The sequence below is a fragment of the Hyla sarda genome, chromosome 1 (genome assembly GCF_029499605.1).
Source record: "Hyla sarda isolate aHylSar1 chromosome 1, aHylSar1.hap1, whole genome shotgun sequence".
NCBI classification, from domain to species: domain Eukaryota; kingdom Metazoa; phylum Chordata; class Amphibia; order Anura; family Hylidae; genus Hyla; species Hyla sarda.
The window spans coordinates 419,165,086-419,412,909 of record NC_079189.1 but is presented as its reverse complement, the minus strand read 5'-3'; the positions used below and the strand labels follow the sequence as shown (position 1 = coordinate 419,412,909).

The following is a 247,824-nucleotide window of genomic DNA, read 5'->3' as shown; positions in this document are numbered from 1 at the left end:
ATGCCCCCTCACATGGTCCCCATACATAATAATGCCCCCTCACATGGCCCCCATACATAATAATGCCCCCTCACATGGCCCCCATATATAATAATGCCCCCTCACATGGCCCCCATATATATATATATATATATATATATATATATATATATATATAGTAATGCCCCCTCATTATTTATATGGGGGCATTACTATATATGGGGGCCATGTGAGGGGGCATTATTATCTGTGGAGGCAAAGTGAGGGGGGCATTACTTATATGGGGTCAAAGGTGAGGGGGGCATTACTTATAATGGGGCCCGCAGGTGAAGGGCCTGGTTATGCACATACAGGGACCCTGTCAGCACCGGTCCCAGCATGTTGCAGCCCTAGGGCCCTGGGCCCCCTTGGTGCCCGGGCCCCTGACTGAGGTACTGGCTGTACCCCCGTGATGGTGGCCCTGCCTGTTTGCGATACTGCATGGCAGTAGCAGAAGAATTTCCTGTCAGTCACCCTGGTAAGAGCAGAGGGAGCGGGTCCCCAGAGGGGAAAGTGGTGAGGATGCCCACTGTGAATGCTAGCTGGGCTTTGGGGTTCAGCTTGAGGAGCCAGGTGTACTTCCACAGGGAGCAGCTGTTGGCATGTGAAGGCAGCTGAGCAGAGACCCTGAGCGCCATGTCTGGGCCACGTATGGTGGTATTGATCACTGTGAGCATCAGTTGGCTGCAGCATTGCCCTGTGCCACTCCAGGAGCCAAGACCCGAGGATGAATAAGCCTCAGCATGGGAGCAGAGGGGGTTGAGGGATTCCCTACCTACCTACTGGTGGGGATTCCTTACCTGTGTACATACCTAGTGGGGGATTCCCTACTGTGTACCTACCTACTGGGGGGGGGGGGGGGATTTCCTACCAGTCTACCTATCTACTGTGGGGGTCTCTACCTAATGGAGGGGAACTACCTACCCACCGCCACCCAATCCTTTCCCCAACACACTTACATACAAGTTTTGCCTAGGGCCTCAGAGTCACTTTGTGACTTAGAATTCTGAAACTTTCAGATTACAGTAATAGCCCTACTCTAATAAAGCCACAGCTCCAGGCCGGTCTCTCCTAGGTTGCCCTCGGCTCCCGGCAGTTCGCATTGCAGGATGCACCTGCATGCGAACTCTGGACTGCCGCTCCCCTTCTACTTGTCCTCTTTCTCTGGTGCTCCTGTTCCTAGCATTGTGGGGCACGCTTGCTTGTGAGCCCCGCTCTGTCCTCCTCCCGCCCATCTCTGCTGGCGCGCACGTCCTCGGCTACTAGGGTGCGCGCGCAGGTTCTTCTAAATTTAAAGGGCCAGTGCACCAATAATTCATGCTTGTCAAAACCAATCCTATTTTGTTCCGGTACTACCCACTGTTCCCTGCTGGATCTTTGTGCCTTGTGGAAGTGTTCCTCTATGTTTTGCCTATTAGTGTTCCAGACCTCCAGCTAGTGACCTAACCTCGCACCTTTGCCGCCTGCCTCCTGACCTCGTGCCTGTGACCTGACTACGCTTATTTGCTGCCTGCCCTAGACCTTCTGCTACGATTGACTAATCTTGTGTACTCCAGCGCCAAGTATCACCTAGGCAGCCTGAGTGGATGAATCGTGTCAGGGGTAGCGACCTGGGTGCTGCCTGCCGCAGCAAGACCATCCAGCTTTGTGGCTTGCTCTGGTGAAAACCAGCGGCACCTTAGACTCTGCTCCCTGATACGGTTCAGTCATTGTCCACACAGGTCCAATGGATCCACTTTCTTCAGCCTCCTACATCCCGCCAAGGCTCCTCTGCACAGTGTCTCCGATCTCTCAGCTATTGTCACACAGTAGCAAGCACAGCAGTTGTCTCAGCTTACCGCACTGATACAACAGTTTCTTACTGCTCAACAGCCACAACCGGCTTCAAAAGCTGAATATCCTTGTCAGTATGTGTGGATTTGCATACACCTGCAAAAATAAATGAAATTATTGGAGGCTGTTAATCCTGTGTAAACTATCATCAAGCCAGTAAAAACCTACAATAGTAAAATAATTTCCCCATACGTCGTGTTTCAAGGAAAGAATGGCTTAATTTTCAAAAACAGACAAATTCCTGTATGGGTTATCTGGTTTATAAAAAGAATACACTGCTTTTGAACTATCCACTATAGTATACAGTGGGGCAAAAAAGTATTTAGTCAGCTACCAATTGTGCAAGTTCTCCCACTTAAAAAGATGAACGAGGCCTGTAATTTTCATCATAGGAGGTATACCTATGATGAAAATTACAATGAGAGACATAATGAGAAAAAAAAATCCATAAAATCACATTGTCTGATTTTTAAAGAAATTAAGTATTTGGTCTATGACACAAGTTCACCTCAATACTTTGTCATTGCCAACAAAGGGTATATAACAGAGGTCAAACGTTTTGTGTAAGTCTTCAAAAGGTTTTCACACACGGTTGCTGGTATTTTGGCCCATTCCTCCAGATCTCCTCTAGAGCAGTGATGTTTTGGGGCTGTCGCTGGGCAACATGGACTTTCAACTCCCTTCAGAGGTTTTCTATAGGGTTGAGATCTTCGTTGCCTGGGCGGTGTGTTTGGGATCATTGTCATTCTGAAAGACCCAGCCATATTTCATCTTCAATGCTCTTGCTGATGGAAGGAGGTTTTCATTCAAAATCTCACAACATATGGCCCTATTCATTCTTTCCTTTACACGGATCAGTCGTGCTAGTCCCTTTGCTGAAAAACAGCCCCAAAGCATGATGTTTCAACCCCATGCTTCACAGTAGGTATGGTGTTCTTTGGATGCAACTCAGCATTCTTTCTTCTCCAAACATGACAAGTAGAGTTTTTACCAAAAAGTTCTACTTTGGCTTCATCTGACCATATGACATTCTCCCAATACTCTTCTGGATCAACCAAATGCTCTCTGGCAAACTTCAGACAGGCCCAGACATGTACTGGCTTAAGCAGGGTGGCACGTCTGGCACTGCATGATTTGAATCCCTGGTGGCGTAGTCTGTTACTGATGGTAGCCTTTGCTACTTTAGCCCCAGCTCTCTGTAGGTCATTCACTAGGTTCCCCCCATGTGGTTCTGGGATTTTTGCTCACTGTTCTAGTGATCATTTTGACACCGCGGGGTGAGATCTTGCATGGAGCCCCAGATCGAGGGAGATTATCATTGGTCTTTTATGTCATCCATTTTCGAATAATTGCTCCCACAGTTGATTTCTTCACTCCAAGCTGCTTGCCTATTGCAGATTCAGTCTTCCCAGCCTGGTGCAGGTCTACAATTTGGCTTCTGGTGTCCTTCGACGGCTCTTTGGTCTTGGCCATAGTGTAGTTTGGTGTGTGATTATTTGAGGTTGTGGACAGGTGTCTTTTATACTGATAAGTTCAAACAGGTGCCATTAATACAGGTAACGAGTGGAGGACAGAGGAGACTCTTGAAGAATTAGTTACAGGTCTGTGAGAGCCAGAAATCTTGCTTCTATGTAGGTGGTCAAATACTTTACCAATTAATTCATTAGAAATCCTACAATGTTATTTTCTGTATTCTTTCCCTCCATTCTGTCTCTCATAGTTGAAGTATACATATGGTGAAAATTACATGCCTCTCTCATCTTTTTAAGTGGGAGAACTTGCACAATTGGTGGCTGACTAAATCCTTTTTTGTCCCACTGTACTAAATGTGTTATACACATACAAATTTTTTAGTGCCTGTCATTTTGGTGTAAATCAGCATTTTCTGCGTCCACTCCATCTCCTGAGTGCGCTCTCCCTCCACCAGGGATGGAGACTACATGATCTCGGGCACTGGCTGGGGGTCTGACTTTCTGCTTTATCTCCATGCCGAGCCAGGCCACTCAGCTACATTATGCTATACACGCCCCCTTCTGTGACCATCTTCAGCCAGTCACCTGATTTCAGCAGGCTTATAGTATAAGTCTGACAGTCAGAACACAGCTGCACTGACTACCACAAATTGTAGTTTTCTGCAGGCACATGCACCAAAGCGGGGCGCATACAAATAAACGAGTAGATCTGAGGAATGGGCACATAGGCGGCGGAAGGTATTCTGGAGGCAGCAGTTTTTTTTTTTTTGTAAGCAGTATAATTGGATAACTTCTTTAAATTAACCAAACTGCTGTAAATATGTTTTAAATTTAATACAAAAATTTCTACAAAGAGAACATTTTCAATGTAAGATTAAAAATTAGTTTGAAAAAATGGTGCTGACCATTTTATAGCATGTATTTTCACATGCTAATTTACATTCTCACAAAGCCTGCAAGGCCACGTTAACACAGCAGAAAAAAATAAAATAAAATGATATTATATAATATTTCTTTTTTCTTTTCTTCTTAACACCGTGATTTTCATCCATAGTGAGCAAAAAAAAATGCCATGTCAAATAAAATACGTTGCCTATTTTTTGCACTATAAATCCATCCTGAATGTGGTAAAATATTAAATAAACTACTGTATTCTCAAATGTAATATTTTCTTCGTAAACAGTCCTCATAATCGAGTCATCAGTAGCATCATCCAAATCCTCTTCTTTCAGGATGGTGTCACTTTATGCTCCCCACTACATCATAACGCCACTGCATCTGTCACTGCTGGTATTAGGAAAGAACCATGCCAATCGGAGCAGCCTCAGCCATTCTATAAACAGTGATATGAGATAGCCATATTTCCAGCTGTATGATCAGGTGACCTTGCCAATTGATATCTTGGAGATAATGATTAATGCCAAGCTTGACTGCATACAGGCCACTGGAGAACCCAGAACAAGGATCCCATTCAACAGTCATACAGCGGGTAAAATATGTTTTGAACACTTCACCATGTTTTTTACTAATATATTTCCTAAGGTGCTATTGACATGACATTTTTACCAGAATTTGGTACCAACCAAAGTATTCCATACATACAAAGAAACCAAAACAAGTAAGCTCAGAAATTAAGTTATGTGTAATAATGTGAAATGACACAAGGAAAAAGTATTAAACACATGAAGAAAGGGAGATGCAAAAGGCATGAAACAATAAAGCAATCCAGCCCCTTGTCAGTGCAAATTGATATCGGGCAGTTCAGTCCCAAACTGATGGCCTACAAAAAGGTCTCATTGTCAAGGTGTCACTTAAGACATTCACAATCTAATTGTTGCAAAACATAACATGGCTTTGGTTACAGGTGCATTTCTAAGCTTCTTAAAGGGGTAATCCACTGCCCCAGCGTCTGGAACGTTTAGCTCAGAATGCTGGTGACGTCACACCCCTCAATGCAAGTCTTTGGGAGGGGGCGTGGTGTGACGTCACGACCCCCGCAGCCCGTACCCAGCATTCGGAACTAAATGTTCCGGTGTTCTGAAGTACCCCTTTAATGTTCCAGTGAGCACTGTCAGGGCCATAATACAGAAGGGGAAGGACAATCATTTCACCATTAATTTGCCTTGACAAGGTGCTCCTCGCAAGATTTCTCACAGGGTAGTGAAAAGAATAATCAGAAGAGCCAAGGGCCACTTTTGAAGAACTTCATAAAGACCTGGAATTAGCAGGTACTGTTGTCTCAAAGAAAAGAGTAAGTTATGCACACCGCCGTTGTGTCCTTTATGCACCCTAACCATGCAAGACTCCATTGCTGACTAAATAGCATTGAAAGCTTGCAGTTAAATACTGGGAGAATACAGTGTGGTCAGATTAGAGAAAAAATTTACTATTTATATGCCATAATACACACTATGTAGGACAAATGACATTGCACATCACCTTGAAAACACCATACTTACAAAATTTGGAGATGATAACATCATGGTGTGGGGCTGTTTTTCAGCAAATGATACTGGAAAACTTTATATAATTGAAGGAAGGATGAATGGGGATATTTACTGAGACACTCTTAACAAAAATCTTTGGCCAGGATGATGCAGATGAAACGAGGGTAGGCAACTCAGCAAAACAATGGGAGTCATTTACTAATGTGATACCGACTGTTTTTTCTCTCTGGTTTTGTGTTGCACACTTTGGTCGCCAGAATTTGCGACCAAAAAACCTGACCAACTCTCCATTTTACTCAGAAAACCCCAAACAGGTTCGAAAAATTCTGACATATTTACTAATGTTCCTAAATAAAATGTGATGGATTTGAGCTCTGGAAAACCCAACAGCTCAGAGCAGTTATAAAATAAATAAATAAAATAAATGTAGGGAAAAGCAAAACGTTCATAAATAAAACTACACTCCATCTTTAGTAAACCAGGGCCTTTGTTTCCAAACACACAGCCAAGGAAACTCTCAAATGGTTTCAAAGAAAGAATATGAAGCTGCTTGAATGTCCCAGCCAATCACCTGACAAATCCTATTGAAATTTTTTTGGGAAAGAACTAAAGATCATGATTCATAGAAGAACCTTCTAGATTTGAAGACCGTTTGTCTAGAAGAATCTGCCAAAATCTATGGGAGGGGGCGTAACGCCCGCAACGCCCCCTCCCATAGACATGAATGAAGGGGGGGCGTGGTGTGACGTCCCCGTCTCGGAAGCCCGGCGGTTTCCGGAACTTCAGACGCAGCTACGCATAGAATGCGGGCTGCTGCAGGGAGACCCCGCGATCAGACATCTTATCCCCCTATCCTTTCGATAGGGGATAAGATGTTTTGCCCAGAATACCCCTTTAATGCCATACACTAAATCTACATGACCCCATTTTATTATAAAAAGGGATTATAGAAATATTACAAGGCGTGTGAAACAATTTTGTATCCATACATATTTCAATCGTATAAAAATCTACACCATATGGAGTTTTCGGGTACCATATTATAGCTGTACCATTTGGAGACCAAGCCTTAAAGCATACCCGTCAGATCCAACAAAAAAGTATTTTTTTTTAAATATATCACTCAGTACCTAATCCTGACCATGTACATCTAATTTTTATGTGTCTAGCACCTTTCTTTATTTTTTTTATTACATTTTTAATTTAGCTCACTAGTCTGAATTCCTCTCAAAGGGAGGGGGTGTGGCCTCACTGAGCAGGTCTCCGCCCCCTCCCTCAGTATGCTGTCTGCTCACATCTCCCCTAGCATTAGCAAAACTACAGCTCCCAGCTTGTCCTCACTGACAGTAGCGGGACACAAGCTGACAGCTGTCAATCAAGGAAGTGTGTCCATGACATAAGTGATGGACGCATGGACACAGCAGGACTAGTATGTGTCCAAGCAGGCATGGGGGCAGTTGTTTGACTAGCTTTTTCAGTATGAAATACTGAAAATTTTCTAATGAAAGCAATTGCAAAACCTATGCAACATATGAAAAGTTTTTTTTTTATCTCACAGTGCCCATTTAATATGGCCATTTACTATAAATGTGTCCTAAGGCTTCATCCACATGGCTATACCTGCAGTCTGTGTGATAGCCATACACTCTAAGGCAAACACAGAACCGGATGTCATCAGAGGAAATCAGGGAATCTCAGACAGAACATCGATATGGCGGTTAATAAACCTTTATACATCCCTTGGAAGTTGTGTAGCGCCTGATTAACCCCACTACCACCAGGTGGATCAAATCTTGGAGTGAGAACACAGATATGAGTGAATGATGCCTTACAACACCAATACTTTAACTACTAAATCACAGAAGAAACACTCATTACTCCTTCGCCAGAAATAAAGAAACAGACACTTTGTTTTTAAATATATATTCTGTGTATTCAAAACCAGTTTTATTGCAATACCATTTTTGTATAGTGTGTGTGTATATGTATATATAAACATACTTATACTGTGAAGCCTATCCAAAAGACCACCTATTTGAGAAGACCAGGCCAGATTTTGTGTGATAGATTTCCAGTCCACATGCATACAAGTATGCACAGTAGCCAAGAGGTTTCACTGTATAGGTTTATGCATCCATATATACACTCTTATAATGGAATTGAATTCTTTATTGGATCAACAAACAATACAATCTGCTGAAGGTCACTGAGATGCAAGGAACATGTAAAGGCCTCTTCACAAGCATCTCCTCCTGATACAGTAGTGCGACAGTAAGTGCAAAGGATTCTGGGAATATATACAAGTAAGTTTCTGTGCAAGAAGTTTTACAGTGGGAGTGCTACGGAGGACTCACATATACATAAAATCTTTATTCCTCTTAATTCATTCATTACCAGTTATGTTTCTCCAACATTTAAATGCTGCTCCACTGGAGGATAACATCAAATCATCTGCTTTGGAAAGCCACTCTTGTCAGTAGTGTCACTCTGGTGTACATAATATAAAAAGGTACTTATGGCAATGCATTTCATTTATGTTAAAATAAAAAAAAGAGATATACCCTTGTACAATCTATACCAGGATAAAAAAAAAATTCCCTTTGCCAAAGTTATAATTAAGATTCTTCAATACATTTGTCTTTTTCAGAGAATAAGTTAAAGCAGAAAAGTAAAGGTAATAGAGTACAACAGCATCAAAAAGGATAATGTACAGATTTTATTAGCAACTAAATAGACACAAATGCAACATTTCAATCCTTATGGTTTTTATCATGTGTAAGGACCAAAACTATGCATTTCTGTTTATTTGGATGGCAATAAAAATCTGAACACTTGCCCTTTGGATGCTGTTGTACTCTTTGTTTTTGGATGAATACTGGTGACCAATTTTAGGATTACTGGCCAACTGACATTTCCTTTCCACTCTGAGTGATCTCTCACACTGATGCAGTTACACACATCTTTATATTGTATCATCGGGCTGTGTCTGTCACTGAACAGTACAAAACACAGCCCATCATCTAGTAAAAAAAAAAAAAAAAATATATGTTTTTCTTTGATGGTGCTAAGGCAGGGGGTAAACAAAAAAAAAACATGTACTTACCCTTCTTGCCAACGTGCCGTTCTAACTAAGCCCCAGTAATGTAACATGGCACGTTAGGGTTGGCACATAAAATTGCCTGCACAGTAACCATAGTAGTGTCCTACCTAAGCCACTGATTGCATTAGCAGTCAATTCCACACATTGACCCTTGACCCCAAAAGTACTGCGCTTTGTAAGAACAGAGGTATAGCAAGGATGGTATGTACAGAATTTTTTTTTTCTTTTTACCATCTGCCTAAGCACTATTATAAAAAAAAAGTACTTCAAAGAATACAATTTTTATATGCTGAACTGTATAGACCCCATTAGGGAACACCAACACACAGAAATGACTCTTCGGCAACTTTACCAACCACATCCAGATTTAACTATCAGCCAGCTGGAAAGTAAAGGCAAATCCTTTATAATACTAAGAAAAATCAAAACTTCAGTTTTTTCCTTACTAGAAAAAGTGACTATTTCCAAAGGATCGTTTTGGCAAATAAACATGTTCTGCACAATGCAGATATATTTAGGCAAACCAAAAAAGAAACAGAGCGGTTGCATGAAAAAGAATATAATTAAATGTGCTGCTTACTCGCTTAGGGAACATTCTGGAGAAAACTAAGTTACTGCATTATCCCCAATGCAAGGCTAGAGGGGTGAAGCATGACACAAGGATTCTCTATTTGGTGTTCATAGAATCCCTGAATTACATAATACCTCTTAATCCTCACACACAGAAAATACACACAGGCCCTCATTTACTATTCTAAACCCTCTTTTGTCGGGTTTTTTTGTCGCATCTTTGTCTGCGCCATGTCGCAGACATCCTGCGCCAGTCTGCAACACGATGCAACATTTTTTCCCGACGGACCCGATGTGGATTCTCCCAAACCCGAAAAAGGGGCGTAACCCGACATTTCTGAGCTTTCCCACGTATTTATTAAGGTTTCCAACCCGAATTTGTTGTATTGTTGTGGATTTTTTCCCGACAGCTCAGAGGAGTTGGAAACCAAAACCAACAAAACCCACGTGCGACAAACAGGATGCGACATAATAATAAATACCAGGGGAAAAAAGCAGTCGGGTAAGAAAGCAAGATAGACTTACAACCCGATTTTCTTAGTAAATGAGGGCCAAAGTGTTATCTTTTGCCTAAAGTCTTCCTTTAAAGAAGTTGTCTAATTTAGAAAACCCACATTATTATACCCTGTTATGGTAATATGAGTAAATTAAGGGGGGTTCTCTATTCATGATCCTCTTCTCTTGGCCATTATAGCAAACCTTTCCTGTCCTGCATTACAGAGACAGCCCATTGGGTTGAATGTCCGCTGTGCTTCGCATAATTTCCCCTGTGGGGAGAACCTAGGACAAGCAACGATTGTACAAAGCAGAGAACTCCTTTCAGGTGTGTAATGGTCGATACAATAGCAAAAAAAAATCATGAAAAATGTCTAGCAGAAAAACTGTTGCCCATGGCAACTAATCACACGGCAGCTTTCATCTTTCAAAAGCAGTGCTGTGATTTGTTGCCTATAGATAAACAAAACATACTATCCATGTTCACTCATTTTTAGATTTAACCCAAGAAACACTATGTACTTTTAATTCATCAGCATATCATGCATTCTATCATGCGCTGACAAAGGAAGTTTGTACATATTAGTTTGGAAGTCATTTTTCCCTGACAATCTGATTTGAAAATGCATTCTTCCACTTCTCCCTTTCAATACCAAACATACAGATTTAACTCTGTAACTCAGTTTGACCGTAGCATTTTTACATGATACTGATAACATGTCAATATTCATCCACATAATGGAAAAGCCAGCAACACAAGACACAGTCTCAATTGTCCCTAAATCAAGCAGACAGTGCAAGCATGTGTACCGCTCACTATCTCTTCAAATCACCTGTGCAGAGATGTGCCGGTCCCAACCTCGGCTTGATAAACGTAAAGAAAGGAATTCGTCCAGCACCAGAGGCTTGCAGGTAAAATCAAGCTTGCTTTTTTGAAATCTTCAGACAGAAGTCACATATAGAGAGAATATCTGATGCGTTTCACACTGAGGTGCTTAATCGTAGAGTCTACGATTAAGCACCTTGGTGCGAAACGCGTCAGGCATTCTCTCTGTATGTGACTTCTGTCTGAAGATTTCTATTAAGCAAGCTTGATTTTACCTGCAAGCCTCTGGTGCTGGACGAATTCCTTTCTAAATGAAGCAGACATTCAAAGGAAATGTTATGGGAAATTGACATGGATTCTGACGAGGTTACAATTATTGCCGCTTCAGCTTTTCCATCCTGTGGAATCTAGTTTCTGAAGCATGAATTGCTATAAGGCAACAATATGAAGTTTTATTTAGCAGTATTAAACTGTGTGAGTTGTAGAGAGCCGTATAGGAAGAGTAAATGGTTTTGCAGGGAAGGGCAGGGCCGGTTCTACACAGCTAAAGATAACTTTTGGACATCCACTAAAAAGCTACCCAATATTCTGTTTAATCATTGTGCTTCTACCCTACAATATCTAATCATCATCTTTATCGTACTGTGGAAAAGCAAATTAATAAAATGGTCAGGGAGAAAAGCTGTCCCTAACAAAAACTGCCCTTCTGGGTTTTATGATAAATCCGGCCCTATCTGAAATGCAAAAATAGGCACAAGAATAAAATATGACACAGAAACATAAAAAAAAAAGACGTTATACAGAAAATGTGTATTACAAGTTTTCAATGGGAAGCAGATATGCACGGAAGACGGATAATGTTGAAGACATGCCCAAATCTACTGGCTCCTGCAAAACAGAACATGGAGCAGAGGGATATGGAAAATAACATGCCTATATTATGTGATTCATTTTCGTGTGTGTCATGGAAGAAAAAAAAAGACCAGTGATCACATGATGAGAGAATGGTTTGCAGCCACTAATAATGGTGGAACTACAAAGTGAAATATCTGTGTCATTACAAAAATCCAGGAGAGAAAAAAAATTTTTTACGCTAAAACAGTATTTTGCAGAGGCCATAATAAAAGCAATGAAAACATAAAATACAATGTGTTCTGACATTCTCTTTCCTATTAACAATTTTTAAAAATTACTTTACAAAAGTAGTCAAGCATTTTTTGTTGTTATTGGCAGTAAACATTTTGTTCTTTTCTATATATATATATTTATATACTCTGGGACAAATAAATCATCTGGATAGTGAATTACAATATTTTAAGCGACATAAAAGATAAATTCCTTTGTGAAACTGATTTTTTTCTTCATAAACAAATACAAAAGTCAATCTACCCCCCCTCCCCCCACTCATTCTACATTGAGTCTTCCGCATACAGAACAAGGTTTGCACATTCACTCCACTGACAGGTGCAAGCGGCCACTGTCCTGACTCCCTCCATATCAACAGGTCATCAGGAAGCATGACCTTTGGCTTTAGTACAGCTCTGTTTCAAGTAGGTATCCTTTTCAGTTTTAAAGTGACTTATCTCTTCTACAATAAAATACATTTTTGTTTGTATCTGTGTAAGTACTAAGCAGCTTTTTTTTCCGCAAAAATGGGAAGGCACGGAACACGTTGCAGTTGAGATGAAGCAAGACAGCAGAAAGGTGTGTATCTGTTGGGCTGGGTGGATTAAGGCTTATGTTAAACTGCTGTGTCCTCTTCTGGTTGAGTGTTGGTTCTAGAAAAGAAACACACAAAATTTACAAACTTAACCTACACAACATAACTACAAATGAACTTAAAAACTTGCAAGGCCTTGAGTTTGCGTGCAAGAGCTAAGCTACAAAAAACCTGTTGAGAAGCCTTTGTGGCTATGACAAATATCTAAGATAGAAATACCCCTTTAACATAAAATATATAAACTGTGATTCCTCCAAACCTAACTGGGTTAGGGCCCTTTTACACAGGCTGACTGGAGGCAGGGAAGGAGTGCCAATCTTGCTGATCAGCACTCGTTTGGGAGGTCTTCACAAGGCGCACTCATTCAATCGAGTGTTTACACAGGATGCTGTGTGATGGTTAGCAATAATTTATATAGCTACACAAAAGATGCAATTAGTCCGTAAAAAAAAAACTTGCTTGTTCTTTGACTGATCACTGGGCCGCTTACATGGGCTAATTATCAGAAATAAGCTTTCTATAGGCACACTCATTCACATAAAAAATCTACTTGTGTAAAAGGACGTTCAGATGAACATAAACCTCAGTCATCAAAGTAGTTTGTGGTCTGCTTAGAACTTTTAACCTATAACTGCTTTATGGTATTTTAAAAAATACCTTCAGTGGCATGCTTACAAATACCTTCAAAACCATCTTTTAAGGAAAACTTACTTCTGTAGACAATTTGGTTGGGGGGGGGGGGGGGGGTAATTTATCATTGGTTTTACCCTTTTATTTGTGTTAATTTTTCCCAATTGCTGTTTCAATACTTTTGATTGCAACTCTTGATTTGGATGCTTTTTCTAACATTGTGTAGCTATATTATAGTCTGAACATTTGTAGTGGTCATGAATGTATTCATGGCTGTGGGGACCCCTTTATTATTTATTTTATTTATTTATATAGCGCCTACAGATTCCACAGCGCTTAGACCCCTTGATAAAGTTTGTGGTAATGAAAAGTCCAGGATTCAGGTCACATAAGATGGGTGAGCTACAACCATAGTGGGGGAAGTGCAATAGTTTGCGTGGCGGTCACTGGGGTCTGTGTACCATCTGACACCAGTAGTGAAACAGTGCATTTTAGGCTACTATCCAGTGTGATATACTATATCGCTGATCCCATCTTTCCAAGTGCAATATTGTGATTTATACTGGTTGATACCTTCACCCTGCTTTCATAAGTGGTCTGTCTTGCAACATCTCTGTTTTAACAATTTTAATGTTGGATTTAAATAAAAGTAATGTTTTTTTGCAATGGTAATGCTTAGTCACTTTTTTGTGGAAAATGGTTATATATGAGCTACATTGCACTTAGTGCAAATTAGACCCCAACCCCATAGAATATGAAGTGGTATAATAGAGGATTATACTGGCTGGGTATTACTGGATGTTTGCTGCTACCGTAATTTGTAAAAATATGCACATCTTGGCACATTGAGTTAAAAAGTTGCAGGAAGAGTCACAGAGGAGGAACCATACTACAAATGGTGTACTGAAACGTAATTTCAACATAATGTGTTCTAGCACCATATTTATTACATGCCATGCAATCATTTACTAAATTCAGCACATGTACACATAACCACCACACAAATGAAAGATGTAGAAATATTGTTCTTCCTACACCACCCTTGATAAATGCCCCCCAATGCCTATAAAGCATTACAATAATGCCTGTCTCCTGCAATGGGATCAATTAGTGAGCAGAGGAGTGAAGAACACAGCTGTGCGCTTCTCCTGACTATATCTAGTGATCTATTGGATCTCTGCAGTAAGACTCCAACTTCTGACATGTCAAAACTGACAGTACAGCTTTAATTTTGTTTTTTCTTCTGCAGCTTGTGCAGACAGCAATGCAACGCACATATTATATATATATATATATAACATTATATATATTTTAGGGTTATTGTGGCTTTTAAATTTGACAGTCTATTCTCAGGATAGGCCATCAATTTTAAAAGTCTAAAAATCACCTTTAAAAAATAAGGAGAGAATACAAGCATACCTGTTAACTCTGGTTCTCATATTGGCTCTGTCGCTTCTTTGATTTCAGCTCTTTTAACCACTGTGGGGATGCACTTGCTCCTCTGAAAATAATTTAAAAAATAAGCACGTTGCTCAATTAAGAGCCATTGTATGGCCTGTCAAAGGTGTTATTCGTACAGTTATACATCATAAGGCTTGCGAATCATGAGGCATATTCTCCAACATTAATTAACCCCTTAAGGACTCAGCCCATTTTCACCTTAAGGACGCTGCAAATTTTCGTTTTTGCATATTATTTTTAGAAAAGAAGAAGGTAAAAACGAATAACGCTTTAAATTTTGCACCTACAGACCCATATAATGTTTTTGTGTCACCAATTGTACTTTGTAATGACATCACTTATTTTATAATATAATCGAAACTAAAAAAAAAATGTTTTGTGAGGTGAAATAAATAAAAAATGCCATTTTATAATTTTGGGGGCTCCTGTTTCTATACAGTGAACTTTTCGGTAAAAATGACACACTATCTTTATTCTGTAGGTCCATACGGTTACAAGGATACCCAATTTATATGTGTTTTATTTTATTTTACTTAAAAAAATTATAAACTACATGTACCAAAATTAGTATGTTTAAAATTGGCATCTTCTGACCACTTTAACTTTTTTATTTTTCTGTATATGGTGCTATATGAGGGCTCATTTTTTGTGCCCTCGTCTCTAGTTTTTATCGGTACCGTTTTTGTTTTGATGGGACTTTTTGATAGCTTTTTATTAATATTTTTATGGTATGTGAAGTGATCAAAAATACACAATTTTGTATTTGGTATTTTTTTTTTTTTACGTGTACGCTATCGACTGTGCAATTTAGCTAACCTTATATTTAATAGTTCAAACATTAACGCATGCAGTGAAACCACATGTGATTTTTTTTTCTTTATTACATTATTTTATTTTAAAAAATGCTAAAAGGGGAGATTTAAAAACTTAATAGCGAAAGGGTTAATGAACATTCATTAACTTTTTTTTTTTAAAGCCCTGAGCTGCGACAGATTTAGTTTAGTTTTAGACGCCGTGATCAAATTTGATCGTGGCATCTAAGGGGATAATGCCTGGTATCTGGCTGATCGGAGGTGCTGGCATTAGCCGCGGGTCCTGGCTACCGCTGGAGAGAACGGTTTAAACCCAGTTAATGGGATCAGGGCGTACAGTTACGCCCTGCGTCCTTAAGGACTTGGGATTTGGGGCGTACCTGTATGCCCTGCGTCCTTAACAGGTTAAGCGTATGTTCACACAAGGCTGGTACGCTGCAGATTTGTTTGTGGAAAATCCGAAGTGTATCACAGTAGCAGCAATGTGGGGGGGGATTAGTAGTCCCATCTTTGTGTCATGTAAAAACAATCTGCAGATTAGTTGGGTTGTGCTGATAAAATATCTGCAGTATGCCATTTTTTTCTGCAGATTTATTGCAAATTCCCCCCCTTTGACTTCAATTGAGGAAGTCATAATATGCAATAAATCTGCAGGTGTTGAAGATTTCAAAAACATGGATTAAGCTACCTGATCTGCTGAAGCTGGCCACAGGCATGATATGTTAATTATTGGTATCTGCAAACACATGCCAGCAGAGGAAAAAACTTGACTTAATGCAAAATTAAAAGTAGCCACAGACGTCTGGCAGTTGCTTATCCCTTCCTTACCTTGAAAAAACATGCCTGTCCAACAGACCAATTAATTATGGGAAAGGGAAATGAGGAGGGTGAGGGAAGATAGAGCAGACTCAACTGACCTGTCTTGTATGTCCGCAGAGGTTGGCAAGAGTTTGACACCCAGTGTCCCTTGTGGTAGAGGGGATTTTGGCGACCTTGAGGGTTGAGCAGATGCCTGAGGTGAAGAAGGTTGAGTTGAAGATTCACTACCACTTTCTGCCTCTTGCCTCTTCCGGAGTTGAGCCTATTAACATGTTACAAGTATAAAATATGACAATGAAATATGACTACTGAAGATAATGCAGACAGCAGATTGGTTGCTTTAACATTTTTTTTTTAAATCAACTGGTGCCAGAAAGTTGAACAGATTTGTAAATGACTTCTATTAAAAAATCTTAACCCTTCTAGTACTTATTAGCTGCTGAATAATACAGTGAAAAATATTTTCTTTTTGGAAAACAGTGCTCTCTGCTGACATCTCTGTCCATATTAAGAACTGTCCAGAGTAGAAGAAAATCCCCATAGCAAACATATGCTGCCGGGGACAGTTCCTAAAATGGACAGAGATGTCAGCAGAGAGATCTGTGTTCCAAAAAGAAAAGCATTTCCTCTGTAGTATTCGGCAGCTAATAAGTACTAGAAGGATTAAGATTTTTTAATAGAAGTAATTTACAAATCTGTTTCACTTTCTGGCACCAGTTGATTTAAAAAAAAGTTTTCCACCGGAGTACCCCTTTAAGTTAACCCATTTACTTTACTTTGTCCCAGTTTTATAAAATGCCCTAACAATTATTGTCACAGCAAAAAATTTGAATATTTATAAGAAAAAAAATCTATAATTTTAGGTTCAAATATTAGAGAAAAAAAAAACTGTGGTAATCATATAATTTCACAATACATCTACAAAAGATCTTTATCGTTTTTACATCAGAAATGTGAAAACTTTGTTCAAATCATTTATATCAATATCTTAATCAGAACTGGATTCTATAATTAAAACTGTAAGTGTATATAAGTGAACATTGACATAGCTGATGAGTTGCTCTATAGTGCAGCGTCAACCTTTGTCATGTTACTCAGAGATATTTTGTATTGAATATCTATTGAAACATATATACTGTATATATAAGTGGAAATGTCCAAATAGGACCCAATTAGCCATTTTCCCTTCCTGGTGTCATGTGACTCATTAGTGTTAAAAAGGTCTCCGATGTGAATGAGGAGTAGGTGTCTTAAAATTGGTGTTATCACTCTCACACTCTCTAATATTTGTCACTGGAAGTTTTAAATGGCACTTAAGTGAAAAACTGTGAATCAGTAACCCCTACACCCTCGACATGCCATCTATAGTAGTGTACAGTGTAAATTCTAAGCGGAGTAGTGACAGCCTGTTTAGTACACTTTTTTTATGGCAATATAAAAGAAGAGTAGGTCCTGTGCTGTGATTGGACAGGCAAATAATTGATGAAGAAGTGTGTACTACTGGTAAACAGTCAAACTAAGGTCCCGCCTTCAAAAAGAGAGAGAGAATGGGAAATAACCATGCACTATGGAGGGGACTTTCAGGAACTGCAGGAAGTGCACTAAACTCACCACTCTGAAGGGTTATTGCAACCAAAACAGGCAGTTTTTAAAATTCTTTAAAAAAATATATTTTCATAGGTAATCCTCCAGTTACCTTAATTTTTGTCATTCAGCCTTGCATACGCTCCCTAAGCTATGACATTTTATAGCATTTTCCAAGCTATTTAAAGCGCATATATATGGCAATACCAAGTAAACTTGTCATGGTTAATTATTTTACCATTAGAGTGGAGTGGTCCATTCCAGGAAACATTGGCATCCTCTGGGACTGAAGTGAAGATCTTTGAGGCTTTTCTTCTTCCTCTTCAACCTCATCCTTTTTCTCAGGTTCAGGTTCTACAATACCAGACAAAAAATAAATAAATAAATAACTGATACACTGTATAGAAGGTCCACCACCCACCAGTGCTGCATTGGCACATTGAAATGTACCTTTAGGGTAGGGTCAAATGCGCCGTATACTGCAGTTGATTTTGCTACGCATTGATTTCAATGGGTAGGAAGATACACAACAGTGAAATACGTCACATGTGACCCTATAAAGGTATGACCAACCAGTTTACAGCATGTGAAAAAAAAATTATATATATAATATATATGTATGTATAACAGATACATTTTTTTAAAAAGCCTCTGAAAGATAAAAGAAACAAAGAATCAATAGGACCTGGTCAACTATTCCTCTGACAGGTTTTGATAAACCTCCTATATAAAAATAAATAGACTATTGGGGAAGCAGGACAAAGGGAACTGGAGGAGGACAGTGCAGAAGTGGCAGTAGAAGAAACAGTGTGTGACAGCATTATTATTATTATGGGCACAGTGTGCGGCAGGGTTATATTCGGAGGGTACAGCATGTGGCCGGGTTATTTTCAGGGGGTAAAGCATAAGGTAGTGTTATTCAAGGGCACAGTGTTTGGCAGTATTATATTCAGGAGGTACAGCATGTGGCAATATTTTCAGGAGGCACATTATTCAGGAGCATTATTATTATTATGGGCACAGTGTGCGGCAGGGTTATATTCAGGGGGTACAGCAGGTGGCAGTATTGTATTAAAGGGGTACAGTGGGTGGCATTATTATATTTAGGGAGTACAGTGGGTGGAAGCATTAATTTCAGGGGTACAGTGTGTGGCCGTATTATATTCAGGGGGTACAGTGTGTGGCATTATTCTATTCAGGGGTCAAGGTTTCTGGCAGGGTTATATTTAGGGGGCACAGTGTATGGCAGGAATTTATTCTGGGGGCACAGTGTATGGTGGTATTATATTCTGGGGTACAGTGTACGTCAGGGTTATATTCAGGTGGAACAGTGTATGGCAGGATTATAATGATTATTGTCTTCATACAGAGGATGAGGATCTGCTGATAAATTAAAGGAACAATTGATGTCTGGGTGTCTGACTCTACAGAGAAAGATGTAGCTGGAAGAAGACCTGGCATTTGGACCGGACGAAGAAGAAAAGGAAAGATAAAAAAATAATTGTATCATTGTATAGTTTGACTGATTGTACCATCACTGCTGTAGTCACTTGTAAGTTCTGCAGGGATGATGGGTGAAACTGTACCTCAATGTACCTACAACTTCCATCATGCCTGAGGCTCTCCAGGCATGATGGGAGTTGTAGCTTTGCAACAGCTAGAAAGCCACTTGAACAGAGTTGGTGGGTGTCCCAGCAGTCAGACGCCCACCAAAAAATGGGCTGCTTGTTCTAAAATGCCCAGGTCTATTTTTGGTCCCAGTCCGGCCCTGCCTGTTAGTCATTTATATCATTGTGTATTATCCTGGCTGTGTCCCATCAGTGCTGTAGTAACTGGCTGATGCCAGGGAAGGGGGTCGTTCAGGATTGGGGAAGTGAGTGTTCAGGGGGCCTAGGGCAATTTTTCTCACAGGAACCCTGTGGTTTTCAAATATGCTGCTGTATGTACTGCTATAGCTGTCTAAATTACAGAGCATGACTGAGGAAAAATGAAGTTCAAAGCATCACCCACCACACACATCATTTGAAAAGGAGATCTAAATCTAATAAAATATTAAGTTTGCTGTGGAAACGGAATAATGGTAAAATTCCTGTAACGCTCAAGTTGCTTCTGAGGGATCATGGGGGAGATTTTTTTTAAAACCTGTGTAGAGGAAGAGTGGCACAGCTGCCCACAGTAACCAATTAGATTGCTTCTTTCATTTTTAGAGGCATCTTTAAAAATCAAAGAAGCAATGAGATTAGTTGCTATAGGCAACTGCACCACTTCTCCCCCTAGTCTTTGAAGACTGGGAAATTACCCAGTTTCCCAGCTTTTAAACAAGCCCCTTAATAGATCACAATTAGTGAGTAATTACCTGTGGAATCAGTGAACATCCAAGGACTGTCTGTATCCTCTATCACTTCTAGTTGACTACTTGTCACCAAAAGTCTACTTCTGCGTTGCAATTGACTAGGTGCACGACGCTGACTCTTCCGACTTAGCTGAACCCTGTTCTTGAGTGCTGTGGAGTCTAAGACTGATGTCTGCTGTGAATGAAATGAGAAGTTCAAATGAGATTGTTCAGCTGTAAAAATAACTACTACAACCAAGACATAGTAGAAATAAAGCCTAAATGAAGTTTCAGTGAATACAGTACTGCAGGACATGCTATCTGAATACTTCTACCATTCCAAATAAGAATTCATCTTGTACAACTGAAATTGTAGTTGTTGTTTTTACTATAAAAGGTTGTTAAAAACACACACACACTTAGGGAAGGGATATTTGGTATTGATAGCGCCAGTAAAGATCACTCAAGCCCAAGCTATGTAAGCTTAACCAACATTAGTCTCATCAGATTTGTCAGAATGTTTCAAATAGGAGAGAAAAACTAGAAATAAATGGTTGCCTGAATACGGAAGTGTGACTGACATTTTCATACTGTCAGCATACCCTGAGTTATAAGTAATACTACTGTCAAACAACAACTGCATATTAAAATAATGATCTACTTGTGACTGATGTTCACTGTTTCTGTGAATATCAGGTACCTGTAATGACTATTAGGTAAGGGTTTAACCCCTTAAGGACCCAGCCAATTTTCACTTTAGGACCCGGCCATTTTTTGCACATCTGACCACTGTCACTTTAAGCATTAATAACTCTGGAATGCTTTTACCTTTCATTCTGATTCTGACATTGTTTTTTCGTGACATATTCTACTTTATGTTAGTGGTAAAATTTTGTCGATACTTGCATCTTTTTTTGGTGAAAAATTCCAAAATATGATGAAAAAAATTGGAAATTTTGCATTTTTATTTTTTAACTTTGAATCTCTCTGCTTATAAGGAAAATGAATATTCCAAATAAATTATATATTGATTCACATACACAATTATGGACATTTATCAACGGGTTTAGTCAGGTTTTCTTAACTATAATTGTCGCAAAATTGTCGCAACTGCGACTACACGATTTTTCATGCGACATTTTGACTGGAAAGCGAGAAAAGCAAGTTTTCCTAAAATTGACTATGTAGTAATAATTTTAAAATGGACTACGGGTAGTCAGGTATTTATTAACTGCGACAGTCGCAACTGCGCATAAAAAAGTCGCAACAGCGTTAAAAATTTACTAAATTTACTCCAGCTCAAACATGGAGCAGAGAAAGCTACTACTAAAGTAAAAAAGGAAAAATTGCTTACGTGAAAGAAAATTATCAACAGGCTGAAACCAGTTGATAAATAAGTCACACATAAGCAAAAAAAAAGTAAGGAAAAAATTACTAAAAAAAAAGAATACATAAGCGAACATTGATAAATGTCCCTCAATATGTCTACTTTATGTTTGCATCATAAAATTGACATGTTTTAACTTTTGGAAGACATCAGAGGGCTTCAAAGTATAGCAGCAATTTTCCACAAAATTTTCAAAATTAAATTTTTCAGGGACCAGTTCAGTTTTGAAGTGGATTTAAAGGGCCTTATTAGAAATACCCCATAAATGACCCCATTATAAAAACTGCACCCCTCAAAGTATCCAAAATGACATTCAACAGGTTTGTTAACCCTTTAGGTGTTTCACAGAAATAGCAGCAAATTGAAAGTGAAAATTCAAAATCTAAATTTTTTACACTGGCATGTTCTTGTAGATCCAGTTTTTGAATTGGGAAGGGAAGGAGCGGCAGTGGGATTTTGGAGAGTGAGTTTTTATGAAAAAGTTTTTGGGGGGCATGTCACGTTTAAGAAGCCCATATGGTGCCAGAACAGCAAAAAAAAAAACAAAAAAAAAAAAACAAACACATGGCATACTATTTTGGAAACTACACACCCCTCAAGGAACGTAACAAGGGGTACAGTGAGCCTTAACACCCCACAGGTGCTTGACGACTTTTCGTTAAAGTTGGATGTGTAAATGATTTTTTTTTCACTAAAATGATAGTTTTTCCCCAAATTTTAAATTTTTACAAGGGGTAATAGGAGAAAATGCCCCCCAAAATGTGTAACCCCATCTCTTCTGAGTATGGAAATCCCCCATGTGTGGACATCAAGTGCTCTGCGGGCACACTACAATGCTCAGAAGAGAAGGAATCACATTTGGCTTTTGGAAAGCAAATTCATGTCATTCATGTAGTACTTAGGAAGCCCCTATAGTGCCAGAACAGCAAAAATAAAAGCCTAGATGGCATACTATTTTGGAAACTACACCCCTCAAGGAACGTAACAAGGGGTACAGTGAGCCTTAACACCCCACAGGTGTTTCACGACTTTTTGTTAAAGTTAGATGTGTAAATGAAAAAAAAAATTTCACTAAAATGCTGTTTTTTCCACAAATTTTAAATTTTTACAAGGGGTAATAGGAGAAAATGCCCCCCAAAATTGGTAACCCCATCTCTTCTGAGTATGGAAATACCCCATGTGTGGACGTCAAGTGCACTGCTGGCGCACTACAATGCTCAGAAGAGGAGGAGCGCCATTGTGCTTTTGGAGAGTGAATTTGTTTGGAATTTAAGTCAGGGGCCATGTGCGTTTACAAAGCCCCCTCTCGGTGCCAGAACAGTGGACCCCCCCCCCCCCCCCACATGTGACCCCATTTTGGAAACTACACCCCTCACAGAATTTAATACGGGGTGCAGTGAGTATTTACACCCCCCACTGGCATTTGACAGATCTTTGGAACAATGGGCTGTGCAAATGAAAAATTACATTTTTCATTTTCACAGGCCACTGTTCCAAAAATCTGTCAGACACCAGTGATTCCCAAACAGGGTGCCTCCAGCTGTTGCTAAACTCCCAGCATGCCTGGACAGTCAGTGGCTGTCCAGAAATGCTGGGAGTTGTTGTTTTGCAACAGCTGGAGGCTCCATTTTGGAAACACTGCCGTACAATATGTTTTTCATTTTTATTTGGGGGGGGGGGGGGGGGGGGGGACAGTGTAAGGGGGTGTATATGTTGTGTTTTACCCTTTATTATGTGTTAGTGTTGTGTGGTGTAGTGTAGTGTAGGGTTTTTAGGGTACATTCGCACTGGCGGAGGTTATCAGTGAGTTTTCCGCTAGGAGTTTGCGCTGCGGCGAAAAATTTGCCGCAGCTCAAACTTCGAGCAAGGAACTTACTGTTAACCCACCAGTGTGAATGCACCCTGTACATTCACATGAGGGGCAAACCTCCAGCTGTTTCAAAACTACAACTCCCAGCATGTACTGACAGACTACAATGCTGGGAGTTGTACTTTTGCAACAGCTGGAGGCACTCTGGTTGGAAAACCTTCAGTTAGGTTCTGTTACCTAACTCAGTATTTTCCAACCAGTATGCCTCCAGCTGTTGCAAAACTACAACTCCCAGCATGTACTGATCGCCGAAGTGCATGCTGGGAAACGTAGTTATGCAACAGCTGGAGATACGCAACAACAACTCCCAGCATGCCGAGACAGCTGCTTGAGCATGCTGGGATTTGCAGTTTTGCAACATCTGGAGGGCTACAGTTTAGAGACTACTGCACAGTGATCTCAAAACTGTAGCCCTACAGCTGTTGCAAAACTGCAAAACCCAGCATGCCCACACAGCAAATAGCTGTCTGGGCATGCTGTGAGTTGTAGTTTTTCAACATCTGGAGGGCTAAAGTTTAGAGACTACTGCACAGTGATCTCAAAACTGTAGCCCTACAGCTGTTGCAAAACTGCAAATCCCAGCATGCCCACACAGCAAATAGCTGTCTGGGCATGCTGTGAGTTGTAGTTTTTCAACATCTGGAGGGCTACAGTTTAGAGACCACTGTATAGTGGTCTCAAACTGTAGCCCTCCAGATGTTGCTAGACAACTCACCGGCTTCCGTAGGATCCAGGGAGCCAGCCGCATGACATCGCCACCCGCCGATCCCCGTCGCCCACTGCCGTCGGATGGGTAAGTGGATCTTTGGTGCCGGTCCTCTGTCGGTTTCCCCATTCTGCCCCGCCTATTGTGGGTGGACAGAACTGGGAAACCGAAAGTTAACCCCCCCCCCGCCCCCGATCTGCTATTGGTCGTCACTTCATGGCACCCCTGCCACCTCGCTCCTATTCCTTGGGGGGTCGTGGGTGTCTTGGACAACCCCGATCCCCCTTATTTTCCGGGACCCCCTGGGCATTTGCATGGGATGCCTGCTGAATGATTTCAGCAGGCATCCCCGGTCCGATCCCCGCGTACGTCATGGGTTCTTAAGGGGTACTCCCCTGGAAAACATTATTAAAGGAATACTGTCAGCTTGCTCCCCCCGCACTAACCAGTAGTACTGGCTGATGCGGGGGACGCTGATCAGTTTGATGCTTACTGTGCCCGGATGTGCCCTGCCGTTCTACCGATATCTTTGTTTTTCCCTATATGCTAATGAAGTGCTAACTGGCACAGGGGGGGTAACTGGCACTGACGTCACCGCCATCTGCCGTAGCGTCGCCCATCTCATCAATATTCCTCCCCTCCCTCAGCCTCTCCCTCTTCATTACAGAGCGGGGAGAAGAGGGAGAGGCGGAGGGAGGGGAGGAATATTGATGAGCATTAGCATATAGGGAAAAACTAAGATATCGGCAGAACGGCGTGGCGGATCCGGGGGCACAGTAAGCATCAAACTGATCAGCTTCCCCCGCACAATCAGCCAGTACCGCTGGGGGGAGCAAGCTGACAGTTTTCCTTTAAATTAACTGGTGGCAGAAAGTTAAACAGATTTGATCAGACAGAAAGGAAATTCAAAAAGAAAAAAAACTTCCTGTGGAGCATACAGCAGGTACAGTACTGGAAGGGTTAAGATTTTTAAATAGAAGTAATTTACAAACCTGTTAAAATTTCTGGCACCAGTTGATTAAAAAAAATAATAATAAAGTTTTCCAGTGGAGTACCCCTTTAACATGAAAATACCCGTACATCAAATTATTTTTGCACATTTTCACATAAGGTAAGTGAGAAATAGCATGAAACCCCATAGATGTGGCCTATAAAATTGTCTGATGATCAGCACCCCAAATAGATATGAGTGAGAACTTACTGTACACGCTTATTGAAAGGTTAGTGCTGACCACTTGTACATGGCCAGCATGACTGACACACAAAAAAAAAAAGAAAAATAGTTTTTTTTGGAACATCATACAACTTTTCAATAGACTTCCCTAACAAACATTTTTAACAGTAGTGTGTGTGTGTAATGGCATCTCAGGATCAGATTGGGCAGTCACAGTACCAAACCATCAGCATGGCACGTCTCTATTAAGGGGAGGAACAGACTGCACCATGTTGTCCCACATAAGTCACAGTTAGCACGCCAAAAACTGAAATGGAAGAGAAGAAGGCTGGTTTCATATACATTTTAAAGGGCTGTTGCTTTCAGATCAGTCTAATATTAACAGGAATTATAACTGTTTCTTACATCCATGAATGAGAAATCAACTGCTTTGGCTTCATGAAAAGATGGTGTGCTTGCTGTGCCATCGGTGGAGTCAAGGTCCATGCTTGATCTATCCAGACTTCCATCACGGGCTTCGGCAAAAGAATCATGCTGGTCAGTCTCAGTGTGGGACAGTGAGGACAAACGACTGTGCGACTGCCGTTTACGGCTGTTGATATCATACGATTCTTGTGCAAAGCTGCAAAAGAGGAGTTAAATATTTTTAGTAGATTCAGAAGAATATGGCAGAATTGGTTGTAATTGTTATATTGGTTAGTTGCTCTTGAACAATTACTTATGGCAGAGTAACGCGATTTTGTGACATCACAGTTAATGCAAAATAATTACACGTAGTAAACAGAAGAGGGCAGTGAAGTCCAACAAATATAGTGAATAGTTTACCTACTAGGCAAGATGAACCAGCATAAATGCAGGAAGCTGCAACACTTAAGATAACCATTTTCTTTATTTTTCCTCATTGATCAAAGGATAAACACGTGACATAGTGAGTAAGCTTAGGTATATGTCAAACATCCATAGTCCCCTAGTCAACCAACATTTTAGAAGACTGGTCAACTACAATGGGTGGCATAGATACAACTAATGATCCTATATGTAAGCTCAGTAAGCAATTTGAAGCATACATTTTCACTTTTTCCCCCCCCCCTCTCCAAAAAAATATTCTAAACTAACAGAATCACGCGGGTGCTTAAAGGGGTACTCCTGTGAAAAACATATATATATTTTTTTTTTATCAACTGTTGCCAGAAAGTTGTACAAACATATTTGTAAATTACTACTGTTAAAATATCTTAATCCTTCCAGTACTTATAAGCTGCTGTATGCTCTAGAGGAAGCTCCTTTCTTTTTGAATTTCTTTTCTGTCTGACCACAGTGCTCTCTGCTGACACCTCCGACCATGTCAGGAACTGTCCAGAGCAGGAGCAAATCCCCATAGCAAACCTCTCCTGCTCTGGACAGTTCCTGACATGGACAGAGGTGTCAGCAGAGAGCACTGTGGTCAGACAGAAAAGAACAATTAAACTTCCTGTGGATCAAACAGCCGCTGATAAGTACTGGAAGGATTAAGATTTTTTAATAGGAAGTCATTTACAAATCTGTTTAACTTTCTGACACCAGTTGATTTAAAAAAAAAAAAAAAATATATATATATATATATATATATATATATATATATATATATAAATTCCCAACGGAGTACCCTCAGTTAATAGCTTCACTGACTAAGAGTCACCATCTTCCAAAACACATTTTTTCCACTATATTGCTAACATTCTGACATTCACTTCTGACACAACAGCTGATGCCTTTGTGTCCAAGATTCTGCTGTCTTCAGCTGTCATGCATTAGAGCAGCTTCACACCTGCACTGCTTTACCCCTCTTCAGCCTAATACGGATCTCCCTTTTTCTCCTTAGTGTTGATGGGCGCTGATGCTGAGTACTCTGTGACTTCTCCCTCTTTACCCCTGCAGAGCCTAACAGGGTACGGTCACACGGACGCAGATTTGATGCACAGGATTTTCTGCTGCAGATTTCAATGTAAACTAAATGACTGAGCACAACTTCTAATCTGCAGTTACAAATCCTGCACATCAAATCTGCACAGGATCCTGTATGTGTGAACGTACCAAAACTAATGATCAAACTTAAGGGTACGTTCACACGCGCTGATTTTTTAGCGGGTTTTCCGCTGCGTATTTGAAAGTGGGCAGGCTCTTCTCAGCTGTCCGCAGCAGATTTTCCGCGGCGGAATGTACACTGTGGAAAATCCACCGCAAACCCCATTGAAGTCAGTAGGGACTGTGGCGGATTTTCCTCAGCATAAATTCCGCCACGGAAAATCGGCTGCGGACAGCTGAGAGGAGCCCGCCCACTTTCAAATACGCAGCGGAAAACCCGCTAAAAAATCAGTGTGTGTGAACGTACCCTAGGGGTACGTTCAGACGAGCGGATCCACAGCGTATTTTACGCTGCAGATCTGCCGCTGAAGGACCCCTACAGGGTGCCTTTAGATGTGCCTGCTCGGAGAGGTAATACGCCACTATGAGCAAACACACTGCTGTGATGTGCGAGTTGCCGCGCATGCGTTGCGTACTCGCACACATCGCACACGGCCGCTTCCCCTTCTCCTTGAGCTAGGCCGAGAGCAGCTGCGATGGGCGAGTATACTGCGCATGCGTGCGGCGACTCCCACATCACAGTGTGCCTGCTCGTAGCAGCGGATTGCCGCTCTGAGCAGACACCTGTAAAGGCACCATACAGCGGTCCTTCAGCGGCGGATCCGCAGCGTAATACGCACTGGGGATTCGCTCGTGTGAACGTACCCTAAAAGGAATCTGTCATCAATGTCACCCTCACTAACATGTTGGTACAGTCGTGTAGTGCAGTTGACATGGATTAAAATTATAATTACCACAGGCCCATCCATGGCCTCATTAGTCTGCTATCCTCCTCATTCGGTTAATGATAATCAGCAGGCTTTGTGCATGGGCGGCGCTGCAGGAGCATGCTGACATCATGGCTGTTGCTTTCTCACTCGCCGGGCTGCGAGCAAGCTTGAGTATTTAGCAGCCGTGACATCAGTGTGGTCCTGGAGCGCCACCCATGTACCATGCCTGCTGATTATCTTCAAAGAATTTGGAGGATAACTGGCAAATGGGGGCACAGATTGACCCATAGTAAGTATCATTTTCATCAGTGTCACCCACACCACACGCCTGTACCAACAGGTTATTTCAGGTGACACTGAAGAAAGATTCCCTTTAACTACATTCTGATTTAGTACATCCTGTATAATCAGCTCTACAAGTCGACAAAGATGAATTCCTCCTTCTCCTCACATGTCCATGGCTGGGGTTGCGTAAAAACAATACACAAGCTATACTCCCCTATCTCAAGCGCCTACAACTGCTGTGCCAATGTTTCTGGTCCTCCACTAGTCACTGCTTCTTTCTAGCTTTAAAGAAATAAAAGTTAATGCTATATTCTTAAATGTATCTATCTATCGATCATTACTTAAATATTTTCTTCTGATTAGAGCCAGAAGAAAACAAGAAAACATGTTTTTTTTCTAATCTGTTTCTATTTCCCGTTTGTAATTTTTTTTTAATACATTTTTGTGAATCATTATGGGGGGTGCCATCTTGCCTGAGTTATGTTTACAGCATTTAATGATATGCTTTATCGCAGGACCCATGGTCAGGACTTGTCCCATTCACATGAATTGCTGATGGTACTGAGCATTTTCATGGTTTTGCATTCTACAGGAAAGGGGAGGCTGTTCTCTGAGCAACAGCTATTGTGTTTACGTCTCTACTGGTGTCAACTTTTACTGTACTCTTATCTGTGTTAAAAAAAAAAAAAAGGCATTACAGGGAAAAGACCTGTACAGAACACAAAATTTTTGGTTAGTTTTAAGCCTAGTGGCGAGAATGAAAACTGCAAGATTTCAGGATTATTATGAAATATAAAAAAAATAACATGACGTAAAAACCTGATTTAAACAAATAGGTAATTTTCTGATGACAAATTCCCTTTAAAAGTGCAGTCACCAGAATCCATGGATCCACTGCAGAGTTATGAGCAAAAGTTAAAATATTTTAATTTAGCAAAACTTACTTTTTTAGTGACAACCTTCATTATTATTCACTATTTCGTCTGAAGATGTCACTTCCCACAGCTAATAAAGCAGCAGGAATGATGACACATCTCCCTGCTCGGCTTCGGGAAGTGATGTCACCAAAAGGAGTGAATAGTAATGATGGGAAGGTGGGACAGGCAGGAGATAGCAGCGTGATTGTCACTAAAAGACCAATGGGAACACAGTTATATTAAATGAACAAATTTTTGCTTTTGTTCATAACTCTGTAACACGTCCACGGATTCTGGTGAGTGATACTTCATTTGAAAGAGGTTCATCCACACTATAAGTATTCATAATGTATTCAGCTTACTGTGGGTGACTTTCTTGTACATTTCCCTTTAAAATCAGTCCATCCGAAGAAGAATCTATATGCATGGCACTCATTGACTCAATAGTTTGTAAATGTATTATTTATTTCTACGGGATACCAAGTGGGACACAGGCATGAGAGAATGGCCTACAGCTATTTTGTGTCCTACACTTTTTCAAGGTACCTGAGGACTTGAAAAAGCCACGGGCCATTTTATTGTGTCTGTCTACTGCTTGTTAATCAGTATAAATATTTGCAGATTCTACAGGCAGTGAATGCCTACCTCATTCCGTAGACTGTCAGCCACAGTAAACATTGTGCATTTGCAGCTTTATACCGGTTGCAGGCTGTGACTGCTGCTTTTCTAGGAGGTGGATGATCCCTTTTAGCATAAATGTGGTGCAATAGTAGAGCAAAAATTCTCCTCAGTGTGTTAGTTTAGTAGCATGAAAAAAAAAATGTTACACTCTGAAAACACACAAGGCAGGCATATACATTATACTAAAACTAGGATTGTCATATTACTGCTGGAAATAACACTAAATCTTTGCAGTGTTAGAGGCCCCTGGCTACAAGGATTATAAAGGTTTAACAAGAATAGACCAGATTAGACATTACAAATGAAGGTGCTATGAAGAATACAATCTCATTTATACGCTGAATACAGTCATCAAACGTCTTGGCTGAATGTGTCTCCTCCTCTCCATCCTTCTGTGTGACACAGTCCACTCCACACAATACACGATTTGCAGGCACTAAGCACAAGTGTTATTTCCAGCCTGGAGTGTCTGACAGGAATTCTGCCATGACTGATCCTATAAACAAGGATGATGAGATAAGCTGCTCTCTTTCAGGACTGACTCCTTCCTCTTTATCGCTGTCCTACTAGGGAAGTAGATATGTGAGGCAGTTCTCCATTGCCTGTAAATATTTGGATGTAGCAATGAGTAAAGTGCATGGAGGTGCACGTCACGCACCGCTTATTCCCTGCTGTATGGGTGTCACGGGTCTATTTATAGGCATGCAGTCACTCTAGCTGAACAATAACAATGTCATTATCCTATGCAGGCAGACTAAACAAGCTTCAATGTGCTGTGCAGTAAGTAACACACCAACCTCAACCAACCTGGAGTGTCTCTTTATTACTAATTTAATAAGGACTACCTAAATAAAACACTGCAATGAGGGTTCCCCGAAGATCCATGGTGAAATGTACCTTCTGGCATAGTGAGGCTTACGTGTACTTTGATTAGAGCTGAGCCCATGGCAACACCTGAAGCTGGACAATTCTAGGCTATAGCAGAATGCTTATGTGCGAACCTGCATAGCTACTACTACAACACAGAATGTTTCTAGCCTGGGCAACTTTGCAGCCAGATTAATGAACATTTGTTTTTAGCAACTTGTCACTGCACGTTCTCTTTTTTTATCTGGTCGTATACAACAAAATCAGTAAAACTCCTAACAACACATGTACTGTTGCTCCCTCCCATATTAACATAGGATACTGCTACCGCTATAAGGGGGGGAGGGGACGGCACCAGTCTAACTAGGTCCTTGTAGTCTTAACTTAAAAGGACAAATGTGGGGGTGATTTATCAGAGCAGCACTATCAAGGTCAGATGTGAAATTGTTGCAACAGCCCTTATTCGTTATCAGAACAGAATATACCCTATATTTCTTACCGAAAAAATGTGCAATAATGTAAAATAAGCCTAAAATAAATTAGCTTTGGAACACATTTTTGTTTTCTATTTAACATTTCATTACCTGCTACATAGTTTAGGTACCTATAAACAAACATCACACTTAACACTGTGCATGGATTTATACCACAGGGGATATGTTTAACAATGGAAAATGTTACCATGAAGAGGAAGGATGGGGGTGGGAAGACAAGAAGTCATTACGGAAAGCAGACAGAGCATTGACAGACACCAGATGAGTGCAACCATTAAGACACTTTTCCTTTAAAGTACATTACCTCCCAGAACTTTCATTGGGGTGGTTTTATTTATCACTTCATTCCATGTATTCCCCGTTCTTACCAGAATCCTACTATTTTGACATTCAAATTTCAGGTATGATTTGGAGAGTATTCTTATACAAAGAATAGGGCTAACAGTATGTCTGCTTTGCCAATAGGAACCAATCACAGCTAAGATTTCATATTTTCAGAGCTCCATAAGATATTACAGCTGACCTGAAACTGGCGAGTTTAAGGAGATACATTGCTTTGACCACAAAAAGCATCTCTCAAGCTCACTAAGAAAGCTAAGAAAGGAGAGAACTGGAATAAAAAGCTGAATGGAGAGTGTGGGTAGTAGAGCACATGTATGGACTGCATATCTACATATAACTTAGATGCAAATCATAAAATGTTGCAGTATCTTGTAATACCTTTTTTATTGGACTAACAGCATTTTGTAGAGACAAGCTTTCGGGATTCCTCCCTTTATCAAGTCCAAATCTAAGCTCACAAGTAGAACCTGTGTCTTAATAAAGGGAGGAATCCCGAAAGCTTGTCTACAAAATGCTGTTAGTCCAATAAAAAAGGTATTACAAGATACTGCAACATTTTATGATTTGCATCTGCATCATTGGACTAATACGGCTACTCAAATTTACTACATATAACTTATAAAGAAGTAGATTTGCCCTTGTTTCCATTATTATCTGCTCAAGAATAGTTGTGTGGAAGAATATTATTTCATTATTAAATTTTATTCTATTGTATAAGAAAGCAAGACAGAGTAAGACATTATTAATGAAGAGGATGTGGATGGCAGGGAAGAGATGGGAAATGTACATGATGCATATAGGAAAAGGAAGCTTAAAGGGAGAGTATGAGGGGGGTGGAATAGGAGGGAGGCGGGGAAGGAAGGGAGAGAGAAGGAGAGAGGGGGAGGGAGAAGAGAGAAACAAGAGAAAATGGAAAAGAGAAGGGAGGGAGTGATAAATATAACCTATGCCTCAGGCAAAATACCTATTTAATCACTTGACAACAAGTAACCTATACAAGGACATCTAAGCACCCTTTAAGGTATCCTGCACTTGCACTTCATTCATCATAAAGACATAACTGGTGTAACCTTTCTGATATACAGCTCAAAACCTGTAATATTACTGCATTTTACTTACAAACACTTAACATTTTACCAACAATGTCATGTAAATCTATAGTGTAAGATAAAATATGGTATTCATAATACAATGCTATTGTTATTACCACTAGGTTTTATAACTTCCATGCTCTGATTAATTTAATGTCAAGGAATATTAAAATATTTACATGGTCTTTTTTTTTTCAATAGATATGTTCTGTCAAGGATTAAATGGTTATCCAGCATAAGGTGATTTTAGTATGTACCTGGCAGGCAGTAATGGACATGCTTAGGAAGGATCTGCGCTTGTCTTGGGGCTAAATGGCTATGTTGTGAGATTACCATAACACTGTGGCTAGCTTTTTGTGAACTTGTATTTCCTGTTTGACTTATGTTTTTTTTTACTACAAATCCCACAATGCCATTTTCCTCCATCTCACACATCAACCACCCCACTCATTGAAACAAAAGACCTGTGGTTTTCTATCAGGGTGCCTCCAGCTGTTGCATTAGTTGCAGATTGATCCATCCACCCATTGAAGCAGACAGGCTCCCTGTCATCAGCTGACTAGTGAGTCAGGTCTCGGCTGCATTGCTAGCTGGGAAAAATCTGAGACAACAGTTATTTTGTATGCTAGTAAAAATAAATAGTGGGGTGAAAATAACATAAGAATTGTGAGAAAACCGTCACACACAGGTACAGACACTATATTATGAACTACACTAACTTCACAGCCCCTGTAGAATAGTCAAATAAAAAAAATTCCTGGAATACCCCTTTAATGTTCTTATAAAAACACTTTCATGGAAACCTATCATTTAAAGCAATCTACCAGCAGCATACTATAGAGCTGAATAAAGATTATTAGGTATAATTTTTACTTTATTGATTAAAGTTCCTGCTCCTGCTATGCTTAGGAGTCCAGTAGGAGATCCAAATCAGTGATAGAAAGTCAGGTTTGTATGTAAACTCATACAGGAAAGGCTACCAATCGTTAAGCGAGACCGCGCACTGGACTCCTAAGCACAGACAGTGTGGGAATGTATATCAAAAAATTTAAAGTTACATAGAATGTTTTTCTATAAAAAATTTAAGATCAATCTGCTAAACTTCTCCTGTAGGATGAGAGGATAGATTCAAAGGCATCTTTATTGTAGCAAATTTCCTATAAACAAGCTTGTATTTTTTTTTTTTTTTTAAAGAAGGATAGTTGCCATTAGCATGTCTCTAATCTATTTGTTAGGCTTAGAAAACTATAATAAGGGCTATCCTCTAAAACCAAATTTTAAGAAAAACTGATGTGTATTAAAGGGGTACTCCGGTGGAACACTTTTTTTTTTAAATCAACTGGTGCTAGAAAGTTAAACAATTTTGTAAATTACTTCTATAATTTATTAGCAGCTGTATACTAGAGAATAAGTTCTTTTCTTTTTGAATTTCCTTTCTGTCTGACCACAGTGCTCTCTGTTGACACCTCTGTCCATGTCAGGAACTGTCCAGAGTAGGAGAAAATCCCCATAGCAAATTTCTCCTGCTCTGGACAGTTCCTGACATGGACAGAGGTGTCAGCAGAGAGCACTGTGGTCAGATAGAAAATAAATTTGTGTTCTGTAATATACAGCAGCTGATAAGTACTGGAAGAATTACAGATTTTTTTTTTTTTATAAAAGTAATTTACAAATTTGTTTAACTTTCTGGCACCAGTTGATTTAAAAAAATAATTGTTTTCCACTGGAGTACCCCTTGAAGCATATGAATCTCCAGGTAGCCTAATATTAAGTATCATTCTAAGCAAATCCTCTCAGTACTGGGCTGAAGACCTCACAGTCTCTGGTTGAGTGTGAGTTATAATATGCAGGATCAAGACAGCTGCCTCTCTCTCTTTTCCTGTAGTAGGCAGATCACACAGACTCATGTTTATGGGAACTGCATGTATGATCATATTGCATTCCCTCAGATGAACTGCACCAAATTAGGATTATCTCACCCCCTCCATAGACAGCCGGGGAGCAAGGGTGTCATCCAAGTTCTTCTGTCTATGGTCAATATTAGATGACTTAAGTCCACAAAATAGTTTTTGTTGAATTTTATCTCAGTGGCACATATTTTCATATTCAAAGACACACCCTTTTAACAATTATTAACATTTAATAACAAATATGCTTTTTAATCAGATTTCTGAAGAGAACAAGGTATATCTTATTCCTGCCATGCACAGTGAATGGTCATTTTTAAGACAGGACACCATGTAGCATATACCTGATACTAGAAAAAAGGTAATACATAGGGCACCATCACTTATATTCCCAGATTCAATAACACTGTCATATTTCTGATATAGAACAAATATCCATAACAATGGAAAGTATAGCTAAAATTTGTCCATCCAATATTAATAGATAAGGGCTCTTTTACATAGGCCGATTACTTGACACATAAGCATCCTTAGGAACATCTAAAAGGGTAAGTAATCAACAAACAAACAGGGCAACAGTAGTTCGTCGCTGTTTAGATTAATTTAAATGGCCGCACAAATGATCGTTCATGTGGCCCGGGCACACAATTGACTTATGGAAGGTTTTGCAAACGAATGCAATTTAGCAAGATCATAACAAATTGTCTGCCTTCCATTGGCCCATGTAAAAGGGTCCTAAAGTTTGCCAAATACATTAGATAAGTGACCGGCCATCTAATGTATATGTTGCCCTTCTGGCTCTTTCCCAATGGCAGATGTTTAGGGAGAAAAGGAACGGGTACTTTGGATTTCAACTGCTGGTCATTTTGTTCCAGGAGATATAAGGTGAGTTGCATGTGAATGGGTGGATTGGCAGAGAAAGCCTCTGGCCAAATGAGCATTCTGCCAATAACTATCTTGTGTGTGTGGCCAGCTTAAGTGCTATAAAAAAAATTCCCTTCTCAAAAGTCTCTCCTGTCTATCTCTCTAGCATGCAGCAGCCAAGCTTATCTTTCCATCCAACCGAAACATTGATGCCTCCACCCTGTGCCAGTCACTGCACTGGTTTCACATCAACCATAGAACACAATTTAACTTAACCATTTTCATGCACAAAGCTCTCCATAGTGCTGCAACTCTCCACATCTTCCCTTATCTTTGCCTGTCACCTTCCCCAACTATCTTTTACAAATGATCTGGAATTAACTTTTTCCTGTCCAGTTCCCTTCTCAAAACTTTTCCTTTGCTGCACTGATTCTCTGACTGACCACCCGTGACAACCAGGATAATTCTGAACATCCACAGCTTTAAGTGTGCTAGATTTCTTACGGCAGGACTCTCCCATTTTTTAAGGCTGGGTTCACATATATCAGATGAACCGCAACTGATGCCACAACTAATGACAAAAGTGCATCAGTTGACATCAGTTGTTAAGCATCCAGCTGTCATTTTTGTGCAGGCGAGGCATGGGGAAGCAGCAAAACAAAGAATTAATCAGTCTCCCTTCCTTTTACCACCTACCTCCTTCATTCAGTATTCCTTCCTTTCACCCCAGACTCCATGTACACATAAGCACTTAATATGTGCACATATGCTGGCTGGATGACTGGTTCATCATCTTAAAGGAGATCTGTAGTGCTCTGAAGTTTTAGATCGTGGCAGCCGGCACGCCCCTCCATGTATCTTTATGGGATTCATGGAGGGGCGTACCGGCTGCCGTGTCATGCGGGGATGGAATGCCCCCTTTCCTGTACATTGCCACGGCCCCGCACAGGAGATTGCGGGGGGCCCCAGCGCTTGGATCCCCCGCGATCTAAAAATGATCCCCTATCTTTCGGATAGGGGATGAAGTTCAGAGCACTACAGATCTCCTTTAACATTTGTATTAAAAGCAGAAGAAGGCACAAAACAGACTAGTATATCAGCAAAACTGATTTAAAGAAGCACTCTGGGTAGTGGTTGTTTTTTGTCCATATCATGGACATCAATGTTCATAAAGAGTCTTTTGTTTTATTACAGTGCAGCTGCATCCATGCATTTTATAACTATCTTTGTCATGTGATCATTAGTTTGATCTACAAAAAATAATAGAGCTTAAAATGGGTACTCCGCTCCTAGACAAGAGGCGTGTTGGCTGTGGTCGCTTATCACAACCCCTCCGATAGACATGAATGGAAGAGGCGTGGCATTTTGCCACAACCACGGCCAACCCGAACACGGCATTCTGAACATAAAATGTTCAAAATGCCAGGGTGCCGGCCCGGAGATCGCAAGGTGTCTAGGATAAGATGTCTAGGGGCGAATTCAAACGGAAATAAAGTTCTGGTTTAGCTGACTTCCTGTGAACTACAGGATGACATCACCTAACAGATCCCCTGCTAGCAGCTCACAGACTCCCTCACCTCTCCACCAATATCTGTATACTCTGCTGCTATCTGTATGGGATCTGGATATATATCAGTTATTTATCTCTCCTGAGGATGTGCTCACCCATTTCAAATCAAGATTTGTAATAATATTCAGCCTTAGTGGTGTCTGCCCCTCGGATAGGTGACTTCGCAGTACTTGTGGAATTACAATATGTCATCTGTATATCTTCAAATGAATCCTTCCCCCAGCTCTCACTCAGCGAGTCCTACCTCAGTCAGGTTTATTTGCACAGGCAATAACAAAGGGAGGGTTTACAAAGCCCCTCCCATGGATACAGTTATAAGCCACTCCCATGTATACAGAAATAAGCCACTCCCATAGTACTGTGGACATAAGTTACAATATGATGATTCAAGCTACAGAGATATAGAACATGGCTATGCGTTACTGACCACCACAATTCCATATCTGCAGCTATGACAACAGCCAGCAGCGCACAGGCTGTGCCATATTGCACAATATGGATGCGCACCACAAAAGCGATGTGACAAACCATTATTATCACCACAACAAAAAGGGTCTGTTCTCATTTTGGCCTATATTTAGAAAATGCATCAGGAACACTACCCCACTGATACAGTATATGCTTTAAAAGGGGTACTCCACCCCTAGACTCCTTATCCCCTATCCAAAGAATTGGGGATAAGATGTCTGATCTCCGGCACAGCACTCCAGTCATCTGGCGCAAGTGGTGAACTCCGCTCCGTGCCGAATGACGGGCGACCACAGCTGTCACACACCCTGCAATAGACATGAATGGAGGGGGCGTGACGGCTGTGGAGGGGGCGTCACAAACACAGAAGTCCCCAAGCCTGCGTTCTGAACATAAACGTTTAGAATGCCGGGGTGCCAGTACGGAGATCACAGGGGGTCCCATCGGCCAGACCCTGTACTCTGGATAGGGGATAAGAGTACCCCTTTAAGCCTAAAGAATGTTCTTTGGGCATATGCCAGGCCAGTATATGTAGGTGCACCTTTTTCTGGTGGAATGGAATAACATAGTAAACTATACCTAATGTGTAAGTTTCACAAAAATGCATACCCATTCTAATAGCGTCAACATCGCAAATTTCATCTTGCTTTTCTTACAATTCACCTATTTAAAATTATTTGAAAACTTGCACAGTTTGGTGCATGATTTAGCATGTTCTTCAGGCCTAGGATTCATGTCTAAATAGCTGCTAAAATCTAATTTCTGATAATATAAGTCACCAGATATACTGTAATAATAAAGCTACATTGAGCCAGTACATAGCATTTTGTAAATTATTATTTAAACAGTGGTTACCCTATTGGTATGAAAGCTATTATTTGTAGACAAAGTAGTGTGCTGACCTGAAACTGGAGTCAACAGCATTAAACAATAGAGTACTTGTAATACAGGTTTTAAAGCAAGCACATAAAGTTACCACTATGTACATTTGTAGTGCTACCTGCAGGACACTACCACTAAAAAAGTAAATTACTGATGGTCATGAACACCACATAATTAAAAACAAATAATCTTCAATATGGCTTTCAATGAGCATGACTATTATTATTTATAACCAGTAGCCAAATGTGTAACCAGATTGCTGTGGCAGTTTGCAGGGTCACCAGTATATTTCCTGCATATGCAGCCTGCAGATTAAACATGGTAAAAAAAGCAGCAACCACCAAAAACTAGGCACACATTAAAGGTGCTATCCAGGAATAGAAAAGCACAGCTAATTTCTTTCAAAAAAACTGATTCATGTCTGTCTCCGGTTTGGGTGTGGTTTTACATCTTGGCTCCATTTACTTCAATGGAACTGAGCTACAGAACCACATCCAACCTGGAGACAGACGGGGAGTGGTTTTCTATTCCTGGATAACCCCTTTAAAGTCACTCACAGCAAAAAAAAAAAAAAAAAGGCCAAATGGGTAAACAGAAAAGTGGTGGTATAACATTTGTTTCTGTATTCCTATGCCATTGATAGAGGAAGATTTTCTACAGGATCCAATCATAAACAGGAAAAAGAAAGAATCATAGTGCTGCTCATTTATGGGTAAACAGAGTGAAAAGGATTTGACCGTAGTGCAAATGTTCAATCATACTTTGACATTCTTGTTGCCACTACAGCATAACATTATTTATACAGTGCATTCGGAAAGTTTTCACAAGGTTTCACATTTTGTATTGTTGCGGTCGCATAAGAAAAATTAAGTTTCACCATCATCTTGCATCCAGTTCCCCATAATGACAATGTGAAAACAGAATTTTACAAATCTTTGTGAATTTATTGCAAAGGAAAAACTAAAATATTGCAGTATTCAGACCCTTTACTGAATACATAGTTGAAGCCCCTTTGGCAGGGATTTCAGCCTCCAGTATACTTGTGTAAAATGTTGCAAGGTTTTCACATCTGATATTGGGTATTTCTTGCCATTCTTCTATGCAGATCCTCTCCAGCTCCATCGGTTTGACCATCTAGACCACCATTTACAGGTCTTTCCAAAGTTTAATTAAGTTTACAGGGGTTATCCACCATAAGGTGATTTTAGTACTTACTTGCCAGACAGTAATGGACATGCTTAGGAAGGATCCGTGCTTGTCTTGGGGCTATATAGCTATGTTGTAAGATAACCATAACACTAAGGCTATCTTTTTGTGAACTGGCTATTTCCTGTTGGAGTAAATTCCCTTAAACTACAAGTCCAATGATTCCTTGTTTGAAAGTGCGAGGTCCCTTTTCTCCCTCCCACACATCAGCCACTCCACCCAATGAAATACACCTATGATCCCTTCCATGCAATAGACCAGTGTTTTGTGACCAGGGTGCCTCCAGCTGTTGCAAAACTACAATTCTTGCAGAATGATATCCCTCCCACCCAGCAGTCGCTCCACCCATTGGAGCAAAGACAGGTTCCCTCTTATCACCATAATAGTGATGTAATGTCTCGGGTCACACTGCAACCTGGGAAAACCTGGGGCAAATATCACAGAAGAATTGTGAGACCACAGTGAAACACAGGTAAAGACACTATATTATGAACTACACTGACTTTAAAGCCCCTGTAGCGCAGTCAAAAAAAATCCCATAATACACCTTTAATTTATCACGCTGGCTGGGCCACTCAAGAGCATTTAAACAGTTGTCCCTAGGCCACCCGTGTTGTCTCGGCTGTGTGCTTAGGATCATTCTCTTGTTGAAGATGAACCTTCAGCACAGAGCACTCTGGATTGGGTTTCATTAAGAAAATCTTTGTACTTTGCTCCAATCAGCTTTCCCTCAACCTTGACAAGGGGTGTGTATTCTTAAATCATGCCCAATCAACTGGATTTCCCACAGGTTGACTCTGATGAAGATGTAGAAACATCTTAAAAGACGATCAAGAGCAATGGGGGGTCCGCAGAGCAAAATTTCAAGTGCTATAGCAAAGAATCTGAATATGAGATTTAAGTTTTACATTTTTAATACATTTACAACATTTTTAAAAATTCTATTTTCACATTTTCATTATGAGGTACTGAGTGCAGAATGATTGGGAAAATAGATTTTCTTTATTTTAGAATAAGTTGTACCATACCAAAATGTAAAAAAAAAAAAAAGTGTAAAGGTGTGGAAATTTTCCGAACACATTGCCCCTGATTTACTATTGTAAACCTGATCTGCTTCACAAATTGTGTCTGGGTTAGACTTTTTGCCAAAGAATTTAAAAACCCGACCAACTCTCCAATTTACTCAGAAAACCCCAAAAAGAAGCGTGGTCATCTGGAAAAAGGGGGCATGTCCCTGACATTTTCCCAAAAATCCCAACATATTTACTAAAGTTTTCACAGAAAATGTGGTAGATTTGAGCTCTGGGAAACCCCACACCTCAAATCAGGTGTTAAAAAAAACAAAAAAAATAAAAATGTAGGAAAAAGTGTAAAACTTTGGAAAACCTTAGTAAATACCATGGAAAAATACTTGTAGGGAATTAAAACCCACAAAGAAAGCTACACTCCTCTCTTAGTAAATCAGGGCCATTGTTGCTACCTCCAGCAATTTAGCCACAGAGACACAAGTGCAGCCCTGTTAGGCCCTGTATTGTCCTTATGTTTGGCATGTTCATTAGAAAAACGTTGAGAAGCTCCAATTATCTCACGGTCCACTTCGAGACACTTTCGCTGGAGTAGAAATACAGGGTCCTCCATCCTCTCCTCCTAAGCTATCTCTAAAGTGGTAGTACAGCAGACAGCCACCTTCAACAACTTTTTGCATTAAAACAGTATGTTGGGTGGTGGTCAGCACTTCCACTGATCTGGAGGGAGCTCAGGGCCAGGGCAGAAAGACTGATTGGCTTCTTTGGGGAAATTCTGATGATGTTACTGCCCAAATATGGACAGGAACCTTATATAGACAGCCTATATATGAAATGTACATCATGAAATCTTCACCAAGACTTCCTTCAGGAGGCGACCAACATATTCCTCTGTATGCTTTTACAGTGGAATATATCACAGGTTACTGTCAAAGGTATACATTGGGAGTCCTCCAAATGAATATCTAAGACAGAAGGCCAATGGGTTATGTAAACAAGGCTTTACCAGGCATATATAAGCCTGTTTAGGATTGAGCTTCTTAACAAGACATCTACCCAATCATTAATGAACTGTATAATTAATTATATATATCCAAAGAAAGGTTTGCAGCACACAGCAGTGAGCCAAACTCAAGTGACGTTTATTCCACCCTCAGCACAATAAATAAAAGGTGCAACGTTTCAATGCTCTCACAGAGTCATAGCATGAGAAAGACGATGTGAGATTGTTAAAACGTTGCATTTTGTATTTATTGTGCTGAGGATTGAATAAACTTCACTCGAGTTTGCCTGACTACTGTGAGCTGTGATCCTTTCTTTGGATATTGAAGCTATGGACTTTTCACCGGGGTCCATATGATGGGGAGCACCTACTGACTGACTGCCTTGAAGTTGGATGTACTGCTTTTTTCTATAGAAATATATATGCGCAAAGTTCCTCATCACACCACCATATAAGGTAGCGTGCCCTCTGATCAGCTCTGGCAGAAAACCCGCGGAGTGCTAATGACCTTTCTGAATCTCAAAAAAAAAAGTTCTACACCGGAAGCGGTGCCTCTCCCTGAGGAAAATACTCGTCCCTTTTAGATATATATATTATAATCTTAGGTTTGCTTCTAAAGGCTTTTTGTTCAAGTCGTATATTTCCTTTTATTTTCCTGATATCATATTAACAAGCTTATACTTTCGGTAACTAATTCAATGAACAGTAATCATTTATTCCTGTAAGCAACATTAGTAATCATGACGATAATAGAACATTTATTTTATGTTCATGCCACCATAGCCAAAAAGCAATCTACTGATGAAAAGCAGGAATATAAATGTGGGTATATTGTATTGGCATTAGGGATTGACCGATATCATTGTTTTAGGGCCGATACCGATAATCGGTGGAGGTTAGGGCCGATAGCCGATAACTTATACCGATATTCCGGTATAAGTTATCGGCTATTTATCCCCCCACGACTCCGCTGCAGATCATTGATTTAAAGCGGGCGCTTTAAATCAATGCACTGCAGTGGCTTTTGCGGTGCCATAGGCCGCCGCCGCCACCCGCTTCTCTCCCCCTGCCTGTCCGGGGGTCCTGAGACCTATCACCGCCACCGCTACCCCCGCCACACCGCACCGGCGACCGCCCCCCCGAACCGCATCGGCCCCATTGCCTCCCCCATCCCCGGTTTTATAATTACCTGTTCCCGGGGTCCACTCCACATCTGGCTCCGGTGGCGTCCTCCTGAACTGTCACTGTGCGCACGCCACTCATCATTGCGCAGTGCAACGCAGGACGCAGCAGGAGCAAGAAGTAGCGTGGGCTCCGGGAACAGGTAATTATAAAACCGGGGATGGGGGAGGCAATGGGGCCGGGGCGGTGGGGTAGTGCTGGGCGATATGACCAAAAATGAGTATCACGGTATTTTTCTAAGGTATCACGGCATCACGGGATTTATTTATTTTTACATTGAGACTTGCACTGAGGTGGCGTAGCGGAACTAAACGGGCTTTTGGAACTAAATGATCTGAACACTGGGGCAGTGGAGTACCCTTTTAAATAGATGTAACAAACAACCCTACAGCCTCCAGCTGTTGCAAAACTACAACTCTCAGCATGTTGGACTATATAGTAGTGTATAGTATAGGTCAGTGTTTCCCAACTAGGGGTGCCTCCAGGGGTGGCTGGAGGGCCTCAACAGCTGGAGGGCCTACTGTACGTATAGTATATTATACAGCCCCCTGTCCATCCCAGAACCCTGACTCACCTTCCCAGTTGCTGCAGGGACCATCCAGGGAGGGTGGTCCGGGCCATCCATCCTTCCTGTAGTGTTCAGTGGCATTCCGGGTGGAGGGTGAACCGGTCCGGGCTGTCCTTCTTCTCCACTCCGGACCGGCTCCGGCCTAGTAACGCTGCATAGACGCCACTGCGCAGCGACGCACCTGACGTCACGGCGTAGCGGAGTCTATGCAGCGTACTAGGCCGGAGCCTGCCCGGAGTGGAGAAGAGGACCCCCGGAGAAGAAGGATAGCCCGGACCGGTTCACCCTTCACCCAGAATGCCGCCGGACACTACAGGAAGGATGGATGGCCCGGACCACCCCCATTACGGGTAAGTAAAATTTTTTTTATTGACTCGGTGGGTGGGGGAGGGGCCCGACCGGTATAGTGGTATGGGCAAAAATCCATACCGTGGGAGAAAAAAAAAACGGTATCCGGTTCATACCGGTATAACGCCCAGCACTACGGTGGGGGGTGCGACGCGGTGCGGTGGGCCGGGGGGGCGGTCGCGGTGCGGCGGGTCGGTCGCGGTGCAGCGGGGCATTATCGGCAAGGTAATTGCCGATACCGATAATGCCCAAAATCGTGATTATCGGCCGATAATATCGGCCATACCGATCCCTAATTGGCCTGTAACTTATTCTGACTGAATCACCATGACGGGTAAACTCAGACAAACCTCACACAAAACATTTGCTCTTTTATAACTGTTTTCAACAATTAGTAGAACAATGTTACAACCAGAGTTATTTCATATATAAAAATGTCACAAAGGAGACCAGAAACCATCTCACCTTTCCCCAGGCTGTTGCTTATCTTGACTCCATGTGCCATATTGTCTGTCAGTTTCTTGCACAAGAGAATCTGTGTCCTTATTGGATGTAGAGGATCTGGAGAAACACTGCTTCACATGGTCCTGAAAATACAACAAAATATATTATATTATCCAGTAAATAAGAGGGAGCAGTTTAATGTTTCATTGTGTATTGGAGTCACATGACTATTTACTTCCAATAAACTTACAGAAAAGGCTGTAAGGACGCAACAAAACTGCAAAATAACCAAAATGGCATTGGACATATTTGTCATAATACCTATGCAATATATGGGAAGTGAATAAAAGTAAGTGCTGGAATTTGCCGGCTCATAGCCAGAAAAGCATATCATATGTTGTAACAATTAATCAAACCGGTAAAGACTAAAACTTATAACATTGACTTGAATTACAAGGTTTAAAGGGGTTCTCCGGAGCTTAAACATCTGATCCCCTATCCAAAGGATAGGGCATAAGATGTCTGATCGCGGGAGTCCCGCCGCTGGGGACCCTCGTGATCTTGCACGCGGCACCCCGTTTGTAATCAGTCCCCGGAGCGTGTTCGCTCCAGGACTGATTACCGGTGACTACAGGGCGGGCGGCGTGTGACGTCACGCCTGCGCCGACGTGTGACGTTATGCTCCGCCCCAGGCGTGACGTCACACGCCGCCCGCCCTGTAGTTGCCCGTAATCAGACCCGGAGCGAACACGCTCCGGGGACTGATTACAAACGGGGTGCCGCGTGCAAGATCACGAGGGTCCCCAGCAGCGGGACTCCCACGATCAGGCATCTTATCCCCTATCCTTTGGATAGGGGATAAGATGTTTAAGCACCGGAGAACCCCTTTAAACCCATTTATGTGAAGATTATACATGTTCACATGTCTATATAATGTTTATAGGCTTCTCAACTGACCTCGATTCTAGAGCTATTACTAACTTCATATTTTCATACTGCAAGATTTATTTATCTAGGGTTTTCATTGTTTTTTTTTTTTTTTTTAAGTACATCAAGATAGCAACACTTAACAGTAGACATCTACATATAATAGAAATAAAATTTTAAATATTGTTTTTACTTATTTATTAATCATCTAATCAATGCAGTGACAATCTTGAGCATACTGGCCCTGCCTACTAAGATATAGCACCCTGCATGACACAGGGAGTGACACAGTTTTTTTTTATTTATTTATTTTTTAGTATAACTGCTTTAAATGGTGCCAGAAAGTTAAACAGATTTGTAAATTACTTCTTTATAAAAATATTAAGCTTTCCAGTACTTATCAGCTGCTCTTTGCTCCAGAGGAAGTTGTATAGTTATTTTCTGTTTGACCACAGTGCTCTCTGCTGACACCTCTTTCCATGTCAGGAACTGTCCAGAGTAGGAGAAAATCCCCATAGCCGACCTCTCCTGCTTTGGACAGTACCTGACATGGACAGAGGTGTCAGCAGAGAGCACTGTGGTCAAACAGAAAATAACTATCCAACTTCCTCTGAAGGGTACAGCAGCTGATAAGTACTGGATGGATTAAGATTTTTAAATAGAAGTAATTTACAAATATGTTTCACTTTTTGACACCTGTTGATTACAATTTTTTTTCCCACTAGAGTACCCCTTTAAAAGTCATTTAAAGCTATGAAACTGGTATTCCCATCTCCAATAGTTATCCCTTGGAGGAAACCCTTACAAACACAGGGAAAACAAAAACTTAGGTCTCCAATGCTTCAAAGCAAAATTGATAACCACTGAGCTACTTCTATCAGAGTAGGTTTGAACTAATAAAACCTATCGGCACATGTAACAATGTTTATTACAGCTTATCTATATATATATATAAAACTCAATGTGTGGGTGTGTATGTATGTATGTATGTATGTATGTGTGTGTGTGTGTGTGTGTGTGTGTGTGTATGTATGTGTGTGTGTGTGTGTGTGTGTGTGTATGTATGTGTGTGTGTGTGTGTATGTATGTGTGTGTGTGTGTGTGTATGTATGTGTGTGTGTGTGTGTGTGTGTGTGTGTGTGTGTGTATGTATGTATGTATGTATGTATGTATGTATGTGTGTGTATGTATGTGTGTGTGTATGTTCCAGCATCACGTCCAAACGGCTAAAGATATTAACATGAAACTTGGCACACATGTTACTTATATGTCATCAACAAATATAGGCTAGGTAATTTAACCCTTACTCACCCCCATTTGCCAGGGGCGGGGTTTATGTTTAAAGTCCCATACAATTCAATGGGAAATATATGTTACTGCATAACTTCCAAACGGCTGGAGATATTCCGATAATACTTGGTCACATGTTACTTATATGTCCACTTAAAATATAGGATAATTTAACCCTTAACTACCCCCATTTGTGAGGGTCAGGGTTTTTGTTTAAAGTCCCATGCAAATCAATGGGAAATGTATGTTCCCACATAACTTCCGTACAGCTGGAGATATTTCAATACCTGGTACTAGAGATGAGTGAACTTACAGTAAATTTGATTCGTCACGAACTTCTCGGCTCGGCAGTTGATGACTTTACTCTGCATAAATTAGTTCAGCTTTCAGGTGCTCCGGTGGGCTGGAAAAGATGAACACAGTCCTAGGAGACTCTTTCCTAGGACTGTATCCACCGTTTCCAGCCCACCGGAGCACCTGAAAGCTGAACTAATTTATGCAGGATAAGTCAGCAACTGCCGAGCCGAGAAGTTTGTGACGAATCGAATTTACTGTAAGTTCGCTCATCTCTACCTGGTACACATATAAAAGGTCGGGATAAAAGGTCGGGATAGGAGGACGAGATAGGAGGACAAGATAGGAGGCCGAGATAGGAGGCCGAGATAGGAGGCCGAGATAGGAGGCCGAGATAGGAGGCCGGGATAGGAGAACGGGATAGGAGAACGGGATAGGAAGTCGAGATATGAGGACGAGATATGAGGACGGGATAGGAGGTCGGGTTAGGAGGTCGGGTTAGGAGGTCGAGATAGGAGGTCGGGATAGATGGACTGGATAGGACGACGGGATAGGAGGTCCAGATAGGAGGACGGGATAGGAGGACGGGATATGAGGTCGAGATAGGACATCGGGATAGGAGGTCTGGATAGGAGCTCGGTAGAGATGAGCGAACTTACAGTAAATTCGATTCATCACAAACTTCTCGGCTTGGCAGTTGATGGCTTTTCCTGCATAAATTAGTTCAGCTTTCAGGTGCTCCGATGGGCTGGAAAAGGTGGATACAGTCCTAGGAGACTCTTTCCTAGGAATGTATCCACCTTTTCCAGCCCACCGGAGCACCTGAAGGCTAAACTAATTTACGCAGGATAAGTCATCAACTGCCGAGCCGAGAAGTTCGTGACGAATCGAATTTACTGTAAGTTCGCTCATCTCTAGAGCTCGGGATAGGAGGTCAGGATAGATGGACGGGATAGGAGGTCAGGATAGATGGACGGGATAGGAGGACGGGATAGGAGGACGGGATAGGAGGACGGGATAGGAGGACGGGATAGGAGGTCGGGATAGGAGGTCGGGATAGGAGGTCGGGATAGATGGATGGGATAGGAGGTCGGGATAGATGGACGGGATAGGAGGACGGGATAGGAGGTCGGGATAGGAGGTCGGGATAGGAGGTCGGGATAGGAGGTCGGGATAGGAGGTCGGGATAGGAGGTCGGGATAGGAGGTCGGGATAGGAGGTCGGGATAGGAGGTCGGGATAGGAGGTCGGGATAGGAGGTCGGGATAGGAGGTCGGGATAGGAGGTCGGGATAGGAGGTCGGGATAGGAGGTCGGGATAGGAGGTCGGGATAGGAGGACGGGATAGGAGGACGGGATAGGAGGACGGGATAGGAGGACGGGATAGGAGGACGGGCTAGGAGGACGGGCTAGGAGGACGGGCTAGGAGGACGGGCTAGGAGGACGGGCTAGGAGGACGGGCTAGGAGGACGGGCTAGGAGGATGGGATAAGAGGTCAGGATATGAGGACAAGATGTGAGGATGGCATATGAGGTCGAGATAGGATGACAGGATAGGAGGTTGGGATATGACAACAATATGAAGGACGGGATGTGAAGTCAAAAGCTTCCTCCTTTGTTTATTTTCCTCCCCAACAGGGATTAGGAAGGAAAAACCGGGTAACGCCGGGTACTCAGCTAGTAGTGAATAAACCAGACAGCTGAGTGACAGAATATGAATATTTGTGCCAGCTGGAAGAGGACTACAGATATGGGAAAACATACGATCAGTCCCAGCTGAATCATTACAAACATATGTTATTCATAGTTGATTCATACCACTGATATGTACACCCAATGATATTTAGCTGCTGCCTAACAGAGAAACATCCAACAGCTTCTATTTAAAAAAAAAAAAAAAAAAAAAACTCAGACATCACAACCTGTTCCTCAGCAACAACAGAGTACAAACAGCCCTGGGGGTACTCTGTTCTGTCCTCAGGTATTTCACTTGTGCTTACTTCAGCTATGTTCCAACATGTAGTTCTTATGCATCAAGTTAAATAAGGCTTCTGAAGAGAGCATTTTTATCACTTGCAAAAGTAATGTAAGAAAAAAAAAAAAAAAAAAAAAAAAGGAAGCTGACATTTACTATATTACCAATTCATTATTTAACACATTGAGCTGAGAACGGTTATTTTCAAGCCAAAAAAGGATAATGTAGTCATTTCCATTGAGCTGAAAATAAAGATTTAAAATTCTTTACTTCCAGACTGTCTTATCTACTTAATAAAGCCAAGGCCACATTACTTCAAATAGTATAGTTGCTTGAGAACCTTATAAAGTATCCACTTCCAGGAGGAAAAATGGAAATGGGTTCATCATGAAGCATTAAAGGGTAAATGGGATACTATGTCTGATCGCAGATGTCCTGCCGCGGGACCCCTGCAATCAGACGTCTAAGGCCAGAATACCCCTTAGACGCCCCCTCCCATAGACATGAATGGAGGGGGCGTGGTGTGACATCACATCCCCAGTCCCGGAAACCCGGAGGTTTCTGAAACTGGAGACGCAGCTCCCGCATAGAATACGGGTGCTGCAGGGAGATCGCGGGGGGTCCCAGCGGCGGGCCCCCCGCGATCAGACATCTTATCCCCTATCCTTTGGATAGGAATAAAATGTTTTTGCCCGGAATACCCCTTTAAGGGCTGTTCTAGGCCTCTATTTAGAATATGCACCACGATGTATGGGTTTAACAGAGGTAATGACAGATGGCAGACAAAGGCACCTGTGTACCAATGTAAGAAAATAAATAAAAATAAATTAATTAAAAAAACATTTCTACGATAAGTGTTTGTTTCCTGTCCGGTAAAAGAGGTTGAGAAAGCCGTTAACGGGATACTGGTAACCTAGAATCCACAGATGGATTAAACAATCAGCTCTCTTTTATTCACCCAACATGGCATATAACTAACATATATTTGTTTTTTTAACTAGACTCAGCAAAATGGAATAGTATGCTCTACTGTGCTATTCTATTAGTCTTTTTTGTTGTGTGTTAACAAGCAAAACAAAAACAAAAAGGAAAGACTTTTGAACTTCACTGGACTTTCAATTGTATAGACCTGTTTAGAACTGATGAGATGAACTCTTACATGAAATTTCCTGCAATTGCATTCCCACGCCATAAACCGTAAAATCATTTTATATATACAAATAAATGGTACCGAACAAAAGAGAACAAGTGCCAAAGGTGTAATTTCAATATCTGGAGTAAAAGTCAATATAAGAAACTCATAAAATATGATTAAACAGTAAAAATGTTTATTGTGTGACTAGATGGTAAACTACAGAACAGTTCAGGTGGCAGATACAGGCTACCTTGAGGTTAATTCTCAAGGTAAGTGGTAGGCTGGAGGCAGTTGTGTCACTGTGGCTTCATACCAGCAGCTGTATGGACTCCGCACCAATGAATGGGGCTCCATAAGGTGCCATATAATAGGATCTAGAACCCCAGAGAATAACTTCATAATACATTATCCGAGGGATAATGTTCAGCCCTTGGTTGGTGTGGGAAAAGTAAACATTTTATTTACAGCAAGTTGCTAAAAGAAAGAATTCTTATTTTAACCATTAAGTGTACATTAATGTATTGAGGACATTTTTTTATAACCAAAAAGGATATGTAAATAAACAAATAGAAATATATACTAAATTGCATTGCCCTTTAAGAGACTATTTAATTGCTCAAATAGGAATCATTTTTTAGTAAGTATACTGTTCAGAAACGTTAAATTACTTTTGTCACTGTTATGCTTTTAGTTTGGTAAATATAATGTGGACTAAAAAAAAAAGGTTAACAGAGTAATTATGTCACTTCTATATTTTGCCTGCTCAGTAGCTTACAGAGATTTTAAAAGAAACTCTGTATGAGTATGAGTCACAGCTAACAAATAAATTGTTCTGAGCAGTACATAGGGACTGACGTGGGCTACACAATTCCAGGACCCTGCTGTGTCACAGCCAGAAAGGTGCATTTAAATGAGAGAAGATTTCTTTCCTAGGAGGGTGTGTAGCTAATTTAATTTTTATTATGGACCCTTTCTGCCATGTTTAGTATTCAGTATTGGAAAAGTCAAAGATATTGTAGCCCAAAAAGATGTATTTCAGCTATTTTTTTCTGTAATTCAGTCTGTCTGTTTAGAGTCCCTTTTTTTTTTTCAATTTTCCCTTTAGGGATTTTTTTTTAGCATTTTTTGTTTCACTTTTTTCCTACAGCAAATGCTTTTGTGCAAATTGAAAGCCAGCTGTTTCTGGGATCCAAATGGCCCAAATGACTGTGATCGCTCATCACGCCTATCCTATAGATATGAAGGAAGGGGGAGTGGCATGATGTCACGACCACCCAAATCCAATATTTGGTGATTTTCCATTTAACTATTTATATTTCAAAATAATCATGAAATCTTGCAGTCTCCATTCTGGCCACTAGGCTAAAAACTAAGCTGATATTTCCTGTTATGTACAGATCATTTCCCAGTAATGCCTTTATGCTCATCCGAGTGAAGCAGAGTGAAAGGTGACAACATGATACAGATAACACTGGATCCACCACCACCACTCAGTACAGAGCTTAGCATTCCCCTTCCTATAAAATGACCTCTACAAAAGGTCAAAGAGAATGTTCAGCAGTTCCAATATATGAAAGGGACATCCTGTCCACTGTAAATGCAGCTCAGGCAAAACTGAAGCCCCCATAATAATGTACAAAAAAAAAATATATATATATATATATTAAAATACGAAAATAGAAACAGATTAGAAAAAAAAAAACATTTCAGGATCCGGCTCTAATCAGTAAACGTAATTATCTAGGTGACATTCCCGTTAAAGGGGTACTCCGCTGCCCTGCTTCCGGAAGCCCGCACACAGGGAACAATAAACTTCCGGACGCTGGGGAGCAGAGCTCCGGAAGCAGGGCAGCGGAGTACCCCTTTAAAGGGGTTATCCATCATAAGATGATTTTAGTACATACCTGCCAGACCGTAATGGACAGGCTTAGGAAGGATTTGTGCTTGTCTTGGGGCTAAATGGCTATGTTGTGAGATTACCATAAAGCTGAGGATATCTTTTTGTAAAATGGGTATTTCCTGTTGGATTTTATTTTGTAAACTACACAGCCCATAGTTCCATAGTTTGTAAGGGTGAAGTCACTTTCCTCCCTACCACATATCAGCCACCCCACCCATTGAAACACAAATGAGTTGTATTCCATGCAAAAGACCAGTGTTTTCTAACCAGGGTGCCTACAGCTGTTGCAAAATATCTCTCCCATCAAGTGGTTGCTCCATTCATTGAAGCAGGACAGGCTCCCTTTGCACATCTGACTAGTGATGTCATGTCTCGACGTACTGCAACCTGGGAAAACCTGAGACCCGAGTAATTTTATTTGCTACTAAAAATAAATAATGGGGAGAAAATCACAGAAGAATTGCAAGACCACCGTCACAAACAGGTACAGACACTATATTATGAACTTCCCAGCCTCTGTAGCATAGTCAAATAAAATAAAATGTAAAATTTTACTAAACGTGAATTAGCGCAGATTTTCCATTAAAATGGGTATTCCAGTGTTAAAAAAAAAATAAAAAAATAAAAACATATGCTGCTGGGGCAGTGAAAAATTGAAAAATAAGCTATATATCTAATATTGGTCTTCCACTGCTCTCTTTTGGCTCCTTTTAGCCCCCAATCTCATGTCTTCTTCCAACTTCTGATACGAGAGCTTGGTACAAGCCACCAATGCAATCACTGGCAGAAATGGGCAGCACTGTGACCAGGTCCTGCACCAAGAAAGTCAGTTGGCCAGAAGGAGCAGGGAGTAGGCTGATTTTTCAATCCTATTTTTTTAATTGCTCCAGCAACATATTTTTTTCTAAGAATACTCCTTTAAATTCAATCATTTTGCAGCCCAAATGTGCTTTGCATTTACAGTACCATATACCAATCTGCCAACCTGCTCAAGAAAACCATTTTAGTGCAATTTTGGGCGACTGTCTTAAAAGAGGTTTCACTGTATTTGAGATTATGGACAGCATAACAAAATAACCAAAAACATACGTAAAAAGTACATCTAAAGTTTTCCTGATTCTGTGTCTATGTTGATTACGTTTAATTCTCCATATGGCATAAATTGACTATTGCTTACAGGAGTTCTACCAAATACATGTGTTTAAAATTGAAATCATTCTTACATGACCATATTTACACTTCTGGTAGCTTGGGGTAAATTATTTTTGGACATGGCCATCTCTTAGCAAAGATGAGGTGCAGTTTATACAATGGATAAAAAAAAAGTCTACACACCCTTTTAAAATGCCAGGTCCTTGTAATGTTAAAGAATGACACAAAGATAAATCATGTATGAACTTTTTCAAGATAATATGGCACAACAGAGACATTACCAAGAACTGGACATCCCTCCAAAATTGATGAAAAAAGAAAACTGGTCAGGGAGGCCTAATGCAACATTAAAGGAACTGCAGACATTTTTGGCAAGTACTGGTTGTGTGCTACATGTGACAATCTCCCATATTCTTTATATGAATGGGCTATGCGGTAGTGAGGCAAGGTGGAAGCCTTTTCTTACAAAGAAAAATATTCCAGCCTGGCTGAAGTTTGCAAAAACAAACATCAAGTCCCCCAAAAGCATGTTTGATGGTCTAAAATATGTTTTGGTCTTATGAAACCAAGGCTTAACTTTTTGGTCATTATTTAAAAATGTATGTATGTTTGGCACAAAAAAAAAAAAAAAAAATACACGGCAAATCATCCAAAAAACAATACCTACAGTGAAGCATAGTAGTGGCAGCATCATGCTCTGGGGCTGTTCTTTGGCTGAAACCGGGGCTCAGGGTGTAGGGAATTATGAACAGTTACATATACCAGGCAATTTTGGCACAAAACCTTCAGGTATCTGTTAGAAAGCTGAAGATAAAGTTCACCTTTCAGCACGACAATGACCCTAAGCACACATCCAAATCCACAAAAGCATGGCTTCACCAGAAGAAGATTAATATTTTGGAATGGCCCAGCCAGAGCTCAGACCTTAATTGAACTGAACATCTGTGGTGTGATCTTAAGTGGGTGGTGTACAGGAGATGACCTTGCTATCTGACAGATTTGGAGCACTTTTGCAAAGAAGCGTGTGCAAATATTGCCATGTCAAGATGTGCCACGTTAATAGGCTCCTACCCTAAAAGAATGATCGATGTAATCAAATGAAAAGATGCTTCAACCAAGTATTATTTTATGGGTGAGCAAATTTATGCAACCAAGTTATATTGTGTTATTTTTTTTCCCCTTCAAAACACCTCAAAGAAATCAGTTTGTTTTGCAATTGAATTGTACACATTATAGGTCACATTACAAAGGTGGAAAAAGTTCTGACACAATTTACCTTAGTGTCTCATTCTTTAATATCCCAAAAACCTGGCATTTTTAAAGGGTGTGTAGACTTTTTATATCCACTGTAAAAATATCAATCTGCTTCAATGGCTTAATTTAACAATTTGTACTTGCTTCTCTGCAATACATACTGCTTGAGATGTTTTGCCATGAAATGTCCATGTAGATTTCCACTGTAGTAGCAACCATTAAGCATATTATGATAGATTATGTTTAATATACCAGAAATTATCACAGTTGCTGGGCAACCAAAGAACAAGATATAAACAAAGCAATATCATTTTGCTACTACATAAGGGCATGTTGAAAGAAAAAAAAATTGTTATTTATGATGCTTTGTGCAGAACAAAACACCATACTAGTCACCACTGACTAGTACAGAACTTCAGGGATCATCAGAGAGAAAAACCCTGTCATGCATAGCCTCGGCAGACCATGACGGATTAAATCTGGGCGGCGTCTTTTTCGTTCTTACAGAAAGGGTTTGTTCATCTAATATAGTGATGGTATATTACTGTGACGTTAGGGACCCCAATCTGATCCTAAGAAAGAAAAGGATTGGTCTGGGGTCCAAAAGGTCAGACCTAGTAATCTGCCATCACATTATATGATGGAAAAAATACTTTTTTGTAAAAACAAGACACAGCACAGCTATACTGCAGCATCCGCTTCCAAATCTTCAATGCATAGCGGAACTCCTGGAACTGCAGCTATCTCCAGTTACTTGAATGCAATGGTAAAAAGGTGAAGGCAACTCACCCCTTAAAGTTTCAGTCCAGTGATACATGTCCCACGATATCTCCTCAGTTTAGCGTGGAGACATGCAGCTCACCCTACACCACCCAGCGACTTTGGCGCAAGAGTCCTATTAACTTATCATAGAGTTCGTGCACTGAACTCACTGAGTGTAGTACTGTTGCCATGACAATCTGATCAAACAGGGTGAACCGTGTCTTTCCACACTGAACTTTAGAGAACACGACAAATGTGCATCTCTGGACTGACACTTTAAAGTCACCTGCTTTGCGCCCATAGAACCCCCAAAAGCAAAATGTAAAAACAGAAAAAAGCAAGCTTCTTCATTGCAGCCGAACAGTCGGACAGGTTTTGCCAAAGCTTGAAAAGCCATAGGCTGTCTATACTTCTCTATCCGTTCCCGCTCTGTCCCATGTTGACTGACAGTTAGGGCTCATTGCTGGAAGACTGGTGGCAGAGGTAGAGAGAAGAGGCGTGCCAACCTGCGGCTTTTCATTAGTTTGCACTGCCCATCCAATTGTTCGACCACAAAGTATAAACTTGCTTTTTGCCATTTCCACAGCAGGGACAGGCATAACAAATGTACACTCATTATTGGTGCCCTTAATCCACTCTTACATTGTACAGGGTTTACTATGGTCAAAGTAGGTGACAGTTGCACTTTTAATTCTCACAATTGGCAAGAGTGAGAGGTTGGACCCATGCTAATCACAAAGTTACGATACATCCTAGCGTTATGCCATCATTTTATAAAATAGGAAAAAGTCCCAAATCTTCAAGTTTTTTTGTGATGTACTTGCCACAGTTCTGAAAGATCCCAAAATGAAGCTAGAAGAATTTGGAAAGTAGATTAAATTTACTGGCACCTTATAAATGAGCAGGATCCTATAATTTAATGCAGATTTCTGTGCCTCCTTTTACTGAAATAACCATTTAACTGCTTGTCTAAAGGACCTTTTACATGGGCCAATTATATATTTGTTTCCAATATTTAACCCAAATACAAGGACCAGTGATCAGCCAACAAACAAGAAAAAGGTTTGTTAATCAGCTGATTATTATTAGGTGGACACACATCCCTAGCGATCGCTTGTGTGGTCCTGTCTATACATTGACTGCGGACTTTATTTTATAAACAAGCTTGTAAACAGCAATAGGCAACTTTCTTTTATATGAAGCATCACATAACCACTGCCATGGTAAGCAAATTTATTCCACAATATAAAAAAATCCCAATGTTTCTTGAGTAGATTGGCCTAAAGAGTAATAAATAATAGATTACAGGAAAATTCCAGCTCTGAGATTAATAAACTATCATATGACATGATATATGAGCGTGCACACCATACATATTCAAATTTTGTTCCTTTAATTCACTGCAGTTTTGCCATTAGATAGGACTTTGAAAACACCAAAGATTTATTATTCTACCCGTAGGGAACTATTTTTTTACAGTTGGGTATCCGCAAGGTGTTGACAGCTGAGGAAATCTCTTTGTATTCTAATGTACATTGAGCACAGTCTGGAAGGGTTCTTTTTCAAGTAATGCAGAATACTATAAAAAGTACTCTAAATACAGGTCCCTAGGGGACAGCTTTTACTGAGCTTTAAAAATTAAAAATCATTTTCTAAAAAGAAAAAAAAAAAAAGAAAAAAAAAAAAACAAACTAAACAGTATTCATGTCATTCAGCTCTCTAAGAAAGCTGGATCGCAACCAATGGGGCCAACATTACAGCTATTAAATAGATTATTGTTATTGATAACTGAAAAGATATCACTACATGGTTATGCAGATTTGCAGATCATAAGTCTACAGAGTTGGCTGACAACATCTATAGGTATTTTAGTACTCAAACTCTAAATCTGTCAACATTTCAGAGATTTAGATTTTAGCAGTAGTCTTCTATGTCTCAGATACGCCAGACTAGACAATAATCCCGGAGCAGAAAGTGATTGGCTGTGGCCACAGCAATATGTTCCCACAATGTGGGATAGGATAACAGACAATAATAACGCTTCATTTAAATGTTAGACCCAAACCGAGTAGTGACTCACGATTACGATGTTCGTTTCTTGCATTCTCATTTTCATTTTATTGTAGAAACTTCATAACAAATCTTCAAACAAAGTGGAGCTTGATAGCAAAAACAGACGGATCTGAGCACAGAGGTCCTTCTTGCTCAACACCTTGGGTCTAATATTTAAATGGAGCATTATTAGTGTTATCCTATCCCACATTGTGGGAATATATTGAAGTCTGAACAGGTAGAACTCCCTAGTGGGAACACAAATTCACATTGTGAACTTTAGCAGAAGTATAGAATCCTTGTGTGTATAACAGTGGTGACAGCAAACATCCACAGCCTGTGGTGCATAACAGGCCTGTGGTGTCTATTATATTGTGATAAACATTAAAGAGCACCATTATATATATACTATACGTGATATGTATTGGGGATCATTACATCATTATATACATTGGTCATGTTATGACACTGGGGTGTATTATTGATCCTCACAGTAAGTAATACAACAGGCCTATACAGGATACCTCTACTGTAGTGCATTTAAAGCACCCTTGATTTTTGGGTGACCTTGAAATATGTTGCTATATTATTTACTATTGCTGATTGGTGTATTTATCCAACATATCAGTAATTCTGAATAGATCATAATGTCTGGATTGCCCTTTTTGCACCCTTGATAAGTTATCGAGTGACTCTGAATAGGTTGCTGTACATACATGTTTACCCGTTCGTGTATTTAACCAACGATGCCTATGATTACTAAATATAAGCATCGGAAATATATTATGTGTGAACATGGCATCATGAAAAGGTAAAAACAAAGGAGACCAAAAAAGACTGTGGTTTTAATCATTATTTTTACTCACTCAATATTAGAATAAAAGCTTGTTGTTTTAATATGGTCCTATGGCAAAGAAGGATTTTTGAACTATATTGGGTATTTTGTTGTATTGCCTAGGTGTTGGGCACAATCAACCCATTATTCGTTCAAATAAGAAACACACTGCCACTTCTGCCTAAATTCATTCACTGCCTAGTATGCCCAGCACTGTGCACACTGGTCAAAACAAAAATCACATAATTCAGCTGCCATGTTTTTGGGAATATGCTGGCCGCACAATATGCCTAATGCTCTCTACTCAATGTGCATACTCTCCCACATTCCGAAGTGTGTGTCCACACCAAAACCTAAGAACCCAAGTTCTTCCCCATATATGCTGTGACGAACAGCAGTGCTGAAAGCATTGAGTACAAACTACAGATGTCTGCAGTGTGTGGCGACTGGAGGACAGACAGCAGAACACGAGGGGGAACAGTGCATGCGGACTGGGCACATCTTAATTAGTGGGAACAGGTGGAGAGGCATGAGGCTTGGTCAGTCAATCCATGCTGAGCAGGCCCACGCTTTATTCATATATATATATATATATATATATATATATATTTATTTATTTATAGTGTAGGATAGGCTGCCTTCAGCCAGGGGAGGATTGGAAGCCTCCTGATGTGCCTTGCCCTCATTCCATGTTGGGTCCGAAATGGTCGCCACAACAAGAGTGCTGGGATTCATCAGAAAATGATAAATGCTATGGACTACAAACATTTCCAGGGGGCACCTCACAAATGAAAATCCCTAATAATTGTTTGCAACAGACTACCCCTTTGAGAGGGCGACATTACAGTATCAGTTGCCAGGTTGACAAAAGTGGGAAATGCAAAAACTGATTTCAACTGCTCTTCCAATTTTATTCTTATTTTGATATGCGGCTTACAAAACAGAAATCCCAAGCAGATGTATTTTGAGAAGCCACCTGAACCTACTCATTTTAGTAAATAAATTGGCAATTTACTTAAAATTCTATTTAACATTTTTTATACTGCAAATAAACCAATACTACTTAGATTTCTGCCTTTACAAGAGGTATAGCTGGCCAGATTTCAAACGGCCCCTCTCTGAACAACTTGTTCATGCTTGGTTTGTAAAGATGGTTTTTCTGGATGATAAAGTCAAATGGCAAAACACTGATCTCTTCCTTGATCTGTCACTGAAGACTAAGCCTCTCAGTGGCCCAAGTCTAAAATTTATAATTTTTGTCCCATTACTGTTTGTGCAAGACCATGCAAAATTATCATGTCGACACTAAGCTTACTGTGTTGGCTCTTTCTGGTCAATTCTAGTCCCTTATCCTGCCTAAAACACTGTAATACTCCCATGTGTTTTACTTGGAGAGTGGCAACTCTCCAGTTTATCCTAAACTTCTGTAGCCAATCCTTAAATGTTACTCACCCCTGTAAGTCTCACGAGTGGCTAGCTGTGATAATGACTCCAAATTAATGACAAAGCTTTGTCCAAGCCTGTTTTCCCTACTTTTAGTTTCATTATTGTCTAGATACCCTTCTGTCATCTAGTCATTCATACACACCCTCTGTTTTTAGTACTTAAAGTGTAACTGTCATTAACAAAAACTTTTGCTATAATGTAGACAATAACCATACTGAAGATCTCTGGTAATCTTCAAGACATCAAGCTCCTAAAGTAATACTTTTTGATGGTCGTGTTGTTTTACTTGTGTGTTGTTGTAAAATGCATCAAATGTATTTTTTTCTTACAATGTAAAATGCCAAAGACAACAGCATTCTATAAATCAATAATAACTTCTCTGCAACACATCTATTTCTACAATCGCGCCAATAATGATCCATATATATCTACTTACAATAAACTTGATGTACATCATCATAACCCAAAGTCCATTTGCAAGCATAATTTCTCTACCTCAGAAGATGTGGTTTCTGTTTTTCCTTAATGTGTACAGTATAACGATGACTCTAAATTTAGAGCATACAGGGCATTGTTTAGTGAGAAATGTGCCTATTAAGGTGAATGCTCAAATGTGTGTCTGAAAACAGAACAGATAAATGTTCATTTACTGAAAGAGGAAAACAGAACTACATGAATCATGTTCATTAAAATCCTCCCATGCCAAGAAATCCAAGCACAAAGCTTTGTAGTATTCTGCTGGCAAGTAATTTCTCTGTGTTTTTAAATATTTTATGACTTTGCTATGCCTAATAGATACAAAGCATTCCAGCAGGTCAATGTCCATCCCTTCAGCTGCAAGTACTATGAAAAGGTCATGTGTAACTCTGATCTGCTAATACATCTTATTAAGGAATTTACTGTTGACATGCCTGCCATATTTCTAAAATCTACTTTATTAACACAGGTCACTACACAAAAACACAGAAACAGAGCTCTAAATCACAGTGACAGCTGTCCCTAACAAACTTGTTTTCACTGACAATATAAACACATATAGACAGAAAAGTGGTTCTCTACACAGTAGCTCAAATTTATCAATCTAAGACAAAAACTGTCTGGTTTTGCCTATAACAACCAATCATATGTGACAGCCACACTAAGGGAAGGCTTGGGCACCCATTCTCAATCTTTTACTCGTTCAAAAGATTAAGGGGGTCCCATCAGTCACACACCCCCTGATTAGATAGTTATTCCCTATAACTCCTTTAAATAGGGAATTCCAGCTATAACACTGAACTAGGTCGAAATAATGCAAAGTACTGTACATTGCTTTAGTTTAAAGTTCTATATATCCAGAATCTGTCCGCCATGTTTGCAGTTGATATGTCAATTTGAGTCCACTAGTTGTGGTTTATCACTGTTAATTTCTAGTATTCATTTCCTGCTTTTATCATTGGGAGTGTGTGATTGTTGATGGGAGAATGGTCACTTAGTATAAAGAACCTTTATAGTTGGCTTTGGGTATGTGCTTAACAATGATAGCCCCGACCAAATGACTTAGTCTCCCCATATGTCCCAGAACAAAGAGTGTGTAAAGTGTGTGTTTCTCTTGTAATGTCTATGTGTAAGCAATTGTTATTTAAAAAAAAAAAAAAAAACGACCTCTCTAAATTGAAGCTCTCCACATTACCTCAATGAGCCTGAAGTGTGAATATAGATGCAGAGAGACTACTTTAGTAAAACTCTTTTCACATTATATTGGTGCTAGAATAGAAACCTTTACAGGGATTTAATACAGTGGATTTTACAAAGCATATACTTTAACAATTGTATTCTAGTCCTGACTAAATGTAAAAGAATTCCTGCATCCACATCCCTGCATTCATAAACAGAATGTCTGTATACACAAACAGCAATATTATATTTAAAGGCCATTTTTAGACAGGATTTGAGTGATCTCTAAAATATAGTAAAATTTCTATACTCCCACAACAGTTACACTCAAGGACCTCTATGCTTTGTTACAACAATGTGTGCGACATTATACTCTCTTATAAAAAGTGCTATTCACATTCTTTCATAACTCATTAAAAACAACATTGCAGTGTTTTTTGGAATCTGTTCCGTAAAGATTTGGAAGGCTGAATAATTGATAAAGGAAAACCTTCAAAATTGCTTTCACGCTTTAAAAGCATCACATTATTTTGCAGTCTAAGCTTGTTCAATATCAACGGCACAATAACATGTTACAGCAATTTTTCACCAATTTTTTTTGATAAGTATATATGAATGTTGTAGAAGTTACATTAGATTGAATAGGGACTATGACAGATACTATGTTAAAGGGAAAAAAAGACTATGTTAAAAAGAGTCTTGTGGTTAGGTAGTTGAAGTTGGTAATTAGGTATGTTCCCCTCTAGTAGTCCCATTTTATCAGCCGGAAATGCCCCTAAAGCTTTTGATAAGATATGAATGCTGTTGCATCTCTTGTAAGTATTAGGGTGCGTTCACACTGAGCAATGCATGCTGAATCTCTGCTAACGGAATTCACCGAGCGGAGATTCAGCCTGGCAGGCGGTGGCAGTAGGACCGCACGGCCCTGCATCGTCACCATTGACGGCTGAGCCGAGCTTGCATAATTCCGCTCAAATAATGAACATGTTCTTTCTTTGAGTGGAACAATTTCAGCAGCAGAATCGTCCCCCGCTGAAATGGCTCAGTGTGAACGGGTCTCGTGGAAGACTCATTCACACTGATGTTAAAGTTCACCACGCGTAATTCCAAACGCGGAATTCCGTAGTGTGAACGTACCCTTAGTTAGGGATATGTACAGGCCTGCTTCAAGTAGCTAACATGGCTAAATTTTGGTTAAGGGGAGGAGAGAGGGTGCTGGCTTGGATATGTGTGTGTGTGTGTATGTAAGTGTATCTGGTCTTCTTGTAATGCACGGGTGTTGACCTTATAACCTTTATGTTTGGTTGTTCTGACTGTTCTACAACTCTACCAATCTATGGTGTTCTGGATTTGTCCTATTGCTTAAAAGGGTATTCCGGCCATAGAGCTCTTATCCCCTATCAAAAGGATAGGAGATAAGATGTCTGATCGCGTGGGCCCACCGCTGGGACCCCCGTGATCTCTGTGCGGCACCTGCATTCTATGGCATACAATGTGGGTGTGGGTGCTGTCCGGAGATCATGGGGGGTCCCAGCAGCGCACCCCCTCACAATCAGACAGTTATCCCCTATCCTTTGGATAGGGGATAAGATGTCTATGGCCGGAATACCCCTTTAAGATTATCCATTCCCATTCTGATGTATTCTTCCTGCTATAACCTGTTTGTGCCATGATTTATTTTTAAGAACAGTAAGACTCTGTTTTTGTATTTTCTAGTTTTGTATTTGTATTTCTTGAATGCATTTAAAGTTTCAAAAATATACAGATTTTTTTTTAGTTAATAAAAAAAATAAGGGTCTGTAACACAAAACAATTGTTTCCTTTTCATTTCTCAGCATTGAATTGTGTGGCTTTCTTTAAACTGCTTACTTATTTAACATCATTGGTGTTTAATGGTGGACATTAACTCTTCAAGGCTAAAGACAAATCTCTTATGTATAAAAAAAAAAGAGGGGCGTTCTTTATCATAATCCTTCATTCTACAAAGAAAGACTGAAAGGGCTTTTGATAGACTAGAGAGATTGCAAGTTACATAGATAAGTTATCAGCCCATGGCAGTCCAATAAACTGCTAAATTACATTATGCCTAAAACAAAATACCATAAAATACAAAAAGGTTAAACTGGTATCTGCAGCCATGGACAAATATATTCTTGCTGTTATCAAAACAATGACAATCTGCAAGAGTGCCTTACCATGCATAGTGAGCAGAATGCTGCTTTATCAAAAAGTTAATATGTTATACAATGCAAACATGGACAAGCCCTAAGAGTAAACATAGCAAAGATAGTGACCGATTGAGGTAAATAGAGGTAAGAGATCAAATGGAAGCATATACCTAAAACTGTGAAAAAACATTGAAATAATAGTTTTGTGCAGATTTGACAAAAAAAAATTCTACATTTTATTATTATTTCTTATGTTCATAGCACCACCATCAAATAATTTATTAATGCTGAATCCCCGGTTGTAGAGGTCCATTTTTTTAGTCACTAAGTTATACTAGTGCTACAGCAATCTGTTATCTCATTACAAAAAAAAAAAAAAAAAAAAAAAAAAACAACATAATTATGACAGAAAAGAAAAGATTTTAGATTTTCCCTAAAAGGTCTACGGATGTTTTCACTTCTTCCAACTCAAAGATAGTTTTATAGATGGACAGATTCCACAGGAATCCTGCAGTCAGTTTGCTGACTTGATCATTTAGCAGTCTTAAACAGCTGTAAAACTTTTTTTCTATTCAATCCTCAACCTTTTCTGTATTTTTCACATTTTATTTTCTCTCACAAGTGTGTAGAAGTAGAAAATCAAAATTTGCTCTTTGTCAGTGTCCTATAAATAGCAGGTGCAGTCAAATGACACACTTGTGCTATAACATTCTGTAACACAATCTAGCTGCTAAAATGTGTGCTTGTTTAATTAACCCATCATTTCTTAGAACCTACCATCTGCCTGCAAAGCACAACATATTCTCTTTAGATCAGTAATTCAAAGTGAAAATTATAACTATGATACTAGTTTCATAATCTAGTCTCATAGTCTACAAACACAGCCCTTCCAACTACTTTAATCCTTAGAGGACACGCGACTTACATGAACGTCACTGTGCCCTGGCACTTAGCACACAGTGAATCTCCTGACACTCTGTGATTGGGCCAAGCCGGCTTTTGTTAACAGCTGGGACCCCATAGATAATGGTGGACATCAGTATTATCGCTGATGTCTACCATTAATCTTTCATATGCGGTGATCAGTACTGAAAAGCATCTGCGGGGCACATCAGAAGACCCGCAATCCATTTGCAGGGGTCCGACGAGTCAAGATAGCGGCTGAAGCTCTGCTTAACTGCTCATCTGTACCATAGTTCTTCTTCTACATTCTGGCAGACGATACAAGTAGATAGCCAATATAACTGATCAGTGCTATGCCTATGCATAGCACTGAAAAGTAGTAGCAATCGATAGCTAGAAATAGTACACTGTGACCCAATAAAAATAAATAAATAAATGTCCCCTCTTTTACCCATTTTACAAATAACAAATGTGTTTTTTTTTTCATTTTTTTTATTTTTATTTCAGTGTGTTGAAATGTCTGAACTATTAAAAGGAAAACGGTCAGCTTTCTCCCCCCGCACAAACCAGCGGTACTGGCTGGTAGTGCGGGGGACACTGATCAGCTTGATGCTTACCGTGCCCGGATCCGCCACGCCGTTGGCCCTAATCTTCTATTTCCGGGATATGCTAATGAGGTGCTAACTGGCAAAGGCCGGGCTATCTCGCACTCTGACGTCAGTGCCGCTGGCCACAGCACCGCCCAGCTCATCAATATTCCTCCCCTCTCTCTTCATTACAGAGCGGGGAGAAGAGGGAGAGGCGGAGGAATATTGATGAGCTGGGCGGCGCTGCGGCCGGCGGCACTGATGTCAGAGTGCCAGTTAACCTGGCCAATGTCAGTTAGCACCTCATTAGCATATCCCGAAAATAGAAGATTAGGGATTTTACTGTTTTTGTAATAGCAGCACAGGACTAGAAAAGCATGTAAACATGAGCATTTTTTTACATAATAACCCACAGAATTAAGAAAGCATGTCCCTTTTACCATAAATTGCACTGCGTAAAAACAAAAATGGTCATGAAAAAAACAAGCCCACATATGGGATAAAAAAAAAAAAAAAAATAAGAGTTCCTAAAGGCTCCTAAAAAAAGCCGAGGAAAAAACGAAAAGGCAAAAATGTAAATTTGCTTTGTCCTCAAGGCCAAAATGGGCTGTGTCCTTAAAGGGGTACTCCGGTCAAAACCTTTTTCTTTTGAATCAACCGGTGGCAGAAAGTTAAACATATTTGTAAATTACTTCTATCAAAAAATCTTAATCCTTCCAGTACTTATTAGCTGCTGAACGCTACAGAGGAAATTCCTTTCTTTTTGGAACACTGATGACATCACGGTGCTCTCTGCTGACATCTCTGTCCATTTTAGCAACCATGCATAGCAGATGTATGCTAAGGGCAGCATGGTGGCTCAGTGGTTAGCACTGCTGCCTTGCAGTGCTGGGGACTTGGGTTCAAATCCCACTAAGGACAACAATAAATAAATAATAACATCAGCAGAGAGCACTGTGGTCGTTATGTCATCAGAGAGCATTCCAAATAGAAAATAATTTCCTCTGTAGTATTCAGAAGCTACCGTATATACTCGAGTATAAGCCGAGTTTTTCAGCACGATTTTTCGTGCTGAAAACACCCCCCTCGGCTTATACTCGAGTGAACTCCCCCGCCCGCAGTGGTCTTCAACCTGCGGACCTCCAGAGGTTTCAAAACTACAACTCCCAGCAAGCACGGGCAGCCATCGGCTGTCCGGGCTTGCTGGGAGTTGTAGTTTTGAAACCTCCGGAGGTCCGCAGGTTGAAGACCACTGCGGCCTTCAACATCATCCAGCCCCCTCTCACCCCCTTTAGTTCTGAGTACTCACCTCCGCTCGGCGCTGGTCCGGTCCTGCAGGACTGTCCGGTGAGGAGGTGGTCCGGTGGGATAGTGGTTCCGGGCTGCTATCTTCACCGGGGAGGCCTCTTCTAAGCGCTTCGGGCCCGGCCTCAGAATAGTCACGTTGCCGTGACAACGACGCAGAGGTGCGTCATTTGCGTCATTGTCAAGGCAACGCCTCTATTCCGGGCCGGAAGCGCGGAGAAGAGGCGCCCCCGGTGAAGATAGCAGCCCGGACCACCTCCTCACCGGACCACCTCCTCACCGGACAGCCCTGCAGGACCGGACCAGCGCCGAGCGGAGGTGAGTACTCAGAACTAAAGGGGGTGAGAGGGGGCTGGATGATGTTGAAGGCCGCAGTGGTCTTCAGCCGATGGCTGCCCGGGCTTGCTGGGAGTTGTAGTTTTGAAACCTCTGGAGGTCCGCAGGTTGAAGACCACTGAGGGCAAATGATGAGAAGAGGATGATGAAGGGGGGGTGTGGGGATGATGAAGGGGGGTGGGGATGATGAAGGGGGGGGGGGGGATGATTACAAGGGATGATGAAGGGGGGATGTGTGGGATGATAAGGGGATGATGAAGGGGGGATGTGCGGGATGATAAGGGGATGATGAAGGGGGGATGTGCGGGATGATAAGGGGATGATAGGGGGGGATGTGTGGGATGATGACAAGGGGATGATGATGAGGATGTTAATGACGGGTCTGGATGATGACAGGGGGGGATGAGGTATTTCCCACCCTAGGCTTATACTCGAGTCAATAACTTTTCCTGGGATTTTGGGTTGAAATTAGGGGTCTCGGCTTATACTCGGGTCGGCTTATACTCGAGTATATACGGTAATAAGTACAGGAAGGATTAAGATTTTTTAATAGAAGTAATTTACAAATATGTTTAACTTTCTGCCACCAGTTGATTTAAAAGAAAAAAGGTTTTCACCGGAGTACCCCTTAAATGGGCACTGTTCGATACAAACATTTTTTGTACATATTGGCATTACATTAACCTTTCTGATATACGGTATTTATATGAAAATTTTCTTTTCTTTTTATAGGAATCATGGCATATAAAATCATGTCTTTGTCCAAGCTAAAGCACAGTCATGGTCAAAGTCCAGTAAGTGAGAGTGGGCTAGCACTCCTCTGTGCTCTCTCCTGTCCGATAGCACTCCTCTGTGCTCTCTCCTGTCCGATAGCACTCCTCTGTGCTCTCTCCTGTCTGATAGCACTCCTCTGTGCTCTCTCCTGTCTGATAGCACTCCTCTGTGCTCTCTCCTGTCTGATAGAACTCCTCTGTGCTCTCTCCTGTCTGATAGCACTCCTCTGGACTCTCTCCTGTCTGATAGGATAGTAGAGAGCAAAGAGGAGTACTATCAGACAGGAGAGTATAGAGGATTGCTAGCCCACCCTCACTTACTGGACTTTGTCCATAACTGTGCTTTAGCGTGGACAAAGACATGATTTTATAAGCCATGATTCCTATAAAAAGAATATTTTTACCCTTTCAGTACTTTTTAGAAGCTGTATGCTACAGAGGAAATTCTTTTATTTTTGAATTTTATTTGTCTTGTCCACAGTGCTCTCTGCTGACACCTCTGTCCGTGTCATGAACTGTCCAGAGCAGCATAGGTTTGCAATAGGGATTTTCTCCTGCTCTGGACAGTTCCTGATACAGCATCAGGTGTCAGCAGAGAGCACAGTGGACAAGACAAAAAAGAAATTCAAAAATAAAAGAATTTCCTCTGTAACATACAGCTGCTAAAAAGTACTGGAAGGGAAAAGATTTTTAATAGAAGTCATTTACAAATCTGTTTCTCTTTCTAGCACCAGTTGATTAAAAAAAAAGTGGCCCTTTAACCCCTTAAGGACACAGCCCATTTTGGCCTTAAGGACGCAACAAGTTTTATTTTAGCATTTTCGTTTTTTTTCCTCCTCGCCTTCTATCAATCATAACTCTCTTATATTTCCATGCACAGACGAGTATGAGGGCTTGTTTTTTTGCGCGACCAGTTGTCCTTTGTAATGACATTGCTCATTTTACCATAAAATGTATGTGGGAATTTAAATAAAATACTATTGTGTGGGGAAATTGAAAAGAAAACCGCAATTTAGCAAATTTTGGAAGGTTTTGTTTTCACGCTGTACAATTTGAGGTAAAAATGACTTGTTTTCTTTACTCTGTGGGTTAATACAAATAAAATGATACCCATGATTACATACTTTATTATTTTACCACTTAATCTCAAACTTTTTAACCAAATTAGTGCGTTTAAAATCCCTCTATTTTGATGACCTATAATTTTAAAATTTTTCCGTATAAGTGTATGAGGGCTAATTTTTTGCGCCCTTTTATTGATACTACATTTGCATATATGAAACTTTCAATTATAATTTTTTTTTTAGAATATTATGTGACGTTTACGCTGTTCAACGTACGGGATCAACAACATTATATTTTAATAGTTCGATAGTTTGGACGTTTTTATAAAATGTTATAATTATGTTTATAAAAAAAATCACTTTCTGGGGGTAAAATGGGAAAAAGGGACAATTTACATTTTTATTGGGGGAGGGGATTTTTCAATTTTTTTAAAATTTTTTGTTAACTTTTTTTTTACACTTTAGTAGTTTCGGTAGACGACTAGCTATAGCAATCATTTGGTGGCTCATACTGTTCAGTGCTATGCATAGGGCATAGCACTGATCGGTGTTATCGACGATCTTCTGCTATGGTGACAAATCGAGCAGACCAGAGCAGAAGACCCCTGGAGATGGACGGAGGCAGGTGAGGGGACCTCCATCCCCCATTATGGATGAGCAATCCGATCATCCATTTTACCGACCGCACTGCCGCAGATGCCGTGATCTGTATTGATCACTAAATCGCTGATGTCCGCCATTACGGCGGGTCTCTGCAGCTGGGACCTGCCATGCATGACACAAGCACCACTCCGGTAAACGTAAGTACTGGTGCGTTAAGTACCAGGTCACTAGGACGTACATTTAAATAAATCTTCTCCCTTGTGTTTTCTGCTCCCTGCATCACTCTTTCCAGCTACTCTTCATGAATTGGGATGGGATATTCAAATTAAACAGTCCATTCCCAGGCAGTATTGCAGCTTGTTGCCTAATGTACAGACTTGGTGAAGCAGATGGCTGGGTTGCAGATGTCATACTCTCTCTGCATAGCAGCAGAGGGCCGGGATCTTGGGAGTGTGTTCTCCTGCCTGTCAACTTTCTTCTGATTGTGAAATTTTGAAATTCCTACGCAAAAAAACAAACAAAAAAAAAAAATAAAACAGTCCTTAACCCCTTGGGGACGGGTTTTTTTTCCAGTTTTTGCACTTTCGTTTTTTCCTCCTTACCTTTTAAAAATCATAACCCTTTCAATTTTGCAGCTAAAAATTCATATGAGGGCTTATTTTTTGCGTCACCAATTCCACTTTCTAATGACATCCGTCATTTTACCCAAAAATCTACGGCGAAACGGAAAAACAAATCATTGTGCGACAAGATTGAAGAAAAAATGCAATTTTGTAACTTTTGGGGGCTTCCGTTTCTACGCAGTACATTTTTCAGTAAAAATGACACCTTATCTTTATTCTGTAGGTCCATACGGTTAAAATGATACCCTACTTATATAGGTTTGATTTTGTCTTACTTCTGGAAAAAAATCATAACTACATGCAGGAAAATGTATACATTTAAAATAGTCATCTTCTGACGCCTATAACTTTTTTATTTTTCTGCGTACGGGGCGGTATGAGGGCTCATGTTTTGCACCGTGATCTGAAGTTTTTAGCAGTATCATTTATGTATTGATCGGACTTTTTGGTCACTTTTTATTCATTTTTTTTATGATATAAAAAGTGACCAAAAATATGCTATTTTGGACTTTGGAATTTTTTAGCGCATACGCCATTTACCGTGCGGTTTAATTAAGGATATATTTTTATAATTCGGACATTTCTGCACATGGCGATACCACATAGGTTTATTTACACTTTTTTTTTTAATTGGGAAAAGGGGGCCGATTCAAACTTTTATTAGGGAAGGGGTTAAATGATCTTTATTCACTTTTTTTTTGCAATGTTATAGCTCCCATAGGGGGCTATAACACTGCACACACTGATCTTTTACATTGTTCAATGGTTTCTCATAGGAAACCATTGATCAATGATTCTGCCGCTTGACTGCTCATGCCTGAATCTCAGGCACTGAGCAGTCATTAGGCGATCGGACAGCGAGGAGGCAGGTAGGGACCCTCCAGCTGTCCTGTAAGCTGTTTGGTATGCCGCGATTTCACAGCGGCGATCCAGAACAGCTCCCTGAGCTAATCAACACTGCTTTACTTTCACTTTAGACGCGGCATTCAACTTTGAACGCCGCGTCTAAAGGGTTAATAGCGTGCAGTACCGCGATCAATGCCGCACGCTATTAGCCCTCCGTCCCCAAGGAGTTAAAGGGGTACTCCAGCCCTAAGACATCTTATCCCCTATCCAAAGGAACACCCGCAATCTTTCATGCAGCACCCCGCTATCATCAGCCTCTGGAGCGAACATCGCTCAGAGTCTGATGAATCATGATCACGGGGCCGGAGTATTGTGATGTCACAGCTCCTCCCCCCGTGTGACATCACACTTCGTCCCCTCAATGCAAGCCTATGGGAGGGGGCGTGATTGTGATTCATCCCGAGGGATGTTCGCTCCAGAGGCTGATGATAGCGGGGTGCTGCATGAAAGACTGCGGGGGTCCCCAGATGCGGGACCCCCACGATCAGGCATCTTATCCTCTATCCTTTGGATAGGGGATAAGATGTCTTAGGGCCAGATTACCCCTTTAAAGGGGTACTCCGCCCCAAGACATCTTATCCCCTATCCTAAGGATAGGGGATAAGAAGTCAGTTTGCCGCGGTCCCGCTGCTGGGGAGCCCCGGGATCGCTGCTGCGGCACCCCGCTATCATTACAGCACAGAGCGAGTTCGCTCTGTGCGTAATGACTGGCGATACAGGGGACGGAACAGCGTGACGTCATGGCTCCGCCCCTCGTGACATCACGGCCCGTCCCCTTAATGCAAGTCTATGGCAGGGGGCGTGACGACCGCCACACTCCCTCCCATAGACTTGTATTGAAAGGGGCGGGCCGTGACCTCACGAGGGGCGGAGCCATGACATAACGATGCTCCGGCCCCTGTATTGCCCGTCATTACGTGCAGGGCGAACTCGCTCTGTGCTGTAATGATAGCGGGGTGCCGCAGCGGCGATGCCAGGGCTCCCCAGCAGCGGGACCCCGGGGATAAGCAGGGGATAAGATGTCTAGGGGCGTAGTACCCCTTTAAGTATGCCACATTAGAGGTGGTGTAAACTGAGCACACAGTGTGAGATGTTGGGATTGTTTGACAAAAGATAAGATGCCCCATTAACATGACTGTCTCCAGTGATTTAGCATGCCAGTCTAAAGGAGCAGAAAAAGATAAGTGACTGCCAGAGCTCTGATATACCATGGGAGGAAACAATAACACAGGAAAAGGGAAAAAAACTCTATCAATCTATGGTAGTAGTGTTCAGGGATCGACCGATATAGATTTTTTTTTTTGAGCCGATACAGATAGCCTGTGAACTTTCAAGCCAATAGCTGATAACTTATTCCGATATTCCGTGCATTTTAATTTTTGGGCGTTTTAAAGCAGGGCCATGTACACTGAGGACAAGCAGGGCCCTGTACACTGAGGACAAGCAGGGCCCTGTACACTGAGGACAAGCAGGGCCCTGTACACTGAGGACAAGCAGGGCCCTGTACGAGAGAGAAACAGAGCAGGGCAGCGGGCGCACTGATCGGTGGCAAAGTGAACTCAGACGTGGCGCTGCTGCACTTAGACGTGAGGTCACGTCACCCCCACGGTTACGAGACCTCACGTCTAAGCGCAGCAGCGCCACGCCGGAGTTCAAAGCGCCTCTCCCAGGCAGCCACTGCGGTTCTCTTACAGGGCTGCCGTGGCTGTGTGGGAGATGCAAAAACAGCAGCCAACAGCATCGTTCTCCGGGCCCGGGTGTCGCGGGCAAGACGCATTATCGGCAAGGTTAGATCCCAATACCGATAAATAACAAAATCATGAATATTGGCCGATAACATCGGCCAATCCAATAATCGGTCGATCCCTAGTTCAGTATTATCGCGGATCTTCTGCTCTGGTCTGCTAAAGGCAGATCAGAGCAGAAGACCCCGGAAGAGCGGCGGAGGCAGGTGGTGAGAAGACCTCCATCTGCCATCTTGGCTGATCAGATCAGCCATTACAATATCTGCACTGCCACAGATGCCGTAATCTGTATAAATCATGGCATCTGAGGGGTTAATGGCGGACATTAGCTCGATCGTTCATGTCTGCCATTACCGGCAGGTCCCCAGCTGCTCTCAGCTCGAGTGCACGGGTCATGTACAGGACGTAAATGTAGGTCCTGTTGCACGAAGTACCAGCGCATCAGGACGTACATTTACGTCCATAGTCCTCAAGGGGGGGGAGGGGGGCAAACAAATGTTAGCGTGGTTACATGTGGCTCTTTCCATTGAGGTGAACAGAAACCGGGACGCAAGCAGATATTGTCTCTTTCTTGGCTAATCTGACACTGTGGCTATTCAGTTTAGCTACATTAGTTAGTTAGTTAGTTTTTCAGAACCTGGAGATATATATGTGTATATATATATATATATATATATATATATATATATATATTCTGGAGAGAGTTCTGGCTTGGCATGAATCCCAATCAGTTCTGAGACTTCCTAACTGGAGCCTGAGCTCTTTTGCAGGACACATAGAAACATAGAATGTGTCGGCAGATAAGAACCATTTGGCCCATCTAGTGTGCCCAATAATCTGAATACTATGAATAGTCCCTGGCCCTATCTTATATGAAGGATAGCCTTATGCTTATCCCATGCATCTTTAAACTCCTTCACTGTATTTGCAGCGACCACTTCTGCAGGAAGGCTATTCCATGTATCCACTACTCTCTCAGTAAAGTAATACTTCCTGATATTAGTTTTAAATTAGAGGGGCAAAGGTTTAAAAGTATGTCCTCTTGTAGTAGTTTTTCTTCTTTTAAATATGCTCTCTTCCTTTACCATGTTGATTCCCTTTATGTATTTAAAAGTCTCTATCATATCCCCTCTGTCTCTTCTTTCTTCCAAGCTATACATGTTAAGGTCCTTTAACCTTTCCTGGTACGTTTTATCCTGCAATCCATGTACTAGTTTAGTAGCTCTTCTTTGAACTCTCTCTAGAGTATCTATATCCTTCTGGAGATACGGCCTCCAGTGGTGTGGTGAGCTCATTTGTGTATTTTTTTTTACCCAGGAGCCCACGGAGTGCTATATGGCTTACTTAAATCTCCGTCCTACACTAGAAGTGGTGTCCTCTCCGAGGAAAGTACTGACCCAGTAAAAATAAAAAAGTTTCAAGCATGTGATGCTCCTTTAAACTCAACTGGGGCAAGTAACAGGTGTGGGCAATATAAAAATCACACCTGAAAGCAGATTAAAAAAGAAGAGAAGTTCACTTAGTCTTTGCATTGAGTGTCTGTGTACCACACTAAGCATGGACAACAAAAAGAGAAGAGAACTGACTGAGGACTTGAAAACCAAAATTGTGCAAAAATATCAACAATCTCAAGGTTACAAGTCCATCTTCAAAGATCTAGATTTGCTTTTGTCCACAGTGCGCAACATTATCAAGAAGTTTGCAAACCATGGCACTGTAGCTAATCTCCCTGGGCATGGACGGAAGAAAAAAATTGATGAAAGGTGTCAACGCAGGATAGTCCGGATGGTGGATAAGCAGCCCCAAACAAGTTCCAAAGATATTCAAGCTGTCCAGCAGGCTCAGGGAGCATCAGTGTCAGAGTGAACTCTGTCGACATTTAAATGAAATGCTATGGCAGCAGACCCAGGAGGGGGGGGGGGTCCTCCTGGATCTCCTGCCATAGCATTTCATTTTTCAGTTAAATGTCAACAAATAGTTCCCGCTGACACTGATGCTCCCTGAGCCTGCAAGACAGCTTTAATATCTTTGGAACTTGTTGACTGCTGACACAGAGACATAAAAAAGCAAGACTACATTTTGCCAAAATGAACTTGACTAAGCCAAAATCCTTCTTGTGAACAGATGAGACCAAGATAGAGCTTTTTGGTAAAGCACAGTATTCTACTGTTTACCAAAAATGGAATGAGGCCTACAAAGTAAAGAACACAGTACCTACAGTGAAATATGGTGGTGGTTCAATGATGTTTTGGGGGTTGTTTTGCTGCCTCTGGCACTGGGTGCCTTGAATGTGTGCAAGGCATCATGAAATCTGAGGATTACCAACGGATTCTGGGTCGCACTGTACAGCCCAGTGTCAGAAAGCTGGGTTTGCGTCCGAGATCTTGGGTCTTCCAGAAGGACAATGACCCCAAACATACGTCAAAAAGCACCCAGAAATGGATGGCAACAAAGCGCTGGAGAGTTCTGAAGTGGCCAGCAAGGAGTCCAGATCTAAATCCCATTGAAGACCTGTGGAGAGATCTTAAAATTGCTGCTGGGAAAAGGCGCCCAATAAGAGACCTGCAGCAGTTTGCAAAGGAAGGGTGGTCCAATATTCTGGCTGAGAGGTTTAAGAAGCTTATTGATGGTTATAGGAAGTGACTGATTTCAGCTATTTTTTTCCAAAGGATGTGCAACCAAATATTAAGTTAAGGGTGCCAATCATTTTGTCCAGCCCATTTTTGGAGTTTGGTGTGTCATTATGTCCAAATACTTCTAGAAAAATTTCAGGGGTGCCAACATTTACAGCCATGTGTGTGTGTGTGTGTGTGTGTGTGTGTGTGTGTGTGTGTGTGTATGTATGTATATATATCTACACACATACACACAGAAGATATATACATATACATTGACTTAAAGGACGTAAGATCTATGGTGTAAGATGTATGGCAATGTTAATCAATCAAGTTCATCTATAAAAAAAAAAAATTCTAATTCTACCTTCAAACAACTATTGAAGTATACATCTATTTTCCCACTACCAAACAGCTCAGAAACAGTGTGTTCTGAAATCTTACTCAAGTCCCCAATGTCAAATTTCACGGGCTGGAGAATTGCTGACAAATGCAATCATTCTCAACCACCATCGACCCAACACTACGTCCCTCAGCCATTGAACTGAACAGCGATGCTTACAGATAATTATTATTTTCTAAGCCATCAAGACCAATTGACCCTAAACTAAAATATACAAAATAGCTTTGTTAGATATCTTTATAAAAGGGAACCGAAAGGTACTAAATGGCAAAAGTAATTGTCATTGTTGCATTTATTTTTTAGGTTTACCAATACTCAAAATAGGTATTATGATAAAGAAATGAAGTTCGAGATAAAATGTTAATTCTGCTTCAGATTTTTGTTGAGAACAGTCCCTGCCATTTGACAGCTGACCAATAGATAGTAAAGAAGAGGTGATGTGAGAAATACCAGCACTGAGGTTTTGCAAAATGAACACTTTATCTGTACTATAAACACATTGCCTGGGGGCTGCCATGGGGGAATCCAAAAGACAGGGAGTGCAGGCACTTAAGATGGCTATAAGGTTGGCTTGATGGCTTGATTCACAGTCCAAAAATAGGTTGTATCTTGACTCCCAAACAATAGTAGGGCCTAAATTCTATTCTGCATAAACAGAAAATTTGATTAAAAGGTAATTTATTATGTGTGATCAAATAACCCATACAATGCTTTTCTTATTCATGCCAGGGAGACATGACAAATGTTTTTCTATTATAGACTACAAATGATTAAGTTCTTACAAGAATGTGCTCCATGTTTGAAAAATCAAAAGTAAATTATAGGACTTGAAGTCCAACCCAGAGGACTGTGCAACCATACCTGGGCTTTTGACCATGGATGAGCACATGGGATGCAGCCCGAACCCTCCTATACAAAATACAAATACAAACAAATTATCACAGAAATAGTATTAGAAATATATCATAAACATTAGAAAAATAATTTTTAATACCATGACAAGCATTTAGTCCTGTTAAATGGATAAGGAAGGTTATCATCAATCTTCTAATACTTAAATAGTAAACAAGCTGGTAGGCATCTCATCAGGGATATCTTTGCCAGCACCATTTTTTTTTTTTTACTTTACAGTACTGTAGGAATGATTATGTCTTGACCATCTTCACCAATTTGGTCTCAAAGACAGACAATTACAAACACCCACATTACAGCAACATGGTTGACATGACATTCATGGTTTGGTGGAATTGTGAATCACACTGTTTGCATATGACTGCTCATTGGAGATATGTGGATACACAAATGTAGGATACTCAAATTTGTAATAAATTCAAATTTAGCAAAGTACTGTATTTTCTATAACTGCCAATATGCATATAGTAACAGTGCTAATGGTCAAGAGCGATGGTGACAGGCCAGTTTGTACTGGCTGAACATCTATAGAATAATTTGAATTAGAAAAAAAAAACTTTAAGCCAACCCCATCCTTTAGTCTCCAGCCATCAAATAGCTTGTATATAGAAGGCTTGGAATTCAATCTCATCTGCAGAGATAAAGGTTTCAGCTTGAAAGTGATTGATGAGTGTTAAATGTGCTCTCTATCGTGTTTCTATTACAGGAACCCCTTAACGTATGGCAGAATGGTGTATATCTTTACTAGGCTATATATTTGAAACAACATGGATGTATAAAACTGTCAACTTACATATGGGCTATTGACTTATGCAAATGTGCTCATGCGCTTCAGGAAATTAGGGATGTTATCCTTGGGGGGAGTAGGTAGCTGCATATATCATGCGGATGTCATTCAGTTAACAGGCCCAAATAAAACATCATCCACCAAACCATTTCTCTGTGTACAGGCTTGCATACAGCCCCTTGGGGGCAAGGTTGTTCCACAGTAGTGGCAATTTCTTTACCAGTGAAGAGATGCCTCATGGTATCCTTGCCTCCAGGGCAAAAAGTGCTGAATCTCATGTACTAGTGTGGAGATGCATTACAACAGAAAGTGACAGATGGGAAAATGTTTTGAAACACACAACTCAATTCTAGGCTGGAAACAAATGCCAGTTCCTCAGGCCTCTGGTTTATCAGATGAATTGTTCAAAGGTGATATTAAATAGAAAACTTAACTTACCTTCCTTGCTCCCCTTCCACCGCTGTTCTCTCGCACAGCATTTCCAGGAATAGGGTTGGGGGTCGACATGTGAAATTGTCTGCTTATCTAATCAGTGGTTGCAGCAGTGTCCTGCTTTAGTCACTAATTAACTGTGTGTGCAATTCCGCGTGTCGACCCCAACATTGCTGTGCTGGAAACAGCAGCAGGGGCATGAGGAAGGTAAGTATAGGCTTTTTTTTCTACTTCACAACATTCTGAGCACACACAAAAAAATAATTCTATGAATACTCCTTTAAAGAAATGTGACTACATTAATATTTAAACCTCAGTCCCTAGTAGACATTGCCCTGATTTCATTGGTAGAACACAATGTACAATATATGCTTTGGCCTGCTGACACAAAATGGCACCCTTGAGAGAAGCATCACATAATAATGTGATACAGCAGTAAAAAGGAGCAAGGGAGGCAAAAGGAAAGAGAAACATGGAGAAGAGGATTCTATACGGCCCACTGCAGTAGTTGTCATTGGTACTGTCTACCATGATTAACACTAGATAAAATAGCTATTTGATGGCTATATGAAAAGGCTCAGTTTTCAAGTCTCTGTTTAAGCATATTAAAAACATTTACCACCAATTCAGGCTTACATTCAATAGAGCTTGCGGAAGAAAAAGAAGGATACAATACCAATGCAAAGGATAAGAATGCTTACATTCTTAAACTAAATACTATATTCTAGATAGCAGTAGGCTCTTCTGCAGAGGACAACAATAAACAATTCAGTACACATCTATATTTATGCATTCATGCCTGTATATATATACTGCATACATTAGTTCTAATAGGCTTAGTTGTAGCCCATCTTATAGCTGCATAAAGCTCCAGTATTAGCCATGCACCACCATCATTACACTGCAGCAGGTAATACTGCTGTAAACACACAGAGGCAATGCTGATTTGATGCCGTGATACGTGAAAATCTGTGATCCTGAACCAAAAAACATGAATATTTAAGCAAATAATTCAAAATAGACAACACAAAATAAGAGAATCATTATAATATAATAAAGAGTATCAATATTGTTTCCATGCATGTATAAACATATGCAATGACAGTTATGTTTGTGTAGGTTTAAGGGATAACATAAACCATGTTTTTTTTAGCATTGCAAGAAATATATCCACAAAAACAAACATTAAGAGGCTTACAGAGTCGGCCTGTTCGGGGACAGCCTGCCTTTTCCTCAAAGAAGAAAACCTTTGCTGGCTCCTAACGGAAAACCTACGGAAGGATTCACGGCTTCGGGAAGCAAAGTGTCGGAAGGACGATGTGCGTTTAAAAGGGTTCCTGCTGCCACCTTCAACACTAGTTCTCTCGTGTGTTACAGCAGTTGTGACTAAACTGAAGGCTTCTTGCAGGGACCTCCTCATGGTTCCCATCCATTGGTTCATGTGTGTATGTGCCACTGTTAATTTATCTCCAAGGTACTCCATAATCCAGGCAGTATCAAGAGAGTAAAATGATTTGAGCCAAAAGAACTACCAATGCTAAAACAAAAAGGGTCTATAGGCCTACCGTCCTTGTTTTCATCCAGGAGGCAAAAGTTACCAAAAAAGCAGAAATAGTACAAAGAACAAAGTCAGTCTAGTTCATTAAGCCAATGAAGAGACCTACACTAAAGCCTATGTCCTCATTTTTGTTGACAATGGCACGGACAAGGTACTCTGACCTTTATAAACTTGAGTAAGTTGCCATCTCCCAAACATTCAGCATAAGAACATATAGCAGCAGCTGTCCATTTTCTCTTCAGTCTACAGAGCTCTTCAATTCCAAATTGTTGCTGGTCATGTACATTACCTTTTCCAAATCTGGTAAGCTGTTATTACACGGACTGAAACATCTTCAGTTTAGGTGGTTTAATGGAGAATTAAGCAAAAATAATAAGCTCCGATTTCTTTGCACACACCATGGCTCTTCTTCAAACTGTGAGCAGACGCTGAATAGAACAGCTTAAGCCTCTGTGTAAATCCACTGCTGTGTTAGCCGATGTGCTGCCTGAAAGGGACTGCTCTGCTCTCTACAAGACTGTGCTTGCAAGCACACTCTCCTTTTTTGCCAAGAGATTTTTCTGAATGACATCAGGTCTTTGCTTTGCAAAGGAGCTGCATAACTGAGGAATGCAGCAGGGACAGATAACCCCTTAGGGCGAAGAGCCAAAAAAAAAAAAAAAAATGCACACACTTCCTCCACGCCTATTTCAAAGTCCCCCAGACCTCCTCTTCTCTGCAAGCATTTCCAAGAATCCTGCCTAGATGTTGCCTTGAAGCTTCTGAGCAGAATAAATGGCTGAATCCTTTTTTCTTCTCTCCAAATATTGTTGCAAGCCGGATGAAAGGCTGTCACTTCTGCCTGCTTTCCATCCGTCTGTTTCTCCCTTATTCTGCTATAGCCTTTTCTCTACAATCCACAGCAATGAAACAATAGGCTAGGTGAGGCAGCCGCAGAGGTCTGCCAAAGGAAAACGATTTGGGCTGGGCTTTTTTCCCCCCTTTACGCTACAGGCAGCCATTGTCATAGCAACCAGGGGACAGCATCTGCCTGGGAAGGCTAAGGTTGCAAAATCTATGGGAATGATCTATGTATTGGCCATGTGACCTTGTCATATCTTAACCCTTATTGCCAGAAAGAGGACATAAAGGTGGATTTATATGTTACCTTTTGTTTTTATTGTTGTATTTAACGCTGTACTGTCATTAGTTGTAAAAAAAAAAAAAAAAAATAGATGTTGACTCTTGTGTAGTAGTTATCCCTAAAATAATTCTGCACATTAAAGGGGTACTCCGCTGCCCTGTGTCGGAAGCTCCGCTCCCCAGCGTCCGGACGTCCTGAAGTTTATTGTTCCGGACGCTGTGTACGGGCTTCCGTGTTCAGGGCTGCCCCTCGTGACGTCAGGCCTGCCCCCTCAATGAAAGTATATGGGAAGGGGGAGTGATGGCCATCGCGCCCCCTTCCCATAGACTTTCACTGAGGGGGCGGGCATGATGTGACGTCACGCCTGCCCCCTTCGTGACAAGGGGCGGCCCTGAACACAGAAGCCCGCACACAGCGTCCGGAAAAATAAACTTCCGGACACTGGGGAGCGGCGCTTCCAACATAGGACAGCAGAGTACCCCTTTAATATGCATTACCATTTTTCATATCTTATTCTCTACAGGGCTACTCCCTTTCCTTGCAGTTTTGTTGGAGGATGGGAGTGTTCCTTAAGAGCATGACAACTTGCTTCTTTCTCCCCCTCCCTTGTCACATGGCCTGCACTGGAGAATACTGTGTCCATAGTATAGTGTGCAAATCCACAAGAAATCCATTCAATCTGAGGCCATAGAGTAGCATATACAGTGGGGCAAAAAAGTATTTAGTCAGCAACCAATTGTGCAAGTTCTCCTGTTTAAAAAGATGAGAGGGGCCTGTAATTTTCATCATAAGTATACCTCAACTATGAGAGACATAATGAGAAAAAAAATCCATAAAATCACATTGTCTGATTTTGCAAATTATAGTGGAAAATAAGTATTTGGTCAATAACAAAAGTTAATCTCAATACTTTGTTATATACCCTTTGTTGGCAATGATAGAGGTCAAACATTTTCTGTAAGTCTTCACAAGGTTTTCACACACTGTTGCTGGTATTTTGGCCCATTCTTCCATGCAGATCTCCTCTAGAGAAGTAATGTTTTGGGGCTGTCGCTGGGCAACACGGACTTTCGACTCCCTCCAAAGGTTTTCTAGGGGGTTGAGATCTGGAGCATGGCTAGGCCACTCCAGGACCTTGAAATGCTTCTTACAAAGCAAATGGAAGAAGAAAGCCGGACGGCAACTCACTGTTTTCCACGGAGCTTTTGTCAAGGGTGCAAATGACAAACAGGATAACAGAGTAGAGCGTCAGCACTGCGCCATCGCCACGGCAACCAGCATAACATATGCCGGCGCATGCGCGCATCAGCACTACTGACAGATCATTGTTAAACATGTAAGTGCAGAATAAAAACATTAGAAAAATGCAAAGAGAACTACAACGAATCATAAGAATACGCTCATATCATTCTTGTCATTCAGCCCCGAGGCTCCCAATGCAAGATTCTTTCTATAACCACCTCTTGTGGCGTAGGTGTATGTACCACCTCCAATCCTAAGAAAAACAATACATCGGCGTTACCTGCATGGATGCATCTTATGTGTTCAATTAAGCGTGGGCATCCATGACCAGGTCTTATTGAGCTAATGTGTTCCTGTATCCGCATGTATAGGCAACGAATAGTCCTGCCTATATAAAATAAACCACACGGACACAGGATAACAATTAACATATTTCGTTTTGCATGTAATGAATTGAGACACCTTCCAGTTAATTCCTCCCAAATTACAATGTTTTAAATCCTACACATAGAGCGGTGCCTGCACTTAAAGTTGCCTCTGGTGGGCACTCTATCCAGCCAATTTTCCTTGTTTTCAACTAGTCGCGTGCAACTTAGCTGGTTACGCAGCGTGCACGTGCGCCTATAGGAGAACAAGGGTTGCCTGAGTGCTACCTCCTTTAAATCAGCAAGTGCCAGTGGTGGCGTATTGCAGATTGTATGATAGTATTCATGGGTGAATGTTGTAATGAGAAGATAATTCTTTTATCTTCGTTAACTGTTTTTTTTTTGTATGTGAGGAGGTGGTGTTGTTGTTTAGGTCTCACCTTATCTAATGCCAACTTGACTTCGTTTGGAGGATAACCTCTCTTGACCAGTCGAATTGACAGCTCTTCTGCCTGTTTTTCAAAAGTCAAATCATCATTATTCAAACGTCTCAGACGGGTGAACTGGCCATATGGAATGGCTCTCTTGACGTGAGGTGGATGGTAGCTGTTATAATGTAGCAACGCATTGGTTGAGGTTGGCTTTCTAAAGCCGGATGTCACAAGATTACCATCTTTGATTTCCACCCTCACGTCAAGAAAGTCCAATACATCTTGAGGCCTTCATTAAGGTATTCCACGAACTGTGTAAACTGCAATGGGGACCCTGAGCAAATAATAAAAATATGATCAATATAGCCGAGAAAAGTAACTATATCCGCTGTAAATGGATTATTTATTGAAAAAATGAAATGTTTTTCAAAAGCTGCCCAAAACAAAATTAGCAAATGAGCATGCCATGGGGGTCCCCATTGCAGTTCCAGAGTCCTGGCGGTACCATTTGTCTTGAAATTTAAAGGCATTGTGGGATAAGATAAATTGTGTGGCATCTCCTACAAATTCTACTACTTCTTTCAGTTTTCCTACCCCTTACAAAGTCACTCCTTCGTTGTCCGGGCATGTGTTTGGGATCATTGTCATGCTGAAAGACCCAGCCACGTTTCCTCCTCCATGCCATTGCTTATAGAAGGAGGTTTTCACTCAAAATCTCATGATACATGGCCCCATTCTTTCTTTCCTTTAGACAGATCAGTCTTCCTGGTCCCTTAGCAGAAAAACAGCCCCAAAACATGATGTTTCCACCCCCATGCTTCACAGTAGGTATGGAATTCTTTGGATGCAACTCAGCATTCTTTCTCCTCCAAACATGATGAGTTGAGTTTTTACCAAAAAGTTCTACTTTGGTTTCATCCGACGATATGACATCCTCCAAATGCTCTCTAGCAAACTTCCGACGGGCCTGGATACGTACTGGCTTAAGCAGGGGGAGACGTCTGGCACTGCATGATTTGAGTCCCTTGCGGCGTAGTGTGTTACTGATGGAAGCCTTTGTTACTTTAGTTCCAGCTCTCTGCAGGTCATTCACTAGGTCCCCCCGTGTGGTTCTGGAATTTTTGCTCACTGTTCTTGTGATAATTTTGACACCACGGGGTGAGAGCCCCAGACCGAGGGAGATAATCAGTGGTCTTGTATGTCTTCAATTTCCTAATAATTGCTCCCACAGTTTATTTCTTCACACCATGCTGCTTGCCTATTGCAGATTCAGTCTTCCCAGCCTGGTGCAGGCCTACAATTTTATTTCTGGTGTCCTTCGAGAGCTCTATGGTCTTGGCCATAGTGAAGTTTGGAGTGTGACTGTTTAAGGTTGTGGACAGGTGTCTTTTATACTGATAAGTTCAAACAGGTGCCATTAATACAGGTAACAAGTTGAGGACAGAGGAAACTCTTGTAAGTAGTTACAGGTCTGTGAGAGCCAGAAATCTTGCTTGTTTGTAGATAACCAAATTCTTATTTCTCACCATATTTCGCATAAATTCTTTAAAAATCAGACAATGTGATTTTATGGATTTTTTTTTGTCATAAGGTCTATTGTAGTTGAGTTATACCTATGATGAAAATTACAGGCCTCTCTCATCTTTTTAAAGGAAAACTGTCACTTGTTTTCTCCCGCACTATCCACAGGCACTGGTGGATAGTGCGGGAGACGCTGATTAAAATTAGCCCTACCTTGTCCGGATCTGCGACGCTGTTCTCCCGCAATTGTAGTTTTATTATCTGTTGAAATCTTCCTGTAACTGGCACGGGCGGGACTTCGGCGCTTAACTGGCACTGATGTCAGCGCCGCTTATGAATATTCATCCCCCGTGCCCCCAGTTAGGAGTGGCGAAGAGAGGGAGAACTGGAGGGACGGTGGATGAATATTCAAAAGCGTGCTGACGTCAGTGCCAGTTAAGCACCGAAGCCCCATCCATGCCAGCTACAGGAAGATTTCAACAGATAATAAAACTACAATTGCGGGAGAACGGCGGCGCAGATCCGGACAAGGTAGGGCTCATTTTAATCAGCATCTCCCGCACTATCCACAAGTACATGTGGATAGTGCAGGAGAAAACAAGTGACAGTTTTCCTTTAAGTGGGAGAACTTATTTAGTGGCTGGCTAATTACTTTTTTGCCCCACTGTATTTTTGCCCTACATATGTGTACCAAATATCAAATCTGATGTCTACTGCCTCCATACTGCATTCTGGCCCTACTAAAGGCTGCCACTCACTTGTTATTCTGTCCAGAACGTGGAAGCTTATGGAGGAGCATATGACATTCATGTTGCTCTGTCTCCTCTACTGTGCCTATGTTACTTCAAGAGCTATGGAGGAAGCAGAGTGACATAAATTGTCACATGCTCCTCCATAGGCCACCTTTTTCATGACAGGAGAACAGAAGAGCGGAGTGAAAGCATTTTACAGAGAAGAAGTTATAGGGGTAATACCTAAAGAAGGAGGATACTACATGAAAGACGGTGGGAGGAGGTGGGGGGGGGTAGTGTACTGCTATTACTACTTCGATTAGGCTACAGCTACTGCTACCTCCATTAGGCTAGTTGAAAATGAAAGAACAAATCCGAATGGTCCCCCTGGGCAACTGGGCAACTTTTCCTCTGCACAGGTTTTAATAAATCTCCCCCATAGTCTCTCCAGGAGACTGGGAAAGCTGGATGACCACCTGCTGGTGAGCTGTGGTGGCCACCTGCAGGCTGGTAATACCCAGCAGGTATAGGAAGATGCAACTCCCTGTATACCATAATAATAAGTCTAAATTAGAGCTGGGCGGTATGATCAAAAATGTGCATCACAGTATTTTTGGACGTTATGGCGGTTCCATGGTATCTAGCGTTACTTCCCCGCCCCCATCATCATGTGACCCGTGGGCGCTGCTTCTCTAGTATGTGACCCCCCCCCCCTCCTCGGTTTATCAGCCCAGCACTGCGCTGTCCCCCACATCGGGGAACTTATCATGTTACCCGCAAGCAGCACCCTCCTTGTCCTCCTGTGAGTTGCAGGCCGCCAGCGCTGGAACTCTGTACTGCACTACATATTCCTTGTGCCCAGGCTGCAAAAATCAACAAAATAAACTTTAACTTACCTCCCCACATTTCCCCGTTGTGCCGGTAACGGCCTCACGCTGGCGATGGGGATATCACAGAGCCGTACGCCTATCACCGGCCGCAGCGATGTCCTGCCTCAGCCGGTGATAGGCTGAGCACATTGTCATGTAAAGAGCTGCGGGACATCGTGCGGCCGGTTATAGGCTGACGGCTCTGTGACGTTCCCATCCCCAGCGTGAGACTGTTACCGGAGCAACGGGTAGGAACGTAGGAAAGCAAGTCAAAGTTTATTTTTGCAGCCCGGCACAAGGAATATGTAGTACAGTACAGAGTTTCAGTGCTGGCGGCCCGCAACTCACAGGAGGACGAGGAAAGCGGTGGTTGCGGGTGACATATGATTAGTTCCCCGATGAGGGGGACAGCGCAGTGCAGGGCTGATAAACCGGGGGGGGGGGGGATTAAGAGAAGCAGAACAGCGCCCGCGGGTCACATATGATTAGTTCCCCGTTGTGGGGACTGCCGCTTCAGCTGATAATTCATCATTCGAGGGTGGGGGGCCCAACCGGTATTGCAGTATGGGAAAAAATTGTATCGTACAGGAAAAAAAATTCCGGTATTCGGAATGAACCAGTATACCGCCCAGCACTAGTCTAAATAAAAATTAAAAAAACATGTTATTTTAAAATATAAAAAGTCTCTACCGTTATAAGAAATTAAAATCACCCCCTTACAATTTTTTCAAAAAGCCCGTTTCTAAAGCTGCTTACCGGGTGCAAATCAGTGCAGTTATTCTGGAGATATTGGTCTTGTGGTCAAATATGTAAATTTCTGTTCTGTGCAATGGAGGCAGATGCTGCTGCATGAGTAATGCATTCTTCCGCCCGCTCTGGCCAACATAACCATGCCTGTCATGAATATTCATCCCTGTTCACTCTCTATGCATGATGGAGGTAGTGACAAGCATTAGCCGCCTCTATTGCACGAAACAAGGAATTTACATATTAGCAAGAAGATCAATATCTTCAAGACAGCTGCATTGATTTTAGCATTAGAAACAGGCTAACCCTGATGTTAGATTCTCTTCCGTAATTGATATTGGTGAGTACTAGAATAAAAGTATCAGTACATGTACTCTGTCTTATATAAAAAAAAAGTGGTATTAGCACACCCCTAATAATAATTATAATATTGGCATAACTGTTATTTTACTGTTATGTTAGCGTCTGGTCCCAGTCAGCATATCAAATATCCTGGCAAGACAGTGTCCCTTGTTCTTACTGCTTCCTCCTCCAAGGCTGTCCATCCTCTGTCTAATAGAGTGCACACGCACTCTCTTCCCCTTACTGTGGCAGTGTGCACATCCAAAACCTGTCTACTACCTGTCCTCGCTTACTACTTCCTATTTATCCCTTACTACCTTATTTCGGGATTTTTTTTTTCCCCCCACAGCCATTGAGCTAATTAAGCCAAATTATAATATTATATAATATGGTTCTATTACCTCTGTGCGCCTCTTTGTCCTATTTTAATGCACTGGGCCTGGAAGTTCGGTAGTGCAAGTCTTTTTATTTTACCAGAGACAATATGTCATAAGTTACATGGTCTCCAGATGTGGCTATGCTGCAGTTTTTGGGTGGATAGCAGAATAGAAGGGATTTACTGAAATAAAGCTATCCACCCAACTCACTGCAACATAGCCACACCCCCTGGAGACCATATGACTTATGACCTATTGGCCCTGATTTACTAAAATGCGAGGGTTCTTTCTGGAGTGTTTTAGATTTCACTCCTCTTTTTCTGGGAGCTGATTTACTAATGTGTCATGTGTCTGTTCACGGGAAAATGTGTTGCACATAGTTAAAAGAAAAAAACTAAAAAACATGGCTATAGAATACAAATCATCACTAGCATGTGCAAAACCAAACAAGCAAAACACAAGATTTAACGGGAATTAAGCAACAAAATAGAACTAAAAAATGTTTATGGACTTAGACCATCTAATATAGGAGTTTAAAGTTTAAAATGCATTGCATATTCTAAAAATCCTTGTGTAGAACTGTAAAACATTGAAAAAATTTAATAAAATAAAAATAAAAGAAAATAGTTTTCTCTCCTCTGTCTGTTATTCTGCAAGTCACACCCGCTCAAACAGCCCCCTGGACTTAGATTTTCACAGCTGTCAAAACCTACATCCAGGAGCGAGGGAGCAGCAGAACTGGGGAAACGCAGGTTTGAACGGCATAGCTAAGGCAGAGCAGGGGAAGATAGGAGGTACATATGACTACCTCCTTGCAGCCCATGCAAACCTGCATTTGGAGAATGCAGGCGGGGCTGAGAAGAGGAGATGAGGAGGGAGTCATATGTACCTCCTATCTCCCTCTGCTCTGCCCGTGCAAACCTGCATTCTCCGAATGCAGGCGAAGCAGAGGGTGGGGAGATGAGGGAGGTATGTACGTCCTCTCTCCCCCTGCTCTGTTTTCACTCTGCCCTCCCCCCAGCTCTAGCTTTGGAAATCTTCGGAGAACTGAGGGGAGGAGCAGAAGCAATTCTGCACGGGGCGCAAGTTTGCCCCTCACACTGGGAAAGGTCAGAGACAACAGTAAAATAAAAAAGACTTGCACTACGCACTTCCAGGCGTGTGTCCTGTGCGTAAAAATGGGACAAAGCAGCACACACTGGTAATAGAACCACATCAAATTACACAGTGATATGGCTCAAAGGCAGAAGAAAAAGAAATAGGAGCGGCGTGCGCAGCAACGTGATGACGGCGATGGAGCGCGACGATCCCAGGCAGCAGAGACGGTCCGGAGCGGCAAGGACACCCCGGGGATGCGGTGACAGCGATAACTTACTATACTTTTCATTACACAGATTGCTCAACATACGATGGCTTCAACTAACGATGGTTCATTTGGAACGAATTACCATCGTATGTTGAGGGTCCACTGTACTTTATATTTGCCCAATGTAGTAAATACCCATTTATACATTTAAATAAAAGGGGAAAGTACAGCCTACCTACTCCAAGCACTGTTTATCAGTTTACAAAGAAAAAGGCTCTGTCTGGTATTGCCTTATTTCCTCTTGATGATGGGGATTTTTGATCGAAAAATATAGAGGGCATGGTGTTTAAACATAGTATTATGCTGTGTCTCGTGCTTATAGCAAGGTGGATAGGTACACATGCACAAGTGTGGAGGAGCATGTATGTGCTCTCACTACAAATTATATGAACGTGGACGCACATCCACCACTGGTTTCTAACAGTACTTCTGGTTTACATTTTACTCCATTAACTTTAAAACATTTTTTAGGCTTTAGGGGATCACCAAAATTAAGGGATTTTGTATCATGGGCTTTATGCCTTTGGTGTAATCTTTTGTTAAGTATTGCAAGACAGTGTTCACATCACAATATTACCCTAAAGCCTAAACTATTGGTATAGTTCAGGATCCTGTTAAAAAGAGATGCTGACCACATACGGTTAGCAGTCCCATTCATATTAATGAGGTCAACTAGCATTATTAGTAATGAGTAGTCAATGGGGAAGATCAAAACCTGTCCAGAGGAAAAGTTGCTCAGTTGCCCATAGAAACAAATCATAGCTTTTTTTTTGAAAAATTGTCAATTTTTCCTCTGCACAGGTTTTGATAAATCTCCCCAAGTGTGCATTATTTTGCTATTGCCCCCCCCCCCCCCAACCTTTCAAAAGAAAATCTAAATCCTTAGAATGAAGTTCTCTCACATCACTTCTAGGGATTTGTAGGGGTCATAGTAGTAATAGTAATTTGTAGTAGTAACTTGTCGGGGTCTAAAGTAATAATAAAATACAGACCAAATACCAAGTCATACCATCTTGAGCTAAATACAAATGTAATATTCTTTATTGTAGGTCTATATTTAGATCTATATATCAATATTTTTTTTTGTATGTGGCCTAATTATAAAAATTATGTTTATAGATGAGCTTGGTAGAATTGTAAGTGCCACCACCATCTGCAGTGATAATTGCACAATTTTTTTTTGCCCTGTAGCAAAATAAACTATAAGACGACCATGTCAGGAAGAGAATGAGTTAAGGAATTTAGTGCACCTCACCAGCAAGCTATTTCTAGTGTGCCAGTATGTACTGTACCTAGCCGCCTCCTCACTACAAAAGGTGTTTGTTCATTTACATTCTGCACATGGAAGCTGTACTATGTTCGTAAGGAGGAGCCCTCCCACACACTTCATTGTTTAGAGTCATAGCTTTACATTCGGGCCATTTTATTTTTAATATGTTACTGTGGAGGGTACAAGATCGCATGTGCCTCTTTAGTTCAAGAATAGTTGCGTCCAACATGGAGCCAGGAAGAAAGCCTTCAAGAAAGCTACAAAATCTATGCAACAAATCTGCTAATAATTTGCTTCATAAGGGTAGGGTAACACGTGCCATATTTTCTGCAGTCGATTTTGCTACCCATTGACTTCAATGGGCAGAAAATATACAGCAGCAAATATGCAGCAAAATATGGCACCTGTGACTCTACCCTAAACAACAGCTTACAAAAAAGATGCTCTTGTCACTTGCAAATCTACAGGTTTTGTAAAAGTAGCTAAAGGTCCTAAATACTGAATACAGGTGAAACTCGAAAAATTATAATATCATGCAAAGTTCATTTATTTAAAGTAATGAAACTTAAAAGGTGAAACTAATGAGAGAGACTCATTAAATGCAAAGGAAGATAGTTCAAGCCGTGATTTGTCATAATTGTGATGATTATGGCTTACAGCTCATGAGAACCCCAAAGCCGCCCCCCCCCCCAAATTACCATAATTTAGGGAGCCATGTCATCTGCTGTTTTTGTTCCACTGTGTTTCAATAAGTCCAGGGTCAACACATCTGTCTACCAGGAGATTTTGGAGAACTTCATGCTTCCTTTCCTTTGTAAGTTGCATTAATGCAATACAATGGACTTTTGCACAATATTCAATTTTTTTGAGTTTAATCTGCTTATATGAGAAAGTACTAGGGTACTAGAGTGGAGAAATGTATTTGGTCTGTCAGGAAGAGCTCTATAGTAGACTCTTTCTCCTGAAATGGCTGATAACAGGGAATATTAGAATGTAATCAATGATAGTAAAAATGGAGACTAGGTAGACTTTATAAGAGAGCATATTATATTTTCTAATGGACTGCATGACTCATTTAGGCTGTATGGTTACTACACTTTTGTCGTATGGGAGCTTACCCTTCAGATTCTCCATCATATAATCTGCCCACTTATTTACAGTACTAAACAGTGATATTTCTCACTAGGTCTACTAAAATGTCTCGCCTTACAGTCACCAAGTCATGGTATTTGGGCCGTTTTTCAAGAATGTCCAACATAAGGTCAGAATAATAATAGCAACTCGAGGAACATGAAGTAAGCCTTGCCAAGGCTTCTGTTTTGCCCTAAGGAGTTAAACAAAACAATCACTTTCCCTCCACACAGGATGTACAACATAAATTAAAAGGTGTTCTATGGATGTTTTATCATAGTAACTGACTGCACTGCAGGGTTTTGATAAAAAATTGTGTGCCGTCATTTATTTTGACCCTAATGAAAATGAGAAAAAAAATTGAGAGAGAATACAATAAGAAACAATCTAGAACCAACCCAGCAATATGGTTAAAACACAAATGTGGAAAACCAATAAAATCAGCTGAAAATGTTTGGGATAAATCTGCCATTTACATCTACAAGAACACGTTTTCTAGGTTGTAATGGAGGGCATTTACAAGCCAGAACAGAAAATAAGCCCAAGGTTTATCATATCGTGTGTGTGGGTCCGGAATAGAGCATGTGGTTATCTACTGCTAATAGAATTACTATCTAAACCTTGTTGAAATGGCCTAAGTGGAATATACTTCAGATAAAAGTAGTTAAAAAGCATCTCTTCACTAAAATGGGATATTCATAGTATAAATGAATATACAGCTTTTTAGCTACAGGAATGAACGTACAATAAAAAATCTAGGACAGAAGCAGTGGCAAAATCCCCCTAGCTTATAAAAAATGTAGCTGATGTAAGCTGCCCCTACCCTCCTCACAAGATGATTAAAGGGGTATTAAAGGAATTGTTTTTATTTGACTATGCTGCAGTGGCTGTAAAGTTAGTGTTGTTCATAATATAGGGCCTCATTTACTAAGAGTGTTGGGTTTTTACTAGTGGGAAAAGCTGTTTCAGACTTGCAGGATTCCTCTTTATTTACTATAGGGAAAAGTCAGGAAATTTTTCTGACCAGCTTTTTGTATCCACAGGATTTTCTGTGAATTCAATAGTAAATAGGTCGGGTTGTGAAACCCTTTTTGGTCAGCCACGCCCTCTGTGACAGACCACACCCCTTTGTCTGCTTTTCACAGTGCAATGTCGGATTTTGCATGGTCGGATTTTCCTGGTGCAGACATGTCTCAGACACTGCGCCAAGAAAACCCAATCAAAACTTTGAGATTTCAGCTTAGTAAATGAAGCCCATAGTGTCTGTACCTGTGTGTGATGGTGCTTTCACAATTCTTCTGTGATTATCGCCCCAATATTTATTTTTAACAGCATACAAAATTACTCATGTCTCGAGATTTCCCAGGTTGCAGTGCGTCGAGACCTGACATCACTAGTCAGGTTATCAGAGGGAGCATGTCCTGCTTTGATTTTGCAACAGCTGTAGGCCCCCTGGTTAGAAAACACTGTGTTTCAATTTGTGGGGTGGCTGATGTGTGGGAGGAAGGAAAGTGACCTCATACTTGCAAGAATGGAACTATGGGATGTGTAGTTTAGAGAACAAAATTCAACAGGAAATACCCAGTTCTTGCAGGTATGTACTAAAATCACCTTATGGTGGATAATCCCGTTAAGTAGGCAACAGGCTGTAAAAGATAGCCAGAGAAAACAACTGTTAGGCAAAAGTTAAAAGGAACCATTACTTTCATTCTGCTTGAACCACAGGTCGCTGGGGTGATCCCTGATGACTTCTGCCTCAGCCATGATTCATAAATATATCCTGATTGGGTATAGGGAGAGATCTATTAATAAAGAGAAGTGGGGCAGGTAGAAGAGCCAAGGACCGCCCCAATGACTCATGGTTCAGGCAGCATTAAAGTGATAAAAGGTTCCCTTTAATGATCCGGCAGTCAACACACTTAGTCCTCCATGCACATTAGACATTACCCATGCATTTAAAATCTACAAATTAAGAAGCGGCAATAGGCTGCCTTGGAAAGCAATAGGGATTTAGCTGGAAAAAAATATATATACAGATGATCCTCTTTTTGTTACTGTAAAACAATGGTTGGAGGTCTATGGTCTTCTATACAAAGGAAGGTCTTATTACATGAGCTGATGTGTTGTGCAAACAAGTGTTGACCACTGTGTGGGGAGGGCCACATAAATGATCGCTGGATTGACCGTGCAGCCCTTCCTTTCATTTGTTCATCAACAGCTGGCTGATCATTTCATTACTCATTCTTAAAAATTATCATTCTTTGCTACACATCTCCTTGTGTAATAGGCGATGTGTGGTTAAAGAACAAATCAAGCAATGGGCTACACAGACAATCCAACAATCATTCGTGTGGCTGATTGCAGACCCCATGACATGGGCGATACTGACCTGTTAGGTCAATAATCTAAGGGCCTTTGTTGACAGATTCTATTTGTCATAACAAATCCTGATGTCATCTAACTTCATATGATTTTTGTAATCTTAAAAGCTCAGCAGGTAAATATTTTCATACAATATTTTCATACAACCACCAACTAGAGTTTAGCAGTAAGGTCAGTTTAAAATGTTCTTTTTTTAAAGCAAGCCAAAGTCACTTAAACCTCCACTAATAAAAAGGAGCACACAGCACAGTACAAAAGAAAGCCTTCAACATAAAAAAAGATTTGTTCTCTCTTTTGTTTTAAACCATTTTCATTGTTGTCTATAAAATAAATCATATAGCAGGACAAAGAGAGCTTTTATTTGAGCCCTGTGCACCTTATTGTAGGCAGTATTAGGTTATGTACACAGTGTTTTCAGATAAAAGGTGCGTGGGATAACTACAATAAAAACAACCGTTCTTGCAGATGAAATAATCAGAGGCTGAAGGGTTTAACTTCACTTTCACTTATTTCTTAGGATAGGTCTTTTTATATCTTCCGTCCTCCCTGTAATGTTTAACAAATGTACTAGGTAACACGCCTGGTAACAGTTAACATGGTAACATGGAATGTAGACAGAAGACTGTGTAGCAATGAGGTTTATTACAATGATTCTGTGACTTGACCTCTGGCACATGCATGAAAAGGGTGCAGTTGTTTGGTAATGTTAGATTAAGGTACATACCCACTACCTGTATTGGATTTTTTTCCTATATAACTGACATACATATTTTACGATAATATTTTAAGCTTTAGTAGAACAGGTTTGACAAATGTGAACAGAAAAAATTGTGTAGATCACTTAGCAACAAAATATACCTGAGGTTACTGGTGATGCCTACACCCAAATAGGCCACAAATTAGTACAAAAATAATAATAATATATACACACACACACACACAAATTATATGTGACCAGTCCTCAAAGGTATACAAGGTAATCTAGTTAGATCCAGTACGATGAATGGCGCAGGCTCCATATAATTATTGTAGATATAGGTACATTAGAAAATAATAGCAAGACAATATAATATATGTTCCCCACTATTAGTTTGTGATATAATAGATAAGGCCAAATTATACAGGTGGAGTCTATTCAGGAAGGATCGGACAAAATGGAGGAGTTTGTCTTTATGTGAAATCGAGTCTGAAGGCCGCACTGCGGAAGGATATATGGGAGGGAAACAATAATGTGGAGGCATTATGGGTAGAAATATATGGAGATGAAAATAAAAAAATTCGGATAGGGGTTTGCTATAAGCCACCAAACATAATGGAAGACCCAGAAGATCAATTACTGAGCAAATAAACAAGGCAGCAAATCAGAATGAGGTGATAATAATGGGGGACTTTAACTATCCTGATATAAATTGGGAGACTGAGACCTGTGAATCTCATAAAGGAAACAGGTTTCTGACTAAAACTAAAGATAATTATCTGTCCCAAATGGTGCAGGGCCCGACCAGAGGGGGTGCCCTAGTGGACTTAATATTAACCAACAGACCTGACAGAGTAACTAATGTGCAAGTAGAAGGACACCTAGGAAATAATGATCATAATATAATACATTTTAACTTGTTCTTCAATAAGAGAACCTCGCGAGGGGCCACAAAAACAATGAACTTTAGGAAGGCAAAGTTTGCTCAACTCAGAGAAACCCTTAACGATATAAACTGGGATAATGTCCTCAAAAACAAGAATACTGACACTAAATGGGAGACTTTTAAAAATATCTTAAATTCTCACTGTAAGATGCATATACCTTATGGGAATAGTCAGAAATGAAAGAAAACCAATATGGATGAATAAAAATGTTAAGGGGGCAATAAATGACAAAAATAAAGCATTTAAACTACTAAAACAGAACAGCAGTGAAGAAGCATTAAAAAGCTATAGAGAAAAATGTAAAATATGTCAAAACAGATAAAAGCCGCAAAAATAGAGAGACAAAGACTCATTGCCAAAAAGAGTAAAACTAACTTTAAAATGTTCATTAACTATATAAATAGCAAAAAGCTTAAAACTGAAAGTGCTGGCCCTTTAAAAAACGATAAAGAAATAATTCTAAACGGGGATCATGAAAAAGCAAATATATTAAACAAATTCTTCTCCACTGTATTCACCGGGGAAAATGAAATGGCAGGTGAAATACAGCAAGATAAGGTAAACTCACCAGCACAGGTCACCTGTCTAACCCAGGAAGAAGTACAGTGCCGCCTAAAAAAAATCTAAATAGACAAATCACCAGGTCCTGATGGCATTCACCCCAGTGTTCTAAAGTAATGTAATAGACAGACCCCTATTTTTAATATTTAGGGACTCTATAGTAACTATAGTAACAGGGACTGTGAATGCTCCCTGGTGGGCTAGATCCCCCCCCTCCCCCCAGCATGATCATGAAGGGGGGGGGGGGGGGGGGGAATCCACTATAGAGGTAGCCGGAGGGTTTACCTCTGTTTCCCTGCTTTCCCGTGGCTCTGTCATTTATAGAGCCTGGCTGGACTAGGCTCTATCAATGGATCGTAGGGAACACAGATGAATGGAGTAAAATAGAACTCTATTGATCTGTATGAGGAATCCAATGATTCCTCTTAAAAGTCTAATAAAGTGTAAAAAAAAAAAAGTTTTAATAAAAGTTCCAATCCCCCCCTTTTCCTATACAAAAACATGTAAACATAATAAAAATAAACATATTTAGTATTGCTGCGTGCATAATTGTACAAACTATTAAAATATAAACATTACGTATCCCATACGGTAAATGACGTAAATGTAAAAAAAAAAACACAGAACTGCAATTTTTAGAATATCCCAGAAAAAAAAAGTTAAAAAGTCAGATCAATATCAAAATGGAACAGATACAAAAATACAGATTATGGCACAAAAATTGAGCCCTCATACAGCCTGGTAAGCGAAAAGAAATTTTTTTTTTTAAGTTACAGGGGTAAAAAAAAAGTATCAAAACAACATGTTAGCTCAATCACAAGGTAAATGGCGTAGAAAAGAAAACCACCAAATTTGCTAAATTATCTTTTACTATTTCAATTTCACTTCACCAATTCTATATATATATATATATATATATATATATATATATATATATATATATATATATATTTATTTGGTTCAGAGAATATGTTATTGAAAAATTAAAAGGTATCATTATAGTAGGTAGTTCTGACTATTATAGGGCGAGGAGGAAAAAAATGAGTGTGTGTAAAAGCAAAAATCGGCCCGGACAAGTGGATCATCATTAGGGACAGGTAGATTTTGCCAAATTTTAGTCCCGTGGACATGTATTTTTTTGTTATTAAATTTCCACACCCCTGGATGTGGAAAAGGACTTAGGAGTATTAGTCTTAGGTCTTAGTCAGACCCAACAAACATTTTTTTTTTATATATCATTCAGAACCTAATCCTGACCATGTACATCTAATTTTTATGTGTCTAGCACCTTTATTTTTTTTAATTACTTTTAATTTAGCTCACTAGTCTGAATTCCTCTCAAAGGGAGGGGGTGTGGCCTCACTGTGCAGGTCTCCACCCCCTCCATCAGTATGCTGTCTGCTCACATATCCCCTAGCATTATAAAAGCTAAAACTCCCAGCTTGTCCTCACTGACAGTAGCGGGACACAAGCTGACAGTGGGAGGATTTTTCCTCCAGCTGCGAGCCCTGCACTCACAGCTGTCAATCAAGGAAGTGTGTCCATAACATAGGTGATAATACATGGACACAGTAGGACTAGTATGTGTCCAAGCAGGCCGGGGGGGCAGTTGTTTGACTGGCTTTTTTAGTATGAAATACTGAAAATTTTCTAATGAAAGCAAATGCAATCTAACAGTGCCCATTTAATAGTAAATTTAGCTGTAGTGACCAGTGTCGGGCAGCTGCTGCCAAGGCAAATAAAATCATGGGGTGCATCAATAGGGGCATAGATGCCCACGACAAGGAAATAATTCTACAAATCACTAGTCAGACCACACATGGAATACGGTGTACAGTACTGGGCACCAGTGTACAAGAAAGATATAGCGGAGCTGGAGAGGGGTCAGAGACGGGAAACCAGGGTAATACGGGGAATGGGAAGACTACAGTACCCAGAAAGATTATCAGAATTAGGATTATTTAGTTTAGAAAAAAGAAGGCTTAGGGGAAACCTATTTAACCATGTATAAATATATCAGGGGACCGTACAGGGATCTCTCCCATGATATATATATAGCCTGGACTGTATCTATAACAAGGGGGCATCCTCTACATCTAGAGGAAAGAAGAAGGTTTCTACACCAGCACAGACGGGGATTCTTTACTGTAAGAGCAGTGAGACTGTGGAATTCTCTGCCTGAGGAGGTGGTCATGGTTAACTTGGTAAAAGAATTTTAAAGGGGTCTGGATGCATATTTTTGGAGAACAACAACATTACAGGTTATGGATTCTGGATCTATATGGACAGAAGGTTAATCCAGGAATTTTTACCTCTAGTATGAGGGTTTTTGGTCTTCCTCTGGATCAACTCAGTAGGGACTCATTAGGGTTATAGGTTGAACTTGATGGACCTCGGTCTTTTTTCAACCTTATGAACTAGGTTACTAAAATGATTAGGGATAAGATAAGTATAAAAATACAGGGTGGGCCATTTATATGGATACACCTTAATAAAATGGGAATGGATGGTGATATTAACTTCCTGTTTGTGGCACATTAGTATATATGATGGGGGAAACTTTTCAAGATGGGTGGTGACCATGGTGGCCATTTTGAATCCAACTTTTGTTTTTTCAATAAGAAGAGGGTGATTTATTTATTTTATTTATATAGCGCCTACAGATTCCGCAGCGCTTACAATTATGGGGTACAAACAAAGACAAGTATCAGACATAAAATTACACAATAACTATTCAAACAAGAGGTGGGGGGATATGTTGGGGCCAATTAGAGACTGTTATAGGCCTGTCTGAAGAGATGTGTTTTTAGGCCACGTTTGAAACTATGGATGTTGTTGTTGAGTCTGAGGGATTGAGGGATAGAATTCCAGAGAACCGGTGCAGCACGAGTGAAGTCTTGGAGACGGGAGTGAGAAGTTTGGATTATAAAAGATGTTAGTTTGAGGTCATTAGCAGATCGGAGAGAACGTGTAGGATGGTACACAGAGATGAGAGGGGAGATGTAGGGAGGTGCAGCATTGTGGAGAGCTTTGTGTGCAAGACTGAGGATTTTGTACTGTATTCTGGACTGAATTGGTAACCAGTGTAGTGACTGGCACAGGGAGGAGGCGTCGGTGTAGCGGCTGGAGAGGAAGATGAGTCTGGCTGCGGCATTAAGGATGGACTGGAGAGGAGAGAGTTTGGAGAAAGGTGATGATGACACATCAAACTTATTGGCAATTTCAATAGAAAAACAATGATGTGCTTGGTTTTAACGTATTTAACTTTATTCTTTCATGAGTTATTTACAAGTGTCTGACCACTTATAAAATGTGTTCAATGTGCTGCCCATTGTGTTGGATTGTCAATGCAACTCTCTTCTCCCACTCTTCACACACTGATAGCAACACCACAGGAGAAATGCAAGCACAGGCTTCCAGTATCCATAGTTTCAGGTGCTGCACATCTCTTATCTTCACAGCATAGACAATTGCCTTCTGATGACCTCAAAGATAAAAGTCTAAAGGGGCCATTCTTCATCAATGGAAACCTCAAGGCCACTCTTTATGCACTGAAGCTGGCACGTTCCCTGAGTTTTTCCAGCAAGATGGTACACCACCACATTATGAGTGTCAGCTCCGAGCATTCTTAGATGAACAGTTTCCTGGAAAGTGGATTGGTCATCGTGGGCCAGTTGGATGGCCCCCAAGGTCATCCATTCTGACCCCCTTAGACTTTTATCTTTGGGGTCATCTGAAGGCAATTGTCTATGCTGTGAAGATAAGAGAATAAGAGATGTGCAGCACCTGAAACTACGGATACTGGAAGCCTGTGCTAGCATTTCTCCTGCGGTTTTGCTATCAGTGTGTGAAGAGTGGGAGAAGAGGGTTGTATTGACAATCTAACACAATGGGCAGCACATTGAACACATTTTGTAAGTGGTCAGAAACTTTTGCTTGGTTTTAACGTAACTTTATTCTTTCATGAGTTATTTACATCATTGTTTTTCTTGTGAAATTCCCAATAAGTTTGATGTGTCACATGACCCTCTTCCTATTGAAAAAACAAAAGTTGGATTCAAAATGTCCAACTTCAAAATGGCCGCCATGGTCACCACCCATCTTGAAAAGTTTACCCCCTCCCATATACTAATGTGCCACAAACAGGAAGTTAATATCCCCAACCATTCCCATTTTATTAAGGTGTATCCATATAAATGGCCCACCCTGTAGTATAAAACTGGTATAAAAAAAAAAAAAAGCATAAATATAGTGCAAAGTCCACTAGTATAAAGGTTTCCTAAAGATATCTATATTACAAAGTCCATTGGTGCAAAGTTCACTATAGTTCTCTACATTAATTCCGCTGGAGTAACATAGTAGAATTTACAAGATGATGATAGAAATTAAAGGTATTATTGGTGCACTGCACCACTCCCCACCCTATTCGGTGTGGAGGATCCTTAGTTCAGCGTCTGATGCAGGCTGGCATGAATTGGCATCCGGCCTGATGCTAGCTTTGCCCGTTGGAGGTTGCGCTGAGTAGGCGTGGCTGGGGAGCTCTGTGTGGTAAAAGTGGTGATCTCCAGTAAGGTGTTGTGGCCGCGGTTTGGCACAGATGGCAGCTGGCCTCAGAGATAGTTACGTCCTCGGCTGGATGTTATCAGATCATGTGGATGCGCTGTGATGCCGGCATCCACTTGTGTCAGTCTTTTCAGTGTGCGGGCTGAAACAGTGGTACTGTAACAGGGCGTTTCCAGCTGTTGCGAATGGTTAAGCAATAGAATGGATAATATTTGCAGTAAATTTCTTTTGCACATATTTTACTTACCTCCATATTGTGCAAAGGACATTTACCGCAAATATTATCCATTCTATTGCTTAAACATTCGCAACAGCTCGAAACGCCCTGTTACAGTACCACTGTTACAGCCCACTCACTGAAAAGACTCGGACACAAGTGGATGCCAGCAACAGTATCAATGGCCCGATCATATAACAAGTACTATGAGCTGGTGAACAATATAAATACTGTGGGCTAATGAACAGTATAAATGCCATAAACGTGTGAATGCCATGAGCGTATGAAAAGTATAAATGCAAGACTAAATGGTATAACCACCACAAGCGTAACCAGTATGCTGCCCCGAGCGAGTGAATAGTATAACTGCCATGAGAGTATGAAAAGTACACATGCCATAAACGTGTGAACAGTATAAATATAAAGAATGTATGGACAGTATGATTGCTATAAGAGTATGACAGTATACCTGCCCTGAGCATGTGAACATTATGAACAGGCGTGTGAACAGTACAAATGCCCAGAGCGCATGAACAGTATAACTATGAGAGCATGTGACCAGTATGAATACCATGAGTGTATGCACAATGAAGCACGTATCGTATCAAATACAGATGCCATGAGAGTACCAACCGTATAACATCACAAGAGTTCATGAACAGTATAATGCCATAGGCGTATGCGTGACATGTATCAATCAGCATAGCTGCCGTATGCCGAGTATAGAATGCCATAAGGCATTAATATAATGGCTATGACATAATATCGTAAAGCTGCTAAACAAAAAACTTTATCACCTATATATTTGAAAGCTCTATTGTAGACTAAATGGTGGAGATTTATCAAAATCTGTGCAAAGGAAAAGTTGCCCAGTTGCCCATAGCAACCAATCAGATCGCTTCTTTCATTTTGCAGAGGCCTTGAAAATGAAAGAAGCGATCTGATTGGTTGCTATGGGCAACTCAGAAACTTTACCTCTGGACAGGTTTTGATAAATCTCCCCCAATACGTGTATACCCACAGAAAACACTGACAAGATTACACGCTACCAAAGCTATGCAAATGCATACGCAACGACCATAAGAGACATATATTACTAATGTAAAGAACGTGTGTGCCCCAATGCTACAAACGTTTGTTAACTGCAATACTAATGTATATTACAAATGAAAAAACACTATAATGTGTGAAACTACATGAATGAAATTAACACACTGTAAATGTTACCATGAAAAAATACATCTTATGACTGCTATAATAGTTACGCCACATACAGATAAACACCTATAAACAACCAAATGTACTGCAATTAACAAATACAATACCATATTTGCCACATATAATGTTATAACCGTAAGGACCGTGTGTCCTGAATACATACATATAACCGTACCCTCTGCATGTAACACTGTGTGCCTGTACTGTATACAACACTATACCTGCAAACACCATGATAGTATGAACTGTATACCACGCTGTCACCGTACCCGCTGCACAAACCATTACAAGTGTATGTACCGTACACAAGCCATGACTGTACATATTGCACATAACACGGAAAAGAATGTACTGTAAAAACACCATAACTATATGACTGTATATCCCCTACCAACATAACATAACTACGTGGTATCCACAACCACTATTTTTTATTTTTTATAAACTTTATGTAACAAACCATGTGACCAGCATTACAAGTGCACATGCAGTGCCACCTAGCGTCGGCATCCGTGCACTGCAGTCGGACGTGCAGCAGCAAGGGAAACTTCGCTGAGACCCCCAGTCCCCGACCCCAAAGAAGCTGCTGCCCCCGGTAAGTTTCGGCAATCGTCTAACATGCCTACATGACCCCAACCAAGCCCCCAACGATACCCCGGTACCAGCGCTGTACTCGTCAGCAGCGCTGCAGACCCCTGCCCCACCGTGACATAAAACCGCATATGTGAACGTATGAGAATAAAAGATTGCATCGCTGGATACCGGCATTTACCGACCAAAGACCAGATTATGGCCCAAAACACCTCTGCAACCGAACTCCACACACTCTTGAAGGGGGAATGTACGATCTGACAGCGGTGCCCAGTAAACTGAAAATATACAACGCCCCTCCCACAAAAACGCACGCACCTGTGTGACGAGGGTGCGTGTTAAATATTCAATGCCCCACCCACAAATACAGCCCGATAGGCTTATCACATATATCATATTATTAGTTTTGACAAATACTTGCACAAAATATACAAATATGACAACATACTTACTACAGGGCACTGCATAAAAACCGATGAAGATGAAATTCTTTAGAATGAACCAATGTTCAGTTGAGGCAAACTGTCAGTTTATTGTGCTTGCTTACTATCCAAAAAAGGTTGGGATGGCAACAGAGACCGTATAAAGCTACCAGTGAAATCTAGTGACACTGCCGCATAGTTACTCCTGAACATCAGACTCAAGAGCATAAAGTCTTTGTTCTTGGTGGACAAAAAAAAACCAGATCTCTAAACAGGACTGAAGGAGGAAGTGACATGCAAGTGAATGTTCATTGGCTAAAAACAATACAGGAACGTAGAGGCGGTCAGTGTAAGGCTTTTTGCCATTATGAGGGCACTGTTACTGTCATTATGAGTTTACTGTTCTAAATGAACACTGTAAAAGGATCTACTGTAATTGGTAAAAAAAAAAAAAAAAAATTACAGATATACTGTATAGCAATTTTTTCCCCTCCCTAGAGATTCTGAAAGACCATTTAATTCACAATTGAAATCGTGTTGACACTATCTGACCTTATGGTTAAGTTAAATTAGTAAATCTGGGCAACACGGGTCTAACTTTCTACCCAACTTTCTACCTTTGGGCATGGTCAGAGTCTACCAATATATGGTATATAATATAATATAAAATATATATTATATAATGTTATTAAAAAAAAGATAAATTTCATTAAATACAATTTTTTTCATCACTACTGTATCTTTTTTATTATCATTTTTAAATGGTACACTACGAAATTTTTATAAAAAAAGTTCTCACTTTTTTTTGGATTGCTAAAGTCCAAAAAAGATTAAAAACCTAAGCCAGGATTTTCCTGGAGTAAATGTAAACAAACTTTTACTTTATTGCGACTTTTTTGCGACATTCGCATTTTATAAATCTCTAACTACTGTAAGCTGATTTGTGAAAGTTGCTTACAAAAGCTGAAATCATTATTTTTGCTTTTCTCGCTCTGAAGAAGGATTGTCGCAAAGAAAAGTGTAGGCGCAACTGCGACTTTTTAGCGACAAATATTAGGGAAAAAAACGGGTAAACACTTATGAATGTACCCAATAGTGCTTATGTGTGTTGCATCATCTTTTAAATAGGAAAATAGCAGAAAATAGTTTCCTAATGGTGGTCCTGTGTGGTCAGCAATATGTACACATCCCTTATAACACATCAGCCAACATTTTCATTTCCATAGACACAAAAGAGCAGTACAAAGTCTTTACTAAAGAGCTCAAAGACTATGATACAAAATGCAGCTTTCTGGAGCTGCTACTGTGACATTTCGCAACAGATGAGCTACCAAGCTGTAATCTACACAAACTCACAGAACATTTAACACCATAAAAACCATCTGCCCTAGGAAAGTGATAGGTTCAATTGGCTGCGGGAAACAACGTCAGCATAAGGTATGATGTATTTGGTGTTTCAGGGATTGTGCCTCTATGGCCAGGCAGCCACACTCAAGCCTAGATTGGATTCCGTAGTCATATGCCACCATTGGATTCCGTAGTCATATGCCACCATTGGATTCCGTAGTCATATGCCACCATTGGATTCCGTAGTCATAAAATAATGATTCTCTCCTTACAACCAGAGCCTGATGGACAAACAACCTATATGAAGACAAATCTTTTGGCTACACTGTGTTCTTCTAAACTTTAGATTGGTTGGTTTCTATTGAAGATAGATGTTATACCAAATCATGGCAGTAGACATGTAGAGCAGTTATCTGATTTAAGAATTTTTTTTTTTTTTAATGAAAATAATGACAGAAAGATAAAACGATTGTGGCACCCCACAGCTTTACCTTCATTAAGATATTTATTATTAAACCCAAATGATCTTTTATTGCACTGCTTTAGCCTTACATGTTAAACAATAAAGCCCAAGCACTAATAAAGGGAGTACCCTGCAGACAAGATGCCCTCTGAAAAATTTACACATGGGCAAATATACATACACAGCCTTCTTCACAAACATATTTTTTGACACTAGAGCAATAATGGAATCAGTGGAGTGAAACAGTAATATCTGTAATATCTGTTTTAGCCTGGAACCAGTCTCAACTTGTTCTTTACTTGATACATTACACATTCCTAGAGGCCATACAAGCACTCTGAGCTACATTTCTCACTTGCACACTGAGGCGACGGCAACAACCATACCTAAATGCTAAAACACCAGATATCACTGTAGCATAAATGTAATCTATTCTTTTGTAGGCAATGAGGGGGGAAAAAATGGACAGAACTTAAAGGGGTACTCTGCCGAAAAACATCTTTGGATAGGGGATAAGATGTCTGATCATGGGTGTCCTGCCGCTGGGGACCCCCGCGATCTCTGGGCCGGCGGCGGCGGCGGCCAAAACACGGAAGCTCCATTCATGTCTATGGGAGGAGGAGTCACGCCTCCTCCCATAGACATGAATGGAGGGGGCGTGGCAGTGTAGTCACCAGTCATCCAGCATGGAGCAGAGTTCACTCCATGCACCGGATGACTGTGGTGAAGCGCATGGACCCCTGCGATCAGACATCTTATCCCCTATCCTTTGGATAGGGGATAAGATGTTTTCCAGCGGAGTACCCCTTAAAGAGGACAGCCTTACAATATTCCAAAAATAATGTCATAGTACAAAAAAAGTCAGGATGAAACAAAAGGGTTTTCTAATAGAAATAATGCTTTTCCACATGGAAGCTTAAAGGAAAACTCCAGAATAGAAAAATTGTCCTCCGTAATGCTGGCAGTAAAAAAAATAAAAATAAAAAAGAGATACATACCTTCCTTCACTCCCCCGGTAACTCACTCCGGTCTCCGTCGCGATCCTCTTCCTGGTTGTCGGTGGTCTGCGAGTCATACTGCACTTAGCCAATCACCGGCCGCAGTGAAGTCCCGACTCGGCCGGTGATAGGCTGTGCCCCACCAGCAGGTAATCAGGGTGGGTAATCAGTAGTGGCTGAACAAGCAAATACTTCTTCCATAACTTCCAGTGCCTATGATATTCTTTGGGAAAGCTAGTCCTTGGATCTACTTCTCCTAAAGCCACTTTTGGTTCTGTTACCGAAGTTTAGCTTCAGTGCAAACTGAGTGACAGTCAGCCAAATCACTTCATATGCAGTATCTAGAGAGCACAGAGGAGTGCTATCAGACAGGAGAGATGTTAGCCCATTGCTATCAAACAGCTATTCTGCCAAGAGTGAAGAGTTATTTATTGTGCAACTCCTTAATAATAATGATCTTTATTTATACAGCACCAACATATTCTGTAGCACTTAAAAAATTCAGAGGGTACATATACAGGAAAGGGGCCCATCTCCATCTCTATACTAAAAATAATGTGTCTGGTACAATGCAATCCACTAATAGTTTTTTACATTAGGAATCAATAATGCAATACTTTTAAAAGGTGGTAGGTGGTGATGGGCCCTTCCCTATTCCTAGCAAATGAAGCCCTTATCTGGAATGGCACAAACTCTGTAGAAATTTGGCATCTCACAGCAGCAATGATCTGTACTGTGCCGTGTCACAAGCCCTCAGTGTGTTTGCTGCAATGAAAACTACAGAGTACCCCTTTAAACGTACCCACTAAAAAAAACTGTCAGGTTAACCAAAGCAGCCTAATCTGCCAGCATGTTATAGAGCAGTATGATTAAAGAAGATTTATATATAGGTTTATGGGAAAAGATTCAGTAGAATTTGTAATTCTTTCTTAGTTGGTATATTCCGGGGAACTCAATTTATCCCCTATCCACAGGATAGCAGATAAGTGTCAAATCTCGGAAAAGGGATTGCCTGGGATTATTTTTTTAATGAATCCTCTTATTCATTATAAAATAATTGATGCCGCTTAACCCATATATTGGTTCCCACGCTTCCAACCAACAGCCAGGAAACCCTTTCAGTACAACATATGGATGTACACTAATAGGAATAAAAATGTATTAAAACAAAAACACAAGATATAAAAAATATAAAAATTCCAGATATTAAAACTGGTTTATAGCTAAGAAACCCTCCAGTAATCATGGATTCCCTTTTTAAAATTGTAGAAAGCTCTATGACACTTTAGTAACATGGACAAATGTTTATCAGATTAATACACCGCACAATTACATGAACAAAGTATACAAACCTCCAGTACAAAGAGTGCTGTTTCTGAGACATTTGTGGACACAGGTAAGTAGCTGAAAAATATCTTCTGTGTAAACATGGCTAACAAAACATACACTTAAAGTTAAAATAAAATAAATTTTATATTATATATATATATATATATATATATATATATATATATATATATACACACACACACACACACACGCTAAAACAGCACAAGCACAATGGACTGCTTTCCTGATACATCACCACAATTTCCCCATAGTCCATAGTAAACATTTCACATGCTGGAGAACTGAAAACTACTCTGAAAACAATGGTGTGAACCATTTCATCAGACATAAGCTTGGCAGTTCCAAACATGAAAGCGGTAAAAGGAAAAGAAAAAAAAAATTTAAGTACAATGTGTTTTGCAGTGAAAGAGCAAAGTGGAGTACTATCAGACAGGAGAAAGCACAGAGGAGCCCTATCAGATAGGAGAGAGCACAAAGGAGTACTATACGACAGGAGAGAGCACAGAGGAGCACTATCAGACAGGAGAAAGCACAGAGGAGCCCTATCAGATAGGAGAGAGCACAGAGGAGTACTATCCGACAGGAGAGAGCACAGAGGAGTACTATCCGACAGGAGAGAGCACAGAGGAGTCCTATCAGACAGGAGAGAGAGAGCACAGAGAAGTCCTATCAGACAGGAGAGAGAGCACAGAGGAGTCCTATCAGACAGGAGAGAGAGCACAGAGGAGTCCAATCAGACCGGAGAGAGAGCACAGAGGAGTCCAATCAGACCGGAGAGAGAGCACAGAGGAGTCCTAGTAGACAGGAGAGAGCACAGAGGAGTCCTAGCTGACAGGAGAGAGCACAGAGGTGTACTATCAGACAGGAGAGAGTACAGAGGAGCCCTATCAGACAGGAGAGAGTACAGAGGAGCCCTATCAGACAGGAGAGAGAGAGCACAGAGGAGCCCTATCAGACAGAAGAGAGAGAGCACAGAGGAGCCCTATCAGACAGAAGAGAGAGCACAGAGGAGCCCTATCAGACAGAAGAGAGAGCACAGAGGAGCGCTATCAGACAGGAGAGAGAGCACAGAGGAGTGCTATCAGACAGGAGAGAGCACAGAGGAGTGCTATCAGACAGGAGAGAGCACAGAGGAGTCCTATCAGACAGGAGAGAGCACAGAGGAGTCCTATCAGACAGGAGAGAGCACAGAGGAGTGCTAGCCCACCCTCACTTACTGGACTATGTCCATGCCTGTGCTTCAGCTTGGACAAAGCCATATTTTAGAAGCCATGATTTTTATAAAAAGGAAATAATTTTTTTTTATGAAGTCCATTAGAAAAGTTAATGTTTTGCCAAGATGTAAAACATAAAAAGTATTTGTATCTGACAGTGCCCATTTAAAGCGTTTGGTTGCATTCAACTGACCTTTTTGTATGTAATTAAGGTGTTCTGCAATTTTCCCTTTAAGTTTGCGCACCATAAAGCCTACATCTATTAGATTATTAGGGGAATATTTAATATGGTAAACAACATAGTTACGGTTACAATTCATGAAAACTGTATGTGAAACTCAAAATAAGATAAAGAATAAAAGGTACATATTTGCATATTTTGCATATTTAATACATGTTTACATGTGTACATATTTTCTGTACATCTTCGCAAACTGTGCAATGCCGACCGCAGGACTGAAAGATGCCTTTTTGCAACAGCCATATACATGAATCATTTTTTGTAGTAAAACCTGCTGGGGGAATAAAATTTGTGGCTCACATTAGATGTGGCCAATTTATTCCACATATTTGAACCATTGCTGCAGTGAAGTGGGCGTGAAACAGGTTCACTTCTTATTCTGCAGAATTTTGTGAACTTCTTTTATCTGCAGTAGATTTTCTTTTACACCATTGCTATTTCAAGTTCGATGGAGATTTTTTTCTACAAATTGAGGGAGCCCAAATAGGGTCTAAATTTTCTCAGTCCTTTGCAAACCTTCATATGGCAATGAGGGAGCATTGATGTATTTTTTCTGCTGATAACACTTCTTTGGACTGTATTGAGTGCTATGGGCATTACATGGACAACCTCATAATTTGGGGTTGTGATGTGACATCCATACCACACTTTGTAGAATATATCAACAACAATTACATTAATCTGGCTTTTGTAAAATCTGATTTGGGCCTGGAGGTCAATTTTTTGGATATCTCCCTGTCAGTGTATCCAGTACATTCCTGTATTGTAACATCACTACAACAAAAGCCCATATCCGGTAATACTATTTTAGAAGCATGTTCCTGTCCAGGACATTGAAGCTATTCCTAAAAGAGAGTTCATTAGATTTAACCATGCCTGTTCCACACAGGATACATTTAATAAGGGTTACAGAAAGGTGGGCCAGAGGTTGAGACAAAGAAGTTATAAAAACTGGATGACAGAAATATCTCAACCAGATCTCACCAGTCCTTACCCTCTGATAGTGGTGATACAGATCCGGAAGAAAACACTATTTTTTCCCACAGCTTACAATTTCGACAAATTATAAATTATATTTTTCAAGTTTTTGCCCTTATTTATACAGATGAGAAAATGAGTTCAGTATTGGAGGGCGGCTGTATATTTGTTGATGGGAAAGCCAAGTTATATTGAGAAAATTCTCTCCCTTGTGAGTTTATTACAAAAAAAATAAAAAAACATTTATGTAGATGGCTGTCACAAAAAGGCGGCTTTACTGTGCGGTGGTTTGCAACTATGTAAAATGTATTGCCTTCTTCATTTAATTTCGAGTTGACTGCACAGTCTTTTATTAGACACATTATATTGTGTAGCTTTTGTATTTGAATATATGTGGGATGGGGGCAGTGCCTTCCACTCTCCAGAGAGGCTATTTAGATGTTTAAATTAAAAATCTTGTTTTCCATGGGGTCTGAACTGGAGGAATGATTTGCTGCACATTACATGTGATTTTGCTAACCATTGAAGTCAGTGGGTAGCAAAATCAGTGGCAGAAAATACGCAGCACATACTGTACATGTCACCATACTCTAAGGGTCTGTTTACATGTACAGAATCCGGTACATATTTGATGCAAAGGATTTGAAGCTGCGGATTTGAAACTGTGTTCTGTCATTTAGTTTACATAGAAATCTGCAGCTTTAAAAATAATGCACAACAAATATGGGCAGGATACTATACATGTGAATATACCCTTAAGGTAAAGTCACGTGCCGTATTTTGTTGCAGGATTTTCTGCAGCTGATTTTGCTATCCATTGACCTTAATAGGTAGGAAAATATGCTACCTCAAATACACAGCAAAATACGGTACATGTGACCCTACCCTTAATGAGATTTTGCTTGAAACCTTTTTGCCTTACTGACTGCCCTGTTAGCATTCCCACAGCACCTGTGCACGTATCACAGAGGTCTAAGGTAAGCCTAAGGGTCTATTCACACGGGCGGAATTTCCGCTTGCGGAATTCCACCTGAAATGAAAGCCCATACACATCTATGGGTTTCCGCACTCCCGTTGATGGAATTCCGCAAGCCGAAATTCCGAAGTGTCAATGGGAGTGTGGAAACCCATAGAAGTGTGTGGGCTTTAATTTCAGGTGGAATTTCAGTGTGAATAGACCCTTACTTGTATATTCAAGACCAGATTAAAAGAAAGGTTACCTGAACATTACTTTTAAACCTAAGAACTATAGAACCTAAGAATTATATAACTGCAAACTTTAATTTTATTTAAATAGAATGAAAATGGTTAGTAAAAGATGGACACAGCGGTCCCTCAAGTTACAATATTAATCGGTTCCAGGGCGACCATTGTATGTTGAGACCATAACTCTATGGAAACCTGGTAATTGGTTCTGAAGCCACCAAAATGTCATCCAAAAATAGGAAAAAAAGTGAGGATTAAAAAAAAATTACAAAATAAAATAAGTAGATAGCTAATATAGATTTAGCAAATCCTTACATATAAAAGAAAGAAAGATCTGCTGGGAGCTGTAAATCACTCTCTACATTAACCATTGTTTCCAAACCAGGGTGCCTCCAGCTGTTGCAAAACTACAACTCCGAGCATGCCCGGACAGCCGTTGGCTGTCCGGGCATGCTGGGAGTTGTAGTTTTGCAACAGCTGGAGGCACCCTGGTTGGGAAACAGTAGTTAATTTAGAGGACAGGAGCTTCTTCAGGGTCCTATACAGTACACCCAGTGTCCCAAATGGAGCCATTCTTGCTTGGTGTCCAAAGGAGCAGCTAACCCTGGCACAGGTAAGGAGAAGTACAGAACTTGTAGTTCCTCCCTGTACTGTAGGGGGCGCCACCAGACACCAGTCAGTGCATGCACCTCAGTAATAGAGGTGATTTACCAGTAAAACATCCATTCTGATTGGTCAGTTCATCCAGTTGTGACACGTTTCGCAGATCTGGACTGTGAAGTTACAATGGTCCAGAAAAGACCACTGTATGTTGAAACTATTGTATGTTGAGGGATCACTGTACTAAGTTTGAGGTTGTGCTCACACGTTGTGGCTATAAAACAGTCCCACCACTATATCCCCGTCTACTTTTTTTTTTTGCAGCAAATGACTTAAATCTTGGTAAAAATTACACATTTTACCAAATTGTGCCAGATAGGAAATTCTAAATATTTACACAGCACTTCATATTAGTAAGAATACAGCATAAAAAGGCCAACAACAGGAAGTTAACTGTGATTACAGCACCACCCAGTGGCATTTTCAGGTATTTCACAGCTGAGGAAGCTGAATGTATTATTCTGCACTAATGTCACCAGTGATGTCATAACATTGTAGAAACAAGTCACTAGGATAAGAGCACATCAGTAACAATTTACAGTCTTATTTAGACATATGCTTTTCTTTAACCCTGTGTAATATTAGAAAGGCAACTAGAAGCATTGTGGCCATTTACAATATCCTGCTGAGTAGATTCAAATAAGTAGTAAACAGTTCGGACTGCAAATGATATGTTTATATACGTCATGGAACTACCCTTTATCCAGGAAATAAACATCTAGCAGTTCAGTTGGATGGGTGGGGTCACCTTTTTCTTTTGCAAATACAGATGCTGATCAAGATCTCGGAAGGGCACAGGATGCTTGTACTTCCCTACAGCCTGTGGAATGCAATGGCTGTTACGTGACATGATGAGGCCTTATCAGTAATGAACAGGCACCAACCAACACCCAGTTATTCTGTGAGCCCACCCTTGTTTTCTAGTACTCCATGAAGTCAAGGCATTCCTGTAAACCTTGTCTCAGACAAATTTACAACATGTACTCAAGCTGATGTGCATTCAGTCACCCAAAATTGAACAACCATGACAGCTCTTGTTCGATTGCAAATGACCCAAACAACTGCAAAGCCAAATTAAGGGCACCGCAAAATCTTGTCTAGTTAAAAAGCGTTTGTTGCCATAATAAAACTATAAAGGATCACTGGGGTCACTTAAGCAGCCTGAAAGGGGAACAGGAGTAAGGGATGAGAATACGTATAGACTAAAGAGAATGGCCATTAGACTGTATTATACATACAGTACACACAGGCTTTTTTTTACCCCCAATAGAAATTGTGTGTCATGGAAGTTTTTTGGTCTTTGCTGTTACTGTTTCTTAATACTATTAGATTTGCTTTGCCTTGCAAAAAAATTTAAAGAAAAAAAAAAAACAAAATTTTTTCTTTTTATATTTATGATTATTCAAAGTGAATCGGGAAACAAAATAAAAATTACCTTTCTTAGAGATGTAGGCCTTTTCATAATTCATAACATCAAGCTTGTGTCCTGGCCTCAAGAGTCAAAAAGGTGGGGCAGAGCTGCTGAAATGCTGCCACATCACCTGCCTTCTGGCTCCCCCTCTCCCCCTGTTCTGCCATGACTGACAAACAGGGTTCAGCTCACACCACTGAGCCCTGTAAACAGATCCCACGCCTGTACCACACACATTAATGAGGAGCATGCGCAGAGCTGTGTCTCAGTCCACAGCCGGGCCAGTCACTGCATGTGATCGCCATTAGTTTGCACGGTACATGCATGTGATCTGTATACAGGGCTCAGTGCTGTGCAAAGAACTCTATGTCCGTCATGGCAGAACAGGGAGAGAGTAATTCAGCAGGACGAGTCCACCTTTTTGACCGGGAGAAAAGCATGATTTTATAAGTTATGAAAAGGCCAAAAGCATAAGAAAGGTTTCATTCTTTTTATTCACCCATTAACTGTCATCCAGTGCCTGTAGCTCATAAATCAGATTTGCTGTGCATATATCAGTCCTCTGCGAACATAGATTAAGACATAACTAGTATTAGAGGGACCAAGTCTTTGCGTAAAGGATTGGCAATCCCTGCGATCAACCTTCAGAAGGCTAGATCAGCCATGTGGCTGGGCCGCACGAACAATTATTCGTGCAGCCCTTTTCCCCATTCGGCCATCAGCTACAAATCCCCTAGAACATATTAAGATGGGTGAAAACAATCCAATCAGCAACAAAGCAGCATTTGCTTGTTCGTCGGCTGATCTTAGGCCCAATTACACAGGACTATGTCCGCCTGTTCAGCTGATATTTGCCCTGTGAAACAGGGCCCTTAAACAGTCTCTATCCACTTTCAAATGTCTATCAAGATAGCAAATGTTAGGCGACAATAGTTAAAAAAAAGATCTTTGGCGTGAAACCACTTGCAGTTGTAAACCAGCCAAACTCATAGGTATAAGAAATGCTGGTTTTATTTTAGTGAAGCCAAATACATGACACGTTTCAAGGTAAAAAAAATCTGATATTAAACCAGCATTTTTATACAACTGGCTGGTCTACAACATTGAGTGTTTTTGTGCCAAAGATCTGGACTTTTTTCTATTGTAGCCTAACATTTCCCATCATCTGTGGGTCGTGGATCAGACAGACATCTAGAGGCTGTACCACTATTTATAGCCACACGCTTAAAAGCTGTGAGCAGCCCCTTATAAAGGGGGATTCCTAGAACTTCACCTATACCAACAACTTATTAAACCATGAGGAGCTCTGCTGAATCCTCAAGGTAGAGAATGGGAAGAGGGAAATAAACTGCTGTCCACCACTGTTTATCTCCTATGGGAACGGATTATTTGGCTTGTTAAAGTCTATCTTTCCTATGACATCTGCTTCCCCTTCACATATGTTAGTCTACCGCATTTGGCGAACTGACAGGGAGTAACTTATAGCATCTGCCCTCTGCCATACCATATACTAGCTTAGGCATGGTTCACACTGCATTTATGCAGCACTTCACAGATATCTGTCGGCATCCCGCCCGGAAAGGGTTGGTGACGTTTAAGGTGGCGTACTGTAACAAACTCTTAATTTCAATGGTCTGAAAATAGACAACTGGTAACTATGTTTGAGCCGCTTCCTGCTGGTATATGCCAATTTATGAAGAGACACTAGTGCAGTAGGCCAGATGCAAATAGCTGTGAAGTAATGCAAAAATGCAGCGTGAATCAAGCCTTACAGTTACCAAAACATCTAAAAATGCCCTAATAAAGTAAATTATGTCACTAGACAGATTTTTTTTAAATGGGAATTCCACAAATATTTATGGTATGCTCCTTTAAAATACTAGCTAGTGTTTCCTTAAAAGGGGGTATCCACCATAAGGTAATTTTAGAAGAACATACCTGCCAGAACTGGGTATTTTCTGTAGAATTTCATTCTCTAAACTACCCATCCCATAGTTCCATACTTGTAAGCATGAGGTCACTTTCCTCCCTCTCACACATTAGCCACCCCACCCATTGAAACACACCTGTGATCCCATCAATGCACTATACCAGTGTTCCCTGATCAGGGAGCCTACAGCTGTTGCAAAATTAACTCCCATTGAAGAAATCCAAAACATCTGCAGCACCAAAGGTTCCCTATGCCTGGCTATGTGCAGACTATATTTATACATAGCTGGTACGTTTCTGCTATAAATGGTAACCATAATGTATAGTGATAAAATATCCTGAAGAAATGCAGACAAGCTACACAATATATTATATTTTAAATGTATAATGCCATTTTTACTATTTTAATGCTGATGTTCAAGAAAAGTTATTCAGGACATTCTGATTCTATGCTAGTTCCTCAGCACTACAAAGTGCATGCCAGCCGCAAGCCAGTGACAATTTGTGCTAAGCTCCTTGGATTTCTCATGACCAGTTAAACAGGTTTACATCACAATAGGCAAAAGGCCCTCGGAGCATTTATTACAGGAACTAGGGAGATTCATTACAGAAGTAGACAACCCTTAAAGGTTAACTTCTTGACACACAGAGGAAATTTGATATTAGTATGAAAGGAAGAAAGAATCGATAAATGTTCCATTCTGACTGTCTGTATTAAAAGCATTATCAAACGGCTATAAACATGCAATCAAGTCCCGTTCTCATCCATATCCACCACAACAGCAGATAAAGCTTATATAGTGTCATAGCTTCCCAATAACTTGAGCAATGCAATATGTGAATCTGTTTTCTCTATACAGAAACAATTGTGGTTACAGATATGGAATTTGCATGCAAATGGTTTTACATATTTCAATAGTAGCAGAAGAACGAAAAATACAGCACAGCCAGATGACATATAACCACTATTGTACTGTATAGCAGTTAAAGGGGTACTTCAGGATTTTATTTATTTATTTAACTATGCTACAGGGGCTGTAACGTTAGTGTGGTTCATAATATGGTGTCTGTACATGTATTTCATGGTGGCCATGCTATTCTTATGTGATTTTTGCCCCATTGTTGATTTTTAACAGCATACAAAATGACTGCCTTTTTCCCAGGTTGCAGTGAAGACCAAGACATTACATCACTAGTCAGGTGATGAAAGGGAGCCTGTCTTTGCTTCAATGGGTGGAGCAGCCGCTGAGTGGGAGAAAGATCATTCTGCAAGGAGTTGTAGTTTATCAACACCTGGGGGCACCCTGGTTAGAAAACACTGGTATATTGCATGGAAGGCTGCACGTGTGTTTCAATAAGTTGGGTGGCTGATGTATGGGAGGAAGGAATGTGACCTCACATTTAAAAACAAGGAATTATGGGAGTTTTAGTTGGAGAGAGGAAACTCCCACAGGAAATAGCCAGTTCACAAAAAGATAGCCTCCACATAATGGATCCTTCCTAAGCATGTCCATTACTGTCTGGCAGGTTAAGTACTAAAATCACCTTATGGTGGATAACCCCTTTAACACCTTTGCTCTACTTGCAGGAGCAAAGCACTGTACTTGTGTATCTCTGGGGCTCCCATAAAGATGTATTGGTGGTGGTGGGGGGTGTCGACACCGCTCTGTGCACAAGGAGAGCCAGGGCACAGTACAGGAGATCACATGGTGTCCCCATGAATAAGTGTTACAAGGCTGTAGTACCTCTAAAGAATACCTGTCAGCAGGTTTTCAGGATATAAACCAAGGACATGGCTGTATAGGGCTTTTGATATATGCAAATTTGGCTTTGGAGGTCATTCTTAGACAAAGCCTGAAGTAGGCCTAACACAGAGAAACACTATAATGTAAAGATTTGCACCTTTTTCAGGGTTTTGGACCAACGTCCTGTTTTGGCTAAAAATACGGACCAAAATACTAGTTGTAAAGCAAGCCTAAGGCTATTAGAGCATTGCATAATTTGCATATTCCTTTTATAAATTAAATAATAGAAGCAGAGACTTTAGTGATGCAAATGGTATAATAATCCAAGGTCATAGGGAACATCAATTTACCTGTATCTACCACGCAAACCTATGAGCAGTTACATTTTCCATACAGACAAAACAAATGAGCACCTTGTTTTCTGAACATAAAATGCCTTTCACTAAATATTTTTTCTAGTCAGGTAGCGATCACCATAGGTAGCAATAAGTTATTGCCAGAGCTTCACTGATCAACACTTTTAGATTACAAACTACATACTGACGCCAAACATCTGTAACAAAACGTGTATGCATCATCTTTATCAAGTCTCCATACAAATCATGCACAATTCTATTTGTTCTCTTACCCATGAAGTTCGGAAGCACTTAAACATTTGAGGCAGGTAGTAGTAGTCCATGTTCTCAGGGCTCTACACGGAACAGGTCATAATATTATTAGCTTGGTTTGTAGAGTGTGACATGTATAATTCACAGGTTCTCCAGCAGCACGTAGATACTTCCTCTTTCATCAGTAAACCACAGGCTGCTCATGTGACGGACCTTATGGTTATCTGATAGACTAGTGACTGGAGGAACTCTGCATCTTGGTAGTGATGGCATGTAAAAAGAAAAAGCTACCTAATATTCTCACCCTCTACAGTCACATAGAAGAAACACTGGCACCTACATCTGTGGTATTTGTCATATATCGAAACAAAGGAATAAAAACATAAAAAGTACACAATTAAAAACAAATAAGTGCATTCATAAAGCAAGCTAACCTAGAAACATAATGATATATATATATATATTTATTTATTTTAAATTATGTCTAACTTTACAATTGGTATTATATCATGTTATATATTATATTGCTACTAGGGGCTGTAGTTTTCATTTCTGTACTAAAAGGTATGCTAGGAAACACAATGTGTGTGAAGAGGAGCTCTACTTTAGAAAGGAGAATTACTGTGGGTGTAAAGACAGAAAGGGATAGCAATGTGTAAAGACAAGCGGGGAAACCCTTAGGAACGATAGGAGATAATGGTCCCTTAAAGCAGTTTGCCAAGGAATGTATTCATTGTTGCCTATGACATGTGCAGGAAATGACTGCTCAGCTGATCACTGGCTTGAGCGGGCATTTCCGGCTGCCTGCTGGAAATAAACAAGGAGGTCATCGAGGGCTGGACGCTGTGGCAGTGAATAGGGGCAGGCGAGTATGCCATTGTTTTTATTTTCACTGCATTACAACGCATATTAATAAAACAAAAACAATAACAAATGCAGAGTGAAGCCCACTTTACATGTCAAAAAGTTTTTCAAAATAATAGGGACACTTTAAACACTTTTTATGTAAAGTATGCCAACTAATAAGTGGTCTAATATAAGACTGATGTCATCTAATCATTTATAGTAAAACACACGCACAAGGGCAGGTATTGCTTGTGTGTATGCATAGCCACCACTTTTAACCCCTTAAGGGTAGGGTTACATGTAACGGATCCACAGCGTATTTTACGCTGCAGATCTGCCGGTGACTCGACCCATTTTGTGTCTCCAGCTGTTGACAAAATATTTAAATAACAAATATAGTTGGTTATTTAAATACCAAACTAACTTTTTTTTTAAACAAAATAAGTATGCATAAAATTGTCCTTTTCTGACCCCTATAATTTTTTTATTTTTCCGTGGGCTCATTTTATGCCCCATGATCTTTTGGGTAGGCGATCGGAGACAGGTAAGGTGACCCTGCTCTGTAATTTTAGCTCACCGAACCCCCGCAATCATGTTGTGGGGGTTCTGTGAGCTCCACTGAGCTACCGGCAACCTCTTACTTTCACTTTAGATGTTGTGATGGATCATAGTGTCGAATGGGTTAAATGCTGGGCAGCGGCATAAGTATTGAGTGTCTGGCTACTGATAGCAGCCAATACTCACTGCTCTGAAGTGAGCACAGCTTAAAGATTCAGAGTGTACTGGTACGCCCCTGGTCCTTAACAGGTTAATAACATCCTTAGGGAAAATATACAATTTGACAATATCAGCAGCCAAAAGTGCTTTTACAGATCACTTAGGTAAAGGGTCACGCAGGTGGAGGGAAGAAAATGTGAGCAGTCACTCACAGGTTGCCCAAACTTCACTTTCTAGGTTGGGCAGAACAGGGAGTTGGGTTACAGACTGACAGGGAGTCTGGTTATGGACTGCGGTTATCTAGGTGGGTAAGCAATCGTGGCACATTCTGTATACTCAGTTATCAGGTCACTGTTTTTTTTTTTGTTTTGTTTTTTTTAAAGTAGAACCCCCAGCCCCCCCCATAAATAGCAGTACTCTTCTACTGGCTGTGTCCGGCTTTGCAGCTCAGTACAGTCACTTAACTGTAATACTGAACACAACCAGTGCACAAGAGTGGCAGGGTTTCAGGGGACAGTCATGAATTGCTGCTGCATAAAGTTAGAGTCAGAGATAGATGAAGAGTATAGATGAAGTGTATATCGTAAAGTATGAAAAATAAACAGGTAGTTGCTAATATACAAGTGACAGAATTGGCCCAATATGAAACACAGAGTAGGCTATAAATAAACACCAGATACAGAAAGCCACATTAGCAGAAATGGAAGTACAATATAGATTACTACAAAATAGGCAGTGACTGAATAGCTACAATGGAAAAGGGTTGAGTGTTTAAATAACCATCTTTAGTTATAAGGGTTTGGATACTGAGGCAATGTAACCACAAAGAAGGAAGAGGTTATAGATCCACACTTGTTGTAGTAAGCTATTTTACAGATAAAAATAAAGTGGCATTCCCTTTATTTGTGTATCCCTAAAGCCAAAATGTCATATTTAATATATACATAAATTACATATAATATTATATTTATATATATATATATATATATATATATATATATATATATATATATATATATATATATAGATGCAAATCATAAAATGTTGCAGGATCTTGTAATACCTTTTTTATTGGACTAACAGAATTTTGTAGAGACAAGCTTTCGGGATTCCTCCCTTGATAAAGGGAGGAATCCCAAAAGCTTGTCTCTACAAAATTCTGTTAGTCCAATAAAAAAGGTATTACAAGATACTGAAACATTTTTTGATTTGCATCTGCATCACTGGACTAATACGGCTACTCAAACTACCGTATATATATCTACATATATCTACACACACACACACACACACATGTATATATACTTTAGGCCACTGGCCCTCCCCCCATGACTTTGTATATATACGGTACTTGTGTATAATAAGAAATAATAGTCCATTTCACTGCGCTGATGTTTAATCTGGCACGGCTATACTCATACCATAGCAAGTAAAATAGATGTGTAAGTGCTGACTAATATACGAATACTTCAGTGACCACAGCAGCATAGAGGTAGATAACAGTGTATGGTATTAGAAATAATAGTCCATTTCACTGCGCTGATGTTTAATCTGGCACGGCTATACCCATACCATAGCAAGTAAAACATCTGAATGTGCAGTCTACTTATACTTCCAGTGCTCACAGTACTTATTGAAATGATGATAATTCAGTAACTGTAGAGCCAATGTATATTCTGACTATGGTATGGGTTCTATTCGTGTCTCAGCACCTTATCTTGTAGCAGATAAGTCCACATTTAAAGGAATTTTGTTTATGTGACTATGCTACAGGGGCTGTAAAATTAGTTTAGTTCATAATATAGTGTCTGTAACTGTGTGTGACGGTTTTCTCACAATTCTAATGTGGTTTTCACCCCACTGTTTATTTTTAACAGCATACAAAATGACTGTTGTCTCAGATTTTTCCCAGCTTGCAATGCGGCTGACTCACTAGTCAGCTGATGACAGGGAGCCTGTCTGCTTCAATGGGTGGAGGGATCTATCTGCAACTAATGCAACAGCTGTAGGCACCATGATTGAAAACCACAAGTCTTTTGATGGATGCAGCTCATTTATGTTTCAATGGGTGGGGTGGCTGATGTGTGGGAGGGAGGAAAATGGAATTGTGGGATTTGTAGGCAAAAAAAGAAAAGTCGAACAGGAAATACAAGTTCACAAAAAGCTAGCCACAGTGTTATGGTAATCTCACAGCATAGCCATTTAGCCCCAAGACAAACGCAGATCCTTCCTAAGCATGTCCATTACTGTCTGCCAGGTACATACTAAAATCACCTTATGCTGGATAACCCCTTTAACTCCATAGTCAGTCATTCATATTCAATGTATTTCTCATTAGAAGGACAACAATATTAAGCAAGGTTTATATTGAATAGTCAGCAGTTAATAGATGTAGTGCACAATCGCTCATCTGCAATAGTACAACACAATTCCCACTCGCTAATTCGCAGTGTGCGACAACTTCACATCAGCAGATAGGCAGTATTCACCATAATTCCACATTTCTAATCAGCTGTATTAGGTTTGTTTCACACTAGTAGGTTAGCAGGATTCTGTACAGTTCACATTCACTAATCCTCAATATATAGTGTGCAGATCACATTCGCTAATCCTCAATATATAGTGTGCAGATCACATTCGCTAATCCTCAATATATAGTGTGCAGATCACATTCACTAATCCTCAATATATAGTGTGCAGATCACATTCACTAATCCTCAATATATAGTGTGCAGATCACATTCACTAATCCTCAATATATAGTGTGCAGATCACATTCACTAATCCTCAATATATAGTGTGCAGATCACATTCACTAATCCTCAATATATAGTGTACAGATCACATTCACTAATCCTCAATATATAGTGTGCAGATCACATTCACTAATCCTCAATATATAGTGTGCAGATCACATTCACTAATCCTCAATATATAGTGTGCAGATCACATTCACTAATCCTCAATATATAGTGTGCAGATCACATTCACTAATCCTCAATATATAGTGTGCAGATCACATTCACTAATCCTCAATATATAGTGTGCAGATCACATTCACTAATCCTCAATATATAGTGTGCAGATCACATTCACTAATCCTCAATATATAGTGTACAGATCACATTTACTAATCCTCAATATATAGTGTGCAGATCACATTCACTAATCCTCAATATATAGTGTGCAGATCACATTCACTAATCCTCAATATATAGTGTGCAGATCACATTCACTAATCCTCAATATATAGTGTGCAGATCACATTCACTAATCCTCAATATATAGTGCACAGATCACATTCACTAATTCTCAATATATAGTGTGCAGATCACATTCACTAATCCTCAATATATAGTGTGCAGATCACATTCACTAATCCTCAATATATAGTGTGCAGTTCACATTCACTAATCCTCAATATATAGTGTGCAGTTCACATTCACTAATCCTCAATATATAGTGTGCAGATCACATTCACTAATCCTCAATATATAGTGTGCAGATCACATTCACTAATCCTCAATATATAGTGTGCAGATCACATTCACTAATCCTCAATATATAGTGTACAGATCACATTCACTAATCCTCAATATATAGTGTGCAGATCACATTCACTAATCCTCAATATATAGTGTGCAGATCACATTCACTAATCCTCAATATATAGTGTGCAGATCACATTAGCCTGTAAACAGTGCTCAGTATGATTCTCACTGACTACTCTGCAATTCAGCAAAGCCCACACCTGCCAGTCAAACTGAAGCACAATTCACACAAGGCTTGTATGTCTCATCCTAAGACCATCAACAGTGGGATAGGGAGTTTCCGCATAGCTGCAGACCATTTCAATATTTTCAAGTGTGTCATTAAAGGAGTAGTCCAGTGGTGACTCAGTGGTGAGCAACTTATCCCCTATCCTAAGGATAGGGGATAAGTTGCAGATCGCGGGGGGTCCGACCGCTGGGGCCCCCTGCGATCTCCTGTACGGAGCCCCGACAGCCCGCGGGAAGGGGGCGTGTCGACCTCCGCATGAGGCGGCAGCCGACACGCCCCCTCAATACAACTCTATGGCAGAGCCGAAGCGCTGCCTTCGGCAATCTCCGGCTCTGCCATAGAGATGTATTGAGGGGGTGTGTCGGCCGCAGCTTCGTGCGGGGGTCGACACCCGCTATCTGGGCCGAGAGCCGGGGCCCCATACAGAGAGATCACAGGGGGCCCCAGCGGTCGGACCCCCGCGATCTAAAACTTATCCCCTATCCTTAGGATAGGGGATAAGTTTTTCACCACTGGACTACCCCTTTAACAGCCATATCGTTTCCATAATTTCACTTGTACTCTCCACAATCATTGCACCGCATTAGCACATAGCAGGTGCCTACAATACGTGCATATCACATTAGTTTGCTTATATGCGACTTATAAAGTTCTTATGTTGAGATGTAGTATTAATTTCATGCATTATAACATCAAAATTCCATAGTGTTCATATCTCTATGTGCTATGGTCACACTTAGCTTATGTTCTCCAGTGCAGTCATCTGCGGCTTCTCCTCACAGCACTTTCAGTATGACGGATCCATCTCATAGGGGCCCAACGCGTTTCATAATTGGCTAAAAATCATCAGGGACCTATTTTCTAGCTTGGTCTCCTAGTATATGGAGTACGTGCAGTACTGATGATGGCTGTACTTAAACTACATACCAGTGGCCCTGATATACCTACAGGCTCCTCCCCACCTCACTCCAGTATCCAATCGCCAGTGCAGACGTCACAAAACTGTGGCGTATACTCCACACTCACGATCAGGTAAAAACCAGAGCGAGGCTAAACAGGTGCCGGGTAACGAATCAGGAGGTACCGTTCTACGCCTCGTTCTAATTAGCTTGGCAATTCTAGGTGAGCAATCCTATCCTGCGTTCCATGTCATCGCAGTCTATACTGACTGCAAGCCGGAACTTAAAAGAAGACGAATAATCAAGGTAAAACGCAATCCACGTAGAGGTTCTTATTTATCTATTCATACAGACCTATATCCTATGAATTTTTTACTATCAAACAAACCTGAAATTAAAATAAGAGTAACCTGATTGTAATATGACCAATATTTTAGCAAAGTGTGTGAAAACATCCCATATCTATTACAATATAATAAGGCCATGCATACATATGGCAAAAAATAAAAAAAATTTATAAACATTCACATGAATGGTAAAAATGGTCATGCACTTGCCAATTTTTGCTACATGCTTATTCCCCGTAATGTAGACTTTCAATATTCTCTAACTGGCACGTGCAAACCCCTTTACTTGCAAGTGCTGCATTTTATCTTCTATCCAGCACACCTTGATGGTAAGAAACACGAAAATGCACATTTGGTGTACTGAATACCACGTATATGAGTAGTACTAAGAAAATAAGGGATACCAATTGAGTGTACAGTAGACATGTAAATGCTCTGAGCTTGTGACAAGTGATGACATCTAAAGTTATATAAGCATTCTGCTGCTTACACTGCCACCATGTGGACTGTTTGCAGTACAGGACAAAAATATCTTAACCTAGGGCAGTGTTTCCCGACCAGATGTTGAAAAACTACAACTCCCAGAATGCTGACCTAGGGACATGTAGAATGTAGCTCATGAGGTGGTCCCCACTGTACTTATGAACAAAACTTATGCTGCAAATTCCCGACAGCTGCGGCAGATAAAAGAAAAAGCAACAACAAAACTGCTTTCACTTCAGCTAAAACTACTGCTCCTTCAAAACCACAGGAACAGACAGTAGTATTTAACCAAACGATAAACTAATGCCAAATACCAACCTCACAGTATTCTCAAGACAAGAATAGAAGAGAGAAACCTATTATTATTAACACGTATACATTTTAGGAAGGAGTATGTACTATTCTTACACCCCAGTCTAGCATAACATAAACTACAGTGGACAGAACTAGGTCAATCCACAGTCCTATTAATATTTTACCTCTGAGTGCATAAGAGCATCATTACAGGGACCTACACTAAATAAGTTTAAAAAAAAAAATCTAAATAAAATATTAACTCATTCTTTGCACAGTATGAGACTAAGTTCACATTGCATAAAGTTTCCTGGTGTATTTTAAGCACAAATTTGCTGCGTAATGTCCTACAAAACTCTCCTTTCCCAATTCCTCACACTTGTCCGCACCCCAAATCTAACATACTCCTAAAACTCTTATGGATGCTGTACAGTGGTCCCTCAACATACGATGGTAATCCGTTCCAAACGGGCCATCGTTTGTTGAAACCATCGCATGTTGAGGGATCCATGCAATGTAAAGTATAGGACAGTGGTCTACAACCTGCGGACCTCCAGATGTTGCCTTACTACAACACCCAGCATGCCCGGACAGCCGTTGGCTGTCCGGGCATGCTGGGTGTTGTAGTTTTGCAACATCTGGAGGTCCGCAGGTTGTAGACCACTGTTAGAGGAAGTTGTACTCACCTGTCCCCGCCGCTCCGGACTGTCACCGCTGCCCCGGATGTCGCCATCCATCGCTGTTGCCGCGTCCCCGCCGCTCCGGCAAGGCCTCTGCTTCCCCGCCATCGGCGCTCTCCGTCGCCGCCATCACGTCGCTACGCACGCCGCTCCTATTGGATGACGGGACGGCGTGCGCAGCGACGTGATGACGACGATGGAGAGCGCCGACGATGCAGGGGATCCCGAAAAGGACACGCCGGAGCCCCGAGGACCGGTGAGTGACCATCAGCGGACCACACGGGGCACCGTAAATGGCTATCCGGTGGCAGCTGAAGCAGTCAGCTCTGCCGGATAGCCGTTTATGCGATGGCCCCGACATACAAAAGCATCGTATGTTGATGCTGCCTTCAACATGCGATGGCCTCTGAGAGGCCATCGCATGTTGAAATGATCGTATGTCGGGGGCCATCGTAGGTCGAGGGGTCACTGTAATCATACTGAGCTACAACCCAGCTTTTCTACTGCTAGGGTGTTAATTCTGGTGACATTCTGTGTTTTAATGTTTTAAATGAGAATCAATGGTTCATTTTTTCTAACATGAATTTGTAATTGCAGAAAAAGTAACACTTCCTTTATCGAAGCGATTTCCATGCAAACACTGCTAAGGGTAGTCAAACTGCAGATTAACCACATTGAAAGGGGCTAAATCTGTGTCCAGACCCATGGCACATTATTGATTTGTTCTGAGACTGGTAAAAGCTCAGTAATTATATATTCTGATACTGCTATTGAGTGAATAGAAGCTGGCCTTTCTGGCACTCATGCTGTACATATGGGTATACACAAACATGCAACCGACTGCAATAAAAGACTAAAGCTGGCAATACATTTCAGATAACGGTCAGCCAAGATGCTTGTTTAGCCGACAGCTATCTTATGTTCTCATATGTATATGCTTGTATTCTGAGGGCAGGAGAGGACAAAGCTGCTGCCAGACTACTCTGATGGTGGCTTATTTCTCATGGACAAAAAGCAAACATACCCAACCCATCTTTTCCCAGATATCTGCTGATGGAGTGCCCCATACACATTCGATGATTGGCTCGTTATGTATACAGTAATACTCTACAATGGCCCTCATTTACTATTGCAAACCCGACATGTTTTGTCGGGTTGTGCGCCAGATTCTGTTGCATTGCGCCAGAAATTCTGTCTGCGCCAGAATTTGCGCCAGAATTGAAAAAAACCCGACCAACTCTCCATTTTGCTAAGAAAATCTGAAAAGGGGGCGTGGTCTCTGGGAAAACGAGGCGTGGTCTACAAAAAGGGGCGTGTTTCCGACATTTTCACAAAAACCCAACATATTTACATATATAAGTTTTCCACATAAAATGTGGCGGTTTTGAACTGAGGAAAACCCTAGAGATCTGAGCATATGTAAAAAATAATAGCACAGTGTAGGGAAAGTGGAAAATGTAGAGAAACGCTCTTGGCCTAGCTCATGGAGCAGGGGGAGCGGCCGCGATGTGTACGAGTACACTGCGCATGCGCACCGATTTGCACATCGCTTCAGTGTGCCCGTTTTTAGCATGCAGCTGTCCTTCAGCGGTGGATCCGCAGCGAAAATACACTTTGGATCCGCCCGTGTGAATGTACCCTTAATGGAAAAAAGGGGCATATATATATATATATATATATATATATATATATATATATATATATATATAAAATATATATTTTTTTCCTTTTATGTAAACTTTTTAGAAAAGGAGGGTGATTTCTCCCCCCCTTTTTTTAGTCCCCATAGGGGACTATTACATGCAATCTGTATATTGCATACACTGATCAATGCTATGCCATAGCATAGCAGTGATCAGTGTTATAGGCTGGCAGCAGTAAAGAAGCGACGATCGTACGCAGGGAAATGGACCTCTGGCCGTCCTCACAGCTGATCGTGACACCGCTATTACTCAGCAGTGATCCCAATCAGCATCCCTGAGCATACTGGCAGTACATCTCAGGACTTTTTGACTCCCCAATCAACTTTAATCATGGCATCTAAAGGGTTAATGTGGGTCCCGGCTATGACGTGCGGTCAGCTGATGAGTGCAGGTGGCTTACTACACCTCCGTGATATCTGCCAGCAGGAGCCCCGCTGGCAGGTATCGGATACTTGTGCAAATGTCCAGTATCTGTATCGGGACATTCCTAGTCTACGGTCATTGAACACTTGTTTGGATTAATTAAAAAATTTTTCTAAAATAGGCACATTAACAAATAACAGAACCCACCATCAACTTAGGGTTTCATCTTACTTTACAGTACATTTAGCTTTAACATATCTACAGGAATTGAACTGAAAAGCATATTTTAAAGGATTCAAAAGCCTCACTTGCTTCTCCTGCCCAATGATTTATCTTACATTTTCAGAAATTTTTATTATTTTTGAAGCACCCTAGGTTCCATATGAAAAGGCTTAAAATATATATAACAAACACAGAAGAAATCAGGACATATAGATATTAAGACACTGGAGTCATTTTGCTACATATACGTGTGTGTGTGTGTGTGTGTGTGTGTGTGTCTTACTCATTTCAGATACGGTAATGATATCTTAAGTTATTCAGCAACCTAGTGTTAAAGAAGGAGTCGGTGGTGAACTTTAAAAACTTCCGCCAGATAAAGCCTGAAGGCCAGATGTACAAGATCAGCAGTTCACAGTGCCTGTGAGCTGATGACTCCTGATTTATGACCTGGTTTTATAATCACAGTTCAAAGGATTATCTCTGTAATGAGAACAAGCCCTAATGCCCTGCAGCAAGTACAGAGCAAGCTAGGAAATATAAGTAAAATCATACTCTTCAGTGTACTTTAACTAGAACGTAAAACAATACATACAATGATCGAAAATAGACTGCCTTGTCTGAACCGTCCATTTTTACACTATGGCTACCCCAGTCCACTGTAATTCAAAAACTGTCTCACTGCTGGGAGCCAACACGATGATTTGCCAGTGAGCCATAAACCAGTCTATCACACTATCTCCCCCGTTCTTTAAACCGTGCCTTTGGTACTCAATAAAGGGGGCTGCACAGAAACAATAATAATGTCTCGAGGCTCTTTAGATAATAAAGAGGATCAAAAACTTTTTATTATGTTGTACATCTTGACAAAACATTAAAGGGGTACTCTTTTTAAATCAAGGGGTACTTTTTAAATCAACTGGTGCGAGAAAGTTAAACAGAATAGTAAATTTGTAAAAAAAAAAAAAAAAAAAAGGTTGTTCACCCTTTAGGTGTTTCACAGGAATAGCAACAAATTGAAGGAGAAAATTCAAAATCTTCATTTTTTACACTGGCATGTTCTTGTAGACCCAGTTTTCAAACGTTTTACAAGGGGTAAAAGGAGAGAAATCGTCCTAAAATTTATAACCCAATTTCTCTCGAGTAAGGAAATACTTCATATGTGTATGTCAAGTGCTCTGTGGGTGCACTAGAGGGCTCAGAAGGGAAGAAGCAACAATGGGATTTTGGAGAGTGAGTTTTTCTGAAATGGTTTTTGGGGGGCATGTCACATTTAAGAAGCCCCTATGGTGCCAGAGCAGCAAACAAAAAAAAAAAAAAAAACAATAAAAAAAAAACACATGGCATACTATTTTGGAAACTACACCCCTCACGGAACGTAACAAGGGGTACAGTGAGCCTTAACACCCCACAGGTGTTTGACAAATTTCCGCTAAATTTGGACGTGAAAATGAAAAAAAAAAAATTTTTTTTCACTAAAATGTTGGTGTTAACCCAAATTTTTCATTTTCACAAGGGGTAATAGGAGAAAAAGCCTCCCAAAATTTGTAACCCCATTTCTTCTGAGTATGGAAATACCCCATGAGTGGACGTCAAGTGCTCTGCTGGCATACTACAATGCTCAGAAGAGAAGGCGCGCCATTGAGCTTTAGGAGAGAGAATTTGATTGGAATGAAGTCGGGGGCCATGTGTGTTTAGAAAGCCCCCGTGGTGCCAGAACAGTGGAACCCCCACATGTTATCCTATTTTGGAAACTACGCTCCTTCTCTTCTGAGCATTGTAGTTCGCCCGCAGAACGCCTTACATCTACATATGGGGCATTTCCATACTCAGAAGAAATGGGGTTACAAATTTTGGGAGGCTTTTTTCCTCTTCTCCCTTGTGAAAATGAAAAATTTAGGGTAGCATCAGCATTTTAGTTAAAACATTTTTTTAATTATTTTCACATCAAACTTCAACCAAAATTCATCAAACACCTGTGGTGTGTTAAGGCTCACTATACCCCTAGTCACGTTCCGTGAGGGGTGTAGTTTCCAAAATGGGGTCACATGTGGGTATCGTTATGCGTTTATGTCAGAACCGCTGTAAAATCAGCTACCCCTGTGCAAATCACCAATTTAGGCCTCAAATGTACATGGTGCGCTGTCACTTCTTAGCCATGTTGTGCGCCACAGAGCACTTTGCGTCCACATATGGGGTATTTCCGTACTCAGGAGAAATTGCGTTACAAATTTTGGGGGTCTTTTTCTCCTTTAACCGCTTGTGATAATTAAAAGTATGGCGCAAAACCAGCATGTTAGTGTAAAAAAATTAAATTTTTTTACACTAACATGCTGGTGTAGACCCCAACTTTACCAATTCATAAGAGGTAAAAGGAGAAAAAGCCCCCCAAGATTTGTAATGCAATTTCTCCCGAGTGCAGAAATACCACATATGTGGCCGTAAACTATTTCCTTGAAAAACGACAGAGCTCCAAAGCGAGAGAGCGCCATGCGCATTTAAGGCCTATTTTAGGGATTTGCATCCGCCACCATAATACCCTACGGCAGTGTTTCCCAAACAAGGTAACAGTCAGGGAGTTGTTGTCTTAACAGCTCGAGGCTCCGTTTTGGAAACAGTGCCGTACAATACTTTTTTTTTCTTTTATTAGGCGGGGGGGGGGGGGGGGACTGTGTATGGGAATATGTATATGTAGTGTTTTACTTTTTATTTTGTGTAGTATTTTTAGGGTACAGTCACGCAGGCAGGAATTTACAGTGAGTTTCTCGCTGGGAGTTTGAGCTGCTGCGGAAAAATTCTCAAATCTGCCGCATCTCAAACTTGCAGCAGAAAACTCGCTGTAAACCCGCCCGTGTGAATGAACCTTGCAAACCTCCAGCTGTTGCAAAACTACAACTCCCAGCATGCACTGACAGACCGCCCTTGCTGGGAGTTGTAGTAATGCAACAGCTGGATGCACACTGGTTGCGCAACACTTAGAGTTTGTTACTTAACTCAGTGTTTTGCAACCAGTGTGCCTCCAGCTGTTGCAAAACTAGAAATCCCAGCATGTACAGTCTCACAGTGCATGCTGGGAGTTGTATTTTTGACACAGCTGGAGGCACACTGGTTGCAAAACAATGAGTTAGGACACAAACTCTGTTTCACAACCAATGTGTCTCCAGCTGTTGCAAAACTGCAACACTCAGCATGCATTGACAGTCGAAGGGCATGCTGAGAGTTGTAGTTTTGCAACAGCTGGAGGCACACTGCTACAACTCCCAGCATGCCCTTTGGTAGTCTGTGCATGCTGAGAGTTGTAGTTATGCAACAGCTGGATGCACACTTTTTCATAGAAAAAATGTGCCTCCAGCTGTTGCATAACTACAACCCCCAGCATGCACAGACTACAAAGGGCATGCTGAGAGTTGAAGTTGGAACTCCAGCTGTTGCAAAACTTCAACTCCCAGCATGCCCTTTGGCTGTGCATGCTGAGAGTTGTTCTTAAGCACCAGTAGGAGGTGAACAGGCCTCACCACCTGCTGTATCCTGGCACCGGGACCACCGCCAGGACTGCCGATGCTCCTGCCACCTAAACCGACACCCCCCCCCCTGAGGGGACCCCTGCCGGACCAGGGAGAGGTAAGAGACCACCGCCAGCCGTTCCGACCAATCAATCAAGTGACTCCTGCTGGGTAAGGGTGAATGGGGCTGTCCCAGACACAGAAATTCACACTTTTTTTCTGGGTCACCGGGTCACCAGAGACCCGATATCGCAGCAAATAGCCAGTCTGAATTGGCCGGCGATTTGTGGCGATCGCCGACATGGGGGTCTCAAGACCCCCCCCCCCCCAGGGGTTTGTACGGGGTGCCTGCACAGCGTGCCCGGTCCATACAGGTTCGCCCTTAGTCCTTAAGTACCAGTGAGCCAGGGCGTACCCATACGCCCTGGGTCCTTAAGAGGTTAAAAAATCTTTACCCTTCCAGTACTTTCTAGAAAATGATTTTCTTTTAGAATTTCTTGTTTGTCTTGTCCACAGTGCTCTCTGCTGAACCTCTGTCAGTGTCAGGAATTGTTCAGAGCAGCATAGGTTGCAATGGGGATTTTCTCCTGCTCTGGACAGTTCCTGATACAGGCATCAGGTGTCAGCAGAGATCACTGTGGACAAGACAAAAAAGAAATTCAAAAAGAAAAGAGTTTCCTCTGTAGCATACAGCTGCTAAAAAGTACTGGAAGGGTAAAGATTTTTTAATAGAAGTCATTTACAATTCTGTTTAACTTTCTGGCACCAGTTGATTTAAAAAAAAATAAAAATTCCACCGGAGTACCCCTTTAACATTTCTAATATACTTCAAAAAAACTTTTATATAAAGGCACATAAAAAAGACATTTAAAACATCTGTATGACCTAGTGAGCAACATGTTTAAGTATGATTTTTTTTCTGCTTCATTCACCTAAATCTACGTAAGATTTTTTGTCCCCATCAGAGGAAACCCTTTTTAAAATGTAGACCCCAAGCTGGACATTTTCCCCAGAGCATGCACTGAAGGATAAATTCAACAATACAAGGCACATGACCTGCAACAGTAATAAAAAGGAGGCTCTAGTCCACCAGAATGAGAGCTGCTCCTATTAAACAGATCTCACCTATGACTCATATAGGGGATCCTGAACACAATAGGATGCAAGGTGCTAGAATCATACTCTATCTTGGAGTCATAGTTTTACAATTATAAGGAAAAACAAATACCAAACATGCTAGAGAGTAAAACACTTGTGGTAAGGTTTTGGAACTATGGGGGAAATGTATCAAAGGAAGAGTGGCACAGTTGCCCTTAACAAAAAGGTTGTTGCCAGATTTCTTCTATCAGTTTTTCAGAGGCTTTTTAAAGGAAAGAAAGAAGTAATCTGGTTGCTATGGACAACTGCACCTCTCTTCCTCTTTACAGGTTTTAAAGTGGTATTCCAGCCTTAGACATCATATCCCCTCCCTATCCTTTGGATAGGGGATAAGATGTCTAAGGCCAGAATACCCCTTTAATAAATCTCCATATTTTCAATAAAAAAAAATGACAAAAGTAAAAAAAAAAAACTTTTAAATGTGCACTACTGGAAGCTTTCTCTATACAAGAACACCATCTGACACTCATTTTGCATTTTTTTTTGTAAAAAGAAAACAGAAATCAGAAATCAAAACTGACAAAACTACAAAAGTGCAATAAAACAGGCAGGTCTGAATAGAGCCTAAAACAATATATATAAATAATGGACTGAAATGAAAACAATTATTGTGTTCACCTCTTTTAATAGAAATTATTTTCATGAACACTGTCAAGCTATATACAAAAAACATACCTCAGCCGAGCTTGCTGTGTACTCTTTATGTCGATTTAGACTCTTTCTTCTGATAAAATCTGTTGTAACCTCCATCTCCCGTATTCTTGTTGGATGCTGTTTAAGTTCTTCTTTTTTGCGATAGTCCTAAAAAGCATGGCTTAATTTAACTTATTGCATAACATGAGATAAATATATAAGTGTAGATAGACAGATTGATAAACCTGTATAACGTATATTTAACTGTACGAGACAAAGAGGACTCAGATTTTTGTCTCAGACAGCAACCAACCACAGCTCAATTTTGAGAAACGAAAGCGGAGCTGTGATTTGTTGCTATCTATCCGAGACAAAAATCATTTTAGTCTGAGACAGAATTTAGGTCAATATCATTGTTTTAAAGCTTCTAATAGGCTACCTACCTGCAGCAGGATTTAAATGCCTCTTTTCAAGGCCTACATGCTTGACATGATTCGGCAGTCAAAAGAACTACAAATCAATCAAAAGAGCAGCAGCAAAGAACCTTGTGAAGATGCTGAACAAAACTAAGCATAAATATGTCCTATATCAACATAAATTAAAAGCATGCTCAATAAATATGAAACCACTGCTCCAGAACTACCATAAAAAAACAGGTTGCAGTTTGAAACTTCACAAGGGGGCTATTTTTTTTTTTGGGGAGAAATGTCCGGCGGTCTCAGAATAGTAATAGACAAAATTTCGTTTCTAAGAGGCCATTTTTGTTACTCACTCACTGCTGTTCCCTCCTTAATAACCATTCTGGCCTATCCACATGTGACTAAGAATCACATGAATTTATGAAATGGGGTAAACAATACTTTATTTACTACCTATATGGTTACCCACCCATCAAGGTACAGACCCAACCATATGAGGATATACTAACCATGTTGCTGTGACCTTGGCTTCATCCCCTAAGAATCCATACTGAGACTTTACACTTACGAGGATACCTGCTATCACTATATTTTTATGCAGAGATAGTAATAAGGGTCTGTTCCAACTCAAAAGGTTGGAATTGTCCCTTTGGATTATTTTGCCTGATTTCTACCAATAAAATTCTCTGAGGAGAAGATTTAAGCAGCAAATAAGGACTACTGACCCCCGTATACATGGGGTGGATTCTCTTACTAATGCCTTTGGGACTATGGCTTCACTTCCCCTAAGCATGTTAATACAGTAAAGACTGCAGTCACTATTGAGTCACTGCTCCAAGCCCGTCACAGAAAAGGGGTTACAGTTTGCAAGTGGACATGAGTGCAAAGATTTGGCATTTTGAAGGAATGGTCTGAGGAGAAACAAGTACAGTTCACATTAACACATGGCATCATGAAGAAGGAAGAAAAATATGTGGAGATACTTAACCCCTTAAGGACCCAGCCATTTTACACCTCAGGACCCGGCCATTTTTTGCAATTCTGACCACTGTCACTTTAAACATTAATAACTTTGGAATGCTTTTAGTTATCAATCTGATTCCGAGACTGTTTTTTCGTGACATATTCTACTTTAACATAGTGGTAAAATTTTGTGGTATCTTGCATCCTTTCTTGGTGAAAAATCCCAACATTTTATGAAAAATTTGAAAATTTTGCATTTTTTTAACTTTGAAGCTCTCTGCTTGTAAGGAAAATGGATATTCCAAATAATTTTTTTTTTATTCACATATACAATATGTCTATTTTATGTTTGCATCATAAAATTTACGTGTTTTTACTTTTGGAAGTCACCAGAGGGCTTCAAAGTTCAGCAGCAATTTTCCAATTTTTCACAAAATTTCCAAACTCACAATTTTTCATGGACCAGTTCAGGTTTGAAGTGGATTTGAAGGGTCTTCATATTAGAAATACCCCACAAATGACCCCATTATAAAAACTGCACCCCCCAGAGTATTCAAAATGACATTCAGTCCGCGTTTTAACCCTTTAGGTGTTTCACAGGAATAACAGCAAAGTGAAGGAGAAAATTCACAATCTCCATTTTTTACACTCGCATGTTCTTGTAGACCCAATTTTTGAATTTTTACAAGGGGAAAAAGGAGAAAATGTATACTTATATTTGTAGCCCAATTTCTCTCGAGTAAGCACATACCTCATATGTCTATGTAAAGTGTTCGGCGGGCGCAGTAGAGGGCTCAGAAGCGAAGGAGCGACAAGGGGATTTTGGAGAGTACGTTTTTTTAAAATGGTTTTTGGGAGGCATGTTGCATTTAGGAAGCCCCTATGGTGCCAGAACAGCAAAAATACCCCACATGGCATACCATTTTGGAAACTAGACCCCTTATGGAACGTAACAAGAAATAAAGTGAGCCTTAATACCCCACAGGGGTTTCACGACTTTTGCATACGTAAAAAAAAAAAAAAAATCACTAAAATGTGTGTTTCCCCCCAAATTTCACATTTTTGCAAGGGTTAATAGCAGAAAATACCCCCCAAAATGTGTAACCACATCTCTTCTGATTATGGAGGTACCCCATAAGTTGACCTGAAGTGCACTACGGGCGAACTACAATGCTCAGAAGAGAAGGAGTCATATTTGGCTTTTTGAGAGCAAATTTTGCTTGGGGGGCATGTCGCATTTAGGAAGCCCATATGGTGCCAGGACAGCAAAATAACCCCCACATGGCATACCATTTTGGAAACTAGACCCCTTGAGGAACGTAACAAGGAAAAAAATGAGCATTTACCCCCCACTGGTGTCTGTCATATCTTTGGAACAGTGGGCTGTACAACATTTTTAATTTGCACAGCCCACTCTTCCAAAGATCTGTCAGACACCTGTGGGGTGTAAATTCTCACTGCACCCCTCATTACATTCCGTGAGGGGTGTAGTTTCCGAAATGGGGTCACATGTGGGGTTTTGTTTTTTTTGCGTTTGTCAAAACCGCTGTAACAATCAGCCACCCCTGTGCAAATCACCTCAAATGTACATGGCGCACTCTCCCTTCTGGGCCTTGTTGTGCGCCCCCAGAACACTTTACGCCCACATATGGGGTATCTCCGTAGTCGGGAGAAATTGTGTTACAAATTTTGTGGCGCTTTTTTCCCCTTTACCTCTTGTCAAAATGAAAAGTATAGGGCAACACCAGCATGTTAGTGTAAAAAGTTTATTTTTTTACACTAACATGCTGGTGTAGACCCCAACTTCACCTTTTCATAAGGGGTGAAAGGAGAAAAAGACCCCCAAGATTTGTAAGGCAATTTCTCCCGAGTACGGCGATACCCCATATGTGACCCTAAACTGTAGCCTTGAAATACGACAGGGCTCCAAGGTGAGAGAGCGCCATGTGCATTTGAGGCCTGAATTAGGGATTTGCATAGGGGTGGACATAGGGGTATTCTACGCCAGTGATTCCCAAACAGGGTGCCTCCAGCTGTTGCAAAACTCCCAGCATGCCTGGACAGTCAACGGCTGTCTGGCAATACTGGGAGTTGTTGTTTTGCAACAGCTGGAGGCTCCATTTTGGAAACCGTGGCGTACCAGGCGTTTTTCATTTTTATTGGGGAGGGGAGGGGGGCTGTGTAGGGGTATGTGTATATGTAGTGTTTTTTACTTTTTATTTTATTTTGTGTTAGTGTAGTGGTGTGTAGTGTTTTTAGGGTACAGTCACACGGGCGGGGGGTTACAGCGAGTTTGAGCTGCCGCGCAAAATTTGCTGCAGCGCAAACTTGCAGCCCGATACTCACTGTAAGCCGCCTGCCCATGTGAGTGTACCCTGTACATTCACAGGGGGGGGGGGGGACCTCCAGCTGTTGCAAAACTACTACTCCCAGCATGCCTGAGAATGTTTGGGAGTTGTGGTTTTGCAACAGCTGGAGGCACACGGGTTGGGAAACACTGAGTTAGGAAACAATGTTTCCCAACCAGTGTGCCTCCAGCTGTTGCAAAACCACAACTCCCAAACATTCTCAGGCATGCTGGGAGTAGTAGTTCGGCAACATCTTTAGAGCCAGATGTTGCCGAACTACAACTCCCAGCATGCTTGGAGTTGTAGTTTTGCAACATCTGGAGGACTACAGTTTGCAGACCACTAATACAGTGGTTCCCAATCTGTGCCCTTCCAGATGTTGCAAAACTAGAACTCCCAGTATGCCAAAACTGTCCAGGCATGCTGGGAGTTGTAGTTCTGCAACATCTGAAGGGCCAGATGTTACAGAACTACAACTCCCAGCATGCCTGGACAGTAAGGGCATGCTGAGGATGTGTAGTTTTGCAACATCTGGAAGGGCACAGTGGTTTCCAAACTGTGGACCTCGAGATGTTGCAAAACTGCAACTCCCAGCATGCCCAGACGCCAAGGGCTGTCTGGGCATGCTGGGAGTTGTAGTTTACAGGGTTCTATTACAGCAATGCATGTCGCTTTACGGCGACGTGCATTGCTGTAAAGGGCCCGACCGCGGCTGAAGATCTACTCACCTGTCGCCGCCATCTTCATCGCCGGGATCAGGGTCTTCAGGGACGAGGTAAGTACCGGGGCCGGTCCCCAGCACTCCCCCGTCCCCCGCCGTGTCCTCCGGTCTTCCTCCCGTTCTCTCCGGACTTTCAGGGGCCGGGCAGGACGGGAGGAAGTAACCGCCCCCCCCTCCTGCGATTGGTCGGTTAACTAACCGACAGATCGCAAGGGATCGGAGGAGGTGGCCGGCTTGCCACCTCGCTCCTATACGTTAGCATGGTCCTGGCTGTCTGTGACAGCCGGGATCATGCGAAATTACCGGGCGGTCGGGTCCCAGAGACCCGATCAGCCCGGTATCGCCGCAGATCGCAAGGGCGATTTCCCTTGCGATTTGCGGCGATCGCCGACATGGGGGGCCTACATGGCCCCCCTTGGCGTTTGCCCTGGATGCCTGCTGAAGGATTTCAGCAGGCATCCAGTTCCGATCTCTGCCCGGCGAGCGGCAGAGACCGGAAAACGCCATGACGTATGCATACGTCATGGGTCCTTAAGACCCAGGGTGTGAACACGTATACATACGTCATGAGTCCTGAAGAGGTTAAAGGGGTACTCCTGTGGAAAACTTTTTTTTTTTTTTTTTTAAATCAACTGTTGCCAGAAAGTTAAACAGATTTGTAAATTACTTCCATTAAAAATTCTTAATCCTTCCAGTACTTATTAGCTGCTGAATACTACAGAGGAAATGGTTTTCTTTTTGGAACACGGACCTGTCTGCTGACAACTTGACCACAGTGCTCTCTGCTGACATCTCTGTCCATTTTAGGAACTGTCTAGAGCAGCATATGTTTGCTATGGGATTTTCTCCTACTCTGGACAGTTCTTTAACCCCTTAAGGACCCAGCCCAAATATACCTTAAGGACCCGGCCATTTTTTGAACATCTGACCACTGTCACTTTAAGCATTATTAACTCTGGGATGCTTTCACCTTTCATTCTGATTCCGAGAATGTTTTTTCGTGACATATTCTAGTTTATGTTAGAGGTAAAATTTTGTCGATACTGGCATCATTTCTTGGTGAAAAATTACAAAATTTGATGAAAAAATTTAACATTTTGCATTTTTATTAACTTTGAAGCTCTCTGCTTATAAGGAAAATGGATATTCCAAATAAATGTTATATTGATTCACATATACAATATGTCTACTTTATGTTTGCATCATAAAGTTGACATGTTTTTACTTTAAAGTATAGCAGCAATTTTCCGATTTTTCACAAAATTTTCAAAATCGGAATTTTTCAGGGACCACTTAAATTTTGAAGTGGATTTGAACGGCTTACTTATCAAAAATACCCCATAAATGACCCCATTATAAAAACTGCACCCCTCAAAGTATCCAAAATGACATTCAGTAAGTGTGTTAACCCTTTAGGTGTTTCACAGGAATAGCAGCAAAGTGAAGGAGAAAATTCAAAATCATTTTTTACACTTGCATGTTCTTGTAGACCCAGTTTTTGAATTTTTACAAGGGGTAATAGATGAAAAATCCCCCAAAAATTTGTAACCCAATTTCTCTTGAGTAAGAAAATATCTCATATGTGTACGTCAAGTGTTCGGCAGGTGCACTAGAGGGCTCAGAAGGGAAGGAGCGACAAAGGGATTTTGGAGAGGGAATTTTGCTGAAATGGTTTTTGGGGGCATGTCACATTTAGGAAGCCCCTATGGTGCCAGAACAGCAGAAAACCCCCACATGGCATACCATTTTGGAAACTACACCCCTCAAGGCACGTAACAAGGGGTCCAGTGAGCCTTAACACCCCACAGGTGTTTGACGACTTTTTGTTAAAGTCGGATGTGTAAATGGAAAAAAAAAAAATTTTCTTCACTAAAGTGCAGTTTTTTCCCCAAATTTATCATTTTTACAAAGGGTAATGGGAGAAAATGCCCCGCAAAATTTGTAACCCCATCTCTTCTGAGTATATAAATACCTCATGTTAGGACGTAAAATGCTCTGCGAGCGAACTACAATGCTCAGAAGAGAAGGAGTCACATTTAGCTTTTGGAAAGCAAATTTTGCTGAAATGGTGTTTGGGGGGCATGTCGCATTTAGGAAGCACCTAGGGTGCCAGAACAGCAAAAAAAATAAAACACATGGCATACTATTTTGGTAACTACACCCCTCAAGGAATGTAACAAGGGGTACGGTGAGCCTTAACACCTCACAGGTATTTCACGACTTTTTGTGAAAGTTGGATGTGTAAATGAAAAAAATATATTTTTTCACAAAAATGCTGTGTTTTCCCCAAATTTTACATTTTTACAAGGGGTAATAGGAGAAAATGACCACCAAAATTTGTAACCCCATTTCTTTTGAGTATGGAAATACCCCATGTGTGGACGTCAAGGGCTCTACTGGCGCACTACAATGCTCAGAAGAGAAGGAGCCCCATTGAGCTTTTAGAAAGAGAATTTGTTTGGAATGGAAGTCAGGGGCCATGTGCGTTTCCAAAGCCCCCCGTGGTGCCAGAACAGTCGACCCCCCCCCCCACATGTGACCCCATTTTGGAAACTACACCCATCACAGAATTTAATAAGTGGTGCAGTGAGTATTTACACCCCACTGGCGTTTGACAGATCTTTGGAACAGTGGGCTGTGCAAATGAAAAATTTAATTTTTAATTTTCACGGATCACTGTTCCAAAAATCTGTCAGACACCTGTGGGGCGTAAATGCTCACTGTACCCCTTATTACATTACGTGAGGGGTGTATTTTCCAAAATGGGGTCACATGTGGGGGGGTCCATTGTTCTGGCACTATGGGGGCTTTGTAAACACACGTGGCCTTCAATTCCGGACAAATTTTCTCTTCAAAATCCCAATGGCGCTCCTTCTCTTCTGAGCATTGTAGTGCACCCGCAGAGCACTTTACATCCACATATGGGGTATGTTCTTACTCCGAAGAAATGGGGTTACAAATTTTGGGGGGCTTCTTTCCTATTTTCCCTTGTGAAAATGAATAATTTAGGGTAATACCAGCATTTTAGCGAAAACATTTTTTTTTCTCATTTTGTCAAACACCTTTGGGGTGTTAAGGCGTACTATACCCCTTGTTACGTTCCGTGAGGGGTGCAGTTTCCAAAATGGGGTCACATGTGGGTATTTTTTTTTGTGTTTATGGCAGAACCGCTGTAAAATCAGCCACCCCTGTGCAAATCACCAATTTAGGCCTCAAATGTACATAGCGCGCTATCACTCCTAAGCCTCGTTGTGCGTCCGCAGAACATTTTACGCCCACATATGGGGTATTTTCGTACTCAGGAGAAATTGCATTACAAATTTTGGGGGTCTTTTTTTGCTCTTACCGCTTGTGAAAATAAAAAGTATGGGGCAACACCAGCATGTTAGTTTAAAAAAAAAAATAAATAATTACACTAACAGGCTGGTGAAGACCCCAACTTTTCCTTTTCATAAGGGGTAAAAGGAAAAAAAAGCCCCCCCAAATTTGTAGTGCAATTTCTCCCGAGTACGGAAATATCCCATATGTGACCCTAAACTGTTTCCTTGAAATACGACAGGGCTCTGAAGTGAGAGAGCGCAATGCGCATTTGAGGACCTCATAGGGATTGCATAGGGGTGGACATTGGGAATCACTGGCGTAGAATACCCCTAACAGGGTGCCTCCAGCTGTTGCTAAACTCCCAGCATGCCTGGACAGTCAGTGGCTGTCCAGAAATGCTGGGAGTTGGTGATTTGTAACAGCTGGAGGCTCCGTTTTGGAAACACTGCCGTACGATATGTTTTTCATTGGGGAGGGACAGTGTAAGGGGGTGTATATGTAGTGTTTTACTCTTTATTATGTGTTAGTGTAGTGTAGTGTTTTTAGGGTACGTTCACACTGGCAGGCATTTACAGTGAGTTTACCGCTAGGAGTTTGTGCTGCGGCGATAAATTTGCCGCAGTCCAAACTTGAAGCAGAAAACTAACTGTAAACCTGCCTGTGTGAATGTACCCTGTACATTCACATGGGGGGGACAAACCTCCAGCTGTTTCAAAACTACAACTCCCAGCATGTACTGACAGACCGTGCATGCTGGGAGTTGTACTTTTGCAACAGCTGGAGGCACACTGGTTGGAAAACCTTCAGTTACCTAACTCAGTATTTTCCAACCAGTGTGCCTCCAGCTTTTGCAAAACGACAACTCCCAGCATGTACTGATCGCCGAAGGGCAAGCTGGGAGATATAGTTATGCAACAGCTGGATGTACACAACTACAACTCCCAGCATGCCGAGACAGCTGTTTGCTGTTTCGGCATGCTGGGATTTGCAGTTTTGCAACATCTGGAGAGATATAGTTTAGAGACCACTGCACAGTGATCTCCAAACTGTGGACCTCTAGATGTTGCAAAACTACAAATCCCAGCATGCTCAGACAGCAAACTGCTATGTGGGCATGCTGGGAGTTGTAGTTTTGCAAGATCTGGAGAGCGACAGTATAGAGAACATTGTGCAATGGTCTCAAACCGTAGCTCTCCAGCTGTTGCAAAACTACAAATCCCAGCATGCCTAAATAGCTCTCTGGGCATGCTGGGAGTTTTGCAACATCTGGAGGGCTACAGTTTAGAGACCACTCTATAGTGGTATCAGACTGTAGCCCTCCAGATGTTGCTAAGCAACTCACCGGCTTGCGTAGTATCCACGGAGCTGCGTCGCCGTCCTCTTCTTCCGTCGATCGTTGCCCGCTGCCGCCGATCGTCGCCTGCTGCCGTCGCCGATGGGTGAGTGGACTTCGGCGCCGGTCCTTTGTCATTTCCCCGTTCTGCCCCGCCTATTGTGGGTGGGCAAGACGGGGAAACCGAAAGTAAAGCCCCCCGCCCCGATCTGCTATTGGTCATCACGTCTTGATGACCAATAGCAGGGATAGGAGGGGTGGCACCCCTGCCACCTCACTACTATCACTTCAGGGGGATCGTGGGTGTCTTGGACACCCGCGATTCCCCTTCTATTTCGGTTCATCGGGTCACCATAGACCCGAATCGGCACAAATCGCAAGTGTGAATTCACTTGCGATTTGCGCCGATCGCCGACATGGGGGGTCTGATGACCCCCCTGGGCATTTGCGCGGGGTGCCTGCTGATCGATCTCAGCAGGGACCACGGTCCGGTCCCCGCTCGGCGGGGACAGAAATTCCCACGGGCGTATGGATACGTCCTGGGTCCTTAAGTACCAGAAAGCGAGGTCGTATCCATACGCCCTAGGTCCTTAAGGGGTTAAATGGACAGAGATGTCAACAGAGAGCACTGTGGTCATGATGTCAGCAGAGAGCTCCGTGTTCCAAAAAAGAAAACAATTTCCTCAGTAGTATTCAGCAGCTAATAAGTATTGGAAGGATTAAGATTTTTTAATAGAAGTAATTTACAAATCTGTTTAACTTTCTGGCACCAGTTGATTTAAAAAATAAATAAATAAATAAATAAATAAAAGGGTTTCCACGGGAGTACCCCTTTCTGAAGATTATCATGACACCAGCAAGGAAGTTAAAGCTTAGGCACAAATGGGTCTTTCAAATGGACAATGACCGCAATCATACCTCTAAATGACAGAAAATAAAAGGTAAGAGTAGCCATCACAAGAGTCTGACCACAATCCTTTAGATAATGTATGGGACGAAATAAAGCATGTGAGCAAGACAACCTACAAACCTGACTCGTGCAAGTTCTGTCAGGCGGAATAGGCCAAAACTCAACTTAAAGGAGTTCTCCAACTGAAATCTTTTATCCCCCCCTGTGCCCGGGCTGTAAAACTATACATAAACTTTCACTTACCTGCCTACGATCCCCCGTTGTTCCGATATCGCCACTCGTGCTCCGGTCCCTGTCAGCTTCCTCTTCCTGCGGGTCGGTGACTTCACTCTGCGCTCAACCTATCAGCGAACATTGCTGCGGCCGCTGATAGGCTGAGTGCAGAGTGAAGTCACCGACCCGCAGGAAGTGGAAGAGACCGGGACGGCGATATCGGAACAACGGGGGAACGTAGGCAGGTAAGTGAAAGTTTATTATGTATAGTTTTATAGCCCGGGCACAGCGGGGGTTAAATGTTTTAGCTTAGAGAACTCCTTTAATGTGAGAAGCTTGTGAAAGCTACCCAAACTGTATCTGTACATAAGAAGAAAAGGATGTTGTCCTGTATATGGGACAGATAAAACCCCATCTTTATTGAGTCATAACATTAAAAAAATAAAAACTGTTATCCATAGACAATTTAAAGGCAATGCTACCAATTGTGATGAAATAAATTAAAGCTTAAATGATTTTTTCTAGCCTCTAAAATATACAGTGGGGCAAAAAAGTATTTAGTCAGCCTCCAATTCAGCAAGTTCTCACATTTAAAAAGATGAGAGGCCTTTAATTTTCCTCATAGGTATACCACAACTATGAGAGACATAATGAGAAAAAAAAAATCCAATAAATCATATTGTCTGATTTTTAAAGAATTTGCTAATTATGGTGGAAAATAAGAATTTGGTCAATAACAAAAGTTCATCTTAATACTTTATTATATACCGTTTGTTGGCAATGACAGAGGTCAAACATTTTCTGTAAGTCTTCACAAGGTTTTCACACACTTGCTGGTATTTTGACCCATTCCTCCATGCAGATCTCCTCTAGAGCAGTGATGTTTTGGGCTGTCGCTGGGCAACACAAACTTTCAACTCCCTCCAAAGGTTTTCTATGGGGTTGAGATCTGGAGACTGGCTAGGCCACTCCAGGACCTTGAAATGCTTCTTAGGAAGCCACTCCTTCGTTGCCCGGGTGGAATGTTTGGGATCATTGTCAAGCTGAAAGACCAAGCCACGTTTCATCTTCAAAGCCCTTGCTGATGGAAGGAGGTATTAACTCAAAATCTCACAATACATTGCCCCATTCATTTTTTCCTTTACATGGATCAGTCGTTCTGGTCCCTTAGCAGAAAAACAGACTCAAAGCATGATGTTTCCACCCCCATGCTTCACAGTAGGTATGGTTTTCTTTGGATGCAACTCAGCATTCTTTCTCCTCCAAACACGACGAGTTGTGTTTTTACCAAAAAGTTCTACTTTGGTTTCATCTGACCATATGACATTCTCCCAATACTCTTCTGAATCCTCCAAATGCTCTCTAGCAAACTTCAGACGGGCCCGGACATGTACTGGTTGTAGCAGGTGAACACGTCTGGCACTGCATGATTTGAGTCCATGGTGGTGTAGTGTGTTACTGATGGTAGCCTTTGTTACTTTGGTGCCAGCTCACTGCAGTTCATTAACTAGGTGTGGTTCTGGGATTTTAGCTCACCGTTCTTGTGGTCATTTTGATACCACGGGGTGAGATCTTGCGTGGAGCCCCAGATCGAGGGAGGTTATCAGTGGTCTTGTATGTCTTCCATTTTCTAATAATTGCTCCCACAGTTGATTTCTTCACACCAAGCTGCTTGCCTATTGCAGATTCAATCTTCTTAGCCTGGTGCATGTCTATAATGTTGTATCTGTGTCCTTTAACAGCTCTTCGGTCTTGGCCATAGTGGAGTTTTGAGTGTGACTGAGTTTGGACAGGTGTCTTTTATACTGATAAGTTCAAACAGGTGCCATTAATACAGGTAAGGATTGGAGGACAGAGGAGACTCTTAAAGAAGAAGTTACAGGTCTGTGAGAGCCAGGAATCTTTCTTGTTTGTACTTATGTTCCACCATAATTTGAAAAAAAATTCTTAAAAAAATCAGACAAGGTGATTTTATGGATTTTTTTTCTCATTATGTCTCTCATAGTTGAAGTATACCTATGGTGGAAATTACAGCCCTCTCTCATCTTTTAAAGTGGGAGAACTTGCACAATTGGTGGCTGACTAAATATGTTTTTGCCCCACTATATATAGTACAATCCCACCACTATTCTGCTATGATTTATGCTGATACACCCATGCATTTTCGAGAAATCATATTTTTAAAATGCAGTAAGGAGCCAAGTAACTAGCCATGGTGGGCAGTCCCAGCGGCTGCTCTCCTACCCATAAATGCTAAGTGACGAGGGAGGGGCATGTCATTCAGCATTTGCAGGGCAGAGGCCAGCCACCAGGACTGCCCACCATGACTAGTTACTCAAGCACTGGATGCATTTTAAAACTAGGATTTCTCTGAAGCGCCTGGGTGGATCACGTTATGTTAGGATGGCACTGCCTGTTACAGTTTTACGCTGCCCGCGGTTTGGTCAACTTAAATATGATGACCGGTTCCATTTAAGTCCTGTAAGTTGTAAGGTTCATATTTGCTTTTCAAGCAAAATTGCATGACAAGCATGCATGACAAGCCAACACCTTGATCTCTGGGTCATGTTCCATAAACAATTACTGAACAATGTTGCAGTTTGGCAGGGATCATTATCCTACTAAAAGGCTACTGCCATTAGAAAATGCAATTTCTATGAAGAAGTGTGCCTGGCCTGCAACAATGTTCAGGTAAGGCCTCTTTCACACTATGAAATTGTTCTGTTTAGGAACTTCCGTCAGAAGTTCCGTCACTATATCGGGGAAAATCGTCCGTGCATGCAGTAATTTTTCCGCCACGATGTCCCGTCACTGTATAATGTCCGTAATGAATTACGGGCATATACGGGTGCAAACGGGCAGTTACAAAACCCCATAGGCTGCAATGCGATTTAGTTACGGCTGTCAGGGGTTTTGTAACGGACGGTTTTCCCCGATATAGTGACGGAACTTCTGACGGAAGTTCCTAAACAGAACAATTTCATAGTGTGAAAGAGGCCTAAGTAGTCAGTGTCCAAGTAATATCCGCTAAAAGCAAAGTGCAAGAGTTGTAAACATGGGCACCGTTTCTTCCACAGGAAAGCATTAAACCTGCACCTAGCCCTCCATAAGTAGTTAAAACATTTTGATTAATCAGAACAGGGCATTTTCTTCCATTAAGTAAAGGTCCAGTTTTGATGTGCCTATTGTAGATTGTTTAGCCACTGACACACTCCGGTTTGTCTGCAGCTGCACAGCAAGTTGTAATGCAATTTTCTTTCTTTATTTTTTTTAAACAGTCAATGCTGTCTATAATATGAAAGTGTCAAAACACAATTTGTGATACCATAGTTGACCTATGGGATAAGATCAGATGGGCTATCTTTTGATGCCCATGCACAGGCACTAAGGAGCCCATCACTGGTTCACCCATTGTCCTTGGTAAGTAATAACCAATGCACCGGACATTTTGGAGATTATTTAGCCTAGTGTCTATCCATCCCAATTTGGCCCTTGTCAGAGGTGCTCGTTCACATACTAACATTTGACAATTATTACTGATTCAAACAAATAGCTTTAAGAATTGACTGCTCATTTGCTGCCCAATATATCCCATACCTTGACAGGTACCATTGTAATAAGATGAAAAATGATATTTACTAAATATATACAAAATATATATAAACCTAACTTTTAGGTTATTTAAAAAAAATAATAATTCCTGTCCATACACAGACATGAGAACATGCATGTATACTATGCATTTAAGACCTTAGGTCCTTCCAGCTATGCTTATACCATCATGTTATTGTCGGTGTATTCCAAACTAGAGATGTGCCAAAGAAAGCATTCATGGTTTTCACCTTTCGCCAAACACCCTTAAACATGACTTAGGTAATTTCAAAACAAAATTGGTGTACCTTGCTATCACTGTATGTCCAATCTTGTCGCGCCTCTATCTGGTGCATTTCTGGCTCTTGCGGAAGATCCACTGGAACCCTTTGTCTAGAACGAAGCTGCTCAATTCTCTTTTCTCTGTTTTCCAACATAAGACCGATTAAGTCACTTGATTTTGCTGTTTTTTTACTTTCGGAAAGTGTTTGTGTCTTCTCCTCTGGATTGGTTTCCCTATGTTTAGAGCCCTGATGTACACGATCTGCCAACCGATTTTCACTTTGATCACCACTCATTTTTATTATGGTTTGTTTATTTTGCATATATGAAGTAGACTTTGCTTCTGTTGTCATTGAGTCAAAGGACTGTGTGGAATGTTCTTTATAGTTGGTTTGGGTAATGGTTTTTACTGAAGATTCTCTATTGCCTTTATATAGATCTTTATCATGGTTAACTCCTGCAAAAGTGCTGAAATTATCTAAAAGTGTAGGACTTTTTGAGAGAGCTTGCTTAAGATCATCCTTTGTTGAGGTAGTTTCTTGAGACGAAGTATACCGTAATCCAGCAGGCTCATATTTATAGCCTTCATCATAAGTAAAATTTCGAGCTGAGGGATCTTTCCATTTGTTACTTGAACCTCTAGACACACCCTCCCTAAAAGATCTTGACCTTTCCCATTTAGTGAAATTTAGATCATCATCTCTGGACTTGTTTTCTTTATCCTTTCTTTGACTGGCATTATAGTCAGCCATCAGTGAATCAATGTCCACAGCTTTTGATTTATATGTTCCATCAAGCTTAAGAGGAGATTCTTTGGCCTTTGAATCTGTCTTGTTCTCAGGCTCTATTATACCTGATTTCTGCACAGGTTTTGTTTGAGTATCTAGATATATAGGACTTTTATCATGAACAATTGGTTTTTGTTTGTGTCTCTTGAGCAACGCATCAACAACACTGTGACTTTCTGATGCCTTTTGTGACTTTTCTTTAAAATTATCTTGAAGTACTTGCACATTTTTGTATGTTGTGCTTCCAGTTAAAACACGTGAGGTATCTATAGGTTTCTCTGTATTTTTTTCTTCTTGCGTAACAGAGCTGGAGTTGGAATTTAAGTTTATTCTGCCCATTCTCACACTGTGAGTAAAGTAAAAGTCCTCAGAAAAGCTGGTATTACTGCTGATCTGATTTTCGCCATCATCATTCCTCTGCCTTTTACCATCTATACCTGTTACTGCAAAATATGTTACTTTTTTATCACCTGGAGATAGGTCTTTAACAGCGGTAATATCTAGGTGGTCTTTCTTTTCATAAGGAATTCTAAACTCAGGTGTCTTTTTCTTTATATCATCACGCTCAAATTTATACATATCAGATGGCCTAATGCTTTTTTCTCCATCTTGAAAGGAGTCTTTACTTTTTAGCAGTATAGTATCCTCTTTAAGTTCTTCCTTACTCGCTTTCTTTTGAAAAGTTTCAACTTCTTTCGAAGACCGACGATTGAATAATTCCCTCTTTATTTCCTCAATTTCCGTGTTTAACATGGCATTGGTAAAGCCATCTGACTCCTCTTTATTGATGTTTCTGGTTGACAGTCCTTTTTGAGGATGAAATTGATTAAGTGATGGCTGTTTTTTATACTCCTGGGTTAAATAATTTATTTCATTTCTTATATTTGAATTTGCAATGGTTGAATCTTTCTTCACAGTTTTAATGTTTTTTTCGGAATCTTTTTCTATTGAGCTGCGAGAACTAATCAGCTTGTCACTTCTAAAAGGGGTTTTCATTTCTCCCTTACTTGTTACACTACTTCCAAATTGGGAATAGTCAGAACAATATTTCTCCAATGTGCCTTCCTGTTTTTCAACTTTTTTGTTTGATTCATGGACTTTCTCTTTAAAATCAAAGTCTTTGTTATCATTTGAAGTGTTTTTACTGCTAAAAATGCTCTCTTTTTTGTAAAGACTTTCAGATGGTGAAAATTCATTTTTCTCAGTAAAAAAAAATCTGCCTTGTGAATTTTCCTTGGGACTATTCAGGGTGTTTCTCTTTCTATATTCACTTTTACTTCTTTGCAGACTAGTCCCCGATTGCCCATACCCATCTTTGCCTTGTTCCCAATCTTTGCTGTGAAAAGATCGTCGAGATCGAAGAGTCACAGCCTTGTCTTCGAGTGCTATTTGAATAGATTCACTTAGAGCTCTTTCTGTTACAGCTTGGACCACTTCATACTTTGGCTCTACTCTCCTGTTCTCATCAAATGTTTTAGTGCTTTGAAGCATCATTCTTTGTACATTTCCATCTTCTGTAGAAGAAGAAATAATCTCTACTGATTTTTCACTAAATTTACTGTCTTTTATATCAAGGTCCTTTCGAATTGGTGCCACTGATTGCACATTTTTACAGTCTAACCATTCTAACCAACTTGATGATTCATGTTTGGCCTGTAAACGCTCAGATGTGACAGCACTTTTGGGAGGCTTGCTGGACATAACATTTCCTGACTGGTACACCTCAGGAGGATTGTGCCTTTCTATTTTGTGCTCAAACATGGTTGCCTTTACGGTCTTCGCAGTTTGTTCTGCTTGAGTTGAGTTCTTATTGGTTTCTTCAAACAAATTAGTTTTTGGATCATATAATTTATCTTTGTAACTATAATCTCTTTTGTCTTTTGAAAACTCTGTATTTTCCTTATATTGTACAGGTTCATCATTTGTTCTGATTAACCTTGGTCTAGATGGTTTTTCCTCCAATAATGAAGTATTTTGCCACTCCTTTTTTGCCTGAAAAAAAGAAGTAATGCAGACTATTAGTTATTCATGATTGAACCAATTCCTGAAACAATGCGCTGTAGTTTAAAATGTGCACATATAAGCTTTATAGCAATGTATTTACTGTTTTATTTGAACTTTAACAATTAAACCATGTTTTAGGATGTCAATGAAATTAGTGGGATGGTAAAGCCTTAATTTAAGAAAAAGTTTAAAAGCTATTTGTTGTGGGAAAGTCACTCCTATTTTAGCTGATCATAGATATATATTTTTTGCAGGTCCACCTAAAATCTCAGAGGTATTAAGACAGCCCACATGTCACTTTGAGAACTTGTGATTGGACAACGTTAATTTAACTCCTTCCTGTTTTATCATTGTCTCTGTCCTAATTGGTATCAGTTACTTCTTCCCCCTCTACAACCAATAACATGCTCATTTAGAAGGACTGAATGAGCAGTTGTGAAAACTAAGTTTATGAAATTACAATCTTTCCTCAATGAAATGCTTTATATGGAAGTAGTTCTCTTCTTGTCACTGTAGCTTCATATGCCTTTCGGAAACACTAGGGATGTCTCATGAAGATAATCCCTGTACAGGGCCTATGGACATCATGGAATGGAAAGTCCACGCTTTTAATCCTTCCCTATGAACTACTCCCATTCTAGTAAACTTGACCACTCCATGGATTTCTATTCTTCTGAATGTTGTGATATAATAACCACACATTCACAGAAGTAGCAACATATATAGCAGTAGTTTCCCCTGGTAGTCAGATTTTGAGTAACATTTTTATACCACACAGAAAAATATGACCAAAGGGAATATGTTCTGATAAACATATTATTAAAGAGCAAGATAGGCAGAGAATATTGAATTGTTAGTTTTGGGGAGGGAGGGGGTGATCAGCATATCCTTATAAATGTATTAAATAAAATTCCTGCCAACTTTAAGTCCAGGTGGTGGAGTGCTTCAATGATTGACAGCATTCAAAGTAGAAGCAATCATACAACTATAGTTGTTGCCCACTGAGAAAAACCACATACTGGACACACAAGCCCAGAATAAGAAGGGTGTCAACTAAATATAAATGATAATTTTTTGTCTTTAAGCATTTGTTTAATTTGTATTATTTTTTTTTTTAAATCTAAGAACAGTCTAAAGAGGTCTGCATAAAAAAATGGCCAATGTATTGTCAAGGTTGATGCAAAGTTCACATCATAAAAGTTTATTAGGAGATTATAGGAATATACGAGGAAAAGTGAAGAGTAGAACATAGTATGCAACATAGTATACTCCGTATAGATATACATTCAAATTACAAAAAGGTAACATTCTTTAGGGAAAACTTTTTTAATCACTTGTGCTGCCAGAATAAAAATAATAAAACATTACCTTACCTTGCGCCACTCCCCTAGTGACACTGATAATACTGGTCTGTTTTATTCCGACAGCCCGGGAATAAGGGATAAAAAAAAAAAAAAATATGCAGCAAAATAAAGAGAAAGTTCATAAATCAAACAAACTTGTTACCCTTGGGGGGTCCAGACCTCTGGAACAAAGTGATTTCCAGAGCGGGTCAGACTCTTCCCACTGATCGCTCCAGCCTACACCTTCTGGGACATTTTTGTCTTGGCAGTGATGGGACGCTCAGTCAATCACTGTCTGCAGCAGTGTTCCACCTTAGTTGAGGATTGGCTGGCCGGGCCATTACTGGCGAGACCAGTATGTCCTAAATGTGGGGTCCTGGTGCTATGGTAGATGTCCTAGTGGGTCCACTTGCAGTCATACACTATTCCCTATACTGCGGGTAGGGGATAGGTTTTGAAAAGCTGGAGTACCTCTTTAATATAAAAGAAAAACTCAATCCCCTAGCATGCCTGTACCCGCTTCCCTGCTGATCTTTGCTTCCTGGACCCATCTCAAGATACAGGAAATGCCAACTCAGCAAATCACTGGCACAGAGGTGACCCACTATTTATTGGTTGCGCAGGCATTTTTTTGTGTGTCAAGATACTGACCAGGAAGTTGTGACCAGCTGGGACACAGGCAACAGTAGAAATGGGGGACAGAGCAGATGAGTGATCTTTATTTCGCCAGACAGACCCTTCTTAAAAAGTTCTTGTTTTGCTGGATATCCCCTATAAGGGTGCATTCCCACAGGGCGTATACGCAGTGTATATGACGCTGCGCAAAATTTATGGCAGCAGCAGGAAATACCGGTGGCAGCCCTATGCGTGTAGTGAGTTTTGGAGGCGGAGCCATGCGTCACAGACACGCCGGCACACGCCCCCCCCCCCCCCCCCTCCAAAACTCAGTGCACACATAGGGCTGCCGCCGGAAAGCCGTGTGTATAGTGAGCAAGGAATACACAGCGTATTTCCCGCTGCTGCCATAAATTTTGCGCAGCGTCAAATACGCTGTGTATACACCCTGTGGGAACGCACCCTAAAGCCTACATACTGAGGATTATAAGCAATGCGCTGTTCACATTAACATTAGGACCTATTACTTCACATGTTACACATTGCTTGTGGGAGCAAGAGTAGCATACAAATCTATTATACCTGTCACAGCATTGATGGAAATAGAAGCCATGATGCTAGCTTGAAGAGAGCCTAAAAGGCTCAATTAAAGGAAAGGGGGTACTAAGCCAGATACCAAATGGGTATATAAAAGGGTATATCAAATAACTTGTGTTAAAGAGCTGTTTAAAAAGCTCTATACTATTGTTAATAAACATCAAATTTTCTAAAATGTTTTAAATTGAGTCAATTAAAATCAAGAGTAGTAAGATTTTTTTTCGTGTGTTACAAAAGTTGGTACTGCCACAAAGGCTCCTGTATTTACACAGCCAAACCTTTTAATAAAAGATGTGCAATCCCATAACCCCACCACTGTCATCATTTGAAGTAGTCAAGTGTCTAAAAGTTATTCTGCTTGAAAATAGTGTCTGTTTAGAGATTTTTTTTTTCACCAAGAACCTATTTCTTACAGCCATTCTATCTACCTTACAGTTGGTGGAATGTGCAGTTAACAAAAGCTAACTAAAAGGTCTGTTCTATCTCCCTGACATTTATATAACAAATAAATCACCAGTGAATCTTCACCCACATTGTTTCTGTAAACCCTTGGGAAAGAAAGCAGGAAATGGTTTAACGAAACCACGTGAAAAAACAAAGTGAACACTTTAAAACAGCATTTATTAATTAACCACAACCAAAAATATGCCGCAGGCCCTGCAGCCGGAAACTTTCATTCCCGTGACCTGTTCAATGAGTTTTGGATGAAAATGCAGAAATGTACATTAAAAAGGGCAAGCCAAACTTTTAAACTGACAATAATACTACATTACAATAACCCCTTAAATTGGCACTGTCAGATACCCCAAAAAATTATAAGTTGTACATCTTGGCAAAACCTTATCCTTTCTAATGACTTTCATAAGAAAATGTTATTTCCTTTTTATAGAAATCATGGCTAGTAAAATCATGGCTTTGTCCAAGCTGAAGCACAGGCATGGATAAAGTTCAGTAAGTGAGGGTGGGCTAGCACTCCTCTGTGCTCTATCCTGCATGATAGTACTCCTCTGTGCTCTATCCTGCATGATAGTACTCCTCTGTGCTCTCTCCTGTCTGATAGGACTCCTCTGTGCTCTCTCCTGTCTGATAGGACTCCTCTGTGCTCTCTCCTGTCTGATAGGACTCCTCTGTGCTCTCTCCTGTCTGATAGGACTCCTCTGTGCTCTCTCCTGTCTGATAGGACTCCTCTGTGCTCTCTCCTGTCTGATAGGACTCCTCTGTGCTCTCTCCTGTCCGATAGGACTCCTCTGTGCTCTCTCCTGTCTGATAGGACTCATCTGTGCTCTCTCCTGTCTGATAGGACAGGAGAGAGCAAGGAGGAGTACTATCAGAAAGAAGAGAACACAGAGGAGTGCTAGTCCACCATCATTTACTGGACTTTGTCCATGTCGTTTCTAAAATCATGGTCCAAGCTGAAGCAGCCATAGTTTCTATAAAAAGTAAATAACATTTTCTTATTAAGTATATTAAAAAGGTTAAAGTGTAATTTGTAATATACAATGGTTAAAAAATGTGTATATCTTTGGGTGAAAAAATGCTGTCTCTGCAGCTATTGCCTGTGTGTCTCTATGAGGAGTTCAAATATAGGAAGTGAGGGCAGGACAAGCAGGGCTCTGTGCAGGCTCCAGAATTGTCAACCATCCTCATGTGTAACCCCATAGCATGTTACAAAGCCTCCCTGCACAGAGCACTGCATGTCCTTACTGCACAGAGGCCTGCTTGTCCACCCACACTTCCTGTATTTGGACTCCTCATAGAGACACACAGGCAGTAGCTGCAGGGACAAAAATATACATATTTTTAACCAAAGTATATTACAAATATATATATATATTATATATTGGTATTATCTACTATTATATAAAAAGTTTTTGTTGACGACAACTAATATTTTGTCAAGATGTACAACATATAAAAGGTTTTTGAATCTAACAGTGTCCATTTACATGGGCAGTGTCAGATTTAAAAACTTTTTATAGGTTGTACATATTGGCAAAACAATAGTTTTTCTGAAATACTTCTTTAAAAAAAAAATTCACATTTTATTTAAGAAAACTGCCTTTGAAAATCCTACCACTAAGGGTCCCCAGCCTCCAGCTGTTGCAAAACTACAACTCCAAGCATGCCTGGACCTTTGCACTAATTTAGGAAAATTTAAGTTAAACACACACACCATAATGTCTTTGGGGCTAGAGTACAGGCAATCTGTGTGTGTGTGTGTGTGTGTGTGTGTGTACAGCATAAAACCAGAGAGTAAAGTGTTACAGAGTAGGGCTGCCAGACTGGCTCCCAAGAGCAATGAGTCAGTAGATTGAGGGAGGGGGAAGGAGTCACCACAGCACAGGCAAGAGAGGGACACGCCCCCTCCCTTTGGGAAAATGAAAAAGACAGTGGGCAACTGTAATATGCAATTTTTTAGTAAAATATAAGTGATAGGCTACTTTCACACTGCCATCATGATTCTGTCTGTTCTTGACCTATTATTCAACAATAACAGATCATAATTTAATGGATCAAATAATTAATCACAACGGATCTTAGCAGAATATACAAATAATGGGTACTAACGGATGGTCATTTGTGGTCATCCATCATCCATAGACTTTAACCCCTTAACGACACAGGACGTAAATGTACGTCCTGGCGAGGTGGCACTTAACGCACCAGGACGTACATTTACGTCCAAGCTGTTTTGTACCACAGCGTCATCCGACAGGGTGATCGGGTGAAGATGACTGCTGTTTTCTAACAGCAGCCATCTTCACACAATGTCTAGGGGGGGACTTAACTAGGGATCGACCGATATCGTTTTTTTTGGGCCGATACCGACAATCTGTGGAGGTTAGGGCCAATAGCAGATAACTTATACCGATATTCCAGTATAAATTATCGGCTATTTATCCCCCCGCGACACCGCTGCAGAACATTGATTTAAAGCGGGCGCTTTAAATCAATACACTGCAGTGGCTTTTGCGGTGCAATAGGCCGCCGCCGCCACCACCCGCTTCTCTCCCCCTACCTGTCAGGGTGGTCCGGGCCATCCATCCTCCCTGTAGTGTCCGGCAGCATTCCGGGTCGAGGGTGAACCGGTCCGGGCTGTCCTTCTCCGGGGGTCATCTTCTCCACTCCGGGCAGGCTTCGGCCTAGTAACGCAGCATAGACGCCGCTGCGCAGCGACGCACCGGACATCACGACGTAGCGGCGTCTATGCAGCGTACTAGGCCGGAGCCTGCCCGAAGAAGGACAGCGCGGACCGGTTCACCCTCCACCCGGAATGCCGCCGGACACTACAGGAAGGATGGATGGCCCGGACCACCCCCATTACGGGTAAGTTTAATTATTTTTTATTGACTCGGAGGGTGGGGGAGGGGCCCAACCGGTATGGGCAAAAATCCATACCGGTATACCACCCAGCACTACGGTGGGGGGTGCAACGCGGTGTGGTGGGGGCGGTCGCGGTGCGGCGGGTCGGGAGGGGGCGTGGTGATGGTACGGACGGTCGCGGTGCAATGGGGTGGGGGAGGTGCGGGGGGCGTGGCATTATCGGCAAGGTAATTGCCAATACCGATAATGCCCAAAATCGTGATTATCGGACGATAATATCGGCCATACCGATAATCGGTCGATCCCTAGACTTAACCCCCTCCTGTAACGTGACCATGATTGGACAGTACATTCATAAGTCCTATCACAGCGATTGCAGAGCAATAAGGCCCCCTGTAACCTGGTGGAAGGAGAAAAAATGATGATTGCAGCTGTCCGAGACAGCTCCAATTACCATTCACTAAAGGAGGGAGGTGGCAGGGTTGCCACCCCCTCCGATCGCTGCGAATGGCCGGTCCGACCGGTCCAGCCAATTGCAGCGCTCTGCATAGTTTGAATACCTTCTCCCCCACTCTGCCCACTCACTCGAGTCCGGGCAGAGAGCGGGGAAGGTGTTCTGCGGCGAGTTACCGCCGGTTATAGGCGGGAGACCAGCGGTTATCGGGGGAGACTGGGTTCAGTGTGCGGCGCATCGTTGGTAAGCAGTAGAGCAGGCAGGGACAGTTAGCAGGAAGGGCTGTTCTGCACCAGTACTGCTCTGTGGCTCCGTGTGACCCATCAGAGCATTTGCTGCTGCAGCCTGCCCTTATATCACACTTTTCACAAATAAAGTAAGTGAAAACACTACATTTGAACACACACACACACTTACAACCCCCCGTCCCATTCCATCCCCCCATAAAAATTCCATGCTTGCCTCCGACAGTGAATCCGCCAGTGATTGGGAAGAGGAAGACCCCGACCTTCCACTTTTCTTCCCCTTCCTCATCATCCAGTGAAGATGAACCCCCTAGAAGGCGGTGACGCTTGTGCCGGACAATGCCGGGAGAGGCCCCCCAAACTTGTAGCCCTGTCCCCCAAACTAGTAGCCCTGCCCCTCGAACAATTTTCCCTGTCCACCATACTAGTGGCACTATCCCCCTTGCATATGACCCTGTCTGGACCCCAGTTCTGGACAATTATACGTCACTGATTCCTGGGTTTGCTGGCTGCCCAGGAATCAAAATTGACACCACAGGCCTCACTGAAATTGACTTTTAAAAGCGAGGACTTTGTCACTTTGATTGTGGCTCAAACAAACTTGTATGCCCAGCAGTTTTTTTTGGCTAGGCCCGACAGATGGACCCCCATCAATGCAGCCGAGAGGAGCACATTTTGGGCCTCATGCTGCATATGGGCTTAGTAAAAAGCAGAGCATAAGGCAATACTGGAGTGGGGATGTTCTGTATAACACCCCCTCTACAGTATGGCCATGCCACGGCCACGGATTGAGGCTGTCCTCAAATGTTTGCATTATGTTGATAATGCAACATTCCGAATTGATCCTGAATATGAACGCCTGTTCAAAATCAGGCTGGTCATAGATAATTTCAGTAATAAATTTGCAGAGGCATATATCCCCCCCATAAGGAGATCGCCATTGACAAATTCCTTATTAGTTTCAAAGGGAGACTCCATTTCCACCAGTACATTCCCAGTAAAAGGGAAAGGTATGGCGTGTAAGTATACAAACTCTGTGAGAGCACCTCAGGGTAAACATACAGATTTAGGGAAGGATTCCCGCATTGAAACCCCACAATGCCCCACCATCCTGGGAGTTAGCGGGAAAATTGTGTGGGAACTGATGTAACCCCTGCTGAATAAAGGTGGATAACTTTTATACAAGCATCCCTCTCTTCAAGTCCCTTTCCACCAGAGCCACTGCCGCTTGTGAGCCCTCCCCACATATCCCCCACCGATCCCTAGGGTGAGAGCAGAGCCCTTAATTGTGAAAATCTGCTGTTGGTCAGATATAAGGATAAGAGGGAGGTCCTTATGTTGACCACCATTCACGATAACGGCAGCACCCCTGTCACTGTACGAGGTACCGAAACAACGGTCCCCAAACCTGATTGTATCCTGGACTACAATCCGTATTTAGTAGGAGGAGTTGATCTCTCTGATCAACTCCTCAATCCATATGGCACCATGCGCAAAACCAGTAGGTGGCACAAAAAAGTAGCATTGTCCATGGTCCAGACAGCATTGTACAACGCTTTTGTGTTACTCCCGAGCGCTGGCAAAGCAGGGACATTCCCGCAGTTCCAGGAGGTCGTGATCAAGGCCCGATCTTTTAAAACCGGGAAGGAGAGGGCCAGAGTACCTCTGGAACTGTAGGTCCGCGTATTGTACCAGGGCAACATTTCCCAGGAGAGGTCCCCCACACTGGAAAAGAAGGACAGTCCAAGAAAAGGTGCAGAGTTTGTGCTTAAAAAAGGAAAAGGACGGACACAATTTTCCAGTGTGACACCTGTCCTGAAAAACCAAAGAATGCTTCAAGGCGTACCATACCTCTGTGGAGTATTTATGATTTACCCCATTTATATTCTTCCCCAAATTTACAGTATATTCTCGAGTATAAGCCGAGTTTTTCAGCACAATTTTTCGTGCTGAAAACGCCCCCCTCGGCTTATACTCGAGTGAACTCTCCGCCTGTCAATTCCTTCTCAGTGGTCTTCAACCTGCGGACCTCCAGATGTTGCAAAACTACAACTCCCAGCATGCCCGGACAGCCATCCGTGCGCATGAACGTCCCTGTGCGTCGTCATCGACGCAACGTCACTAGTCCGTTGACGGCCCTGAGCAGAGAAGAGGGCTTCCCGGTGAAAATGGACAGCCCAAAATGACTAACCCTCCCCACTGGACGGTCCCTGCAGCATAGATGGCCCGGACCAGCTCACCCTTCCTTCCCACCAAGGGGAGGTGAGTAGAAAACTAAAGGGGGGGTCTGGATGATGACGAAGGCCCGCGCAGTGGTTTTCAACCTGCGGACCTCCAGAGGTTTCAAAACTACAACTCCCAGCATGCCCGGACAGAGTTGTAGTTTTGCAACATCTGGAGGTCCGCAGGTTGAAGACCACTGAAAAGGGATTGACAGGCGGTGACGATGACGGGGGTGGCGACGAAGACGCGGGTGATATTGATGGGAGTGATAATGACATGGGGGGATGATGTATTTCCCACCCTAGGCTTATAGTCGAGTCAATAACTTTTCCTGGGTTTTTGGGGTGAAATTAGGGGCCTCGGCTTATATTCGGGTCGGCTTATACTCGAGTATATGCGGTAAGTGTTTTGTACACGAGCCTGGATGCGGCGTTGTACACCATTATTTTTTGTTCTTTTCCAATGCATTGGTGACTTTGTACATGAGCTTGGGACCGCGGCTATACACAGCGTTTTTCCAATGCGTTGGCAACACAGGGACATTCCAGTCCCTGGTTGTAATAATCTCCAATCCATGGATTTATTGCCCTATTTGGAGTCGGGAAGGAATTTTTTCCCCTGGCATGGGGCAAATTGGCATCCGCCTCATAAGTGTTTTTTTGCCTTTCTTTGGATCAACACTGTAGGGCAGTGTTTCCCAACCATAATGCTTTCAATTTTCCACTTACAGACCCATATAAGACACGCTTTGTGCGCCACCAACTGTACTTTGTAATGACATCATTTATTCAACCACCAAATCTACAGTGAAATAAAAAAAAAATATGTGGAAAGATTTTAATTTAAAAAAAGCAATTTAGCAAATTATGGAAGCTTTAGTTTCTGCGATGTGCAGTTTTCGGTACAAATAACATGTTCTATACGGTCCATACGGTTAGAACGACATCAAACCTATATAGGTCTTTGCATGAAAATTATTATGTTTAATATTGTCCTCTTCTGACCCCTATAACTTTTTATATTTGTGTGTACGGGGATGTATGAGGGCTCATTTTGTGCGCCATGGTCTTACGTTTCTTGTGAAACCATTGTTTTAATTGGACTTGATCAATTTTTATTTATTCTTTTCTGGTATAGGAAGTGACCAAAAATATTCAATTCTTGACTTTGAATTTTTTTTTTACGTTTACGCCATTGACCGTGCAGTTAAATTAAAGTTATATTTTTTATAGTTCGGACATTTACGCAGGGGGCGATACCATATATGTTTATATTTATTTTTGTTTACATAATTTTTTGATTTTAAAAATTTGAAAATGGGCAACAATTGGAAAACTTATTAGGTAAGGGGTTTATTCATATTTAACTTATTACATTTTATTCACTATGCTTTAGTCTCCATAACAGACTATTATCTGGAATCTTCATATTGCATACACTGATCAATGCTGCACCATAGGAGTATTATCGGTGCTCGATTTCTACAGCCTGCAAAGGCTGGCTGCAGCATAGGAGCACCGATCGGATGACAGGAAAGGAGGTAAGAGACCGCTCCATCCTTACAGATGATCGGGACATCGCAACTTCCCCGCGGCAATAGCCGCAGGTCCTGGCTGCTGACAGCAGCAGAGACCAAGCGGGTAAGATGCGAGCTCAGCTTCTCATCTAGCTTCATACCTCTGCCAAGCCGATGCTCTGTTTAAATATCTGCGTTTTTTGGCAAGGGGTAAATACTGGGAAATGGAAAAAGTAAATGGGGAGGACAATGCCTCATGTAATTCTGTAGTTACAAAAGTGGATTCACGTCATGAAGTCCCTCTCTTACATGGTATAGTACTTGAACCAAGGCATATCCCCCCCTACATTGGCCGAAGTAGTGTTCCAAATGGTGCCGGAAAAGTGGAGACACTGTGGCAGGCACTGCACAAAAGTTTTTCCCATCCACTCCAGAGTAAAGATCAGGTTTATTGGCACAAAGCTAGCACAATGAAATGTTTTGGAGTGCAATCACACTTCATCAGATTGCCTATTACAAGGGGGTATTCTCTACATCTAGCCAAGTCTGCCAAAGGAAGTGGTCATGGTGAACTCAATAAAAGAGTTCAAAAGGGGCCTGGATACGTTTCTGGAGAGTAATAATATTACAGGTTATAGTAACTAGATTTTGGACAAGGGTTGTTGATCCAGGGAGTTATTCGGATTGCCAGATTTGGAGTCAGGAAGGGAAGTTTCTACAAAAATAAGGAAAGTTAACTTCTATCTCATAGGTTCCTTCAGCTTTCCTCTGGATCAACATTACAGGGCAATGGACTAAACTTGATATAACCTTGTGTTTTGTTTCACATATGCAATGAAAATAAAGCCAACAATTCATACCTTCTGAGCAGGATACTCTTGAGACGAAAAACTACTTCTCCTTTCTTCATTTGGTCCCTCAGCTTTCCAATCCAATTTTGAAGGAGAGTTAAAGAATCTTTTAAAAAGCAAAAATAGTAAATTAGACAAAGCAAACAAACACACCATAATGTGTAGAACTCAAGCCAAAATTTACTTATCCCCTTATCCACAGAATAGGGGATAAGTAGTTGATCGTGGGGGGGAAATTCAACCGCTGGGACCACCAGCAATCTCCGGAGTGGGAACCGGCTCTCAACGAGGAGCGGTAGACAGCACACGCTCCATTTGTTTTTATAGGAGCACCGAAGAGACCAGAGCACAGTACTCATCATCAGGGCATCATCAGCACTCTCATAGAAATGAATGAATGCGAGAGTTCCAGAAATCACAGGGGGTCCCAGCAGTCAGACACCCCCCTCCCTGGTATCAGCTCCTTTAATAATATTGTAAACAAATTAACTGTTTATCTACCACATTTTTTTTATTTAAATGTCTGAGGAACAGTTATCTAAAGGCTGTCAGTATGGGTGTTCACAACTGCAGTAAGGCCAGAACTTGCTGCCACATTATGCCAGTGTGAACCAAGCCTCATACCCTTAGAAAAAATGCGCTGAAGTTGACACAGATCTGACATGGCTGCCATCTTTAGAATATTACTTTGTTAGCACTGGTTTTTCCGCAGTGCAAAGCTATGTGCAAACAATGTTTTTAGAGTCAGATTTTATTGCTCAAAAAAAGTCAAATTTTGAAACATATTTGAGATTTGAGGTATGTATTTTGATTCTTTTTGGACTCTACTAGATATGAGCGAATTTTAGAAAAATTCGATCTGGTCGATTCGCCGAATTAAAAAAAAAAATATCAATTTGATCTGAATAAATTCTTGGCAAATTTTTATTAGTAATGTATTTTAATAATGTGTTTAATAAAGTGTGTGTGAGTTTCACTTTTTTTCTAAATTTTTTGAAATTTTTTTGTAGTACTACTACTTCCAGCTTGGAACAGACTATTCCATGATGGAAGTAGTAGTACCTGTGCTAATGGACAGATCGCCCCCAGGTGTCACTTTATTATAACAAAATTTTTATACATTTTTAAACAGGGATCAATTTATGTGGGCAGGCAGGGCACTAAAAATGTAGCCGACAATAATAAAAATGTAGAGTGTGTGTGTTGTTCACTTTTTTTTTAAACATTTTTTTTAGGTAGTACTACTACTCCCGGCATGGAACACACTGTTCCATGATGGGAGCAGTAGTACCAGTACTAATAGAGAGATCGCCCATGTCACTTCTGACACCCGTTGCGATCCTCCTGTATAATGTATAGATGCGGGTGGCCGCTCTTCTATGGTCCCCTGCACTGCAGTATATATATACACCTATTCATATTTCCCACAGAGAGCTGCAATTGGCCAGATGGAAATATGTGGGAAATATGAATAATAGGTATATATACGGCATATACTCATACTACAGTTAGACCAAAAAAGAGCAGCCGACCTCCCGCATCTATACATTATACAGGACAATCGCACCTGGTGTCAGGAGTGACACTCGCTGAAAACTGTCTATTAATGTAGGTACTACAGCTCCCAGCAAGGAGCAGAGTGTGCTCCATGTTGGGAGCAGTAGTACCTGCAGTTGAGGACAGATCACAGCAAGTGTCACTCCTGACATCCGCTACGAATGTCCTATCTATTGCAGAGATGGGACCGCAGGAGAAAGCCGCTCGCATCTATACATTATACAGGACGATCGCAGGGGTGTCGCTAATGAAGAAATTTGTTATTTAGAACAGAGTCGAAGTTCGGATTTGGTCAGAATCGAATTTTTCATGAAATTCGGAACAAATTCAACTTCATCAGATTTGATTCGCTCATCTCTAGACTCTACCAAAAGCTATACCATACATGAGGGATTTGGGGGATGATTAAGATTAATCAGCAGAAATAAGGGACTGGTACTTAAATTAAAGAGTAACTTGTAAAGGTTGAAATTCCACCCATACTTTACGATAAAAAACGTGACGTCATATAAATATATAAGACTCCCCAGAGGAGAAAGGTGCTTCTAAAACTTATCTTTTACTAATTTATATAAAAATACACCAATTAACCAATCATGTGAATACCCAGTAAGTGTACAAGTAGATGCACACAACACGGCGGGAGTGCTGCCACTGCAGAGTCAGCATCTCGGCTAATACTTTTAACACCGTCACTTAGGCTTTTTCCCTGGGGTCATGTCCTATGGATACTCTTCATGCCCACCTGAGGTTTTGCATGTATTCATGGGAGTGGCTATAACGGCGCTACGTACATTACTATCTTGATGGAGTTAGGGGTCTATCATTTTGCAGATACTCTTACTTTGCAGATATTCTGACGCACATTTTAGTGCAATTATCTAATTGTATATGACTCACACAGGTCCCGCCATGTTTCCCCTAAGGAAGCAGGTGTCTTATATGTGAACTATCTAGACGCTTGCAGAAACGTGTCAGTATCGGGAATCATGTGTATTTCTTACTATATAAATTAATGATCTTTGGTAGGATTGTGAATCATGTGTATATATAAGAATTAACGATTAATGCCAGCAGTCCATTGACTGTAAGTGTAATTGAGTGTATGAATGACCCCTATCATTTAATCTAGGACTGCTGAATGCGGGTCATTGGCAGCGTTTGTCTCAAGGTGGACTGTGTTGTGTACATCTACTTTAACCTCTTCAGGATGCAGGGCATATGCATACGCCCTGAATCCTGAGTCCTAAAGGACGTAGGGCAAATGGGTATGCCTGTGGGAATTCCGGTCCCCGACGATAGCCGGTCGGGGACTGGACCGGGATGACTGCTGATATCTATCAGCAGGGATCCCATGCATACGCCCAGTGGGGTCCTGAGAACCCCTATGTCGGCGATCGCCGGAAATCGCCGGTCAATTAAGACCGGCGATTTTCGGGGGATCCGGGTCATACCAATGTCCGGTGACCCCGAAAATCAGGGGGATCAGGGAATGTCCAAAACACCCCCGGTCCCCCTGAAGGGATAGGAGTTAGGTGGCAGGGGTGCCACCCCTCCTATCCCTGTTATTGGTCGTCAAGAAGCGACAACCAGGGGCGGGTGGGGGTTAAAGTTCGGTTTCCCCTTTCTGCCCACCGACGGTAATACGGGCAGAACGGGGGAACTGTAGCGTGACCGGCGGCGGTGGTGGTCCCTTAACTGATCGGTGGCGGCGATGACGTGTGGCTCCCTGGTGAAGAATACGGAAGCCGGTGAGTAGTTGCCTAGAAACATCTGGGGGGGGGGGGACTAAAGTTTGGAGACCACTACACAGTGGTCTCTAAACTGTATCCCTCCAGATGTTGCAAAACTACAACTCCCAGCATGCCCCAAACTACAACTCCCAGCATGCCCCAAACTACAACTCCCAGCATGCCCAAAACTACAACTACCAGCATGCCCAAAACTACAACTCCCAGCATGCCCAAAACTACAACTCCCAGCATGCCCAAACAGAACCAAACTGAAGGTTTTCAAACCAGTGTGCCTCCAGCTGTTGCAAAAGTACAACTCCCAGCATGCACGGTCTGTCAGTACATGCTGGGAGTTGTAGTTTTGTACAGGGTACAGTCACACAAGCAGGTTTACAGTAAGTTTCCTTATAACCTACACTCTTCCTCGGAAATGTTAAACCAATAGAAATGGTAACAAAAAACCACCTATGGTACTACTCCTACAATTGTCACCATGAATTAAACACCAATAATACAAAATTCATGAAAAAATTGTATAAACTTTATTAGATAATTAGTAACAAACTAAAGGACAGACAAACCCACCCCTAAAAAACATATACCCCAGAAAAGCACTAGTGACCTGGTCCTGATTATCAAGATGGTAAATATAAGGAACAATGCATAAGTTATGTTATTGGTTCACTCAGATTTAGCAGTACGGTAGTGTGTATCTCAATACAAAATCGCCGCTAATACAAAAGGGTACAGGGTACAGTCACACAAGCAGGTTTACAGTAAGTTTCCTGCTTCAAGTTTGATCAGCGGTAAATTTTCTGCCGGGGCACAAACGCCTAGCGGGAAATTCAGCGTAAACCTCCACCTGTTTGAATGTACACTAAAAACACTACACAAACGCATAATAAAGGGTAAAACACTACATATATACCCCCTTACACTGTCTCCCTCCCAAATAAAAATGAAAAACATATCATACGGCAGTGTTTCCAAAATAGAGGCTCCAGCTGTTGCAAAATAACAACTCCCAGCTTTTCTGGACAGCCACTGACTGTCCAGGCATGATGGGAGTTTAGCAACAGCTGTAGGCACCCTGTTTGGGAATCACTGGCATAGGATACCCCTATGTCCACCCCTATGCAATCCCTAATTTAGTCCTCAAATGCGCATTGCGCTCTCTCACTTCAGAGCCCTGTCGTATTTCAAGGAAACAGTTTAGGGCCACATATGGGGTATTTCCGTACTCAGGAGAAATTGAGCTACAAATTTTGAGGGAGGCTTTTTCTCCTTTTACCCTTATGAAAAGGAAAAGTTGGGGTGTACATCAGTCGGTTACACTAACATGCTGGTGTTGCCTCATACTTTTTATTTTCACAAGGTAAAAGGAAAAAAAAGACCCCCAAAACTTGTAACGCGTAACTGAGTACGGAAATACCCCATATGTGGGCGTAAAATGCTCTGCGGATGCACGACAGGGCTCAAGGGTGAGAGCGCACCATGTACATTTGAAGCCTAAATTGGTGATTTGCACAGGGGTGGCTGATTTTACAGCGGTTCTGACAAACGCCATAAAATAAACACCCACATGTGACCCCATTTTGGAAACTAGACCCCTCACGGAACGTAACAAGGGGTATAGTGAGCCTGAACACCCCACAGGTGTTTGACGAATTTTCGTTAAAGTTGGATGGGAAAATATAAAAAAATGTTTTTTTTACTAAAATGCTGGTGTTACCCTAAATTTTTCATTTTCACAAGGGAAAATAGGTAAAAAGCCTCAAAATTTGTAACCCCATTTCTTCTGAGTAAGAACATACCCCATATGTGGATGTAAAGTGCTCTGCGGGCGAACTACAATGCTCAGAAGAGAAGGAGCACCATTGGACTTTTGAAGAGAAAATTTGTCTGGAATTGAAGGCCCCGTGTGTTTACAAAGCACCCATAGTGCCAGAACAATGACCACCCCCCCCCCATGTGACCCCATTTTGGAAACTACACCCCTCACAGAATGTAATAAGGGGCGCAGTGAGCATTTACGCCCCACAGGTGTCTGACAGATTTTTGAAACAGTGGACCGTGAAAATTAAAAATTTTCTTTTTCATTTGCACAGCCCACTGTCCCAAAGATCTGTCAAACGCCAGTGGGTGTAAATGCTCACTGCACCCCTTATTAAATTCAGTGAGGGGTCTAGTTTCCAAAATGGGGACACATGTGGGGGGAGGGGGTTCACTGTTCTGGCACCATGGGGGGCTTTGTAAATGCATAAGGGCCCCGACTTCTATTCCAACCAAATTCTCTCTCCATAAGCTCAATGGTGCTCCTTCTCTTCTGAGCATTGTAGTGTGCCAGCAGAGCACTTGACGTCCACACATGGGGTATTTCCATACTCCGAAGAAATGGGGTTACAAATTTTGGGGGGCATTTTCTCCTATTACTCCTTGTAAAAATGGTAAATTTGGGGAAAAAACTGCATTTTAGTGAAAAAAAAAATTCATTTACACATCCGACTTTAACGAAAAGTCGTCAAACACCTGTGGAGTGTTAAGGCTCACTGGACCCCTTGTTACGTTCCCCGAGGGGTGTAGTTTCCAAAATACTTTGCCATGTGGGGGTTTTCTTGCACCATAGGGGCTTCCTAAATGTGACATGCCCCCCAAAAAAATTTCAGAAAAACTCACTCTCCAAAATCCCATTAATGCTCCTTCCCTTCTGAGCCCTCTAGTGCACCCACAGAACACTTCACATACACATATGAAATATTTCCTTGCTCGAGAGAAATTGGGTTACAATTTTAGGAAGATTTTTCTTCTTTTACCCCTTGTAAAAATTCAAAAACTGGGTCTACAAGAACATGAGTGTAAAAAATTTTGATTTTGAATTTCCTCCTTCACTTTGCTGCTATTCCTGTGAAACACCTAAAGGGTTAACACACTTACTGAATGTCATTTTGAATACTTTGAGGGGTGCAGTTTTTATAATGGGGTCATTTGTGGGGTATTTCTAATATGAAGGCCCCTCAAATCCACTTCAAAACTGAACTGGTCCCTGAAAAATTCAGATTTTGAAAATCTTGTGAAAAATTGCTGTTGAACTTTGAAGCCCTCTGATGTCTTCCAAAAGTAAAAACATCTCAACTTTATGATGCAATCATAAAGTAGACATATTGTATATGTGAATCAATATATCATTTGGGATGTCCATTTTCCTTATAAGCAGAGTTTCAAAATTTTTCATAAAATTTTGGAATTTTTCACCAAGAAACGATGCAAGTATCGACGAAATTCGACCACTAACATAAAGTAGAATATGTCACGAAAAAACTCTCTCGGAATTAGAACGACAAGTAAAAGCATCCCAGAGTTATTTATGCTTAAAGTGACAGTGGTCAGATTTGTAAAAAAAGGTCTGCGTCCTTAAAGGAGTAGTCCAGTGGTGACTCAGTGGTTTACAACTTATCCCCTATCTTAAGGATAGGGGATAAGTTGCAGATCGCGGGGGGTCTGACCCCTGGGGCCCCCCGCGATCTCCTGTACGGAGCCCCGACAGCCCGCGGGAAGGGGGCGTGTCGACCTCCGCACGAAGCGGCGGCCGACACGCCCCCTCCATACAACTCTATGGCAGAGCCGAAGCGCTGCCTTCGGCAATCTCCGGCTCTGCCATTGAGATGTATTGAGGGGGCGTGTCGGCCGCCGCCTCGTGCGGGGGTCGACACCAGCTATCTCGGCGGAGAGACGGGGCCCCGTACAGAGAGATCGCAGGGGGCCCCAGCGGTCGGACCCCCCGCGATCTCAAACTTATCCCCTATCCTTAGGATAGGGGATACATTTTTCACCACTGGACTACCCCTTTAAGGTGAAAATGAGCTAGGTCCTTAAGGGGTTAATATATTTTTTGTATACTTACTGGGTATTCACATTATTAGTTAATTGGTGTATTTTTAAATAAATTAGTAAACGTTAAGTTTTAGAAGCACCTTTCTCCTCTGGGAATTCCTATATATTTACACCCATACTTTACATCAGGCATGCAGATATGAAGTACCCACTGAGTAGTTTTGTTGCATGCACGAGTTATAGTAAATAGAAATGGGCTTGTGCACAGAACTTGCTAAGCATCATACAGTTGTCTAGGCAACTATACCGTCTAGCAAGGTATGAGTCTCTTCACACCAATCTGAGATGCCTTTTAAGATATGCATGAACTAAGAGTAAAGTTTGCCACAGAGTTCAATAAAACTCAATTTAAAACAAAAGGGCAGATAGGCCGTTTTTGGGACATTAAAAAACTCTTTTTTGAAATGTAAAATTGCCAAAAAATTTCTAGGTTAACACATCCTATATGCATAGTGATAAATGGCTGATATTACATGAAAATAAATTGCACCCACTCAAAGCTAGAAAATGGAGCCTGATAGTTCATGGTACAATGCACCCCGACAGATCCTACTGACTTAATGGGGTCCATATGTGTGCCTTTATTTAGCATGATTTGCCCAGACAAAAAAATGACAGTGTGCAGCATTTTTTGTCCACTCAGGTTTCAATAATTAACCCCTTAAGGACCAACCAAGGGTGTACCTGTATGTCCTGGTCCCATTACTCGGTTTTGAAGCGCTCTCACGAGCTGAACTCGGTTCATACCCGGTGGGTCCCAGTTGCTATTAGCAGCCAGAACCAATGGTTAATGCTGGACATCACTCATAGGGCTAATGCCCGGCATTGACCCTTTAAATGCCATTGACCCTTTATATGATCAAAAGTTGATTGCAGTGTCTAAATACAGGAGTTAACGATGTCTGTTAGCTCACCAAATCTGCTGCAAAATTGCGGGTCCCAATCAGCTGAGTGGATGGCGGGAGAGCCCTTAACTGCCTCCTTGCCATCCAATGGGTGATCTGAAGCTATGGACAGCCATGGCAGGCTGGAGCAGCAGAGCACCAATAACACTGATCAACGCTGAGCCAAAGCTCAGCATTGAAGTGTGTATGCAATCACAAGATCACATGTGTATGCCATCACAAAAAAAATAATAAAATAGAGTTAATAAAGGCGAATTAACCCCTCCCTAATAAAAGTTTTAATCCCCCCGCCCCCAACCCGCCCTTTCCCAGTGTTTAAATAATATTATATAATAAAAAATAAACATCTCTATCTGTGGTACCGCCACGAGCATATATGTCTGTACTTTTGAAATATAAGGTTAGTTAAACCACACGGTCAATGGCGTAAATGTAGAGAAATACCAAAGTCCAAAATTGCGCATTTTTGGTCATATTTTTGGGTCATTTCATATATCATAAAAAATTAATAAAAAGCTATCAAAAACTCCCTTCAAAACAAAATGGTACTGATAAAAACTACAGATTACGGATTATGTGGAAAAATTAAAAAGTTATAGCTGTCAGAAGAGGACATTTTTAAAGGGGTACTTTGCCCCTTGACATCTTATCCCCTATCCAAAGCTGCAAAGGGCCCTATTTTTTTTATAGCAGTCTCACAGTCTTTGACTGGGAGCACATGGTAACTGCCGCCGCCACGCCATGTTTGTGGGGAGGCTCGGCCCATGGTCTGGTTTGGGTGACATTGGGGCTGTTTTGCCAGTGGGTCATTCTTCCTGTGGGCACTGGTGTTGGGGCGGTGGTGGTTGCCGCTCAGTGCAGCCTCATTTTATGCTAGGGTCTGCTACTTACAGGTGCACATGACATGGCTAGCGGGCTTGCACTTCATGATCATGAAGTACACTAATGAGTGACCTGTTAGTTTAATAAACTTTGCAGAGAAGCCTTAGACTACTGTGCATGTTGTAGATGTGCGACCAAGTCTGTTTTATTTCTCTACTTGAATTTGCATAATTACTGAAAAGTGCACTGCGTAGAAACAGAAGCCCCCAAAAGTTATTTAGCATTGTTTTTTTTTATTTCACCCCTCACCTCAATTTTTTTGCCGTAGATTTTGTTATGAAATTATTGATGTCATTACAAAGTACAATTGATGATGCAAAAAACAAGCCCTCATATGGGTCTGTAGGTGCAGAATTGAAAGTGTTATGATTTTTAGAAGGGGAGGAGGAAAAAATGAAAGTGAAAAAATGAAAATTGGCCAGGTCCTTAACCCCTTCCCGACCTATGACATACCTGTACGTCATAGGTGGCAAGGTGTTCCCGACCCATGACATACAGGTACGTCATGAACATTTTTGCCGCTACTCGCGGCATCCCGCAGCGCCTGGAAAGATGGTGGCTATCACTGATAGCCAGCCATCTTACCATGTGACCACGGGGGGTTTCATCCCCCACCCCACCCCCAGCGATCGCTGCTATCAGCTAGTCAAATCTGACTAGCTGATAGCAGCGCGGTGTGTGAGTCCCGATCACGGGGATCGGGACACACACCGCTCTGCTAAGTGTCCCTGACCCGTCCCCCGGCGTCACTTACCCGTCCGAGCGGTGTCCCGAGCGGTCCCGGCACGAGCGGCGTCCTCCAGGCGGTCCCTGCGGCGCTGAGTCCCGGCGGTGAGTTTCCGGCAGCAGTGCGGCATCTTCATTGGCAGCAGTGAGATCGCCGTAAAGCGATCTCACTGCTGCCTTTGGGAGTTTCAAAACTGCAACTCCCAGCATGCCCAGACAGCTTTTGGCTTTCTAGGCATGCTGGGAGTTGTAGTTTTGCAACATCTGGAGGTCCTCAGTTTGGAGACCACTGTATAATGGTCTCCAATCTGTGCTCTTCCAGATGTTGCAAAACTACAAATCTCAGCATGCTCAGTCTGTCCAGGCATGCTGGGAGTTGTAGTTCTCTAACATCTGGAAGAGCACAGATTGGAGACCATTATACAGTGGTCTCCAAACTGTGGACCTCCAGATGTTGCAAAACTACAACTCCCAGCATGCCCAGACTGCCCAAGCATGCTGGAAGTTGTAGTTCGGCAACAGCTGATCCTTCAGATATTGCCGAACTACAACTTCCAGCATGCCTGGGCAGTCTGGGCATGCTGGGAGTTGTAGTTTTGCAACAACTGGAGGCACACTAGTTGGGAAACATTGTCTGTTTCCTACCTCAGTGCCTCCAGCTGTTGCAATTGTTGCAAAACTATAACTCCCAACATGCACTGACAGACCATGCATGCTGGGAGTTGTAGTTTTGCAACAGCTGGAGGCACACTGGTTTGGAAACACTAAGTTTGGTTGCAAAACACTTGAAAGTTTATTACTTAACTTAGTGTTTCCAAACCAGTGTTCCTCCAGCTGTTGCAAAACTACAACTCCCAGCATGCACGGACAGCCAAAGGGCATGCTCAGAGTTTGCAACAGCTGGATGTTTGCCCCCTCCCCCCAATGTGAATGTACAGGGTACACTCACATGGGCGGAGGTTTACAGTGAGTGCTGCAAGTTTGAGATGGCGCAAATTTTGCGCTGCAGCTCAAACTTCCAGCGGCAAACTTGCTGTGAACCTCTGCCCATGTGACTGTACCCTAAAAACACTACACTACACTGACACTAACCTAAAATAAAAAGTAAAAAACACTACATATACACATACCCCTACACAGCCCCCCCTCCCCACCAAAAAATGAAAAACGTCTGGTACGCTACTGTTTCCTCCAGCTGTTGCAAAATAATAACTCCCAGTATTGCCGGACAGCCATTGACTGTCCAGGCATGCTGGGAGTTTTGCAACAGCTGGAGGCACCCTGTTTGGGAATCATTGGCATAGAATACCCCTATGTCCACTCCTATGCAAATCCCCAATTCAGGCCTCAAATGCGCATGGCGCTCTCACTTTGGAGCCCTGTCGTATTTCAGGGCAACAGTTTTGGGACACCTATGGGGTATCGCCGTACTCGGGAGAAATTGCCTTACAAATTTTGGGGGGCTTTTTCTTCTTTAACCCCTTATGAAAAGGTGAAGTTGGGGTCTACACCAGCATGTTAGTGTAAAAAAATAATTTTTTTACACTGACATGCTGGTCTTGCCCTATACTTTTCATTTTCACAAGAGGTAAAAGGGAAAAAAGACCCTCTAAATTTGTAATGCAATTTCTCCCGAGTACGGAGATACGCCATATGTGGGCACAAAGTGCTCTGGGGGCGCACAACAAGGCCCAGAAGGGAGAGTGCGCCATGTACATTTGAGGCGATTTGCACAGGGGTGGCTGATTGTTACAGCAGTTCTGACAAACGCAAAACAATAAATATCCATATGTGACCCAATTTTGGAAACTACACCCCTCACGGAATGTAATAAGGGGTGCAGTGAGCATTTACACCCCACTGGTGTATGACAGATTTTTGGAACAGTGGTCTGTGAAAATGAAAAATAAAATTTTTGATTTGCACAGTCCACTGTTTCAAATATCTGTCAAATGCCAGTGGGGTGTAAATGCTCACTGCACCCCTTATTAAATTCCATGAGGGGTATAGTTTCCAAAATGGGGTCACATGTGGGGGGTCCACTGTTCTGGCACCATATGGTCTTCCTAAATGGGACATACCCCCCAAAAACCCTTTCAGAAAAACTCACTCTCCAAAATCCCATTGTTGCTCCTTCCCTTCTGAGCCCTCTACTGCGCCCGCCGAACACTTTACATACGCATATGAGGTATTTCCTTACTCAAGAGAAATTGGGTTACAAATTTTAGGGTGATTTCTCTCCTTTTACCCCTTGTAAAAATTCAAAAATTGGGTCTACAAGAAAATGCGAGTGTAAAAAATTAAGATTTAGAATTTTCTCCTTCACTTTGCTGCTATTCCTGTGAAACACCTAAAGGGTTGAAACACTTACTGAATGTCATTTTGAATACTTTGGGGGGGTGCAGTTTTTATAATAGGGTCATTTATGGGGTATTTCTAATATGAAGACCCTTCAAATCCACTTTCAACCTGAACTGGGCCCTGAAAAATAACGATTTTGAAAATCTTGAGAAAAATTGGAAAATTGCTGCGGAACTTTGAAGCCCTCTGGTGTCTTCCAAAAGTAAAAACTTGTCAATTTTTTTATGCAAACACAAAGTAGACATATTGTATATATGAATCAATATGTAATTTATTTGGAATATCCATTTTCCTTTCAAGCAGAGACTTTCAAAGTTAGAAAAATGCTAAATTTTCAAAATTTTCATGAAATTTTTAGATTTTTTTTTACCAAGAAAGGATGCAAATATCAGTGAAATGTTACCAATAACATAAAGTAGAATATGTCACGAAAAAACAATCTCGGAATCAGAATGATAAGTAAAAGCATCCCAGAGTTATTTATGTTTAAAGTGACAGTGGTCAGATTTTCAAAAAATGCCCAGGTCCTGAAGGTGAAAATGGGCTGGGTCATGAAGGGGTTAAAGGGGTTATCCAGGAAAAAACTTTTTTTTATATATCAACTGGCTCCAGAAAGTTAAACAGATTTGTAAATTACTTCTATTAAAAAATCGTAATCCTTTCAGTACTTATGAGCTTCTGAAGGTAAGGTTGTTCTTTTCTGTCTAAGTGCTCTCTGATGACATGTGTCTTGGGAACCGCCCAGTTTAGAAGAAGTTTGCTATGGGGATTTGCTTGTAAACTGGGTGGTTCCCGAGACACGTGTCATCAGAGAGCACTTAAGACAGAAAAGAACAAGCTTAACTTCAGAAGCTCATAAGTACTGAAAGGATTAAGATTTTTTTAATAGAAGTAATTTACAAATCTGTTTAACTTTCTGGAGCCAGTTGATATATAAAAAAAAGTTTTTTCCTGGATAACCCCTTTAAGGCCAGTAAGGGGTTAAACTGATTCTGTGAAGGAGCTCCCTATACAGAGCTCCGTTGCCGATGTGAACATACCTTTGAGCTACTAATGACTGTAGCATCTTAACCCCTTAAGGACGCAGCCCTTTTTTTTGCCATTCTGACCACTATGACTTTATGCATTAATAACTCTGGGATGCTTTTACCGATTATTCTGATTCCGAGAATGTTTTTTCATGGCATATTCTACTTTAACACAGTGGTAAATTTTTGTCGTTACTTGCATCCTTTCTTGGTGAAAAATCCAAAAATTTCATGAAAATTTTGAAAATGTTGCATTTTTCTAACTTTGAAACTCTCTGCCTGTAAGGAAAATGGATATTCCAAATAAATTATATATTGATTCACAAATACAATATGTCTACTTTATCTTTGCGTCATAAAGTTTACATGTTTTTACTTTTGGAAGACATCAGAGGGCTTCAAAGTTCAACAATAATTTTCCAATTTTTCACAAAATTTTCAAAATCGGAATTATTCAGGGTCCAGTTCAGTTTTGAAGTGGATTTGAGGGGTCTTCATATTAGAAATACCCCATAAATGACCCAATTATTAAAACTGCACCCACCCCCCCCCCCCCAAAGTGTTCAAAATGACATTCAGTAAGTGTGTTAACCCTTTAGGTGTTTCATAGGAATAGCAGCAAAATGAAGGAGAAAATTCTAAATCTTCATTTTTTACACTCGCATGTTCTTGTAGACCCAGTTTTTGCATTTTTACAAGGGGTAAAAGGAGAAAAAGCCCCCCAAAATTTGTAACCCAATTTCTCTCGAGTAAGGAAATACCTCATAGGTGGATGTCAAGTGTTCGGCGGGTGCAGTAGAGGGCTCAGAAGGGAAGAAGCGACCATGGGATTTTGGAGAGTGAGTTTTTCTGAAATGGTTTTTCTATGGTGCCAGAACAGCAAAAAAAAAAAAAAAAACACATGTTATACTATTTTGGAAACTACACTCCTCAAGAAACGTAACAAGGGGTACAATGAGCCTTAAAACCCAGCAGGTGTTTGAAAAATTTCCGCTAAAGTTGGACAGGAAAATGAAAATTTTTATTTTTTTCACTAAAATGCTGACGTTACCCCAAATTTTTCATTTTCACAAGGGGTAATTGGAGAAAAAGCCTCCCAAAATGTGTAACCCCATTTCCTCTGAGTTTGGAAATACCCCATATGTGGATGTAAAGTGCTCTGCGGGCGAACTACATTGCTCAGAAGAGAAGGAGCTCCATTGAGCGTTTGGTGAGAGAATTTGGTTGGAATGGAAGTCGGGGGCCATGTGCGTTTACAAAGCCCCCCGTGGTGCCAGAACAGTGGACCCCCACATGTGAACCCATTTTGGAAACTACACCCCTCACAGAATTTAATAAGGGGTGCAGTGAACATTTACACCCCACTGGCGTTTGACAGATCTTTGGAACAGTGGGCTGTGCAAATGAAAAATTACATTTTTCATTTTCAGGGACCACTGTTCCAAAAATCTGTCAGACACCTGTGGGGCGTAAATGCTCACTGTACCCCTAATTATATTACGTGAGGGCTGTAGTTTCCAAAATGGGGTCACATGTGGGGGGGGTCCACTGTTCTGGCACTATGGGGGCTTTGTAAATACACATGGCCTTCAATTTTGGACACATTCTCTCTCAAATCCCAATGGCATTCCTTCTCTTCTGAGCATTGTAGTTCGCCCGCAGAGCACTTTACATCCACATATGGGGTATGTGCTTACCCTATATGTTTGGCTACAAATTTTGGGGGACTTTTTCCCTATTCTTACTTGTGAAAATGAAAAATTTAGGGTAACACCATCATTTTAGTGAAATTTTTTTTTTTTTCTCATTTTCACATCCAACTTTAACGAAAATTTGTCAAACACCTGTGGGGTGTTCAGGCTAACTATACCCCTTGTTACATTCCGTGAGGGGTCTAGTTTCCAAAATGGGGTCACATCTGGGTATTTATTGTTTTGCGTTTATGTCAGAACCGCTGTAAAAATGAGCCACCCCTGTGCAAATCACCAATTTAGACCTCAAATGTACATAGTGAGCACTCACTCCTGAGCCTTGTTGTGCATCCGCAGATCACTTTACGCCCACATATGGGGTATTTCCGTATTCAGGAGAAATTGCGTTACCAATTTTGGGGGTATTTTTTTTTTCCTTTTACCGCTTGTGAAAATTAAAAGTATGGGGCAACACCAGCATGTTAGTGTAAAAATAATTTTATTTTTTACACTAACATGCTGGTGTAGACCCCAACTTTACCGTTTCATAACGGGTAAAAGGAGAAAAAGCCCCCCAAAATTTGTAACACAATTTCTCCCGAGTACGAAGATTCCCCATATGTGGCCCTAAACTGTTTCCTTGAAATACAATAGGGCTCCGAAGTGAGAGAGCGCCATGCGTATTTGAGGCCAAAATTGGGGATTTGAATCCACCACAAAAATACCCCACTGCAGTGTTTCCCAAACAGAGTGTCTCCAGCTGTTGCAAAACTCCCAGCATGCCTGGACAGTCAGTGGCTGTCCGGCAATACTGGGAGTTGTTGTTTTTCAACAGCTGGAGGCTCCGTACAAGACGTTTTTTTTTTATTATTATTTGGGGGAGGGGGGACTGAGTAGGGGTATGTGTATATGTAGTGTTTTACTTTTTATTTTGTGTAGGTGTAGTGTAGTGTAGTGTTTTTAGGGTACATTCACACGGTTGGGTTCACAGTGAGTTTGAGCTGGGAGTTTGAGCAGCGGCAGAAAATTCTCAAACTTGCAGCAGAAAACTTGCTGTAAACCCACCCATGTGAATGTACCCTGTACATTCGCATGGGGGGGGGGGGGCAAACCTCCAGCTGTTGCAAAACTACAACTCCCAGCTTGTACTGACAGACCATACATGCTGGGAGTTGTAGTTATGCAACAGCTGGAGGCACATTGGTTGCGAAACACTGAGCATTTGTTACTTAACGCAGTGTTTCGCAACCAGTGTGCCTCCAGCTATTGCAAAACTACAACTCCCAGCATGTACAGTCTCTCAGTGCATGCTGGGAGTTCTATTTTTGCAACAGCTGGATGCACACTGGTTGTGAAACACTGAGTTCGGTAACAAACTCTGTTTCACAACCAATGTGTCTCCAGCTGTTGCAAAACTGCAACAATCAGCATGCATTGACAGTCTAAGGGCATGCTGAGAGTTGTAGTTTTGTAAAAGCTGGAGGCACACTGCTAAAACTCCCAGCATGCACTTTGGTAGTCTGTGCTTGCTGGCAGTTGTAGTTATGCAACAGCTGAATGCATACTTTTTCATAGAAAAAAAATGTGCCTCCAGCTGTTGCAAAACTAAAACCCCCAGCATGCACAGACTACCAAAGGGCATGCTGGGAGTTGTAGTTGGAACTGCAGCTGTTGAAAAATCTACAACTCCCAGCATGCCCTTTGGCTGTGCATGCTGCGAGTTGTTGCTAAGCAACAGCAGGAAGTGAACAGGACTCCCCTCCTGTTGTATCCTGTCGCCTGGGACAACTGCGCTGTATCCTGCCGAGGGACCGATCCTGCTGCTCCTGTCGCCGCCTCCGATCCTGAGGGGACCCCCGCTGGACCAGGGCAAGGTAGGAGACCCCCGCCGGCGCCGATCTCTGCTCCAATCGCCGCCCCGATCACCGCCCAGCAGGTCTGTGATTGATCGGTCGTTCCGACCAATCAATCACGTGATCGTGAGGCGGCACCCGTGCCACCTCACTCCTGCTTGGTATGAGTGAATGGGGCTGTCTCGGACAGCCCCATTCACCCTTTTTTTCCGGGTCACCAGAGACTCGATTTGGCCCGTTATAGTGCAAATCGCCGGTCTGAATTGACTGACGATTTGCCGCGATCGTCGACATGGGGGGTCTCGGGACCCCCCTGGCCAATATGCCGGATGGCTGCTGATAGATATCAGCAGTCATCCCGTTCGGATCACCGTGTCCGGAAACGCGGTGATCCAGGAAAGCTGTGCCGTAAATGTACGGCGCTGCGCGCTAAGTACTTCTTAGCAGCGCCGTACATTTACGGCGCTCGTCCTTAAGGGGTTAAGGGTTAAATTAGAGTAATCTCACAAATGATGCAATTCCCTGTAGGTGAGAGGAAGCCCCATCTCTCTCAACATTAGTAAGTGTCCTTAAAAACAATCATAATGTTATGGCCCAGCTATATGCCTTAACATTATAAGATAAGAATGAATCAAGAAAACCCATTCCTTTAATTTAGTTTAGCATAACAGCACACTTTGAAAAATACACTTCTACAATAAAAATGCACATTAGATAATGTAATTCATTAAACTAGTACAGCCAGGTAGAATAAAAAAGTGTTTCCATGAGACATGAACCTATGTTATATGGTTGTTAGGCAGTTAACATATTTATTACACCCTTTACTTTGTTTTATTACTTCATCAATGATTGACAGAAGATTGTGTATCTTATTCTCTATGGAATTACTGAAGAAATGAATAAGAATGCAGTGACATATTTCTATTGTCTTACCAGAACACTTTGAACTAGGGCCACATTTCAAACCTAGTAACCTCGCCCATTTACCTCCATTACTGACAGGTCTATGAATACTTGCATTCCTCAAAAGTAACAATTTTGGAACATCTTTTCTTATAACTCTACATTCAGCTGTTTCTGTTGTACCTGTTGTTAACAAAAACATTTTATATTAAGTAGATAATATGAAGAAAAGAAGGGATGTCCAGCGCCAAACTCGAAGAAGGAACTTTATTTAGATAGCCATAGGAAACTTCAAACTGACTCAGATGATGTGACGCGTTTCGGCCCCAAGAAGGCCTTAGTCATACATTGATTTCGCACACATGGATCTCTTATATATGGATCTTCAGTCTTCGAGTTTGGCGCTGGACATCCCTTCTTTTCTTCATATTTATGGGACGTAGTCCGTGTCCGGTCCGTGCACCAACTTTGGGGTGAGTTGATATACATCTATATCTGCTAATGTAGATAATACTTTTATATGTATATTTGAAATATACATTGAATAAAAAAAACTATATTTTTGGGTGAAGAAATGCTGTCCCTGCAGCTATTGCCTGTGTATCTCTATGAGAAGTCAAAATACAGGAAGTGAGGGCAGGACAAGCAGGGCTCTGTGCAGGCTCCTGGCTTATTAATTATCCTGATGTGTGAGCCGGGAGCATGTTACAGAGCCATTGTGACACCCACTCAATTTATTCTTAAATTTCTAGGAAAAGATGTCCCAGAATTGTTATCCTCAAGGAATACAAGTATTTACTAAAATAGACAAGTCTGGAGAATGGATAAGTCCACTTTAAGGACACATTATAAAGACTATATAAAACATCTTTAAATTTGGCTATACCCATTTTGTTTTCTCAATCATATCATAGTTTATATGATATTTTGACATAAAAAATTACATTTATATTAATAAATAATATAGAAGTAAATTAAGGATACAAAGTACTGTTTTCAGAATCAAAAAGTAGTATTGTATGGACTGTTAGGTGTATGTTTAACTGGGTTTATGTGACTTTTCTTTTATCGCATATATCAATACGCCAATTAATTATTTTAAATGGGTGCTAAAATAAAATAAAAAATAAATTTCACCCGAAGACACATAACTTACTAATATAGTGTTATCCCAAATTGTGCTAGCTTTAGCATTTTTTTGCTTGAAATATCCAACGGGAGGTTGTGTTGTCTTTCATTTTTAGTTTCTCCCTGCATTCACAGATATTGCATCATGTAGGGAGTGGCAACGTACTTAAAGGGGTACACCACCCCTAGGCATCTTATCCCCTATCCAAAGGATAGGGGATAAGATGTCTGATCAACGGGGTCTTACTAGGACCCACACGATCTCTGTGCAGCACCCGGCATTAGTTTAGAACGCTGGGTGCGGCGGCTCGTAATGTCACGGCCACGCCCCCTTGTGACACCATGCCCCCTCAATGCAAGTCTAAGGGAGGGGGCGTAGCAACCGTTACACACTGTGTAGAGAAGTGAACGGAAGATTGTTCTGCACATAAGTGACAGATCTGTGGACAGCCATATACCCATATCTGTCACCCCAGCTACGCCTGTGAAGACATGTAGAAATACATGACGGCAATGCCCAGTAATCTTTTTGTAACTTTGATCCAAAATACTTAAAGGTGAACTGTTCATTAGAAAAATAATTTCCACATGTTGCTCACACATGTCAAAAGTGTTGATCGAACCAGGTCTCGCTGCAATCACTAGGTATAAGGGAGGGAAGTGAGGGGCAGCACGTCGCTCACTCCCCGGCTATCAATCAAATCAAACTTTTTCTCTGTATGCAGACTTGTACAGAGAAAAGGTCAGATGCCAACCAGATGGAGAGTCAAGAGTGCTGTCAGTCATTTCCATGGCTTATAACTAGCGATCACAGCAGGTATAAGTATATCTATACGTTAATATTACATTAAAGGACATCTGCAGTGAAATAAACATATCCCTTCTCCACTGGATAGGGAACAAGTGTCTAATACCTGTGCGCTGGCTAATGTGCATGTCGTCGACCTCACTGACGTCGATGAACATGCTCCCCTCATACAGCTCTATGGGAGAGACGGGAATGCGTGAAAACTGCATCCCCGCCTCTCCCTTAGAGATACATGGGAGCCGACAAGCCTCCTGCACGGGAGAACTGCGGCAGATCGGGGCCCCGTGCAGGAGATCGTGGTGGGTCCCAGCGTTCAGACCCCCCGAAGAGCAGACAATTATCCCCTATCCTGTGGATAGGGGATAAGTTTATTTCACTGCATATTTCCTTTAAAATGTGCACATTAATACACTTACTTTTTTGTAAAATCTGTGCTTGCTGTCGGAGATGGTGACGTTATCCATTCTGTCCCAGACTTTGTTTCCTTATCAGAGACAAAACTTTTAGTTTTTCTTTCAGTATTTGCAGCATTTTTGTCCTCTGTGTTTAAAGGCACTTTTACTTCCTCAGAGGAGTTGGTGTTGGCAGTATAAAGACTGATTCGTCTTTTCAGAATTCCAGGGGCAACTCCACTGTCATCTGATTTCTTTACCTCACCAGATGAACCATTATATTGATCCAGGTGAAATGTTGAAGACTGGTTGTTCATATTTGCAGATAGTTTCATAACACCTTCATTTTCACCGACATCAGCTATCTGCTGCTGCTTGTTCGATGGTATATCCTTGGACTTCTCTTTCTCCATGCGGGAAGAATAAACATTTTTTAAGGTAGTTCCACTTACACCCATTCTAGTGTCACTGGATATGTTTTTATCACTTGCATAATCACCTTCCCTGGAACTTACATTAGACTGCTCGTCTGTGATGCTGCTAAGAGAATTTTTCCTGAAAGGCCTGTTTTCCTTACTTTCTTCAGAGGGGCTTTCTTTCTTGTTTCCAACACCTATCATTTCAAACAATGAGGTAAGATCTTCAGAAAGAGGTCTTCTGTTCCATCTTTTTATTGGTTCATCTGCTACTTTTGGGTCACTCACAGGGTCATTTGATTCTAGAAACGCAGCAGACACTGGACGACGCTTTTGCCTTATTTGAGCTCTAACTGTTAAACTATCAATGTTTTCAGATTTAGCTTTTTCCAGACTCTTATCTCCAGGCTCTCTTGATTCATCCCCAAGATCTGAAGGAGAACTTCTTGAGTAGCTTGGATATACTTTTTCCTGCTGCAAAAGTTCAGGTTTTCTAGATACTATTGGAGGCTTAGATGTGACTTTCCTTTCATCAGTTTGTGTACTTATAGATTCACTAATCTTATTTGTTCCTGGTGGCCAACTAGAACCGCTCGGTCTCCTACCTGCTGCTGTTAAAGAAAACCCTTCTGACTTATTGCCCTGGTCCTCATCCGTGCTTGTTTGAAGAGGTGACGTGAACATACGACGACCTACTCTTTCACTTTCATTACTTTTTGTACTGCCAGATAAAGATATGCTGGTAGTGGCTTGAAATGGCACATCACTGTGTTGCTTTACATCTACAGACAAGGTGGGTGGCATTCCTACTGATTTCCTGATTTCTAGAGGTTTTTCCCTCGAAAAAGGCTTTGGTGAGAGTCTTGGCCTTACTCCAGAGTTAAGCATGCTTATGGTTTTGGAAGTATTTCTCACAGAATCCTCAATAATAAGGGAGCTGGATATACTTGTATCTGTCGACTTATTACTTGCATCTGAAAGAGGGCTGACATATGTCCTTGATGGTTTTGCCTCATTTAAAATATCACTCCGTGTGGTTCTGGTTGACAGCTCCACCTTTGTAGCCATGGCTGACAGAAGTTACAATATCATTTGCAGCATTTTTTTTCTTTTTAATCAGTGAAGAGATCAGTGATAAACCCTAAAAAAGAAAAAGAGGAAAAATATGTATTATCCTGCCATGATATCTTTGTTTTCCTACATACTTGTTAATATTTTAGGATGTATATGTGTTTAGGATCTGTAATGAAGGTTCTGTTAGAAGCCTCTGTTGCAGCTTCTGCTATAGATGGTAAAATAGCACAGCTAGTAAGTGGCTGCTGTAGCCATTGGCCTCACTGGTCATGTGCCATAATGCAGACATCAAGGCTCCCATTGCTGACCAGTGAGGCCACTGATTGGCTGCAGGAGCCACATGCTAGCTCCTAGTAAACAAAACAAAAAAATAAAAAATACATTTCAAAAGGAAAAGGTGGCTGTCAAAGCACCTGTGCTAGAAAGTTGATTGAAGAAGTGAGCTGAAGGGTCTACCCTATTGTTTTTGAACAGAAACGCTGTACATATTTATGCATATAGGAAATAAATACATGTAATACAAGGTGGCAAAGAGCATGGCTGGCAACTAATATTAAAGGTTTGCTTCATTTTCAAAATAGTATATATGTCTGCTTGTTCCTCAATATAAAGTTTATCACAAGGGGTCCAATTTCTGCTTCTGCGATCAGCTGGTATAACCAGTATAACCACTTTGTCAGCACTATCATTTTTTCTAGTGTGAATGCAGGGAAAACAAAAGTAATACAGGGTACTCACAGATATTAATGCTACCCCATCCCCCCACTTCTGACACACACACACACACACACACTAATAACTCAATAAAAGGGAATCGCGGGTGGAAAAAAAAATGTTTTCAAATCAACTGGTGCAAGAAAGTTAAACAGATTTGTAAATCACCTCTATTAAAAAATCTTAACCCTTCTAGTACTTAAATTATGCTCCGGATATACTACAGATAAATTTGTGAAGTTCTTTTCTGTCTGACCACAGTGCTCTCTATTGAAACCTCTGTCCGTGTCAGGAACTGTCCAGAGCAGGAGAGGTTTTCTATAGGCATATGATTCTAATCTGTGTAAAAATCAATGATATATGTTAAAATATAGATATTGTGTGATAATTAATGTGTATGACCATAAATAAATAGATATATAATAATGCAGGCTGAGTGATAGTATTTAATGATATAAATTTAATTAGTAAATATAAATTGTGTGGCTGTGCAGGGCCCTTGCACAGACCGCACCATCAATACAAATCATTTTTAATTATACTAAAAAACATAAAAAATCTGAATAATTTGATAATTAAACAAAAAGGAGATTAAATATATACTGATTATATATATATATATATATATATATATATATATATATATATATATATATATATATATATATATAAAATACTAGAAGTATGAGATGATCAGTCCCCAATAGTAGCAGCCTGACAAAATGGATACATCAATGCTAATTTTGTGAATGTACTCAAAATGACGTTCAAGTTCTATATAATAAGGAAAGATCTTCCGCTGTATCTTTGAAAGTTTTATAGCTAGTATGATTAAAGTTCAAGTGCTATATAGTACATCATATAGATCCTCCGCTGTATCAGTTAAGACTTTGTGAACAGTTACTTGTAGCAAGATACTTGTAGCTAGTGCAACAGATGTATAAAAAATTAAATTGAAAGTTATTGGTGCACGGCACCGCTCACCGCTTCTGCTGATGCACTCCGATATTCGGTGCGGTCCTTCTCCTTCCCGGGCTGGTACAGCTCGGCAGCTGGCCTGATGGATGAGCCTGGGATCTCCCTGCGCTGGCTCTGGAACTGGATACCGGGAGCTGGCAAATGCTGTAGAGACGATGTGATGCGCTGGGGGGGGGGTAGGCTGCACTTTGGTGGTCTGGAGGCTGGCACAGATCTGCGTCTGGCCTGTGGGTGGTAACGGCGAGTGCAGGTGAGCGGTGGATGCGCTGGGAGGCAGGTGGAGCCGTAAAATGCACGCTCCTGGACTGCGCAGTGGTCCCAAAATTTGGGGGTTCCAGCAGTTGCAATTAAATTTTAGCTGGTTAGAGGTGGACTGAGTATCTCCAATGTGGGTATAGTGCCAAACGCATTTTGTGGTGTTCCCTTCTTCAGTGGCTGTATATTTATATGATTATAAATCTACATAAACCTCTAACCAGCTAAAATGTTATTGCAACTGCTGGAACTCCCCAATTTTGGGACCACTGCGCAGTCCAGGAGCGCGCATTTTACACAAGGACGCGGCTCCACCTTCCTCCCACCGCATCCACCGCTCACCTGCACTCGCCGTTACCACCCACGGGCCAGACAGAGATCGGTGCCAGTCTCCAGACCACCAAAGTGCAGCCTCCCCCCCAGCGCATCACATCGGCTCTACACATTTACCAGTTCCCGGTATCCAGTTCCAGAGCCGGCGCAGGGAGATCCCAGGCTCATCCATCAGGCCAGCTGCTGAGCTGTACCAGCCCGGGAAGGAGAAGGACCGCACCGAATATCGGAGTGCATCAGCAGAAGCGGTGAGCGGTGCCGTGCACCAATAACTTTCAATAAAATTTTTGATACATCTGCTGCACTAGCCACAAGTATCTTGCTACAAGTAACTGTTCACAAAGTCCTAACTGATACAGCGGAGGATCTATATGATGTACTATATAGCACTTGAACTTTAATCATACTAGCTATAAAACTTTCAAAGATACAGCGGAAGATCTTTTATTATTATATAGAACTTGAACGTCATTTTGAGTACATTCACAAATTGAGCATTGATGTATCCATTTTGTCAAGCTGCTACTATTGGGGACTGATCATCTCATACTTCTAGTAAATATATCTCAGTATATATTTAATCTTTTTTTATCAAATTATTCCGATTTTTTTACTTTTATTTAGTATAATTAAAAATGCTTTGTATTGATGGTGCGGTCTGTGCAAGGGCCCTGCACAGCCACACAATTTATATTTACTAATTAAATTCATATCATTAAGTACTATCACTCAGCCTGCATTATTATATATATATCTATTTATTTATGGACATACACATTAATTATCACACAATATCTATATTTTAACATATATCATTGATTTTTACACAGAACACTACCATATGTGTATCTAGAGGTCTGTATTTCCATATATTATTTCTACTCTATTCATTTTTGACACGTAGGGTTAACGTGTAACATACAGTACCTCGATACACAGTCCTTTCTTCATAGTGTGAGCCCCCCACCTCCATTTTATGATTCTAATCTGGACAGGTCCTGACACGGACAGAGGTGTCAGCAGGGAGCACCGTTGTCAGACAGAAAATAAATTCAGAAATTTCTCTGTTTTATACAGCAGCTAATAAGTACTGGAAGGATTAGGATTTTTTAATACAAGTAATTTACAAATCTGTTTTACTTTCAGGCACCAGCTGATTTGAAAACATTTGTTTTCTACTTGTTTTCACCGGAGTTCCCCTTGAAATCTTAGAAGGGGACACATGCTAAAGACCCACTGAAAAATTAAGGGACAAATACATAAAAATGCCACAGTCCTCAAGGTATAGATAAAAAACAAGTCCCTTCATTACAGTTTATACGTTTCTAAGTGCCATTTTTACAAGTTCATTTATTCAGGTAATATTGTATCATCTAGAAGTCTGTCATTACACCAAACATGCAAACACTATGTAATTTACACATAATTAACGAGGCAGTTTATACATATAGTAAATGTAATAGATGCGTCAAGCACATTAACCATCTCAAGCCAGCATACAGACTAAAGTACAGATGGAAACACATAAAAAGGCCACACCTAGAGCAGTAGTAAGTAATACAACTTATGCCAGAGAGAATTCATGCATGAATTTGCAACTACACTGTCCATCTGCCTAAACAAAGGCTTAAAGCCTAGAAGTACATAGGTTACTATTTTTACAACTTTTTTCTTTATTACTTAAAAAAAATTTAATAATAATAATAATAATAATAATGATAACAATAATAATAACTAGGAATGTCCCGATACCATTTTACTTTTACCAATTAACAATAGCCGATACTTTTTTTCTTTTATGTCATGTGACAGGGTTTTTTCTTTAATGGGAAAAGAGGTTTTTTTTATTAAAAATTTATTTTTATTTTATTCAAACTTTTTGAAAAGGGGGTGATCAGAATTTTTTTTTATAGGGAAGGGGTTAATTCACATAATTATCATGCCCCCTCCCATAACACGCTCCGGGGACTGATTACAAACGGGGTGCCGCGTGCATGATCCCGGGGGTCCCCAGCTGCGGGACTCCCACGATCAGGCATCTTATCCCCTATCCTTTGGATAGGGGATAAGATGTGTAAGCACCGGAGTACCCCTTTAAAGGGGTATTCCAGGCCAAAACTTTTTTTTATATATCAACTGGCTCCGGAAAGTTAAGCAGATTTGTAAATTACTTCTATTAAAAAATCTTAATCCTTCCAATAGTTATTAGCTTCTTAAGTGGAGTTGTTGTTTTCTGTCTAACTGCTCTCTGATGACTCACGTCCCGGGAGCTGTGCAGTTCCTATGGGGATATTCTCCCATCATGCACAGCTCCCGGGACGTGACATCATCATTGAGCAGTTAGACAGAAAACTTCAGAAGCTAATAACTATTGGAAGGATTAAGATTTTTTAATAGAAGTAATTTACAAATCTGTTTAACTTTCCGGAGCCAGTTGATATATATAAAGAAAGGTTTTGCCTGGAATACCCCTTTAAGTTAAAGGGATACATAAGGCAACATAAGTGCTGTGCACTGTGCAGTGCCATTTGAGCACTACGCATAGGCACTCACCCGCTGGGGGTGCGTAGATATGCTCTCTGTCCAGTTCTCTTTGTCTCCTGCTTAGTGCTCACAGACCCCCCCCATCTCCGTCCCCTTGCAAGCCTGGCCTCTTGTATCAGGTCCCATTATCTTGCCAGCCCCACTACTGTCATCTAGGGGCAAGCATTGAGCAGCTTCTAGCGGGTGTGTGCATTTGTGTGGCACCCATGTTGCATTTACAATATAGCAGGTCATTGCATATGTAATTCATTGGAAAACTATTTTTGGAAAGTGCAACACCCCTTTAGGTCCCCACAGTTTAGCAACACATTTATTGGTAAAAAGTCCCCATATAACACACTTTGCTCCACTAGAGACTATAGAAAGATTAATTTCATAAAGTGACATGCAATAGAACGATCTTGGATTTAAAAAATAAAATAAAAAACTCTGTATGCCTTCATATGAAAACAGTATAGTACACACACAGATTTCCATTGGTGCCTTCATACAGATCCATAACAGGACTGTGCGCATGAGGCCTAAGGGCACAGGAACTACATGTGGAATCTACAATTGCCATTTTATCTTTTAAAAAATGCCCCACATACCAAGCAACTTTATTTTCATCAATCAATATGTAATAGCAGGCATATATGATCTCAAAACATATTGGCTGTATTTCCTAAATCTGTTTGAGTGCACAATTTATAATGGCAATTGATTTTCTTTGCCATTTCTTGGAAATTCAATCACGCTTAGTGTGTCTATAATAAAGATTCAAATATAAAGCATAGGGTGTGCCTAAATAAAGAGGCTGCTCTGTACATGAAAGAAAGCAAATTAATCCAGTACAGAATAAAAAGATCACAATTTACCACTACTGGCAGTCTCCAGAATAGAAAAATTGTCCTCCATACTGCTGGCAGTAAAAAAATAAAGGAGGTACATACCTTCCTTCGTTCCCCCGGTGCCTCCGTTAACCCACTCCGGTCTCCGCCGTGATCCTCTTCCTGGTTGCCAGTGGTCGGCGAGTCATACTGCACTCAGCCAATCACTGGCCGCAGCAAAGTCCCGACTCGGCCGGCAGCAGGTGCTGGGGCCGAAAACGTCATGCTGCCGCTCAGCCTATCGCCGGCCGAGTCGGGACTTCGCAGTATGACAGGAGGAAGCTAGGGGACCCTCCTCGTGTCCTCCAGCTATTCGGAATGACATTATTTCTCAGTGGCGGTCCCAAACAAACTGAGCTAACCCACACTGATTAGCTTTCACTATAGACACGGCGATCAACTTTGAACGCCGCGTCTAAAGGGTTAATAGCGCGCGGGACTGCGATCGGTGGCGCACGATATTAGCCATGGATCCCGGCCGTTGCTAGGTGACAGGCCCGACCCGCTTTGTGTTATAGGAAGGGAGCGGGCGGAGGATGTACAGGTACGCTTTCCTTCCTGAACAGGGTATACACACTCACCGGTGTTGCGGTATATGAAAAATTCATATCATGAAAAAAAAAAAAAAACACACACACACACACACACACACACACACACACAGGTATTCGGTATGAACTGGTATACTGCCAAGCACTAGGTACTAATAAAGACAAGTATCAGACATTACAGCATTGGGAGAGATTTATCAAAACCTGTCCAGAGGAAAAGTTGCTGAGTTGCCCATAGCAACCAATCAGATTTCTTCTTTCATTTTTGAAAAGGCCTCTGAAAAATGAAAGAAGCGATCTGATTGGTTGCTATGGGCAACTCAGCAACTTTTCCTCTGGACAGGTTTTGATAAATCTCCCCCTTTGTTCCTAAAACTAGATCTAATTTCCTCCACAGAACAATTTTGATCACAGCAATAATTATTAGTTGTCGGGTTGTTCCACACAGTGTCTGTCAAATGTACACTTCACGGGATGCCTCCAACATGCAAGTCTGATGTAGTGTTAACACGGATACCACCAAGTGGCATCCCTCATATATAGATGCCTAAGATGGGTTCAGCTGTAATACCATCCAGAAGACCTTCTACATACACGCCAACCAGATGTCAAAATTACATACTTTTGGCGTCAGTCAGGTATATGGAGCATATGGATACATTTAAACAGAGACTTGTCCAAGCATCTTGATATTGCTCTGTATCCTTTGATCAGTCTCAGGGTGGGTTCACACAACAATTTTGCTATACGGTTTCATTAAAAAAAAACAAAAAAAAAAACGTATGCAACCGTACAGAAAACCATGCCCATAGACTTCCTGTTCAAAACCGTATGCACCATAATGTATACGGTTGTCTCCGTTTTTCAAACCATATGGTTTTTTACTTTTTTTTTTTCCGGACAGAAAACCGTGGCCTACCACGGTTTTTGGTCCGGGTGATAAACCGTATGCTTTTTTTATTTATTTTTTTTTAACATGGGAGTGAATGGGAACCGTATGTGCGTACGGTTCCATATGGTTTTTCACTTTGCACAGTTTTTTTTTTATTGGAATTCCAATCAAACAAGTGAAACATTATTCATAATGGAGTGAAAAGTTCAAAACGTATAATTTTTTTTCTTAAAAAACGGATGCAATCGGACATCATTTTTCAAACCGTATACAGTTTTCAACCGTATACAGATAAAAATGTGTACACACGTTTTGATACAGGTTTAGTCAAATTTTGAGGAATCCATTTTTTTTTATATCAAAAACCTCATCGGGACCTGTATTGCAAAAACATTGTGTGAACCCAGCCTCAGTCAGATCCACAGACTGGGAAAGTGCGATACCCAGCAGGAGTGATATCATCTAAAGACCTGCTGGGGAGAACTTCCTCCCCTACTCTGTTACACACAGCCCAAAGCAGTTCAATGTGAGGTGGGCTGTAATTGGCTGAGGCCGCACACCCCTATCAGCTCTCCGCACTGAGCTCTACAGTGTATCAGCAATGCCCAGCAGCTTGCAAAGGTGGCAAAAAGACTTAGCACAATATCCAGCACTATGCACTGAAGGTATCGTGACTTTACAGTCTAGCTCAGCTCAAAAGGGAAAAGCAGCTAAATATTCAGCGCTATACACTCTATACACTGTGCTGAGGTCCTGCCTGCATTTCCTGACTTTTGTCTCTGCCAGGCTGCTGGTGGCCAGACTTTTAGGGGTAATTTAACACAAAGTTACAACATTTTTAGTATATTAGAAAAGTAAAAGTAGTAGCATAATCTACAACATATACTTTTTTATTTCTAATGACAGGTACCACTTAAACTGACTGTTGTAAACAGTTTAAAGCAGCGAAAACAGCCTAAGGCTGGGTCCACACTACGTTTTGTCCCATACGGGAGCGCATACGGCAGGGGGGAGCTAAAAGCTCGCGCTCCCGTATGTCACCGTATGCGCTCCCGTATGTCATTCATTTCAATGAGCCGACCAGAGTGAAACGTTCGGTCCGGTCGGCTCATTTTTGCGCCGTATGCGCTTTTACAACCGGACCTAAAACTGTGGTCAACCACGGTTTTAGGTCCGGTTGTAAAAGCGCATACGGCGCAAAAATGAGCCGACCGGACCGAACGTTTCACTCCGGTCGGCTCATTGAAATGAATGACATACGGGAGCGCATACGGTAACATACGGGAGCGCGAGCTTTTAGCTCCCCCCTGCCGTATGCGCTCCCGTATGGGGGAAAACGTAGTGTGAACCCAGCCTAATACTGCCATATCGATGTGCCCGTATTATGGTCTATAGTTCAGGCTGATCCGCACGTTTAATGACCAGAGCTAACAGCATCAAAGAGCCTTATACTGCTATTTGTTTGGGTCATTAGACCTTTATTTGGGTCAGGTCATTCAGACATAATATGGGAACAGAAATGCACTTTATTACAGGCATAGAACTGTAAAGTCTTATCTTCCATCTTCAGTCTTTTTCCCTCATCCAAATTTAATGCTAGATAATGGTAAGCACATTTACTGATGCCATGCATAAAAACTAGCACTGAGGCAAAATGAAAAAGCTCCTGGCAATCAGTCAGGTGCCAGGATTTTAAGCTATTTATAAACTTGACCCTATTGTGTGTTCTTATTATACAGCTTAAGCTTTTATATGTTATGCAAAGGAAAAGGAAAGAGAACAAATAATGCTTTCCATCATGATTCAAATGAACACGGCAAGCCTAAGGCTAGGTTCACATCTATACTGTTCTGATCCATCACAGGAACAGAACAACATAAATGACTAAAGTGTTGGATTCCTCAAATTACACTTGGGGTCTCTCAAGTTTATGTCATGTGACTTACTTTTCCTGACAAAATAACTCTGAATGCAGCATTTATTTGTCCTGCATTTTTTTTTTTTTACTACATGTTACAAGTTACTTAGTTACATACTTTTTAAGGTTGAAAAAATACCAGAGTCCATAAAGTTCAACCTATGACCTTGTCCCTCCTGTGTTGATCCAGAAGAAGACAAAAAACCCTTATGAGGCTGATGGCAATCACCCCATACTAGGGAGAAAAATTCCTTAGCGACTCCAAATACGGCAATCAGAATAAATCCATGGATTCAAGTTTTGTCCCTATAAATCTATTATTCATAACCTGTAATAGTACTACTCTCCTGATACATGTCCAGGCCTCTTTTAAACCCTTATTTTGTTCACTATGACCACTTCCTCTGTCAGACAGGTCCATAGTCTCACTGCTCTTACAGAACCCCCATCTGTGCTGTTGTAGAAACCTTCTTTCCTCTAAAGGTAGAGGATGCCCCCTTGTTATAGATACAGTCCTGGGTATAAACAGATCATGGGAGAGATCTCTGTACTGTCCCCTGATATATTTATACATAGTTATTAGGACTCCCCTAAGCCTTCTTTTTTCTAAACTAAATAACCCTAATTCTGATAATCTTTCTGGGTACTGTAGTCCTCCCATTCCCCGTATTACCCTGGTTGCCAGTCTTTGAACCCTCTCCAGCTCCACTATATCTTTCTTGTACACTGGTGACCAGTACTGTACACTGTATTCCATGTGTGGTCTGACTAGTAATTTGTAGACTGATAGAATTATTTCCTTGTCGTGGGCATCTATGCCCCTATTGATGCACCCCATGATTTGCCTTGGCAGTAGCTGCCCGACACTAGTCACTATAGCTAAATTTACTGTTAACTAAAACTCCTAAAGTCCTTTTCCATGTCAGTCATTCCCAAAAATTTTAACCCATTTCTTATGGAAATATCCCATATGTGGATGTAATGGAATCTGCAGACGAACTACAATACTCAGAAGAGAAGGAGCGCCATTGGGCTTTTGGAGAAAGAATTTGTTTGGAATGGAAGTCGGGAGCCATGTGCGTTTACAAAGCCTCCATGGTGCCAGAACAGTGGACACACACACACACACACAACCCTATTTTGGAAACGACACACCTCCCAGAATATAACAAGGGGTGCAGAGAGCATTTACACCCCACTGGCGTTTGACAGATCTTTGGAACAGTGAGCTGTGCAAATGAAAAATACATTTTCATGGACCACTGTTCAAAAAATCTGTCAGACACCAGTGGGGTGTGAATGCTCACTGCATCCATTGTTACATTCTGTGAGGGGTGTAGTTTCCAAAATTGGATCACATGTTGGGTCCACTGTTCTGGCACCATGGGGGCTTTGTAAACACACAGCCTTTAATTCCAGACACATTCTCTCTCCAAAAGCCCAATGGCGCTCCTTTTCTTCTGAGCCCTGTAGTGCGCCAGCAGAGCACTTTATGTCCACATATGGGATATTTATATACTCAGGAAAAAAGCCCCCCATAATTTGTACCACCATTTCTTCTATTACCACTTGTGTAAATGAAAAATTTGGGATAACACCAGCATTTTAGTGGAAAAAGAAAAAAAAATTTATTTTCACGTCTAACTTTAACGAAAATTATTCAAACACCTGTGTGGTGTTACGGGTCACTATAACCCTTGTTATGTTCTGTGAGGGGTGTAGTTTCCAAAATGGGGGTTGCATGTGGTGTGCATGTTTTTTTTTTGTTTTTATTTGCGTTTATGTCAGAACCATAGTAACGATCAGCCACCCCTGTGTAAATCACCTCAAATGTACATGGTGCTCTCACTCCTGAGCCTTGTTGTGCGCCCGCAGATCATTTTACGTTCAAATATGGAGTATTTCCGTACTCAGAAGGAATTGCTTTATAAATTTTGGGGGTCTTTTTTTCCATTTTACCTCTTGCGAAAATGAAAAGTATGGGGCAACACCACCATGTTAGTGTAAAAAAAAAAAAAATTTTTACAATAACATGCTGGAGTAGACCCCAACTTTACCTTTTCATAAGGGGTAAAAGGAGAAAAAGACCAACAAAATTTGTTAGGCAATTTCTCCCGAGTACAGAAATACCCCATACGTGGCCCTAAACTGTTGCCCTGAAAAACGACAGGGCTCCGAAGTGAGAGAGGGCCATGCGCATTTGAGGCCTAAATTAGGGATTGCATAGGGACGGACCCAGATGCAAGAATTACACTTGCCTCCAACAAAGTTACCCTACAGCAGTGTTTCCCAAACAGGGTGTCTCCAGCTGTTGCCAAACTCCCAGCATGCCTGGACAGTCAATGGCTGTCCGGCAATACTGGGAGTTGTGATTTTGCAACAGCTGGAGTCTCCGTTTTGGAAACGGTGCCGTACCAGATGTTTTTAATTTTTTATTGGGGGGGGGGTAACTGTGTAGGGGTATATGTAGTGTTTCTATTTATTTTATGTAGTTTTGTGTTTTTAGGGTACAATTACACGGCAGGGGTTCACAGTGAGTTTTCCGCTGGGAGTTTGAGTGCAGTGGAAAATGTGCTGCATCTCGAACTTGGAGAGAAACTCGCTGTAAGCCCCCACCCATGTGAATGTACCCTGTACATTCAAATTGGGAGGGGGGGGGGGGAACCTCCAGCTGTTGCAAAACTACAACTCCCAGCATGACCTTTGGCTGCTCGTGCATGCTGGGAGATGTCGCTAAGCAACAGCAGGAGGAAAACAACGCCTACCTCCTGCTGTTGGATCCCTCCGCCTCAGAAGACCAAGGCTGCCGCTCGGGACTGCCGCCACACCAGACCCCAGGTGAGCCTCCCCACACCCCTCCATCGCCGATTACGCCCTCCCTCCACCACCGATCGCCCGCTGATCGTGAGGTGGCACCGGTGCCACCTTTCTCCTGCTGGGCAAGGGTGATTGGTGCAGTTCGAGTCGGCACCACCCACCCTTTTTTTTTCCGGGTCAATGGGTGCGATCGCAGACATCGTGGGGGGGCCTCAGGATCCCCCCCAGGGGTTTGCACGAGGTGCCTGCTGAATGATTTCAGCAGGTGATTCGGTCCAGTCCCCGCCCGGCGAGCAGATGGGACCGGAATTCCCACAGGCGTACAGGTGCTTCCAGGATGTCAGGGCTTACCAATACGACCATAGTCCCTAAGGGGTTAAGGGTAAGGTTGCACATAGCGCATACGCTGCGTATTTCACGCTCTGGGAAATTCGCTGTATATACGCTATGAGCAGACACACAAGTATTCCCCGTCACAGCCATGTGTGTGCAGTAAGGTTTAGAAGTGGGCCAAGCACACCAACATAACTATAATGTGCAACGCCAACCTTGTTGCACACGAAGTGCTGTAGCCATGTGTCTACTCGTAGAAATACACAGAGTACTTTCCACAGCAGGAAATATGCTTAGTAGGCCTCGTGTGTGACTCTACCCTTATAGTGCACATCTAAGGCTCTAGAGACACACAAATATATTTTTTTTCCCATTTTTGCTGAAAATGTTGGTACACCTTAAAGTGTACCAACATTTTCAGCAAAAATGGGAAAAAAAATTTATGGGCCATCAATATTATAGTATCCGAAAACATTAATGGTAGTTGTGGTCGGGTTACATGTACCGTGAGTAGAGTACCACTTGCAGGAATAATTAGGCCTGGGGTGTGCCTGGGTGGCCGTGAAGGGTATCCTTAAGAAGGGGGATACCCTGAGAGTGACTGTAGAAAAAAAAAGGGGAGGGAGAGTGGGGACATCTTGCATGCTGGCGACGGTACCTGTGTGGATCAGGTGGTTATATAAAGACCAGACTTCTCCCACAAATTAGGTTAACTGTTTCAGCTAACCTCCACTTGTGGTCGGGTTACATGTACCATGAGTAGAGTACCACTTGCATGAATAATTAGGCCTGGGGTGTGCCTGGGTGGTCGTGAAGGCTATCCTAAAGAACGTTAATGGTAGTTATAGGAGTATACACTCTTTCTCTGGAAGTATAAAGTGTACTGTTGCAGAGATGCCAGGAAGGTACATACAAGAAGTCTACATCTATACATTTGCTTTAAGGAGTTTCCGAGCTTGCCCTCTCTTAACAGACCACCAATACAACAAACTCTGTTTATGGTTAAAGCTTAAACAGTGAAGTCCTGTTGAACAGTTTAAGTAGAGCAAAAAGACTGATGTGCTTGAACAACATCAGATTTTGGGAGTGCCTGAACGGTCTGAGACTATCCAATGAAACCTGACTGTGGCAGAGTCCCCCTACACCCAGTTGCCAATTTAGTTATAGATAAAAAAAATAAAAAATAAAATATATATATATATATATATATATATATATATATATATATATATATAAAAACACAGCTATTAATAAAAAAATAAAAAAATAAATAAAAACAATGTTCCAGAATTGTTATTTCACGGTTAATGCATGCATATTATAAATATAATTTGACTAAACTTAATTTTGTGTGTTACCAGCTCACTGCCTATGATAGTAAAATATGTAACGTTTGCTCACAGATGACAACACCGCTTCTGACTTTTAGCACTACCATATCTTTATAGCTTTATTATTTACTAAGAACGATTTGCAATGAGGAACTTCAGCTATCACTAACTGTGAACTTTAGAGTTTAACACAGTGTGGGTGTGTGGGGCAGAAGATGAATCACTTACAGAAAAAGCAATTCTATAGTGCAATTTACGTATAATAATGTATGTAAAGTACGAGCCTTAACTGGTTAGATAACATGCTTTGTCTGCAGACTTGAGCTTCACACTTGCTTGGGGAACGAGAATATAACACAAGAACTACACCCATAAAAGTGTGAACATTCAGCTAATGTAAATAACTACTATATACATTTTGTATAGGTATTATTGTAGCACACTGGGTGTCTATGGGTCTTTAACCCCTTAAGGACTCAGCCCATTTTGGCCTTAAGGACTCAGACAATTTAATTTTTACGTTTTCATTTTTTCCTCCTCGCCTTCTAAAAATCATAACTCTTTTATATTTTCATCCACAGACTAGTATGAGGGCTTGTTTTTTGCGTGACCAGTTGTCCTTTGTAATGACATCACTCATTATACCATAAAATGTATGGCGCAACCAAAAAACACTATTTTTGTGGGGAAATTAAAACGAAAAACGCAATTTTGCTAATTTTGGAAGGTTTTGTTTTCACGCCGTACAATTTATGGAAAAAATTACATGTGTTCTTTATTCTTAGGGTCAATACGATTAAAATGATACCCATTATTATATACTTTTATATTATTGTTGCGCTTAAAAAAAATCACAAACTTTTTAACCAAATTAGTACGTTTATAATCCCTTTATTTTGATGACCTCTAACTTTTTTATTTTTCCGTATAAGCGGCGGTATGGGGGCTCATGATCTGTACTTTTTTTTGATACCACATTTGCATATAAAAAACTTTTAATACACTTTTTATAATTTTTTTAAAATAAAATTTATTAAAAAAGTAGGAATTTTGGACTTTTTTTATTTTTTTTCGTTCACGCCGTTCACCGTACGGGATCATTAACATTTTATTTTAATAGTTCGGACATTTACGCACGCGGCGATACAAATATGTCTATAAAAAATGTTTTTTTACGCTTTTTGGGGGTAAAATAGCAAAAAACGGACGTTTTACTTTTTTATTGGGGGAGGGGATTTTTCACTTTTTTTTTACTTTTACATTTTTTTTTATTTTTTTTTACACTTGAATAGTCCCCATAGGGGACTATTCATAGCAATACCATGATTGCTAATACTGATCTGTTCTATGTATAGGACATAGAACAGATCAGTATTATCGGTCATCTCCTGCTCTGGTCTGCTCGATCACAGACCAGAGCAGGAGACGCCGGGAGCCGCACGGAGGAAGGAGAGGGGACCTCCGTGCGGCGTTATGAATGATCGGATCCCCGCAGCAGCGCTGCGGGCGATCCGATCGTTCATTTAAATCGCGAACTCCCGCAGATGCCGGGATCTGTATTGATCCCGGCACCTGAGGGGTTAATGGCGGACGCCCGCGAGATTGCGGGCGTCGGCCATTGCCGGCGGGTCCCTGGCTGCGATCAGCAGCCGGGATCAGCCGCGCATGACACGGGCATCGCTCCGATGCCCGCGGTTATGCTTAGGACGTAAATGTACGTCCTGGTGCGTTAAGTACTACCTCACCAGGACGTACATTTACGTCCTGCGTCCTTAAGGGGTTAAAGGGGTATTCCGGCCAAAGACATTTGGATTGGGGATAAAATACCATTGGCTGGAATACCCCTTTAATACATGTAAATGAGCTTAGGATGTTGTGGTGCAGCACAGAGACACATCACAACTGCAAAGGAAAAATAAAACTGCAATATCAAGATAACATTTAATTCGCCTTCATTCAGCAGAAATGCAAAAAGTAAATAAGGTTTGTATAAGGTAAAAAGCTTTATTAACAGTTTTAAATAGCTAGGATTAGTAGATGACAAAGGTATTCTAAGTTCTTGCTTTTAAAGTGTACTTGTAATAATAAAAAAATTAAAAAAACTTTTGGCATGCCAGAGACATGTCAAAAAATATTATTGTTCATGGTCTCAGTGTTGAGACCCCCACCGGTCAAGAGAAAGAGTGGGGATAAGAGCATGGTAGAGTATTTTACTCCCTGGCTCTCAGCAATCTTTCTCTTGCTGCTGAGGGTTGGGGAATAAAGTGTGCATCCATTCGCTTATCCACACTCGTTCTCTTGATCGGTGGGGGTCTCAGCACTGAAAAAGTTTTTTTTTTTCCAAATGACTGGTACACTTTAACCTTTTTATTGCTTCAGGTATCAGATGCTTGGAAACGTATGTTAACAGATAAAACCTAAAAAACAAAGAAAATGGCTTCAAATATTGTGTGTTCACATGTTGACAAACAGACATAACCAGCTGCTCAACATACAGGTAAACACATCTGTTCATTGACTATTACTGAAAAATAGATATCATTTAAGGCTGCGTTCACACAGCCGTCTAGACCCGTTCCGTTCTCCCATCAAAATAAAAATGGACTTTAAAAAAAAACCTAACAAAACGGATGCAAATGGATGCTATGCATTTGTATCCGTTTGGATCTGTTATTGTTCAGTTAATAAACCAAAAATATTTTTTTGTTCTAGGCATGCTCAGAAGTAAAAACAGATCAAAAAAGGGATGCAAACGGATGACATTAAAAGGCTCATCCATTTTCCATAGACTTCAATGTTAAATTTACTGTATCAGTTTTTTCGATGGGAGAAAAAAAAAAAATACTGCATGCACGTCTTTTCTCCCGTAAAAAAACAAAAAACGTAAATGAGCGCAGACAGGTGCCAACGGATGTGAAAGGATTGTAATGGGATTATTTTACAACAGTTTGTAATCCGTTTACAAGAAGCAACAACGGAACTTAAATGGGGGAAAATAAAACAGGGCCGTGTGAACGCACCCTTAGGCTAAGTTCACATCGGAGGTTCTCCACTGCTGATTCCACTATTCACAACAAAGATCGGGGGCCGCATTCTGAAGCTCATGGGTGGTCCCAGCATTCGGACCCCTGCAACACTTACCCTTTAACTTCCGGTTTCACAAACAACATTTTATGGCAATTTTTAAAATCAGTTTTTGAGCCAAAAACAGAAGTGGATACAGCACAAAGGAGAAATAGAAGTCCTTCCCTTATGTTAACAATTCTTCTGTATAGACTTGGCAAAAAAAATAAAAAATAAACTGCCACAAAAAGCTGTGTATGAAACCCCCAAATCATGGTATACAGTGATCAGCTTACAAATTGCTGGTTGCACAACCTGAACTTGAGCTGCAGTTGCAAGGACTCTCTGAACTGTAAGCAAGTGAGGTGTGGTGAAGAATGCCAAGCTGAGCTCCACATGACTCACTGACCTTGACAACAAAACACACTTGCACTTGCTTTTAGGTAATATAAACAGGAGACGAATAATAGCTCAATTCATGGGAACCCCAAAGTTCTATTTTTAGGGTGGGTGGGAATAAAAAGGAAACTAGCTTCCAAATAGGTTTATGCTGGAGCCTACATCTATTTAGATGTTGTGGCTTGTTCACATGTTAAAGTTATTGTTTTGGATTTAATAAATCCAAGCAATCAGCACATTGATCTCCCAGTATCATTGTGATGGGTGTTAATCTGTGACATCAGGGTTCATTTATGATTTTGAATAATGGTAAAGTGTAGGGATCGACCGATTATCGGTTTGGCCGATATTATCGACCAATAATCAAGATCTTGGGCATTATCGGTATCGGCAATTACCTTGCCGATGTGCCGATAATGACCCTTACCCCCCCCCCACGTCGCACCTCCCACCTCACCGCCCCGGCCCCATTGCCTCACCCATCCCCCGTTTTATAATTACCTGTTCCCGGGGCCCGGGGTCAACGCTACTTCTGGCTCCTGCTGCGTCCTGCTTTACGCTGTGCGCAGTGACATGACGTGACGCAACGTCACCGTCAGTGCGCACAGACAGCTCAGGAGGACGCCACCGGAGCCAGATGTATAGTGGACCCCGGGAACAGGTAATTATAAAACCGGGGATGGGGGAGGCAATGGGGCCGGGGCGGTGCGGTGGGGGGTGCGACGCGGTGCGGTGGGGTGGTAGGGGACACGGAGCGGTGCGGCAGTGGTGGGGGGGCGGTGACGGTGATAGGACTCAGGAACCCCGGACAGGCAGGGGGAGAGAAGCGGGTGGCGGCGGCGGTCTATGGCACCGCAAAAGCCGCTGCAGTTCATTGATTTAAAGCGCCCGCTTTAAATCAATGATCTGCAGCGGTGTGGGGGGGCCGATAACTTATACCGGAATATCAGTATAAGTTATCGGCTATCGGCCCTAACCTCCACAGATTATCGGTATCGGCCCTAAAATCGATCCCTAGTAATGTGTATTGTGTGTGTAGCCTAATATAAATATGAAGAAGAGACACAAAGTCCAGCGCAGCAAATTCAGCAGATTGTGCGGTTTATTGAATCACACACACGTAGCGCACAAGACAGACATGGCAGTGACGCGTTTCGGCCAACGGCCGAAACGCGTCACTGCCATGTCTGTCTTGTGCGCTACGTGTGTGTGATTCAATAAACCGCACAATCTGCTGAATTTGCTGCGCTGGACTTTGTGTCTCTTCTTCATTGCTAATCTGCTTCATTGCTTTCTCAAGGTGAAGTCCGCACCTGTCCGTGCTACAGCTGGTCTGATCGAGTGAGCTGACCTACACTCCTGTTTCCTAATATAAATAGTTTTGTTAGAGGGAAACTCCAGGGAAAGATATCAGCTCCAAAACGGATTCTGATGAAAGAATGAGCGGAGTCCAGTATTTGAATTCATTTCGTCATGTGCAGTATGCATTGTGCAGCAGAATCCCATTGAAAACAATGGGAGGCTGCTGCACCAGAATTTCCGAGCAAAATTTCTTAGCTGGGAAATTACGTAGTGTGATTGCTGTAAGTCTGGTTTTGACAACAACACTCCTAAAGGTGGCTATTTAATTTATGACCCTTTTAGTTGAACAGACCCATGCACTGAGACAAGCGCCAATCTAGCAGATCAACATTTGTTTAATAAGCCTTTTACACGGCTGAATGATTGTGTGACCAAAGCCACAGTCACTGGATCGCTCATGCGACCCTTCACTTGCATCATTGTTGGCTGCACACAGGAAAATGTAAAGGTGTATAATGATGCTTTTTTTGGGCCACACAATCCTAGCGATCAGCTGAAGGCTTATTTCAGTTGATCACTGGGTCTTTTACAGGGGGCAATAATAATCCTGTTTGGCTAATAACTACCCAGTACCCTATGTAAAAGGCCTTTTAGGCTAGCTTCCCACTGCATTTACTCACTCAATTAGTAATATATTTTAGCAATCTTTCAGCAGAAAAACATAAATAATAAATAAAGTAAACAATGACTAGATACTGGAGCTATTACTAGGATTCCAGTCATGCCTTTTTATAATCCCATAGGCCCAGATTTATCAAACTGTGTGAGAGAAAAAGTGGAGGGATTTTCCCACAGCGACCAATCACAGCTCAGCTAACAAGCTGTGGTAAAGCGAAAGCTGAGCTGTGATTGGTTGCTGTGGGAAAATTACTCCACTTTTCTCTCACACAGTTTGATAAATCTAGGCTATAGTCCTTTCTAGTGCCGAGATAGAAGGCTGGGTTACAAGCAGAAAATTCGAAAAGTTTGCGCTTTAATTAACATAGGTCTGAAACTTTCTAAGGCTTTTTGTTATTGTGCAAAGAAGGCTCAGAAAGTCTAAAAGGGGCTTAGCCAAGATAAATCCCGCCCATGTCCTCATTACAAAATGTTCAGGGCGCTGGAGCACCGGAGTACCCCTTTAATCTACATGCTCTGTACATCTAATAATAAATAAAATTAAAAAAAAAGGATTAAAATCGTATTTTATGTTTATTCTGCCTCCTTAAAAAGGAATTTAAAAAACGTCAAAAGATACTCGTACTGTACCAGTAAAAACTGCAGCTTGCTCTTCAAAAAACAAACCTAGCAAAAAACTACATGAAAATTTTTATTTATTTATTGTCTATCCACATTAAGTGGAGGGTCACACATGCCCTATACGCTGTGTATTTTGCTGCATATTTTCTGCAGCTGATTTAGCTACGCATTTGCTTCAATGGGTAGGAAAATATGCAGCAGCAAGTATGCAGCAAGATACGCAGCATATAGGACATGTGTGACCCTGCCCTAAAAACCATCAATATCAGATTTATGGGTGTATATGACACCAAGCAATCTCTCCATTTGGTTGTTTGTTGTGGCGCCTGCATACACAGTGACAGAAGTAGACAGCTTCTTATGTGGAGTAGTGGCCATGCTGGGTTATGCAGCTCAGTTCCCATTCACTGCAGCATCTTTAAGGCCCAAACCAGGCCACATGAATATATAGTAAATGAGGGTACGTTCACACCAGTGGGTTAACCGCTGCAGACTCTCTGCAGCAGATTACATCAATGGGGTCTGCTGCAGATTTTCTGTTGAGAAAATCTTGCGGGTAAACCACCCGTGTGAACATATCTTTATAAAAAGTTTAAAAAGACTCTGGGTGTGGCTTTTTATTTGTGTGGCTTTTTATTAGAGTTTTCCTAAGAATAAACACTTAAAAGGGATATTTCGACCTAGATTTTTTTATTTATTTATTTATTTTATTTGACTTTGCTATAGGGGTTGTAAAGTTAGTGTAATTCATAATATAGTGTATGTACATGTATTTGATTGTGGTCTCGCTATTCTTATATGATTTTTGCCCCTTTGTTTATTTTTCACAGCATATGAAATGAGTGTCATCTCAGGTTTTCTCAGGTTGCAGTGCCACCCGAGACAATACATGACTAGTCAGGTGTTCAAAAGGAGCCTGTCCGCTTCAATGGGTGGAGCAACCACTGGTTGGAAGGGAGTTCATTCTGCAAGGAATTATAGTTTTGCAACAGCTGGAGGCGCCCCGTTAGAAAACACTGGTCTATTGTTTATAGCACAGCACGGGAACTCAGTTGTGCTTTAATGGGTGGGGTGACTGATGTGTGGGAGGGAGAAAAGTGATCTTACACTTACAAGGAATCATGGGACTTGTCGGAGGTAGGGAACTCCAACAGGAAATAGCCATTTCACAAAATGATAACAGCAATATTATGGTGGACAAAGAACATAGCCATTTAGCCCCAAGACAAGCACGGTTCCTTCCTAAGCATGACCATTACTGTCTGGCAGGTACGTACTAAAATCCCCTTATGTTGGATAACCCCTTTAAAATGCTTCTAAACAATACATACTTAAAACACACTCAGCAAAACTGCATCGTATAAACAAGGAATTGATTATTTTACTAAATTCAACACATAACAGAAATTAGAAAGATCTCTTTCTTAAACATTTATAAAACTACTATTAAAGAACCAAAACTGGATATATAAATCTGAGTCTGTTTTACTTTTAATAACTACTTTGAACTTGATCTCTTATGTGCAACTTATTCTATTGAAGGCACAATGGCCATAATTTACTAAGAGTGGAGTGTAGTTTTCCTTGTGGTTTATTTTTTTTTTCAACAATTATTTCCATGGCATTTTCTATTTTTTCCCCACATTTTGCACTTTTCCCTAGGTTTTGCTTTTTTGCAACTGCTCTGAGCTATGGGGTTTTCCAAAGCTCAAATCCACTACATTTTCTGTGGGAACATTAGTAACTGGGGGGGATTTTCCAAAAATATTCTTCGCGTAAAATGGAAAGTTGGTCAGGTTTTTGGGTCTCAAATTCTAGCATACGACACAATTTTGGTGCAAAACTCGAGAAAAAAATGTCAGAATCACTTTAGTAAATGACCCCCCAATATGTCTGAGAAGCTATAAAAATTATATATATGCTTGTCATTCGACAACTACAAGATTACACATTCCACATACTGTAATTGTGACCCTCTTACTGCCAAGGCCTTGACTCTTCCCTAATGGAATCTAGAGTCAATAATACAAAAAAAAAAAAAGAATTAAAGCCTCAACTCACTACTGCTCTAATAGTATGTCCACACACGACATATTTGTTTAAGAAATTTCTTTAGTGTTGTATCATTCATCTGACAGGGCTCGCAGAAATCCATGCACATGCTAAAGAAACAAGGCCGTTCAAATGAATATCTATGGCAAGTGAATATACCCTAACTGAACCACTATTATGACTCTAAGGCCACTCAGCTAAACAGTCTCCTGATCAAAAGATACATTTTTAGAATGTAAAAATTTATTTTTAGAATGTAAACAAAAATGGAAAATAAACATTATTTGCAAGCTTACTTGTCGTCTCTAATGTAACTGAGGTAATAAAGAAAATAACCAGCACAACCATCATCTAACACCCAAATATGGCTGGTAAAACAGAGTAGTTATAATAATAGTTTTTCTATTTCACATTCCACACTCCACAGATTTTCGGATACAGTTATATGGGTTTCCCTGACCCTAAGTGAAGAATAAAAGTAAAAATAAAAATAAAAGTACTCGCCAATATGCCCATTACAATTAATGTTATGTACTTGTGCAAACTTAGACAAAACATGGTAAAAACTGATTAGATAAATCCAAGAAAACTACTCACATAGCAAGAAAGAAAGTGGAGGTTCCAACACTATCCATCAGTCAAACATAAATAATAAGGTGCAAACATAAGAAGGAATAGCAAGCCAGCAAATAAAGTAAAACTCAACCTACAATTCATAGAATAAAGTGTCAGTGCATTTATAAATAGCCAAAGGAAAGTACATATAGTAGCAAGAGAAGATTATACCCAGTGGTGGTAATGACAGAGCCGCCAAGTACATCAAGGCTTTATACGGCGTTCATCCGAGTGTCACCGGCAGATGGTTAGTGTTGGAGCCTTCATTTTCTTGCTCCTTGCCCTCTGAGTAGTTTTCTTGGATTTATGTCATTTTAATCTGTTTTAATCATGTTTTGTCTAAATTGCATATATGTTAATAAAATTTACTTTGATTCACATACACTCAGTTTCTTGGTATTAATGTATGTTAGCATAGGATCTACTGTTATTCGCTTTAGGGTTTTTTGTAGTAGTTATGTACTTCTGTACACATATTTATAGGCATGTGATTGGCTCAGTGAGTACTTCTTATGGGTAGGGACTGAGAACAAGAACATCTGAGCATAATAACCAAAACTGGAAAAAGGATCAAAAGCAGGCGAGAATTTCTTTTTAATTTCCTCTTGCCACCCTAAGCTGTTTTAAATGGTAAAATATGTTCCTGGATAACCAACTTTAATGTCTAAAGACTGCAGTAAAAACTCGGGGAGAAGAAGAGGAGATTCTGAGCAGGAGGCATCGGAACTGGAACTTACGGATTTCTTAGCTCAAAGACACAGCTAACAGAAGTAGATACTGATACCAAAGGTGGATAGGAGCCTGATAGTATGTGTCCTTCAAGTCTACTGAAAACGTAATAAATAATGGCAAGCGTTGGTAGATTATCCACCGGTTGTGATGGTTTAAAAGGGGTATTACAGGATTTTTTTTTTTTATTTGACTATGCTACAGGGGCTGTAAAGTTAGTGTAGTTCATAAAATCGTGTCTGTACCTGTGTGTAACGGTGGTCTCACAATTCTTCTGTGATTATCGCTCCAAAACATATTTTTAACAGCATACAAAATTACTCAGGTCTCGGGATTTCCCAGGTTGCAGTGCGGCGAGACCTGACATCACTAGTCAGGTGGAAACTTTGCACAATGTGAAATATCGGTCCTGTACACGACCTACATGGGTCACTAGTCAGGTGATCAGAGGGAGCCTATCCTGCTTCAATTTTGCAACAGCTGTAGGCCCCGTGGTTAGAAAACACTGTTTCAATGGGTGTGGTGGCTGATATGTTGGAGGAAGGAAAGTGATCTCCAACTTTCAAGCATGGAACTGTGGGATGTGTAGTTTAGAGAACAAAATCCAACAGGATATACCCAGTTCTGGCAGGTGGGTACTAAAATCACCAAGAGTTTAAGGTCACATTGGCTCACAAATTGAAGGAGTCCCCTCAAAACACACACCCCTCCAAAATAAGGTCTTTAAGGTTTGAGTTCAGAGGAAAGAATCTTCTCATCAGGATCAGGGATTCTAGTCCACTTAGAGGGTGCAGAAATAGGGTAAATGCTAAGTAACTAAATAAACACTAAGTAAAAGCTTCCCAGAAAAAAAAAAAGTATCTTTTCACTGATCATGGACCTAATTGTCTTGCATCATATCAGACCTTTTCCTAAGTAAACAATTCCCTCATCCATTCATTACAGAAGTGACCCCGAAACATGATATGCAGAGGAACACAGCACATTGTACAACTCTTGGACTTTCTCTACCTTCTTTCTACCTTGAAGGCTCCCTGTCCCCTTGCAAAAAAAAAAGGACCTCATAAGTGAACAGTGTTTAGGAAGGGGCTTGGGTGGAAACCAACCTACTCACTGTTTACAGACAACTTCAGGGTTTTTATAGGGTTGGCATTGCTGGAATCCATGGTGTCCACATTCTAAGCAAGGGTGGAGGCAAACAGACTAGAGGTGTCTCACATGTAAAGCTGGGACCATGCCCTCTATGACAGGCTACAGTGCATAATCCAGCACTGCCCCAAGTTCAGAGGGACGCCCCCATCACTCTGTATGCACCGGTACAGTAATCTTTAATGCGCCGTCTGTCATCATCACGATACGCCTGCGCCTGTGTGTGTGGGTGATCTACCGATCCCCCAGTTCTTTAGTGCATCAATGCACCTCTCTGCCCTATCTCTGTAAGGACAGGAAACTCTGGGCCGTGTAATGGGAGGGGCCTTTTAAAACCTTGCCGTTTCCTGTCCCAATAGCAACAAGGGAGCATCCTCATCATGAAGGGGGATGCAGTGGGAAAAAAAAATCAGTTAAGGCTCTGATAACCTTAGCATCAGGGCCTCCATTGCAGACTCAATTATACACTGCTCAAAAAAATTAAGGGAACACTAAGATAATACATTCTAGATCTGAATGAATGAACTAAATCGTATGAAATACTTTCGTCTTCACATAGTTGAATGTGCTGACAACAAAATCACACAACAATTATCAATGGAAATCATATTTATCAACCCATGGAGGTCTGAATACGGAGTCACACTCAAAATCAAAGTGGAAAACAACACTACAGGCTGATCCAACTTTGATGTAATGTCCTTAAACCAAGTCAAAATGAGGCTCGGTAGTGTGTATGGCCTCCACGTGCCCGTATGACCTCCCTACAATGCCTGGGCATGCTCCCAATGAGGTGGCGGATGGTCTCCTGAGGGATGTCCTCCCAGACCTGGACAGTCTGTGGTGCAACGTGGCATTGGTGGATGGATCAAAACATGATGTCCCAGATGTGCTCAATCGGATTCAGGTCTGGGGAACAGGCGGGCCAGTCCATAGCATCAATACTTTCCTCTTGCAGGAACTGCTGACACACTCCAGCCTCCATCTAACACATTGTCTTGCATTAAGAGGAACCCAGCACCAACCGCACCAGCATATGGTCTCGCAGGGGGTCTGAGGATCTTATCTCGATACCTAATGGCAGTCAGGCTACCTCTGAAAAGCACATGGAGGGCTGTGCAGCCCCCCCAAAGAAATCCCACACCATTACTGACCCACCACCAAACCGGTCATGCTGGAGGATGTTGCAGGCAGCAGGCGTCTCCAGACTCTGTCACGTCTGTCACGTGCTCAGTGTGAACCTGTTTTCCTCTGTGAAGAGCACAGTGGAGAATTTGCCAATCTTAGTGTTCTCTGGCAAATGCAAACATCCTACACGGTGTTGGGCTGTAAGCACAATCCCCACCTGTGGACGTCTGGCCCTCATACCACCTTCATGGAGTCTGTTTCTGACAGTGTGAGTGGACACATGCACATTTGTGGCCTGCTAGAGGTCATTTTTCAGGGCTCTGGCAGTGCTCCTCCTGCTCCTCCTTGCACAAAGGTTGAGGTAGCGGGCCTGCTGCTGGGTTGTTGCCCTCCTACGGCCTTCTCCACATCTTATGTACTGGCCAAAGCAAACCTTCTTGCCACAGCTAGCATTGATGTGCCACCCTAGATGAGCTGCACTACCTGAGCCATTTGTGTGGGTTGTAGACTCCGTCTTATGCTACCACTAGAGTGAAAGCACCGCCAGCATTCAAAAGTGACCAAACCATCAGCCAGGAAGCATAGGAACTGAGTGTGGTCTGTGGTCACCAACTGCAGAACCACTCCTTTATTGGGGGTGTCTTGCTAATTGCCCATAATTTCCACCTGTTGTCTGTTCCATTTGCACAACAGCATGTGAAATTGATTGTCAATCAGTGTTGCTTCCTGAGTGGACAATGGGGGAGATTTATCAAAACCTGTCCAGAGGAAATGTTGCCCAGTTGCCCTTAGCAACCAATCAGATTGCTTCTTTCATTTTTAACAAGGCCTCTGCAAAATGAAAGAAGCGATCTGATTGGTTGCTATGGGCAACTTGGCAACTTTTCCTTTGCACAGACTTTTATAAATCTCCCCCAATGTGATTTCACAGAAGTGTGATTGACTTGGAGTTACATTGTATTGTTTAAGTGTTCCCTTTATTTTTTGAGCAGTGTATTTGAAGGGAATATTAGCAGTGTATATTCACTTTAGCGCACACTCAACTTCGGTATAGGCAGAGGTCCCAGAGGTGGGAACTGCATCTATTCGACATCCTATGGATATGAAAAAAGGTCCAGATGGTTACTTTTTATTTTATTTTATTTTTTTTTTTGACAGATTGTTAGTTATCAATCATATATACAAAGGAATGGGATTGATAAATGGATGCAAACATTTAAGTAATTTTCCCCTGCTTTAAGTGAAGTATGAAGACCTAAAAGAATTAAAAGAAAATGAAAAAATAAAATAAAAACTAAAGCTTAGCAAAAGTATTTTTTTTTTTCAATGTTTTGATTTCCCAGCGTGGCCCTTGCAATTTGCTTGTCATAAATTCAGCTGAACTAACTACACCACAAGTTCTGTTTGGATAGTAATGAACATCATTGCCAATGTTTTTTCACCTGCACTGTCCCTCCAACTCCCAACAATGAGCTAAGCATTAAGGCTTCAGTGTTACATGTAAGCAAGTTTTCATTTTAAGAAAATTTTTAAGTGTACAAATCATTTGACATGTCATCCGTGGGGGTCCGGATCTTGAGATCCCCATCAGTAGCTAGTATGAATGGTAAGAAACGTATGGCTGCACATGCCATGCCCCTTGATAACTGCTCTGCAAAGCTAAAATGAGCAGTATACAGAATTGCTGATTATCCCAGAGACATTGTAATTCTGTATAACATTACTTTAAGGGTACAATGCATGCAGCCACGTGCTTCTGTCCCTTCATGCTAACGATCAGTGGGTGGGTGTTCGCACCCAGACCCCCTGCAATAAAAATTTCTGACATATCATTGTGAGCTATGCTACTGTGTCATTTAAATTTAAATGACTTTACGAAAAATGTATGAACTAACATAAAACAATGACCCTTTAAACTAGATTTAAAAGTCCCCATACACATTAGACGTAAGTCAGTTGTACCCACCAAATATCTAACGTTTCTAAGCTCAAATTCCTTGTTCTAGATAGGTAAGCCTATTGAGAGAAGGGGGGAATCAGTACTGAATTAGAAAGTAAGGATAGGTTTTATTTTTTTTCACATTTGGGACCATAAAAAATAAAAAATTTATATATATATATATATATATATATATATATATATATATATACATATATACATATTATATATATATATATATTATATATATATATATATATATATATATATATATATATTATATTATATATATATATATACACACACACACACACACACACAATAAATGTATAATGTGTATAAACCTTTGTTAAAAATGGATACATAACTTAGTGTGCAGATGTTACAATAGTTTTGTCCCTTTGCATAAATAATAAAATAAAATAATTTTTTTTGCATATGATACAGCAGGTAAAATAATTTGTAATCTACTCCCTGTAAAAATAAAAAAAACTTTGGTTTGGTCTCCTGCTGGACTGGCAGGAGTCCAAACTCAGGAAGTGCGCTCTGGCCATAGGCAGTGAATAGCACTCGCTCTCCCTGTTCTACTGAAGGTAGACCCCTAGTGGCTAGATTTATAAGGCCATGAAAAAGACATAAAAAGGGAGAAAATTGCAATTTATTTTACCTGCTGTATCATATGCAAAAAAATTATTTTAATGACCTATGGGGAAGCCCTGCCCCCAGCGAGAACCTCACCAGAGGAGATGCACCGCCTCCAGTAAAGACTTTACTTGAGAGAAAGCCCCACCCTACAGTCTGGACCAAAGTTGAGAAGAAGCCCATAATTTGGCAGTGACATTATATGAACATCTATATGCTTAAACAAACATACACTTAATGAATCTAAATACAATTTTATAGAATCAATATACTGTCATGTGCAATTTGCATTAACTGAGCAATACATAGAGCATACATCTTATGGTTATATACTGTATGTCATTACAACAGCATGAGTAGATAGAACACAAACGTGCTCAGTAGTTGTTTACTTCTGAAATCAATGCATATGTATCAGAGTATAATGACATGTAGGTATTCTCACCTTCAATAACATTCCAACAGGAAATGCCAATTAATCATGGGGCATAAGAGCACAGAACCGGTCTACTAATACATACATCAACAAAACACATTGCATCAAATAGGTAGGATGTGACCGTCTATTCAGGTATATAGCAAAAATGTCATAATGAGCCTATATTTTTCAGTCTAAGTAAAGAGAGATTATCAGCTTATTGAGGGGTCAGTATATAGTTGCTGCTCACAAAAGTCGAGAGAGAGAGAGAGAGAGAGAGAGAGAGAGAGAGAGAGAGAGAGAGAGAGAGAGAGAGAGAGAGAGAGAGAGAGAGAGAGAGAGAGAGAGAGAGAGAGAGAGACTACTATAAAAAAAAAAAAAAAAACTGCTGGTACTGACTGAACTTTTAGTACTTCAGACAATCCGATTAGGGAGGCAGTCTTCAGAGGGTGAAGACTGCTGATAAATGAAGAATACAAGTCATATAAAGGCCGAAAATACTGCTACACCACATGTATATACACACACACAGATGTGACAGCTTACTTTAAAAAGTCGCCAATATCTTAAAGGGAACCACAGGCAGCATAAAACGAGGACATGCTAAACAATGTATCATTTTGAATAAATCTGTCTTAGGAAAGGGTCACACATCTGCTGTGAATCTGCAACAAATTTCCAACAATGTATATTATGCTGCAGATGCGGTATGCGTGACTCTACCCCTAATGTCAACAGTTCTCCCTGTAAAATTATCCCTATCCTGCTTAAAATATGTCCCTAAGGGTGCGTTCACACTACGGAATCTCCGCTCGCTGAATTCCGCGAGTGGAGATTCCACCTGGCGGCCGCTGCCGAAGTTACTTCGGCGCTAGGGCCGCGGGGCACTGAGCCGTCACCATTGACGGCTATGCAGTGCTTGCGGAATCTGCGCAAAGAATGAATATGTTCTTTCTTTACGCGGAACAATTTCAGCAGCGGAATTGTCCGCCGCAGAAATTCCGCAGTGTGAATGGGTCTTGCGGAAACCCATTAACACTAATGTTATGTTCACACCGCGGAATTCCGCTCGTGGATTTCCGTAGTGTGAACTCACCCTTAATACAACAATAAGAAGGGAACAGTCAATCAGGCACAGCAATGTGGCGAGAGCCAGCGGAGAGTCAACTCCCTTGACTTTCCTGACTATTCTCTTTACTATGATTTCTCTAAAAATGCAACAGTGTTTCAGAGTAAAACAAAGCTCTTACCTGCCTCTATATCATCTGATCAGTGCTCTAAAAATATAGGCAGCCTGTATAAGCAGACCACCGATAATCATGTTCAAGGCTAAGCTAATTCTGAAAATTTGACAATCTTAGATCTGGGCAAATATCTGTTTTATCGTTATGTAATGAAGTTGCCAGACTATTGGATCCAGGATTTGGGAATGTTTGGTTTATATATGGGGGATAAAAAAAAAAATAAAACTCTGCTTGTCCTTTTTTAACAGGATATAACCCTGTTTATAGAATATACTGACAGCTAAATGTTTCTGATTTCTGTGTGCTTTTCAATAAAAGCTTGTTGCCCCTGGATACCACAGGGTCCTTATTTGTAGATAGGCTACACAAGTGCACACTGTACTCATTCTTCCTGCTAGGGTCCAGACCTGTTTGAGGAGGGGGAAAAAACCATCAAGTACAGAGCTAAAGTACACTTGTGATCTATACTTGTAAATATACAAGGGTGAGTGCAAACTGCAGCCCGAGGACCCCTCACTGGCCTCCTGACTTCCTGAAAAGCACAGAAAGTCACTGAAGCCTTTGTTAATCTGTACTGAACGACACATGGAGCTTCAATAAGATATGCAACTCACTCTTATGTTCTATCTTCCAGTGTTTGTGAACACAGATATTATGGCATATTCAAATGGACTGAGATCTGGCGACTTTGGAAGCTAAGTCTATTTCTTGAACTCTTGCTAAACAAGCTTACAGTTTGGGAGGGCACATTAGCCTGCTAAGAGAGACCACTGGCATTCGGGAATATAGTTATAGGGTACGGTCCCACGTATCGCTTATGAAGCGTATTTCACACTGCGCAGCAGGAAATACGCTGTGTATTCTCAGATGATCATACACACAGGGTTAGCCGCAGGGCTCAAGTCCTGCAGGAACTCATGGGAACGGAGTTCCTGCACTTTTTCCACAGCAGGAACGCAGTTCCCATTAGCAGGAGTCCTGCAGGACTACCCCTTAAGGGGTTACTCCGCCCCTAGACATGTTATCCCCTATCCATAGGATAGGGGATAAGATGTCTGATCGCGGGGGTCTCGGCTGCGGCACCCCAGACATCCGGTGCACGGAGTGAACTTCACTCCATGCCGGATGACTAGTGATGCAGGGCAGAGGCTCTTGACGTCACAGTAATGCCCCCTCAATGAAAGTCTATGGGAGGGGGCGTGACGGCCGTCCCGCCGCCTCCCATAGACTTGCATTGAGGGTCCGTGACCGTGAGTCATGAACCTTTGTCGCTGCACCCAACACTCTAAACGAACACCGGGAGCAGCAGGGATAACATGGGGGTCCCCAGTGACGGGACCCCCGGAATCAGACATCTTATCCTCTATCCTTTGGATAGGGTATAAGATATCTAGTACCCCTTTAAGTGGAAATCTAACGTGAGTTCCCAAACTTTTTTCCCAGGACTTGACCCCTGGTTAGCCGGCAGCAGCCCTGCATTTTCAGTGAAGATTGGAAGCAGGGCGCACAGTCATGATGGCCAATCCGCCTCCAATCTTCACTGAAAACAGTGGGCTGCTGCAGGCTAACCCTGTATGTATGATCATCTGAGAATATGCAGTGTATTTCCCGCTGCTGTAGACGATATTGTGCAGCGTGAAATGAAATATGCTGCTTAAGCGGTAATGAAGGAGTATACTTGGTCTGCAACAGTGTTTAGTTTGATAGTAACATCTACATAAATTAAGATCAAGGTTTCCCAGCAGAACATTTGCGCAAAGCATCACACTGTCTCTGCTGGCTTGCCTCAGTCCCATAGTGTATCCTGAGCCATCCAAATAATGTAAAAGAAAATATAAATCACAAGACCAGGCTCCGTTGCACATACAGTAGATGGCCATTTTCATATTAGCAATAGAGGCTAATTCCAGATGTATCTCCAAAACGGCAGCATCTGGTTCGGGTAAATGAAACATAATTTTAATCCAATCCACCCGTACTATAACCCTGTGTATTGGGTTTAGTGCGGGTGAACCAGATTCCAGTTTCCCTTTAAGTGCCCATTGTGGGCACTTTTGGGTGCAGACAGGGGGCAACAAGTTACAATGCTTTGTGTGTTTTGACAACTTTCTAACATGACCAGCTTTAAGATCTTTAACAATTTTTGCTTTAGAGGCTGTTCTGTGAAATCAGACAAGACATCATAGCATTTACTCCCCATGTATCAACAAGCCTTGGACAACCATAGCCCTTTCCTTAGTTCTCTAACTAGGTTTACCTGGACAACTGTTTTCTGTTATACCACTGTATAACAGAAAAACACCAGAAGACCGAACATTTTGCAGATGCTCTGCCCCACTCAACAAGCTCTCACAGTTTGTCCCTTGTCAATTCCTAACACTTGCCCATCCCTCCAGCTTTCAACAGTGCAACTTTAAAAACTCAATATTCAGTTTCTTGCCCAATACATTCCACCCTCGACAGGTGCCATTGCCATGAGATAGACAATGTTATTTATTTTACTAATCTCACTCAAAACGTTATATTAAACAGAGCCAGTGGCGTCGCTAGGGGGGGGCCAGAGGGGGCCATGGCCCCCCCTAGATCAGGCCGTGCCCCCCCCCCCCCAATTTAAAATAAATAGGGATGTCCCAATACATTGATGGCTCCGCCCCCCAGCACAGGAGAGGACGGGCCGAGAGCTGACAGGTCACACAGCAGAGCAGCCGCTTCATGTGAGGTGAGTGATGTCCTGTGTCCTCCCTCTCTCCCCCCTGATCAGCAGTCTATCCTGGGGCAGAGTATTGTGTATGGTAGCAGTCCAGAGGGGTCACTATCCCTCCTCCAGTGTCCACAGGTCACCAACAGGCCACATTATCACAACAATTTTTGGGAAAAATCGCGGCAAAAATTGCGTGCTTTTACCGCGATTTTTCGTAAATCGCGGTAAAACAGCGCAATTTTTGCCGTGATTTTTCCATAAATTGTTCTGGTAATGTGACCTGTTGGTGACCTGTGGACACTGGAGGAGGGAAAGTGACCCCTCTGGAAGGACAACATGTGAACACATTAACCCCTCATTAACCCCTCAAGGGTACATTCACATGTACAGGATCTGCTGCATATTTTGTGCAGCTGATTTTGCAACCCATTAGCTTCAATAGGTAGCAAAATCAGCTGCAGAAAATATGCAGCAGATCCTGTATGTGTGAGCGTATCCTAAGGGCTCATTCAGGGATGGATCCACAGTGTATTTTACGCTGCGGATCCGCCGACAATGGACCCTACAGTGCTGCCTCCATCTGTGCCTGCTTATAACGGCAATCCTCCGCTACGAGCAGACATGCTTTGATGTGTATACTCGCACACATCATGGCCGCTCCTCCTGCTCTCTGAGCTAAGCCGAGAGCAGCCGCGATGTGTGCGAGTATACACATCAAAGCGTGTCTGCTCGTAGCGGAGGATTGCCATTATGAGCAGGCACAGATTGAGGCAGCACTGTAGGGTCCATTGTCGGGGGATCCACAGTGTAAAATATGCTGAGGATCCGTCCGTGTAAATGAGCCCTAAGGACACACGGCGTATGTGTACGCACAGTGCCTGCTCCCACTGTGTTGTATAAATCATTAGCTAGAACCCTCGGCTAATGCCAGACATCACCAATCAGGCTGATGTCTGACATTAACACTTTAGATGCCGCTATCAAAGTTGATGGTAGTGTCCAAAAGTTTTAACGCCTTAAGGTCAGAGCGTTTTTCCGTTTTTGCACTTTTGTTTTTTCCTCCTTACCTTTTAAAAATCATAACCCTTTAAATTTTGCACCTAAAAGTCCATATGATGGCTTATTTTTTGCACCACCAATTCTACTTTATAATGACATCAGTCATTTACCCAAAAATCTATGGCAAAAACGGAAAAAAAATCATTGTGTGTGTGTATATATATATATATATATATATATATATACACACACATATACACATTTTAAAATTGCCCCCCCACTTTTGTCACTGGCCCCCCATGTGCCCCCCCTAAATTTGAATGCTGGAGGCGCCACTGAACAGAGCTAAATAAAAAAAGCAGTAGTTACAAATTCAAAGAAGCAAAAGCTATTTATGCCCATATTTAAGCAGATTGAAGAAGTTTCATTTGTTAGAATGTTGACACTGGAACTTTGGAGCAAGAGCCAAGTCTTCCCAGTTTCTCAGGCCCTGTAGCCAAGTTGTGAAACAGAAATTGCACTGACCCTCCAGAACCGATGTACAGTACAACAACAAGAGTATTTCGTGTTTGCATGTTGGAAATGCTGTGTGATTTAGTAAAAAAATAAAAGCAAAGATAACATTAAAGGATATCAAGTAATATAGTAACTTATAAATAATAATAAGACAAAAAAACCATCACAGGATGAAGCACAGGAGGAGGACAGTCTGAAATCACTGAACATTTTAGACTTGGAGGAGTCAAGTTGCAGACATTATTTCTTGGCCAGGGGCCTGGGATTGCAATACAAAGACTAGGTGCAAAACTGATGAGGGGGAGCAGCCACTGCAGGGAGGGACATATCTTCTCATTCAGGCAAGGAGGAATGGGCCTTTGGGTAATTAACCCCTTAGTTGCAGGTGAAGCAAAGCAAAGTAAAAACAGTATTTGGCTTTAATAAGCTTTGTTGTGTCAGCAGGTGTATGAAAATGATCCAGACAAGTTTATTCAGAAAAGTATCCAGACTATACATTGTTAAAGAGGACCCTTGGTCACAAGTCACCTTTACATTGCTTAGGGTGGACTGTTCATATACCTCTTTATAGCATGTTGAATGCCCCTGGACATTGAATATGCCCCCCCTCCCCTTTTTACAGTCAATACACAAAAGGCCATATTATAATCACGGTTTCTGTCCCTCTAACGCATTACTTCAATCATCAGAGGGGCTACAAAGCCCTTGATCTCAGAAACAAGGGGACCGATCAACATGCTATAAAAAGCTATGTGATCAGACCCCCCCCCCCCCCCCAAGCTATGTAAAAGGTTACAGTCACTTTTTTTTTATTTTTGTATTAGTGACCACAGTTCCTCTCTTAAAAAAAAATAAAAATAAATGACTACATGATCTGTAGTTTTTATCCGTACCATTTTTGTTTTGAAAGGACTTTTTGTGTGTTTGCCAAAACGCAGGGAAAAATCTTAGTGGAGTCCTAGCCTAAAGCTCTGAATTTATTTATTTATTTATTTTTTTAAGGGTGGAGTAGAACAGCCTGAGTTAATTTAGAAATGTTTATTTGGTGACAGGTACTTTTTAAGCAATAGGTCATTTACTACTTAAAATGGAAAAACTTGATTTAATGTCATTTAAGGTCATTTTTAGATGACACATTGGCCCTGATTTATTAAAAACGTGTGAGAAAAAAAAGCATTTCACTTTACCATAGCTCGTTAGGATAGGATAGCAGAGCTGTGATTGGTTGGAGTGGGATAAACCAGACAGTTTTTCTTCTTACACCCTTTTAAAAAAAAGTCAGGGCCATTCTCTTTAATGCTAGTATAGAAATGTGTCAGATTTCTGCATATTGGGTTCTGAATACACAGACCAGTTAGAGCGCAAATGGTGATCCTTGTCCACTGCCAAAAGCACCTACAATGGGCATGTAAGCAATACAACTGGACCATCCATAGAGCAATGGAAGGTGGTGACCTGGTCAGATTTTCTCATTATGTGTACAGGTCAGAGTACACTGCTTACCTGAGAAGGGATGGCATTAGGATACAGTATGGGAAGAAGGCAGGCCAGCGCAGGCAGTATGAGGTTCTGGGGAGTGTTTTGCAAAGAAGCCTTGGGTCCTGGCATCATGGAACATAAGACAGAATTTAAGATGTTTCCTTATTCTACAGATTTCCCAGATCTCAATCTTATAGAGCATCTGTGGGATGTGGTGACAAAAGGATACCATAGGGGACCACTATGGTATCAATGTCACAACAGGATCTACACCAGTGTTTCCCAACCAGTGTGCCTCCAGCTGTTGCAAAACTAAAACTCCCAGCATGCCCGGACAGCCTTTGGCTGTCCGGGAATGCTGGAAGTTGTAGTTTTGCAACAGCTGGAGGCACACTGGTTGGGAAACACTGATCTACACAATATTAGTTTAATATTAGTTTTAAAAGTTATAGCTGATGAAAGTTGTCACAACCATGAAGTACGGTAAGTACTTCATATTTCAGGTAGCACAGCAGTGTATTTGTTTCACAGTGGTTCCATTTTTAAATACTGAATACATAAATATGTGAGTGCATTATGTTATTTTCAGGACTTCAGAGAATGAGCAACAGTAGAAGGTTTATCTGTTCATAGGAGAGAGGATCAGGAGTGTTCGGCACCTGAGAACAGCAGTGAGGCAGAAAAGTGATAGCCAGGGCTGGCATGAAAAACAGGTTGAGCCAGGAGAGAAGACACAAGAGAAGGTTCATAAAACACGTGATTTCCAGCGTTGCTGCTGCATCAACTTCATCCATATACTTCGTAATCATACTTTAGGGGACATGCTTTTCACAAACTAAATTCTTAAAAAAGCCATATATCATTAAAGTATCCTTTGACAACTCCACAACATGAAAATCTATTTACTAACTTTAATCAAATAATAATATTTTCAGATAGATATTTTCAGGGCTGGCCTTAGGTCAGATCATGTCCAGTGCATTACCTTTTACTGCTAGCCCCACCTCATGGTGTACCATATATGGTTCAAATAACATGATAGAATAAAGATTACTTCTTAAAAGGGGTACTCCGGAGGAAAACAATTCTTTTCATATCAACTGGTGCCAGAAAGTTAAACAGATTTGTAAATTACTTCTTAAAAATCTTAATACTTCCAGTACTTATCAGTTCTTTTTTCTTTCTGAATTTCTTTCCTGTCTGACCAAAGTGCTCTCTTCTGACACCTCTGTTCATGTCAGGAACTGTCCAGAATAGGAGCAAAACCCCATAGCAAACCTCTCCTGCTCTGGACAGTTACAGACATGGCCAGAGGTGTCAGCAGAGAGCACTGTAGTCAGACAGAAAGGAAAGGCAAAGAAAAGAACTTCCTCTGTAGCATACAGCAGCTAATAAGTACTGGAAGGATTAAGAGTTTTAAATATAAGTAATTTGAAAATCTGTTTAACTTTCTGGGATCAGTTGATGTTTTCCAGCGGAGTACCCCTTTAAAGAGGGTTTTCAGGAATAGAAAAAGAGAGCTAATTTCTTTCAAAAACAGCTCCACATGTGTCCCCAGGTTATGTGTGGTATTACAACTTGGCTTCTTTCATTTCAATGGAAATGAGCTGCAGAACCGCACGTACAATTGCGATTATGGAGTTATATATTGCAATTTCGATATGAGATTGCGATATAATAAACAAATGTTAAAATCTCCCCCAGTTCCAATCCAATCCCCTTATTTCATCTTTTTTCATAAAGCCAACACCCCCTCCCCCCAACTTAATTTCATGTAGTGACTGAACAAAAAATGGGGGGGACCGGATGTGGAGAATTAGCTTAATTCCGCCTCCTCATTTCATGTGCCTGGCATAGTCTGTTTACAATTAATCACAGTAATCACTAATACCCTAAATTTACAATCCAATAATAAATTAGTGGAAACGTAAAATTTTACTTTTTATTTTTTTCCAATTGATATGCATGTCACTGCATGCCATAAGACAGTACACTATATACTACCGTGTTTCCCCGAAAATACACCCAACCCCAAAAATAGGCCCTAGCTGTATTCTCGGGGTGGGCTGCAATATAAGCCCTACCCTGAAAATAAGACCTAGGCCAGTGGTCTTCAACCTGCGGACCTCCAGATGTTGCAAAACTACAACTCCAAGCATGCCCGGACAGCCAACGGCTGTCCGGGCATGCTGGGAGTTGTAGTTTTGCAACAGCTGCAGGTCCGCAGGTTGAAGACCACTGACCTAGACAATGCCCGGGCTGCAAATATTAAAAAACAAACTTAAACTTCCCTTCGTCCTCCGTTCCCCCGTTGCTAAGGAACCGGCCTCACTGTCCTCCGCTGTTATCGCTGCTTCCTGGCGTTGGGACGTCGCAGAGCCTTCAGCCTATCACCGGCCGCAGCGATGTCCCGCCTCTGCCGATGATAGGCTGAGCTCACTGTGATGTAAGAAGCCGGCCGGCTTCTCACATGACAGTCGGCTCAGCCCATCATCGGCTGAGGCGGGACATCGCTGCGGCCGGTGATAGGCTGAAGGCTCTGTGACGTCCTAACACCAGAAAGCAGCGATAACAGCGGAGGGAACATGAGGCCGGTGCCTTAGCAACGGGGGAACGAAGGACGAAGGTACGGTAAGTTAAAGTTTGTTTTGTAATACCCTATTTGCAGCCCGGGCACAGGAAAAGATACAGCGCAGCGGCCGATCATTATTTGGGGGGGGGGGGGGAAGAGAAGCTGCGCTTGCGGGTGACAAACGATTATTACCCCGATGTGGGGTGCTGGGCTGATAAACCGGCGGGGGGGAGGGACGTTGGGCTTCAGAGCTGCGCCCATCACATGATACTTGAGGGGGGGGGGGGGGGGTGTAAATACCGTGGAACCGCCATGTTGTTTAATGTGCATACCGTACTGTAAATAAGTAAGCCCTACCCTGAAAATAGGCCCTAGTGTGTTTTTTGTGGCTTAAAGTAATATAAGACCCGGTCCTATTTTCGGAGAAACACTGTCCTATTGTTGCAGTCCGTAACTAATAGATGTGTTACAGTTTTTAAACAATCACCAGTAGGGTCCATCTGATCTCCAATCTATTAGTTGCGGACTGCAACAATAGTCTATAGTGTACTGTCTTATGGCATGCAGTGACATGCATATCAATTGGAAAAATATTGAGATATTGTAGTTGTGACCCAACTGCTGAGGTTTTTAATCTTTTTGGCATAATAAAAGTTACATTTTATGTTTCCACTAATTATTATTGGATGGTAAATTTAGGGTATTAGTGATCACTCTGTGATCAATTGTAAATAGACATTGGTAAAAATGTACCCTCCATCCATAGGTCCTGTTTTGGTATTGGCATAGTCTGCATACTCTCCGGCGTTGCATTGCTCTATGGTGCTGCGCAGCCGCGTGGGAAGGAGCACTAGGGGAGCGTTTTATTCTACACAGTGCACTTCTTGGTAAAAATTTCAGATTCTCTTTATTTTGTTTTAATATACTACCTAAAAATTTGATCTTTATGTAAAAAAAACAATTAGTATGCCTAAAAGTGCCCTCCGCTGACCCCTATTACCTTCTCTTTTTTTCATATACGGGGCTGTATAAGGGCTCAATTTTTGTGCCGTGATCTGTAGTTTTTATCGGTTCCTTTTTGTTTTGATAGGACTTTTTGATCACTTTTTATAAAAAAAATTCTGGTATATGAAGTGACCAAAAATTAGCAATCCTGGTATTTTGGTATTTTTTCTTACATTCATGCCATTGACCATGCAGTTTTATAACAGTTATATTTTCATAGTTTGGGAATTTACGCACGGGGTGATACCAAATATGTTTAGGTTTATCATTATTTTATTTTAAAAATGGGAAAAGGGAGGTGGGATGTAAACTTATTAGGGGAGGGGCTTATTACCTTTGCTTTTTACAATTCATTTTTTTTTTTAATACAATTTTTTAGTCTCCATAGGGCAGTGTTTTCCAAACAGTGTGCCTTCACCTGTTGCAAAACTACAGCTCCCAGCATGCCCAACTCCAAAAGCTGTCCGGGCATGCTGGGAGTTGTAGTTCTGCAACGGCTGGAGGCACACTGTTTGAAAACACTGCCCTATGGGGACTAAAAAATTGTATAAAAAAAAAAAAATGAATTGTAAAAAGCAAAAGGTAATAAGCCCCTCTACTACTACTACTACTTGTAATTCTTGCAGACACTGATCAATGTTATGCTATAGCACAGCATTGATCAGTGTTATCGGTGCCCACCATTATTGGAGTGCCGATTGGGCGAGCCGGAGGCAGGTAGGGAACCCCCGCTCATCCTCTCAGCTGAACAGGACCCCGCAGGTTTTGCAGCGGGTGTCCCAATCAGCTCCACTGAACTACCGAAGATTGTTTTTGACATTTTTGATGCCGCAATCAACTTTAATTGTGGTGTCTAAAGGGTTAATGTCGGACATCACCCGGATCAGTGATTTCGGCATTAGCCAGTATGAGAGCGCTCAGCTTCTGAGCTCTCTTCATACACCCGCCGAATGGCTGCGCCATATTCATACGTCGGCAGGTCGTGGTGGGAGGAAACATAGTGAAACGTACAATGGAGGGGCTGGGCCGCACTGGAGCTGAGCATACTACAGTTGCCGTCTCCATGTTTGTTTTACCTTATTGTCGCTCCCGTGCGCGCGGCCCGGCGTCTCCAGCGTGCAGCCCAATATTTCTCCTCACAGATATGGCAAAATTTTGCAAAGGGCCAAATCGCTATATCACAATCCACAATTATCACGATTCGATTGCGGAATATCATGCAGCCCTAATTTGTTGTATTATATTAAACATTTTGAACAAGTGAGAATATACCTAGTGTAAACATCTTAAAATAAAAAAACTCAGTAAAAACCCAATAAAAGAACCACAATATCTGCATTAATAAAAAGGACCTGAACAATTTATATTAATCATAAAAGGTTCTGGATCCTAGCAGAAGAGAGCATAACGTTACCAAAACGGTGTACTCGTCCAGCTAAAAAATATCTTAAAGTCTTTACCTTTCATTACATGTGTGACCATGTAACAAAGACAGAAGGCCAACCCAGTAATCACTAGGAGGCAGCTTATCCCATCACAAGGAGCCAGTCACACAGTCGGCGTGTAGTGATGTAATCTGTTAAGTAACCAATATTCAGAAGAATGCTGTCACTGAAATTAACCAACTCCACTGACCGTAAGTACCTCAATAGTGTAGCTTTATCTTTCATACTTCACTTTTGTCAAATACATTTCTGTAGCGCTTCTCTTAGGGTGCATTCACACCACGTTTTGTACATACGGGTGCCGGATCCGGCAGGGGGAGGGGCAAACCGGACGCTCCCGTACCCTGGCCGGATCAGCCCATGACTCCATTTACTTTAATGACCCGACCAGAGTCAAATGGTGACTCCGGTTGGCTCAGTTTTGACCCGTATGCGGTTTCCTGACCAGACCTAAAACCGTAGTATACTACGGTTTTAGGTCCAGTCCAAAACTGCATACGGGTCAAAACCGAGCCAACCGGAGTCACTGTTTGACTCCGGTCGGGTCATTAAAGTAAATGGAGTCACGGGAGCGCCCAGTACGGGAGCGCCCGGTTTGCCCCGCCCCCCCGCCGGATCCGGCACCCGTATGTACAAAACGTAGTGTGAATGCAGCCTTACAATGGCAAGACTGGCACATCTGTCACTAGGTCTTAGTAGCTAGCTGAGAGCATAGTACTGCTATAAAGGTAGGCTTCAGAAGTGTGGTCAAAGTAATAAGGGGCAGATTTAGGGTGGAATCTACATCTGAGCAATTTGCTATTTGAATGATGTTCCTGAATGGCCGCACATTATTTTGGAAAAACACACCGGAATAGTATACATGTATATAGGATTATAAAGAGTATGCCACCCTTCATGGAAAGACATATATACTGCAAAACTGTATACTCCTGAGGCTACAGAGAGCAAGGGTTATACCTATTAACTTTACCGATATAGTTCAACGCAACAGCCTGGGTGCAATACAGCAACAGAGAAACATTTTCTATGTTTATTCACAACAGATTGATAACCGATATGAGTCACAAAACATAGCTTTCATGGGCAGACCCAGTGATTCATTAGCCTAGAATTTATAGACAAACTTTTTTTTTATTTTTTATTAATGAGTCTGAGTTATGGGAAGCCGGCCAGCTACACATGGTGAAATGTTACTCCAAGAAGTACATCACTATTTTTTAGTGGTGCACCCATACACTGGCATTTAGGGATGTGACGTCAACAGATGTGCTGGCTTACAATATGTAGACAATGCAAACAAGTTAGTAAAATGAGATAGACATCACAAGTCAGTGTTATTTGCTTGTACATACAGTTCTAGAAATAGAATCGCCTGTATCACTGTTTCACAAAAATGGACTAAATTATATTTTACCATTGTTAATACACAATGTACTGTATTTCTGTCCAGGTCATAGATCCATGTGACCATTAATGGAACTACCGGTAAACTGTCCATACAATATAGAACAACACTTAATATGCCTTGATTCTCCAACAATAAAATGGTGGTGTCTCTGGTGGGATTCCCCCATCTCATTTCCATCCAGTTACAGATTACCGTACTCGAGTATAAGCAGTGTTTTTCAGCATGATTTTTCGTGCTGAAAACGCCTCTCGGCTTATACTCGAGTGAACTCTCCGCCTGTCAATCCCTTCTCAGTGGTCTTCAACCTGCGGACCTTCAGATGTTGCAAAACTACAACTCCCAGCATGCCCGGACAGCCATCGGCTGTCGGGCATGCTGGGAGTTGTAGTTTTGAAACATCTGGAGGTCCGCAGGTTGAAGACCACTGCGGCCTTCGTCTTCATCCAGACCCCCCTTTAGTTTTCTACTCACCTCCCCTCGGTGGGAAGGAAGGGTGAGCTGGTCCGGGCCATCTATGCTGCAGGGACCATCCGGTGGGGAGGGTTAGTCGTTCCGGGCTGGCCCTCTTCTCCGCTCCAGGCCGGCCCCGGACTAGAGACGTTGCCTTGACGACGCACAGGGACGTCCGTGCGCAGCAGACGTCCGTGATGTCCCTGCGCATGAACGTCTCTGTGTGTCTTCGTCAAGGCAACGTCACTAGTCCGGGGGCCAGCCCGGAGCGGAGAATAGGGCCTTCCGGTGAAGATGTACAGCCCGGAACGACTAACCCTCCCGCCCCTGGACGGTCCCTGCAGCATAGATGGCCTGGGCCAGGTCACCCTTCCTTCCCACCAAGGGGAGGTGAGTAGAAAACTAAAGGGGGGTCTGGATGATGAAGGCCACAGTGGTCTTCAACCTGCGGACCTCCAGATGTTTCAGAACTACAACTCCCAGGATGCCCAGACAGCCGATGGCTAGGCATGCTGGGAGTTGTAGTTTTGCAACATCTGGAGGTCCACAGGTTGAAGACCACTGATGAAGGGATTGACAGGCGGTGATGATGACAGGGGTGTTAATGACGGGGGTGTGGATGATGACACTCGAGTATATACGGTAGATGGATTAGCATTTTTTAATGCCACATGCTACAGGCCAAAGAAATCCAGGCTGCCATAAAATTGCCACCCCACTATGTTTTTGCTGCCAGTGAGCCTTGTGCAGCTGCACTCATGCAGGCATGTTTGAGGATTTTCTTTTTTGTGAGGATTCACCTTGTAGAACTTATCATTAAGCTGCATTCTAGTTTTCACACTTTGAACACTATTGTAAAAATATCCAGGCATGCAAGATAAATGATGCAGAGCTGACTTTATAGTAGTTTGTAGACTGGAATCATCAGGCGTGAAAAGGGGGAGAAGAGGAACATGGAACAAATGCTTACCAGTCTATGGTGTTCGTACTGCGAGAGCTTACCTCCAGACCTTGGAAGAGCATTGATCCTCAGCATAGTAATGAGCTGGCCTGTCACAGCAAACACTAATGTACGTCTCCTGTGAGCAGCTAGTGATTGGTCCATGTTGTTCCTATGCTGCTTTCCAGGACACAGCAACCATCTTCACGAATGGGCTATTCGTAAAGGATAAATACTACATTGGGATAGTAACTGACATTGTAAGGGCATCTGAAATCGCAGACCATCTAACTGTTATTCATAACATTTTACGTAATAATGTCTTCCATTCTTTATTAAGAGAATATATCTGGTAACCACATAAATTACTAACCACAAAAAGAAACACAGCCGCACATCCACCATTTGTATTTTGATCTACTTGCTTCTCAGCATAATTTCAAATTCTAACAGGTTGTTAGTTTACATTTTGATCAAAAAGTACAAGACCACTCGCCACGTCAAGGCCACCTCGTTAGAGTGGGTCCATAACCTGACACTGGCGTAGCGTCCGGCGGCGACCACTGCCTCCGAGACCCCATGCCCAATGGGGGGAGCGACCCAGTGGCCAGGCAGCCCCACTACTGCCCGACCAAACCCCTGGCTCCGGGCCACTCCACCCCACAGACAAAGCATCACAGAAACAATGGCCGCCACAGAGAACCACACCAGTATGAAACCTACCATGTGCTCACTGCCAGAGGGCTGGGAGAATGGTAGGAGGAAACCCTTAGGCAGTTTCCTGCTAATTAATCCGCCCCACCCATTTGGCCCAGGCATTTTTAATTAGCAGGAAACTGCATAAGGGTGGATGTGCGGTTGTGTTTCTCTTTTTGTGCTGCAAATCACTATAGAGGCTTACATTTAAACCAAGGCATATGTCTTCTTAGTTCCAAGGAGTGTTACGGTGACACAAGCTCCAATAAATATGCTGCTATCATGCTATAAAACCTCATATATCATCAGTATACAGCTTCCAGCTATGACAATGAATGAAGAAAGTGCAATCGATGCTGAACCAGTGGTGGCACATAGGGAGCTTTAAGGCTAGGTTCAGACTACGGAATTTCCGCCTGCAATTTCAAAGCAGAATTGCAGGCGGAAATTCCGCTTGCTAAAATGTACTGTATAGTGAATAGTTTTCTGTTCACAAATTCACACTTCGGAATTTGTGAAGCGGAATTTGTGAACGGAAAATTTGCTTGGAAATTTCCGCTTAAAGAATGGCGTTGCTCTTTCTTCAGGCGGAAATCCGCGCAAAACACATTGCAGTCTATTGGAGACTGCAGTGTCCGCGCGGTCCTAGCGCAGACTGATTCAGCCGGAATACGTCGGAATGTCCGGGCGGAAATTTTCTACCCGGAGATTCTGTAGTCTGAACCTAGCCTAAGGGGAGTCGGGAGCTTCTGACGTCATAGCTCCACCCCCTCATGACATCACGCCACACCCCCTCAATGCAAGTCTATGGGAGGTAGCGTGATGGCTGTCACGCCCCCCCTCCTTTAGACTTGCATTGAGGGGGCTGGGCGTGACATAAGGGGGCGGGGCTATGACGTCACGAGCTCTCGACACCGGCTCCAGCGTTTGGAACAGTTTGCTCCAAACGCTGAGCAGCGGGGTACCCCTTTAACCTGTTCAGGACTTAGGGCATATGCATACGCCCGAGGGAATGCCGGTCCCCGCCGCTAGCCAGTTGGAGACGGGACCAGAATGCCTGCTGGAATCATTCCTGAGACCATCCATGTCGGCGATCGCAGAAAATCGCATGTCAATTGAGACATGCGATTTTCTGCTATTCCGTCTCTGGTGACCCGATCACCTGGAAAATAGGGATGATCGGAGTTGTCAGTGACACCCCCAATCATCCTGCAGGATAGGAGCGAGGTCGCAGTGCTGCGATCTCCTCCTATCCCCTGCCATTAGTCAGAACTTAGTTCTGACCAATGGCAGCGCAGGACAGGGGGTTGCCATGGAAACCCCCCATTCTGCCCACCCCTGGATGTCAGGCAGAACGGGGGGGGGGGGGGGAGAAGATGGAGACCGGCGAATGAAAGTGAAAGTAAAGCGATCTTTACTGTGGCAACCACTAGGAAGGCCGAACTGCAACTCCCAGCATGCATGGGAGTTGTAGTTTTGCAACATCTGGAGGGTCACAGTTTGGAGACCACTGTTACAGTGGTGCCCAAACGGTAGCCCTCCAGATGTTGCCAAACTATAACTCTCAGCATGCCTCGACTGCCCAGGCATGCTGGGAGTTGTAGTTCTGTAACATCTGTCCCTTCAGATTTAGCAATTTTCATGAAATGTTTGAAAATTGCTGCTCTACTTTGAAGCCCTCTAATTTTTTTCAAAAAGTAAAAATATGTCCATTTTATGATGCCAACAGAAAGTGGACATATTGTATTTGTGAATAAAAATAAAATTTATTTGGAATATACATTTTCCTTACAAGTAGAGAGCTTCAAAGTTAGAAAAATGCTAAATTTTCTAAACTTTCATGAAATTTTGTGATTTTTCACCAAAAAAGGATCCAAGTAACGCCGAAAATTTACCAATAAAAATAAAGTAGAATGTGTCACGAAAAAACTATCTCAGAATCAGAATAATTGGTAAAAGCGTTTTGGAGTTATTAATGCTTAAAGTGACGGTGGTCAGAATTGCGAAAAAGGGCTGCGTCCTTGAGGGGTTAAAAAAAACAGAAGATTTCTCGATCAAAGGCAAATGATGACATATTCTCTTTAGACTCCTCCCTCGAGTCGCTGGATATGTGGTCAGGCCAGAATGTAGCAGTAATAGATCCATGTGAAGCCAGCTGTAAGATAGACTACTCCTTTTATTTTCAAACTGCAATCTAAAGGGGGTTATCCAGAGATGATTTCTTTCAAGAACAGCACCACACCAGTCCTCAGGTTGTGTGTGGTATTGCAGCTTAGTTTCATTGATGAAGTGAATGGAGTCACGTTGCAATACTACACATGGTGCCGTTTTTTCTATTCTTGGATAACCCATAGAAGTACGAAAGATTTAGACTGTAGCTGATCAATATCCTGACTCTGGTGAATATGTGTAGTCTGTAAAGACCTCTCTTAAATATTATTATTATAATTAATAAAAAAAGAAATCAATCTAATAATAGCATAACACGGACTCTCATACACAGGCCAAAGCTACATTTCCGAAAGGTCTGCGTAGCAACCATTCATTTTCAGCCTTGCGGGCATTACAGCCAGTATTACGCATCTCCACTCACACCCATCTGCTGAAGAATAAAAGAAAAGGACCAGTCTAAACTAGGGGATTAGCAAGAAACAACAACAAATGTGTTTTGCAACCTCCTTAGTTACCATCAGTGTCATCTATAGATTTACTCGGTGAAGCAATGCAAAGTAATCATAAATAAAGCTCAATATTGCATACTTTAACACATTGCGTTCAGAAGAGGGTGTGTGCACCCAATACAATCATTCCATGCACGAGAGGCAATGTAAGGTCAAAACAATGGTCCAGTTCATCCGGTCAAGAACATCGTACATAACAAAATGAGACTAAAAGAAGCCAGAGCTTATTCTGTGGCTTAAGTAGTATAGCATGGACTCAAACCAAAACCATGCCCAAATTAACCTACTGTAGCGCTGAATACAACTGGCAGAAATATTATAGTTTACTGAAAAGTACACACAAAAGTCAGTGGCATTGCCCAGTAGTAATTATTCTCTAATCTTAATTCTAAAACTTGTACTAGAAAATGTTAAACAGGGAATGCATCTATTAGTATCAACTCAAACACATGTACTGGTGGATAGTGCGGGAGACGCTGATTAAAACGAGCCCTACCTTGGTCTGATCCGTGCCGTCGTTCGCCCGCACTTGTAGTTTTAATCTCTGTGTATATCCGGCTGTAACTGGCAAAGGCGGGGCTTCTGCGGGTTAACTGACACTGACGTCAGCGCCGCTCATGAATATTCATCCCTCCCTCTGGTTAGGAGCGGCGAAGAGAGGGAGAACAGGAGTGATGAATATTCATGAGCGGCGCTGACGTCAGTGTCCGTTAGCCCGCAGAAGCACCGCCTTTGCCAGTTACAGCAGCATATACACAGATTAAAACTACAATTGCGGGCGAACGGCGACGCAGATCAGACCAAGGTAGGGCTCGTTTTAATTAGCGTCTCCCGCACTATCCACCAATACCTGTGGATAGTGCAGGAGAAAATATGTGACAGTTTTCCTTTAAAGGGGTTATCCAGGAAAAAAAATTTTTTTTATATATCAGCTGGCTCCAGAAAGTTAAACAGATTTGTAAATTACTTCTATTAAAAAAAATCTTAATCCTTTCAGTACTTATGAGCTTCTGAAGTTAAGGTTGTTCTTTTCTGTCTAAGTGCTCTCTGATGACACGTGACTCGGGAAACGCCCAGGTTAGAAGAGGTTTTCTATGGGGATTTGCTAGGGGAGGTTCCCAAGACACGTGTCATCAGAGAGCACTTAGACAGAAAAGAACAACCTTAACTTCAGAAGCTCATAAGTACTGAAAGGATTACGTTTTTTTAATAGAAGTAATTTACAAATCTGTTTAACTTTCTGGAGCCAGTTGATATATAAAAAAAAATATTTTCCTGGATAACCCCTTTAAGGAAAAGGAAGTGGCCCTAATGGTATAGGATACAGTACTATAATCTACACCAGTGGTCTCCAGCCTGCTGACCTCCAGATGTTGCAAAACTACAACTCCCAGCATGCCCGGACAGCCAACGGCTGTCCGGACATGCTGGGAGTTGTAGTTTTGCTACATCTGGAGGTCCGCAGGTTGAAGACCACTGATCTACACTATAGTGCAGGTCATTTTGCCATTGCAATATTTCTCTTTATAGTGCAGATCCCACAAAAAAGTGCTGGTTTAGAGCGGTAATCATAAGTATCAGTGGCCAGACAGACATTTGCACAGTTTGAATGTTCTATGGCATATTCACAAGGTTATCTCAACCTCATTGCTTTACTTTAACAGCAACGCAATTTGTAGAATTTGTTTTCTAGAAAAGAGCCGCCATTGCTTCCTATATGTGTCCAAACTAATACAGGAACCAATATGAATAAAAAGATTATATATATATATTGCACAGTGTGAAAAATATAAATGTACATAAAAATTGATCTATATAATGAAAAGGTGAATAGTCCCTTGTCTTCAAGAATCTTCGCTTCTTCACATTCTGCCTCCTGACAAGCTCATTAAGTTGAATTTCCACTGATCTGCCAACAGAAGCAAGACAGTCAGATCCTGTATATGACGGTGATCGGTGGAGGACTCCTTAGTGAATGTTTTTTGCTCAAGGACATCTGAAAATTCTGACATTGCATTATAACAATTAGCTTCTGTATACATCAGCAGGCTAGTCAAGTCCCCATCCAGAAAACATATGAAGACGTGAGCCGCCTAACCAGTGGTACACAGCAGTGTTCATGTTTTGCACAATATGACTTCCTTAACCCCTTAAGGACCCGGGCTTTTTCCGTTTTTTCATTTTCAATTTTTCCTCCTTAACTTTAAAAAATCATAACTCTTAAAAATTTTCACCTAAAATTATATATAATGGCTTAATTTTTGCGTCACTAATTCTACTTTGTAATGACATTAGTCATTTTACCCAAAAATCTACGGTGAAACGGGAAAAAAAATCAATGTGCGACAAAATTGATGAAAAAACACTATTTTGTAAGTTTTGGGGGCTTCTATTTTTACGCTGTACATTTTTTGTCAAAAATGATACCTTATCTTTATTCTGTAGGTCCATACGGTTAAAATGATACCCTACTTGTATAGGTTTGAATTTGTATCACTTCCGAAAAAAATCATGAATACATGCAGGAAAATTTATACGTTTAAAATGGTCATCTTTTGACCCCTATAACTTTTTTATTTTTCTGTGTTCAGGGCACTTTGAGGACTCATTTTTTGCGCCGTCATCTGAAGTTTTTAGCGGTACCATTTTTGTTCTGATCAGACTTTTTGATCACTTTTTATTCACTTTTTTGTGGTATAAAAAGTGATCAAAAATGCGCTATTTTGGACTTTGGAATTTTTTTGCGCGTACGCCATTGAACGAGCGGTTTAAAAAGCGGTATATTTTTATAAATCGGACATTTCCGCACGCGACGATACCACATATGTTTATTTTTATTATTATTTACATAATGTTTTTTTTATTTTTGGAAATGCCGGGTGATTTAAACTTTTATTAGGGGAAGGGATAATTGAAAGGGTTAATGATTTTTTTACACTTTTCTTATGCAACATTATAGCTCCCATAAGGGGCTATAACATTGCATTTACTGATCTTTTACACTGATTGATCCATCTCCATAGGAATGGATCAATCAGTGTTTTAGGCGATTGAATGCTCAAGCCTGGATCTCAGGCTTGAAGCATTCATTCGGCGATCGGACTGCAGGAAGGAAGGTAAGAGACCTTCCTCCTGTGCTACAGCTGTTCGGGATGCCGCGATTATACCGCGGCGATCCCGAACAGCTCCCTGAGCTAGCCGGGCACTTTTACTTTCGTTTTTAGCCGCGCGGCTCAGCTTTGAGCGCGCGGCTAAAGGGTTAATAGCGCGCGGCACAGCGATCAGTGCCGCGCGCTATTAGAGGCGGGTCCCGGCTTCACTATGACGCCGGGCCCGCCGCGATATGATGCGGGGTCACCGTGTGACCCCGCGTTATATCGCAGGACCGGGACCCATGACGTATGCATACGTCATGGGTCCTTAAGAGGTTAAAGGGGTAGTCCAGTGGTGAACAACTTATCCCCTATCCGACCGCTGGGGCCCCCCTGCGATCTCTCTGTACGGGGGCCAGGCTCTCCGGCCAGATAGCGGGTGTCGACCTCCGCACGAAGCAGCGGCCGACACGCCCCCTCAATACATCTCTATGGCAGAGCCGGAGATTGCCGAAGGCAGCGCTTCGGCTCTCCAATAGAGTTGTATTGAGGGGGCGTGTCGGCCGCCGTTTCGTGTGGAGGTCGACACGCCCCCTTCCCGTGGGCTGTCGGGGCTCCGTACAGGAGATCGCAGGGGGCCCCAGCGGTCGGACCCCCATGCGATCTCAAACTTATCCCCTATCTTTAGGATAGGGGATAAGTTGTTCACCACTGGACTACTCCTTTAAAGGAGAACTCCGGAATATAAAAATTGTCGCCCATACTGCCTCAAGTAAAAAAAATAAAGATGTACCGGCCTCCGGTAACCGGCTCCGGTCTCCGCCGCGATCCACTTTCTGGTTGCCGGTGGTCGGATGAATCATACTGCGCTCAGCCAATCACCAGCCGCAGCGAAGTCAGACTCGGCCAGTGATAGGCTGAGCGGCAGTGTGAAAACGCTTCAGAACACAAAATTCTTCACTACACTGGCACCTGCGGCCGGGGCCGAAAACATCACACTGCCGCTCAGCCTAGCGCCGGCCAAGTCGGGACTTCACTGCGGCCGGTGATTGGCTGAGCGCAGTATGACTCACCGACCACCGGCAAACAGGAAGAGGATCGCGGCGGAGGCCGGAGCCGGTTACCGGGGGAGCGAAGGAAGGTATGTACATCTTCATTTTTTTACTGCCGGCACTATGGGGAACACATTTTTATGTTCTGGAGTTCTCCTTTAACTTAAAGAGGTATTCCAGGCAAAAACCTTTTTATATATATCTCAACTGGCTCTGGAAAGTAAAACAGATTTGTAAATTACTTCTATTAAAAAATCTTAATCCTTCCAACAGTTAGTAGCTTCTGAAGTTTTCTGTCTAACTGCTCAATGATGATGTCACGTCCCAGGAGCTGTGCATGATGGGAGAATATCCCCATAGGAACTGCACAGCTCCCGGGACGTGAGTCATCAGAGAGCAGTTAGACAGAAAACAACAACTCAACTTCAGAAACTAATAACTATTGGAAGGATTAAGATTTTTTAATAGAAGTAATTTACAAATCTGTTTAACTTTCCAGAGCCAGTTGATATATAAAAAAAAAGTTTTTGCCTGGAATACCCCTTTAAGTTTCATTCTTCACGGGTGTTTGGGAGATATGTTCTTCTGATCTCTGTCAAAAGGATATTACCCAGGATTTTGTCTGTATTCGAGGGGTTTTTCATTCGTATTTTTATCATGGCCTTTTCCCAAAAACACCTTAAAGTCTATAGTGAAATATTAGTATTCGTACAGTGAATTATTAATCTAAGCCTTCATACAAATAATTTCGGTTTTAGTCTTTTTGTGGTCAATGGCATTTACTTTATAAGCACAGCATGTTCGTAATAAGTTGTTCTTGCCGGTTTTTTTTCCAGGACTTTAAAATGCCGTCAAGACGCTTGTAAAGAATGCCTAAAATTCATGACAACTTTACCCAAAAACAAGTTAAGATCCCTGCACTAATAAGAAGCATTGAAAACTTCATCTTTCTTTACTGCTCCACAATCAGGCTAGTTAGCTTTACATCTCTAGAACAAAGTGTAAATTAAACAGCACAATGTCTCATAGTAACATAGGCATTACAAAGAAAGTAGCTGACCAAATGATGTATGTTAGTAATATCATGAGCATTAAAAGGGGTGTTCCAGCAATGTTTTTTATTTGTCTATGCTACAGGGGCTGTAAAGTTAGTGTAGTTCATAATATAGTGTCTGTACCTGTGTGTGACAGTTTCCTCACAATTCTTATTTTATTTTCACCCCATTATTTATTTCTACCAGCATACAAAATGACTGTTGTCTCAGATTTTTCCCAGGTTGCAATGCGGCCGAGACCTGACTCACTAGTCAGCTGATGACAGGGAGCCTGTCTGCTTTAATGGGTGGAGTGATCAATCTGCAACTAATGCAACAGCTGGAGGCACCCCGATTGAAAACCACAGGTCTTTTGTTTCAATGGGTGGGGTTGGCTGATGTGTGAGATGGAGGAAAATGGCATTGTGGGATTTGTAGTCAAAAAAACCATATGTCAAACTGGAAATACAAGTTCACAAAAATCTATCCACAGTGTTATGGAAATCTCACAGCATAGCCATTTATCCCCAAGACAAGCGCAGATTCTTCCTAAGCATTTCCATTACTGTCTGCCAGGTACGTACTAAAATCACCTTATGCTGGATAACCCCTTTAAGCTACCATATCTGCTCTACCATCGGACTTGGCATCCTTCCATGACCATAGCCTACAGTCCTCTAAGGCTTCTTTCAAAATATAAAATTGCTCCGTTTTAAAGATCCATACGAAGTTTCGTCTGAAAATCAGCTGTAAATGGCAGTTACAAAATCCTATATGGCCGTTAGAAAATCCCATTATAGTCTATGGGATTTTTCTAATAGCCGTTTTGACCCAATATAGCCTGTTAATAATGGCTGTTATTTTGTGACAGGAAGATAGTAATAGGAGAAATCACTATTTCTCCCGTTACTATCTTCCGTCACAAAATAACAGCAGTTATTAATAACGGGCTATAAAGGGTTAGAACGGCTATTAGAAAATCCCATTATAGTCTATGGGATTTGTCTAAAGGCCGTACAGGATTTTGTAACTGGCGTTTTACAGCTGATTTTCAGACAGAACTTCGTACGGATCTTTAAATCCCGAGTAACTTTGTAGTGTGAATGGGGCCTAAGTATATGAGCACTCAACAAGATTGCCCCATTGCAATACTTCATGAATCAACTGTACATGGTAAAATCAATAGACAAATATAAAAATAAATCCTCAACAAATGTGTTAAAGGAACACAATAAAAAAAAATAATAATAATAATAATCCAAGTAATACCTTCTTCATTTCCTTTGATCCTATTCTGTCCCATATTGCTATTAAACAAATATCCCATTGGAGAACAATGGGATAAGCCCTGGCATCAGTCTTCATCTAAGCTGGAGAGTTTACAACCATGACAGAGGTAAATTTCACAGATTTCCTATATACATATGGGAAAGAGGCCTTTATTCACAGTATTTCCAGAGCAACCAGTGAGTCTTTGCACATTTTATTCTGCTTCTCAATTGTGTAAAGTGATTATTCCAATCTTGTCTTCTGGAGTGCACCATTTCCTTCCTAAAGGATAAAGAATGTGCTTGTCATCTCTTCAGTCCCAAATAGGCCTGGGCGGTATGACCAAATATGTGTATCACGGTATTTTTTTTTAACTTATGGCGGTTCCACGGTATATAATGGTATTTTCACCAACCCCCCCACCCCCCAAATCATGTGACCCACCAGCGCTGTTCTGCTCCCCCCAATTAATGATCAGCCCAGCGGGGTACTACTCACATGTCACCTTCAAGCACTGCCCTCCTCCTCTTTGTTAGGGGCCGCCGGCGATGGAACTCACTGTACGCCAGTGGTCTCCAACCTGCAGACCTCCAGCTGTTGCAAAACTACAACTCCCAGCATGCTGGGAGTTGTAGTTTTGCAACAGCTGGAGGTCCGCAGGTTTGAGACCACTGCTGTATGCTGTATACCTATGCCCGGGCTGCAAAAATACAGAAAATAAACTTTAAATTACCTACGTCGGCCTCACGCTGTTCCTTGGGACTGGAACGTCAGACAGCCGTCAGCCTATCACCGGCCGGAGCGATGTCCCGCCCCGGCCAGTGATAGGCTGAGCGAACTGTCATGTAAGAAGCCGGCCAGAGCTCCTTACATGACAGTGGGCTCAGCCTATCACTGGCCGGGGCGGGACATCGCTTCGGCCGGTGATAGGCTGACGGCTGTCTGACGTTCCCGTCCCCAGTGTGAGGCCGACGTAGGTAAGTTACAGTTTATTTTCTTTATCTTTTGCAGCCCGGGCATAGGTATACAGCATACAGCAGTGGTTACAAACCTGCAGACCTGCAGATGTTGCAAAACTACAACTCCCAGCATGCCCGGACAGCCGTTGTTTGTCTGGGCATGCTGGGAGTTGTAGTTTTGCAACATTGGTTGGAGACCACTGGCGTACAGTATAGAGTTCCAGCGCCTGGCAGCCCCCAACAAAGAGGAGGAGGAGGGCAGTGCTTGACATATGTGAGTAGTACCCCGCTGGGCTGATAATTAATTGGGGGGGCAGAACAGTGCTGGCGGGTAACATAGGATTAGTTCCCCGATGTGGGGACAGCGCTGCGCTGGGCTGATAATACATTGCCGTGGGGGAGGGGCCCGACCGGTATTGTGGTATGGGGGAAAATTCATATCGTGCAGCCCAAAAAATTCGGTATTCAGTGTGAACCGGTATACCGCCCAGCCCTAGTCCCAAATGTCAAAAACAAGTGAGTTTATTCTTTTGTGCTAATAAGTTATATAAAAACACACAACTGTTAGTTCATGTGACATGCTACATGAGAATAACTGCACTAAATGACACCAGCAGATAACCTCATTCTCGGCATTGTGACATTGTACGATTATTTGAGGAACAATACAGCTAAAAGAAAGCAATGAAACCCAAAACACACAACACAGTAGAAGCTGTAAGCTATGCCCTAGAGCAAACTCCTGTATTATATACAATAATTCCTTTGAGTATAATAGAATATCACAGAAAACTAAAATTCACAGCAGTAAAGATCTGGAAGTGAAATGGTCAGTAAAAAGCAGATGGCCAGTGCATGATCCTGAGAAGTATACCCATGGGCCTGACCCACCCAAATGACAAGCCCTTTCTGGCACAAAAAGACAACAGATGGAAGTGAGAAATCACTACTCAAGACAAGCCTTCCAGGCACAGTAATGGATACAGCAGCATAAGATCACATAAGCCATATGCTGGCCAAGTTCCTCCCAGTAAACATTACCATTATCCCTAATACATGACTTCCCCAATTGGCTCTTTCTTCAGCACTTATATGTGAAAAAAAAAAAAGGTTTTAGAAATTTCTTATGCTTCTTCCACCATATGTACTAATGGAGGTCTGGGTTGGAAGTATTAACCCCTTAGGGACCTGGGTTTTTTCTGTTTTTGCACTTTGTTTTTTTCCTCCTTACCTTTAAAAAAAATCATAATTCTTTCAATTTTGCACCTAAAAATCCCTATGATGGCTTATTTTTTGCGCCACCAATTCTACTTCGTAATTACATCAGTCATTTTACCCAAAAATCTACGGCGATAAGGAAAAAAAAAATAATAATTGTTCGACAAAATTGAAGAAAAAACACCATTTTGTAACTTTTGGGGGCTTCCGTTTCTATGCAGTGCATATTTCGGTAAAAATGACACCTTATCTTTATTCTGTAGGTCCATACGGTTAAAATGATACCCTACTTATATAGGTTGGATATTGTCATACTTCTGAAAAAATCATAACTACATGCAGGAAAATTTATACGTTTAAAATTGTCAACTTCTGACATCTCATTTTTTGCGCCGTGATATGAAGTTTTTTCATGATATAAAAAGTGACCAAAAATACACTTTTGGACTTTGGAAATTTTTGCGCACACGCCATTGACCGTGAGGTTTAATAAACGATATATTTTTATAATTCAGAAATTTCGCACGTGGCGATATCACATGTTTATTTTTATTTACACTTTTTTTTTAATGGGAAAAGGGGGTGATCAGTGCCACGGGTCCCAGCCGTTGTTAGAGGCCGGGCCCAACCAGCTATGCCATGGCCCTGCGTTGTAGAACGGGAGCGGACGCAGGGCGTACAGGTCCTTAAGAGGTTAAGCATGTGTCAGTAATAAGGTAGTAAAGACTAACGGGTTAATAATACCCATTACATTTTCAACAAATTGATAGAAATAGAATAAGAACACAGCAGATCCATACTTAGAGATGGCCATAATCTAATGGCGCCCATATGGCAGTACATGGAGGTCGCCAACCCCTAAACTAGGGAGCTGTATGGCCTCCATGCACTGCCATACAGGTTCCCTGCACACTGCTGGGTACACAATGGCCCTCATTTACTTAGAAAATCGGGTTGTAAGTCTATCTTGCCTTCTTACCCGACTGCTTTTTTCTCCTGGTATTTATTATTATGTCGCATCCTGTTTGTCGCACTGGGTTTTGTTGGTTTTGGTTTCCAACTCCTCTGAGTTGTCGGGAAAAAATCCACAACAATTCAACAAATTTGGGTTGGAAACCTTTATAAATACGTGGGAAAGCTCAGAAATGTCGGGTTACGCCCCTTTTTCGGGTTTGGGAGAATCCACATCGGGTCCGTCGGGAAAAAATGTTGCATCGTGTTGCAGACTGGCGCCAAAAAAAAACGACAAAACAAGTCGGGTTTAGAATAGTAAATGAGGGCCAATGTTTTCTGAACTACCAAGATCAACAGAGCATATGAGCTTCATTTTTATTCTGCAGAGGATTAAGTGAATAATATTGAAATAAAAAAGGTCTTTTATTCTACTCTGGCAGAAACTGATTTGGCATTGGCTGAGGAGGAAGGACCAAAATCAGAATGCACTGAGGCACTAGATATATAAGGGCATTTCCCCACAGTAGATATGCTGACATTTGATTTGTGCTTGAATTTCTGTAAACCTCATAGCATGAATGGAACAGTTGCAGTATTTCTAAGTACTGACTTCCAAATAATGTTTGAGGCCATGAATAGATTTTTGCCTGTAAATTGTGACAAGCAATTATCAGCAAGTACTTTCCACATGATCAAGTTATATTAGACAGTAGAGTAGACAGCGGAGATATGCAAGACAGTACTCACTGTAAGTCCTAATAAAATAAATGGGACTACCCTTCTGTATGCCGCCAAAGCAGTGCTTGCTTATATGTGTGAACGTACCGCTAAAGTAACGTGCAGCGGATTTTCCATGTCAGAATTCAAATTAGAGCTGGGCGGTATGACCAAAAATGTGTATCACTGTATTTTTGCAAGTTATGGTGGTTCCAAGATACTTAACGTTATTTGCCACCCGCCCCAATCATGTGACTCGTGGGCGCTGCTTCTCTCCCCCCCCCCCCCGCTCAAATAATTATCAGCCGCTGTGCTGTACTATCCTGTGCCCGGGCTGCAAAATTAAGCTAAATAGACTGTAACTCACCTTCCGACATTCCCCGTTACCGGCCTCACGGTCCCCCCGCTGCGGTCCTGGGGATGTGGATGTCACAGAGCCATCAGCCTATCACCGGCCACAGCGATGTCTCGCCTCGGCCGGTGATAGGCTGAGCCCACTGTCATGTAAGGAGCCAGCCGGGGGAGTGGGGGGTTGAGAAGCAGTACCGGTATTGCAGTATGGGAAAAACTCATATCGTGCAGGAAAAAAATTTTTGCTATTCGGTATCCACTGGTATACCGCCCAGCACTAATTCAACTGTGGATTTTTTTACCGCTGCGTCAGCCAAATGTCCGCAGTGTGAATGAGCCCTTAGGCCATGAGCAGACAGGTACTCTTAGTCAGGTCTCCACAGATCCCAGGTACCTGGTCACCATGGTGACTGAGAATTTTGTCCTGTCTGCCTGTTCTTGGTTTGGGTAGGGTGTGGGGAGGTTGCCTATAGGGGCACTCTACTACTTACAGGAGGCAAGCTACCTACATGGGGGGGGGGGGGGGGGGGGGTGTCTTACCTACAGGGGTAAGACATCTCAAAAACCCTCATTAAAAAGTTACATTTAAACGCCCTATGCCGCATCACACCGAGTCGGTTCCGGCTGCTAATCATAGCCGGGACCCTGGGCTAACAGCGCACGTCATCGATCGTTGTGCTGCGCGCTGTTATCCCTCCAGACGCGGCGATCAAAGTTGACCGGCGCGTCTGAAAGCAAAAGTAAACGCTTCTGATCGGGACATTGCGATAAAATCGCGATGTTCCGATCAGCTGGGACGCAGGCAGAGGTCTCCTTACCTGTCTCCGCAGCGTCCAATCGTCGATTGATTGCTCCAAGCCTGAGCTACAGGCTTAAGCAATCAAGCCCCTATCTCACTGATCCATGCAAAGCTATGCATAGGAGATCAGTGTGTGCAGTGTTATAGGTCCCTATGGGACCTATAACACTGCAAAAAAAAAGTGGAAAAAAAAAAGTTTTACAAAAAAGTCATTTAACCCCTTCCCTAATAAAAGTTTGAATAACCCCCCTTTTCCCATAAAAAAAAAACTGTGTAAATAAAAATAAACAGCAGCGGGACCGTGGCGATCTAACATCTTATCCCCTATCCTTTGGATAGGGGATAAGATGTCTAAGGGCCGAATACCCCTTTAAGGGGTTAAAAATTTAAAATAATAATAAAAAACACAGCACCTTAGCTCCTAACCATTTTCTGTCAGGTCCTAGATTTTCAAAAATTTCTCAAACCCCGTTTAAAGCGTGCCTATAAAAAAAACAGGATATTGCTGCTCCTAAAGAAACTTTGCCTCAGTTGTTGGATACATAACACTTTTCAACTCTTTTTTTATATTATGCTTTTTTCTTACATCTCCTAATAACATTTCCTTTGTTTCTCTATTCCAGTGGTTTTCAATCTGTGTATTATTGTCTGTTATGAAACTTTCTGGGTACAGTATTACGTAATGGCCGTGATGCAGCCAAAAAGACACAGCCGTGCCATTCAGTTTTCTAACTATTAACAAGCAAAATTGTTGGTCTCTCGCCACTCACTGCAAAAGGCCATTTCCCAACTCCCAGCATGTCCAGACTGCCACAGGCCGTAAAGGTCATGCTGGGAATTGTAGTTTCACAACAGCACTGGAGATCTGTTAATGTAGAGGCTTTACGCTGCACCTTTGTAGGCCATTTTTGTTATGGCCCACCCTGAACTAAATATATACTCCATAAATATTAATGTTCCCATATTGATTTTATACAACATTATTCTCAATACTTATTTTTTTTTTTTTAACTAAACACTTGTTCTGCTTGCGAGTTTTCAATCCTCCCTTACAAAAGGTAAAGATAATCCATATAAAATAATAATTACAACAAACCCAATATGTATGGGGAGAAGAAGATCTAGAAATGAATGTACAGTGATCCCTCAACTTACAATGGCCTCAACATACAATAGATTCAACATACAATGGTCTTTTCTGGACCATCGTAAGTTGAAACCAGACTCAACATACAATGTACAGACAGTCCAGATCTGTGAAATGTGTCAATGGCTGGAAGATCAGAATGGGCATTCACTGGTAAAACCCCTGTATTACTGAAGTGTATGCACTGACTGATGTCTGGTAGCACCCCCTACAGTACAGGGAGGTATTACATGTTCTGTACACTTTACCTATACCAGGGTTACCTGCTCCTTTGGACACCAGGTGAGGGCAGCTCCATTTTACTTTTTTAGGACACTGCGTGTACTGTACAGGACCCTGAAGAAGCTCCTGTCCTCTACATAGACCAGTGTTTACCAAGCAGGGAACCTTCAGCTGTTGCAAAACTACAACTCCCAGCATGCCCGAACAAAGCAGGCTGGCAGCTCTGAGTGTTCTCCTTTGTGAACAAAGCAGACTGGCAACTCGTAGTGTTTTGGACTCCACCACGAGTCTGAAATGCTTGCTGCCAGGACTGGTAGGGAGACCCCTAGTGGTCATTTCTTCAAAGTGGAAAATTAAATAGAAAGAAGCATATTTTCTAATAACATGCAATTGTAAAGTTATTCTGCATACATTAATCTATACTATATCAAAAGTTTTTTTGATGAGAGGTACCCTTTAATTCTCACTTTTTCCTATTTGTGGATGACATTTTGGTGCCTTTAGAACCAATTACCAGGTTTCCATAGAGTTATGGGGGGGAGATTTATCAAACCCTGTCCAGAGGAAATGTTGCCCAGTTGCCCATAGCAACCAATCAGATCGCTACTTTCATTTTTAACAAGGCCTCTGCAAAATGAAAGAAGTGATCTGATTGGTTGCAATGCACAACTGGGCAATTTTTCCTCTGCACAGGTTTTGATAAATCTCCCCCATGGTCTCAACATACAATGGTCGTCCCGGAACCAATTAATATTGTAACTTGAGGGACGACTGTATACTGTATAACCAAAACCTCTACCTACCATCTGTCCATAACAAGACCTCCTTTCCTCAGCAAGTGGAAAGAAAACGCATGAATAATATTTAGACAGCTTATTTTAGCTACATATTTAACAACTCTTCTGTGTACATATTTGCCATTGTGGAAGCATCCAGTTCATTCCTGGAGCGTAAAACCCACGCTGAATAGCCTTGTGCCTAAAAGTCTTGTATGAATTCTATAAAAGGCAATGCCAGAGACAATCCAGCCTATTATGATCAGAACAAAAGTCATTACTAAAATACACAGAACAATGAATTCTCCAATGTCACATTTCTTAAACACCGAGGCATAAAAATAAAACACAGGGTATTGTGACAGGGATGATCCAGCCAAACAAATACTAAAGACAAATACAGAAGGCACTTCACTGTTTAGTTCTTCATTTCAAGGAATGGAGCTTCGAAATCACATGACACTAAGGCTGGGTTCACACACAAGAAAATTTGCCGCCAATATTTTATGTCGCGCACAGATTTTTGCCTGTAAATTGTGTCCGATTGCAGGGGAAATCCACATATCCTATTAAATAAATCGGCAAATTTTCCGATGTGTGACCCCAGTGGAAGGAGTCAATACAAATATTTTAGAGGAAACAAAACAAGCAATAGTCAGCAAGTACTTCCCACATGATCAAGTTATATCAGACAGCGGAGATCTGCAAGACGGTACTCACTGTAATTCCTAATAAAATAAATGGGACTACCCTTCTGTATGCCGCCAAAGCAGTGCAATACGTGTGAACGTACCGCTAAAGTAACAGGCAGCAGATGTTCCATGGCAGAATTCAACTGTGGATTTTCCGCTGCGTCAGCCAAATGTCCACAGTGTGAATGAGCCCTTAGGGTATGGCCATTCGTATAAGTGCTGCAGATTTTCTGCAGTGGAAAATATACAGCACCAAACCGTGCAGATTTTCCGCTGCAGATTATGTAAATAAAATTGCACATGTGGAGTTTGCTGCACATTCACAGTGTTTCTTCAGCAAAATACACTCAGTATAGATTAATAGTGGATTTTGACCTCCCCTAAAATCCATAGAGTAGCCTACACAAAAACTGGCATGCAATTTCAAAACTACATTGTGTATCAATTTCCAAAGGGATGTTTTCCACAACATGTGGATATTTTTTTTAATTTCATCCACTTTGCTGGTGCTATAAGTGCTGCAGAGACTTATTCAGTGGGTAGAGATCACAGCACTCTGACCCCCACCTACGTTTGTCAGGAAATTACTAAAAGGAGAACCCCTTTTAAGGATTACTCCTGGATGTAACAACTTATCCCCTTTCCTAAGGATAGAAGATAAGTGTTAGATTGCAGGGGGTTCGACCATTGGGGCCCCCCAGCGATCTCCTGAACGGCGCCCCGGCTCTCAGCATGAATGGGGAGTGTCGACCACTGCACAAAGCGGCGGCAGACATGCCCTCTCCATGCAGCTCTATAGGAAAGCCGGTGCGCTGCTTTCAGCAATCTCCGTCTCTGCCATAGAACTGCATGGAGAGGGCGTATTGGCCGCAGCTTCGTGCTATGGTCGAAAAGGCTTGTTTCATGTAGGGAGCCAGGGCTTCATGCGGGAGATCGCGGGGGCCCCAGCGGTCAGACTCCCACCAGTCTAACACTTATCCCCTATCCTTGATATATATGATAGGGGATAAGTTGGTACATCCTGGAGTTCTCCTTTAAGCCTCATATACAAGAAGGGACTGCAGCATAGGATTTTCTCTGTTATCTCTGAGAAGACGTATCCTGATGCAGTCGTGCCTTCAGCCTGGACTGACACACATGAATGGACAGTTTCGCTTTACACTACACATAAATGCACTGTACAGATTCTACTACACAACACGTTTGTTTTTGAGAACTCCAACCTGAAAGTGAATTCCTCTGGAAAGATGTGTTATTGTTAGCACTTTATACACCATGACTCCAAACAAGACTTCACGTCCCGTATAAACACTGGGGTCCATGTTCCAGAGCACTCAGCTGGGGGGGGGAGGGATGGGAATTTCCCTTTTCTGCTAAAATTTCTCCCAATGGTTCTTGTTGTGTTTTCGAGGGGGTGTAATAGTGAAACAGGGAAGGACATAGCATGTTGACTTAATTTTTTTTAAGGATTTGCAGAATGTGGGCTAGGCACAGTAGGAGTGCACTGACCTTTGGATCCCACTGATATTACTGTACATGGGAATATGGAGACTGAAATAACCTAATAAGGGAATACTGGCCACCTTACCATTGAAATGATGATCCGGAAATGTATTACTGCACAGACACTGACAAAGTGGACATCAAAAGCAAATGACAAGAGCTGAGCAGGTCTTCGGTGTGATTATAAGTTCTAGCCAATAAAAACACTAAGTAATATAAAAGGAAAATCACTTCTGCCAAAATACTTCGGCTGTAAAATTATCAATGTTAAAGGAGGAATCTGGGTTATTATAACTAAGGTCCAAAGAGTTGTGTACTATCTAGACTGGTGTTTCCGCCTTCAGCTGTCGCAAAACTAGAACTTTCACAAACCCTAATTTTCGACAAATATTAGTGTGAAAGTTAGGCGGCTGATAAACAGAGGTCACAACGTGGACAAACTGGCACTATTACATTGATAAATCCATGCCACTGTGCCTTAATGCATACTGCGAGTACAGATCCTGGGTATGGAAGCTACATGGGCAGAGATCTTGCTTATTAACAGTGTGGCTGTCTGGGCATGCTGGAAGTTGTCGTTTTGCAACAGCTGAAGGCACACTGGTTGGGAAACACAGGTATAGACACTTTCCAGCATACGTTACACCATAGTTCCCAACATTGTTGTACCCATCTTTCCCAAAGTAGTAACAGGGGTGGAAACTCTTTGTAAATCAAGTGCATGAAGTGTGACTTCACAAATATTATATTATATAGTCAAATATTAGTGTCAGAGTCAGGCGGCTGATAAACAGAGTTCACCACGTGGGCAAATTGGCATCATTTCATTAATAAATCCATGCCACATTGAGAACAGATCCTGAGTATGGTAACTACATGGGCAGCGATCTTCTCTTACTAAGGCTGGGTTCACATCCCGCATACGGCTGGGGGGAGCTAAAACCGTGCAGCCCGTATGTAACGTATTTCAATGAGCCGACCGAAGTGAAACACTGACTCCGGTTGGCTCATTTTTGCCCCGTATAAGGTTTTCCCACCGGACCTAAAACCGGGGTCTACCTTGATTTTAGGTCCGGTGGGAAACTTGCATACGGAGCAAAAATGAGCCAAACAGAGTCAGTGTTTCACTTCAGTCGGCTCATTGAAATACGTTACATACGGGCTGCACGGTTTTAGCTCCCCCCAGCCGTATGCGGTCCGGTATTGCCTAAAACGTGGTATGAACCCAGCTTTAGGGTGCATTCACACCATGTTTTTGCAATACAGTTCCCATATCAGGTTTTTGATGAAAAACGGATTCCTCAAAACTGTATAAAAAACTGTATACAAATTTCAACCCGTATACAGTGATGATGTCCAGTTGCATCCGTTTTTTTAAGAAAAAAAGTATACGTTTTTAACTTTTCACTCCATTTTGAATAAAGTTTCACTTGTATGATTTAAATTCCAAGAAAAAAAAAAACTGTGCACAGTCAAAAACCATATGGTGAAAACCGGATGGAACTGTACACATTATCCCATTGACTCCCATGTTAAAAAAACGTATACGGTTTAATACAGTTTTTCACCCAGACCAAAAAATTTCGTAGGCTACGTTTTTGGGAACAGGAAAAAAAAAAAAACTGACAAAGCCGTACAGGATGCAAAACAGACACGACCTGATGCATCTTTTTAAGTACGATTTTCAAAGGAGAGTCAATGCATACGGTTTTCAATACGGTTCCGTACGGTTTTCACATTGAAAACGTATACGGGAACTGTATTGCAAAAAGTGTGGTGTGAATGCAGCCTAACAGGGTGAATAACTTAGTCAATCCAAACGGTGGCCCTTCAGCTGTTGCAAAACTACAACTCCCAGCATGCCCGGACAGCCAACGGTATATTAGTGTAAAGTTTGGATTATTAGTGTAAAAAGATTTATTAAATGAAGGAAAAATAGGATGGTTATTATAGTGAACTACTTTTAGCTATCCACCGGCTGGTATAAATAACTACCGTATATCAAAAGGATTGCAATAATAAATCGTTACTAACAGTGACAGATATATATCATCCGCACAAAGCTGATATTTCATAGTCAAATATTAAATGTAATTGACAATAAGAGTGTCCAGTGGCTGAACCCTATTGTTTATGTGACCTCCTGCCCTTCTACCTTAACCCGGCTTAGATACAGTGGGGGAGATCTATCAAAACCTGTCCAGAGGAAAAGCTGCTGAGTTGCCATTTGCAACCAATCAGATCGCTTCTTTCATTTTTAACAAGGCATCTGCAAAATGAAAGAAGCGATCTGATTGGTTGCTATGGGCAATTGGCCAACTAGGTTTTGATAAATCTCCCCCAGTATGCTGAATGCGTCCCTTAATAATAAACACCTAGCTTTTATCTATGACATCTTCCTGGGGGGTCCTCAGCACAGGAGATAAAGCAGGCAGACAGTTCTTCAGGACTTCCTGTCAGTAATCCAGACTACATCTCCCCTTAGCCTGAAAGGGCTGATAACAGAGAACAAAAGTACAAAGAGTCTCCCCAGTATAGACCACAAATCACTGGTGGCCTCAGCTCATAGAGTTATATAGCAAGAGTGAACTCTACTGCAACCTGTGATGAGACTACAACCCCCAGCATGCACATACTATCTGCGCTATGCTGGGAGTTGTAGTCATTCCAGAGCCCAGGGATCTCCTGTACAGTATATAAAGGATAACCCTATAAATGATGCAGTCACCTGCCTCATCTCCAGAATGAGCTATTAGAAGACCCTTTTCCCCGGGACCCGTCTAGTTTCCTTTCCCCTGCAGAATGCTGTGAACAGTGTTAATGCTCCTACCTACTGGTGACGATATTACCAATATCCATGGTCAGGGGCTGAGGGGCTCCCCCAGTACAGGTGTATGTAGAAGGAGCGCAGCCCCGTCACCAGCACGCAGGATGGAGTTGGAAAGTTTGCATGCCCTAGTTTCCCGAGCAGTCGTACCTGGCAGGCTGCCCCGTCCCTCTTTGTTTCTCGGTTGTCCGCTCTCACGGTCTTCCTTCCTCTTTCTCCATGTTCCACCTGCCTAAACAGAGGCAGCTCCACCCGACCAACCCAACCTGCTGCGAGCAGCCTAAGCCACGCCCACTGCCCTGCCGTGCCTTCCACAGGGAACCCCGGCTGGGACAAAGGCCGCGCAGCCTAGTTTGTTGGTCAGGCAAGTGGGCGGGGCCAAGGCTTGGAAGCGGCTTTGTTAGCATGGCAACCTGTGGCTAAAGATAAGAGAGGGGTGTCTCTTATGTCCTGCGCCACCTCCTGGCTGTGCACCGCATTACACCCCTCCACTGCTTGTGTTTGTATATCTAGTGTACCTTGCTCTGCTGTTGTGGGAAGGCGTTATAAGGAACCAGCAATGACGGACATGTCATTATAGAGAGCCTAAACACTGCAATCAATGACAGACACATGACCTTTTGGTCCAGATTTACCAATCTGTCCAAGACAAAAACTGGAGTGACTTGCCCATAGCAACCAATCACAGCACAGCATTTATTTTACCAGAGCTTGTTAAAGGAAAACTGTCAGCAAAGTCACCCGCACTAACCAGTGGTACTGCGGGTGACACTGATTAACCCCTTGGGGACTCAGGGTTTTCCCATTTTTGCACTTTCGTTTTTTCCTCCTTAGCTTTTAAAAATCATAACTCAATTTTGCACCTAAAAATCCATATGATGGCTTATTTTTTGCATCACCAATTCTACTTTGTAATTAGTGTTGCTCGCGAATATTCGCAATTCGAATATTATTCGCGAATATCGCATATTTGCGAATTCGCGAATTTCGCGAATATAGCGCTATATATTCGTAATTACGAATATTTGTTTTTACGTAATTCGTAATTACGAATATTCGAATGTTCGCATATGCGAATGTTCGCATATGCGAATGTTCGCATATGCGAATGTTAGCATATGCTAATTTTGTATATGCTAATATTCACATATTTTAATTTTCGCATACGCGAATATTCGCATATGCGAAAATAAAACGAGGATATAACGAATATGCGAATATGCGAATATTCACGAATATATGACGAATATTCGTCCATATATTCGCGAATATTCGCGAATTCGAATATGGCCTATGCCGCTCAACACTATTTGTAATGACATCAGTCATTTTACCCAAAAATCTACAGCGAAACAGAACGGAAAAATTGAAGAAAATATTCAATTTTGTAAGTTTTTGGGGCTTCCGTTTCTACGTAGTAAATTTTCCGGTAAAAATGACACCTTATCTTTATTCTGTAAGTCCATACGGTTAAAATGATACCCTACTTACATAGGTTTGATTTTGTCGTACTTCTGGAAAAAATCATAACTACATGCAGGAAAATTTATACGTTTAAAATTGTAATCTTCTGACCCCTATAACTTTTATTTTTCTGCGTACGGGGTGGTATGAGGGCTCATTTTTTGCTCCGTGATATGAAGTTTTTAGCGGCACCATTTTTGCATTCATTCGACATTTTGATCACTTTTTATTCATTTTTTCATGATCTAAAAAGGGACCAAAAATGTTTGCGTGTACACCGTTGACCGTGCGGTTTAATTAACAATATATTTTTATAAATCGGACATTTCCGCACCCGGCGATACCACATATGTTTATTTTTATTTTCATTTACACAGTTTTTTTTTTATGGGAAAAGGGGGGTGATTCAA

General features: G+C 41.6%; 1 protein-coding gene across 7 annotated transcripts; it reads right to left on the bottom strand.

Moving 5' to 3' along the window:
- Window positions 1-11,024: 11,024 nt before the first annotated feature.
- On the bottom strand, window positions 11,025-246,587 carry KIAA1671 (KIAA1671 ortholog). 7 transcript variants are annotated; one of them, XM_056529036.1, is made up of 14 exons: window positions 246,101-246,330; window positions 216,163-216,260; window positions 179,464-180,996; window positions 159,588-159,684; window positions 145,645-148,398; window positions 131,560-131,685; window positions 75,802-75,849; window positions 44,256-44,377; window positions 25,662-25,878; window positions 20,144-20,315; window positions 18,026-18,141; window positions 16,302-16,465; window positions 14,531-14,612; window positions 11,025-12,539 (listed from the first exon to the last, which is right to left on the bottom strand). In XM_056529036.1, the coding sequence occupies exons 3-13, from the start codon at window positions 180,921-180,923 to the stop codon at window positions 14,534-14,536; spliced, it is 5,355 nt and encodes a 1,784-aa protein (XP_056385011.1). In that variant the 5' UTR covers window positions 180,924-180,996; window positions 216,163-216,260; window positions 246,101-246,330; the 3' UTR covers window positions 11,025-12,539; window positions 14,531-14,533. The 7 variants fall into 7 exon arrangements, with proteins under 7 accessions (XP_056385011.1, XP_056385005.1, XP_056385029.1 ...); XM_056529030.1 differs by lacking the exons at window positions 216,163-216,260; window positions 246,101-246,330 and adding an exon at window positions 246,469-246,587; XM_056529054.1 differs by lacking the exon at window positions 216,163-216,260 and having other exon boundaries at window positions 20,144-20,312; window positions 246,101-246,332.
- Between the last annotated feature and the right edge of the window lie 1,237 nt (window positions 246,588-247,824).

Coding starts and splice junctions, on each gene's coding strand:
- KIAA1671 (XM_056529030.1), bottom strand. CDS start 180,923: ATGGCTACAAAGGTGGAGCTGTCAACCAGAACCACACGGAGTGATATT. Junction 75,850..131,559: donor ACACAGCAAGCTCGGCTGAG/GTATGTTTTTTG, acceptor TATTTTGTATAG/GAGGGTTCGGGCTGCATCCC. Junction 18,142..20,143: donor GATGTTCACTGATTCCACAG/GTAATTACTCAC, acceptor CTGGTATTGTAG/AACCTGAACCTGAGAAAAAG.